Raw genomic sequence first — 288,358 nt, forward strand, 5'->3', positions numbered from 1 at the left:
TTGTAATTAGTTTTTTATTTTCTGTAATTTAGATTTCGTTTGTTTTTTGTATTTAGCTAATTGTATTTGATTTATTCAATTGTAATTTATTTAATTGTAGTGTAGTGTTAGGTGTTAGTGTAACTTAGCTTAGGTTTTATTTTACAGGTAAATTTGTATTTATTTTAGCTAGGTAGTTATGAAATAGTTAATAACTATTTAGTAACTATTCTACCTAGTTAAAATAAATACAAACTTGCCTGTGAAATAAAAATAAACCCTAAGCTAGATACAATGTAACTATTAGCTTAGGGTTTATTTTATAGGTAAGTATTTAGTTTTAAATAGGAATTATTTAGTTATTAATAGTAGGTTTTCTTTAGATTTATTTTAATTATATTTAATGTAGGGGTGTTAGGGTTAGGGTTAGACTTAGGTTTAGGGATTAATAACTTTAGTATAGTGGCAGCGACATTGGGGGCAGCATATTAGGGGTTAATAAATGTAGGTAGTGTAGCTTCTTTTAATATTAAGACCGCAAAAAACAGGGATCAACTTGAGGTATATATGCAGATTTAAGGTGTAAACTGATATCAACACCTCTTCTTATAAGCAAAATTTATAGGCATCACTAGAGCACTATCTCTGATGCACTGAGTAGATTTTAGGGCCACAGACAGGATAATAATAAGTCTGTGTTCATACCACAATTTAGACAAGTAATGCCACAGCCAAGATAATAATAAGTCTATGTTCATACCACAATTTAGACAAGCAATGCCACAGTACAGCGCAGAAAAAACAAAAAAACACTACTTGCAATCCTATGCAGCAGTTTGAGGGCCGGATCACAGTTGTCGACTAGAGGCTTTAGGTGGTGAATCCTCAATAGCCTGGAAATATCAGGCACTCCCTTGGAAGGTGTGCTGAGTGATTTCAGGCCGCAGCCTGCTCCAGAGCTAGCTTGCACTGTGAGGTCAGTGCGTGGTGCTCGGATCCCTCCAGGTGCCAACAACTCAGTCCTCGAGCAGTGGGACAGGTCAAAAGGCCTCTGGGCATGATATCCTCTGTGTCTTTTCTTAAATTGTGGCAATATTGATTTATTTAATGGCTTGGTCCGTTTAGCCGTATAGGCGCCGCTTTAGGCAACAATCTGGCTGCAACCAGCGGTGTGCTGTATTCCTAACAACTTGATGCTCTGCTTAGAGATTAGGGTGGTTTGTTTGCGGTGTGTCTGCAGGCCAAAAATGGCTGAGTAGACTTGCCTGCTCCGGGCAAAGGCCATACAAAGTGCCACAACTATAAGGCAACCCCCCCCCCCCAGTGAACTACGGGGTTAAGTGGCTAGGAGCTGAGGGAACGATATTCCTGGCGTTTCAGTCACAACGCCAACTTGGAGCCTGGTGTAACGTAGCTCCTCCCCCTACGGAAGTCCCTTTCTTTTTTCATCCATCTAGTATTAGATAGCTGAGTGGGTAGGCTATTTTAGGAAGGTTTCCATTTTCCCTATCGCACACCTTTTTTCTGTACTCTCCAGGTCTCCGTCTAACCATTAGACCAGTGTTTCTCAACCTTTTGGTAACAAGTACCCTTGAAGGCATACATTTATTTTCTATGTACCCCAACTGTAGCACAAATATTGATCTTTTACATGAGCAAAAATGGAAATCAAGTGTTTCCGAAAATTAAAATTTTACAATTTTACAACAGAGAATAATTCACACAAAACACAGATATATAGTCCATTGATATTAATAATTATATGCAATTAATGGGCTTCTTACATTAATAAAGAGGAAAATTAATTATTTTCTGCATGATTAGGAAAGTAATATTTATGGTACCATCTTTCTATTTTTTTTTAAATGTAATTTTTATTGAGGAGTACATAAAACAAGGTATACAAGGTACATTTCAGACAACATTGAAGCATTAATCCATTGTAATTTACAATCTTCGATTTTGACTTAGCATGTACATGTCTTTAACTTACTTTTCCTCCTCTCTTTTTTTAAATCAACATAATAGAAACATTGCAAGAATGGGTAACACCTCTCGGTCTTCAATTACCAAATGATCATTTCACTCTGCTGTAAGATCAGTATATAGTACCTGTGGGGGAGAAAAAAAAAAAAAAAAAAAAAAAAAAAGGGTTCTCCACCGCCCTCCACCCTCTCACTGATATAGAAATCCCCATTCCCCTCTCAATGCTGCAGTCAGCATAAGTTCAGTTTGAGCAAAAGGCGCAAGTATCTGCTTCTGCAGTTCAATACTCAATGCGCCAATGTATTCCTGCCATTTATTTAGAAAATGTCTGAGTCGTCTGTTTGTGTCCATTTTAGTGTCCGACTGTTCCACCAATAATTGGTGGTGTAAACATCGTTTGAATACTATAAATGATGGAGCCTCCTTCAGGGTCCATACTTTCAAAATGACTTTCCTAGCTACTAGGATAATTGTAGTGAATAGAGGCCTAAGCCTGGGGCTTAATTCTTCCCAGTCAAGAAGGCAAATTTGTCTGATTCCAATTTCAATCCTGACTGTTAAGGTATTGTTGATCCAGAAGACCACCCTCCCCCAGAACTGTTTCACCCGGGGGCACTTATAGAAATAATGAAGGAAGTCGGGGTCTCCCAGTCTGCACTTACTGCATTCATTCGCTATGTCGGTACGCCACCTGGTTAGTCTGCGGGGCGTTAGATAGTCCCTGTGCAACATTCTGACCTGAGATTCTCTAAACGTCATGGACAATGTCGCCCTTCGCACAGTTTCTAAGCTGCGCTGAATCATCGTTATTAAGTCTTCTTCGTCTACATCCCTACTCCATATGCTCACTAGGTTCTCTAAATTTTTGGTTTCGGTCTTCCCAATTAATGTTTTATATAGGCCTGAAATTGTAAATCTGCCCAACTTAAAGGAGACCACTGAGGGATTGAGAGCGTGGGGTTCCCAGAAGTGCGGGTCTGTAGTAATTAACTGATTGACATAGTGCCTCATCTGTAGATAGGCATAGAAATGAGGTCTTGGTATTTGGAACTGATTCTGCAGATCAGTAAACGATTTAATGCTCTTTGTAGCCAGATCCAAAGAGTCTCCCACTAAACGCAGGCCTACAGCCTCCCATATCGTAAAGGGAGAGGTGTCTATTCCCGGAGGGAAATCAGCATTCCGCCTCAGCGGGATCATCCTAGAAGACATGCAGGCTCGGTCCAGATGGCGCAATGTTAGCTGCCAGGCCTTTAATGTGTCCCTGTACAGAAAGTTACTTCTTATCTCCAGTGGGACCCTGTTGAGCCGAGCATACGATAGGTAGGCTAAATTACAGTCTCCTATGGCAGAAGCTTCTAGTGTAGTGTCATAGAAATGACAAGTATTCAATTGCCAATCTAATACTAGACGATCCAAGGCCGCCCAGTTGTATAGCCTAAGGTTAGGTAATCCCAATCCTCCTTGGGATGTGGATGCGTATAATTTTGCGAGGGCTATTCTTGGTTTACCCCCTTTCCAAAGAAAACTTGTGACCGCTCTGGTATATAGAGCTAGATCTTTCTTTGTTAAAAGGAAGGGTAGCATCAGGATGGGGTATAGAATCCGTGGTAAAATTACCATCTTGATTAGGCCCACTCGCCCTGATAGGGAGACAGGCAGGCTCCTCCAGCCCTCCAGTGTTTGTTGAATGTCCCTGCAAACTCGGGAAAAATTGCTTTGGTATAAGGTATCAACATCCGTAGTTAAACGGATCCCCAAGTAGGTCATAGTGGGGGTGGCGTCTCTAAATGGGTAAACAGCAGCCTGAACTGGGTGCCTTCGTAACCATAAAATCTCTGACTTGCTTTCATTTATTCGGTACCCCGAAAAAGACCCAAAGGCCTCTATTGTTGCTAGGATTTTTGGAATATGCTTTGCCGGATGCTCCACAAACAGAAGCATATCGTCTGCATATATAGCTAAGTGCAGACTCACTTCGCCTATGGCGATGCCAGGATAGACAGTTCGTAGTTTGATAGCCAGAGGCTCCAAAGCAAGGTTAAAGAGGAGGGGAGAGAGGGGGCATCCCTGACGGGTACCTCTCTGTAGGACAATACGAGGAGAGAATAGGCCATTCGCCATAACATGGATCCAGGGGGACTCATAGACATTGCAGATAAATCGCAGAAAGGAGCCAGAGAAGCCAAAGCGTCCCAGTGTGTCAAACAGGTGGCTCCACACCACTCTATCAAAGGCCTTCTCTGCGTCAAGAGACAGCAGGAAGGCCTCCGATTCATCCCGTGCTTTCCCAGTTGTTGACCCATCCTTGAAATGTGCTATCGCATGTAGTACACGTCTGACATTAGTCACGGAGGATCTATTGCACATGAACCCTGTCTGATCGGGGTGAATGATCTCCGTAAGAATATGTTTTAGCCGATCCGTCAAGATTTTCATTAGAATCTTGTAGTCGGAGTCAAGAAGCGAAATGGGGCGATAAGATTCAGGTAGTTCCGGGTTTTTCCCCGGTTTTGGTATCAGGGAAACATGCGCCATGGTGAATAATTTTGAAGGGGGGATCAGTTCTGTATAGTACGAGTTATACAATTTGGTCAGAGTGGGAGTGATTTGAGTCTTCAATGTTTTGTAAAATTCTATGGGTAGCCCGTCTGGGCCCGCTGCCTTACCATTAGATAAGGAGGAGATCGTTTTCAATATCTCCTCAGGAGAGATGGCGGCATTTAGAGCCTCAAGGTGTTCTTGACTGATCTGCGGCAAGTCCAAATCCTCCCAAAAGGAAGAGATAAACTCTTCGGAGGGAACCTCCTGTGTAGCATATACGTCAGTAAAGTACTTAGCCAAGGCATCTACAATGGCCTGGGGAGACTTATGAGTTTTATTGCCGTGCTTAAGGGCTGCTATAGGCTTGCGCGCCTCTCGCTGGGTTGTCAGGGAGGCTAATAGCTTGCCCGATCTGTCACCTCCTCTGTAATATTTGGCATTAGTTTTGAGGAGTTGTGTCACTGCTTGGTGATGTAGAAATGCATCTAGTTCCCCTTTACAAGCAAAATATTTTTCTTTCGTTGAAGGGTTAGGGTCACTACAGTAGGTCTGATAAGACCTCGTCAAGTTCTCTTGCAATCCTTGCAACTTGGCCTGTAGTTTCCTACGTAGTGTAGCAACATAGGAGATAATATTTCCCGTTAACACCGCTTTGGCTGTACTCCAAAACAGCTCGGGCGTATCCATATGGGTCTGATTATCAGTATAAAAGTCATTCCAAGCGTGGGTTAAATATTTAATAAAGGCATCTGAGGTGCAGAGATAACTCGGGAATCTAAGCGTGTTTCTGTTCCTGGCAACAGAGCCCACAGAGAATTCCAATTCGACTGGGGCATGATCTGAGATCACCACGCTGTGTATTTTGGTTCTGGTGACCTTCGGGATTATGCTGGGGGAGATCATAAAGAGATCAATGCGTGAGAGTGTCGGAGTCGCTCTGGATATGAAGGTAAAATCCTTGCTTTCAGAGTTCCTCAACCTCCAGATGTCTACCAATTGTAAGGCGTCAGTAAGTCTGGAGAACACTTTCTTTTCAAAGGTTCCCCTGCTTGTTGGCTCCTTCCCTGCCTTAGGGCGGTCTGGGTCTTGCATTCTATCGCATAAAGGGTTTGGGGCCAAATTAAAGTCCCCCCCCAGCACAACATCCATGCCCAAAAATGGGGTCAGGTCCTGAACCAGTTTGGTCCAGAATGCAGCAGACTTACAATTTGGTGCGTAAATATTGCAAAGTACCAGTATTCGTTGGTGAATTTTGACCTGCACTATTAAGTATCGCCCCTCCGGATCTTTGTGTGTAGTCAGAGTTTCAGTCTGCCCTCTCTTCCCCACTAGGATCGCCACACCCCTGCTAGCTCTAGTGTGTGATACATATTCCACCGAGCCCACCCAGTCTCTTTTCAATTTCTCATGCTCCTCCTCGGAGAGGTGGGTCTCCTGCAGGAACGCTATATCCGTCCCTAAACGTCTCAGGTGCGCCAAAATCATGCTCCTTTTAGTGGGGGAGTTAATCCCCCCCACATTCCAGGACATAAGTCTTACTGTCATTTAACAATCAGGGAACAGTCCCTGGTCTCCAACCCCCCCCCATGTGGTCAGAGGGATAGAGGGCGGGGGAAAAAAAAAAAAAAAAATTAATCTCCCCACAGTCCAGAGGTAGCTCTCTACTCCAAGCATGCTAGCTATCCATAACCCAGCCTTGGGATCTAATAAGCTGTAAATCTCTTTAGAATGGGAATTCTGTATCACATCTATACTGTCAAGAACATTTAATCTAATGACTTCCGGATACGCCACATCCGGCTGTTGACTTAGTGTTCCATTCTTTAAGGTACAACCAAATAGTATGTCTATTTTAAAGCTGGGTAGTGAATTACAAAAAATGCTATAGGCATAAGTGGATACAAAACATTTGAATAAGCATAACTGACCTAATATTGGATGCTGTTGTTCCCCTGGTTGAGGCATCAGTGGAGAAACTCTCTTGAGATTATTATAATGTAGCCCCAGGCCAAGGGACTTTGATTCAGCCACTTCTAAGTGCAGAGCAAACGGTCCTCCCTCAGAGTGACTAATAGTTGAAAAGGTGACCGTGTTACTTGTAACCAACATAACATAAAAAAATACAACACAACATAAAAATTTCTCTTCATAGCTAAATATACAGGTATAATACATAGTTGTGGTAATCTGGCTCAAAGTTAACCCGTTTCAGGGCGCTTGCAGTGTTCGTATACCATACTCCCCCCCATGTCCCTAACATTCCACAATATCGTGTGCCATAAAGCCGAAGCTTTGTACCTGGGTAAGATAGAGAACACAACTCTCTGAAATGGGGTTTCTGTTTCACAGCTACATTGTCATAGGAAATTAAACTATTAAGCTCTAGATACGCCACAGCTGGGCCATGAGCTAAAGTGCCATTCCCTAGGGTGTCCTGAATTTGCTTAGTTATTATAGAAAGAGTGGATAGTAGGTTCCTGTCAGTTCTGCAGATGTAAATAGGTAGGCAGTAGCCATATGGGTGTAACTGACGCAGAAGCAGTTCCTGTTGTTCTATAGATAGAGAAAAAAAGAGAAAAGGCCAAATCTTGGGTACACTATAAAGGGGTATTAAGCTCGGGGACAGTAGGCTCATCCTGTTAAGGTGCGCCGCTAGTAATCTTACTTTTAGATAACAATTAAATGAAGGGGTCATCATTCGGGGTGCAACCAGTATTATACACAAAAAAATAACACAATAACCAAACTTATCTATAGAATTACACATAACAGTATAATATACAGAACTAATGATCTGGGTCAGGGCTAACCCCCCTTAGGGTGTAAGCTGCGACATTGTTCCAGGTTCCTACTCCTGGGTTTCATCCCGGATCTGAGCGGGGTGATCGAGGTGACCCCGCCCCCTCCACCCCTCTGTTAACTCTCAAATACTCCGTGGCTTCTCTCGGGGAGTCAAAAAATTTGGGACCTGTAGAGGTTAAAAGCTTTAGTCTAGCTGGGTATAAGAGGTATACCTTTCTACCCTTTTTGTTTAACTCTGAGCAGAGTGGGGAAAATTCTTTACGTTTTCTCATGAGCTCAGCAGAGTAATCCTGAAAAATGAGAAGCCTAGAGCCTTCAAATAAAACAGGAGAGGCCTTTCTGTATGCTCGCAGCAACTCTACTTTAAGCTGAAAATGTAGAAGTTTAACCATGACCTGCCTAGGCTGTGTGTTTCCTCTCTCCTGCTGCCTTTCTGGGCCTACCCTATGTGCCCTTTCCACACTACCCTTAAATATTGCTGGGGTCAGTTTGAGCAGCCTGGGCAAAGTGTCTTCAATAAAGCAAATTAGATCCTTGGGCTTAACATTTTCAGGTACGCCTACAATGCGTAGGTTGTTGCGGCGCGACCTATTTTCTAGGTCCTCTAGTCTCTGATGTAAATTTATGTTTTGCTTCAACAAGGCATCTAGCTGGGTGTCATGAGTTACTGAAGTGTCTTCTAGCCCTGACACTCTATCCTCCATCTCTGTAAATCTGACTGAGAATTGCTTCATCTCCCCAGTCAGATGATCTAGACCTTTTTGCAAACTCTCTATCTTTGGAAGGAAGATGGAGGAGAGCTGCTGAACCACCACGTGTGTGTCTATGGAGCTTGTATTGGGCTCCAATACACTAGAAGGTGCTTCCTGCAGCTGGTCAGCAGCTCCCCTACCCTTGCCCACATTTTTGTTTTTGCCCGACATTCTGCCACCAGACAGAAACCTATCCATGTACTGGTGCAAAATAGCACACTTTGTTTAGTAGCAAGTAGGGCAATGAACAGGAGAAAGAGAAAAACAGCAAACAAACACAGGGATAGTGAATGACAAAAGTGCAAGGAATAAACACAGCATTCACAACATTCATAAATATTTAGTTCAACTCCCCACCCTTCTGGGAACTTTTGTACACAGTCTCAGTTTGTTTAGTTCAGTGGGGTGGCAAGCAAATATAACTTAGGCCCGGGTTGTGGCCTTATCCCCAAGAGGTGATCCAAAAGTCAAAGTCTCACTGTGTACTGTTTCTGTACTTTGCCCCACACTTAATGTTCAGGAACCCCATATAACACAAATTTGATAGAGGTGCTCAGTTCCTTGCTGCACTATAATAATGATGAGAGCAGACTGTGATTCCCTAATCCCAGTGTCAGATGGGAATATGATTCGCAACTGTGTGATAGGGGCTCAAGTGGAGGAGCGTGTGTGCTACTTTACCCTGCCTTCTCAGTTGCTGATGTCTGGAAGCGATCGTCTCGTGCAGGAGCCTGTTGGGTCCGACAGACACCACTCGTGTGCCTCAACAAGACCGTAGCCTGTGGGGAAGGAGAACACTCCACTGCCTGCTGCCTGTCAGTCAAGATGGCGACCGGACTTTTCGCGCCACTTATATGCGCTAGGTGCTATCGGCAAAGATGACTCCGGTCACCACCTCCAGCCTCTCAGTCTCACCACTCTCCACGGAGCTCCTCCGGTAAGTGTAGCAGGCGGCTACAGAGCAGCCCACTCAATTCAGATATCTGAAGGGGTAGTTTCCACCAGAACCACTGATCGATGATCAAAGGTCAGTCAAGCCTCGGATGTACAGTCCAGTGCTTACCCTGGGTGTTGAAGGTCTAGTCGTTCGTGCCCAATTTGCCTCCAGGGGTCTGTGCGGCTATCAGTTCAGCTGCCTCCGCTGTGATTAGAAGCACCGGCTTACTATTTACAGATGCACTTCTCTGTGCTGATGTGCTTGCGGTGGGGGTAGATGAAATATACCAGCATCTAAAACGCCAGGCACCAGATGTACCAAGGCCAGTATGCACTTGGGCTTGTAGGGAGCAAAAATCTCACTTATATAAGTATATTTTGATGGAAATGTCACTTTTAAAAGATTTTCAGCTCCGGAGCTCTGTCTCCAGTCTGCTCACTCTTCAGCCCGCCCACCGGAAGTCCCCATCTTTCTATTTTAACCCCTTAGTGACCAGAACACTTTTCCATTTATTGACCGTTTGGGACCAAGGCTATTTTTACATTTTTGCTGTGTTTGTGTTTAGCTGTAATTTTCCTCTTACTCATTTACTGTACCCACACATATTATATACCATTTTTCTCGCCATTAAATGGACTTTCTATAGATACCATTATTTGCATCATATCTTATAATTTACTATAAAAAAATTATAAAATGAAAAAAATCTTTTTTTCAAACTTTGACCCCAAAATCTGTTGCACATCTACAACCACCAAAAAACACCCATGCTAAATATTTTCTAAATTTTGTCCTGAGTATAGAAATACCCAATTTTTACATGTTCTTTGCTTTTTTTTGCAAGTTATAGGGCCATAAATACAAGTAGCACTTTGCTATTTCCAAACCACTTTTTTTCAAAATTAGCGCTAGTTACATTGGGACACTGATATCTTTCAGAAATCCCTGAATATCCCTTGACATGTATATATTTTCTTTTAGAAGACATCCCAAAGTATTGATCTAGGCCCATTTTGGTATATTTCATGCCACCCTTTCACCGCCAAATGCGATCAAATAAAAAAAATTGTTCACTTTTTCACAAATTTTTTCACAAACTTTAGGTTTCTCACTAAAATTATTTACAAACAGCTTGTGCGATTATGGCACAAATGGTTGTAAATGCTTTTCTGGTATCCCCTTTGTTCAGAAATAGCAGACATATATGGCTTTGGCGTTGCTTTTTGGTAATTAGAAGGTCGCTAAATGCCATTGCGCACCACACATGTATTATGCGCAGCAGTGAAGTGGTTAATTAGGGAGCATGTAGGGAGCTTGTAGGGTTAATTTTAGCTTTAGTGTAGTGTAGTAGACAACCCCAAGTATTGATCTAGGCCCATTTTGGTATGTTTCGTGCCACCATTTCACCGCCAAATGCGATCAAATTAAAAAAAACGTTAAATTTTTTCACAATTTTAGGTTTCTCACTGAAATTATTTACAAACAGCTTGTGCAATTATGGCACAAATTGTTGTAAATACTTCTCTGGGATCCCCTTTGTTCAGAAATAGCAGACATATATGGCTTTGGCGTTGCTTTTTGGTAATTAGAAGGCCGCTAAATGCCGCTGCTCATCACACGTATATTATGTCTAGCAGTGAAGGGGTTAATTAGGTAGCTTGTATGGAACTTGCAGGGTTAATTTTAGCTTTAGTGTAGAGATCAGCCTCCCACCTGACCCATCCCACTCCCCTGAACCCTCCCAAACAGCTCTCTTCCCTCCCCCACCCCACAATTGTCCCGCCATCTTAAGTACTGGCAGAAAGTCTGCCAGTACTAAAATAAAAGTTTTTTTTGGGGGGGTTTGTGTTTTTTTGTTTTTGTTTTTAAATTATTCTGCTGTGTAGGACCCCCTTAGCCCCCAACCTCCCTGATCCCCCCCAAACAGCTCTTTAACCCCCCCCCTGCCTTATTGTGCGCCATATTGGGTACTGGCAGCTGTCTGCCAGTACCCAGTTTGAAATAATACATAGTTTTATTTTATTTTATTAAAATTAAAGTATTGCTTTATTTCTGTAGTGTAGCTGCCCCCCTCAACATCCAACCCCCCACCCTCTCCCAGATCCCTTAATTTTAAAATCCCACCCTCCCCAATCCTCTCTCCCACCCTCACATCTACAGCATATTTATGCTGTTTGTAGTTATTTCACATGCACGCGCGCACACACACGCATGCGATCCCTCCCCCCTCCTCTACAGATGATCACCCGCCTCCCTGGATGAGCTCCCACCCACCAACGATAACAGCCATCGACGGCCGATGCCGACAGGGCCACAGAGTGGCTCTCTCTGCATCGGATGGCTAAAAACAGTTATTGCAGGATGCCTCAATATCGAGGCATCACTGCAATAACATGAAAGCAGCTGGAAGTGATCAGGATCGCTTCCACTGCTTTCAAAGACCAACGACGTACGGGGTACGTCCTTGGTCGTTGTAATGATATGTACGAACTAGTACCCTTGATTTTATGCAGGACCACTCAGTCTCACACCTTACCTCGGGTTCACTAAGATCTAACTCGTGGAACCCTGTTATGCTCATAGATCTGAGGGTCACTACTGTAGGATACAGTGTGAAGATGGTATACAAAGGAACAAGGAATGAGCTAAACCTATGTATGGTATGATATAGGATAACTCCAATTCCAAAAAGAGTCAATAGTTAATCACTTTTGCAGGTAAAGTTTCAGTCCAGCATCACAGGCAAAAAGAATATTTACATAGCTTGCACACACACACACACACACACACACACTATTGAAGTACTTGTACAGGTTAGGCTCACAGTATATATTGCAGCGTTATTTAAGCATATGCAGATATGAGAAGTTGAGGTGCTGTATTCAGTTTAAGCATATATAATACCACAGAAGTTAATTCCTGAATGATCAGGGCCTTGCAGCATTATGTTTAGATTTGCAAATGGTTAAAGTCACTAAGCATACAAATGTAGGAAGCAACAAGCAGTTGATATGGAAGCAAAGTTAGTACATGTGTATGCTGAGGAGTAAGTAGATATGGCAGTTAGACTTAAGTACTTGAGGCTCAGAAGTAACAAGTGACATGCAAATAGAGATATCCTTAGAAGTAAGTTGATTATACAGACCGGTAACTCCTGAGGGTAGTTTCATACAAACCGGCTTCCCAGTGCGTTACAGCAGCATAGATCAGAGCGGTAGTTCAGAGGAGGAGACGCAGTCAGCGTGTACCGGGATTCAGTGTGTGTGTGGCAGCAGAGGTTGCACGCAGAGAGAAGTCGGGCGTGACGTCACACGCCAGGAAAGCAGCATGAGAGAGTACAGGATACAACCAGCAGCGTGAGGAATAGCGATACACTGAATGAGCCAGAATCAGTATCGCAGGCGAGGAGCTGCAAATCCACACTTCTTGTGACACATAGGAATAGAAGCAAATGAAGTAAATCCCAACTTAGACAGGAGGGAATAGCTGGGTGTGAACAGGTCAGTCACTCCAGGAGACTGAACAAATTACCAAGCAACGTTCAACATTAGGTGGAGCCTTAAATAGCAATATGGTAATTAGTAGTTAAAGGTACAGAGAGGTGTATAATGTATAAACCCTGACAGAACTCTCCCCTCAAGGAGCCGCTCAGCGGATCAAGGACCAGGACGTTCAGGATGTCTCCGGTGGTACAAGGAAAGAAGTTGGGGAGCGGAAATGTTAGTGGATGGTTCCCAAGAATCCTCCTCAGGAGTATACCCCTTCCATCTCACCAAGTACTGGAGTTGGTTTCGAAGGTATCTGGAGTCTACGATAGACTCAATTTCATATTCTACATCATCATTTACTTGAGGAACAACTGAAGAATCCTGGGGGGTATCCCTGACCAAAGAGTAGGGCTTTAATAAGGATACATGAAATGTTGAATGTATCCTTAGGGTAGGTGGTAATTGGAGAGTTACAGCGTTGGGGTTGATAATTTTAATGATCTCATAAGGTCCTAGAAACAGAGCACCTAATTTCTTACTAGGGATCTTCAAACGTAGGTGTTTTGTACTGAGCCACACTTTGTCCCCAACAGCATAATCTGGAGGTTTAGAACGGCGTAGGTCATAGTGATGTTTCTGGGCGGCTTGTGCATCTTGTAGAACAGATTTTAAAGAAGCAAAACCTCTAGCAATTGAGTTGACTGTGTCATTTACCATAGGCAGTGAAGAATCAGAAGTACAAGTAGGATGGTATGATGGATGAAATCCATAATTGACGTAGAATGGTGTGGTTTTCATAGAGGAGTGGAGTGAGTTGTTATGAACAAATTCGGCAGTGGCCAGAAGTGAGTGCCAATTATCCTGTTCCAAGGTGCAATAACAACGGAGGTACTGCTCAAGTTACTGATTGGTTCTCTCTGTCTGCCCATTCGTCTGGGGATGATAGGCTGAACTAAGTCTTTTGCAGATATTGAGGGCACGACAGAGTTGGGTCCAAAACCTAGATGTGAATTGTGACCCCCTATCCGTGGTGACGGATTTGGGCAACCCATGAAGTTTCACTATGTAATTTAGGAATAAAGTGGCAGTTTCTGAAGCGGTTGGAAGACCCCTGTGAGGAATGAAATGAGCCATTTTTGAAAACAAATCAACCACTACTAATATGGTGTTGTAATTTGAGGAAGTTGGTAAATCCACTATATAATCCATGGCGATATCTATCCAAGGTCTTTCAGGGATTGGAAGCGAAAGTAAGTATCCGTAAGGGCGCTTCTGTTGGTGTTTCTTGGTAGTGCAGGTGGGACAGCTTTGAATGTACAGTGTGACTGTGTCCACCATTTTGGGCCACCAGTAATCTCTCTTCAATAAATGCAGAGTCTTATGGACCCCAGGATGCCCTGCTAAGAGTGAATCATGTGCAAATCCAACGATCTCTTCTCTGAGAACTTCAGGTATGTACAACAGATTCTCATGGTAATATAATCCGTCCGGACGTTTAGTTAAACCCAATTGTTGTAGGGATGAGTCCTGTGCTAAATGTTGTTTTAAAGAGGTTTTAAAGCCTGTAGTCAGACAGATTATTCTATCTGAGGGTATAATAGATTCTGGTATTTCTACATGCGGAGGTTTTGGATCCTTACGAGAAAGGGAGTCTGCTTTGAGATTTTTTGAGCCAGGTCGATAGGTTATGATATAATCAAATCGTGAGAAGAAGAGACTCCACCTGACCTGACGTGAAGTCAAGGTTTTATTGGATCTCAAGAATTCTAAATTCCGATGATCGGTGTATATCAGAATGGGGTGTTGTGTACCTTCCAGAAGATGCCTCCAGAACTCTAGAGCAGATTTGATAGCAAGGAGTTCTTTGTCACCAATACCATAATTCATTTCTGCAGAGTTCATAACTCTAGAGTAGTAAGATATCGGGTGAAGGGGTTCCTTAGGTGACTTTCTCTGAGAAAGGATTGCCCCAAGAGCATACTCGGAAGCATCAACTTCCAGGGTATATTGACAACTGGGATCTGGGAACTGTAGAATAGGAGCTGTAATGAATTTATGTTTAAGAGTAATGAAGGAATCCTCTGATGACTGATTCCAAACGTATTTTATATGTTTACGTGTTAAGTAAGTCAAGGGTTGAACAATATGTGAAAAACCTTTAATGAATTTCCGATAAAAATTTGCAAACCCTAAAAATCTCTGGATTTCTTTCTTATTGCGGGGAACAGGCCAATTTGTTACCGCGTCCACCTTATTAGACTCCATGGATATACCTGATGGTGATATGTTGTATCCTAAAAAGGAAATTGTATCTGTATTGAATATACACTTCTCAAGCTTAGCGAAAAGTCGGTGGTCTCTTAAACGTAACAAAACCTGCTTCACATGACACACATGTTTGTCGTATGAGTCTGAGAATATAAGAATGTCGTCCAGATAGATGACTATACAAACATCTAAAAGATCATGGAAGACATCATTTATGAAACACTGAAATGTCGCCGGAGCGTTGCATAACCCAAAAGGCATTACAGTGTATTCATAAAGGCCGTAACGTGTACGGAAAGCTGTTAACCACTCATCCCCTGATGTCATCCTGATCAAATTGTAGGCACCCCTGAGATCCAGTTTCGTATAGATAACAGCACCACGCAACCGTTCAATTAGTTCAGGGATGAGAGGCAGGGGGTATCTGTTCTTTTTTGTACATTTGTTGAGTTGCCTATAGTCAATGATTGGACGGAGACTACCGTCCTTATTCTTTACAAAGAACATAGATGCCGCAACAGAAGATGTGGAGGGTCTAATAAAGCCTTTTTTCAAGTTGTCATCTAAATAGTTTTTCAAATGAGCTAACTCTGGCTCCGAAAGAGGGTATATATGACCAATGGGTATGGTGCTGTCTGGTATTAGATCAATAGGACAGTCATAAGACCTGTGTGGTGGCAGTGTGTCAGCCTCAACCTTATCAAAAACGTCGCTGAATTCTTTATAACAATCAGGTAGACTAGGGACAGATAGATGACATAAGGAGTGTCTAGTGAAACATGACTGTTTACAAAATTCAGAATCAAAACTTACAGAGCCTTCACACCAAGAGACAGTGGGGTTATGTCTTATCAACCAACTTAACCCAAGTATCATAGGGTAAACTGAAGTAGGAAGTACATCGAAGGATAACTGTTCCATATGACCAGAATTTGTAATCACAGTAATGGGAATGGTGTGATGTGTAATAGGACCTGAGCGAAATAGAGAGCCATCAACCAGACGTATAGCCAATGATCTTTTTTATTAATGGAATCTTATTTTCAACAACAAAAGAAATATCTACAAAATTCCCAGATGCGCCAGAGTCAACTACAGCCTGTACGTCTATCTTCCGATGATGCCACTGTAGGGAAAGAGGAAGCGACAGATGAGAGGTGAAATCATGTACCATGTTAATTATATGATTACTAGGGGGTCTCTTACCCTTCTTTTGGCGAAGAAGTAACGGACAATCCTTAACAGTATGGTCTTTAGCAGCACAGTATAGACAGAGGTTCAATAATTTGCGCCTAGCTTTTTCTTCGGGTTTTAGAGGCCCACGAATCACTGCTACATCCATTGGTTCATCAGAGGACCTTGTTGGTAAAGTTGAGGGAATAGCATGACAAGTGGGTATTCTCCTGTAACTTGCATCAGCAGAGGATCTTTCAAATTTTCTTTCCCTTAATCTTTGGTCTATACCTATAGTAAGTGTCATAAGGGCTTCCAAATCATCAGGAATGATACCACGTGCAAGCCCATCTTTTACTGTTTCGCTGAGACCTATCCGGTATTGATTCCTTAGAGCTGGAGTATTCCACTGAGTATCCGGTGCCCAGCGTTTGAAATCCGTGATATACTCTTCCACGAATCGTTTCCCTTATCTTAGGGACCTAATAGCTGTTTCTGCTGTGTTCTGTTTATTGTGATCCTCATAAAGCAGAGACATAGCAGCAAAGAATGCATCGAGAGAATTTAAAATGGGATCGTCATTCTCATAAAAGGCGTTAGCTCAAGACCTGGCCTCACCACGTAAGAATGAAATAACAGTTAATACCCTGACCTTATCTGTTGGGTATGATTTAGGTTTCAAAGTAAACATTAGTGTACAGGAGTTTTTGAAATCCCTAAACTTAGCTCTCTCCCCAGAGAATTTCTCAGGAGGACTAATCACAGGTTCAGGTGAGGTTTCAGCTGTGGGAGGTTTATTAGCAAGATGGTCATTAATGAATTTTCTAATGTTCTGATTCTCCAATTGTATCTCCCTTAGACCCTGTAACAAATGGTCCATACTTTGAGCTAGGGAGCCAACCCTATTGGAGAGTTCTGTTATATCCATTAACCAAGATACTAGTTGTTTTTTTTCAGGCTTGGTAATATGTAATGATATGTACGAACTAGTACCCTTGATTTTATGCAGGACCACTCAGTCTCACACCTTACCTCAGGTTCACTAAGATCTAACTCGTGGAACCCTGTTATGCTCATAGATCTGAGGGTCACTACTGTAGGATACAGTGTGAAGATGGTATACAAAGGAACAAGGAATGAGCTAAACCTATGTATGGTATGATATAGGATAACTCCAATTCCAAAAAGAGTCAATAGTTAATCACTTTTGCAGGTAAAGTTTCAGTCCAGCATCACAGGCAAAAAGAATATTTACATAGCTTGCACACACACACACACACACACTATTGAAGTAGTTGTACAGGTTAGGCTCACAGTATATACTGCAGCGTTATTTAAGCATATGCAGATATGAGAAGTTGAGGTGCTGTATTCAGTTTAAGCATATATAATACCACAGAAGTTAATTCCTGAATGATCAGGGCCTTGCAGCGTTATGTTTAGATTTGCAAATGGTTAAAGTCACTAAGCATACAAATGTAGGAAGCAACAAGCAGTTGATATGGAAGCAAAGTTAGTACATGTGTATGCTGAGGAGTAAGTAGATATGGCAGTTAGACTTAAGTACTTGAGGCTCAGAAGTAACAAGTGACATGCAAATAGAGATATCCTTAGAAGTAAGTTGATTATACAGACCGGTAACTCCTGAGGGTAGTTTCATACAAACCGGCTTCCCAGTGCGTTACAGCAGCATAGATCAGAGCAGTAGTTCAGAGGAGGAGACGCAGTCAGCGTGTACCGGGATTCAGTGTGTGTGTGGCAGCAGAGGTTGCACGCAGAGAGAAGTCGGGCGTGACGTCACACGCCAGGAAAGCAGCATGAGAGAGTACAGGATACAACCAGCAGCGTGAGGAATAGCGATACACTGAATGAGCCAGAATCAGTATCGCAGGTGAGGAGCTGCAAATCCACACTTCTTGTGACACATAGGAATAGAAGCAAATGAAGTAAATCCCAACTTAGACAGGAGGGAATAGCTGGGTGTGAACAGGTCAGTCACTCCAGGAGACTGAACAAATTACCAAGCAACGTTCAACATTAGGTGGAGCCTTAAATAGCAATATGGTAATTAGTTGTTAAAGGTACAGAGAGGTGTATAATGTATAAACCCTGACAGTCGTTAACTGCATTTTTTTGCAGGACGTACCCCATACGTCGTTGGTCGTTAAGGGGTTAATAACCATTTTATACACAGTTTATCTGTCTCGTTTTACTGCTGCACACTACAGTATGATGCACTTTACCTATTTCACAGTGGTACATTGATCTGCCACTTGTCTCCACACTTGGGTCACAGTGACAGTAATATACTTTTCTGTTCATATCAGTGAAGCTCAACACCAGCCGTCATATGCCAGAATCTAAGATTTTAGCAATTTGAGGTGAACCAGTGATTGAGCAGGGGTTAAACCTAGGCAGAGAAATACTCACACTCTGCCCTGTTAGGAATGTTTCAGGGTAGAAATGAGAAACAGAGCTTTCTTTGATATGTCATGTTTACAATAGCAACATTGGGGGAAAAAAATGAAGGCCAATCCCTGGAGTATCCCTTGCCACTGACCCAAGTACCCCTAGGGGTACACGTACCACAGGTTGAGAAACTAGGCATTAGACAACCAGGTGTTGGGCAAACCTAAAAATTGGACTCAGAGAAGATGACCTGAAATCGTCCAGATTTATTTTTGTGAAGGATGCATGAATAAAGTCATGTACAAGGTTATCCTGGAAAATGTATTGCTTCCTTCTGCTCTGACAATGTTCCCGAACACTGAGGATTGATTTTCAAGCAGGACAATGCTCCATACCACAAAGCCAGGTCAAGGTGGGGATGGAAGACCACCAGATTGTGACCCTGTCATGGCCAGCCCAATCTCCAGACCTGAAACCCTTTAAAAACTCCAGAAGGAAGATTGATGGTCAAAAGCCATTAAACAAAGCCAAGCTGCTTGAATTTTTGTGCCAGAAGTGGCATAAAGTCACCCAACAGCAAAGTGAAACACTGGTGGAGAGCATACCAAGACACATAAAAATGTGATTGAAATGAGGGTTATTCCACCAAATATTGATTTCTGAACTCTTGCTAAGATAAAACATTAGTATTGTGTTGTTTAAAAATGAATATGAAGGGAGGAACTTCCGGGCGGTGGCCATGATAGGTCGGTAAACTATCTGCTCCTGCAAGCCTCTTAACAAATCTACACATAATCTCCATTCTACAGCTCCATCAAGCTTTATCTATAACTATGGTCTGTGTAGAAAAAGAAACTCTACTGAACAGTATTATTATTCCAAGGCTTGGTGCTAGACTTAGTTTACTGGATACGTCTTTGGGTTGCAGCCTACTTCCTACCCCCCCGGCAGGACACATGCATGTCCCTGTCGTTACAGTGCAGTGATAACCGCAATACACTGCAAAATCACCAACACCTCAATGCAAACCTAGCATGCTCACTATAACCACATTGGTAATCTGACAGCACCTAAGTATAACATGGATCCAGTTGTTCTCTTAAAAGAGCTCAGTGATCTTCTGGACCATCATCAAGCAGCTTTTACAGAGGCGATCAAAGCATCATGAAGCCCAGTTGCAGACGATAGTCCGACTGTAAACCTACAAAGGTTGTCTTCACCTGGGTCTGATGACGATAATGGCGGCCTTGTTCTCCAGCGGCCATCAAACACTGATCCGAGTAAACCTATGATCTGGAGACTATGGGCTATAAGCCACCTGCTGAGGCATACCTCTTACATCGCAGTTTGACTTCTGCCAAGACCCTACAAACCTAACACGGAGGATCGCTGACCAGCTCACTTGCCCTCATGGGGAACTACATGCACCGAGAGTGGGGGATAAAAGTACCTTGGACTCAAGTAAAATCCAGCCACCTGTAAGATTCACCAGTCTGGCTAGAGTGGAGCCTGCCAGCACTCAAGGAAAAGTGCAATCTAAGGAGAAATCCCTAACTGAACAGGCCACCGCTATGGAAGTCCAGAATGCAGGTCCACGATCAGCGAGATTAACTACCGAAACAGCCTTGTCCGTGTACCTACTGAGGTGGCCTGAGTTATTAGGAGCCATAATTGCCCAGACAGATAAGCAGATGACCTTTACAGCCTCCAGAGGAAAAGCGCAATCTAAGGAGAAATCCCTAACAGAATAGATCGCCACTATGGAAGTCCAGAATGCTAGCCCTCGATCAGCGAGATTAACTACTGAGACAGCCTTGTCTGTGTACCTGCTTAGGTGCCCTGAGTTATTGGGAGCCATAATTGCCTGGACAGCAGATACAGACAAACAGATGAACTTTACAGTCTCCAGATTAGACCCCGGTGTCCATAGCTCTCATGTTCCAAAGACAGGCATGGGTTAATTCCAGTAACACAATAGTTTACCTTTTTCAGGTTTTTATATTTGTTATAAAAGTTATCTTGATCTATGATGCTCAACCTGTTTATGTTTACCATTCAAACAGTTAAATATCCGATATTTCTGACAATGCTATAACTACTATTTGCAAACAGCTTTGTTAGTAATAAGGGGTCATGCATAGATGCTCTCATACAACCCACTCTATACCTAAGATCGATTGAGGTAAGGCACACTCATATGTTTCAGCCATTCCCAATAGATATTTTATGTAATAGTTTAAGCAATAATAAGGTTCTATATCTAGTGTTTCTATAGCGCCATATAAATATGGAATAATACTGCAGTTTCTGAGATTATCGCACAGAAATTCCAGCCATAGATCACTATAATGCTATAAATCTTACAACTCATGCAACCCCACAAAAGCTCAGAATTTTGCACTCCCTCCAGTGTCTAGCCCCATCTGACCAAAGGTTATTAGTTTTCTCCCCTTGTGCATATTCACTATGTGTCATTGAGATTCTAGTGCTTGGACTACATATTTAGATACTACCATAGCTTAACTAGGGTCCAAGGGTTACCACCACATTTTTCTAGCCTCTGTTTTGATTTATCTAAGCTTAGTTATGTCCAATGGTGACCTTATATTTACACAAGGATTTTCAATTAGAACAATGAGGCACCAACCGCTTATGTACACAGCTACTACTAATGTATGCACCTATTCATATATCAGATTGCCCTTAGCCTAATTTTAAAAAAAATGATTTGTATAATGTAAGTATGTAAATAGAATATGTTGTCATAATATGCTTTACAAAGGGTAGCGGATAATAATAATTTGTTACTTAGCTATACTCAGAAAAGCAGGTTAGCCATACACGCTTTTCCCCAAATGATGTTAGATGAAAATTAAGTAAAAGGAGGTTCACCATTTGAGACCCAAGAATAATCTCCCTATGTTTCAATCTACCTGCTATAACTTTTAATCTTCCACACTAAAGGAAGGTTCAAGAGTGGCCTTACAAGTCATGTAGTAGGCAAATAGACCTATTGGCAAATACTGTGTAAACAAAATTTTATTTGACATACCGCCATGTAATGTATACCTTTAACGGCTTACTTTGACTGTATCTATTAAAACTCTTCTTCTTTATGTTGTTTATAATTTGTTGACATTTAACAATTGTATGCCTTGAAATGAACCTCAATAAAAAATCATTAAAAAAATAAATAAATGAATATGAACTTATTTGCAATATTCAAGGTCTGAAAACACTGAATCTTCTTTGTTATTCTGACCAGTTGTCATTTTCCGCAAACAAATGCTCTAAATGACAATATTTGTATTTGGAATTTGGGACAAATGTCAGTAGTTTATAGAATATACCCTTTTTTTATTTTCCTCAAACGCATATCTATAAATAGTAAAATTAGAGAAACTGATACTTTTGCAGAACTCTCTCTCTCTCTGTATATATATATATATATATATATATATATATATATATATATATATATATATATATATATATATATATATAATACCGTCCAAATTACAGTGTTAGCCCTCCTAGAGACATCCGCCTGGGTGCAAATATGCAATCAATATTCTTCCAAATAAATGCACTCACAGGTCTTTTAGCAGTGAACAAGAACCTTGTTTTAATGGAACGTTTTCGGGGAGATTTTCCCCTTCATCAGCATAACAAAAGTGTCTCAAATACATACCTTATATACACACATGTGAAGTTCTAAAATACAATTACCTGTGTTAACTCAGTGAGAGCACAAACATGTCCTGCTGGAACGTACGCCATGCGTTCCAAACAGTGTGAACCAGAAGTGATGCACTCTAAATCACATCCGGTATGCTAATACAACCAAATATGTGAATATATTATTTCTAATAATAAAATATAACATTTGCTCTTACGGCTAATATTTAACCTTATTTGCGTGACAAACTGAAATAAATATTAAATCTTTAAATAGCCTGCTGGCTAATTTCGCCAAACATTATAATACAGTGTATCAAGTGTGCACAGTGCAACAAAAATAACATTGAATATCCTGCTTATGTTTGAATCCACTCACACTGCCACTTTATATCTGCTTATTAAGTCAGCCTTATTGATCAAGACACCTCTCCATACCTCAATCCCAATGCCGCCTGTGTTTAAAGCAATAGTCATGGTAACCAACGCCTTTCAGAGCTGACGTATCAGCACAGACCAAAACACAGCTGGGCTGTCAGTGGCGACCAACTGTTAGGTAAACACACGTCAACTGCCTTACATCACACACGCTAGGCATCGTATAAAGAGTAAGACCGACACTTGGCTCTAAGTCATCTTTCTGATAAAAATGTCTTAAAACAAACTTGTGTCATATGCCCAAGTTACATTGCATGTTCCTTTACAATAAGTACTGCCTCAGGTTCCCTACGCAATAAAACAGACGAGAGGTTTCTCTGCGGGGTGTCTTTTGTGTGTACTCTTGGATTTTCCCCGATCATTCTGTTATCAACCAAGAGTAGGACAGCGGCAACCGCTGAATAAAGCAGACCACAGGGACACACCCCACAACATAAAATACTACTACATTATAACAAACAAAGAAAGAAAGAGAGAAAAAAAGAAAAAAAAAAGAAAAAAGGGAAGGTAATCGTTGCTCTCTACCCCTCCTCCCCAATCACCAGATGCCAAGAAGAACTATTTCTGAGTTTTTAAATGGAAAAATCAGATAATCAATTTCCCTTTCATGGAACGTTTTTATGAAATCTGCCCATTTATTAAAAAAATTCCTTATATCAGCTTCATTGTCAATATTTGTATCTTTTTTTTCTAGTACACATTTTTTTTTAGCTAATTCTTAACTTCAGTGATCGTCGGCAGTGTTCTCATTTTCCATTTTTTACAAATTAAATATATAGAGGCTAGAATAGAGAGATTTACTAGTTTTTCATTGCTCTGATATCTACTTTCTTTGTTTAGACATAATATGGTTTGATATAGTGATAGGGTAAGTATAAGGAATCAGCTAAAGTGTGGATTTGTAACACAACTGCAGTACCTAAGTAATAATTGGAATGTCTCACTTAACTGATAGAAATCCTCTATGAGTGAAAAGGAAGTTTCACAGTCAAAGTGATTATGCTCAGATTGTATAATAAATGACAAACCACACAGAAGGTTCTGTAGGTGAGTTATGGCAAAGTAATCACAGGAATCCCAAATGAAATATTAGCAGAGTCAAAGTCTCTATACACAAGATAACTCAGTTCAAAGCAGCACTGCAACTGATAGCAGCAGGACAGGCTAGTTCATTCACAGGCACAGTTCATATAAGTAACGTACCATCAAATATGTTTTAGGCAAGTCAACAGCAGTGCTATACAAATGTTACAGTTTGTGGAGCAGAGTAGCGGTACCTGTATATTTCTGAGGGCTTGGCTTTAGCGTGTAACTCCGGAGCTCCTGTATGTGAAGTGGAGCTGGTGCCGGGGAGACCGGAAGTGACGTCACGCTGCAGCGGAGAAGCGTAGTGCTGACAGGCAGCTTAGGAGACTTGCGGTGAGAGGAGCTGCAACAAAAAGGTAACTTCACAATGTTCAATGAAGAGGATGTTTGTACATTACCCCACTGAATAAGAGTTACTTGACTTGGAAGGTTTTGTCCAAACAGCGGTTGTAAGATCACAGACTTGCAGTGTAGCAGATAGATTCTCTGATAGAATAAAGCTTCCTTGGAAACTGAGGCAAAACTTCAGAGAAGGCTTGTTATCCTAGTTAAACGAACAAACTACAATACTAAGCACAGGCTGAATAGTGAACAGGTGTCTTAAAGGATAATCAGCCAATCAGAAGGAAGTGGGCGTAAGTGACAGGTGGAGTAGGAAGCAGGAAACCTGACAGTACCCCCTCAACAAGGAAGCTGTCCCACAGCGGCAGGACCTGGACGATCAGGATGGCGTTGATGAAACAAAGACAAAAGTCGGGGGGAGTTGAGATTGGAAAGAGGCTCCCATGAATCCTCATCACTGGAGTAGTTCTTCCACCTAACGAGATACTGCAAGACACCGTTTGAGTATCTAGAGTCAATGATCGAATCAACCTCATATTCATCGTCCGCTAGGGAAGCAGCAACAGGTGGTAGTAGAACTTGATCGTTCCTTGTGCGGACATAGGGCTTCAAAAGAGAAACGTGAAACGTTGGGTGGATCTTGAGAGTATGAGGGAGTTGCAGTCTGACAGCATTGTCGTTAATGACCTTCTGAATTGGGAAAGGCCCAATAAAAAGACTGGCCATCTTTTTAGAAGGAATCTGTAGTCTCAAATTCTTAGTGGAGAGCCATACGAGATCTCCCATGGAGTATTGAGGCGGTTTCCTTCTTCTAAGATCATAGTAATGTTTCTGACTTTTTTGAGCTTCCAGGATGTTTTGTTGGATTATGTCGAAGTTGTGTTGGAGAGAATCATGTAACTCATCAAGTAAAGGGGAGTCCAGAGAGCCAAGAGAAGAAAGGGTGAAATCTGGGTGGTAGGCGTAGTTTGCAAAAAACGGTGTCATTTTGGTGGATGAATGGATTGAGTTATTGTAAGCAAATTCGGCCATGGAGAGGTACTTGACCCAGTCAGTCTGATGATAGGAGCAATAACATCTCAAGTAGTGTTCGAGCCACTGATTCAACCTTTCCGCTTGCCCATTGGTTTGGGGGTGAAAAGCAGTAGTGTAGCGATGATCAATCTGGGTTAACTCACAGAGTTTAGACCAAAACTTAGAGGTAAATTGCGTACCTCTATCCGTTGTCAGTATAGGTGGTATGCCATGTAGTTTAATGATGTGATCGATGAAGAGAGTAGCCGTTTCTGAGGAGGTAGGAAGTTTGTGGAACGGAACAAAATGGGCCATCTTTGTGAAAAGATCGATCACGACAAGAATAGTAGTTTGAGTATTAGATGGTGGTAGATCAACTATGAAGTCTATAGAGACGTGATGCCAAGGTTTGGTAGGCACTGGTAAAGGCATGAGCAAGCCAAAAGGTGGTTTTCGCTCAGGTTTGCAGCTGGCACAGGTTCTACAAGTGGTTATATAATCGTATACAGTGGCTTTCATCTCCGGCCACCAGAAGGTTCTGCCTATGAGATCCAGAGTCCGACGAACCCCAGGGTGACCAGCTAAAGGAGAGTCATGGTAAGTCTTTATCAAGGAGGATCTCATCTCAGGAGGTAGAAAAATCTTCTTGCCATGGTAGAAAATTCCGGAAGATTTTAGGAGGTTAGGTAAAGGTGGAGTTGCTTGTTCCTTGCAGTAATTTTTTAAATCAGTGAGTATGGTAGCAGTGAGACCAATAAAACAGTCTGGGGAAACAATTTCCTTTCTTAAAGGGAAGTCATTCGGTTTATCAGGTAAACGGGATAATGCATCGGCTTTAGCGTTCTTGTGTGCTGGTCTGTAAATAATGTTAAAGTTGAAATGGTCAAAATAGACGCTCCATCGAACCTGTCTAGCTGAGAGTGTTTTGTTGGATTGTAGGTATTGGAGGTTTTTGTGATCAGTGTATATGTTAATGGGTATGTTGGTGCCTTCTAGGAGATGTCTCCAATGTTCTAGAGAGTGTCGAATGGCCAGCAACTCCTTGTCCCCAATAGCATAATTCCTTTCCGCAGGAGACATAACTTTAGAGAAAAAGATATAGGATGTAATGGTTCTGATAGGGACTTTTGTTGTGAAAGCACAGCACCGATAGCAAAATCAGAGGAGTCCACTTCTAGTGTATATTGATAGAGAGGATTAGGAAATTGTAATATTGGTGCTGTAGTGAATCTGGATTTAAGGTACTGAAAGGCTGTATCGGCATCAGGACCCCAGGAGAATGAAGTAGAGGAACCGGTAAGGGCTGTTAAAGGTCTCACGATCTTAGTGAAGTCTTTTATAAACTTCCTATAATAATTGGAAAATCCTAGGAAGCGTTGTAAATCTTTTCTAGATTTAGGTTTTGGCCAGAGGAGAACTGCATCCACTTTTTCTTTTTGCATTTTTATACCAGAGGAAGAAATTTCATAGCCGAGAAAAGAAACCTGATTTGTATGGAACTTACATTTTTCAAGTTTTGCGTAAAGTTTGTGTGCTCTGAGTCTGGAAAGGACTAGACGCACATGTCTGACATGTTCTTGTGGAGTTTTTGAGTAAATGAGTATGTCATCGAGGTAAATTACTAAACATACGTCTAACAAATCACGGAACACATCATTGATAAAATATTGAAAGGTGGCAGGGGCATTACAGAGACCGAACGGCATTACAAGATACTCGAAAAGACCGTATCTGGTCCTGAATGCCGTCAGCCACTCATACCCCTGTTTAATCCTGATGAGATTATACGCCCCTCTTAAATCAAGCTTGGTGAAAATTCTAGCCTCCGAGAGTCTTTCAATCATCTCTGGAATTAGAGGCAGTGGATAACGGTTTTTAATAGTGCACTTATTGAGTTCACGGTAGTCAATAATTGGTCTAAGAGTAGAGTCTTTGTTGCGTACAAAGAAAAACCCTGCCCCTGCGGGGGATGAGGAAGGCCTAATAAAGCCTTTTTTAAGGTTTTCTTCTAAGTAAAGTTTAAGGAACTCGAGTTCAGGATTGCTTAATGGATAAAGGTGTCCATAAGGAATCCGAGCACCTGGTTGTAGGTCGATAGGGTAATCATATGCCCTATGTGGAGGGAGGTTTTCTGCCTCAGTCTTACTGAAAACATCACTAAAATCATGGTACTGTGCTGGTAAACTGTCAGTCTGACAGGTTGAATGTAGTAAAAATGAAGCAGGGAAACATGTGTCTTTGCAATAAACAGAATCAAACTTTATTTGAAATGGAAACCAAAGAATACTTGGGTTATGGAGTTGTAACCATTTCAATCCCAAAACCACAGAAAAATGGGGAGAGGGTAGAACATCAAAGGACAATTTTTCTATATGACCAGAAATGTTAATTAATAAGGGTACAGTCTCATGTGTTATGGGACCAGAAAACATAAGAGAGCCATCAATAACTTTGATGGGTATAGGAGTCTTCTTGAGGATCAGAGGGATTTTGTTCTTTTCACAGAAAACATGATCCATATAATTCGCAGAAGCCCCAGAATCTATAATGGCATCATCAATCGTCTGCAGGCTTTGCTCCAGCTGTAGGGAGAGAGATAGAGTGCAATAAGGAGTTTTTATTAGTTGTTGTAAGGAAGACATTAAGTAATTAGACTTACTTTTCTTGTTTTTGGAGAGAAGTGAGCATTCCTGGACAGAATGGGAGGAGCTAGCACAGTACATACAGAGGTTTTTAAGCCTTCTGCGTTGTTTTTCTTCAAGTGAGAGCGGACCCCTCAGGAAACCAATCTCCATAGGCTCAACTTGAACCTTAGAACTTGGAGTGGTGGAGAGGTTTGAGGGTACATAAGAGGTCTTTGCCTTGGAATCTATGGCATACTTTTCTGCCTTTCGTTCGTGTAAGCGACAATCAATCTGTATAGCCGTTTTCATGAAGAGATCAAGTGTTTTTGGCAATTCGATTTGGGCAAATTCGTCTTTTAATTGTTCAGACAGTCACAACCGGAATTGGTTTCTGAGCGCAACCGGATTCCAGAGAGAATCAGTGGCGAACTGTTTAAAGTCCGTGATGTACTCTTCAACTGGTCTCTTACCCTGTTTGAGATTTCTCAGGCATGTCTCAGCAGTAAGCTGTATATCTGTGTCCTGGAACATTTCATCCATTGCAGAAATGAAATCTTCTAGTGAGCTTAATATAGGATCCTGGGTCTCTAGAAATTTATCAGCCCAGGTTCTTGGGTCCCCCCTGAGGAAGGAGATAGTCGTCATGACCTTCACTCTCTCAGTGGGGTATGTTTTAGGCCTCATAGTGAAGAGAAGGTAGCAGGCATTTTTAAACTGCCTATAATTTTTACGGTTACCAGAGAATAAATCAGGGAAAGAAATCTGTGGTTCAATAATCCCTTCAGTCTGATTAGCTTTTAAGGCTATAGATTCTTTTATAACGTTTCTTAAAGATGCATTTTCGATTTGCAGGTCATGCAATCCCTGGGCCAATTGATCAACTTTTTGAGTTAAGTTGTACACAATCTGGCGTAGGTCTCACTGCTGGTTCCATATTTTAAGGGCTTAGTATTATATAAGGAATCAGCTAAAGTGTGGATTTGGAACACAACTGCAGTACCTAAGTAATAATTGGAATGTCTCACTTAACTGATAGAAATCCTCTATGAGTGAAAAGGAAGTTTCACAGTCAAAGTGATTATGCTCAGATTGTATAATAAATGACAAACCACACAGAAGGTTCTGTACGTGAGTTATGGCAAAGTAATCACAGGAATCCCAAATGAAATATTAGCAGAGTCAAAGTCTCTATACACAAGATAACTCAGTTCAAAGCAGCACTGCAACTGATAGCAGCAGGACAGGCTAGTTCATTCACAGGCACAGTTCATATAAGTAACGTACCATCAAATATGTTTTAGGCAAGTCAACAGCAGTGCTATACAAATGTTACAGTTTGTGGAGCAGAGTAGCGGTACCTGTATATTTCTGAGGGCCTGGCTTTAGCGTGTAACTCCGGAGCTCCTGTATGTGAAGTGGAGCTGGTGCCGGGGAGACCGGAAGTGACGTCACGCTGCAGCAGAGAAGCGTAGTGCTGACAGGCAGCTTAGGAGACTTGCGGTGAGAGGAGCTGCAACAAAAAGGTAACTTCACAATGTTCAATGAAGAGGATGTTTGTACATTACCCCACTGAATAAGAGATACTTGACTTGGAAGGTTTTGTCCAAACAGCGGTTGTAAGATCACAGACTTGCAGTGTAGCAGATAGATTCTCTGATAGAATAAAGCTTCCTTGGAAACTGAGGCAAAACTTGAGAGAAGGCTTGTTATCCTAGTTAAACGAACAAACTACAATACTAAGCACAGGCTGAATAATGAACAGGTGTCTTAAAGGATAATCAGCCAATCAGAAGGAAGTGGGCGTAAGTGACAGGTGGAGTAGGAAGCAGGAAACCTGACAGTAAGTGACTCAGTTTTCAAGGCAGTTTTATGCCAATATTATAGCTTGTTCCAAAACCTTCTAATTTTTGGGCAATACCAGAACATATGTGTCAGGTCTGCCGCAGGATAAGAACATTTAGGGCATTTAATAAATTGTTGATTATGCACTCTTAGGCCCTTCTCCAGGGTAAAATATGTCCTGTGAAGGAGCCTAAGATGCGCCTCTCGCCACGTAGCCGATAGAGTAGTTGATGCCACTTTATTAATTGATAGCTGAAGGGTTTTGGTTCGATGCTGCTCTGGGGTATTAGAGAAGACCATGCCGTTGCCATCTTGTCCAAAATGGGGGTACCTCTACTAGCAGATAATATGTAATAGCATGGAGCAATGGATATGTGACCATTTTTAGTTAAGGTTAACCAGTTTTCAAGTTTACCTAGCGCCCAGCACCAGCCTGCCTCTTTAGTTAGTTCAGCAATAAAGTGTCTTATTTGTAAGTATGCGAAGAAATCTTTATTGAGAAGATTGAATTCATTCTTCACTTCTTCGAAGGTCTTAATACATTTTCTATCACTATCTATCAGAGAAGATATTTTGTCAAGGCCATTATTATGCCAACGATTAAAAAACGCTGAATTTATACCTGCTTGGAATCAGAGGAAGGTAATTTGAGACAGTGCTGGTTATTGTCAGGATTTTGGTTATTTTCCACCATGCCTTAATGGGATTATATATAGTTTTAAGACTCTTGATCTTTGCTGGGAGTTTCTTTGGTAAGCAGTGGATCATAGCTAGTGGAAGATATGGTTCGCAAATGTTAAGTTCCAGCTCGTTGTTCAAGACATAGTTCTTGACAAACATCCAGTCCATTATTATACGTGCTAAAAAGCTCAGATTATAAAATCTGATATTTGGCACTGCTATCCCTCCATATTCCCTTGATACAGTAAGTTTGGCAAGAGATATCTTAGGTCTTTTCCCTTGCCATATGAACTGTCTGAGTGAGGTGTTAATAGAGCGAATATCTTTCTCTAATAAAATTAGCGGGACGTTCTGCAAAATATAGAGAAGCTTAGGAAGAAGAATCATTTTAAATAATTCTGAACGGCCGGAGATGGATAATGGCAAATACTGCCAATGTTTTAACTTTTCCTTAATGCTGGTTAGTATAGGAGATATATTAAGTTTATATAGATCTCTTAGATCAGATGGTATATGTATCCCGAGATACTTGAAAGATTCAGAAACCACACTAAAAGGAGTATTTAGTATAGAACTATTATTTCTCCTCAGCCAGAGAATCTCGGACTTTGATTTATTCACTTTATACCCTGCAAAAGAGCCGAAATGATCGGTTATTTGAAGAAGTTTCTGTATATTAAGCTTTGTATTGGACAAGTAAATTAAAAGATCATCTGCATACAGTCCAACTTTTATCTCGTAGTTCCGAATTTTTATACCATTGAGAGATTCCCTTATCATGATTGCCAGGGGCTCGATAGCTATGTCGAAAAGAAGCGGAGAGAGAGGGCAGCCCTGGCGTGTCCCCCTGTCTATTACAATCGGAGAAGAGAGAGTGTCATTTATTATCAATCTTGTATGGGAATGTTTATGTAAATTTTCTAGAAAATTGGAAAAATTTCCTTTGATCCCGAATTTTGATAGAGATGTTATTATATGGTTGAAAATTACCGAGTCAAACGCCTTTTTTTTCGTTTATTAAGAAAGCCAGCCTGATCCGTATGAATAATTTTTGTTAGGATAGCCTGTAATCTGTTTGTTAAGATAGTAGTCATAATTTTATAGTCAGAGTTTAGTAGAGCAATTGGTCTATATGACTCTTTTTGCAATGGATCCTTCCCACCTTTTAAGATTAAAGTCGTGAGTGAGGAAGGAAAGGAAGGTAAGACGGGGATAGCATTAATGTAGATCTTGTCAAAGAGATTACTCAAATAAGGTGTTATCTCAGCTGATAAAATTTTATAAAATTCGTTTGGAAGTCCATCCGGACCTGCTGCTTTATTGAGGGAGAGATTAGAGATTGCTTTCTCTATCTCTTCTTTTAAAATAGGGGAATTAAGACTGGTTATCTCTTCAACCGAAACTGACGGGTAAGTGATTCTATTCCAGAACTCTGATGCTTTCGCAGCATCATAACCTCTGCACGTGTATATATCTCGGAAGTATTCTGTGAATATATCTGATATTTCTTCCAACTTTGTTATCTGTTTCCCATTGTGGAATAGTCTTTCTATTGTTGGGTTTTTTCCTTCATATTTAACAAGTTTGGCTAACATTTTGCCAGATTTGTTGCCAAATCTGTATAATTTGGCTTGGAACCTGAGTTCTCTATGGGTTTCTTGGGTCATTAAGAAAGTGTCTCTAATACCTTTAGCATGGATATATTTCGCCCAGTTTAAAGGAGTTTTTTCAAGTAGGAAGTGATTGTATGAATTGATCAAAGAATTGTTCATTTCTCTCTCTCTTAACTTTGCCTTTTTGGACAAGACGGCAGTGTAAGCAATAATTTCTCCTCTGATCACTGCTTTTGCAGTCTCCCAGAATATATCTGGATGCTGTATATAAGCGTTATTAAAATTAACGTATTCCATGAACTTGTCTCTAATCCAATTTTTAAATTTTAAATCTGTGGTTAAGTGATAGGGAAAAAAGAAACGTGGCATTTTAGGCTTAAATTGGTCAAGATAGAGTTCAAGGGAAATAGGTCCGTGATCAGATAGAAGGATTGGCATTATTTCTGCTTTTACTTTTGTTATGGCTAGGCGTTCATCAATCAAGAATAGGTCGATCCTGGAGAGAGTTTTATGAGCTTTTGAGAGGCAGGTGTACTCTTGGGTGTCAGGGTTCTGAGCTCTCCAGATATCACGTAATGCTAGATTATGTTTAATTTTGTTGAATGTTTTAAAGTCTAAGTTATCTTTTTTCTGTTTTGGCTGTTTAACATTATCTCTGAGCCTGTCTAGAGGGCATTGTGGTGCCATGTTAAAGTCACCTCCTAAAATCAAGTGACCTTCGCTAACTAGTAAGAATTTTGACTGAATTGAGTTCCAAAACTCTGGGTCAGAAGTATTTGGCCCATATATGTTACAGAGTGTATAAATTGTCTGTGCGACCTTCAGTTTTACCAAAATATATCTCCCACCCGAATCAGCGTCAGAGTGCAGAATCACCACCTTAGCCCTTTTCCCAATCAATATAGCCACACCTCTCTTTTTCCCAACACTTGGTGCTGCAAGGACTTCTTTAACCCACTGTGCCTTTAATTTTGAAGATTCCTCTAAATTTAAGTGGGTTTCTTGTAAGAAACGATATCGGCTTGGGCCTTCCGCAACTGGGCGAGTATCGCCTTCCGTTTGATTGGGGTCGAAATACCTCCCACGTTCCATGAAACTATTTTTAATTTATTTATCCCTTGTGTCATTTACATGGGGCGGGGAAGAGAGCAAAACAAGACAAAACAAAATAGAAGAAAAGAAAAGAAAAAAAAAAAAAAGAAGGAAAGATTATACATACACTACACATATCCACCCTATCCCGAGGGGGTACCCTTATCACGGGACCTAATTTCTCGTTGAACAATAAAGTAATTTCTTAATGATGTTGGGGGTTTAGGGTCTTAAAAAAAATTTCAGCCAATTGGGCGTTCTCAAATAGATGTGTTATATCGTTAACTACAACTCTAAGTTTAGAGGGGTAGATTATGGTGGCCTGATGACCGTTCTGTATGAACTTGGTACATATCGGGGCTAGTTCTCTTCTTTTAGAGGCTGTATATGCCGAGAAATCCTGAAAAATTTGAATCTTGGCATTTTCTATGAGGATTGGCTGATTTTTCCGAAAATATTGCAATATCATATTCTTATCCTGAAAGTTAAGTAGTCTTGCGATAACCGGTCTAGGGCGATTACCACTTTTGTTATCAAGGCGGGGAGTACCCAGTCTATGGGCTCTCTCCACCAGAATCGGATGATAGGTTGGAGGGATTTTAAGAACTTTTATGAGTGTATCCGTTATAAAACCGCATAAGTCATCATATTGTTTATCTTCTGGGAGACCTATTATTCGGATGTTATTTCTTCTGGAGCAGGTTTCCAGATCCTCTAGTCTGTCATAGATTTTTTGGATATTATTACTGGAAGTTTCTAATTTAGAGCTATGCCCTAGTGTTAAATCTTCTAGATCTGATACTTGCTGTTCTACTTCCTGCAGCCTGTTGGAAAATTGTCTGACCTCTTGGGTTAATGAGGAAATATCTTGCCTAATCTCTGCCCTAAGGGCATCGAATTTAAGTGTAAGAGCTTCTGTAATACTTATAACCAGATTTTGTAGATTAGACGGTTCCGATAGAGCTACTGTATGGGCTGGGATTGGTTGTGACTCAGTGATAGAATCCTGAGTATTTTTAGATTTCCTGTCCCTGCGTCTAGCTGCCATATTTGGAGAGGGTGTCTTAGATGTAGTAGAGAGAAATTTAGCCATAAGCCACGTGTCTGGTTGTGATTGTGAGATGGAGGGCGCTTATAAAAAACGCAAGGGGAAGGTGGGTGAAGAAAGGAAAGAAAAAAAAAGAAAAAAACAAAAAAAATCAAGGGGAATTAGGTAGGAGTGATATTCCCCGGTGAGACTAATCGGGGGGGGGGGGGGGGGGAATGTGAAGGAGTGCTGGCGTGAGGGAGAGTAAAGGAAAAGTTGTGTTACAAGGAATAGTAGTTGTGATCAGTGATATAGGAAAGTGAGGTGCTCTAGGGTGGCTGATGTGAGGTTCTAAAAAATATAAATTTATTCTAATTACCAATATAAGTGTTCAATTGCTAACACAGGTAAAGTTAGGGTGTTTGTAGATATAGCAGAGATTCAGTTATATGGAAATGGTAACAATTTAAATAGTAAGATTCTGGGAAATGCTCAGCCCTTTGATATTATAAAGACAATAGGCAGTTGTTTATTACATTAATTGTGAGAGTAAAGAGTTTATATAAAAACTCTCTTCCTTGTGGAGTTAAGGTTTTCTAATTTGTTAGACGGTAGCAGTGTGGGTTACAGTCTTCAAAATACTTTATTTCAAAGGGTCAGCAGTAAATTATTTTAGCGTATGGTTTAGTTAAATTATTTATGGTTGGTCAGACTTTCTGTGCATGTAGATTTTTCAACCTGCGTTACAGAGGGCTCAGATGGGAAGGTGAAATCTAATTTATTCCCTTTCACTTCCTTCTTTCTTCCCTAAATTTCAGTTTTCTTCTGCAGATTATTAACTGCAGCTGGTAACTTAGGGGTTAAATTTATACAAATTAATCCTTGTTAGTTTAGCTTTTATATGAGAGAGAGATACAAAAGAAATTTAGCTAATCTTTCTACGTTGCTAGCGTCAGAAGCAGACCGTATTCCTTTCCTATTTCCTTCTTCCCCCTAAGAGGGAATAAGCAATTTGAGAAGGATATAAGATTAGAATTAAAAAAGCTCCTAGGAGTAGTCACTGCTCTTAAGAGATAGACAGTTCAGGCAGTTGTCCCTTCTTGCAATCAGGGACAGGAGGATGAGTAGACAAAGATGATCTAGCCGTAAATTTTCAGTTTTACTGACCAGTAAGTTGTAAAGAAGACATTATCGGAATATTAGTTATACAGGGTCAGGTAGGAAAGTAGTGTAATACTGTCTTAAGACAGTTTGCTATCCCTAGCCAGGTATTACTACCTTAAAGGGCCATAATACCCAAATGTTTAAACACTTGAAAGTGATGCAGCATAGCTGTAAGAAGCTCATTAGAAAATATCACCTGAACATCTCTATGTAAAAAAGAAAGATATTTTACCTCAAAAGTTCCTCAGTAGCCACCTCCCATTGTAAAGGATTTCTAAGCAACATTTTAGTGTGTTTGTCCTGGGACATCTGAAGGGACTAGCATCGTGCACTCTCATATTATTTCACCAATCAGGTAAAGGAAGCTTACTATGAAATCTCATGAGAGTTAAGTCAAATCTCATGAGATCACAGTAAGAGTTCATGACCTCAGCACTGCTGATGCTGATTGGCTGCTGTTCATTTCTTCATTTTTTTTAATTTTTTTACCTGCAGCTGGGAGCAGCTGAGTATAACTTTTTACACAGAACTTACTCTGCTGAGCTGAGGAGACTGTGAGGTAAAATATCTTCCTTTTTTACATTGAGATGCTCAGGTGATATTTTCCTGTCAGCTTTTTACAGTTATACTGCATCAGTTTCAAGTGATTTAGCATATGAGTATTATGTCCCTTTAATCATGTGGCTTTCTATGCGTCTGTGTCTCTGTGTGGTGGTAATACGGTGATATTAATATATTACTCATACCTCTTTTTATATGCCTGTGCAATGTTACTGCGTTAATGAAACATATTTGTGTATAGTTGTAGTCGCTTTTTTCACAGTTTTAAATATATCTATAGCCCTGTATGGTAACAATATAACAGTGCAATTGTACTCGTGCAATACTTGTAGCACCTGTCTAAGTTTCCACAGCTTCTAGCGCGTATAGAATATAAGTGACTTATTACAGATGCCAGACAGGACACATTATTTCTTATTTTCTACATAAGGGTAAAGCTTAAATTAAGATGTAGTTTGGAAAATTATGCTTTACATATTGGGAAGGGAAATTTCCAGTAGTTATGAGTATATGGAAGATAGTAAAATAAGACAGCAATTCCTTATTGTTTTAACAGCATATATAGATAAGGACAATAACTTAGTTTAGTAGCTGTGAGATGGAGGGAAAGAGAACCCTCTTCAGTATTTGGCTGTTTAATAGCCTTATACTCTCTATATTAGTTCCCTTAGAGGCTCTGTATTTATATTCATCTTAAACACTATTACATCTAACAGGGAGTCACACAATACTTTGTAGATATAGGCAAAAGCAGTTGCAGTTTTCATGAGAGCAATTCACCCTATTCCCCTCTCTCCCAGAGTAGATATAATCTAGAACATTTTGAAAAGTATACTAAAGTCCCAAATAAAGATGAAAAAGTACTTAATAATTCACAGATTAGATCAGCACATTTTCAAATTCTGTATATGTTTTTTCTTTACTTATAGCCCAAAGTCATAGCATGAGTCACACTATAAGTCCATCTCAGAGGTAATGTCCTTCATAAAAGGATTTATGAAGAGAGGAAGACCAGTATGGTTATAACAAAAGTATTGGTGGGAGTTTGGTTGTAACGACAGAGTAAAGTTTATTATGTAAGGCATAGGTAGTAGCTGATGGTGTGTTTTTTCCCCCCTTTTTTCCCTTTTTTTCCCCCTTAATTCTCAAAAAGCTGAAGAGATACAGGCACAAGTCAATTAGGTGTTGTATACTTTACCAACTCCTGACCAGAAGTATGTGATGCCCAAAAAATCCTCTCTTATGAGACCAGGTTCCCCCTACACGCAGCACCGGTGGGAGGGGGAGCACTGGACAAACAAACAGAGCTGGAAGGATCGTGGAGAGGGTTATCCGACGAGGCGGGCCCAATGTAAGTGCCGGGGGACCACAGCAGCACGGATCAGGACAAGCAGTACAGCGAGCAGGAGTAATCCAGACCCCTCACGCAGCACCGGTGGGAGGGGACGTCCGGACCAATGGGAAACAGCGCTCAAGACCTCGCTGCGCCTCCTCTCTGCCTTGTCGTTAGGGACGCTGTGGTTCACACTTCCCGGGTGTCGACACCCAGCCCGGGGCTATCCAGCAGGCCAGGGATCTCCGCCTCTGGGCCGGGCAGGGGCCAGAGAGCAAGCCAAGCCGCAATCCAAAATCCGGTCAGGATGGTAAGTCAGCCTCTGCTTCTTCAAAAGGTCAAGAGGGGTTGGAACCAAGATAGTCCCAATCAGCTAAAGTTGTTGATGTTAGATAGATCGCTTTTCTTTATCCAGAGGATAGGTAACGGTCTGAGCTCAGAGCAGGGTGGGATCGCTCACACGTATCACCGTTAGAAAGGTATAAAAGGTGGTAGAAGCACTGAGTATGTGTAGTAGGCAGAAACCGCTCCTTCTATATCTCTTTCTTAGTTACCGCAGCATAGTAAAAGTTTTTGTTTAGGTAACTATGCAGGAGTTTGCGAGAAGTTTTAAATCCTTGCGAATGCTGCTACTAGCAGCTTAGTGCATTGGAGAGACACTAATGTGGGTTCCAGTAGCGGTAGTTTTAGCTATGCAAGCCGCCCAGGGTCTGAGGGTTTAGGCGCAGAGTTCCCGCCATCCAACTTGCAGGACAGGTAGATCAGAGCAGGTGTCTCACATGACCATATACCTGAGCTCCTCTTCCGGAACCTCCTAGAGCATGCAGTTTTAAGCAACTTTCTAATGTACTCCTATTATAATTTTTTCTTCATTCTCTTGCTATCTTTATTTGAAAAAGCAGGAATGTAAGCATTGTAGTCGGCCCATTTTTGGTTCAGAGCCTGGGTAGCGCCTGCTAATTGGTGGCTAAATGTAGTCACCAATAAGCAAGCGCTACCCAGATGCTGAGCAAAAAATGGGCCGGTGTACTAAAAATTTTGTGGACGCATAAGAATGTACTGTAGGTCCTACATTCTTATGCGTGCAGAAAAATACTAGAACACCGGCCCATTTTTTGTTCAAATTAAAATCAAGGAAGGGCTGAATGGTTGCCTTTGGGTCTGAGGATGGACACCCATGGTCTGATCAATCTATGTAGACATTAGACAATCGTTACATTTCGTGGGGCCACATGACGCTGTACATGCATTTTTTTTTAATGGAATCCGCCCTGTACTGTAACTGTTGATAATTTGGGCTTCACATATTTTTTGAAATTGTATGTTTTTTTCCCCTTTGTGCGGCAGCGCGTGCATGCGCACTGAAGGCAACTCATCTGTACAAATCCTGGACCCTCTGATGCAGTTTATTCAGCTGATCGTGAGGAGTCGGCCGTGTGTGCATGCACGGTGAGTGAAGGCAAATGCCTATAGAAAACCTTGACCCTTTGATTCAACTGGAACAGGTGATTGTGCGAGGTCGGGCCACACGCACATGCGCAGCGCGTGCCACACCTCCAACAGAAAATTTTAGAACAACGGCTCCTATGTAGCTACACTTGGACACTTAACACCTTGTAATTACAAGATATTTCTCTTTTGTTGAACTACATGTAGCACACTTCCACGCTGGGTAAAGCTAAATGTAGCCACCAATAAGCAAGCGCTACTCAGGTTATGATCAAAAAATGGGCCGGCTTCGATGTTTACATTCTTGCTTTTTCAAATAAAGATAGAAAGAGAAAGAAAAACATTTATAATAGTAGTACATGCTAAAAATTGAATGCTCTATCTGAATCATGAAATAAAAAATTGGGTTTTGTGTCCTTTTAAGGAAAAATGAGAGAAAAAATTTGTATATTACAGTAATTTCTTTATGTGACTGCACAGAGAAATCCCATGATAACCGTAACGTAACACTTGGTTTGTAACATATTTGTTTCTATTTTAATTTATGATACTATTCATTTTACACTGAAACAATAAAACAGCTAAAATGGAAACATTTTATATCTAACCATTAAAGCACTGTATACTGGCTTTCTTTATTGGACTATATATCTTAATGTTCTGTTTAATATCTTCGGAGGAAGTGATATCCCGTTTTTTATATTATGAGTGTAAACAGAAGTTTGCCCATGAATAACATGGCCGCACACCAGACACTGCTAAGCATAAGTTAGTAAAGTAGCGGAAGTGGGACGCAAAGAGTGACGTAAAGAATATCCGGGTCAGGGGTCGTCCATGCTTGCATGTGAGTTTAACGTGGATGTGTAAATCTGCTGTAAAACCAGCAGTTTAAAAACAGAAACACCGATCGGCCCTGGAATCTGAACATTTGAGCCTAACCGATTGCAGGTAAATCGTCATATGCTATGTGTGCTAAGCTAGATTGTACCGTTTTCATTGAGTTACTAGTCCTTTGAATGAGCACATCAAGTAGATATTGTATATAGTTAAAAGAAATGATATTTTTAGTGTGCACAAATTTGAAGTATAAAATGTATTAAACGGAACTGTTTATTTAGGTGTATATAAAACAAAATACGTACAGCAATTTTCTAAAATTCAGTACGCATATTAATAATTAGAAGGTACTTTCTTTATTTTAAAGAAACATAATACTGTACTAAATATAATTTCATCATTTAGACAGAGCATACACTTAACAACATTTACATTTACTTGCCTATTTTTTTTTTTTTTTGGTATCCCTTTTTTTTGTTTGTATAAGTAGCAGCAGCAGCAAGCACTATTGAGAACTAGCTGAACACAGCTGATGAGCCAATGACAAGAGGCATATATATGTACAGCCACCAATCAGCAGTCGGCTCTCAGCAGTGCATTGCTGCTACTCAATCTAACTCAATATTTGCTTTCTAACAAAGGATACCACGAGAATGAAGAACATAAGATAATATAAATAAATTGTAAAGTGTTTCTTTTATTGAATGCTCAGTATGAAATATGGAGGTTTCATTTAGTTTATTTTCCCTAATGTTTCCTGTACTTATCTGGTACCTATTGCCTATGTCAGTGCTTTTTATTGCTGGGAGTCTATATACTAGTATGTAGTTTTTTTTATTTTATGGTAAATGTGCATTTCCCTCCTGACAAGTTCTATGTGTGCAAACATTTGCATAGATTAGTAAATCCTGATGACTGTGTGCTATTGTTGTAATCTCTGTTACACTGAATTAGAGAATTCTGTATTTATGATTATTTTTATGATTTATATATTATTGTATGCAGTGCTATACAAGGGTAATTGATGACAGTTATGTAAATATTCCAATACAAGGAGAGGTAAAGCTATGTAAATGAGGGTCTACATTTTGCAGACTTTAGGTGTTTAATGATGAGCACTAGTTTATATTATTTTACACAATCTTTAACATAATCTTTTTAAGTTTTTTTATCTTTAATTCTTTCACAAATAAACATTCATTTTTTTTCAACATGCATACTTGATGGAATTTAAAGGGACATTTTGTCATTTTGAAGTAGTGACTATTGCCTGTTGAAACTGAAACCTGTAATGATCGCTTGTATGTGTGCTAATCCTAACCACATCATTATCACTAGGTATTATGCTGTCGATGTCCTGTTTGACATAAACATGGTGCTTTTCTGACTGCCTTCTAACCCAGTTCTGCATTACAAATATAATTTAAATTATTTTTAAGTTTACTATATTCACTAAATACAATTAATTATCAGTGTATTTTACTGATAACCGGCTAAAACTTTAGCCAATATTAAAGTGAGGGTAGATGCTAGCGTTTTTGAAACGCTAGGCTGTATCTATGCAATGAATAAAATTGACCTTAATTTATGATGCTTAAGTGATTATACTAGAAACCATACCATTTATTTTGTTGTTTCTTATACTAAAATAACCCCATCTGCTCGCCCATGACAAAACTAGATTTGTTTTCATTAGGTGACGTTTCCACCTCTTACCAATGGCTGTGTTAGCCATATAGCATCATGAATTAAGGTCCATTTTATTTATTACATTGATACAGCCTAGCGTTAAAAACATTCTAACATTTACCATAACTTCAAGCTAAAGTTGGCTAATATTAAAATTGTTCATTGTACAAATTAACATTAAATACATTTTATGTTAAATTATACAATTAATTTGTGCTTTGGATAGCACAAGATGTTATAATATTATAAAGTATTATAATGCCCCCGGCTTGCAAAATATCCTGCGGAGAACGCTGATTATCAATAATAAAATATTGTTACAAATAGGTAAAGATGTCTTATAAAACATGCATGATATATGGGTTTTGTGCCATGGAAGGAATTATGTAACCGTCCTTACAAATTTGTTTCTCATTAGTAGCCATTAGAAATACAGAGGACCCAACAATTTTTATGAGCCTGCCAAGGGTACTTGTGTACTAATATATGTAGTATAATCCACAATGTTAGGGCACATGGAATGTTGTTGAGCCCTCGATTATGTATATTAAATAGCCAAAAAGATAGATGCATGAAATAAAATTGAATGTCTGACTTGAGCACTTCGCCATGCGTTGTGCTTTTTTTTTTTTTAAAGTGAGATTTAATATTTGTTTGAAAACCAATGTATTGTGTCTTCACTTCTGCAACACCCTTATTGTTTGTGAGCTGTAAATCTAACTTGTATAATCAGAAAGTCAAGTGATCACTGATAATTTAAAAAAGTATTAGAATGGACCCAAACCTATATTGAGCAACCAAACGGATTACATTTTTTAAAATTTTTTATTTCACAGTGTTGCTTGAGCAACGCTCTCAGGCTATTTTATTTTGCTTTATGTCACACAATTTGATAATTATTTTCCTGCTACTTTTTTTGCCTGTGTAACAGAAGTACCAGCCCCCAAACATGACGACGTTAGCCCACCAGCTCAAGCGCCTTGCGCTGCCTCAGAATGATCCCAGCCTGTTTAGCCGGAAAAAGGCGGCCTCTCTGCTTTTTGACCCAAAAGAGGCTTCCAACATGGATAAAGACACCTTCTTTGCTATCGGTAAGTTCATTTGGATTAAAGGGACATACAAGTGAAAATAGAAAATGTTTTATTATCGCACCATTACTTGCCTATAACTACATATGAACCCCCACAAGTGATTAAACACATAGTGAATGTAAGGTTCAGAGCAGCAGTGCACTACTAGGAGCCTGCGGAATGCCTATGATGAACCAATGACCAGAAGCATACATATGTACTCGCGAATCACCAGCTAGCACTGCTGCTTTGTAACTGAATTTAAAGGGACATAATACTCATATGCTAAATCACTTTAAACTGATGCAGTATAACTGTAAAAAGCTGACAGGAAAATATCACATGAGCATCTCTATGTAAAAAAGGAAGATATTTTACCTCACAATTTCCTCTGCTCACCAGAGTAAGTCCTGTGTAAAAAGTTATACTTCAGCTGCTGTCCAGCTGCAGGTAAAAAAAAGTTATGAACAGCAGCCAATCGGCAGTGCTGAGGTAATGAACTCTTTTTCTTTACTTTGATCTATCAAAATTTCATAGTAAATTTCCTTAAACTGAATAGGGAAATAACATGAGTGTGCATGAGGCATGCTCCCTTGCAGTTCCCGGGACAGGCAAACTGATTTGCTGCTTAAAGTCCTTTACAATAGGGTGTGAATACTTTTGCGAGGTTAAATATCTTTCTTTTTTACATAGAGATGTTAAGGTGATATTTTCTAGTCAGCTATTTACAGCTTTGCTACATCACTTTCAAGTGTTTCAACATTTGGGTTTCATGTCCCTTTAACAATGTATTTGAAGGGATATAGAAGTGCAAAAAGAAAATGCTTTATTGTGTAAAATGATTTTATTATTGCACTATTGCTTGCTTATAACTATGTGTTAACCCCTGCAGATGGGTTAGACATGCTGTTTAGATCAACTTCAGAGCAGTAATATACTACTGGAAGCTAGCTGTACACATCTAGTGAGCCAATGACAAGAGGCACATGTGCGTAGCTACGAATCCCCAGCTAACTCCCAGTAGTGCACTGCTGATCAAGTGTACCTAGGTATGTTTTTCAACAAAGGATACCTGCTGCTTAGTCTGAACAATTAAAGTTTCATTTTGACTTTCATGTCTTTTTAACTTTAGAGAGCATTATATGATTAAACATTAAAGCATTTTCTTTTTGCACTTTAAAGTCTCTTCAATCTATTCCTTTTTGAACGTTTATCTCTTTAATTTTAGCAGAAATAATATTTTAACCTGGAAAATGTTTTCCAACTGCTTATTCTAAAATATTAGACCTTCTTTTGGGTTTAAATACATTCCTATAGTTAGATTTTTTTACTTTAATGTACTATAAATGAACACTATGGGTTAATGCAAAGCATTATATTGACACGTTTAATGGCCCAGTGATCTAAGAGATCTTGTCAGTTCTGTGAGGTTCCTCCATAGAATTTTAGAAAGCAAATTTTAGCAAGTGATGTCTGTCTCACTATGCAGCGTTCTAGAAAGGAGAGACTATTAATATGGTGTTAAAAAAAATCCCAAAGATTTTACATGGTTTCTCCACATGCCGGCGAGTTTTTGATCATTGACTGTTGTGCGTATGCTTTCATGTCAATAATTAAAAGGACTTAGTAAGTAGAAAAAAAACAAACAATTTATGAAAGAGTACTAATTAACCCCTCAATGACCAAGTGCCTGGCACGTCCTTAGGGGTTTCAAGCGGTGGAAGCAATCGTGATCGCTTTCAGGGTATTGGCAGCGATGCCTCGATATTTTATTTTAGTACTGGCAGACTTTCTGCCAGTTTTTAAGATGGCGGTGACTAGGGATGCACCGAAATGAAAATTCTGGACCGAAACCGATACCGAAAATTCAGGATGATCCTGGCCGAAAACCGAAACGAAACCGAAATTGTTTTTTTCTTTTTTAGCTACAGTGTGTGTGTGTAGCTGAGAGAGCTTGTAGACGGGAAAGCTCCAATAAATGGACATGGTCACTTGTACAGTAGGGCGTGATCTGCAGTGAAACTGGAGCTCTATAAGGGAGAGCGTGGTTATAGCCAGACAACAATACAAGGTGGACATGTGTTTTGTTTTTGGGTGTAGTTATCCGTGCGATGAGCGTGGCTGCACCTGATCGTCATCGTATCTCTGCCTAGTTCCTGGTTCGGGTCTCACACTGACCCGTCAGATTATATGTCCGGAGCCCCAAATGGAGTATGCCTGTCACCTATCACCAGGACCACTGGACTTAGCTACAACCTTACGTGCAAGGTGGTTATAAAAAGTTACTGTGCTTTTTTGTTTACACTGTCTGGTGGGTGCTAATTTGTACCAACTGTGTGCGAGCTTGGGGCTTATGCTTATAAAGTGTGCAGGCATATTTGCCTCAGGCGAATAGAATGTCTACGCACAAGAGGCTGATGTATGAGCACTGTATATAAGGCTTTAAAGATATTCACTGTGTGTGCTTAGGGCTGTGTCTGATAATATCAAGTGTTTATAAACATGTTACTTATCCTCCTTTGATATTTGTATTCACTATTCAGAAGTTTGGTTTCCTTCTCTGCTGGTTTCAAATATCATCATGTAATGGTACTTATGTGTGTGCTCTGTGTACCATGCCATTGCTGTGCTGCTCACCTTATGCTAAGGATAGACATGTAACTCAATAGAACAGGGGAGGGCTGTACATTTTTAGCCATTTTGGTCCTCTTTGGGCCGAAATTGGAATTGCACATTTTCGGCGGCCCAAATTTTGGTGCATCGCTAGTATTATTCTTTATTTAGTTCTGTGTAACAGAATCAGATTTAACCGTTTTTGTTTCGTTACCAATTATCAAAATAAAGTATAGTCCTAGAAAACTATTATTATTATATGCAAAACAGTAAGTCAAGTAATGAACTCAAACAGCAGCTCTAGGCTGGCATCAAATTTAAAATATGCTACACAATAATTTTGCCGAAAATAAAAGGCAAAAAAAACGAAAACCGAAATAACAAAAAATGCTATTTTCGGCCGAAACTTTCTGCGGCCGAAATTTCGGTGCATCCCTAGCGGTGACAATTGTGAGGTGGGGGAGGGAAGAGAGCTGTTTGAGGGGGGTCAGTGAGATATTAGAGGGTGGGATGTGTCAGGTGGGAGTCTGATCTCTACACTAAAGCTAAAATTAACCCGTCAATCTACCTAATTAACCCCTTAACTGCTGGGCATAATACAAGTGCTGTGCGCAGCAGCATTTAGCAGCCTTCTAATTACCAAAAAGCAGTGCCAAAGCCATATATGTCTGCCATTTCTGAACAGAGGGGATCCCAGAAAACATTTACAACCATTTGTTCCATAATTGCACAAGCTGTTTGTAAATAATTTCAGTGACAAACCTAAAGTGAGTAAAAAAGTTTGTGAAAAAGTTAACAATTTATTTTATTTGATCGCACTTGGCAGTGAAATGGTGGCATGAAATATACCAAAATGGGCCTAGATCAATACTTTGGGTTGTCTACTAAAAAAAAAATATACATGTGAAGGGTTATTCAGGGACTCCTGACAGATATCAGTGTTACAATGTAACTATCGCTAATTTTGAAGAAAGAAATAGCAAAGTGCTACTTGTATTTATGGCCCTATAATTTGCAAAAAAAGCAAAGAACATGTAAACATTGGGCATTTCTAAACTCAGGACAAAATTTAAAAACTTAATTTAGCATGGGTGTGTTTTGGTGGTTGTAGATGTGTAACAGATTTTGGGGGTCAAAGTTAGAAAAAGTGTTTTTTGTTGTTTTTTTTTCCAATTTTTTTCATCATGTTTTATAAAAAAAAATATTTTTTGGTAATTTATATTATATGATGAAAAAAATAGTATCTTTAGAAAGTCTATTTAATGGCGAGAAAACGGTATATAATATGTGTGGGTACAGTAAATTAGTAAGAGGAAAATTACAGCTAAACACAAACACAGCAGAAATGTAAAAATAGCCTTGGCCCTTAACGGAGAAAATTGAAAAATATTCTGGTCACTAAGGGGTTAAACATGTTAGAAATTTTTCACCTACAATGGTTAAAGGGACACTGTACCCAAAATTTTTCTTTCGTGATTCAGATTGAGCATGAAATTTTAAGCAACTTTCTAATTTACTCCTATTATAAAATGTTCTTCATTCTCTTGGTATCTTTACATGAAATGCAAGAATGTAAGTTTAGATGCCGGCCCATTTTTGGTTAACAACCTGGGTTGTCCTTGCTGATTGGTGGATAAATTCATCCACCAATAAAAAAGTGCTGTCCAGAGTACTGAAACCAAAAGAAAGCTTAGATGCCTTCTTTTTCAAATAATGATAGCAAGAGAACGAAGAAAAATTGATAATAGGGGTAAATTAGAAAGTTGCTTAAAATTGAATGCTCTTTCTGAATTACAAAAGAAAAAATTTGGCTTCAGTGTCCCTTTAAGTAAACATTTCTTAATGTATAGTAAAACATTCAATAAATAGATGTTGCATACTTCAGTATTCATTCTTAATGGCTAATAGCGATAAGCCCCACAGATGTGTTTAGAGACAGAATTCCACACAAAACATTTCACTTGTCAGAGGAATATAAGTAAAAAAAAAAAAAAGGAGTACAATATAAAAAGCCCATTTTGAGGAGGAACAAATATACAATACTGTGTGTGTATGTATTTTCTGGGATAGACTACAGGTCAGGTTAGAAAATGTAGGTTTATTCAGCACAGGTAGTACATTTTATATTTTATAGATTAAAGGAAAAACAAGTGCACATTGGTTTTTTTTTTAGCACACATCACAGAGTTACTAGGTAATTTTATGAAATCCCAATGTCCTCAGTATTTTTACAACTTTTATGGACACGAGTTTATAAACAGTATAGATGCCCCTTTATTTTTTCTTTTAAGTACATTTTGCAAATAGAAGTAGACAGTTTTTAATAAAAAACCCTCAGTTCTTTACACTAGCAACAACAGTGGGTATTTTTGGTACAGCATTATTCAGCCAACAATTATGTGACAGTCTGTATACTAGTATGAAGTGAACTGAATATACTTATATATTTTTTTATTTTTAAACCTGCAGGTTGCACCGGCCTTGAGGAGCTGATGGGGATTGATTCTTCCTTTGAGCCCTTCCAAGACACTCTGTTCAGTCACACCTCTAAGAGCTTGGAGCGCAGTGTCCAGACAAAGGCTGTGAACGAGCAGCTGGATGAAAGTATTTCATTATTTCTCACCCATCTCTCCCCTTATTTCATGCTCAAGCCTGCACAGAAGTGCCTGGAATGGCTGATACATAGGTAGGTGTTCTTTTGCGGGTTGGGATGATTTAAATATATATATAAAAGTAACTAACTTTTTTATTTATATACATTGTATATATTAGCAGTTTTAATAACTGCATAAGGAAAATATTTGCATTCAAAATACATTATAAAAGCAATTTGTTATCAAAATGTACATGGTTTAGCAAATTCAGAGTAGTCCATGGATAAACCCCTTAGCAATTCTTTGGTGAGTATTTTTCATTTTAAGCAATTTACTTTTATCACCAAATTTGTTTCATTCAATTAGTATTCTGTATTGAAGTTTAAACCTAGGGTAGGCTCAGGAGCGCAAGATCATGCTCATGTCTTTTAGCATTCTATGGCAGCAGTGCATACAGCAATGTATAGCGTTGTTGCAAATGTTGTGATTTCCCTTTAAATATCTAAGTGCACTTTTTCACATGAGCCAATTTAAAAAAATAAATAAAAAAATAGAATTGTGCTTGATGTTTGTTAGTCTTGCTACTTTTAAGTGCTATTGTATTTGATAATCTCATAGCGTTTATAATGTGATACGGTCTTATCTTCTTTAAAGGTTCCACATCCATCTGTACAATCAGGACAGCTTGATTGGCTGTGTTCTTCCGTATCACGAGACTAGAATTTTTGTTCGTGTAATTCAGCTCCTGAGTATATCTGATCCAACTCACAAGTGGAACTGGCTGCATCCTATTCAGGTAAAGAAGACAAAATTGTTCCTCCTGGAATTGAACTTCAGTGACCATCTCTTTAAAAAGTGCAATAAGTTACAACTATGAATGCTAATATCAAGCCACTGTTTCATGCTTTTTTTTAAATTTGTTTCATGCTTTGCATAGTGTAGTACAGCTTCAGTTTTAGAAACTTAAAGGGACATGAAACCCTATATTTTAATTTTATGATTCAGATAGAGCATACAATTTTCAACCAATTTACTTCTTTTTTCTAATTTGCTTTGTTCTCTTCGTATCATTTGTTGAAAAGCACACCTAGGTAGGCTCAAGAGCTGGGAGTTAGCTGGTTATTGGTGGCTGCACATGTATTACTTTTATAATTGGCTTACTGATGCGTTCAGCTTGCTCCCAGCAGAGCATTGTATGCTCTATCTGAATCATAAAAGAAAAAAATTGTTTCATGTCCCTTTTTTTTTTTTAAGGTTTTTTAAAAAAAAAATTTTTTTGTAGTGTTCTAAATTGATTCTCACCTTGGATAAAACAAGCCTGTGCGGCCACATAAATCAGCTGTTAAGCAAATGTACACAAGTTTCTTGCTTTCACATTTTGCATGATGTGCTATGATTGGGATGCGATCAATGATCGCAGAGACCTATAGGGAGTGTATTTGTTTTATAAGTGACTTTAATGTCCCTGAATAACAATGATTTTGTTTATCTATTGTATTAACAGATTTAAAGGAACAGAGTACTGTAATTTGTATTCCCTTTAATGTGTTCCCAGTGATTCATTTTACCTGCAGATGTGTATAAAACTGTTAAGAAATAGTATACTATGCTACTTAGCTTTATTTGGGCATTTGAAATAGCTGCTCTTGACTTGCATGTTCATTTTCAATAACACTCTCTTGACCTATGTATACAAAGAGAGGTACTATAAGGAGGCTTTTGTGTTTATAGACCAATAAGGAGATTTGCGCTACCTGCAAGTTCAGCCTAATTAAATGGGTTATTGTTTTAATTAGCAGGTATTTCAAATAAAAAAAAAAAAAAAAAAAAACCTAAAGGCGCTATTTCCCATACATTTTATACTCTGCAGCTGGTGTATCAAGTAAGTGGGAACTCTTTTAAGTGGAAACTATTTTTACAATATATTTCCCCTTTACTTTAAATGATATATTTTGGCACATGAACGAGAAGAAGCTTGATTCATTAGCTTGAAATTTCCACTGGACGAGTAAGAAATTGCAGAGGATGAATACAAATTTTGAATTTTTCCTATCTTTAGCATTGAGAGGACTAGTAACTGTGTTCATCTGGGCTAGTAGCTTTTAACCACTGACTAGTAAACTATAGTAATATTTGTAAACATTTATAATATAATCCATGTATTCCATTTTACTCATTTTGCTTTTTTTTTTTTTTTTTTTTTTTTAAATCTTTATACAGAAACCAGGTGTTCCTCTTCCAAGAAGTACACTTATCACACATTGCTACAAAGATATGGGTTTCTTGGAATTTATTTGCCGCTTGGTGACCAAATCTGTGAAGGTTTGTATAAATCCTACATCTGCATTGTACACTCTCCCTAGCTGGATAAGTAACATTGCTGGTATGCCCAATATTTGGCCATAGTATCAATCTATCGTAATCTCATTATTTGTATACATTTCACCTTCTTTTCTTGTAATTTACCTCTGACAATTGTGCTTTATCGACTGTCCCCAGAAAGACTATAATATCCTGTGGAATTCATAACTCCAGTCCTGCAACATTGTACACAGTGATATCTTAATTACTGCATGAGCTTATTTGTATCTGTCTTTAATTGCCCACAACAAGGGAGATAAAATAAATATACTCAAGAGACTTTTCAAGGGGTGTGTGAATGGATTGTAACACATCTTATTTTAATTTGTCAATAACCGTTTTAAATACTTTTAAAACCATTCTTTTATGAAGATCATTTTGCAAAGCAAGGATTTAACTGATTTAGCTGACTATTAGCTCCGTCCTATAGATCTGTAATTGTACTAGTATAGAAATGCTTGAAATCTATGGAAATTGAGGAAAGGCTGTGTGTAACATATATATATACACACACACACACACACACACACACACACACACACACACACACACACACACACACACACATATACATATATATATATATATATATATATATATATATATTGTGTTTTGTTTTTTATAACAAATTCCTTTGCTTTCTTTTTCCCTAGGTATTTTCTGACTATCCAGGGAGCGCAGCACAACTAAGAGTCCTGCTATCGTTTTACGTTTCCAGCATAGTTGCTGCTTTGAATGCCGTAGAGAATATTTCAGATACTCTTGTTTCCAAGCTCCTCCCATATATACAGAAGGTAAGGATCTGCTTACACAAAAAAGTTGTGACCTTTGTGTAACACTTACTATAGTTTGGCTACTTTTGGATAATTATCAACATTTCTTTGTTGTAGTCATGTTGTAATAAGGAAGTTTTATGCATTTTGACTTTGAAACTGCCTATCAAACCTGAAATGTTTTGCTAGTATAATAGTTCATTATGCCCACAGTTTTCTGCTGAATTATTTTTAAATAATATTAGAACAACCTTTCCATTCCGTTAGTCTTTTTAAGTACCACTTCTGGTGCATGTCCGGTCTATGAATCAATCTCCCTATTTAATTGAAATAATTTTATTGGTTTTCATTATCAACATTTCAAATCATTAAAAGATATACAAAAAAGGCAAACATAAAAAAAATTTGACAAGAGGGAACCACAAAGTATATGAACATGTCGATGAGACAAATATTAATAAATCTCTGTATCTCTATCAACCATGTAACCTCTTTCTAAAATAGGCATATTAAATCGCCCACTTCCTGTTCACCTATAACATATCCAGGATGAGAATTTCCCTTCCTCGTTAATACTACAACTCCGGAGATTGAACGATGTTACGTAGTAGAGATTGAAGTTTTCTCCATGACTCTCTTAACCTACATACAGATTTAAGTTCCCTCCTTCATCTTATATATATAAACTATTAAACATCAGTAATTATGAACCATAACCCTCCCTCCCCCACCAGGTGTTTCCATAAGTGTTATCTAACAACAGGTGTATTTAACGGCTTCTTATTCTGCAAGTTACTATTTAGGATATCTGTGCCTAGGTTCATAAATATCGAGTGTTTAATGGACCCCGCCCCTCCTCAGCTATCCTGTCTAAAACACCTACTCAACTTCCTCTCCCGCAAATCCTATTCATCTATCCTCTCTCAATATCCAGTGGAACCACACCTTTTGAAATTACTCAGTAGATCCTTGTGACCATGCTGCTAGTTCTGACATTGTGTATGTATCTTTAATTTTGTCCATGACCTCTGTCCATGTAGGCACCCCCTCCTTCCAATGTCTGGCTATACATATTCTTAGGCATGTACAAAGGGTTTTAATAAATGTATGAACAGCAGAGCCAAAAGGTCTCACCCTATCATTCAATAGTGCACGGGAGATCGTCCAAGTGATGTGTTCATTTAGTGTGTTGCTAAGGAGCTCCGAGAGTGCTGTCCATAATGGTCTTACCTTTGAGCAATCCCACCACATATGTCTGTACGTCCCCCTCTCCTTACATCCCCTGTAACAGGTCCCCAGCATTTGTGAGGTGAAGTGAGCTGTCCTCTCAGGTGTAAGATACCACCGAAAAGAGACATTAATGCAATTCTCCCTCATATCTGCACTTAGTATTCCTTTACTAGACTCTAAGAGAATTTCTTCCCATTTCTTCTTCTCAAGTGTCTCCCCTATGTCTCTTTCCCATCTCTCCATCAGAAGATATTTGGAAGTATATTTTGCTCCTTGGATCAATAAATATAGCTGAGAGATCACATGTTTCCCTCTAATTGGTGTCCTGCCGATCCTTTCTAGGTTAGTAAGAGGTTGTTCTGGCCTATTTGCTATGTATTTTGTGATTACTGACATTATTTGCAAATAAAGGAACCATTGTAGTTTATATGGCTGGATTTTGTCATTTTTTCTGATTAAAGGTAAGTATTTTATTTTTGTCTAAGAAATCAGCTACTCTATATAATCCTTTGTTCTCCCATTTTCCAACTGTCTGTCTAAGTTCTGGAGGTAGCAAGAATTTCAAAGGTGATAGTAAAGAGTGGGATGGGCATAACTTAATTTTCTGGGAAAACCTCAACCTCCCTATTTAAAGGGACATGAAACGCAAAATGTCTTTCATTATTCAGATAGAGCATGCATTTTTAAGTAGCTTTCCAATTTATTTCTATTATCAATTTTGCTTCATTCTCTTGTTATCATTTGTTAAATGAATTGCAGTGCACTGCTGGGAGGTAGCACAGCACATTGATAAGCTAAAAACAAGAGGCAAATATGTGCAGCTTTTCAACAAAAGCATATACAGAGAACTAAACAAATTAAATAATATAAGTAAATTGGAAAAATAAAACTTAAAATGGTATGTGCTATCTGAATTATGAAGGGAAATTGTGGGTTTCATATACCTTTTAAGTATTGCTTCCATAAATTACACCTGAGCCTGTTAACCTCCAACTTTGCTTTAAAGGGACAGTCTACACCTTCGTCATCTTAAAGTATTACCTCTAATTAAGCTGCAAATAGCCACCTGCATCTTTTCTTTATCATGCAGCAAGAATGGTAAATAAAAAGTTATTTTAAAATGAATATTTCTGGCCAGTTTGTCATGGCTGTGAAGCTCAGCCCACTGATGACATCATGATCTGGGCTGCATCTTGACACACTGCTGAATAGCATTGACAGTCTGTTGAATCTTACTAGAGAACCTTTTGTGATTGGATGCCATATACAGCCCAGATCATGATCTCATCAGTGGGCTGAGCTTGGCAGCCATTTCAAAGTGTCCAGAAACAATATTCATTTTAAAATAATTTTTTTACCATTCCTGCTGCATGATATAGAAAAGGTGCAGGAGGCTATTTGCAGCTTAATTTAAGGTAAGACTTTAAGATGACCAAGGTATAGACTGTCCCTTTTTAAATGCTGTTCTTTAAATTATTGGAAAATATTTTGAGCTTGTAATATAAAGTGTTTTTATTATTTGTAATAAAATAACTTTGCAATATGTTATTTATCTTGTCCCTCTTTTCCTGTAATTTAATAGTGACAAGTGTAGAATTCAGGTTTAACACAGCTTTATTCCTCCGTCATTGGTTGTGTAGTCTAGTAACCCATTTATTACTGCCCCTAATTGGTCTCAGTAGAGAAGCAAACCTAATTTACAACAGGGTGGCACCAATTGCTTTATGGACACTAAAACTTTACTTTTTTTTAATAAATATTTAAACCATTGATATCATTTAAAAATTTCAGCTACACTTTAGTCTCTGGCTTTTTTTTGTTTTGATTACCTCCTTCTACCTTGGAATTTTATTTTTGACGTTTACTTTTCCTTTTAAGATAGGGCTTCATTATCCCACGTGTATTTAAAACTTCTCCTAGTGCTGAGATTTGAGTCCTGAATATACTGGCTCCCTGCCCCAACCTGCTGACGACAGATAATTTTTTTGGAGAGTCACTTTAGGTAGTTCTTCGTCCCCACAGTGTCTGCCTGGGGACCTGGTGCTCTTCTGTACTACTGCAATCTTTATGATTCCCACAGTGACAGAGCATAGGGTACCTGAATCTGCCCTTGGTTTTTGTTTTTCTTCCTGTGAGTAGGGTCAGTTTCCTTTATTGCTGGGTCCCACACGGTCAGCACATTGTGACCCGGAGAGAAAACTTCTAATCCTATCCCTCCACGCCTCTGCCTACTGTTTCTGGAGCAAAACAAAAACTGCATTGCAACCTTTTTTGGCAGCCACAGGCTTAATTGCTGTCCATGTTCTAACTACCGGGGCAGTAGGATATTCTGTTCTGTGCTTCACTGCTTCATCTTTTTATATAATTTATGGCTCCCCCCAGGTGGTACTTTAGACTTTTTATAAGCGAGTCTCAAGGCTGTCCAGATTGCTTTTTTTTTTTAAATTTACAATAATTTTTATTTTTACAATAGTCGTAATATTACATTTCAAATTCGTTGTTTTTTAAATCTAGTTTAAAGTCAACTATTTGATTTTCACCAGTTTATAAAAAATATTTCTATTTTTTCTTAACAAGAGTTTTAATTAATTATGTATATTACAGTATATTGTAAATATTCTGGAATCTTAGCTTGCTAACATGCAAGCTTGCTTGTAAGAAATGTAAAGAGACAGGAGTTCCTATGTACTTAAATAAACAAAGTCAAATTTAGACTTTCATGATTCAGATAGAGGATGTCATTTTATAAAAGCTTCCAATTTACTTGTTTTATCAAATGTGCTATGTTCTCTTGTTATCCTTTTCTTGAAATGTAAACCTAGGTAGACTCAGGAGCAACATTGCACTACTTGAAATTAACTGGTGATTTGTGGCTTGGCAGCACATATATGCCTCTTGTCATTAGCTCACCATATGTGTTCAGCTAGTTCCCAGTAGTGCATTGCTGGTCATGAGCCTATTCTTCAACAAAGGATACCAATACATGTTTTGTCTGAATCTTGTAACTTTAATTTTGACTTTACTGTCCATTTTAAGATAAATGAGCACATTGATTTTTAGAGCTTTATTTTAATTTGTAGGTAGTCTGTCCTAATATAGATTATCCAGCAGAGACCATTAATTAAATGCAAAGCATCAGTTGTATTACTTAGGGCTAGATTTATCAAAGCCATTCTCCTTTAATTCTGTCCAAAATAGCTCATATGAACTGATCATCATATTCATCAAAGCACTCTGCGCCTATAATTGCGCAAATCTGAAAGAAACTTCTTCACACTCAGCGTGCATTCGCCTAGGCACACAGGCGCGCTCCCGAGTGCTACAATTTACATTAGTAATAGGTGTAATTTAACAGCCCGACCTACAAATACGCCCAGTTTCTTATTTATCATTGCTTTGAGCCGATAGGGAACTGCAATTTTGCCTTCAATTGCGCGTTGTATATTTCGCCATGCTGACTGAGGCGAACACCATTATAATACGTGCTTTTACATCTTGTGATGCAGTACTTTCTTCTTTTAACTAATTTTTCAAAGGCTCAGCGCCAAGAAGAGACTGTTATTGCCAGAAATTTGCGCATCCACTGGCGCATATCGGTACCAACAGTTTTATATTTATATATATATATATATATATATATATATATATATATATATATATATATATATATATATATATATATTTATCAATATTTTAATATATTTATTTTTGTAATCTAAAATTATCAACATATGTCAAAAACAGCACAGAAACATTATATAATATAAATATAAGCTAAATATTAACTTAAAAAATACTTTTTTAATAATCAAAACATGGCGGCGTAAATATTTATAGGGATGTACTGTGATAAATAGGGAGTAAATGCCATTTCCGACAGGCAAAATTTATCATTATTAAGCCCCAGTTCGCCTGCGCAAAGTTACGTCTATTTTTTTTTATAAATAATTCAGGCGCACGTGTGCGCTTCTCCGGAGGCGAGCTGAGGCGCAGTTACAGGCGAAGCACATACAGAGTTCGCCTAGCCTTTGATAAATCTAGCCCTTAGAGGCTTTGCCTGTTAGATATCATTATAGACCTGGGGAACTGTACTGTCTTTATTGACCCCCAAATACCTTATTACAAGTACTGCATACTGCATATATCCCTGGCAAGAAATAATTTAACACTCTGTCCATTAGGGCATTTTTAAAGGGACACTCAACTCAAAATAAACCTTTATGATTCAGATAGAACATGCAGTTTTAAGACACTTTTTAATTTTCTTCCATTATCAAATTTTGCACGTTTTTTTTTATGTTAACACTTTCTGGGGAACAAGATCCTACTGAGCATGTGCACAAGCTCACAGGGTATATGTATACTAGTCTGTGATTGGCTGATGTCTGTCACATGATACATGGGGCTGGAAATTGGGAGAAAACCTAAATTTGTCAGAAAAAAAAATAATCTGCTTTTTTATGCACTTGTTAATGATGTAATTCTACTGCATTTAGTGGTCCTTTAAATTAAAGACCTTTTCCCCATACAAATGAATAAACTGTGGGAAGTGAGGTATTTCTACTTTTATGAAAGTCCGGTGTGATGTGCATCTGCTTTTTTCTTTTCTAGGGTTTAAAGTCATCCCTGGTGGATTACAAAGCTGCCACTTACATGATAATCTGCCAGCTGACAGTGAAGAGCGTGATGGCTGACACTTTGGTGAAATCCTTGGCATCTCAAATCAGCCGAACCTTGCTGATAACTCCATCTCTTGTACGGGAGGGTGTAGGTTGTCTGATTATACATTTACAGAGCCAGCAATACAAAGACATTGGGAGCAAGTAAGTGTGTTACATAGGACATTATATTTATAAATTGCCCACCACATGTGGTCTTGTGACTGTAAGTATCAAAAAGTGCCCATAACACTGCTTTTCTGCTTCATTTAACAATAAGTGGAACTGCCCAAACAATTCTCTGTCTCAGAAGCCGTATCTCACTGGGCGTGTGCCCACTTCATATGTTTCCACTTTTAGGATTTGCAATTTCATCTTTCACTATCAGTTTATGTTATCTTTGAGTTTGCTCTCTTGCTCAAATTGAATTATCTCCTGCCTCTCTCCTGTTTTTTTTATTTATTTTTTTTCTCTTTTTTTCCTGGCTTTGGTTTGGCTTCAAGACTTGCCAATCCAGGCACTATACAGTACTGGAACTGAATAGTGAAGACTTTTGTGGGAGGAAAGGCTTTAAACCTGTGAATTAAATTTAAAGGGACAGTCAACACCCGATACTTCATAACTCCATACCATAGATCAGTAATAGAAGATGCAGCTGCATCGCATGTTGATGAGCTCTAAGGGTATGGAGTGATCACCCAAAATACATATGCTTTTTCCATGTAGATATGGCCGTCAAACTCCCCCTACTGTTACGTAATAACTTTCTTTTTTGATTGAATCCTCCAATCATAATCCGATCCTCGGTTGGGGTTAACACGTGTTCATGGAGAATCGCGCATGAGCAATGGATAGCACTTACGATTTCGGCTTGAATTTGCGAGCGGGTAGAAGATAATGCGCATGCGCATTATCAAAACAGCAACGTCACCCTTTCAACAGGAACGAGCAGGGAAAAGATTAGAGAAGGGGACGAAGGAGAAGGGGGAGGAGTTTGTCGGCCATATCTACCTGAAATAAACATTTGTATTTTGGGTGATCACTCCATACCCTTAGAGCTCATCAACATGCGATGCAGTGCAGCTGCATCTTCTATTACTGATCTAAGGCAGTGTTTTTCAACCAGTGTGCCGTGGCACACTAGTGTGCCGTGAGAGATCCTCAGGTGTGCCGCGGCAGACTGACAACAGTGCAGGGGTGTTTGTGAATGAATGTCAATATGTCATGTATAGTTTGTAGGAGGCATGGCATGACAGCACAGTACAGTGTATGTGTGTGTGTGTGTATATATATATATATATATATATATATATATATATATATATATATATATATATATATATATATATATATATATATATACTGTATATATATCCTGTATTAGGCTACAATGTGTGATTTTGTAAAATTTTGGGATGGTGGTGTGCCACAGGATTTTTTAATGTAAAAAAGTGTGCCACGGCAAAAAAAAGGTTGCAAATCACTGATCTAAGGTATGGAGTTATGAAGTATCGGGTGTTGACTGTCCCTTTAATGGGACATGAAACCCATTATGTTGCGATTCAGACAGCGCATACAATTTTTTTCTTTTTTTCTTTAAAGTTTACAATTTACTTGTTCCTAGTTTCCTTGGTATTCTTTGTTAAAGTGATTGTAAATCCTAGCGTTTGTGAAACGCTAGGATTTACAATTGGAACAAATAAAAAGGGGACGTTCAATCATGAAGTATAAAATACTTCATGCTGAAAACTCCTTTATTTGTTGTAAGCGTTCGCCGCACTGAGCTGCTCAGGCAGCCCACAGCAGAACTTTATTTGCTGTGAGGTGACGTTTCCACTTCTTGGCAAATAGCCGTGGGCTCCAACTGGCGCCTAGCCGGATAGCTCGCACGGCTATTGGCTAAGAGGTGGAAACGTCCCCTTTCAGCAAAATAGTGATCTGCCGTGGGCTGCCTGAGGAGCTCAGTGCGGTGAACGCTTTCAGCATGAAGTATTTTATACTTCATGACTGAAAGTCCCCTTTATTTGTTTCAATTGTAAATCATAGCGTTTCACAAATGCTAGGATTTAAAATCACTTTAATTAGATACCTACGTATCCACTACATGGCAGGAGAAAGTGCTGCCATCTGGTGCTCTTGCAAATGTATAAGATCCTTACAAAACTGCTGCTGTATAGTGCTGAAGACATGTGCACGCTCCTGAGCTTGGCTTTCTGCTTTTCAATAAAGGATACCAAGAGCATGATGGCACTTTGCTAATACAAGAAAATTGGAAAGTTGTTTAAAATTGTGTGCTCTGAGTCTGGCTGAATCATGAAAGAAAAATGTTGAGTTTCATGTCCCTTTAAGAGGGATAGACCTCTCCCAGGGTACTTCTGCTGGTAAAGTCTATTAGGATTGAAGAGATGTAAGGGGGTGGTGGTTAGAGAAGCTTTTTTATTACATTTAAATAAATTATTATTTTTAATATTTGGACATTTTTATGTTCACTATACGGCATCTATTAGTGAGATAAAAACAAACTAACAAGTTGTGTTAAATATTACATTTACAAAGCCAATAGATATTAAGCTTTAATAGCTAGAGTCAAACTTTATCATTTTATGATAGTTAATACAGGAATTGTTTAATTTCCATATATTTTGCCCAATTACTTACAATTTAGTGCATTATAATTGTGTATACATTGCTAATTGCGTACTTTCATAAAGCTACAGTAGTTTTTATTATACAAGGGTATGTGTTCAGTATACTTTATACCAGGACTTTTGCCTTATCTCTCTTCAGATAATGTTCTCTATTTTTAGTCAGTGATGAGAAGTCTTTTAGCTGATGGTAAATGTCACAGTCCATGTGACATCAGACTAAACCATTGAGATCAATGGCTCATTGTCTATGAAGACTTTTATCTTTTACTAAGCTGGTTCTTTTAGTTTAGATGAATGCTAAAATGAAGCAGATTTTCTGCCAAAAACTTTCAAGGTTTATTTAATTTTTGTGAGAAAATTTGATTAATGCTACTAAAGATGATCTATTAATGGTACTGTTCCTTAAAATTGATATTAAAGTTTAACAATACAATTCTTGTTACAGCATTGTGTTAGTAATGAGCATTCATAACAGTTTGACAAATAGGTTCAAAATCTAGGCCAGTCCCAATATTTGGGAGCCACAAATGTATTGGTGGTCCCAATCTATGTGTCTCTCCTTAAAGGGACACTGAATCCAATTTTTTTCAAACGTGATTTAGGTAGAACATGCAAATTTTAAGCAAGTTTCCAATTTACTCCTATTATCAATTTTTCTTTGATCTCTTGCTATCTTTATTTGAAAAAGAAGGCATCTAAGCTTTTTTTTTTTATTGGTTCAGTACTCTGGACAGCACTTTTTTATTGGTGGATGAATTTATCTCCCAATCGGCAAGAACAACCCAGGTTGTTCGCCAAAAATGGGCCGGCATCTAATCTTACATTCTTGCATTTCAAATAAAGATACCAAGAGAATGAAGAAAATTTGATAATAGGAGTTAATTAGAAAGTTTCCTTCAAATTTCATGCTCTATCTGAATCACGAAAGAAAAAAATTGGGTTCAGTCTCCCTTTAAGATCCATAAAGAGGTTAAACGCATTGTTAAACTTGCACTGAAAAGTTGCAGAGCATTGTCACTCTTGACCAGGACATGGCTGATGAACCGATTTGGAGTGTCATATTCACTTTGCAGCCAATCATAACTCGCTGACATGGAAAGAACCAAGCAAAATATTTTAGTTTTTTTGCCATTTATATTGCAACACGTGTGTCTCCTTCATATCCAGAACATACATAGCTAAATAAACAGCCATCAGAGTAATATTTTCCTTTCTAAAATTATTTTAGGGACCTTGCAATACAGATGAGACTTCTTAGATAATCTCAAAGGGAGATATTTAGATCATTAAGTCCCAAGTGTACACCCTGCTAGAGTTCACTTATGGCCTGATGATCACAGACTTGCTGGCATGGACAGAAATCACACACAGTCTTTGGTTATTTTTTTGAGCATTATATTGTATTAAAGGTGTCTCCTTCACATACAGAAGATTGCATAGCAAAGCATACGTCTCTAAAGATAAAAAAATCCTTGAGAGACCCCACAATACTGATGAGAGGTCTTAGATCATCTCACCAGCCCAGAGTCAGAACTTTATTTTCCACTTTCTGCAATAACATTTTTTTAGTCAGAATTTTTCTGCAGGCCATTTTTAAATGTAATACAATTTTAAATGTGGCAGTTATACTAAAGCACCAGCTCAACTACTAAATACTGTTTAGCTGGAGAATAAAGCATTTTTTTAAAGTTTTAAATATTATATTTCAGTGCTACCCCGTATTTGACTGTTCTCTTCAAACAGTGCTTTGCTGTGGCTGCACTGTGTTAAGGAAAATGTACACAATGCAACCAAAGCAATGCGCTATTTACGAAGAACAGCCTGTTGTGGAGGAGTGCTGCAAAGTAAAATTTCTAACTGTTCCCTCTTGTCCATTCTTTCTGGTGACATGCTGCATTTTCTGAGATGACATCTCAGGTCACAGCATGTTCTGCCTTGGGGGTCACCAGAGCAGAGTGCTTTAGGACATTGGGCCCCTAGCCTTGTTACAGGTTACTGATTGCATACTTTTATTTCTAATGTTTCCATGTTTAATGTCTGTTTAACATTTTCTCTTTTTAGCTCATTCAATCATCTGTGCAAGGTGCCAGACTTAGTCCCAATACTTCAGGGGATCTCAGGCTTGTATGATACCTCCTCACTCCTCACATACCTCTTACCGAACCTTGTACGTGTCATCATTCAATCATCTGCAGGTAGGCTGTGGGCATCCTTACTACCTGGCTTGTTTTATTGTTTTCCCCCTTAGATGTAGGTATAATGGAAATGTTATAGAGGATAAACTAATGCAGTCCCAGAGTAATATTAAAAATATAAGCAGTACAATGATGTGGGGATCAAGTTGCATAATATAAAAATATGTTCACTATCTCTTCTTACTGTGTTTGCTCTCATTACTTCTAGAAGATAGATTGGAAGATTCAAGCTATGAAGTGTGTAAAACTAACCTGGAAGGGATACTCGGCAACATTCCACTTGAAAAGGATTTAGACAAACTACTTGCTCGGTAAAGCGCTTCCTGTCAGTTTGTGTGCCTCCGCTACCTGGCAGCTTATACTAATTACATAAGGCTTGTTGCTGAAGGTTTTCACAGTTTAAACATATTTTTTTTAAAGACGAAAGTCTTGAAGTGCATTGCTTCCCTAACCCTTTCCCTAGAGCTCTAACAGATCAGATCTCCCAGTAATGCTTCTATACCTATCTAGGTATTTTCATCAAAGTATACCAAATAAATTAGATAACTGAATTAAATTGTAAAGTTTGTAAAAAAACGGCATGCACTGAATCATTTTAAAGGGACGTTATCCATATACAAAAACCACTTGAAAGTGATGCAGCATAACTGTAAAAAGCTGGCTTGAAAATATTACATTAAAATGTCTTCATTTTACCAGTGCAGTTATCCTTAAGCTTACTCCATTTTTTGTTTTTTACGGTCATCTGTGTGGTGAAAAAAAGCAGCAGCTAAGTAGCATCAGCAATGCTGAGTTACACTTTGTTTTACTGTGATATTGTGGCATTTTGCGATAATCTCACAAGATTTTATTTTTTTCAAACTGAGGATGAAAATAAAATACAAGTCCCAGGACTAGCATCTTGATTAGATGCTTAAGGCCCCTTTACAATAGGATGTGGCTATGGAGGACACTGAGATAAGATATCTTCCTTTCTTATATAGAGATGTTCATGTGATAGTTTCTTGCTAGCTTTTTTTTATAAAAAAATGCTGCATCACTTTCAATTGATTCATCATTTAGGTAACATACCCCTTTAACTGGCCTTCACAGAATAGGTAAGACCATAGGCGTTTAAATCTATGGACATTCACATTCTAGCACAGTGCCATGCATTACGTTATGGAGAATTAAACTTTATACTTATTTCTTCAATATTTAATCAACTTATAAAGTTATAAAATTAATCTGTCATATAGTTAATTATTTAGGCTAGATGTATAAGTATATACACATTTTTAATGCATTCAGAATGTGGTTGAAATATACATTCTGTTCATTCTTCATAGTTGCTTATATGATATTTAAAGTGAATGTACATAGTTATTTGCGTTCCTTTAGATAATGTATTTGCTTCTGATTTTCTACTTTCCTCCATATTCTGTCTATTGTGTGTTCACTTTTGTAAGCTTTTAATTGTATTCTGTTTATCTGTGTAGCACGTTTCTGAAGGAATTTCTCTCCTATGGAGAGACACATGAGGCTTATGAACACAGAATGTCTGAGCTGGGAAAGAATCTCCTTCCGCTAATCAGGCTTTTAGAAAACAAGTAAGTATGACAAATCATTATTACAGTTAAAAAAAAAAGACACCCACTCTGTTCTTTCCAGGACCTATTTAACGACTTCCATGCACATGATCTGGTTGTCATGCAAGTCTCTGCTTGTGTGCAAGGCAACCTGACCTATTCTTGTCATGAATTGGTCACCGTTCTGATGCTGCTGTTGGTGATTTCCCCCACACAGCAGACCATAATTGGTGATGGTACAGGTGGTGGCACTCCCAAGGCTTCATGGGAGTGCTGGTGATGTTACCATGAACGTGTGGTGACATCACAGACGAGACCGAACCAGTCAGTAAAGTGCACTGGATGGCGGAGAGGTTGTTCAAACCCCTCTTTTTAAATGTAGAAACACAACACATAGGGTTTTGCTGAGGAATGTGACTTTATAGGCTCAATAAAAAAGAATCTGCTGTATAAAGTTTGTTTAATAGTATACAAGTAATTTTCTTAAATCTATTAATATTATCTGTATAGTCAGGTGATCACTGTATTAACAGTGGTCGCCTTGCAAGAATAAACAATTCTTTTATTTCTTTACTGGCTCAGACACCACCTCTATTTTATATAAACCCAAAAGTCTGTATAAGCCCCTATGTCACATTTGGCCACCCACATTAGCAGCACCAAACTTTTTTAATATTATTTACTAAAATCTTAACAAAAATTATAATTTTTTGCCGCAGCTATCTCACATGCCATGAAGTATAAAAATAATAATGGTATATTCCGAATCTGCTGGGCCTGCTAAAAAATACAATATTTAATTTGTGTGGGTTAGTCACTGAAATATGTCTTCTAATAGTGTTAAAATGTACACAGCAAAAAAAGGCTAAAGTTGGCTTAGTACAGGGGTGTGAAAAAGGCTTAGTGGAGGTGTTAATGGGACACACCAGCGGATTTTATTATTAAACTGCAATTCGCTAATAATTACATTATTCCAACATTTTTGCTCAAGCTATCATTGAATGATTTTTTTAAATTTTGCAATTCATTTGTGCTTTGGATAGGTTAAGTAATAGTTATAAATAACTGAAAATGTTATAGCAAAGTATTCCACTTCTGCCACCCTGCTACTTCATAATGCCAGAGATAGATCAATCGATCTGCATTTGTCCAATGATTGTACAACACACAGAGATCTTGATTTGCACCGATATTTGTGTGTTGCACTTTCACAAAAAGAAATCTGGTTCCGAAAAGAGCCGAATGCTCTTGGCAGCGGCCATAATTGGCTCGATGCTAAATGAACGTGACGAATGCTCATGTCTACTTTGCATTTACTTTCAGCATTTATTCTAGTCTCCTTGTGGTCTTTAGAATTCCTGTAAGAATTAGAAGAGCAGACTCCAGACCTCGCATTCTCCCACACGGCCTTTGTTGCACACTGTAGTGACTCATTTATAACTTCCCATTACTTTATCGATTCTAAAACTTTCCTCTTATTTCTTCAATATTTTAAAAAACATAATATAATTGGAAAAAATACATCTACATATTAGTCTATGAATAATCTTAGCTTTGAATACATCATTGAATGTAGCATTTATTTAATGTGCCTTTTAAGTGTGCTCATTTTTTATTTACAATGTCACTGCTAATTTAAAGCTGCTATTCTTTAATTAACTGAATTCAAAACTCACTATTTTTTCTGTCTTAATTGCTTTTCTGCAGATACCCAGAAGCGTTAGACAAAGTGCTGGAAGAACATTTGAAAGATGTTGCAGATGAGGAGAAGCAGGAATTGTTTCATCAATTTATTTCTCTCTCCACTAGTGGAGGAAAATATGAGGTAGTTCACTTTTCCAACTTCTAAATCTATATCGAGTACATATGAGGCATATTTGTTTAGTACATAGAAACACTCAAAAAGAGAAAACACATTTAAAGGGACATGACACCCAACATTTTTCTTTTGTGATTCAATTTGAAACAACTTTCCAATTTACTTCTATAGTCATTTTTGCTTCATTCACTTGGTATTCTTTGTTGACGGAGCAGAGATAACCTACCGGGAGCAAGATGAACACATTGGGTGACTCAATGATAAGAGGCATATTTGTGCAACCACCAATCAGCCACTATCTCCCATTAGTGCATTGCTGCTACTCAGTTTACCTAGGATTTTGACAAAGGATACTAAGAGAATGAAGAAAATTAGATTTCTCCAACATAGGTGTGTCCGGTCCACGGCGTCATCCTTACTTGTGGGATATTCTCTTCCCCAACAGGAAATGGCAAAGAGCCCAGCAAAGCTGGTCACATGATCCCTCCTAGGCTCCGCCTACCCCAGTCATTCTCTTTGCCGTTGTACAGGCAACATCTCCACGGAGATGGCTTAGAGTTTTTTAGTGTTTAACTGTAGTTTTTTATTATTCAATCAAGAGTTTGTTATTTTGAAATAGTGCTGGTATGTACTATTTACTCAGAAACAGAAAAGAGATGAAGATTTCTGTTTGTATGAGGAAAATGATTTTAGCAACCGTAACTAAAATCCATGGCTGTTCCACACAGGACTGTTGAGAGCAATTAACTTCAGTTGGGGGAACAGTGTGCAGTCTCTTGCTGCTTGAGGTATGACACATTCTAACAAGACGATGTAATGCTGGAAGCTGTCATTTTCCCTATGGGATCCGGTAAGCCATGTTTATTACGATCGTAAATAAGGGCTTCACAAGGGCTTATTAAGACTGTAGACTTTTTCTGGGCTAAATCGATTCATTATTAACACATATTTAGCCTTGAGGAATCATTTTATCTGGGTATTTTGATATAATAATATCGGCAGGCACTGTATTAGACACCTTATTCCTTAGGGGCTTTCCCAAAGCATAAGCAGAGCCTCATTTTCGCGCCGGTGTGGCGCACTTGTTTTTGAGAGGCATGGCATGCAGTCGCATGTGAGAGGAGCTCTGATACTTAGAAAAGACTTTCTGAAGGCGTCATTTGGTATCGTATTCCCCTTTGGGCTTGGTTGGGTCTCAGCAAAGCAGATACCAGGGACTGTAAAGGGGTTAAAGTTTAAAACGGCTCCGGTTCCGTTATTTTAAGGGTTAAAGCTTCCAAATTTGGTGTGCAATACTTTTAAGGCTTTAAGACACTGTGGTGAAAATTTGATAAATTTTGAACAATTCCTTCATGTGTTTTTGCAATTGCAGTAATAAAGTGTGTTCAGTTTAAAATTTAAAGTGACAGTAACGGTTTTATTTTAAAACGTTTTTGTACTTGTTATCAAGTTTATGCCTGTTTAACATGTCTGAACTACCAGATAGACTGTGTTCTGAATGTGGGGAAGCCAGAATTCCTATTCATTTAAATAAATGTGATTTATGTGATAATGACAATGATGCCCAAGATGATTCCTCAAGTGAGGGGAGTAAGCATGGTACTGCATCATTCCCTCCTTCGTCTACACGAGTCTTGCCCACTCAGGAGGCCCCTAGTACATCTAGCGCGCCAATACTCCTTACTATGCAACAATTAACGGCTGTAATGGATAATTCTGTCAAAAACATTTTAGCCAAAATAAACACTTGTCAGCGTAAGCGCGGCTGCTCTGTTTTAGATACTGAAGAGCATGACGACGCTGATATTAATATCTCTGAAGGGCCCCTAACCCAGTCTGATGGGGCCAGGGAGGTTTTGTCTGAGGGAGAAATTACTGATTCAGGGAACATTTCTCAACAGGCTGAACCTGATGTGATTGCATTTAAATTTAAGTTGGAACATCTCCGCATTCTGCTTAAGGAGGTATTATCCACTCTGGATGATTGTGACAAGTTGGTCATCCCAGAGAAACTATGTAAAATGGACAAGTTCCTAGAGGTGCCGGGGCTCCCAGAAGCTTTTCCTATACCCAAGCGGGTGGCGGACATTGTTAATAAAGAATGGGAGAGGCCAGGTATTCCTTTCGTCCCTCCCCCCATATTTAAAAAATTGTTTCCTATGGTCGACCCCAGAAAGGACTTATGGCAGACAGTCCCCAAGGTCGAGGGAGCGGTTTCCACTTTAAACAAACGCACCACTATACCCATAGAGGATAGTTGTGCTTTCAAAGATCCTATGGATAAAAAATTAGAAGGTTTGCTTAAAAAGATGTTTGTGCAGCAGGGTTACCTTCTACAACCAATTGTTAGCGGCTAAGAATTCTGGGTTTGCTATTGTGGCGCGCAGAGCGCTTTGGTTGAAATCTTGGTCGGCTGATGCGTCTTCCAAGAACAAGCTACTTAACATTCCTTTCAAGGGGAAAACGCTGTTTGGCCCTGACTTGAAAGAGATTATCTCTGATATCACTGGGGGTAAGGGCCACGCCCTTCCTCAGGATCGGCCTTTCAAGGCAAAAAATAAACCTAATTTTCGTCCCTTTCGTAGAAACGGACCAGCCCAAGGTGCTACGTCCTCTAAGCAAGAGGGTAATACTTCTCAAGCCAAGCCAGCTTGGAGACCAATGCAAGGCTGGAACAAAGGAAAGCAGGCCAAGAAACCTGCCACTGCTACCAAGACTGCATGAAATGTTGGCCCCCGATCCGGGACCGGATCTGGTGGGGGGCAGACTCTCTCTCTTCGCTCAGGCTTGGGCAAGAGATGTTCTGGATCCTTGGGCGCTAGAAATAGTCTCCCAAGGTTATCTTCTGGAATTCAAGGGACTTCCCCCAAGGGGGAGGTTCCACAGGTCTCAGTTGTCTTCAGACCACATAAAAAGACAGGCATTCTTACATTGTGTAGAAGACCTGTTAAAAATGGGAGTGATTCATCCTGTTCCATTAAGAGAACAAGGGATGGGGTTCTACTCCAATCTGTTCATAGTTCCCAAAAAAGAGGGAACGTTCAGACCAATCTTAGATCTCAAGATCTTAAACAAGTTTCTCTAGGTTCCATCGTTCAAGATGGAAACCATTCGAACTATTCTTCCTTCCATCCAGGAAGGTCAATTCATGACCACGGTGGATTTAAAGGATGCGTATCTACATATTCCTATCCACAAGGAACATCATCGGTTCCTAAGGTTCGCATTCCTGGACAAACATTACCAGTTCGTGGCGCTTCCTTTCGGATTAGCCACTGCTCCAAGGATTTTCACAAAGGTACTAGGGTCCCTTCTAGCTGTGCTAAGACCAAGGGGCATTGCTGTAGTACCTTACTTGGACGACATTCTGATTCAGGCGTCGTCCCTTCCTCAAGCAAAGGCTCACACGGACATCGTCCTGGCCTTTCTCAGATCTCACGGATGGAAAGTGAACGTGGAAAAGAGTTCTCTATCCCCGTCAACAAGGGTTCCCTTCTTGGGAACAATTATAGACTCCTTAGAAATGAGGATTTTTCTAACAGAGGCCAGAAAAACAAAACTTCTAGACTCTTGTCGGATACTTCATTCCGTTCCTCTTCCTTCCATAGCTCAGTGCATGGAAGTGATCGGGTTGATGGTAGCGGCAATGGACATAGTTCCTTTTGCGCGCATTCATCTAAGACCATTACAACTGTGCATGCTCAGTCAGTGGAATGGGGACTATACAGACTTGTCTCCGAAGATACAAGTAAATCAGAGGACCAGAGACTCACTCCGTTGGTGGCTGTCCCTGGACAACCTGTCACAAGGGATGACATTCCGCAGACCAGAGTGGGTCATTGTCACGACCGACGCCAGTCTGATGGGCTGGGGCGCGGTCTGGGGATCCCTGAAAGCTCAGGGTCTTTGGTCTCGGGAAGAATCTCTTCTACCGATAAATATTCTGGAACTGAGAGCGATATTCAATGCTCTCAAGGCTTGGCCTCAGCTAGCGAGGGCCAAGTTCATACGGTTTCAATCAGACAACATGACAACTGTTGCGTACATCAACCATCAGGGGGGAACAAGGAGTTCCCTAGCGATGGAAGAAGTGACCAAAATCATTCTATGGGCGGAGTCTCACTCCTGCCACCTGTCTGCTATCCACATCCCAGGAGTGGAAAATTGGGAAGCGGATTTTCTGAGTCGTCAGACATTGCATCCGGGGGAGTGGGAACTCCATCCGGAAATCTTTGCCCAAGTCACTCAGCTGTGGGGCATTCCAGACATGGATCTGATGGCCTCTCGTCAGAACTTCAAAGTTCCTTGCTACGGGTCCAGATCCAGGGATCCCAAGGCGGCTCTAGTGGATGCACTAGTAGCACCTTGGACCTTCAAACTAGCTTATGTGTTCCCGCCCTTTCCTCTCATCCCCAGGCTGGTAGCCAGGATCAATCAGGAGAGGGCGTCGGTGATCTTGATAGCTCCTGCGTGGCCACGCAGGACTTGGTATGCAGATCTGGTGAATATGTCATCGGCTCCACCTTGGAAGCTACCTTTGAGACGAGACCTTCTTGTTCAGGGTCCGTTCGAACATCCGAATCTGGTTTCACTCCAGCTGACTGCTTGGAGATTGAACGCTTGATTTTATCGAAGCGAGGGTTCTCAGATTCTGTTATCGATACTCTTATTCAGGCCAGAAAGCCTGTAACTAGAAAGATTTACCACAAAATTTGGAAAAAATATATCTGTTGGTGTGAATCTAAAGGATTCCCTTGGGACAAGGTTAAGATTCCTAGGATCCTATCCTTCCTTCAAGAAGGATTGGAAAAAGGATTATCTGCAAGTTCCCTGAAGGGACAGATTTCTGCCTTGTCGGTGTTACTTCACAAAAAACTGGCTGCTGTGCCAGATGTTCAAGCTTTTGTTCAGGCTCTGGTTAGAATTAAGCCTGTTTACAAACCTTTGACTCCTCCTTGGAGTCTCAATTTAGTTCTTTCAGTTCTTCAGGGGGTTCCGTTTGAACCCTTGCATTCCGTTGATATTAAATTATTATCTTGGAAAGTTTTGTTTTTAGTTGCAATTTCTTCTGCCAGAAGAGTTTCAGAATTATCTGCTCTGCAGTGTTCTCCTCCTTATCTGGTGTTCCATGCAGATAAGGTGGTTTTACGTACTAAACCTGGTTTTCTTCCAAAAGTTGTTTCTAACAAAAACATTAACCAGGAGATTATCGTACCTTCTCTGTGTCCGAAACCAGTTTCAAAGAAGGAACGTTTGTTGCACAATTTGGATGTTGTTCGCGCTCTAAAATTCTATTTAGATGCTACAAAGGATTTTAGACAAACATCTTCCTTGTTTGTTGTTTATTCCGGTAAAAGGAGAGGTCAAAAAGCAACTTCTACCTCTCTCTCTTTTTGGATTAAAAGCATCATCAGATTGGCTTACGAGACTGCCGGACGGCAGCCTCCCGAAAGAATCACAGCTCATTCCACTAGGGCTGTGGCTTCCACATGGGCCTTCAAGAACGAGGCTTCTGTTGATCAGATATGTAGGGCAGCGACTTGGTCTTCACTGCACACTTTTACCAAATTTTACAAGTTTGATACTTTTGCTTCTTCTGAGGCTATTTTTGGGAGAAAGGTTTTGCAAGCCGTGGTGCCTTCCATTTAGGTGACCTGATTTGCTCCCTCCCTTCATCCGTGTCCTAAAGCTTTGGTATTGGTTCCCACAAGTAAGGATGACGCCGTGGACCGGACACACCTATGTTGGAGAAAACAGAATTTATGTTTACCTGATAAATTACTTTCTCCAACGGTGTGTCCGGTCCACGGCCCGCCCTGGTTTTTTAATCAGGTCTGATAATTTATTTTCTTTAACTACAGTCACCACGGTACCATATGGTTTCTCCTATGCAAATATTCCTCCTTAACGTCGGTCGAATGACTGGGGTAGGCGGAGCCTAGGAGGGATCATGTGACCAGCTTTGCTGGGCTCTTTGCCATTTCCTGTTGGGGAAGAGAATATCCCACAAGTAAGGATGACGCCGTGGACCGGACACACCGTTGGAGAAAGTAATTTATCAGGTAAACATAAATTCTGTTATTTAAATAGTTATAAATTGCATTCGCTATATAAATCATAAGTTTTAACTTTCACTTTACTGTCCATTTAAAATGCTGAGAACAACTACTTCTCACTATGCTATTATTCCGCCTGTAACTACAGCCCTCCTTAAAGGGATATGAAACCCAAATTTTTTTCTTTCATGATTCAGATAGAGCATGCAATTTTAAGCAACTTTCTACTTTACTCCTATTATCATTTTTACTTCATTTTATTGGTATCTTTATTTGAAAAATCAGGAATGTAAGCTTACGAGCCGGCTCATTTTTGGTTCAGGACCATGGATAGCGCTTGCTGATTGGTGGCTACATTTATTACATTTGATAATAGAACCAAATTGTATTTTTTAAAATGAAAATTTGACTTTTGGCTCTTCAAACACGGTTGTAAAATCCTATTTAGAAACCAGTCAGGAAATGTGCTGGTTAAGTGTTCTGGAAAATTAGTTGGTTTCTTTGGATTACGAGAAATGTGACTCTGTGGAAATATCGCAGCAGCCAAAATACACTGATGGAGCCACAACATTAAAGCCACCTGCCTAATATTGTGTAGGTTCCCCTTGTGCTGCCAAACACCTCTGATACCTCTGATGCGTCGAGGCATGGACTCTGCAAGACCTCTGAATGTGCCCTGTGATATCTGCGACCAAGACATTAGCAGTAGATCCTTAAAGTCCTGCAAGTTGCAAGACGGGGCCTCCAAAGATCGGATTGAGATCTCGGGAATTTGTAAGCCAAGGCAACAGCTTGAACTCTGTCATGTTCCTCAAACATCCTTGGGCGCCATTGACCCTGATGCCGGTTCACTGGTTGTCCTTCCCTTGCACTACTTTTGGTAGGTGCTAACCACTGCATACCGGGAACACCCCACAAGACTTGCCATTTTGGAGATGCTCTGACTCAGCCATCACTATTTGGCCCTTGTCAAAGTCACTCAGATCTTTTCGCTTGCCCATTCTTACTGTTTCCAACACATGAAATTCAAAAACTGACTGTTCACTTGCTTCCTTATATATCCCACCATTTGACAGGTGCCATTGTGATGATAGTCAATGTTATTCACTTCACCTGTCAGTGGTTTTAATGTTGTGGCTGATCAGTGTATAGCATCCTATGTGTACCTGTGGCTACAGCAGTATTCTCGATACAAGGATGTTGCAAGTGACATTGCTGCTGAGGTAGGGGAACAAACTACTATAGAAGTGCATCAAAGAAAATGCTCTAATATGTTTGAGTATTTGATTATTTTCCTGTTGCTTGCATATAACTATGTTTAACTGCTGCAAATTAATTAAACACATAGTTAAAGCCAACACAAGAGTGGCAATGCACACCTGGTGTGCCAATGATGTGGCATATGTGCATAGCCACCAGTCACCGACTAACTCCAAGTAGTGCATTTCTGCTCCTGAGCCTATCAAACGGCTAGATTACGAGTTTTGCGTTATGAAGGGTGCGGTACTAACTTGCAAGTTATTGTTACCGCTCACTTCCCTACAGTGCTGGTATTACAGGTTTATAAAAACCCGGTGTTAGCAGGCAAAATGTGAGCGTAGAGCAAAATTGTGCTCCATACCGCACTCCAATACCAGCGCTGCTGAAAACCGGGGTGAGCTGGTTTTACGTGCCACTATAATAAACATATTAACCCCTAAACTGCCACACTCCCGCCTCGCAAACACTAGTTAAATATTATCCCCTAATCTGCCACACCTAACATCGCCACCACCTTACCTACATTTATTAACCCCTAATCTGCTGCCCCCAATGTCGCCGCCACTATACTAAATTTATTAACCCCTAAACCTAAGTCTAACCCTTACACCCCCTAACTTAAATATAATTAAAATAAATCTAAATAAAACTTAATATCATTACCTAAATAATTCATATTTAAAGCTTAATACTTACCTATAAAATAAACCCTAAGCTAGCTACAATATAACTAATAATTACATTGTAGCTAGCTTAGGGTTTATTTTTATTTTACAGGCAAGTTTGTATTTATTTTAACTAGGTAGAATAGTTAGTAAATAGTTATCAACTATTTACTAACTACCTAGCTAAAATAAATACAAATTTACCTGTAAAATAAAACCTAACCTGTCTTACACTAACACCTAACCTTACACTACAATTAAATCAATTACCTAAATTAAATACAATTACCCAAATTACAAAAAAACCACTAAATTACACAAAATTAAAAAAATAAATGGTCAGATATTTAAACTAATTACACCTAATCTAATAGCCCTATCAAAATAACCCCCCCCCCAACAAAAAAAAGGGACATTTAGCTCTTTTTCAGCCCAAACCCTAATCTAAAAATAAAACCCACCCAATAAACCCTTAAAAAAAAAAAAAAACAACACTAACCCCCGAAGATCCACTTACAGTTTACGGACATCCATCCTCAACGAAGCCAGGAGAAGTCTTCATCCAAGCCGGCAGAAGTCTTCATCCAGACGGCATCTTCTAGCTTCAACCATCCGGCGCGGAGCGGCTCCATTTTCAAGACATCCGGCGCCGGAGCATCCTCTTCTTTCCACAGTGACTGAAGAATGAAGGTTCCTTTAAAGGGACACGCAGGTCAAATTAAACTTTCATGATTCAAATACAGCATGTCTTTTTTTTTTTTTTTTTTTTTTTTTTTTTTATAATTTCATCTTTATTATTGTATTTCAACAGATTTATAAGATTTCATACAATTTCAGAGGAAAAAACATGGAAAGAGGGCAATACAAATGATTAGAAACCAAACAATAATACTCATTCCGTATAATGTTATGCCCATAATAATGATAAACAAAAGAAAGAAGAAAAAAAAACAAAAAAAAAACCCTTTTATGTTTTTTAAGGTCTTTCAACCTCTATTAATCTTATCATATGATTTCAATCTAATATTCCTCCATCTTCATCTTTTACTGTTGAGAAACATTTTTCCATTTTCTTTCTTCCCCCCCCCCCTGACGAGACAAGGACACAGCTCAACACAACAAGGACAGAACTCAACAAAACAAAACACAACAAAACTAAACAATACAAACGAAGGAAAAAAAAAAAAAAGGGGAGGGGGGAAAGCAATTCGTAAGAAAAGGTAAGTTATTACCATAGGCCAAGCAAAACTAATTCAGTATTTCTAAATGGGTAAATTAAACTGTCAATTTCTTTCAAAGGAAAAGATTTAATAAAAACAGACCACTTTCTGAAAAATGAAATGACGTCCTTTTCATCTTCCAGATCAGTGTCTATCTGTTCAAGAATGCACTGTTTTTTAAGGCAGTTTTTAACCTCTTGGATACTGGGGGTTGCCCTAGTTTTCCATTTTTTAAGAATTAAGTATCTTGCTGCTAAAATAGCTAAGTTAACTATTTTAGTATTTACTTGTCGATCCTCCGGTTCTTTCCAAAGGAAAACAATATGTACTGGCAAAAGAGTCAAAGGGGAAATTCCTAATGTCTTGAGCCAATATTGTACCTTCAGCCAAAACTGTTGAATATTTGGACAATTCCAAAACATGTGTACAAGGTTGGCCGATGGTAGAGAACATCTAGGGCATGAGTTGAACTCAGAGTTCCTGCACCGCACAGCTTTTTCAGGGGTAAAAAAGGTCATAAGTAATAATTTTATATGCGATTCTCTCCAAGAGGAAGAGAGAGTAATTCTCGAGACCTCAGATAGTGAAGACTGGATTAATCTAATGTCCCCCAAATTTTGCGATAAAGCCACCGCCCAGTTATCAGATATTTTTCCAAATTTGAACTGCCTTTTAAAGAGCTTAGGTCTAGGTAAATGGGGGAGATTGACATTAAGCCATTTTTGGCTAACATTAGCCATTTCTCTATATTCCCAAATGACCAAGTCCAACCAAACTTATTAACTAAATTTAGGGCAAAGTGCCTTACTTGTAGATAGGCGAAGAACTCTTTATGGGACAGTTTGAACTCCTCTCTGAGAACCAAAAGTTTTTATACACTTCCTTTCAAAATCTAACAATTGAAAAATTTTCCCCAGGCCTAGAGCCTCCCATCTCTGGAAAGGGGACAAATAAAGACCCGCTTGAAATTGAGAATTGCCTACTATTGGCATATATTTAGACACTCCTTGTTCAAGATTAAGGAGTTTACACACTCTCCACCAAGCTTGTAAAGGGTTAAACATCGTTTTCATTTTTTTCACCTCTTTCGGTAGAGAGTTCCTAGTGCAGTGAATTACAGCTAAAGGGGTATATGGATATAATATATTTTTTTCCAGTTCATTATTAGTAACATAGTCTCTCTCTGACATCCAATCCAAGATCAGACGGGTCAAGAAGGCATAGTTATAAAGTTTAATATCTGGCAAGGCTAGCCCCGCATACTCTCTAGGAAGAGACAATTTAATTAGCGAAATTCTGGGCTTTTTATTTTGCCAAATAAATTTTCTCAATGCAGTGTTGAATATTAAGACATCTTTACCTTTAAGGATCAAAGGGGTATTTTGTAAGATATATAGTATCTTCGGAAGGCAGACCATTTTGTATAGGGCAATACGACCGGACAGGGAAAGAGGAAGGTTTTGCCAATTTTTCAGATTTTCTTTAATTTTATTCAATACCAGGGGTTATACCACATATCTGGATTGGAGGAAATCATAATACCTAGATATCTAACGGAACCAGTCACTATTTTAAATGGAATGTTACCCATAGAGTCCTTGGATTGTTTAATCTAGAGTAATTCAGATTTCGACGTATTCACTCTGTAGCCAGAGAAAGCCCCAAATTGTTCAATGATTGATATTAATTTGGGGACATTAGTGGATGTTTTAGACGTATATATTAAAATATCATCAGCATATAATGCTAATTTCATCTCTTTCTCACCAATCTTAATGCCATCAAGATGTTGTCTAACATATATGGCAAAAGGCTCAATTGAAATATTGAAGAGGAGGGGAGAGAGAGGACACCCCTGGCGAGTACCTCTCTTAAGAAAGATATTTGAGGAGATTAAGCCATTAACTAATATCCTAGTAGAAGCTGTTTTATATAGATTATCAATAAAATTAAAAAAAATTACCTTGTAAACCAAATTGTTGAAGAGAGTGTAGCAAATGATCAAAATGAACAGAGTCAAATGCTTTCTCAGCATCAATCGCAATGATTGCAGCGTCAGGGGTCTCCCCCTCCCCCTCCATCTCCCTCTTTTTATTAAAATAGTCTATGGTTAAAAAGAGTTCCCTAATCTTTGCTGACGAATTTCGTTTAGACATAAACCCTGCCTGATCTTTATGTATAATATTAGGGAGAAGTAGTTGGAGCCTAGCTGCTATAATAGAGGACATTATTTTATAATCCGCATTTAGTAATGCTATAGGTCTATATGATTCCTTTCTATCGGGCTCCTTCCCTTGTTTGAGAATTAGAGTTGTAAATGATGCAGAAAAACTGGGTGGAGGAATATTGCCTTTTTATGTAAATGTCATTATATAATGAAAGTAGATATGGTGATATTGATGTGGAGAGTATTTTATAAAATTCATTAGGCAGACCATCAGGACCCGAGGCTTTATTTAAAGAAAGACCTAGAATTGCTCTTGATTTCTCAAGCTCAGTTATGGGAAGATTAAGAGTTTCAACTAAATCTGCCGGTACCATGTTATGTACAATTTTATCCCAAAAAGATTCCCGTGACTGTACATTTGAGGCTTTCAAAGAATATATGTCCTGGTAATATTCTGCAAAAGACAGAATTAGATCTTCTGAAGTTGTTATTGTCCTATCCTCTCCCTGTAGTGAATCAATCACTGACGAGCTCTTATCTCTTTTACTAACTTTGCAAGGAGTTTTCCTGTTTTACTTCCATGTCTATATAGTTTAGCTTGGAATTTCAGATCTTTCTGTGAAGTCTTAAGTAATAGAAAGGAATCTCTCTCCTTTAACGCTTGAGTATATCGTGCCCAGTTTCCAGGTGTTTTTTCTAGTAGATAAGAGTTATAAGAGTTAGAAATAAATTTCATAATTTCCCTTTCCCTGAGCTTGAGTTTTTTTGTCCTACTTATAGTATAGGCTAAGATTTCTCCTCTCAATACTGCCTTAGCGGCTTCCCAAAAAATCATGGGACGATTAATATATTCTTTATTAAAGGAAGAGTATTCCTGAAACTTGGTATTTAGCCAATTTTTACATTTAAGATCAGAGGCGAGATAATTGGGGAAAAAAAATCTGGAGTATCTTGGGGTAGGGTTACTAGGATAAAACTCTTAAATTTTAGCATCCAATTCCACTTTACATAACCTTTCATCTATAAGAAACAAGTCAATTCTTGACAGTGACTTGTGCGCCTTGGAGAGGCAAGTAAAATCCCTGGACTCTGGGTTATGTAACCTCCATATATCTCTAACTCGGAGACTCTGAATGAGCTTGAGAAACATTTTGGCTTCTAAGCTGTCCCTTTTGGTTCTGAGAGAGGAGTTCTTGTGCCTTAACCTATCTAAGAGGTATTGCGGTGCCATGTTGAAGTCCCCTCCCAATATCAAAAAGCCTTCTGTATAGGACAGTAGATTAGCTTGAAGTTTTTCCCAAAAAGGAAAACTAAAGAAATTTGGAGCGTATATATTACAAAGTGTGTATAATATTTTATCTATTTTGATTTTCACCATTAAGAACCTCCCCTCTGGATCTGAATTGGTATGAAGGACTTGGTATTTTATCTTTTTACGTAGTAAAATTGCTACCCCTCCCTTTCTTTGAGTGCTAGGCGACGCAAGAACTTCATTCACCCAAGAACATTTAAGTTTAAGAACCTCTTGCATTTTTAGGTGGGTTTCCTGCAAAAAAGCGATGTCCGTATGAATTTTTGTCAACTGTGCTATTATTGTTTTACGTTTGATGGGTGATGTAATACACCCAATATTCCAAGAGGCCAATTTAAAACCATTTATCATATCTATCATCATAAAACAAGAAAAAAAAGATGGGATAGCACATATGTGCTAAAAAGATAGAGAGAGAAAAAAAAAAAAAAAAAAAGGGGGAAGAAAAAACAAAAAAAAGGAAAAAAACAAACACAAGACAAGACACCCCAAAACAAAAACAATTGGGGAAAATAAAAACTGTGGTCTAGGCCTTGTGTGAATATCATGAGCCTCATAACCATCTATACTACTGTTGTCATACTATAAGTAGATGCCAGTTCATCCCTACTAGGTTAAAGCCTTAGCCTGTTCTGGGGGAAACTGTTGTGATATAAATGTTTCTGCTTCTCTAGCTGACTCAAAAAAATGCGTACTGTTGTTAACTGTTATTTTCAACTTTGCTGGGTAAATAATAGTAGTACGATGACCTTGATTTATTAGCTTAGTACATAACGGGCCAGGTCCCTTCTTTTGGCAGAAGTTTCTGCAAAAAAATCCTGGAAGAGCATAATTTTAGCTCCACCCAAAAATATAGGCTGATTTTTTTTAAAGTACTGCAATAATAAAAGTTTATCCTGATAATTGAGGGCTTTAGCTATGACTGGTCTGGGTCTGGAGTTTCCATTCTCTGCCATTTGCCTTCCTAGTCTGTGCGCTCTCTCTATAACTATCCGTGGATGTGATTGGGGAATTTGCAATAAATGTGGCAGTGTTATTGTTAAAAATTTGTCAAGATCCTCATATTGTTTTTCTTCAGGGATACCAATAACTCTAAAGTTGTTTCATCTAGCACGATTCTCAATATCTTCCAGTTTCAGCTGAACTTTTGTGAGATTAGAATTTATAGTGTCTAACTTGCTGTTATGGGCTATCGCAATGTCTTCTAAATCAGAAATTCTTTGTTCAGCCTCTGCTAATCTATTTGAAAACTGACGAACTTCAGTTGCTAGTGCATGTATGTCATGTTTTATTTCAACTTTAAGAGTGTCGAATTTGGGTGCAAGGGCTTCAGAGATATTTATAACTAAGGTTTGCAAGTCTATAGAATCATTTGTCTGTGACACATTTGTGCTAGTGGGACAAGTGTCTATTGTGGTTTCTGGTGTGGTTTTATTATTTCTTTTTTCTCTTTGCCTCCCAGCCATATTGGAGGGGGGAGTTTTAGTATGTGTAGTGCAAAATTTATCCATACAATAATAATTGTGAAAAAAAGGAAGAAAGGAAAAAAAAAAAAAAAAAAGGGGGAAAAAAGAAAAACCTCAGTGACAGGAGTGACTGTGAGAGAAGTGATTAATTAAATATTTTGTGAAGTGAGTTCTATATTGTCAATAGCAACTTTTTATTCAGTTTCAGATTTGCAAAGATATTCTCTTTTTTTTTTCCCCTTAGTTTCTATCCGCCCTAAGATACTCTACTTGTCTTGGGTGTTTTAAATATTGTAGAAGAAAATTTAGAGTATCTTCTAATCTATGTAATGTTATACTGTTAAACAGTGCTATCTTAAACAATGCTACAGTCCATTCACCAATAGTAGTCATACACAAGTAAGAAATAACCTCTTTCAAACACAGTATTATGTTTTATATATATATATATATATATATATAGACCTATATATATAAGACCCACATTACACATATATACACAGACTTATATATATATATATATATATATATATATATACACATATATATAGACCCATATACACATATATATCTTGTTAGACAGAGGAAGCAGTCTAAGCTAAAAATAGAAAGAGTATATAATCGGAGCCAAAAATAGATTTCGCAACTCTATTACATGTTAATTATATTCATTTTACACATTTATCTTGTTATTTTGTTGTTTTTATCAAGAAAAACTCATTTTCTCTCTATTCCAAGACCAATTTAAAACTCTTATTGCAGATTATCTTTTTATCATAGGAGTAAAGAAGAGAGAGGCATAAGAGGAAAAAAAAAGCAAACAGTGGCATAAAAAAAAAAAAAGAAGCAATTAAAGAGCAACAATAATTGTGTACACAATTGTGTCGATTTTCAACAGCTAGTAAAATTAGCTAGGTTACACTGTTCAGTTGTCAGGTCAAATATATTAATATGTGGTTTTAGTTTCACAGAATAAATGGTCAAAGTTCCCACAAGCCAGAGCTAACAGACATCACTTTTATAGTATGGAGAAAGTGAGATAGCTCCGGAGTATAGAAAGAAAGTACCTGACCCTGGTCCTAAAGGGTATAGTAATGTCTCCAGCGATTCAAGTTCTGTGAGGGCTCTTCAGCCGAACTTCTTGATTCAGAACCTCTCCACGCAACTTCGGTGGGGAGAGGAAAAAGTTGAAAGTGAAACGAACACTGTGGTTAGTTTTCCAGCCCTCCTCCTCGAAAACGGGCAAACAAACACCGGTTAAGGCCGCTTCTCAAGTAGTTCCCCTACAGCGCAAGTCAGCACCGCACTTTCAGATAACGATATCCCGCTCAGAAGCTCCACAGGAGCGGACAGAGGATCCCACCAGCGAGCTTCCCTTCCGGTCCCCGCCAGCCAAACTGTGTATCCCCCAGCGGTCGACTGTATCATACAGAGAGCCGTCTCAGAAGATTCAAAAGGAATATCACTCCGCCGTACAGGGTGCCCAGCCGCAAAGAGAAGCAGAGAGGGGGCGAATTGAGGATCAGAAATACCTCTCCAAGCACGGTCCCCAACAGGTCGGTTTGACCAGGTGTCACGGACCCTTGTCCCAGGAATCAGTGGTCAGGTCGGCATGCTCCGGGTGAACCACAGAGGCTCCGTCGTAGCAGCCCTTGTGTCTGGGGACACCACGTCCGCTGCTCAGGTAAGTTTCTCAGTATTTAGCGAGTATCTTAGTGTTCCAATCCTGATTAGGAGACAGAAGGGGTGTAGTACTGTTTCTGAACTTTATCGTCCTGTTGCTCTACCAGGAGAGCTTTTAACCTTTCAGGTAACACTGCACCCCTTTTTTCTTCTTTGTTTCCCAGGATCAAAGTAGTAATAGAGTCTGTAACACACAATTACATCTTTTGATACTTTGTCACAGTTTCAGACCATGTACCCAAACTGCAGACTTAAGTGCGATATCTTAGCACTTTTGAAGAGCCGGTAGCCAAGTGCCGCCCCAGGCCTGGGGTGTTCAGCACGCTTTCCCGCTGCCAATAGCTCATTAGGAGATACAGAGCAGGTGTCTACCTGACCTTACACCTGAGCTCCTCCCACCGGTATCCTCTACAGCATGTCATTTTAAACAACTTTCCAATTTACGTTCATTAAAAAAAATATGCACAATCTTTTATATTTACACTTTTTGAGTCACCAGGTCCTACTGAGCATGTGCAAGAATTCACAGCATATACGTATATGCATTTGTGATTGGCTGATGGCTGTCACATGGTACAGGGGGAGTGGAAATATACATAACTTTGAAATGTGTTAGAAAAAAATCTACTACTCATGTAAAGTTCAGACTAAGTGCTATGGCATTGTCTTGTTATCATGCATTTGTTAATTATGCAAATCTACTGTGTTTACTGATCCTTTAAGTGATGTCATCCAAGGTGGCGTCCCTTGAATTCCGATTGGCTGATAGAATTCTATTAGCCAATCGGAATTAAAGGTGAAAAAATCCTATTGGCTGATGCAATCAGCCAATAGGATTGAGCTTCAATCCTATTGGCTGATCCAATAGGATTGAGCTCGTATTCTATTGGCTGATTGGAACAGCCAATAGAATGCAAGCTCAATCCTATTGGCTGATTGCATCAGTCAATAGGATTTTTTCACCTTTAATTCCGATTGGCTAATAGAATTCTATCAGCCAATCGGAATTCAAGGGACGCCATCTTGGATGACATCACTTAAAGGAACCTTCATTGTTCAGTCGCCGTGGAAAGAAGAGGATGCTCCGCGCCGGATGTCTTGAAGATGGATGGAGCCGTTCCGAGCTGGATGAATGACGATAGAAGATGCTGTCTGGAGGACCACTTCTGCCGGCTTGGATGAAGACTTCTCCCGGCTTCGTTGAGGATTGATGTCCGGTCTTCAAAACTGTAAGTGGATCTTCGAGGGTTAGTGTTAGTTTTTTTTTTTTTTTTTTTTTTTTTTTTAAGGGTTTATTGGGTGGGTTTTATTTTTAGATTAGGGTTTGGGCTGAAAAAGAGCTAAATTCCCTTTTAAGGGCAATGCCCATCCAAATGCCCTTTTCAGGGCAATGGGGAGCTTAGATTTTTTTTTAGTTAAGATTTTATTTGGGGGGTAGGTTGTGTGGGTGGTGGGTTTTACTGTTGGGGGTTGTTTGTAATTTTTTTTTTTTTTAAAAGAGCTGATTTCTTTGGGGCAATGCCCCGCGAAAGGCCCTTTTAAGGGCTATTGGTAGTTTAGGCTAGGTTTTTTTTTTTTTTTTTTGATAGGGCTATTAGATTAGGTGTAATTAGTTTAAATATCTGATAATTTTTTTTTTATTTTGTGTAATTTTAGTGTTTTTTTGTTTGTTTTTTGTTTGTAATTTAGGTAATTGATTTAATTGTAGTGTAAGGTTAGGTGTTAGTGTAAGACAGGTTAGGTTTTATTTTACAGGTAAATTTGTATTTATTTTAGCTAGATAGTTAGTAAATAGTTGATAACTATTTAGTAACTATTCTACCTAGTTAAAATAAATACAAACTTGCCTGTAAAATAAAAATAAACCCTATGCTAGCTACAATGTAACTTTTAGTTATATTGTAGCTAGCTTAGGGTTTATTTTATAGGTAAGTATTTAGTTTTAAATAGGAATAATTTAGGTAATGATAGTAGGTTTTATTTAGATTTATTTTAATTATATTTAAGCTAGAGGGGGTTACGGTTAGACTTAGGTTTAGGGGTTAATAAATTTAGTATAGTGGTGGCAACGTTGGGGGTTAATAAATGTAGGTAGGTGGCGGCGATGTTAGGGGCGGCAGATTAGGGGTTAATAATATTTAACTAGTGTTTGCGAGGCGGGACTGCGGCGGTTTAGGGGTTAATATGTTTAATATAGTGGCGGTGATGTCCTGAGCGGCAGATTAGGGGTTAATAATTTTATTTTAGTGTTTGCGATGCGGGAGGGCCTCAGTTTAGGGTTTAATAGGTAGTTTATGGGTGTTAGTGTACTTTTTAGCACTTTAGTTATGAGTTTTATGCTACAGCTTTGTAGCGTAAAACTCATAACTACTGACTTTAGATTGCGTTACGAATCTTGCGGTATAGGCTGTACCGCCCACTTTTTGGCCTCCCAGAAAAAGCTTGTAATATCGGCGCTATGGAAGTCCCATTGAAAAAAGACTTTACGCAACTTGCGTAAGTTAATTTGCTCTACGGCAAAAAAGTGTGCGGTACAGTTTTTTTGTCAAGACTCGTAATAGCAGCGGTAGTGAAAAAGCAGCGTTTTAACCCATAACGCTGCTTTTTCACGCATAATTCAAAACTCGTAATCTAGCCGAAAGTATGCTTTTAAACAAAGGATACATAGAGAACAAAGCAAATTAGAAGTAAGTGGAAATGTGTCTTAAAATTGCATGCTCTGTCTAAACCATGAAATCATAATTTTGTTTCATGTCCTTTAACCCTTTGGATATCAGAGATTGCTGGATCACATTTCCTTGTAATATTTTGCAGTCCAGTACCTAACCTTAATTTAATAGATTGTGAAAGCTATACAGCCCGGCATACTATTTCAATAACCTTTAGCAACACAGGATGCCTTGATCTAAGAGCCTATTTAGAGCTTAATGTCTGAGTTTAAAGATTAATAAGATATATATAATTTTCTTATTTTTATTTAAAAGCTGCACGTGCATGTCTTATGTCATTTTTGCAGTTATTGGCAGACTGTGACACCTCCCTCCTGCTCAGCTTAAATCACCCACAGCCCGCCGTGAGACATCTAGCCCTGCAACACCTTAAGGAAATTATCAACACATCCAAGGTAAGATTCCCTGAAATACTATTTACTGTATGTACTAAATTGCATCAGGAAACATTGAAATATATCTTTTGAATTGTGCAGAATTGTAAAAAAGTATAAAAAAAGTGATATTTTGTTTCTAATAATTTAGATTAGTAGTGAGCTTTTTTGAACAAATTATGAAAAAGATAGATTAAAGTAACATGATATTCAAAATGAAATCTTTTATAAAACGTTCAATTAACCCCTTAGTGACCAGACCACTTTTCAATTTGTTGACCATCTGGGACCAAGGCTATTTTTGCATTTCTGCGATGTTTGTGTTTAACTGTAATTTTCCTCTTACTCATTTACTGTACCCACACATATTATATACTGTTTTTCTCGCCATTAAATGGACTTTCTAAAGATATGATTATTTTCATCATATCTTATAATTTACTATAAAAAAAAAAAAAAAAAAATATGAGGAAAAAATGAAAAAAAATGCACTTTTTCTAACTTTGAGCCCCAAAATCTCTTACACATCTACAACCACCATAAAATACCAATGCTAAACAGTTTCTAAATTTTGTCCTGAGTTTATAAATACCCAATGTTTACATGTTCTTTGCTTTTTTTGCAAGTTATAGGGCAATAAGTACAAGTAGCACTTTGCTATTTCAAAACCATGTTTTTTCAAAATTGGCGATAGTTACATTGTAACACCAATATCTGTCATGAATCCCTGAATAACCCTTCAAATGTATATATTTTTTAAAAGAAGACAACCTAAGGTATTAAACTTGGGGTATTTTGACTTTTTTCATGCAACCATTTTACCACCAATCTATGCCAAAGTTTGGGGGGGAAAAAAAAATAATTAGATTTTTTGACAAAATAGCAATTTAAGAATACATTTACTGATAATATTAAGGGTTACTGCCAAATAACACCCTCATATGTCTTCAGCAGCATCTCCTGGGTACAGTGATACCACCCATGTATAGGTGTGTCGGGTTCTCGGGGGGCTAAAAGCTCTTATTTTTAGGGAGCGCATTCCAGTTTTTCAACTTGGAATTTTCACATCGGTCATCATGCACCCATGTCCTATTTGGGACATTTCTGAAGCTGGTCAATGGAATTTACCCCCATCAAACCATATATTTTTGAAAAGTAGACACCCTAGGGTATTTCAAATGCTTGTATTTTAACACTTTCCATGCACTAATTCAACCACCAGTCTTTGTCAAACTTTTGGGTAGTCATTATTTTGTGTTATTTTTCACACACATTGTACTTTAGGCATGGATTCTCAGTTCCTGTTATGTGTTACTACCAAAAAAACCCTCAATATGTGTTCAACAACATCTCCTGAGTACAGTGATACCACCCATGTATAGGTGTGTCGGGTTCTCTGGGGGCTAAAAGGCCTTAATTTTAGGAAGCGCATTCGAGTTTTTCAACTTGGAATTTTCACATCGGTCATCATGCACCCATGTCCTATTTGGGACATTTCTGAAGCTGGTCAATGGAATTTACCCCCATCAAACCATATATTTTTGAAAAGTAGACACCCTAGGGTATTTCAAATGCTTGTATTTTAACACTTTCCATGCACTAATTCAACCACCAGTCTTTGTCAAACTTTTGGGTAGTCATTATTTTGTGTTATTTTTCACACACATTGTACTTTAGGCATGGATTCTCAGTTCCTGTTATGTGTTACTACCAAAAAACCCCTCAATATGTGTTCAACAACATCTCCTGAGTACAGTGATACCACCCATGTATAGGTGTGTCAGGTTCTCTGGGGGCTAAAAGGCCTTAATTTTAGGAAGCCCATTCCAGTTTTTCAACTTGGAATTTTCACATCGGTCATCATGCACCCATGTCCTATTTGGGACATTTCTGAAGCTGGTCAATGGAATTTACCCCCATCAAACCATATATTTTTGAAAAGTAGACACCCTAGGGTATTTCAAATGCTTGTATTTTAACACTTTCCATGCACTAATTCAACCACCAGTCTTTGTCAAACTTTTGGGTAGTCATTATTTTGTGTTATTTTTCACACACATTGTACTTTAGGCATGGATTCTCAGTTCCTGTTATGTGTTACTACCAAAAAAACCCTCAATATGTGTTCAACAACATCTCCTGAGTACAGTGATACCACCCATGTATAGGTGTGTTGGGTTCTCTGGGGGCTAGAAGGCCTTATTTTTAGGAAGCGCATTCCATTTTTTACACTTCCCATTTTCACATCCCATGCACCCATGTTCTATTTAAGACATTTCTGAAGCCGGCCAATGTAATTTTCCCCCATAAAACCATATATTTTTGAAAAGTAGACATCCTAGGGTATTTCAAATGCAGGTGTTTTAACACTTTCCATACACTAATTCAACCACTAGTCTTTGTCAAACTATTGGGCATTCATTTCTTTGTGTTATTTTTCACATACATTGTACTTTAGACATGGATTCACAGCTCCTGTTATGTGTTACTACCAAAGAAGACACCAATATGTGGTCACCAACATCTCCTGAGTTCAGTGATACCACCTATGCATAGGTTTGGTGGCTTGTTTGGGCGGTGCAATGCCAAATGTCTGACATGTGTTTGTGATTTTTTTTCACATTTAACATATTTTCTTTGCCTATTGTCTTTTTTGGGGGTCTTTTAACATACCCCAATTTATTTTTTTTCCATAAATGTGATTATATTTAAAAAGTTGACCCCCCAAGGTATTATACATGGAGTGGTTTGATGACTTTGATGCAACCGTTTTAGCCCAAAAAATTGGAGAAAGTATATGGTGGTAATTTTTCAATTTTCATTGTTACAGACACATTGCTTTTTTTACTATGATTTAGGAGAGACTGTTGTAAGTTATTGCAAAAGAATACTTCAGGTTGTTTTCTGCAAGGCACCCTGAGTACACCTATGCCCCCCATGCATAGGTTTGCCAGGATTTTGGGAAGGTTATGTTACATGATTTTAGTTATTAAAAATGAGAGTATTTCTTCTGATAGGCCTATCTTTAGTTTGGGGACTATCACATACCCCACTTTTATTTATTGCATTCAAAGTGTATATTTTTTAAATGTTGACACCCCAAGGTATTGTATATGGTGTGCTTTGATGCCTTTGAAGCAACCGTTTTAGCCCAAAAAATTGGAGAAAGTATATGGTGGTAATTTTTCAATTTTCATTTTTACAGACACATTGCTTTTTGACTATGATTTAGGAGAGATTGTTGTAAGTTATTGCAAAAGAATACTTCAGGTTGTTTTCTGCAAGGCACCCTGAGTACACCTATGCCCCCCATGCATAGGTTTGCCAGGATTTTGGGAAGGTTATGTTACAATTTTATGACTTGTGATTTTAGTTATTAAAAATGAGAGTATTTCTTCTGATAGGCCTATCTTTAGTTTGGGGCCTATCGCATACCCCACTTTTATTTATTGCATTCAAAGTGTATATTTTTTAAATGTTGACACCCCAAGGTATTGTATATGGTGTGCTTTGATGCCTTTGAAGCAACCGTTTTAGCCCAAAAAATTGGAGAAAGTGTATGGTGGTAATTTTTCAATTTTCATTTTTACAGACACATTGCTTTTTGACTATAATTTAGGAGAGACTGTTGTAAGTTATTACAAAAACATACTTCAGGTTGTTTTCTGCACGGCACCCTGAGAACACCTATGTCCCCCATGCATAGGTTTGACAGGGGTTTTGGTTAAAAAAAAACAGGCCCAATTTTAGAAAAAAATAGAGTAGTGAAATGTAAAAATCTGGCACAGTAAAAGTAAAAAAAACAAAAAAACATCTAACTGTAAACATAACCAAAAAAATATATATATATATATATGTAACAGCAAATGTATTTATTTTTTTTAAAATTGACCATTGTATGGTACCGCTTGAAGCAGTCCCCAATGCAGAGTGCAGGCTGTCCAGGGCAATCAGGACAGTAATATATGGTGTCCCTTCTCTTCCCCCTCTTGGTACAGACTCTGCATTTTTTTTGTGGTTTCTGCTTTGTGGCAGTAGGGGGGATTTTAAAAATAAAATGGGTAGCCCCAACTCTGCTCTCTCCCATCACCGCCCGGGGAGCAGGTGCATCATGGTACAAAATCCCCGTAATAATCTGGAGCTGAAACTGTAAAAAAGTATTTTTAACTCTGGGGTTTGCTTTTTTGAACAACAAAAAAGCGTTGTGGGTTGCAATCTGCATTAGGTAAATTGCAACCTTTTTGTACCAGGCCCTTGTCTTCCGCATAATTAGGTAGGGCTGCAGCAGCTGATCAGCCAGATCAACCCCACCCATATGCCGGTTATAAGACTTGATGCACACTGGCTTCCTTATGATCTCAGCTCTGCCACGTACAGAAACCGCCACCGTCCTCTCTGTGTGGATGGTGGTAAGAAGGTATACATCCTTCTTGTCTCTGTACTTCAGTGCCAACAGCTCCTCTTGGCGCAGAGCTGAGGTCTCCCCCCTTCGTAGCCGGGTGCGTACAAGCTGTCCTGGGAAACCTGCGCGGTTCTTTTTAATTGTACCGCAAGCTACTGTATCAAAGCAATACAGTAGCTTGAACAAAAGGACACTTGTATAAAAATTGTCTAAGTACAAGTGATACCCTTTGTTCATTAGGGGTAATATCAGGTCCCAGACAATCTTGCCAGTGGTTCCCATATGTTCTGGGCAACCTGGAGGGTCAAGGTGGCTATCCTTTCCCTCATACACCCGGAAGGCCTGAGTATACCCAGTCTCGCTGTCACAGAGCTTATACACCTTTACCCCATATCTGGAGCGTTTGGAAGGAATATACTGCTTGAATCCCAGCCTTCCCTTATACTTCATTAGGGATTCATCAACGCATATATTCCTTCCAGGTGTATAAGCCTCTGCAAACCTGGCAGAAAAGTGGGTTATCAGGGGGCGGATTTTATACAGCCTGTCAAATTGGGGATGCTCCCTAGGGGGGCACAGGCTGTTGTCGCTGAAGTGCATGAAATGCAGAATCATTTCATACCTCTTCCTCGACATAGTCTGGGAGAAAATGGGGGTAGAGCAGATGGGGCTAGTACTCCAGTAGGAGCGAATGGAGGGTTTCTTTATGATGCCCATCAGCATAGTCAATGCCCAGAATTTTTTGAATTCTGGCACATTGATGGGGGCCCATTGCTGCTTTGCCAAATATGTTCCAGGCTTTGCAGCACGGAACTGATGGGCATATAAATTAGTTTGGGCGACAATGTTCCCCAATATATCATCGCCCAGAAACACTTCCAGAAACTGCTGGGGGCTAAAACCTGCCACATCTATATGCCAGCATTTGCTGTGAAGGGTGGGATATCTGGCCTCTGGAGATGAGGCGTTACCCACTCTTCAGCAGCAATGGCAGCAACACGCCTCCTTCTGGCAGGGGGGCTGGCAGGGGGGCTAGCAGCCACAGATACATCACTATCAGTTGAGACTGCATCTAGTGATGTATCTGAGCACATGGCAGGGTCAAAATTGGGGTCTGAGTCAGAAATAGAGGCATCTGACTCTGACGCAAGGATGGCATACGCCTCCTCAGCACTATATCTTTTCTGTGACATTTTTGTATCTGTCACAGAAAACAATTACTAAAAAAAATTAAATTAACTAAATTAATTAACTAAATTAACTAGCAAAAAAGTACAGCTATGCTACTGCCAGTGATTTATAGCGATCACTGGCAAGCTAGAGGTTAATGGCTCTGAAAATTAAATTAAATTAACTAAATGTTTCTGAAAAGAGCCTTTGGGTTTTTAAAAAATTACAACAACAAAATTAACCCCTAAAAAAAATGCACAGACAGCAAAAAAGTACAGCTATGCAACTGCCAGTGATTTATAGCGATCACTGGCAAGCTAGGGGTTAATGGCTCTGAAAATTAAATTAAATTAACTAAATTAATTAACTAAATTAACTAGCAAAAAAGTACAGCTATGCTACTGCCAGTGATTTATAGCGATCACTGGCAAGCTAGGGGTTAATGGCTCTGAAAATTAAATTAAATTAACTAAATGTTTCTGAAAAGAGCCTTTGGGTTTTTAAAAAATTACAACAAAATTAACCCCTAAAAAAATGCACAGACAGCAAAAAAGTACAGCTATGCAACTGCCAGTGATTTATAGCGATCACTGGCAAGCTAGGGGTTAATGGCTCTGAAAATTAAAATAAATTAACTAAATGTTTCTGAAAAGAGCCTTTGGGTTTTTAAAAAATTACAACAACAAAATTAACCCCTAAAAAAATGCACAGACAGCAAAAAAGTACAGCTATGCAACTGCCAGTGATTTATAGCGATCACTGGCAAGCTAGGGGTTAATGGCTCTGAAAATTAAATTAACTAAATGTTTCTGAAAAGAGCCTTTGGGTTTTTAAAAAATTACAACAACAAAATTAACCCCTAAAAAAATGCACAGACAGCAAAATGCAGCAAAAAAAAAGTGCACCTATGCTACTGCCAGTGATATATAGTGATCACTGGCAAGCTAGGGGTTAATGGCTCTGAAAATTAAATTAAATTAACTAAATGTTTCTGAAAAGAGCCTTTGGGTTTTTAAAAAATTACAACAAAATTAACCCCTAAAAAAATGCACAGACAGCAAAATGCAGCAAAAAAAAAGTGCACCTATGTTACTGCCAGTGATATATAGTGATCACTGGCAAGCTATTGGTTAATGGCTCTGAAAAGAGCCTTTGGTTCTATATTTTTTAACAAATAAAATAAATAAATCTCTCTCTCTGCTAAATACAGGTCTCTCTCTCTCTCCAACAAAATGGCAAGTGAGGAGAGGGAGGGAGATCCACACTGATCATAGTCAATATTTACAAATATTGACATGATCAGACAAATGGGGTATTTTATTATTATTTTTTTTTTTAGGGTGGGAGGCTCAGATTGGGTGACCCTAGCTTGCCCCTATGATGATGCAGGCTAGGGACACCCCCAGAGGCCCCATGATGCACTGGGCATCGCCATCTTGGATGCCTAGTGAAGGGGGGGGGCTATTTGGGCTTTTTTTTTATTTATCCGTTTTTTTTTCTTAACTATTACTTTTATTTAATAACCAACTAAGTGCCTCGACCCACCGAGGCACTTAGCAAACAAGCAGAGCATCGGAAGCGTGTCCGATCGCTTCCGATGCTCTGAAACACTGCCGGGCTCCACGTGGAGCGAAACCGGAAGTGATCACTCGTGGGGGAGTGATCAATCCGGTCCCGGCACTCGGGAACAGTATTGTAGGATGCCTAGACATCAAGGCATGCCTGCAATACTGTTAGAGCAGCTGGAAGCGATTTCGATCGCTTCCAGTGCTCTGTTAAACCGACGACGTATGCCATACGTCCTCGGTCGTTAAGTGCTTTTTTTTTGAGGACGTATGGCATACGTCGTCGGTCGTTAAGGGGTTAAAGGGACATTCCGGGTAAAATTTTAAATGCACATAGATGAATTATGTCTTTGAATAGAAACATATTTGCAATATAAATGTATTTGCAAAAATGCTTCTAGTAAAAGTCATCACTGTTTTATTGTTAACATATTTCTGTGCATGTGAAGTATAGCTACATATTCTCTGTGCACCAGTGGGTCTTGTATCATGTCAGCAATTAACAAATTGAGTCCAGATGGCACAAGCGCATTAGGCTATCTGAGCAAGTGACGTGTTGAAAATGCTGGTGAAGAATTTTTGCTAATGTGTTTTTGACAAAAAAAATTCTATTTAAAACTGATATACGTTCATGTGGATTACAATTTTGGCTTTTATTGCCCTTTAAGTATAGCTGGGAAAAAAAGGGATTTTAGCTATAATTTACTTTTAAATATTTTTTTCTTCTCCCCCCCCCCACCCCGAAAAGATAGTGAGCATGTAACATACTTAAAGGGACAGTATACACTCATTTTCATATAACTGCATGTAATAGACACTACTATAAAGAATAAGATGCACAGATACTGATATAAAAATCCAGTATAAAACTGTTTAAAAACTTACTTAGAAGTTCTTAGTTTAGCTCTGTTGAAAAGGCAGCTGGAAAGCCCACTGCAAGTGGGAAATAAGACACTCCCCCCCCCTCCCCCTTCTTTTGCATATGAAAAGACCCTTTACACAAACAGGAGCAAGCTGGAGAAGGTAGCTGACAGTATTCACATAAAACTTTGGGGCTTGGTTAGGAGTCTGAAAATCAGAGCAATGATATTTAAAAATAAGCAAAACTATACATTTAAAAAAAAAACAACTTTATGAGCTATATAAATAGATCATCTACTAAAAATTTATGCAAAGAAAAAATGAGTATAATGTCCCTTTAAATATGGTGCTGTCGGTGTGACATTGCTAGGGCTCTTTTACAGATGGTTTCTAATTGACCACAGCAAATAATCATGTGTGAAGAATTTCAAGTGGTGTATCTCTAAACTGCTCTTTTATAGCAAACACTACATGCAGTATTTTATAATACAGTGCTTATATACTGTTCATATACATTATAAAGATTTAATTCCCCTTTAATCCATTGTTGATTTATTGATGATATAAGGAAATTATTTTAGACACTTCAACAAAGTAACAAGTCAATATTTAGTGATATATTGTTTGTTTGGTTTCATGCAGGCTGGTTTTGATGAAGCGTTTATACAGGAAGCCATTTTAGGCCGTCTAGTGGATGACAATCTTGAAGTGGTCCTTTCTGCTCTGAGTGCATTCAAGGTGAGCTTTGTATAATTTTCAGTAAGAGAATAACAGTGACTCCATGCCCTTTTATATTCGGAAGTACATCTGACATTGTTTTGCACTTTTATGTGGATTATAAAAAAAAAATGCATAATTTGAATGTGAAACTCAGCCAACTTTTGTGACTAAAAAAATTACTGGGAGATTAATTTAGCAAGTTAAAAGAACATGAAACCCACATTTATTCTTTCATGGTTCAGATAGAACATATAATATATTTCTCCAACATAGGTGTGTCCGGTCCACGGCGTCATCCTTACTTGTGGGATATTCTCTTCCCCAACAGGAAATGGCAAAGAGCCCAGCAAAGCTGGTCACATGATCCCTCCTAGGCTCCGCCTTCCCCAGTCATTCTCTTTGCCGTTGTACAGGCAACATCTCCATGGAGATGGCTTAGAGTTTTTTGGTGTTTAACTGTAGTTTTTATTATTCAATCAAGAGTTTGTTATTTTAAAATAGTGCTGGTATGTACTATTTACTCTGAAACAGAAAAGAGATGAAGATTTCTGTTTGTAAGAGGAAAATGATTTTAGCAACCGTTACTAAAATCGATGGCTGTTTCCACACAGGACTGTTGAGAGGAATTAACTTCAGTTGGGGGAAACAGTGAGCAGACTTTTGCTGCTTGAGGTATGACACATTTCTAACAAGACGATGTAATGCTGGAAGCTGTCATTTTCCCTATGGGATCCGGTAAGCCATTTTTATTACATAAAGAAAAAAAGGGCTTCACAAGGGCTTTTAAGACTGTAGACATTTTCTGGGCTAAAACGATTTATATATAAGCATATTTTATACCCCATAGCCTTGAGGAATTATTTTAATCTTGGGAACTATGTAAAATAACCGGCAGGCACTGTATTGGACACCTTATTCTCTAGGGGCTTTCCCTAATCATAGGCAGAGTCTCATTTTCGCGCCTCTATTGCGCACTTGTTTTTGGGAAGCATGACATGCAGATGCATGTGTGAGGAGCTCTGATACATAGAAAAGACTTTCTGAAGGCGTCATTTGGTATCGTATTCCCCTTTGGGCTTGGTTGGGTCTCAGCAAAGCAGATACCAGGGACTGTAAAGGGGTTAAATATAAAAACGGCTCCGGTTCCGTTATTTGAACAATTCCTTCATACTTTTTCACATTTGCAGTAATAAAGTGTGTTCAGTTTAAAATTTAAAGTGACAGTAACGGTTTTATTTTAAAACGTTTTTTGTACTTTGTTATCAAGTTTATGCCTGTTTAACATGTCTGAACTACCAGATAGACTGTGTTCTGTATGTGGGGAAGCCAAGGTTCCTTCTCATTTAAATAGATGTGATTTATGTGACACAAAATTTAGAGAAAATGATGCCCAAGATGATTCCTCAAGTGAGGGGAGTAAGCATGGTACTGCATCATCCCCTCCTTCGTCTACACCAGTCTTGCCCACACAGGAGGCCCCTAGTACATCTAGTGCGCCAATACTCCTTACTATGCAACAATTAACGGCTGTAATGGATAATTCTATCAAAAACATTTTAGCCAAAATGCCCACTTATCAGCGAAAGCGCGACTGCTCTGTTTTAGAAAATACTGAAGAGCATGAGGACGCTGATGATATTGGTTCTGAAGTGCCCCTACACCAGTCTGAGGGGGCCAGGGAGGTTTTGTCTGAGGGAGAAATTTCAGATTCAGGGAAAATTTCTCAACAAGCTGAACCTGATGTGATTACATTTAAATTTAAATTGGAACATCTCCGCGCTCTGCTTAAGTAGGTGTTATCTACTCTGGATGATTGTGAGAATTTGGTCATTCCAGAGAAATTATGTAAAATGGACAAGTTCCTAGAGGTCCCGGGGCCCCCCGAAGCTTTTCCTATACCCAAGCGGGTGGCGGACATTGTAAATAAAGAATGGGAAAGGCCCGGTATACCTTTCGTCTTTCCCTCCATATTTAAAAAATTGTTTCCTATAGTCGACCCCAGAAAGGACTTATGGCAGACAGTCCCCAAGGTCGAGGGGGCGGTTTCTACTCTAAACAAACGCACCACTATACCCATAGAAGATAGTTGTGCTTTCAAAGATCCTATGGATAAAAAATTAGAAGGTTTGCTTAAAAAGATGTTTGTTCAGCAAGGTTTCCTTCTACAACCAATTTCATGCATTGTTCCTGTCACTACAGCAGCGTGTTTCTGGTTCGATGAACTAGAAAAGGCGCTCAATAATAATTCTTCTTCTTATGAGGAGATTATGGACAGAATTCATGCTCTCAAATTGGCTAATTCTTTCACCCTAGACGCCACTTTGCAATTGGCTAGGTTAGCGGCGAAAAATTCTGGTTTTGCTATTGTGGCGCGCAGAGCGCTTTGGCTAAAATCTTGGTCAGCGGATGCGTCTTCCAAGAACAAATTGCTTAACATTCCTTTCAAGGGGAAAACGCTGTTTGGCCCTGACTTGAAAGAGATTATCTCTGATATCACTGGGGGCAAGGGCCACGCCCTTCCTCAGGATAGGTCTTTCAAAGCCAAAAATAAACCTAATTTTCGTCCCTTTCGCAGAAACGGACCAGCCCCAAGTGCTACGTCCTCTAAGCAAGAGGGTAATACTTCTCAAGCCAAGCCAGCCTGGAGGCCAATGCAAGGCTGGAACAAAGGAAAGCAGGCCAAGAAACCTGCCACTGCTACCAAGACAGCATGAGATGTTGGCCCCCGATCCGGGACCGGATCTGGTGGGGGGCAGACTCTCTCTCTTCGCTCAGGCTTGGGCAAGAGATGTTCTGGATCCTTGGGCACTAGAAATAGTCTCCCAAGGTTATCTTCTGGAATTCAAGGGGCTTCCCCCAAGGGGGAGGTTCCACAGGTCTCAATTGTCTTCAGACCACATAAAAAAACAGGCATTCTTACATTGTGTAGAAGACCTGTTAAAAATGGGAGTGATTCATCCTGTTCCATTAGGAGAACAAGGGATGGGGTTCTACTCCAATCTGTTCGTAGTTCCCAAAAAAGAGGGAACATTCAGACCAATCTTAGATCTCAAGATCCTAAACAAGTTTCTCAAGGTTCCATCGTTCAAAATGGAAACCATTCGAACAATTCTTCCTTCCATCCAGGAAGGTCAATTCATGACCACGGTGGATTTAAAGGATGCGTATCTACATATTCCTATCCACAAGGAACATCATCGGTTCCTAAGGTTCGCATTCCTGGACAAGCATTACCAGTTTGTGGCACTTCCATTCGGATTAGCCACTGCTCCAAGAATTTTCACAAAGGTACTAGGGTCCCTTCTAGCGGCGCTAAGACCAAGGGGCATTGCAGTAGTACCTTACTTGGACGACATTCTGATTCAAGCGTCGTCCCTTCCACAAGCAAAGGCTCACACGGACATTGTCCTGGCCTTTCTCAGATCTCACGGGTGAAAAGTGAACGTAGAAAAAAGTTCGCTATCTCCGTCAACAAGGGTTCCCTTCTTGGGAACAATAATAGACTCCTTAGAAATGAGGATTTTTCTGACAGAGGCCAGAAAATCAAAACTTCTAAACTCTTGTCAAATACTTCATTCTGTTCCTCTTCCTTCCATAGCGCAGTGCATGGAAGTAATAGGTTTGATGGTAGCGGCAATGGACATAGTTCCTTTTGCGCGAATTCATCTAAGACCATTACAACTGTGCATGCTCAGTCAGTGGAATGGGGACTATACAGACTTGTCTCCGACGATACAAGTAGATCAGAGGACCAGAGATTCACTCCGTTGGTGGCTGTCCCTGGACAACCTGTCACAGGGGATGAGCTTCCGCAGACCAGAGTGGGTCATTGTCACGACCGACGCCAGTCTGGTGGGCTGGGGCGCGGTCTGGGGACCCCTGAAAGCTCAGGGTCTTTGGTCTCGGGAAGAATCTCTTCTCCCGATAAATATTCTGGAACTGAGAGCGATATTCAATGCTCTCAAGGCTTGGCCTCAGCTTGCAAAGGCCAAGTTCATACGGTTTCAATCAGACAACATGACGACTGTTGCGTACATCAACCATCAGGGGGGAACAAGGAGTTCCCTGGCGATGGAAGAAGTGACCAAAATCATTCAATGGGCGGAGACTCACTCCTGCCACTTGTCTGCAATCCACATCCCAGGAGTGGAAAATTGGGAAGCGGATTTTCTGAGTCGTCAGACATTTCATCCGGGGGAGTGGGAACTCCATCCGGAAATCTTTGCCCAAATTACTCAATTGTGGGGCATTCCAGACATGGATCTGATGGCCTCTCGTCAGAACTTCAAGGTTCCTTGCTACGGGTCCAGATCCAGGGATCCCAAGGCGACTCTAGTAGATGCACTAGTAGCACCTTGGACCTTCAAACTAGCTTATGTATTCCCGCCGTTTCCTCTCATCCCCAGGCTGGTAGCCAGGATCAATCAGGAGAGGGCATCGGTGATCTTGATAGCTCCTGCGTGGCCACGCAGAACTTGGTATGCAGACCTGGTGAATATGTCATCGGCTCCACCATGGAAGCTACCTTTGAGACGAGACCTTCTTGTTCAAGGTCCGTTCGAACATCCGAATCTGGTCTCACTCCAACTGACTGCTTGGAGATTGAACGCTTGATCTTATCAAAGCGAGGGTTCTCAGATTCTGTCATTGATACTCTTGTTCAGGCCAGAAAGCCTGTAACTAGAAAAATCTACCACAAAATATGGAAAAAATATATCTGTTGGTGTGAATCTAAAGGATTCCCTTGGGACAAGGTAAAAATTCCTAAGATTCTATCCTTTCTTCAAGAAGGTTTGGAGAAAGGATTATCTGCAAGTTCTTTGAAGGGACAGATTTCTGCCTTGTCTGTGTTACTTCACAGAAAGCTGGCAGCTGTGCCAGATGTTCAAGCCTTTGTTCAGGCTCTGGTTAGAATCAAGCCTGTTTACAAACCTTTGACTCCTCCTTGGAGTCTCAATTTAGTTCTTTCAGTTCTTCAGGGGGTTCCGTTTGAACCCTTACATTCCGTTGATATTAAGTTATTATCTTGGAAAGTTTTGTTTTTGGTTGCAATTTCTTCTGCTAGAAGAGTTTCAGAATTATCTGCTCTGCAGTGTTCTCCTCCTTATCTGGTGTTCCATGCAGATAAGGTGGTTTTACGTACTAAACCTGGTTTTCTTCCGAAAGTTGTTTCTAACAAAAACATTAACCAGGAGATAGTCGTGCCTTCTTTGTGTCCGAATCCAATTTCAAAGAAGGAACGCTTGTTGCACAATTTGGATGTAGTTCGTGCTCTAAAATTCTATTTAGATGCTACAAAGGATTTTAGACAAACATCTTCTTTGTTTGTTGTTTATTCTGGTAAAAGGAGAGGTCAAAAAGCAACTTCTACCTCTCTCTCTTTTTGGATTAAAAGCATCATCAGATTGGCTTACGAGACTGCCGGACGGCAGCCTCCTGAAAGAATCACAGCTCATTCCACTAGGGCTGTGGCTTCCACATGGGCCTTCAAGAACGAGGCTTCTGTTGATCAGATATGTAAGGCAGCGACTTGGTCTTCACTGCACACTTTTACTAAATTTTACAAATTTGATACTTTTGCTTCTTCTGAGGCTATTTTTGGGAGAAATGTTTTGCAAGCCGTGGTGCCTTCCATCTAGGTGACCTGATTTGCTCCCTCCCTTCATCCGTGTCCTAAAGCTTTGGTATTGGTTCCCACAAGTAAGGATGACGCCGTGGACCGGACACACCTATGTTGGAGAAAACAGAAATTATGTTTACCTGATAAATTACTTTCTCCAACGGTGTGTCCGGTCCACGGCCCGCCCTGGTTTTTTAATCAGGTCTGATAATTTATTTTCTTTAACTACAGTCACCACGGTATCATATGATTTCTCCTATGCAAATTTTCCTCCTTTACGTCGGTCGAATGACTGGGGAAGGCGGAGCCTAGGAGGGATCATGTGACCAGCTTTGCTGGGCTCTTTGCCATTTCCTGTTGGGGAAGAGAATATCCCACAAGTAAGGATGACGCCGTGGACCGGACACACCGTTGGAGAAAGTAATTTATCAGGTAAACATAAATTCTGTTTTTTAAACAACTTTCCAATTTACATTTATTAAATTTGCTTTTTTCTCATGAATAAAAAAAAAAGTGGCAATGCAGCACTGGGAGCTAGCTGAAGACATCAGTAAGCCAATGATAAGAGGTATATATATCTTCCTAGGTATACTTTTCAACAAAGGATACCAAGTGAACAAAGCAAATTAGATAATAGAAATACATTTGAAAGCTGTTTAAAATTGTAAGCTCGCTCTGAATCATGAAAGAAAATGTTTGACTTTCACGTCCCTTTAAACCAATACATAAATTGTTTTGCTTCCTGTAGTATTTAACCCCCCCCCCCAAAAAAAAAAAAAAGTTACAAGACGTTGGACATATTTAATGTTTACTGCATAAATATTCACTCCGGTCTTTTTGACACAGCCCATATGTAACTTCCTTATTCAGGATTTATAAGGATAGAGTGACAAATAGCATAGTTACTTGCTCAGTAATTTGCATCCTGTATGCATTCCTTCTACTCTTGTTAGTGATGCTGGATAACAAAACAAGAAGCATTGCTCATTTATGTTCATTTGTATTCTTTAAAAATAGATCACATCTTTCAAAATAAAAATATGCCTGTAATTTTGTCTGGAATCATTACTGTACATTGCATTATAGATAACTCAATTTATGTTTGTGAACAGCAGAAAGAGCTGGTCTTTGTTATACAGACTGTATTTTATAACCTAATTAATAAAGCAGTGGGGAAACATATTTAGTTTCTTTATTAAATGACTTCCAGTCGATTTTTAATCTTCCCAGAACTCTTAACAGTTACGTGTCACGTTCTCCTATCTGATGTCTTTAGTTTGTTTTTTAAGAGGATTGCTTAACACTGTGATAGGCGTAACAATTTTTTTAACGAAATTACATTTACATTATTTACATTACTAAGTATCTTTTTTTTTTAACACCAGATATACAAGTCGCATTTCAGCACGGACGTTGTGGTCACAAACCTCCTAGCTTTGTTTGATCGAGTGGACTTCTCGCAGGGTGCTCAATGGTATGCTATTTTGCCTGAAAGGCATAACTGTAAAGAAAAAAAAAAAAAAAGATTTTAAAACTCAAAAATAAAAATGTGTAATAAAGCATAATAATAATAATAAAAAAAAGAATTTGTGGAGCACTTTAATAAAAAGAACTGTTTTTATTCGGAGCCCAGAATAGCTGGCGTGTAGAACCCCTCATCTTTTGTATCAACCTCTACCTCTAACTACTAGGGATGGACGAATGTTTGGAACATTCGAAAAATGTAAAGGAATTTTAACACATTAGTTTGCTTCGAATGTTTGTACAACATTCTAACATTTGTTTAATGTAATAGTATTTCTAATGCTTTCTTTAAATGTAATATTTGATTCAAATTATGCAATATTCAAATTCGAAAAATTTGAATAGATATACTTGTAATAATATTTCAAATGCTTTCTTTAAATGTAATATTTGAAATAGAAACATTTGAATTGATCTATTTATATCTATTATGTATCAATTTACTAAATCACATGAACTATTGAACTTCTGAATAGTATTTGTTAAATCGAATGTTAGATTCAAAATTTCAAATGTGGATATTCAATCTAATTCAATCTAATTCAATCTAATTATGAACATTCAAAAACCGGAAATAACATTTGATTACCGAATTTTAATGGATTTTCATTCTTATTAACATTTTTTTAAAGAGGTCTGTATTTTCAGGCAACCCTGCAAGAATGCGCAGGGCGGACATGATACTTAAATACTTAGAGGATATGTTGAGAGCAGCTATACACTAACATGGTACATTTTTGTCCAACTCTTTCACTAACATTGGGCAAAATTACAAGTTTTGCGGTACGGCTATATCGCTAAAAAATTGGTCCATGCGCGCGGAATGGCAGGTCTCCCGTGTTACAAGTCGCGGCTATACCACTAGCGTTTTAGCTACTCTCCATTCCGGACTCATAAAATTACTTTAGAGTGTGGAATTTTCAGGTCTCCCATATTACAAGTTGTTCGGTCAGGCTATTACGCTAGCATAATACCTTATACCGTAACGATCCATTCCTCAATCAAAAATCAGTAGTTATGGATTTTGCAAAACAAAAATGTTTCACAAACCTAAAAAAAATGTTACACAGTACACCAACACCCATAAATTACCTATTAACCCCTAAACCGCTACCCATCTGCATCACACATACTTTATCAACGGTATTAACCCCCACACCGCCAACACTAAATTAAACTATTAACCCTTAATTCTAACACCCTCTAACTTTAAATGAATGTTACAATATAACTATCTTAAAATAAATTAAAAACTTACCTGTGACATAAAAAAGGATTAAACTATAAAAAAAATTAACATAGTTATATTTTAACTATTTAAAAAAAAAAAAAAGAAAATAAACGAAAAATAAAAAAACTAAGTTACCAATCCTAACACTACGAAAAATAAAAAAGTAACATTACAAAAAAAACACTAAATTTACGAAAAATTAAAAAAAAATCTAACATTACAAAAAATAATAAACAAAATTATACAAAATAATAAAAATGAAACCTATTCTAACAGCCCTATAAAAACAAAAAGCCACCCCAAATTAAAAACACCCCTAATCTTACAATAAACTACCAATAGCCCTTAAAAGGGCCTTTTGTAGGGCATTGTCCTGAAGCAATTGGCTCTTTTACCTAAAAAAATTACAAAGTCCCCCCTAACAGTAAACCCCCACCACCCAACAACCCCCCCCCCCAAAAAAAAAAAAAAAACTAACTCTAAAAAAAGCTAAGCTACCCTTTGCCTCTAATGGGGCATTTGTATGGGCATTGCCCTTAAAAGGGCAATCAGCTCTTTAGTGCCCATTAAAATAAAGAATCCCTTCATACCTAAGAAATAACTTGCAATGTCAGCGCTATGGAAAGGGCGATCCCGCTAAATCTTTAGCGTTATTTAAGCACCGGGTTTAGCGCACAACTTGTAATCTTGATGACAGCCTAAAATACCAATAAAAATTAAAATTTAGTGAAATATTCCTAAATAAACTGCTCTACACAAAATACAAGGTTTAAACTTAAAGGAACACGAAACCCCAAATTTTTCTTTCATGATTCAGATAGAGAATACAATTTTAAACAACTTTGCTGTAATTTACTTCTATTATCTTAAAATTAACTTGGAAAGTTGTTTAAAATGACATGCCCTATCTTAATCATGCAAGTTTTATTTTCTTCTTAAATGGAGAGTGTCCACAGCTGCATTCATTACTTTTGGGAAATAAGAACCTGGCCACCAGAAGGAGGCAAAGACACCCCAGCCAAAGGCTTAAATACTCCTCCCACTCCCCTCATCCCCCAGTCATTCTTTGCCTTTCATCCCAGGAGGTTGGCAGAGAAGTGTCAGAATTTATTTTGTCTCTTATGGAGGGTAGTACTCTTCGACATGGGATAGGAGTTTTTAAGTAGTCATATCAGTCTCTCAGTGATGGCTTGGATAAAAGTTAGAGTCCGGAGATGCAGGGAGAGTCTTTCTGCAAAACCATCCCGACTCATGTTAACAGCTCCTCAAGCAATCGGCGTTGTTGAACTTCGCTCCGCTGCCTGCTTTCTTCTCTCAAGTCCATGGCGGAGGCGATGCTACTATCCGTCACACTTGAAGGGCCGTGTTCCTGTTCCACGGCGTTGATTCCGATAAGATTGTTTCATTTTACTTTCTACGTGAATGTACTGTAATTCAGATGTTTTCCCGAGAGGCTACCACCTTGCGGGTCTAACTTAACATAAGGGTCTCAGTGAGTCTCCTTTAGTATCTTGGAATCAAGGCTTAATATCTCCTGAGGGGGGTTATTGAACAGTGGGTTTTTTAATCATGTTTATGTGATTCAACCTGCTTGTGTGTGGTGTTAATTGGGCTCATGGTTTGGAACATTAAGCCCTCTGGAAGTGATGCGACCTTATGTTTAGGAGCGCTTTTTTGGACTGTATTGTTCACCTTGTGGCTGGGCGTGATCATTTTCCATCTTCCATTTCTGCATTCCTGACCGTGTGGTGAAGGAGAAATTCTAGTCCGCAGGGGTCTGGTTCATAGGAGGTGGTGATGAGTGCCCCAGCCATTGTGGGTGTCAGGTGCCGTTTAATTTTAATTCTTTAGTCCATAGTTGCATATCCTTTATCCAGTTATGGAGGATTCTGATGCTGAGACTGTTCAAATTTCAGATTCCGTTATGGAGGATTCTGATACTAAGAATTTTTTAATTTCAGATTCTGTGTCCAGTGACGAATCCGGATTGGCCTCGTTGACACATTTCAACCAGTTATGTTCTGTATACCATATGACAGCGCCTTGTTCCTCGGGCTTGTGGAATCAAGGGACAGCTGAGCCATCTGCCTCTGGGGGTCCCTTCCTCTGAGAGGCGAGTTCCCTACCGCTCCATACTTCTACACATGGGGGTAACCCAGTTTATGATTATTCCTCCATGCAGGGTGGCGTGTTCCCCCTGGAGGTTGCAGTACATTTTTGCTTTCACATATTTTTGGCGATTATTCGTCTGCAGAGTCCAGACGTATATTTGCGATTGTGCTCGTGCCCTATTGTCCCGGGTCTCCCGCCTTGGGGAGGGCCTCTACAGTTCCCTGCGGGTGTAACTGTTCCTGAGTGTTGTGCCTTTCGTTACAGAATTGCACGCCTTCGTGTATTACTCAGACATGTTTTTTAATTATTAAATGACCCTATCCTTATCGGATACAGGAATTTTCAGTCTGCTAATTCTAATGGTGCACCTCATTAGACATGTGGGGATAACGTCATCTCCTGATTGTTATTTTATTGAGATCTTTCCCAGTTTATGGAAGATCAGGGCTCAGTTTGGCTGGTCCTGCGGGTAGGCCTGTGTCTGCTTGGGCGTTAACCTCCGGGTTGCCTTATATTTTCTTTTTATCCGATAGGATGTTTTTTATTTTTGTTTGTTTCCTTTGGGAACCTTATGGGATTGATACTCTTTTTGTTACTTTTTCGGAAGTTGTTTTGGACATGCTAGTCCTATGTTAAAAATGTCTGTTTTCCTTTCTTCTCCTCCGAGGGAGGATTTGTGCAGCTTGCCGGTGAGTGCCCTGGGTGCAGGCTGGACCTGTTGGGTTCACTCTGTCTTGTGGCTGTTCAGACACATGGCGCTGTTCTGCTTGGCGGGCCCAGTCGAGGCGCAGAGTGCTCAGGTTATTTGTTTTACATGTTTCAACTAAGCATTCAAGAGGACCTGTGGGTCCGTGAGGTCGGGAAGGATTGTTTCAGCCCTTTTAGCCTTCAATCATGGATGATTTCAGCCCTCTTACCGCTGTTTGAATAGTTTGGCCTTATTTTTTGAGGCTGTGGATTTGTCCTTTTTGAACTTGGTCCATCAACAGCTAGTAGTGTGTATAGCTGACTAGCATGCACAAGGTTTGCAGTTTGAAACCAGCTGCAGCTCTTTGCACCTTGAATGTGTGCTCGCAAGCTGTTTAAGGTAACCAGCTGCAGCTATTGCACATTGACCGTGTACTGTCTAGCTGAGTTGTAAGACCTTCTTGGTCTTCTTCCGTTGTCTCCGGGAGATGGTTGATCCCTGCGGGGACACTGGGCTTAGCTCGGGGCTCCCCGGAGCTGGGAAAGCTTTGTGCCTTTTCTACCTTGCTTTGTTGTCCTGAGGCTGTTTGAGAAGTCTAGGGTCGTAATAGGACTTCTATCGCCTTGCTCCTTGGAGAGTAGGGCTTTTGCAAGGGGTGGTTCCTTCCTTCGGTCGGGACTTATGAGTTTTTCTCGTTATCCGGATTCATCTGGATATTGCATTCATATCCCTTGTGTCTGTTTTTTTTGTCAGACGGGGTGTTCAGTTCTCGGGTATTGTTTGATTGAACAATTGGGTGCCTTTACCTGTTTTCTCCCTGAGGCTTCACTTTGCGTTTTCCCTTGTGGACCCAGTTATGGGTTGTTACTGGAATCTTAGGCCTAAGGGCTGGTTTGGGGTTCCCCAGTACTGAGAACTTGAGCTATGTCCTTTACTCAATCTACCTGACTTAATCATGGTTGGCCAGGTTTTTCTGAGTGCCTGTTACTCATTAGGCTTGATGCGCCTTAGGGTTGGATTCCCTAGGTCAGCTTGCTAGTGTAACCCTTGGTTTACACTGGGTTTACAGTGCCTCTGCTGCATCCATTACACGGGGGGTCTGTGTTATTAAGCTACCTTTTTAGGGGGGTCCTTTCCAAGGACATCTTTGTTGGGGATTGATCTCTCCTTTAGCCGATGGCTTCGTGCCTTGAGGACAGATGTTGCCCTTCTGGCTCCATCTCTTTTCTTAAGGGGTTATTCTCCTTATGGAGATGTAGTCCCTTTCTTGGGGCTTCTCCTGGATTCAGGAGGTTGGAACTGTGGGTTACTTTAGCGGAGAGGGGTGTCTCTCTGGGTTGTTATGTTCCATCTGGACTCTTGCTGGCTCCAAGTTGAGACTTTGTTGGGCCTTTTTGCTAGATCCCTTGGGTCTATGGCCTCGTCTATTTTAGGAGTTGGGTTGTACCCGTGATCTGTGGGGATGGCTGTGGCCATTTTTCCGCTCGTTCTTGAGCTGGTTTTCAGGGTTCTTCTGTTCCCCTGTTTTGGATCTGCTGATGCTGAGTTGGTCCGGCTGGGTGTGGGTTCTGAGAGACGTTGTTCATTTCAGGATCTAGGTGGGCATATTTGCTAGTTCCCTAGGTTTACAGGCAGAGGGGCCAGGATTACACCTCCTTCGGGCTCTGGGTGTAACCTCTCCTTCTCGGGGGGCCTCAATTGAGGTTCTGTTTTCCCCTTTTGGAGACCTGTGTGTAGGTCTGGCGGCTTAGGTCGCCTAGAGCAAGCCCTCTGTCTGGGGGTTGCTTTTTGCAGTCTGTTCTCTTGTTGACTGCTTCTACTTACAAGCAAGTATCCTTTGTGTCGTCCTGATGTTGACTCTGTGTTCTGACTCAGGGTTTTTCGTCTGGGTCTTTTACACATTTTTTTGTGATTGGATACTTTTGTATTCTATGTTCAGTTGCTTTGAGGACTCTGTCTTCAGTTGTCTTTCACTGCTTGAATAATGTTGGAGAGAAGACTTTCTCTGTCTCTCTGCCTGGTCTTATCTCAGGTTCTGTTTAGCCTCCTTTTCTCTATTGGGCCCATTTGGGTCTTTGTGAGCTGGGCTCACCTTTAGAGGTTTCCTTTTTTATGGATTGTGGGGACCTTTTTAGGTTTCCTTCGGTTCTCATTTGCCTTGTCCCTTTGGGAGTTTAGGCTGGTGTCCCCTTCATTAGTGTGGAGGGAGTGGTAAGGGACCAACTGTTGGGCGACGGTGTCTCCTGGAGGACTGTTGGCTCAGTTGAGTCCGATTTGCGGTCTCTAGCTTGGCTTCTGGACTACCTGCGGGTCAGTGTCCTTGGGGCTTTTCCTTTCAAAGTTTGTTGGGTAGGGGTTCAGGCCTGGTGCCCTCAGAATGGGCCGCCTATTGTACCCTCCCTTCTTGGCATTCAGTGTCCTCTATAGCTTGGGTATTGTTTTCCCAAAAGTAATGAATGCTTACCTGATAATTTTCTTTTCTTCTGATGGAAAGTGTCCACAGCTCCCCACCTGTAATTTTTTTGTGGGGCGTCCTTATTTATTCTTCTGGCACCTTTCACCTGATATTTCTTCTAGTGTTTCTTGTTCCTCGGCTGAATGACTGGGGGATGAGGGGAGTGCAAGGAGTATTTAAGCCTTTGGCTGGCGTGTCTTTGCCTCCTGCTGGAGGCCAGGTTCTTATTTCCCAAAAGTAAGAAAATTATCAGGTAAGCATAATTTATGTTTTTGACTTTCCTATCCTTTTAAAATGAGATGAGTACGTTAAAAAGATAATAGTTGGTGTTTTCATGACTGTATTTCAGCACATTTTCCTATTGTTATTACAATTTAAAGGAACATAAGGGTGAAAAAAAAGAAGACAATGCTGTAATGTATTATATGAATTTACTGTTGCTTGCAGAGAGCTATCGGGTAGATTACGAGTCTTGCGTTATGAGCTGTGCCAACGTGCAGTTTTTTTTTCTCACCGCTCACTTACCTGCAGCGCTGGTATTACGGGTTTTTACAAACCCGTGTTAACAGGCAAGAAGTGAGCGTAGAGCAAAATTGTGCTACATACCGCACTCCAATACCAGCGCTGCTTAAGTCAGCGGTGAGCTGGTTGTACCTGCTCGTGCACGATTTCCCCATAGACCTCAATGGGGAGAGCCGGCTGAGAAAAAGTCTAACACCTGCCAAAAAGCAGCGTAAAGCTCCTTAACGCAGCCCCATTGATTCGTATGGGGAAACACATTTTATGTTTACACCTAACACCCTAACATAAACCCTGAGTCTAAACACCCCTAATCTTACACTTATTAACCCCTAATCTGCTGCCCTCGACATCGCCGACACCTGCATTATACTTATTAACCCCTAATCTCCCGCTCCGGACATCGCCGCCACTAAACATTATACTTATCAACCCCTAATCTGCTGTACCGCTCACTTTTTGGCCTCCCAGGAAAAACTTGTAATACCAGCGCTAATGAAGTCCCATAGAAAAAAGGCTTTACGAAATTTACGTAAGTAGGTTTGCGGTAAGGCAAAAAAAGTGTGCGGTACACCTATACCTGCAAGACTCGTAATAGCAGCGGGCGTAAAAAAGCAGCGTTAGGACCTGTTAACGCTGCTTTTTTACCTTACCGCAAAACTCGTAATCTAGCCGTATGTGTTTAAACCTCCTGCAAAGTCAGTTTTAGAGCAACAATACGCTATTGGGACCTCTGGCCTCTCCGCTGTCTCCCAGTAGTGTATTGCTGCTTCTGAGCATACCTAAGTATGCTCTTAAAGAATACAAACAGGGCTAAGTAAATTTGATACTATATATAACTTTTCGTATTCATAATCCTCATAAAAATATAATTTACTGCTCTCTCTTTAAAGGTACAAGGCTCTTGAAGAAGCTGCAGACCTCATTCAAGGAACCTCAGTAAAAGAGCATCCTGACCTCTGTATTAAAGTCTTCATGACGCTGATTCCATACATGGTTTTTACCAACAATAACCCTGACTCAGCGGAACATAAAATGGCTTTGTTCCTAGCAAAGTGTGGTGTCTGCAACCTGCACCCTCTACTAAAGGGATGGCCAGAAGGTAATTGCAGCTACTCCTCCATGTTTTGTCAAGTATTGCGCATACTTAGGAAAGTTAAAAATGTAAATCATTCACTAGTGAAAGTGTAAATGTTCACACCAGTACATAGTGTATACGTTTTAGGCTACTTGAGATTATCAGAGGGTTTTAAATGTGTGATACTTAATACATAAAAAGATACGTTAACCCCTTAGTGACCACAGCACTTTTCAATTTTCTGACCGTTTGGGACCAGAGCTATTTTTACATTTCTGCGGTGTTTGTGTTTAGCTGTAATTTTTCCTCTTACTCATTTACTGTACCCACACATATTATATACCGTTTTTTTCTCGCCATTAAATGGACTTTCTAAAGATTCCATTATTTTCATCATATCTTATAATTTACTATAATTTTTTTTATAAAATATGATGAAAAAATGGAAAAAAACACACTTTTTCTAACTTTGACCTCCAAAATCTGTTACACAAATCTGTTACACAAACACAACCATGCTAAATAGTTTCTAAATTTTGTCCTGAGTTTAGAAATAACCAATGTTTACATGTTCTTTGCAAGTTATAGGGCAATAAGTACAAGTAGCACTTTGCTATTTCCAAACCATTTTTTTCTTCAGTGTTAACGATAGTTACATTGGAACACTGTTGTCTGTCATGAATCCTGAATATCCCTTGACATGTATATATATTTTTTTTAGTAGACAACCCAAAATACTGATCTAGGCCCATTTTGGTATATTTCATGCCACCATTTCACCAACAAATGCGATCAAATAAAAAAAATAGTTCACTTTTTCACAAACTTTAGGTTTCTCATTGAAATTATTTACAAACAGCTTGTGCAATTATGGCACAAATGGTTGTAAATGCTTCTCTGGGATCCCCTTTGTTCAGAAAAGCAGACATATATGGCTTTGGCGTTGCTTTTTGGTAATTAGAAGGCCGCTTAATGCCGCTGTGCACCACACTTGTATTATGCCCAGCAGTAAATGGGTTAATTAGGTAGCTTGTAGGGTTAATTTTAGCTTTAGTGTAGAGATCAGCCTCCCACCTGACACATCCCACCCCCTGATCCCGCCCAAACAACTCTCTTCCCTATCTCGCCCCACAATTGTCCCCGCCATCTTAAGTTCTGGCAGAAAGTCAATTTTTTTTAAAAAATATATATATATTCTGCTGTGTAGGATCCCCCCTTAGCCTCCAACCTCCCTGATCCCCCCTCTACCTTATTGTCTGCCATCTTGGGTACTGGCAGCTGTCTGCCAGTACCCAGTTTGCCATACAATTTGGTATTTTTTATTTTATTTTTAAATATAAAAGCTATTTTTCTGTAGTGTAGCTGCCCCCCCCCTCAATAACTTACCTCCCAGATCCCTTAGATGCAATTTTCCCCCCTCATTCGCTTAACACTTAGGGTCATAGTGTAGCGTGCTCGTGTGCGCTCCCGGCGCCCGCGCACAGGATCCCGCCTCCCTCTGACGAACATCCACCATCGATGCCCGCCCGCCTCCCTACAATGGCTCCCACCCACCAACGATCAGCACCATCGATGGCCGATGCAGACAAAGCCACAGAGTGGCCCTCTGCATCGGATGCCTAAAATTTTTTATTGCAGCATGCAATAACTTGAAAGCGGCTAGAAACGATCAGGATCGCTTCCACTGCTTGAAACCCCTGACGACGTACAGGGTACGTCCTTGGTCGTTAATGACCGTTTTTTGTAGGACGTACCCTGTACTTGGTCGGTCGTTTAGGGGGTTAAAGGGACACTAAAGTCTAAGTTAAACTTTCATGGTTCATGTAGAGCATGTATTTTTAAACATCTTTCCAATTTACTTATATTACCAAATTTTCTTCATTTAGCCACCAATCAGCAAGCGCTACCCAGGTACTGAACCAAAAATGGTCCGGCTCCTAAGCTTTACATTCCTTCTTTTCAAATAAAGATAGCAAGAGAACAAAGAAAAATTGCTAGTACAAGTAAATTAGAAAGTTGCTTAAACTCTCATGCTTTATCTGAACCGTTAAAGAAAAAATATGAGTTTAGTATCCCTTTAATAGAAGCTCAGGGGAATTGAGAGCTAAATTACAGGAAAAATAAGTAATGCGGTGTAGAAAAAAACTTTGCAATATAAATATTTTATTTCACAGACTGTTTCATATCCCTTTTAGATATAATTTAAAAATGTTAGGAGGCAATGTGTGTTTTATTTATTTTTAATAGGAGTTGTGTATATTGTTTGATTATATTTAAACAGATATACTAGCCAAAGTTGGAATGTACGTGGATGCATTTCAGTTTTGGATAGAAGCATTCTTGCTGTATACATGTAATAGCAATATGCTTATAGTAAAAGCTATAGTTATTTCAAGAATGTACTTAAGTATGCTCCATGCACCAGCATTTTAAACACAGCACTTACTCAGAAAGCCTATGGTGCTTTTATTATCTGATAATGACTCCGTTTTCATCATTGCTGACATGATACAACCCCCCACTGGCTCTCTAAACAGCTGCAGTATTTAAAATGCTGGTGCACTGAGAATATGTTGCTATGCTTCACAAAGAAAAACACAAACACTAAAACTGTGATAACTTTTAAGAAGGACAATTTTGCGGAGATTATATTATGTTATGTTTCTATTCAAAGATGTGCATTTCAATTTGACCAGAGTGTCCTTTTAAAGGAATATTAAACGTAAGATAACATTACAGTTGCATTGAGAACATTGTTTGTATTTATCAAGCTTGGCGCACATTGTAAGTGTGTGGATTCTGGTGCTGTTAAAGACATCTCTTCATGCATTATACTTATGACACTAATCACAAGCTTATTATTGATACATCTTGATTTCTTGATATTACAGCTCTAGAAGAGGTATTAAAAAAATCCAAAAAATCAGTGCTCGGCCCAGCTAACAGCAGAATGATAGAGCTGTTGTCCAGTAACATGGCTACTGCTGATTCATCCTTGGTATTAAAAATGGTATGTTATTGCATTTTGTTATATTAGTTTATTGGCAGAGTTGCCAGATATAATTTTTTTTTTTCTTCTCCCCCTTCATGATTCGGATAGAACATATACTTTGAAACAACTTTCCAATTTACTTCTATTATTACATTTTCTTTGTTTTCTTGTTATCCTTTCTTGAAAAGCAGCACGGTAAGTTAAGGCATGTGCACGTGTCTGCAGCAGTTTTGCAACAATGCTATACATTAGCACGAGCACTAGATGGCAGCACTATTTCCTGTCATATTGCTCCAGACGTTCACACTACCTATCTAGATATCTCTTCAACAAGCAATAAAATGAGAAAACAAATTTGAAGTAAATTGGAAACTTTTTCAATTTGTATTCTCTATCTGAATCTTGAAAGTTAAAATTTGGATTTCATGTCCCTTTAATGCATGACAAATTTAAATATTGGCTTACATTGTTCAATCTCGTAACTTTGAGCTTTTTGCACCATGTGAAGGTGGAAGATCTGGTTCACGTGGCTGAAAGGGAGTCGGATAGTTTGAGGCAGAAGGTGACTTGTCACATTGTCAGCCATGCCTTAGTGCAGGGATGCTGTCAGTCCCAGGACTCCGACCTACAGGCTGCAGTCAGAGTATTTCAGCTGCTCGAGAAGAGACTGAGAAGAATGGAATCTTCAGCAGAGGTAGGAGCACAAGATTTCAGTTTTTAAAATAGTGATTGAAATGACAGAAATAAAAGTAATACCAATAACTCGTTCAGTAAATCAGGAACTAACTCTTTTAAAGTCCATTACAATAAATGGTACATTTATTATAAAATTATTTAATTTATGTGTAATGTGGAAAAAACTTTTATTAATTATTTTGCCTCTGTTCCTGTAATTTATCCCTCAAAATATTGTGCGTTTTCCACTTTTACCTGTGAGGCTGAAGTGCATCTCAAAAGATTCTGAAACATTCTACATAGTGATTGCCTGATCCATTCAAGATCACATATATATCTGCCCCTAATGGGCCACAGCACAAAAAGATGAGAAAAATGTATTAACCCCTTAGTGACCACAACACTTCAATTTTCTTACCGTTTGGGACCAGGGCTATTTTTACATTTCTGCAGTGTTTGTGTTTAGCTGTAATTTTCCTCTTACTCATTTACTGTACCCACACATTCTATACCATCTTTCTAAAGATACCATTATTTTCATCATATCTTATATATTTACTATAATTTCTTCTTAAAGACACGAAGAGTCCACTGATCATCTTCATTACTTATGGGATATTTACCTCCTGGTCAGCAGGAGGAGGCAAAGAGCACCACAGCAGAGCTGTTAAATAGCTCCTCCCTTCCCTCCCACTCCAGTCATTCTCTTTGCCTACGTTAGTGATAGGAAGAGGTAAAGTGAGGTGTTAGTATAGATTCTTCAATCAAGAGTTTATTATTTTTAAAGTAGTGCCAGAGAGTGCTGCTTTGTTCTAGGGTGTAGCCGTAGTCCATATCAGTCTCTACAGTAGAGCTTTTGGTGGCTTTAGAGCAATGGGAACTGGTGGGACATAATTCTCACGGCGCCTCCCATATTTTGATGCTGCCCTGTCTCTGGAAAACTTGAGAGATTTTAACTCAGGACTTTCTCTTCATTCTCAGGTCCATGGGAGGGATAGGACCTCTTAAACCTGGAATCTGCCTTGCTGCCAGGCAGAAAATGAGGTAAGTGCTGACTTTTTTTCTGGGGGAATTGTTAAGTCTCCGAAATAAAGAGGGCACTTCATTTATTTTATACATAAGCCTCATTATTTTTTTCATAAGTTTCCCCTTAAACATAGGGGACATTTGGGCAGCTTTGCAGCAGGCACTGGGGCTGCAGGAGGCTCAAACATAGAGGAAACTCTTTATTTACTTCTGCATGGGACAAGATAAAGGAGACACTTTATTTCTTTGTACATGGGAACACTCCTTATTGTTATCGTTTAGTCTCCCCTTAGACATAGGGGACATTTGGGCGAGGAGTCAGTGTAGCAGCAGGCCCTGGGATTTATCGGGCAGCGTTTCAACAGTCACTGGAGTTTTTATTATTATTGATATTATACTTCTCCTGGCGGGTTGGTAACTGTAAGGTGCCGATTGAGAGATTTTTTCTTCGCCACGCCCATGATGGGCGGAGAGTATTTTCGCGCTGTTTTCGCTCCGCTTCAGAAAATGCGGTGGTACAGTGGTGTTACATATTTTATTTAGAGATGGTGCTTTACTCACTTCAGTGAGTTCTAGACTTTGCTCCCGGCGCCTTTTCTGAGAAAACAAGGGTGACCGGGAGATTACGTGACACCCACAAGGGGCGGAGTTGGTAACAAAACGGCGCCAATGTTTTCTCTCCTCCCTCCTGTTAGTTATAAGTATAAGCTAGGAGTGGAGAATGGCGCCGTATATATTTATCTCTTCCTTTCTGTTACTTCCGGTTATCGGAAGATTTGAAGGAATTTCTGTATAAAAGATGGAGCATTAGTCAGCACTATTAGGTGCTTTGACGCCTCAGTACTGTCCTAGGAAAATAAAGATGTTATTTTTCAACTTTAAAGAGCCAGTGTCACTTGCTATAGGTTGAGCTTTATTAGCAACTGAGTTTATGAACACCAATGTTGACATACCAATCTTGTTTCTGCACACAGAAATAAGAAATTACTTTTAAATTTTAAAGAGACAGTCACATGCAGTGCCCTGCGGTTCCTTGCAATTCCTATCTGGAATTGCTGCACAAGACATTGCTTCTTTCATGTCATGGCAATGTTTATGAACAGCAAGGTTGACATACTAATTTATTTGCTTCTGCACACAGAAATAAGAAATTCATTTTAAGTTTTAAAGAGACAGTCACCTGCAGTGCTCTGCGGTTACTTGCAATTTCCATCTGGAATTACTGCACAAGACATTGGTTTTTTAATGTCATGGCGATGTCTATAAACAGCTATATTGGCATGCTAATTTAGCTTGCTTCGTCACTCTGAAATAAACTTTTAAAGTTTAAAGAGACAGTAACGTGTTTTATGTGCCAATTTTTTATAAAAAATGTCACTTTTTTCTGAAATTACTCCTTGAAGGGCGTTTGCTGTTTAAGAGTCTGTGGAAGCTCACATGCAGTGCCCTGCGCTTCCTCTCACTCCACCTGGAGTTGCTCTGCATTTCATGCATTATGTTTTTACCACAAGGTAGACAACATTTCTAGAAGGATTATAATCAATCCTTTAGGCTGATTGATTCAGTAGTGACTATTACGAATGGTGTAATCTTTTCTAGTGCGTCCAGTAAGTTATAAGGAATGGAAGTAACCGCATTCCTATATTTAATATGATGTTTCCCATAGTCAACTCGGGATGGAGTAGTTTCCAGCTTAGCTAAGAGAACTACTATACCCTTAGAGGAGAGTTGGGTTGTTCAAAGGTCCTATGGACAGAAAATTAGAGAGGGGATGTACACCAGGGTTCCCAAGACAACCAGCTGTGTACATTTCTACCGTCACTAGTGCGACGGCATATTGGTTTGATGCGTTGTTTGATACTACTAAGTCAGAAACTCCCCTGGATAAACTCCAGGATAGGATATAAGCTTTCAAATTGGCTAATTTCTTTGTTTCAAATTATCAAACTGGGAGCATAGATTTAAGGTTTCTCTGTTCCAGATCACAGAGCCTTTTGGTTAAAACCTTTTTCTACGGATGTATGCTCTGTCTAAGCTTTTAGCAATTCTTTACAAGGGGAAGACCTTGTTGGAATCTGGCTTGAGGAAAATAATCTCCTTTGAAATTTAGAGAGAAAAAAAAAAGATCCAAATAGCTTGCTGTTGAATCAAAGACGGCATGATGGGCATGCCCCTGATCCGGGATCGGATCTTGTAGGGGGCAGACTTTCGGTCTTTGCTCAGGTTTGGGTTTGAGATGCTCAGAATTCCTGGGCAATACAGAAGCTAGCATTAGTAACATAATGGTTAGCTTAACTATCTTGCAAGCAGAAGGTTTGGGGTTTGAATCAAGCTACTGCTACTTGCTTCTTAATAGTGTTCCAGGGATTCAAATTAGAGTTCAAGAATTTTCCTCCCAGAGGCAGGTTTCTGCTTTCAAGATTATCTGCAGATCAGATAAAGGAGAGGCGTTCTTATGCTGTGTAAGAGACACCTCAGACCTGGGTATGATTGTTCCATTTCCAATACAGGTACTGGGTCTGGTTTTTTTTTTTATACCAATCGGTTTGTGGTTCCCAGAAAAGAGGGAACCTTCAGACCACTTTTTAGATCTCAAGAGTCTAAACAGTGTTTCTTTGGTACCGTCCTTCAAGATGGCAACTATTCATTCCATTCTTCCCTTGATCAGGAGGGTCAATTTAAAGGACGTGTACCTTCATGTGCCATTCTCATACGCTTCCAGTTCGTGGCTTTGCCTTTCATTCTTGCCACAGCTCTCAGAGTTTTCACGAGGGCTCTGGGAGAGCGGTTGGCGGTGCTTCGGTTCCGGGACACTGCAGTGGCGTCCTATCTGGACGACATTCTAGTCCAGGCGCCATCCTTACAGCTAACAAGATTTCACACGGTCTTGGTGTTATCCTTCCCGTGGTCTTACGGGTGGAAAGTAAATTTGGAAAAGGGTTCCTTAGTCCAAGGGTAACTTTCTTGGAAACCATAAGAATCCATATCAATGGCGATTTTTCTGACGGAATGTCAGGAAATCAGAGATGCAGTTAATCATGCTCAGGCAATGGATCGGAGATTAAACTGATTTGTCTCCTCGAGTACTACTAGGAGCAGGAGACAAGGAATTCTCTTCAGTGGTAGTTGTCTCTGGATCATCTTTCCCAGGGAACCTGCTTTTGCAGATTATCTTGGGTGTTTGTGACAAGACACCATCCTTCTAGGGTGGGGAGCAGTATGGGGCTCCCTAAGGGCTCACGGGGTTTGAACTCAGCCAGATCTTTTCTTCCTATAAACATTCTGGAGCTTATAGCGATCTACCATGTTTTTCTGGTCTGGCGTCAGTTAGCCTCGGTCCAGTTTATCAGGTTCGATCAAATATCATCAGTGGCTTACCTCAATCATCAGGGAGGAACGAGGAGTTCCTTAGCGATGGCAGAGGTATCCTATATACTGCAGTGGACAGAGGTCCATTCTTTCTGCCTGTTGGCGAGCTACTTCCCAGGGGTGGAATTTCCTGCGCAGGCAGTCCTTTCATCCAGGGGAGTGGGAACTCCATCCGGAAGTGTTTTCCAGCTTTTTCCTCTGTTTATTTATTTATTTTCTTCGGGCCATTGCTCGAATCCAGCTGGAGAGGGCTTCGGTGATCCTCATAGCACCGACCTCGCCTTGTAGGATTTGGTATCCAGATCTGGTGGACATGTCATCTCTGCCATTTTGGAGACTTCTGTTGATGAGGGACCTTCTAATCAAGGGCCCCTCCTTCACGCAAGTCTGGTTTATCTAAAACTGACTGCTTGGTGATTGAACACTTTTTATCCAAGCAGGGTTTTTCTGACTCGGTCATTGGGACCATGATTCAGGCTCGTAAGCCTGTTTTTAGTCAAATTTTTCATAAGATATGGCGTAAATATCTCTATTGGTGTGAATCCATGGACTTCTCATGGAGTAGATAGAATTCATAGTATTTTGTCTTTTTTCCAAGGTTTATCGTTCAGTTCCGTAACGGGTAACAACTCTGTCTTTCTCTATTTTGTTACACAAACGTCTGGTAGATGTTCCAGGTGTACAATCATTTTGTCAGGCCTTGGTCAGGATCAGGCCTGTGTTCATAACAGTTACTCCCCCAGGGCGTTTGAACTTAGTTTTCCGAGTTCTTCAAGGGGCTCCGTTTGAGCCTATTCTTTCCTTTAGATATTGAATTGTTATCATGGAAGGTTTTCTCTTGTTGATTTTTCTTCTGCTCGGAGAGTGTCGGAGCTCTTGGCATCTCAGTATGATTCTCCTTATCTTATTTCCATTCAGATAAGGTAGTTTTACGTACTAACTTAGGATTTCTCTCCAAGGTTGTTTCTGATCGAAACATTAATCAGGAGATTGTTGTACCTTCCTTGTGGCTTAATCCCTCTTCTAAGAAAGAGAGGCTCTTAAATTATTTGGATGTAGTTCGTGCTTTACGGTTTCTGTTACTGCCGACTAAAACTTTCTCCAGTCTTCTGCTCTGTTTGTGGTATTTTCAGGCGAACATAGGGGACAGGAAGCTACGGCTGTGTCTTTTTGGCTGAAGAGTATTATACGGTTGGCATACGAGACTGCGGGTCAGCAGCCTCCTGAAAGGATTACGACTCATTCCACTAGGGCTGTCGCTTCCTCATGGGCATTCAAAAATGAAGCTTCTGTGGATCAGATTTGCAAGGCTGGAACTTGGTCTTCTCTTCACTCTTTTTTACAAATTTGATACTTTTGCCAGTTTTTGGGAGTGGTGCCTTCCATTTAGGTATCCTGTCTTGTCCCTCCCGTATTATCCGTGTACTCTAGCTTGGGTATTGGATCCCATAAGTAATGAAGATGATCTGTGGACTCATCGTGTCTTTAAGAAGAAAAGAAAATTTATGCTTACCTGATAAATTAATTTCTTCTTAGACATGATGAGTCCACGGATCATCTTCATTACTTATGGGATATTCACCTCCTGGTCAGCAGGAGGAGGCAAAGAGCACCACAGCAGAGCTGTTAAATAGCTCCTCCCTTCCACGGCCCGCCCTGTCCTTTTAAGACAGGATGTTATTTATTGTAAACTTCAGTCACCTCTGCACCTTGGCTTTTCCTTTCTCTTCCTAAGTTTGGTCGAATGAAAGGGAGGAGCTATTTAACAGCTCTGCTGTGGTGCTCTTTGCCTCCTCCTGCTGACCAGGAAGTGAATATCCCATAAGTAATGAAGATGATCCGTGGACTCATCGTGTCTAAGAAGAAATAAATTTATCAGGTAAGCATACATTTTCTTTTTATAAAATATGATGAAAAAAATGGAAAAAAAGACTTTTCTAACTTTGACCCCCCAAAATCTGTTACACATCTACAACCACTAAAAAACACCCATGCTAAATAGTTTCTAAATTTTGTCCTGAGTTTAGAAATACCCAATGTTTACATGTTCTTTGCTTTTTTTGTAGCACTTTGCTATTTCCAAACAATTTTTTTTTCAAAATTAGCAATAGTTACATTGGAACACTGATATCTGTCAGGAATCCCTGAATAACCCTTCACATGTATATAATTTTTTTTTAGTAGACAACCCAAGTATTGATCTAGGCCCATTTTGGTATATTTCATGCCACCATTTCACTGCCAAATGCGATCAAATAAAAAAAAAAATCATTCACTTTTTCACAAACTTTAGGTGTCTCATTGAAATTATTTACAAACCGCTTGTGCTATGGCACAAATGGTTGTAAATGCTTCTCTGGGATCGCTTTTGTTTAGAAATAGCAGACATATATGGCTTTGGCATTACTTTTTGGTAATTAGAAGGCCGCTAAATGCCGCTATGCACCACACTTGTATTATGCCCTGCAGTTAGGGGGTTAATTAGGTACCTTGTAGGGTTAATTTTAGCTTTAGTGTAGAGATCAGCCTCCCACCTGACACACCCAACCCCCTGATCCCTCCCTGAGCCCCCTCAAACAGCTCTCCTCCCTCCCCCACCTCACAATTGTCATTGCAATATTAAGTACTGTCAGAAAGTCTGCCAGTACTAAAATAAGTTTTTTAATAGTTATTCTGCAGTGTTGGATCCCCCCCTTAGCCCCCAACCTCCCTGATGCCCCCCAAACAGCTCTCTAACCCTCCCCCTCTTCCTATTTGCCACCATCTTGGGTACTGGCAGCTGTCTGCCAGCGCCCAGTTTGCTAAAATAAATTGAGGTTTTAATTATATATATATATATTTTTTTATACAAAAAACAAATTTTCTATAGTGTAGCTGCCCCCCCAATACCCTACCCCCTCCCAGATCCCTTTCTAAACATTTATTCCCCCTCTATCCCATAAACATTTTTCTGTAGTGTAGCGGTCCCAGTCCCACCCGCTTCCGGCACAATCATCCAGCCTGACAGAAAGAGGAAGTGGATCAGTGATCTGGCCAATGCAGAGAGGGCCACAGAGTTGCTCTCTCTGCATCGGTGGCTAAAAAAGGGTATTGCAGGATCGCTTCCAGTGCTTGACACCCCAGAGGACGTGCCAGGCACGTCCTTGGTCATTAACTGACACCTTTTGGAGGATGTGCCTGGCAAGTCCTTGGTAGTTAAGTGGTTAAAGGGATAGTCCAGTCAAAATTAAACTTTCATGATTCAGATAAAGCATGCAACTTTCTAATTTACTGCTATTAATTTTTCTTCGTTTTCTTGTTATCTTTATTTGAATGTAAGCATAGGAGCTGACCTATTTTTGGTTCAGCACCTAGGTAACGCTTGCTGATTGGGGGGTTACATTTAGACACCAATCAGAAAGCGCTACCCAGGGGCTGAACCAAAAATTGGCCGGCTCCTATGCTTACATTGTTTTTTAAATTAAAGATACCAAGAGAACAAAGAAAAATTGAGACTAAGAGTAAATTTGAAAGTTGTATAAAAATGCCTGCTCTCTCTGAATCATGGAAGTTTAATTGTGACTAGACTATTTCTTTAAGTTGCTTTTCAACGGATGTGTTCCTGGGCGGCCAAAGAATGCAAATTTTTATAAAATGACAATGTAAAATATTTGTCTTATATTATGCATATACATAGTATATGTTATTAATGACTAATTTTAGACGGGAATTTGTTTTCAGACAAATTATATGAATAGCTTTCCTTTTATTTTTGTGAGTTTTCATTCACAAATAACTAATGGATGAAAAAATGTATTTCTGTTTCTTCAATTAGTTGATCTTTTTAAAAGTTTGATTATTTGTGCTGCTGCATTCTAAGAGATTTTTCATGACCTCACACAATGCCTAATAGTGCCATGATTGTTCCAACTTATTTTGATGAGGGAAGAAGTGTTGTTTCCTCAATAACCTGATGTGATGGTAAATCCTAGCGTTTGGGAAATGCTAGGATTTACGATTGGAACAAATAAAGGGGACTTTCAGTCATAAAGTATAAAATACTTCATGCTGAAAGCTCCTTTTATTTGTTTGAAGCGTTTGCCGCACTAAGCAGCTAAGGCAGCCCGCGGCAGAATGCTCTTTTTTTGTGAGGTGACTTTTCCACCTCTTAGCCGATAGCCGTGTGGGAAATCTGGCTTGGCGACTGATTTCCTGCACGGCTATTTGCTAAGAGGTGGAAACGTCACCTCTCAGCCAAATGCGTCCTGCCGTGGGCTGCCTTGTCAGTTTAGAGCGGAGAACTCTGCAAACAAAGTATTTAATACTTCATGACTGAAAGTCCCCTTTATTTGTTCCAATGGTAAATCCTAGCATTTCAGAATCTCTATGATTTACCATCACTTTAAGAACAGCCAAAAATTGAGAAGTGGTATGTGAAAACGTTATTGCCTCTACTGAATACATTTGGTATTTATTCTGTTTAGATCAAAAAAATTGCAAAGGTAGATTTTTTTTTTTTTAAACTCTCCTTTAGAGGGACATAAACCCCAGCATTTTTCTTTTATGATTCAGATAGAACATACATTTTTAAACAACTTAATGTATGTATTGGGTACTTGTAAAGCGCGGCTAATCACCCATAAGGGTCTCAAGGCGCGGCTCATTTTATCGACCTCGGAAGGATGAAAGGCTGAGTGGACCTCGCCCCGGATCGAACCTGCAACCCTTGAGTTGCTACAGAGCTCAGCCACAGTGCCTTAGCATGCTGAGCTATCTGTCTGGCTGTACTTCTATTAACACATTTTCTTCAGTTTCTTGTTATCCTTTGTTTTAAAATCAGAAAGGTAAGTTCAGGAGTGTGCATGTGTCTGCAGCAATATATGGCAACAGTTTGGCATAAACGTTATATATTAGCAAGAGCATTAGATGGCAGCACTATTTCCTGTCATGTGGTGCTGCAGACATGTGCACGCTACCTATCTGGATATCACTTTAACAAATAATATAATAATGATGGAAATTTGATAATAGCAGTAAATTGGAAACTTTTTTAAAATGATATTCTCTATCTGAATCAAGAAAAAAAAAATTGCGTTTCATGTCCCTTTAAAGTCTTTCAACTTATGGTTATGCTTTCTTCCAACATAGGAAATCTCAAAGAATTTTCACCTGGACGCAATAAGTGGCGATAAGCAGCAGATGCAGCTCTTAACAGATTATATTGAGAAGCTGAATTCTGGACAAACTGCAGAGGTTGAAGAAGCTGTTTTGGCAACAGTTCTTCTCAGAAATTTTATAAGTGTGCTCATTTCTCCGGAATCCTTCCCTAGAGGTGAGCCGGCATATGGTAATGAAGCTTTGACCACCCCAGCATTACCATTTCAATACCTAGCTATATTAGGCTGTGTATTTAGAGAACATTAGCAGGTCTGCATTACCTACAGGCTCAGCCCATTTTTAAAGTCATGTCCTTGTGAAAAACAGGTAATGGCTTTTATGAGCGGCAACAGCTATTTCAAATACAAAAACAAACAAACATGATGGAACAATTGCCCATACATTTAATACTCTGCAGAAGGTTTAGCAAGTCATTTGGAACACACTGCGCGAAATAAGTGTTATAGTACAGTGTCCCTTTAATGTATTGTAAGACTGAAAAATCTTGTAATTACATAATGTCTGTCTCTTTAAAACATTTTCTGGCTTCTAAAAAATAAAATTATATGATGGTCTCCTTATTCTGATTAAGTCTAAAACAAAATTCTCAACCCCTGTATTAAGATACATACAATGTTCTCTCAAAACAAGCTTTTTCTATAACTCCACTTCATTAACGTTTGTGTAATTCAGGTGACATGTGGTGGAATCCTGAGAGTATGGACAACAAATGCCGAAACTATCTGCAGCTTCTCATTAAGCTGTTTGATGTCATAGTTTGGGGAGCCAGCGAAGGAGCACATTCTACCAACTTCAGATCTCTTATGGGTTTCTTATTTAAGGTATGTTACATTTTATTTAGTTTCAGCAATAATGTGGCAACTTCTTTATTTTTATTTGTTTGTTTACCATCAAATGATTGACCTGGTAATGTATTGTTTGTTTTGCAAGGAGCACCTTAATGCCCCAGTGGATCTGTTCAACTTCCTCTCTGTCCTGTGGACCTACAGTTGTTCTCTTTCTAACCCTCTTGGCTGTACTGTGAGCGCGATGCTACAGACCCGGGCACTTTACATCGGTCACATTTTACTTGGTTCCCAGACTGCTGCCAAGAAGAAGCAGTGGGTTTCAGCTGAGTCACCAGGTATTTCATAGTTACAGCAGGATTTTGTCTCCACTCATAATCAGCCATGCTTAGAGAAATGTTTACATATAATTTGTACAATTTGTTCACATTGAAATCCTCGTTTTCAGACATGATTTGTTGGTAATTAAAAATAATCCAGTTAGATTTCTCATTCATGTGATACTGCTTTTGGAATTTGTCTTTTTATGCTACTTTCTTTCTAGGACTCTCGTTTGCAGATTGGTGTCTAAATGTAGCCACCAGTCAGCAAGCGCTACCCAGGTGCTGAACCTAAAATGCACCTAAGCTTACATTCTTGTTTTTTCAAATAAAGATCAAAAGAAAAAATATAAAGTAATTCACTCTGTGTAAGTTATACAACAAGGAAACTTAAAGTTTAAAAAATAATAAATGTGATCAAACGGTGCACAGAATATAGTTTGCTATTAGGGGAATTGAACTCTAGATGTTAACCCCTTAGTGACCACAGTACTTTTTAATTTTCTTAACGTTTGGGACCAGGGCGATTTACATTTCTGTGGTGTTTGTGTTTAGCTGTAATTTTCTTCTTACTCATTTACTGTCCCCACACATTATATACCATTTTTTTTTCTTGCCATTAAATGGACTTTCTAAAGATACCATTATTTTCAGCATATCTTATAAGTTACTATACATTTTTTTTTATAAAATATGATGGGAAAAAACACACTTTTTCTAACTTTGACCCCCAAAATCTGTTGCACATTTACAACCACCAAAAAACACCCCATCTAAATAATTTTTAAATTTTGTCCTGAGTTTAAAAATACCCAATCTTTACATGTTCTTTGCTTTTTTTTTTTTTGCAAGTTATAGGGTAATAAGTACAAGTAGCACTTTTGCTATTTTCAAACCATTTTCCCCCCAAAATTAGCGATAGTTACATTGTAACTGATATATGTCAGGAATCCCTGAATAACCCTTCACATGTATATATTTTTTTTTTTATCTAGGCCCATTTTGTTATATTTCATGCCACCATTTCACCGCCAAATGCGATCAAATAAAAAAAATAGTTCACTTTTTCACCAACTTTTTCACAAACTTTAGGTTTCTCACTGACATTATTTACAAACAGCTTGTGCAATTATGGAACACATGGTTGTAAATGCTTCTCTGTGATCCCCTTTGTTCCCGAAATAGCAGACATTTAAAGCTTTGGCATTATTTTTTGGTAATTAGAAGGCCACTAAATGCCGCTGCGCACCACACTTGTATTATGCCCAGCAGTTAAGGGGCTAATTAGGTAGCTTGTAGGGTTATGTTTAGCTTTAGTGTAGCAATCAGCATCCCACCTGACACATCACACCCTCTAATCCCTCCCTGATCCCCCTCAAACATCTCTCTTCCCTCCCCACCTCACAATTGTCATCGCCATCTTAATTACTGGCAGAAAGTCTGCCAGTATAAAAATAAAGGTGTGTTTTTTTTTGTTTTGTTTTTTTTTTAATAGTTTTTTTTTTTTTTATATATATACTGTATATATTTTATATGAAGTGTAGGATCCCACATTGGGATCCCCTTTGTTCAGAAATAGCAGACATTTATAGCTTTGGCATTACTTTTTGGTGATTAGAAGGCCGCTAAATGCCTGTTTTTTATACTTTATCGCTTGTGTCTGTACCCTGCATAGATTTGTGTGTTGTGGTGCGGCAGGGTGAAGCGCGATGTTGCACGCTTCTTCTTATGCAGTTTTTCGTTGTCCCGCTTCCTTCTTCTCAGGTAAGAGAAGCGCCATTTTGGATCATAGTTTTGATGACTCTGCCTCGTTTTCACGACCGAGAGCGGAGCTGTGCTTCTAGAATGATCGGTCCTGAGTCAAGCGCCTTTCATAGTTCCCCTAATCAGGCTCTCGTCTGTTATTTTTACAAATGGAGGTAATATAGAGTTTCAGTTTTTGCTGGAATTCTTGAGTGTGTAATTTCTCTTGCAAGGTGTATCCAGTCCACGGATTCATCCTTACTTGTGGGATATTCTCCTTCCCTACAGGAAGTGGCAAAGAGAGCACACAGCAGAGCTGTCCATATAGCTCCCCCCCCTAGCTCCACCCCCCAGTCATTCTCTTTGCCGCGTTAACGCACTAGGTTCTCTCTCAGGGAGGGTAAAGTGAATGTGGTGTTAGAATTGTAGTTTTATATCTTCAATCAAGAGTTTGTTATTTTTAAATGGTACCGGTTTGTACTATTTACTCTCTAGCAGAAAAGTGATGAAGATTTCTGCTGAGAGGAAAATGATTTTAGCATGTTGTAACTAAAATCCACTGCTGTTCCCACACAGGACTGAGGAGCACCAGAAAACTTCAGTTGGGGGAACAGATTGCAGGCTTGACTGCAATGAGGTATGTTCAGTCATTTATTTCTAGACAAGACTGAGATAATGCTAGAAGACTGACAAGATCCCCATGTGGGGAGGGTAAGCTATGTTCTGAGACTTAGTATAGAATTGAATGCTTACATGACAGGGCTAAATAGGCTGGTTGACACTAAGGCAGGGTAGTCGATTTATTTATTAAAAAATACTCATTGGAGACACCTTTTTAGGCACTTTGGAGTGTTTTACTGGGGTTATTATCCACATGGCATAAATTTAGTCACTTAGAAGTGATTTTTGTAGGCCTCACAACTCCGGAGTGGAGTGGGAGAGGCCTAATTTCGCGCCTCAGATGCGCACTTAGAATTGAGAGACTGTTTCATGCTGCTTCACATGGAGGGTCCAGCTGCTGATTGAGGGCCTAGAAGAAGCTTTATTTCCCCAAAACTGATCCCTAAGGGCAGGTAGGGCCACAGCTGTAAGCTGTGGCAAGGTGCTGTAGTTTGTTAACCGGTTGTTGGCTTTAGTCTGCTCCGGTTTGGGCATTAAGGGGTTAATCGTTCTGAAACTTGCTGTGCAATCATATTAAAGCCTTAGGTACATACTGTGAAAATTTCAAAAGGATTGGTGAATTTTTCATTGTTTTGTAACATTGTGTGCTCTTGTTGGCTTTAGGCTGCTCCGGTTTGGGCATTAAGGGGTTAATCATTCTGAAACTTGCTGTGCAATCTTATTTAAGCCTTAGGTACATACTGTGAAAATTTCAAAAGGATTGGTGCATTTTTCACTGTTTTGTAAAATTGTGTGCTCTTTTTATTTCTTAAAGGCACATTAACGTTTTTTTCAAATTGTGTTTTTTATTTGATTAAAGTGTTTTCCAAGCTTGCTTGTGTATGCTACTAGTCTGTTAAACATGTCTGACACTAAGGAAAATCCTTGTTCAATGTGTTTAGAAGCCATGGTGGAACCCCCTCTCAGAATGTGTCCCAATTGCACTAATGTGTCTATACACTTTAAAGATCATATTGTTGCACTTAAAAATGTGGCCCAAGATGATTCTCAGACTGAAGGTAATGAGGATAGTCCGTCTACCTCTCCCCATGTGTCACAACCAGTTACGCCCGCGCAAGCGACGCTTAGTGCCTCTAGTGCGTCTGCCCCTATTACATTGCAACAACTAGCGACAGTTATGGATAATTCCCTTGCGGCCTTCTATCCAAACTGCCAGTTTTTCCTACAAAGCGTGATAGCTCTGTTTTAAGAACAGATTATGAGCAGTCTGAAGCTTTGGTAGCCTTATCTGATGTACCCTCACAACGCTCTGAAATGGAGGTGAGGGATTTGATGTCTGAGGGAGAAATTTCCGATTCAGGAAAGGTTTCTCATCGGGCAGAGTCAGATTCATTAGCATTTAAATTTAAACTGGAACACCTCCGCGTTTTGCTCAGGGAGGTATTAGCTACTCTGGATGATTGTGACCCTATGGTGGTCCCAGAGAAGTTGTCTAAAATGGACAAGTGCCTAGAGGTTCCTGTATACACTGATGCATTTCCGATCCCTAATAGGGTTGCGGATATTGTTACTAGGGAGTGGGATAGACCAGGTGTCCCTTTTGTCCCCCCCACCTATTGTTAAGAAAATGTTCCCCATAACTGACCCTAGGCGGGACTCGTGGCAGATGGTCCCTAAGGTAGAGGGGGCTGTTTCGACACTTGCTAAGCGCACAACCATACCAATTGAAGACAGTTGTGCTTTTAAAGATCCTATGGATAAAAAGTTAGAAGGGTTACTTAAGAAAATCTTTGTTAAACAAGGCTTTCTTCTCCAACCTATTGCCTGCATTGTTCCTGTAACTACTGCAGTGGCTTTCTGGTTTGAGGCGCTGGAGGAGTCGCTCCAGACGGAGACCTCATATGACGAAATTATGGATAGAATTAAGGCTCTAGAGCTGGCTAATTCATTTATCACAGATGCCGCTTTGCAATCAGCTAAGTTGGCGGTAAAAAATTCAGGCTTCGCCATTATGGCACGCAGAGCGCTTTGGCTCAAGTCATGGTCGGCCGATGTGTTGTCAAAATCCAAATTGTTAAATATCCCTTTCAAGGGAAAGACCCTTTTCGGGCCAGAATTGAAAGAGATTATTTCAGAAATCACCGGGGGAAAGGGCCATGCTCTCCCCCAGGGCAAGCCTTTTAAGGCTATAAACAAAGCTAATTTTCGTTCCTTTCGTAATTTCAGGAGCGGTCCCGCTTCAGCCTCTACAGCTGCAAAACATGAGGGTAACTCTTCACAGCCCAAGGCAACCTGGAAGCCTTATCAGGGCTGGAACAAGGGTAAACAGGCCAAAAAGCCTGCAGCTGCTACCAAGACAGCATGACGGGGTAGCCCCCGATCCGGAACCGGATCTAGTAGGGGGCAGACTTTCTCTCTTCGCTCAGGCCTGGGCAAGAGATGTTCTCGATCCCTGGGCTTTAGAGATTGTTACCCAGGGATATCTTCTAGAATCAAGGACTCCCCTCCAAGGGGAAGGTTCCATATTTCTCGTCTGTCTACAGACACGACAAAGAAAGAGGCGTTTTTACGCTGTGTAGAAGACCTACATACAATGGGAGTGATCCACCCAGTTCCAATTGCGGAACAAGGGCTGGGGTTTTACTCAAACCTGTTTGTGGTTCCCAAAAAAGAAGGAACTTTCAGACCAATCCTGGATCTCAAATTCCTAAACAAATTCCTCAGTCTCATCATTCAAGATGGAGACCATTCGGACAATCTTACCTATGATCCAGGAAGGTCAATATATGACTACCGTGGATCTAAAGGATGCGTACCTGCATATCCCAATCCACAAAGATCATCATCGGTTCCTCCGGTTCGCTTTTCTAGACAAGCATTACCAGTTCGTGGCTCTTCCATTCGGCTTAGTCACTGCTCCCAGAATTTTCACAAAGGTGCTAGGGTCCCTTCTGGCGGTTCTAAGACCGCGGGGCATAGCAGTGGCGCCTTATTTGGACGACATCTTAATTCAGGCGCCGTCTTTTCACAGAGCCAAGGCTCACACGGAGATTGTGTTGGCCTTTCTAAGGTCTCACGGGGGGAAGGTGAACATCAAAAAGAGTTCCCTGTCCCCACTCACAAGGGTTCCCTTCCTAGGAACACCAATAGATTCGGTAGAAATGAAAATATTTCTGACGGAGGTCAGAAAGTTGAAACTTTTAACTACTTGCCGAGTTCTTCATTCCATTCCTCGGCCATCTGTAGCGCAAACTGAGGGCGATATTCAACGCGCTTCAGGCATGGCCTCACCTAGCTGCGGCCAAATTCATAAGATTTCAGACGGACAACATTACGACTGTAGCTTACATCAAGGGAACAAAGAGTTCTCTAGCGATGAGGGAAGTAACCAAAATAATCAGGTGGGCGGAGGCCCTCTCCTGCCATCTATCAGCAATTCACATCCCAGGTGTAGACAACTGGGAGGCGGATTTTCTAAGTCGTCAGACTTTTCACCCGGGGGAGTGGGAACTCCACCCGGAGGTATTTGCCCAGCTGACACGGCTATGGGGCATTTCAGAGTTGGACCTGATGGCGTCCCGTCAGAACTCCAAGCTTCCTCTCTACGGATCCAGGTCCCGGGACCCCAAGGCGGCATTGATAGATGCTCTAGTAGCGCCTTGGTCCTTCAATTTGGCTTATGTTTTCCCACCGTTTCCTCTTCTCCCTCTTCTGATCGCCAGAATCAAGCAGGAGAAGGCGTCGGTGATTTTGATAGTGCCTGCGTGGCCACGCAGGACTTGGTATGCAGACCTAGTGGACATGTCATCTGTCCCACCATGGACACTGCCAATGAGGCAGGACCTTCTAATACAGGGTCCGTTCAAGCATCCAAATCTAGTTTCTCTACGTCTGACTGCTTGGAGATTGAACGCTTAATTCTTTCAAAGCGTGGTTTTTCTGAGTCAGTTATAGATACTCTGATCCAGGCTAGAAAGCCTGTCACCAGGAAGGTCTACCATGAGATATGGTGGAAATATCTTTGTTGGTGTGAATCCAAGGGTTACTCATGGAGTAAGATTAGGATTCCCAGGATATTGTCTTTTCTCCAAGACGGTTTGGAGAAAGGATTGTCGGCTAGTTCTTTAAAGGGACAGATATCTGCTCTGTCTATCCTTTTGCACAAGCGTCTGGCAGAGGTACCGGACGTTCAAGCGTTTGCACAGGCTTTAGTCAGAATCAAGCCTGTCTATAAACCTGTGGCTCCGCCATGGAGTCTAAATCTAGTTCTTTCAGTTCTTCAAGGGGTTCTGTTTGAACCTTTACATTCCATAGATATTAAGTTGTTATCTTGGAAAGTTTTGTTTTTGGTAGCTATCTCTTCTGCTCGAGGAGTCTCAGAATTATCTGCCTTACAGTGTGATTCACCTTATCTGGTGTTCCACGCAGATAAGGTAGTTTTGCGTACCAAACCTGGTTTTCTTCCTAAAGTTGTTTCTAACAAGAATATTAACCAGGAAATAGTTGTTCCTTCTCTGTGTCCTAACCCATTTTCGAAGAATGAACGTCTTTTGCATAATCTTGATGTAGTTCGTGCTTTAAAGTTCTATTTACAAGCAACTAAGGATTTCAGACAAACATCTTCTTTGTTTGTTATCTATTCTGGTAAGAGGAGAGGTCAGAAAGCGACTGCTACCTCTTTCCTTTTGGCTGAAAAGCATCATCCGTTTGGCCTATGAGACTGCTGGCCAGCAGCCTCCTGAAAGAATTACTGCTCATTCTACCAGAGCAGTGGCTTCCACATGGGCTTTCAAAAATGAGGCTTCTGTTGAACAGATTTGTAAGGCAGCGACTTGGTCTTCACTGTATACTTTTGCCAAATTTTATAAATTCGATACTTTTGCTTCTTCGGAGGCTATTTTTGGGAGAGAGGTTTTGCAAGCAGTGGTGCCTTCCGTTTAAGGTACCTGTCTTGTTCCCTCCCTTCATCCGTGTCCTAAAGCTTTGGTATTGGTATCCCACAAGTAAGGATGAATCCGTGGACTGGATACACCTTGCAAGAGAAAACAGAATTTATGCTTACCTGATAAATTACTTTCTCTTGCGGTGTATCCAGTCCACGGCCCGCCCTGGCAATTAAGTCAGGTAAAAATGTTTTTGTTTAAACTACATTCACCACTGCACCCTATGGTTTCTCCTTTGGCTTCTTAACCTTTGGTTGAATGACTGGGGGGTGGAGCTATATGGACAGCTCTGCTGTGTGCTCTCTTTGCCACTTCCTGTAGGGAAGGAGAATATCCCACAAGTAAGGATGAATCAGTGGACTGGATACACCGCAAGAGAAAGTCATTTATCAGGTAAGCATAAATTCTGTTTTTATTATGCTTTTTATTACAAAATAAACAATGGCACAATAAACTCAGGGGAAAAGAATTTGTCTTGAAAAAAGGGAGTTTTTCTTTAAGGAAAAACTTTTTCTCCCGGTACAGTGCACAATTGCGATTTATGCTTGTTACATAAGTTCCACATACTCTTGTTTTTATGTTAAATTATTATGTTTCTTATAAAATAAGGAATCCTTATCATAATTCCTATAAGATTGTTTGCTAAAAGATGGAAAGTGGTCTGTTCCTAAGTATATTTTAAGTCCAGCAAATCTATATAAATTTAAAGTGACAGGGTCATTTTATATTTTTTGTTTTAATTATTTTAAATAATTGTATATTTTATTTTAGCCTCATGTCTCCATGGATGTTGCTGTCTAGGCTATTGCCACAGCTTCTCCTCAATCGTCCCAAGTCCTTTTGTTATGGCGTCACATGCAGTGCCCTGCAGTTCCTCTGTTTCCTGGAGGAGTGTGTTTGCATACAGAATTACAGCTCTGATATTCTCTGCGATATCTGCGGCTGGTCTGTTTCTCCCTGTTTTCAGGAAAAATGCAAGAGAAAAATGTAAAGGTACACTGAACCCAAATATTTTCTTTTGTGATTCAGATAGAGCATGCATTTTTAAGCAACTTTTTAATTTACTCCTATTATCAAATTTTCTTCATTCTCTTGTTATCTTTATTTGAAATGCAAGAACGTAAGTTTAGATGCTGGCCCATTTTTGGTGAACAGCCTTAGTTGTTCTTGCTGATTGGTGGGTAAATTCACCCACTAATAAACAAGCTCTGTCCAGTGTCCTGAACCAAAAAAATAGCTTAGATGCCTTTTTCAAATAAAGATAGCAAGAGAATGAAGAAAAATTGATAATAGGAGTAAATTAGAAAGTTGCATAAAATTGCATGCTCTATCTGAATCACGAAATAATTTTTTTGGGTTCAGAGTCCCTTTAATGTTTCTGATAATAGGGTTTCTGCTCCACATGCTGCTACACAGGTTCACCTTTTTGAGTAAAAAAAGAATACACTAGTAGCACTCTGTGGTCACAGTGAATAAATATGTAGTTGAAATAATTCGTCACTGATTAACCATTAAAGATTCACCAGAAAAATGGGAGTAGCAAAAAATAGTTTTAAAATATAACCTTTTTTTGGGGTATATTAAAATAGGAGAATAAACTAAAAACACACTTAGGTACCACACGAAGTGTATTGTTTAAGGTAACTAGTGGGGTAATGTCAAAGTAAGTCAAAGTCACATTTAGTATATGTGTTACAAGTATCTAACACATATACTGAATGTGACTTTGACTTACTTTGACATTACCCCACTAGTTACTTAAACAATACACTTCGTGTGGTACCCAAGTGTGTTTTTAGTTTATTCTCCTATTTTAATATACCCCAATAAAGGTTATATTTTAAAACTATATTTTGCTACTCCCATTTTTCTGGTGAATCTTTAATGGTTAATCAGTGACAAATTATTTCAACTACATATTTATTCACTGTGTCCACAGAGTGCTACTAGTGTATTCTTTTTCTCCTACATTGGTGTATCCGGTCCACGGCTTCGTCCTTGTGGGATATTCTCAATCCCTACAGGAAGTGGCAAAGAGAGCACACAGCAGAGCTGTCCATATAGCTCCCCTCAGGCTCCGCCCCCCCGTCATTCTCTTTGCCGCTCTAACAAGTAGCATCTCCACGGGGGTGGTAAAGAGTATGTGGTGTTATATTTACTCAAACCTGTTTGTAGTTCCCAAAAAGGAAGGAACTTTCAGGCCAATCCTGGATTTAAAAATCCTAAACAAATTCCTCAGAGTTCCATCATTCAAAATGGAAACCATTCGGACAATTTTACCAATGATCCAGGAGGGTCAATATATGACTACCCTGGACTTAAAGGATGCGTACCTGCATATTCCTATCCACAAAGATCACCATCAGTTCCTGAGGTTCGTTTTTTTGGACAAGCATTACCAATTCGTGGCCCTTCCCTTCGGATTGGCCACTGCTCCCAGAATTTTCACAAAGGTGCTAGGGTCCCTTCTAGCGGTGCTAAGACCAAGGGGCATTGCAGTAGCACCTTACCAAGACGACATCTTAATACAAGCGTCGTCCTTTCACAAAGCAAAGGCTCATACGGACATTGTTCTAGCCTTTCTAAGGTTTCTGGAAGGTGAACATAGAAAAGAGTTCTCTGTCCCCGTTCACAAGGGTTCCCTTCCTGGGAACAATAATAGACTCGGTAGAAATGAAGATCTTTCTGACGGAGGTCAGGAAGTTAAAGCTTTTGAACACTTGTCGAGTTCTTCATGCCATTCCTCAACCCTCCGTAGCTCAGTGCATGGAGGTAATAGGACTCATGGTTGCAACAATGGACGTGGTTCCCTTTGCTCGAATTCATTTAAGACCACTGCAACTGTGCATGCTCAAACAGTGGAATGGGGATTATGCAGATTTGTCTCCCCAGATACAAATGGACCAGAAAACCAGAGACTCACTCCTCTGGTGGTTGTCTCAGGATCACCTGTCTCAGGGAATGAGTTTCCGCAGACCGGAGTGGATCATTGTCACGACCGACGCCAGCCTCTTGGGCTGGGGTGCGGTCTGGGAGTCCCTGAAAGCTCAGGGTCTATGGTCTCGGGAAGAATCTCTTCTCCCGATAAACATTTTGGAATTGAGAGCGATATTCTATGCGCTCCAAGCATGGCCTCAACTAGCGGAGGCCAAATTCATCAGATTTCAGTCGGACAACATGACGACTGTAGCGTACATCAATCATCAGGGAGGAACAAAGAGTTCCCTGGCGATGAGGGAGGTATCCAGGATCATCAAATGGGCAGAGGATCACTCCTGCCATCTATCAGCAATTCACATCCCAGGAGTGGACAACTGGGAAGCGGATTATCTGAGTCGTCAGACCTTCCATCCGGGGGAGTGGGAACTTCACCCGGAGGTTTTTGCCCAGTTAACTCAACTATGGGGCCTTCCAGATCTGGATCTGATGGCGTCACGTCAGAACTCCAAAGTTCCACGTTACGGGTCCAGGTCCAGGGATCCCAAGGCGACATTAGTAGATGCCTTAGTGGCGCCTTGGTCGTTCAATCTAGCTTATGTCTTTCCACCGTTTCCTCTTCTCCCCCGGCTAGTAGCCAGGATCAAACAGGAGAAGGCTTCGGTAATTCTGATAGCTCCTGCGTGGCCACGCAGGACTTGGTATGCAGACCTGGTGAATATGTTGTTGCTTCCACCATGGAAGCTACCTTTGAGGCAGGACCTTCTAATCCAAGGTCCATTCACACATCCAAACCTAGTTTCTCTGCAACTGACTGCTTGGAGATTGAACGCTTGATTCTAGCTAAGCGTGGGTTTTCAGAATCAGTTATAGATACTCTGATCCAGGCTAGGAAGCCTGTCACCAGAAAAATTTACCATAAGATATGGCGGAAATATCTTTGCTGGTGTGAATCCAAGGGTTACTCATGGAGTAAGATTAGGATTCCAAGGTTACTATCTTTTCTCCAAGAAGGATTGGAGAAAGGTCTGTCAGCTAGTTTCTTAAAAGGACAGATATCTGCTCTGTCCATTTTGTTACACAAGCGTCTGGCAGCCGTGCCAGATGTTCAGGCTTTTGTACAGGCTTTAGTCAGAATCAAGCCCGTCTACAGACCTGTGGCTCCTCCATGGAGTCTAAATTTAGTTCTTTCAGTTCTTCAAGGGGTTCCGTTTGAACCTCTACATTCCATAGATATGAAGTTACTGTCTTGGAAAGTTTTGTTTTTGGTAGCTATTTCTTCTGCTAGAAGAGTTTCTGAATTGTCTGCTTTGCAGTGTAATTCACCCTATCTGGTGTTTCATACAGATAAGGTCGTTTTACGTAACAAACCTGGTTTTCTTCCAAAAGTGGTTTCCAATAAGAATATTAACCAGGAAATAGTTGTTCCTTCTCTGTGTCCTAATCCAGTTTCTAACAAGGAACGTCTGTTACACAATCTTGATGTAGTTCGTGCTTTGAAGTTTTATCTAAAAGCAACTAAAGACTTCAGACAAACATCGTCCTTGTTTGTCGTCTATTCTGGCAAGAGGAGAGGTCAAAAAGCGACTGCGACCTCTGTCTTTCTGGCTAAAAAGCCTCCTGAACGAATTACAGCTCACTCTACTAGAGCTGTGGCTTCCACATGGGCTTTCAAGAATGAGGCTTCTGTTGAACAGATCTGTAAGGCAGCGACTTGGTCTTCACTGCACACATTTGCCAAATTTTACAAATTCGATACTTTTGCTTCTTCGGAGGCTATTTTTGGGAGAAAGGTTTTGCAAGCAGTGGTGCCTTCCGTTTAGGTTACCTGACTTGTTCCCTCCCTTCATCCGTGTCCTAAAGCTTTGGTATTGGTTCCCACAAGTAAGGATGAAGCCGTGGACCGGATACACCAATGTAGGAGAAAACAGAATTTATGTTTACCTGATAAATTCCTTTCTCCTACGGTGTATCCGGTCCACGGCCCACCCTGGCATTTTGGTCAGGTTTAAATTTATTTTTGAAAACTACAGTCACCACTGCACCCTATGGTTCTCCTTTTTCTCCTAACCGTCGGTTGAATGACTGGGGGGGGCGGAGCCTGAGGGGAGCTATATGGACAGCTCTGCTGCGTGCTCTCTTTGCCACTTCCTGTAGGGATTGAGAATATCCCACAAGTAAGGATGAAGCCGTGGACCGGATACACCGTAGGAGAAAGGAATTTATCAGGTAAACATAAATTCTGTTTTTTCTTTGAATTTTTTCAAATAAATTAATACACAGCACCTATTCCTTGTCGAATTTAGAGGCTATATTTTGGATACAGGGTCCAGCTAACTATAGGAGTGCCATTGGTAATTTTTCTATTGTAAAACGTTCACCTTCTCCTAAGTTGAGGGGGATTGCCGGTAGTTTCTGAGGGCGGAATCTCAGATTTGGACAGTTTAATTCCTTCATCTGATACTGAAGTAGTCTCCTTCAGATGTATGCGTTAACACCTCTTGTAATGTTATAGGAGGTTTTAGCTACTTGGGCGATACCGACCCACCTGTCGTTGTCAACCTTTGAAGTTTTGTAAACTATATCAGTTATATTTCCTTCCCTGAGGAAGTGTTCTTGACGTGCTATGGGAATTTTCTCAGTAATAGGAGAAGTTGGGGATATCCTTTCCCTGTCTTCCGTCCTTTAAAGGAATCTCCTGTCGCTGTCTCCTTTATAATGCACAATGTCTTTAGTAGGACTTCCTACTTTAGCTATGAGAACTTTGATCCATGTTGAGTTAGCTAGCTCGTTTTTGGATCTATGGTCAAGAAGCTTGCCTGGTCTCCTAGACTGGCTGTACCAGCCCGCTATTTTTTTAGCTGAAATCTTGGTGGGCGGGGAAGCCTACCTGTGACCTAGGGGTACAGCTTAGACTTTATAGTTCGGCAGTTGCAGAGTTAATATTATATGTTTCCTCTAATCTATGCTTCTGGCGTTTCCTTTTAGGATATTCGACCATAATTTTCCTCTGTCCTTGGAGGGAAAGATGAGAGACTTTCCCTGAATAGGTTCAGGACCTCCTCTCGGGGAGTGCTAATTACAGTTCCAGTATGGGAACGGGTTCTAGATTTTTTATCTAGTATCTTTTCTCCTTGGTCATGAGGGCCTGTTCAGAACAAACTTAGAATTTATGGTTTCTTTGAACGGAATCCTCTCAAGTTATTTTACCTTGGTTGTTTCCATAATAGGAAGATCTCTCGGATCTATCTCAGAGAATTCATTTTGTTTCATTTGGCTATAGTCTCCTGTAGTGTTTTTTCCGGATTTTCTGTCTCGGGTGTGTGCTTCTGGAGACATCCCTGGGTAAGGTGAACATGGGCATCAACCTGCTGTCTGATAAGCAGCCTGGGTTTAGTTAAGAGACTGCTCTTCCCTTTAACATCAGGGAGTGGAGAGTGAGATTTCAAGCCTCTGATGTCTGGGCCTCAGTAGTTGTTGGTGTAGTTCCAGTCGGACAATATCATATCAATGGTTTATTTCAACCATTAGGAACGAACTCAGTGTTCTTTTACCATGCTGGAGGTGTGGATTGTTTGGTGGGCGGAGGCTCACACTGGCTCACTGTCGTCCTCTTGCCAGGGGAGGACATTCAGGAATTTGAGTTATGATCAGACAGATGTTTCATCTCGGGTAGTGTTTTCCCATTCAGGGGTGTTCTCTAGGAAGACCCTTTGATTGGGGATGCTCTGAAATTGGCTCGTTTTGATTGCCAAGGTTCCTAGTTCGGTTCATGGCCAAATGATCTGTTGATCGCCCTGTTAGATGCCCTGGTGTTTTCTTTTATTCTCCTTTCATGGATTATTGCTCGTTCTCTACAGGAGAGAGCGGCGGGTTCTTATTAGCCCCTACGCAGCATTGTAGGATTTGGTTTGAAGACCTACTGAAAATGCAGTCTCTCCTCTTTGGAGTCTGCCTCTGAGGAAGGACTTTCTGATCCAGAATCCTTCCTTCATCTTAATTTCGTTGCTGAAGTTGTCCGCTTGGAAATTAGACATTTAGTTTTGTCTAAAAGCTGTTTTTTCTTCGTTGGTCATTTAAATCTTGACTCAGAAGAGATTGCCATAGGTTATGGCGTAAATATCTATTTGTTGAAAATTCAAGAGTTCCTTTTGAGGTAGAGTCTTGATCCTAGAAATTGTATCCTTCCCCAAGATGGTCTGGAGAAGGGTTTGTTAGTCAATTTTCCTGAAGGGTTTGATTTTCTTCAAACCAGCTGTGGTAAACTAATGGTCAGCTTAGCTGTCTAGCAACAGGATAGCCACAGTTTGAAGTCAGCTACTTGCTCCTTGTCTTGTTTTTGCAAGCCTATCTTTAATTTTGCTAAGCGTCTGGCGGACGTGCCAGGTGTGCAATCTCTTGTCCGGCCCTGGTTAGTATCAGGTCTGTGTTAAGTCTGTTGTTCCACCTTGGAGTCTTAAAGGGCCATTATACACTCATTTTTTCTTTGCATAAATGTTTTGTAGATGATCTATTTATAAAGCCCATACATTTTTTTTTTTAAAAATGTATAATTTTGCTTATTTTTAAATAACATTGCTCTGATTTTCAGACTCCTAACCAAGCCCCAAAGTTTAATTTGAATACCGTCAGCTACCTTCTCCAGCTTGCTCCTGTTTGTGTAAAGGGTCTTTTCATATGCAAAAGAAGGGGGATGGGCGGAGTGTCTTATTTCCTACTTGCAGTGGGCTTTCCAACTGCCTTTTCAACCGAGCTAAACTGAAAGCTTCTAAGTACGTTTTTTAAACCATTTTATACTGGATTTTTATATCCGTATCTGTGCATCTTATTCTTTAAAGTAGTGTCTATTACATGCAGTTATATGAAAATGAGTGTATACTGTCCCTTTAACTTTGTTAAGCCTATGCTTTCCATTCATATTAAGTGATTTTCTGGGAATTCCTTCTGCTCGGAGAGTCTCTGAACTCTCGGTTCTGCTGTGATTCTCCTTATCTTATATTCGGCAGATAAGGGAGTTCCCTGTACCAAGTTTGGGTTTCTTCCTAAGGTTGTTTTAGAAATGTAGATTATCAGGAATTTGTAGTTCCTTCTCTCTGTCCTAATCCTTCTTCTCATAAGGAATGTTTATTTCACAACTGGGAAGTTGTGCATGCTCTTAATTTCTTTTTGCAAGCTTCGAAGGCCTTTCGTCAGTCTTCCGCTTTGTTTTGTTTGTTTTTCTGGACAAGAACTGGCTGTGGCTCAACACACAAGTAAACAGAGTAGTTGGCACATAGCCATAGGTTCAGATCCCTGATCAGCCCGGTCGAGCAGAATGCTTCTCAGACCTTTAAGTTAAATGTGAGGGTCAGTAGGCTTCTGCCACTTCTCTTTTTCTCTGGTTGAGAGGTATTATTCGTTTGGCCTATGAGATTGCTGGATAGCAACCTCCTGAGAGAATCGCAGCTCATTCCACGAAAGCTGTTTCTTCTTCATTTCAAACATGAAGCTTCTGTGAAACAGAATTGCACGGCTGCAACTTGGTCATTTTTGCATACTTTTTCCAAATTTTAAAAATTCTTTTGCCTCGGCTGAGGCATCTTTTGGGAGAAAGGTTGTTCAAGCTGTGGTGCCTTCTGTTTAGGTTGCCTGTCTTGTCCCTCCCTTATCATCTGTGTCCTCTAGCTTGGTTATTGATTCCCAACAGTAATTGATGATGATCCGTGGACTCACAGTGTCATTAGAAAGAAAACTAAATTTATGCCTACCTGATGAATTTATTTATTTCTTGACACAGTGAGTCCATGGCCCGCCCTGTTTTTCAGACCGTTTTTTGTTATATAAACCTCAGGCACCTCTGCACCTTGTTTTATTTCCTTTCTCTCCTTTTCCTTCGGTCGAATGACTGGGGGTTGTGGTAAGGGAAGTGATACTTAACAGCTTTGCTGTGGTGCCACGAGTGATATTCCCAACAATAATTGATGATGATCCGTGGACTCCGTGTCAAGAAATAAATAAATTTATCAGGTAAGCATAAATTTCGTTTTTCTGTAGTGTAGCTTCCTCCCCCGCCCCCCCCCTCAATACCCTACCCCTTCCCGGATCCCTTTTCAAACAGTTTTTCCCCTTTCCCTCCTTTGGCTTAATATTGATGTCCGTGTGCGTGCGCTCCCGAGCCCGCCTCCTCGCACACTCATGGACACTTGGTAACAGGGTCCGGAACTCGCACCAGTGATGGGCAGCCACCCGCCTCTCTGCTATGGCTCCTACCCTCAAATGATCGGCACCATCACTGGCTAATGCACCATCACTGGCTGATGCACCATCACTGGCGGATGCTTGAAAAAGGTTATTGCAGGATGCCTCAATATCGAGGCATCAATGCAATAACCTGAAAACGGCTGGAAGCGATCACAATCGCTCTCAGCGTTTGAAAACCCTGAAGACGTACAGGGTACGTCTTTGGTCATTAAGTGACAGTTTTTGTAGGACGTACCCTGTACGTCCTTGGTCCTTTAGGGGTTAAATTCTTAGGCAGACAACTTGACCACTACTCTATCAGTTCCCACGGATGTTTGTAAATGTATTTAAAAGTGAGAAATTCTATGAAAGTGATACAACAAAGCAAATAAAATATGTGATCAAACAAGTACAGTGCATAGATAGAAATGCAAAAAATATACTTAAAATATTATTGACCACAAATTAAAATAGATGTAGAAAGTCCACTTTATTTTCTTGAATTCTTCTGTTATAGTAATGTCTTAGGGTGGTTTTCTCAAAAAGATAAAAACAGACAAAGTGCAAAACAGTTTACATATAAAATGATATGCCAATTCTGAATGAACAGTACTCACATGGGGAGAGCTTCTATAGCTCTAAGTTATAGATTTTCTTTAAAATCCCACTGGCATAGACCAGAACATGTATTCCAAGGATTTATTACAATATCCATTTTTTTTAGATGTATAAAAACAGATAAAATACAAACAAATTTTACAGAGCCAGGCACAGATTTCAATCAAGGGAATGCACACCGGCAGCGTGTATTAGACCTGTAAACCAGTTTATCTTTAGTCACTACAACGCTCTATGTTTAACTGGGCAATTTCTCATTCATCTGTTAATGCCGCTCTGTGAATAATTCTCTTCTCCAATGTACGTTTCTTCACTCTCAGGCGACTTTTTCATGCAGTTTTAAAAATTTTTTTCCAGTTTATTTCCATTATCAAATTCTGCAGTCTTTTTATATATTCATTTTCTGATGCACCCGCTCCTACTGAGCACGTGCAAGAGTTCACAGTGTATGCTGTACGTATTGTTAGGAGATAGATGCAAATTTTGAAATTTGTCAGATAAAAATCTACTGCTCATTTGAAATTTGGAGTAAGTGCTATTGCATTGTCTTTTTGTTATGCATTTATTGTTTAGGCAATTCTACTGTATTTAATCGTCCTTTAAATTGAATTTTATTGCTCCACGCCCTGAACAGTCAACATGTTTTCCCTCTCTTGTCATCTTGCAGTGGTAGTATGCTTGCTGATAAACTTGACAAGTCCAGTTAGAGAAGTGCGCAGGGCAGCAATTTCCTGCTTACAAGCCCTCAGCATAGTGAAGGATTCCCCATACTTCTTGCTCATACAGAATCTGGTGCTCAGAATGGAAGAGATAGTAGCAGACGCTACTTTTGTGGTCCAGGTAATCTTGCATGCAGCTTACATGAGTCCTGTTTCAGTCCTTGGTTTCTCATTACTGTTAGTAGTTTAGAAGGAAACACGGATAACAAAGCATTACATATACAATGGAACTTAAGGGCAAATGTCTTCCTACCCAGTTAATACATCACTATTAACTTATTTCTCCAACATTGGTGTGTCCGGTCCACGGCGTCATCCTTACTTGTGGGATATTCTCTTCCCCAACAGGAAATGGCAAAGAGTCCCAGCAAAGCTGGTCACATGATCCCTCCTAGGCTCCGCCCACCCCAGTCATTCTCTTTGCCGTTGCACAGGCAACATCTCCACGGAGATGGTTAAGAGTTTTTTGGTGTTTAAATGTAGTTTTATTCTTCTATCAAGTGTTTGTTATTTTAAAATAGTGCTGGTATGTACTATTTACTCTGAAACAGAAAAGGATGAAGATTTCTGTTTGTAAGAGGAAGATGATTTTAGCAGACAGTAACTGAAATCAATTGCTGTTTCCACACAGGACTGTTGAGATGAAGTAACTTCAGTTGGGGGAAACAGTTAGCAGTCTTTTCTGCTTAAGGTATGACTAGCCATATTTCTAACAAGACCATGTAATGCTGGAAGGCTGTCATTTCCCCTCATGGGGACCAGTAAGCCATTTTCTTAGTTAAACATAAAAGAATAAAGGGCTTCAAAAAGGGCTTAAAAACTGGTAGACATTTTTCTGGGCTAAAACAATTGCTTTACTAGGCATATTATGCAGATTCTAACTAATTATTGGTATTATAATCTTGGGGAACGTTTAAAAAAACGGCAGGCACTGTGTTGGACACCTTTTTCAGATGGGGGCCTTTCTAGTTATAGACAGAGCCTCATTCTGGGACTGTATAGGGGTTAAATGTAAAAACGGCTCCGGTTCCGTTAATTTAAGGGTTAAAGCTCTGAAATTTGCAATACTTTTAATGCTTTAAGACACTGTGGTGAAATTTTGGTGAATTTTGAACAATTCCTTCATACTTTTTCACATATTCAGTAATAAAGTGTTTTCAGTTTGAAATTTAAAGTGACAGTAACGGTTTTATTTTAAAACGTTTTTTGTGCTTTGTTGACAAGTTTAAGCCTGTTTAACATGTCTGTACCATCAGATAAGCTATGTTCTATATGTATGAAAGCCAATGTGTCTCCCCATTTAAATTTATGTGATAATTGTGCCATAGTGTCCAAACAAAGTAAGGACAGTAATGCAACAGATAATGATATTGCCCAAGATGATTCCTCAAATGAGGGGAGTAAACATGATACTACATCATCCCCTACTGTGTCTACACCAGTTATGCCCACACAGGAGGCCCCTAGTACATCTAGTGCGCCAATACTTATTACCATGCAACAATTAACGGCTGTAATGGATAACTCCATAGCAAATCTTTTATCCAAAATGCCTACTTATCAGAGAAAGCGCGATTGCTCTGTTTTAAACACTGAAGAGCAAGAGGACGCTGATGATAACTGTTCTGACATACCCTCACACCAATCTCAAGGGGCCATGAGGGAGGTTTTGTCTGATGGAGAAATTACAGATTCAGGAAAAATTTCTCATCAAGCTGAACCTGATGTTGTGACATTTAAATTTAAATTAGAACATCTCCGCGCACTGCTTAAGGAGGTGTTATCTACTCTGGATGATTGTGACAATTTGGTCATTCCAGAGAAATTATGTAAGATGGACAAGTTCCTAGAGGTTCCGGTGCCCCCCGACGCTTTTCCTATACCCAAGCGGGTGGCGGACATAGTAAATAAAGAGTGGGAAAGGCCCGGCATACCTTTTGTTCCCCCCCATATATTTAAGAAATTATTTCCTATAGTCGACCCCAGAAAGGACTTATGGCAGACAGTCCCCAAGGTCGAGGGGGCGGTTTCTACTCTAAACAAACGCACTACTATTCCTATCGAAGATAGTTGTGCTTTCAAAGATCCTATGGATAAGAAATTAGAGGGTTTGCTTAAAAAGATTTTTGTACAGCAAGGTTACCTTCTACAACCAATTTCATGCATTGTTCCTGTCACTACGGCAGCGTGTTTCTGGTTCGAGGAACTAGAAAAATCGCTCAGTAAAGAATCTTCGTATGAGGAGGTTATGGACAGAGTTCAAGCACTTAAATTGGCTAACTCTTTTGTTTTAGATGCCGCTTTGCAATTAGCTAGATTAGCGGGGAAAAATTCAGGGTTTGCTGTCGTGGCGCGCAGAGTGCTTTGGCTAAAGTCTTGGTCAGCGGATGTGTCTTCCAAGACAAAATTGCTTAACATTCCTTTCAAAGGTAAAACATTATTTGGACCTGATTTGAAAGAGATTATTTCAGACATCACTGGGGGAAAGGGCCACGCCCTCCCACAGGATAGGTCTTTTAAGGCTAATAATAAGCCTAATTTTCGTCCCTTTCGCAGAAACGGACCAGTCTCTAATTCTGTATCCTCTAAGCAAGAGGGTAATACTTCACAACCCAAACCAGCCTGGAAACCAATGCAAGGCTGGAACAAGGGTAAGCAGGCCAAGAAGCCTACCACTGCTACCAAAACAGCATGAAGGGATAGCCCCCGATCTGGGACCGGATCTAGTGGGGGGCAGACTTTCTCTCTTTGCTCAGGCTTGGGCAAGAGATGTTCAGGATCCTTGGGCGCTAGAAATAGTTTCTCAAGGTTATCTCCTGGAATTCAAGGAACTACCCCCAAGGGGAAGGTTCCACAGGTCTCAATTATCTTCAAACCAAATAAAGAGACAGGCATTCTTACATTGTGTAGAAGACCTGTTAAAGATGGGAGTGATACATCCAGTTCCAATAAGAGAACAAGGAATGGGATTTTATTCCAATCTGTTCATAGTTCCCAAAAAAGAGGGAACATTCAGACCAATTTTGGATCTAAAGATCCTAAACAAATTTCTCAGGGTACCATCGTTCAAAATGGAAACTATTCGAACGATCCTACCTACTATCCAGGAAAATCAATTTATGACTACCGTGGATTTAAAGGATGCGTACCTACATATTCCTTTTCTGGACAAGCATTACCAGTTTGTGGCACTTCCATTTGGATTAGCCACTGCTCCAAGGATTTTCACAAAGGTACTAGGGTCCCTTCTAGCGGTTCTAAGACCAAGGGGCATTGCAGTAGTACCTTACTTGGACGACATCCTGATTCAAGCGTCGTCCCTGTCAAAAGCAAAGGCTCATACGGACATCGTCCTAGCCTTTCTCAGATCTCACGGATGGAAGGTGAACAAAGAAAAAAGTTCTCTGTCCCCGTCAACAATTGGGAACAATAATAGATTCCTTAGAAATGAGGATTTTTCTGACAGAGGTCAGAAAATCAAAACTTCTAAGCTCTTGTCAAGTACTTCATTCTGTTCCTCGTCCTTCCATAGCGCAGTGCATGGAAGTAATAGGATTGATGGTTGCAACAATGGACATAGTTCCTTTTGCACGAATTCATCTAAGACCATTACAACTGTGCATGCTCAGACAGTCGAATGGGGATTATACAGACTTGTCTCCGACGATTCAAGTAGATCAAAAGACCAGAGATTCACTCCGTTGGTGGCTGACCCTGGACAATCTGTCACAGGGAATGAGCTTCCGCAGACCACAGTGGGTCATTGTCACGACCGACGCCAGCCTAGTGGGCTGGGGCGCGGTCTGGGAATCCCTGAAAGCTCAGGGTCTATGGTCTCGGGAAGAGTCTCTTCTCCTGATAAACATTCTGGAACTGAGAGCGATATTCAATGCTCTCAGAGCTTGGCCTCAACTAGCAAAGGTCAAATTCATAAGGTTTCAGTCAGACAACATGACGACCGTTGCATATATCAATCATCAGGGGGGAACAAGGACTTCCCTGGCGATGAAAGAAGTGACCAAGATAATTCAATGGGCGGAGGATCACTCCTGCCACTTGTCTGCGATCCACATCCCAGGAGTAGAAAATTGGGAAGCGGATTTTCTGAGTCGTCAGACATTCCATCCGGGGGAGTGGGAACTCCATCCGGAAATCTTTGCCCAAATAACTCAATTATGGGGCATTCCAGACATCGATCTGATGGCGTCTCGTCAGAACTTCAAGGTTCCTTGCTACGGGTCCAGATCCAGGGATCCCAAGGCGACCCTAGTAGATGCACTAGTAGCACCTTGGACCTTCAACCTAGCTTATGTATTCCCACCGTTTCCTCTCATCCCCAGGCTGGTAGCCAGGATCAATCAGGAGAGGGCCTCGGTGATCTTGATAGCTCCTGCGTGGCCACGCAGGACTTGGTATGCAGACCTGGTGAATATGTAATCGGCTCCACCATGGAAGCTACCTTTGAGACAGGACCTTCTTGTTCAGGGTCCATTCGAACATCCGAATCTGGTTTCCCTCCAACTGACGGCTTGGAGATTGAACGCTTGATTTTATCAAAGCGTGGGTTTTCAGATTCTGTAATAGATACTCTGATTCAGGCTAGAAAGCCTGTAACTAGAAAAATTTACCATAAAATATGGAAAAAATATATCTGTTGGTGTGAATCTAAAGGATTCCCATGGAACAAGATAAAAATTCCTAAGATTCTATCCTTTCTACAAGAAGGTTTGGAGAAAGGATTATCTGCAAGTTCTCTGAAGGGACAGATCTCTGCTTTATCTGTTTTACTTCACAAAAGACTGGCAGCTGTGCCAGATGTTCAAGCATTTGTTCAGGCTCTGGTTAGGATCAAGTCTGTTTACAGACCTTTGACTCCTCCCTGGAGTCTAAATCTAGTTCTTTCAGTTCTTCAAGGGGTTCCGTTTGAACCCTTACATTCCGTAGATATTAAGTTATTATCTTGGAAAGTTTTGTTTTTGGTTGCAATTTCTTCTGCTAGAAGAGTTTCAGAGTTATCTGCTCTGCAGTGTTCTCCGCCCTATCTGGTGTTCCATGCAGATAAGGTGGTTTTGCGTACTAAGCCTGGTTTTCTTCCGAAAGTTGTTTCCAACAAAAATATTAACCAGGAGATAGTTGTACCTTCTTTGTGTCCGAATCCAGTTTCAAAGAAGGAACGTTTGTTACACAATTTGGACGTAGTCCGTGCTCTAAAATTCTATTTAAAGGCTACTAAAGATATCAGACAAACATCTTCCTTGTTTGTTGTTTATTCTGGTAAAAGGAGAGGTCAAAAAGCGACTTCTACCTCTTTCCTTTTGGCTTAAAAGCATTATCCGATTGGCTTATGAGACTGCCGGACGGCAGCCTCCTGAAAGAATCACAGCTCACTCCACTAGGGCTGTGGCTTCCACATGGGCCTTCAAGAACGAGGCTTCTGTTGACCAGATATGTAAGGCAGCGACTTGGTCTTCACTGCACACTTTTGCCAAATTTTACAAATTTGATACTTTTGCTTCTTCGGAGGCTATTTTGGGGAGAAAGGTTTTGCAAGCCGTGGTGCCTTCCATTTAGGTGACCTGATTTGCTCCCTCCCTTCATCCGTGTCCTAAAGCTTTGGTATTGGTTCCCACAAGTAAGGATGACGCCGTGGACCGGACACACCAATGTTGGAGAAAACAGAATTTATGCTTACCTGATAAATTACTTTCTCCAACGGTGTGTCCGGTCCACGGCCCGCCCTGGTTTTTTAATCAGGTCTGATGAATTATTTTCTCTAACTACAGTCACCACGGTATCATATGGTTTCTCCTATATATATTTCCTCCTGTCCGTCGGTCGAATGACTGGGGTGGGCGGAGCCTAGGAGGGATCATGTGACCAGCTTTGCTGGGACTCTTTGCCATTTCCTGTTGGGGAAGAGAATATCCCACAAGTAAGGATGACGCCGTGGACCGGACACACCGTTGGAGAAAGTAATTTATCAGGTAAGCATAAATTCTGTTTTTTGTGTCTGTAAAAACTTTTTTAACTTATGGGGAGGTGAAAAGTGAGTTTAAAATCCTCCACTAAGCACAAAATATAAAGAAAATAACTCATTGTGTAGTTCATTTAACAAATCTAAACAAGTCAGGAGGCTTGCTTTTCCCTGAAAACCTCTGGATACACTGTTTCCAATGCAGTAAAGGATTCTGGGTAAGATATGCAAATGAGGTTCACAATGAATCACTTTTATACTTCAGTCTGCTTTTACGCAGACTCCCTTTACAACATAGCATTGCTGTATGCACAGCTTTTAAGCTTAGCTATGGTTAGTTCAGTGATTCAGACCATTCCAGGACAGCTGCTTAGTGCTTTTTGCCATTTATCAGCTGGGAGTAAGTGAATCACTGCTGTGTGAAGTTGATTTCTGGGCGAAATACAACAACTTTTTAAATTATTAAAAAGTCTAATAGTGTGTGGTTCACTCACTGAAATATGAAAATCTCAAAATTGACCTAGCCCCAGGGGTGTTAAAAAGGTTTAGTAGTGAAGGGTTAGACGATCCTGAGCATTCCAATTTTTTTTTGGGGGTTGTGTGGTTATTCATACCCCGGCATTACTCAGTTTACACTCCCCCCCCCCCCCCATTGTTTGGTCATTGAGCCATGCATCCATTCAGAAGCTGTGACTTCCCACCGCCCTGAATAAAAGTAAGGCACCGTCCTGCACCTCTACTTGTGGGCCATGCTTCCAGCATATCAGAACATTCTATTTTTTGTCAAAAGAGCAGGCAGTCCAGATTCTGATTGGCTGTACCACCCAACGCAGTAAAGAAAATGCTTTGGTGCCTTGATGGCCAGTATTTTGTAAACTGGGTGTTGGCAGGGTACAGATAAACAGTACGTATTGGGAAGGATTAAGAAGTGAATTTAAAGGCAGTATCTGCAATGCTTGATAAAACTCTTTTAAAAAAAACAAAAAAATCCCACTGTGTAATGTTTTACAATTTTAAAGGGACTTTAAACCCAAAAATTTTTCTTTCATGATTCAATTAAATATTCAGAGAATATAATTTTAAACAACATTCCAATTTACTTCTAATTTTTAGATATCCTTTGTTGAAGAAATAGCAATGCACATTGGTGAGCCAATCACACGAGGCATCCATGTACAGCCACCAATCAGCAGCTCCTGAGCCTATCTAGATATGCTTTTCAGTGAAGGATATCAAGAGAATAAAGCAAATTGGATAATAGAAGTAAATTAGAAATTTGTTTAAAATTGCATGCTCTTTCTAAATCGAGAAATAAAAAAAAAATGGGTTTTATGTCTTTAAAATGCAGCAAAGAATTTTTTTTTATAGTTCTATTGATTGTAAATTTACTTAGTGGGGTGGCTTGTAAACGTTAGGTTTTATTTTTTTATCTTTTACTTTGTGAATAGAAATTCATTGTTGTATATTGTTCTCTTTAGGCATTGGGGAACATATTTGAAGAGTTGAAAACACCAGGACCATACAAGTCTTTACCAAAGTCATTGTCTGCTTTGGGTCATCTGCTTACACTCTTACAGGAACCAAGCTGCCCATCTTACATTGGCAAAGTCTTGATGAAAACACTTCAAGAAGTAAACGGAGAGGTATGTTAAACGATCCTTTTATATAATCGCACATTGTCAGCAAATGAATGCAAATTACCCTTATAGTTTAGAAAATTCTACAGGTTAGAGGATTTGTGAAAGCTGAAAGGCCTTTGGTTAAACATGAAAAATAAGCGGAAACAACATCTTCCGTCGTGCAACTCAACTAAAAGATCTTAGATATTATATCTTCCTTAAAGGGACATTAAACAGTAAATAAATCATTGATTGAATGTTGTATGCCGAGCAAAGATTAGCCTGAGAATAATGTGTACATGTATTTTTTAAATATTAAAAAAATAAGGGGTAACATTTCTAATGTCCATAAAGAGGTGAGCGCTGCCATATTGTAACTTAGGTTACCTTTTCTGCTGAGGCCAATTAGGAATGGTTATAAATAACTTACTAGACTGTGCAACCAATAACTGTTTGGAATATAGCTGTGTCTGAACTTCCATGTTTTAACATGAATTAAATTACAGGAAAGGAGAACAAAATAAGTAATGAAAGTATATTGCAAAGTTGTTTTACTACATGCAATTAAAACATTTACATTTAATATCTTGATGTGTTTTAATGTCCCTTTAAGGGAGCACATAAACAGTGGGAATGTTTACAGAATGGCATTTTAGAGCCTTCTGAACATTAAATTATTCATGAAGTCCAAAAGCCAAACCAGTCTTGTTCTCCAGAGAATGAATAAGGGATTGTACTAAGCCCAAAACGTTGCTTATAGATTTGTTAGACCCTGTATATGCAAATGAAATAAAGGTCCTTTTAATTTTATCTGCTGGCGGTTTGGACAATTTTTGTTGTAACAGGCTTGGTAAGCGTTCCCCGTGCTGGAAGTTTGGTGCTATTTCCTACCCTTATCTTGTTCTCCAGAAGAAGCAGCACATGTTGTAAAGTGGAAAAAAAATGCTGTGACGTTTAGAATATCCAATTAATTAAAAAACAAAGACAAAGTTGTTATAAATGCTAAGGCTTATGCAAAGAGAAGAAGCCAAATACAGTGAACATTGTGAGAAAACCTTTAGATGTATAAATGTATGGAGAAAAGTTTTTAAATGTATGGAAGTTGATAAGGAAATGTTAGACGGCCTAAATTTTCCATTTTGTCTTTACAGCAAATTGCAGAGAGAGGGGAAATCAATTAAGGCTGTGGGGGAGAGGGGTATAAAGGCTAATATGATGGGCAGCTCCTTTTATTTATTTTTTGTTTTGTTGGTCCAGATAATCATCTAAGGTTTTTATGGGAACTTTTATCTATTATAATTGCAACATTAGCTGTTAGATCAGTCACAGTTTGGTACAGAACCAATTGTCTAGAAAAATCTCCTTATTGTGTAGCATGGTGAACCTGAGCAAAAATCATGATTATTTGTTCTTCCGCTAAATACCTTTCTTTACTTTAAATGAGAGAACATGAAGACCCAACCTTCCTAGCTTTTGTGATCTTGTCCTTCCAGCTTCCTGGTCTTTTCTCTGACCTCTTAATTGGTTGTCCTCTCTTTCAGACTGTTCTTTCACAGCTGTTACCAGTTTTGGATGGATTGCTGGAGAAGGTTACATCTGCAGCTGACCACATGCTGAAAGACGAGGCTTTTCTGCTTCATCATCTACTAAGAAAATACAATGAATATTCGGCTGGCCTCTTAGTAAAGAACTCTGAAAGCCTGGATATCTTCATACGAGCTTTGAACACCACTCAAATCACTCATCCGGGTATGCCCACCATCCAGATAACTGCCCTCGGACAAGTAAGTTCTACCACATTGTCCATTGCATATCTGGAAAGAAATGGAAACTTTTTAAATTCAATCCACCATTTAAAGCGATGATTCAGATAGGGCATGCAATTTAAAAAAACTTTCTAATTTACTTTTATCTTCAAATTTGCCTTTGTTCTCTTGGTATTCTTTGTTGAAAGCTAAACCTAGGTTGGCTCATATTCTTGAAGGCCGTCTGCATTTTGACAGTTTTCCACAGCTAGACAGTGCTATTTTATTTGTTCCATATAGATAACATTGTGCTTGAGTTATTTATGAGTCAGCACTGATTGGCTACTATGCAAGTCTGTCAAAAGAACTGAAATAAGGAGACAGTCTACAGAGGTTTAGATACAAGGTAATTACAGATGTAAAAAGTATATTAATATAACAGTGTTAGATATGCAAAACTGGGGAATCGGTTATAAAGGGATTATCTATCTTTTTAAACAATAAAAATGATGGAGTAGACTGTCCCTTTTAAAATAAATAACCCTGCAAAATTAATCCTAGTGGAATAGAGTAGACCATCACCATGACTCTATGGGGATGATAGATGAATTTAGAAGGGAAAGTATCATCAGGCAAGAAGCACATAAAAGTTCTTTGTATTAATATTTGCTGCAGAAATACCATTTACAAGGAGCTCTTTGCTTTCTCTACCTCGCCAAGTAGGAAGTAGAATTGATAGCATATGTGAAATTTTTCTATGTGAAAAGCAGCTATTTCAAATTACAAAATAGAGGTGAAGGAGTGATCTGTAAACGGTACCAGCAGGTAAAATTGATTATTAGGGACACATTAAAGGGAGGTACACTGACATTAAACAACAGTAGAATTGAGTAATCAACAAATGCATAATAAATAGACAACACAATAACACTTGCTTTGAATTTCAAATGAGCAGGATATTTTTTTTTTCTGACAAATTTTAAAGTCTGCAGAATTTCTTCATGGAATGGAATTGGAATTTTATTTTAAAATTGCATGCACTGCGTGAATCCTGAAAGTTTAATTTTAATCATGTCCCCTTAAATATTAAAGACTCACAAAACGTATAGACTTTAACATAAATAAAATTTCTTGTATATTTTAAGACACCACTCGGTTGTTCAAAGTGCGTGAAGGTTGCATGAAGTAAAAAAATCTATAATATATATTTCTTTCATGTAAGTGGCAAGAGTCCATGAGCTAGTGACGTATGGGATATACATTCCTTCCAGGAGGGGGCAAAGTTTCCCAAACCTCAAAATGCCTATAAATACACCTCCCACCTCACTTATACCTTAGTTTTACAAACGTTGCCTCCTATGGAGATGGTGAATTTAGTTGTGCTTGATTTCTTCTGTGATGGGCGCTTCTATGCATTCGGAAGCCCAATTCCTCTCAGAGTACAGTGTTTGTCAGAGGAATGTGAAGGGAGTATTGCCTGTTGATTTAGTGGTTTCACCGGCTCTCTGTAATCGGTCACAGGGATTCATCCCCTGTCTCCCTTTTTGGTTTGGCTGTCTGCTATATGTGGATGCGTGTCTTCCGGTAAGTATGTATAATTTTTTAAGACACTCTCAGCTATGTTTGGCGCTTTATGTTATAAAGTTTTAAATATATGTATTTGCTTATATTTGCCATGAGTCAGGTCTATGTTTATTTCCCTTTCTTTCATGTAATTAACAAGAGTCCATGAGCTAGTGACGTATGGGATATACATTCCTACCAGGAGGGGCAAAGTTTCCCAAACCTTAAAATGCCTATAAATACACCCCTCACCACACCCACAAATCAGTTTTACAAACTTTGCCTCCAAGGGAGGTGGTGAAGTAAGTTTGTGCTAGATTCTACGTTGATATGCGCTCCGCAGCAAGTTGGAGCCCGGTTTTCCTCTCAGCGTGCAGTGAATGTCAGAGGGATGTGAAGAGAGTATTGCCTATTGAATGCAGTGATCTCCTTCTACGGGGTCTATTTCATAAGGTTCTCTGTTATCGGTCGTAGAGATTCATCTCTTACCTCCCTTTTCAGATCGACGATATACTCTTATATTTACCATTTCCTCTACTGATTCTCGTTTCAGTACTGGTTTGGCTTTCTACAAACATGTAGATGAGTGTCCTGGGGTAAGTAAGTCTTATTTTCTGTGACACTCTAAGCTATGGTTGGGCACTTTATTTATAAAGTTCTAAATATATGTATTCAAACATTTATTTGCCTTGACTCAGAATGTTCAACTTTCCTTATTTCCAGACAGTCAGTTTCATATTTGGGATTATGCATTGAATTATCATATTTTTTCTTACCTCAAAAATTTGACTTTTTTCCCTGTGGGCTGTTAGGCTCGCGGGGGCTGAAAATGCTTCATTTTATTGCGTCATTCTTGGCGCGGACTTTTTTGGCGCAAAAATTCTTTTCCGTTTCCGGCGTCATACGTGTCGCCGGAAGTTGCGTCATTTTTTGACGTTATTTTGCGCCAAAAATGTCGGCGTTCCGGATGTGGCGTCATTTTTGGCGCCAAAAGCATTTAGGCGCCAAATAATGTGGGCGTCTTATTTGGCGCTAAAAAATATGGGCGTCGCTTTTGTCTCCACATTATTTCAGTCTCATTTTTCATTTGCTTCTGGTTGCTAGAAGCTTGATGTTTGGCATTTTTTCCCATTCCTGAAACTGTCTTATAAGGAATTTGATCTATTTTGCTTTATATGTTGTTTTTTCTCTTACATATTGCAAGATGTCTCACGTTGCATCTGAGCCAGAAGATACTACAGGAAAACCACTGCCTGCTGGATCTACCAAAGCTAAGTGTATCTGCTGTAAACTTTTGGTAGCTATTCCTCCAGCTGTTGTTTGTAATAATTGTCATGACAAACTTGTTAAAGCAGATAATATTTCCTTTAGTGATGTACCATTGCCTGTTGCAGTTCCCTCAACATCTAAGGTGCAGAATGTTCCTGATAACATAAGAGATTTTGTTTCTGAATCCATAAAGAAGGCTTTGTCTGTTATTTCTCCTTCTAGTAAACGTAAAAAGTCTTTTAAATCTTCTCTCTCTACAGATGAATTTTTAAATGAACACCATCATTCTGATTCTTTGGACTCTTCTGGTTCAGAGGATTCTATCTCAGAGATTGATGCTGATAAATCTTCATATTTATTTAAGATGGAATTTATTCGCTCTTTACTTAAAGAAGTACTAATTGCTTTAGAAATAGAGGATTCTAGTCCTCTTGATACTAATTCTATACGTTTGGATAAGGTTTTTAAAGCTCCTGCGGTTATTCCAGAAGTCTTTCCTGTTCCTAATGCTATTTCTGCAGTAATTTCCAAGGAATGGGATAAATTGGGTAATTCATTTACTCCTTCTAAACGTTTTAAGCAATTATATCCTGTTCCGCCTGACAGGTTAGAATTTTGGGACAAAATCCCTAAAGTTGATGGGGCTATTTCTACCCTTGCTAAACGTACTACCATTCCTACGTCAGATGGTACCTCGTTTAAGGATCCTTTAGATAGAAAAATTGAATCTTTTCTAAGAAAAGCTTATCTATGTTCAGGTAATCTTCTTAGACCTGCTATATCATTGGCTGATGTTGCTGCAGCTTCAACTTTTTGGTTGGAAACTCTAGCGCAACAAGTATCAAATCGTGATTCTCATGATATTATTATTCTTCTCCAGCATGCTAATAATTTCATCTGTGATGCCATTTTTGATATTATTAGAGTTGATGTTAGGTTTATGTCTCTGGCTATCTTAGCCAGAAGAGCTTTATGGCTTAAGACCTGGAATGCTGATATGGCTTCTAAATCAACTCTACTTTCCATTTCTTTCCAGGGAAACAAATTATTTGGTTCTCAGTTGGATTCTATTATTTCAACTGTTACTGGTGGGAAAGGAACTTTTTTACCACAGGATAAAAAGTCTAAAGGTAAAAACAGGGCTAACAATCGTTTTCGTTCCTTTCGTTTCAACAAAGAACAAAAGCCTGATCCTTCGTCCTCAGGAGCAGTTTCAGTTTGGAAACCATCTCCAGTCTGGAATAAATCCAAGCCTGCTAGAAAGGCAAAGCCTGCTTCTAAATTCACATGAAGGTACGGCCCTCATTCCAGTTCAGCTGGTAGGGGGCAGGTTACGTTTTTTCAAAGAAATTTGGATCAATTCTGTTCACAATCTTTGGATTCAGAACATTGTTTCAGAAGGGTACAGAATTGGTTTCAAGATGAGACCTCCTGCAAAGAGATTTTTTCTTTCCCATGTCCCAGTAAATCCAGTGAAAGCTCAAGCATTTCTGAATTGTGTTTCAGATCTAGAGTTGGCTGGAGTAATTATGCCAGTTCCAGTTCCGGAAACGGGGATGGGGTTTTATTCAAATCTCTTCATTGTACCAAAGAAGGAGAATTCCTTCAGACCAGTTCTGGATCTAAAATTATTGAATCGTTATGTAAGGATACCAACATTCAAGATGGTAACTGTAAGGACTATATTGCCTTTTGTTCAGCAAGGGAATTATATGTCCACAATAGATTTACAGGATGCATATCTGCATATTCCGATTCATCCAGATCATTATCAGTTCCTGAGATTCTCTTTTCTAGACAAGCATTACCAATTTGTGGCTCTACCGTTTGGCCTTGCTACAGCTCCAAGAATTTTCACAAAGATTCTCGGTGCCCTTCTGTCTGTAATCAGAGAACAGGGTATTGTGGTATTTCCTTATTTGGACGATATCTTGGTACTTGCTCAGTCTTTACATTTAGCAGAGTCTCATACGATTCGACTTGTGTTGTTTCTTCAAGATCATGGTTGGAGGATCAATTTACCAAAAAGTTCTTTGATTCCTCAAACAAGGGTAACCTTTCTGGGTTTCCAGATAGATTCAGTGTCCATGACTTTGTCTTTAACAGACAAGAGACGTCTAAAATTGATTACAGCCTGTCGAAACCTTCAGTCTCAATCATTCCCTTCGGTAGCCTTATGCATGGAAATTCTAGGTCTTATGACTGCTGCATCGGACGCGATCCCCTTTGCTCGTTTTCACATGCGACCTCTTCAGCTCTGTATGCTGAACCAATGGTGCAGGGATTACACGAAGATATATCAATTAATATCTTTAAAACCGATTGTTCGGCACTCTCTAACGTGGTGGACAGATCACCTTCGTTTAATTCAGGGGGCTTCTTTTGTTCTTCCAACCTGGACTGTAATTTCAACAGATGCAAGTCTCACAGGTTGGGGAGCTGTGTGGGGATCTCTGACGGCACAGGGAGTTTGGGAATCTCAGGAGGTGAGATTACCGATCAATATCTTGGAACTCCGTGCAGTTTTCAGAGCTCTTCAGTTTTGGCCTCTTCTGAAGAGAGAATCGTTCATTTGTTTTCAGACAGACAATGTCACAACTGTGGCATACATCAATCATCAAGGAGGGACTCACAGTCCTCTGGCTATGAAAGAAGTATCTCGAATTTTGGTTTGGGCGGAATCCAGCTCCTGTCTAATCTCTGCGGTTCATATCCCAGGTGTAGACAATTGGGAAGCGGATTATCTCAGTCGCCAAACGTTGCATCCGGGCGAATGGTCTCTTCACCCAGAGGTATTTCTTCAGATTGTTCAAATGTGGGGGCTCCCAGAGATAGATCTGATGGCCTCTCATCTAAACAAGAAACTTCCCAGGTATCTGTCCAGATCCCGGGATCCTCAGGCGGAGGCAGTGGATGCATTATCACTTCCTTGGAAGTATCATCCTGCCTATATCTTTCCGCCTCTAGTTCTTCTTCCAAGAGTAATCTCCAAGATTCTGAGGGAATGCTCGTTTGTTCTGCTAATAGCTCCAGCATGGCCTCACAGGTTTTGGTATGCGGATCTTGTCCGGATGGCATCTTGCCAACCATGGACTCTTCCGTTAAGACCAGACCTTCTGTCACAAGGTCCTTTTTTCCATCCGGATCTGAAATCCTTAAATTTAAAGGTATGGAGATTGAACGCTTGATTCTTGGTCATAGAGGTTTCTCTGACTCCGTGATTAATACTATGTTACAGGCTCGTAAATCTGTATCTCGAGAGATATATTATAGAGTCTGGAAGACTTATATTTCTTGGTGTCTTTCTCATCATTTTTCTTGGCATTCTTTTAGAATACCGAGAATTTTACAGTTTCTTCAGGATGGTTTAGATAAGGGTTTGTCCGCAAGTTCTTTGAAAGGACAAATCTCCGCTCTTTCTGTTCTTTTTCACAGAAAGATTGCTATTCTTCCTGATATTCATTGTTTTGTACAAGCTTTGGTTCGTATAAAACCTGTCATTAAGTCAATTTCTCCTCCTTGGAGTTTGAATTTGGTTCTGGGAGCTCTTCAAGCTCCTCCGTTTGAACCTATGCATTCATTGGACATTAAATTACTTTCTTGGAAAGTTTTGTTCCTTTTGGCCATCTCTTCTGCTAGAAGAGTTTCTGAATTATCTGCTCTTTCTTGTGAGTCTCCTTTTCTGATTTTTCATCAGGATAAGGCGGTGTTGCGAACTTCTTTTGAATTTTTACCTAAAGTTGTGAATTCCAACAACATTAGTAGAGAAATTGTGGTTCCTTCATTATGTCCTAATCCTAAGAATTCTAAGGAGAAATCGTTGCATTCTTTGGATGTTGTTAGAGCTTTGAAATATTATGTTGAAGCTACGAAATCTTTCCGTAAGACTTCTAGTCTATTTGTTATCTTTTCCGGTTCTAGGAAAGGCCAGAAAGCTTCTGCCATTTCTTTGGCATCTTGGTTGAAATCTTTAATTCATCTTGCCTATGTTGAGTCGGGTAAAATTCCGCCTCAGAGAATTACAGCTCATTCTACTAGGTCAGTATCTACTTCCTGGGCGTTTAGGAATGAAGCTTCGGTTGACCAGATCTGCAAAGCAGCAACTTGGTCCTCTTTGCATACTTTTACTAAATTCTACCATTTTGATGTATTTTCTTCTTCTGAAGCAGTTTTTGGTAGAAAAGTTCTTCAGGCAGCGGTTTCAGTTTGAATCTTCTGCTTATGTTTTTTGTTAAACTTTATTTTGGGTGTGGATTATTTTCAGCAGGAATTGGCTGTCTTTATTTTATCCCTCCCTCTCTAGTGACTCTTGTGTGGAAAGATCCACATCTTGGGTAGTCATTATCCCATACGTCACTAGCTCATGGACTCTTGTTAATTACATGAAAGAAAACATAATTTATGTAAGAACTTACCTGATAAATTCATTTCTTTCATATTAACAAGAGTCCATGAGGCCCACCCTTTTTTGTGGTGGTTATGATTTTTTTGTATAAAGCACAATTATTCCAATTCCTTATTTTATATGCTTCGCACTTTTTTTCTTATCACCCCACTTCTTGGCTATTCGTTAAACTGATTTGTGGGTGTGGTGAGGGGTGTATTTATAGGCATTTTAAGGTTTGGGAAACTTTGCCCCTCCTGGTAGGAATGTATATCCCATACGTCACTAGCTCATGGACTCTTGTTAATATGAAAGAAATGAATTTATCAGGTAAGTTCTTACATAAATTATGTTTTTGCAGTCTTAACAGTTTCAGTATGGAATTTATGTTTTAGGGAGATTATTTAAGTACATTTTTTTTCTTTCCTTCTTTCTTTTTTTCTGTCTCTGGTTCTTCTTCCAAAGGGTGATCTCCAAGATCATAATGGAACAATCTTATGTGTTTCTGATAGCACAAGCATGGCCTTTCTGGTTTTGGTATGCAGACTTTGTCCGAATGTCCTTGGTCAGAGCTTTTGATTTTGAAAGCTTATTTAGAGGAGGAGCAGTATTCGCCTCAGCGTATTACAGCTCATTTTACTATATCAGTCGCTATATCTTGGGTTTTCAAGAATGAAGCTTCAGTTGATCAAATTTGCATAGCAGCAGCTTGATCTTCTTCGTATATTTTTACAAAGGTTTTACCTTTTTGATGTGTTTGCTTCTTCTGAAGCAGTCTTTGGTAGAAAGGTTCTTCAGGCAGCTGTCTCGGTTTGATTCTAGTGCCTATGATTTGAGTTTTTTATAGTTTTTATGAAAAACTTAATTAATATTTGGATTTAATTTCTCAGCAGAAATAGCTGTTTTTATTTTATCCCTCCCTCTCTAGTGACTCTGTGGACTTCCACATCTTGGGTATTATATCCCATACATCACTAGCTCATGGACTCTTGCCACTTACATGAAAGAAAACATAATTTATGTAAGAACTTACCTGATAAATTAATTTCTTGCATACTGGCAAGAGTCCATGAGACCCACCCTATTTTTTGGATGTTTATGATTTTTTTTTTTTGTAAAAGCACATTATTTTTTCCAGTTCCTCTTTTTGTATGCATTTTTAATTCTTTTTACACCTCACTACTTTGCTATACATTAAACTAAGGTATGAGTGAGGTAGTAGGAGTATTTATAGGCATTTTGAGGTTTGGGAAACTTTGCCCCCTCTTGGTAGGAATGTCTATCCCATACGTCACTAGCTCATGGACTCTTGCCACTATGAAAGAAATGAATTTATCAGGTAAGTTCTTAGATAAATTATGTTAAAAATATATATATATATAAAATATAATTTCTTCTTGTTTATCTAGATAACAAAAATGCCCCTTTGCACATACAAGTGCAAAATCCTAGAATTATTACAAAATCAATTTTTTTAATTCATATTTTTAAACAAATAACATTATTAAAAAGCTATAATTTTCCCCCCACAATTTAGTCACAAACTTCTCATGAATATGCATGAATATTTGGGGTTTATTTTTGGTTTCTAAAATGCTAATGCTTGTCTATTTATTCAAAATAACTGTCACCTTTACAGTACAGTACTATCTTTATGATGATACAGTGTATACAAAAGTAATAAAAATGATATAAAACTAACTTTTAGGTTATACGTATAAGCTGTATTATATGTAAATATTGCTTAAACGACTTAAGATATTCTTGTTTACACTTGGTCCCATTTTACAGATACAAATATACAAATATTCCAAAATCCAAACTATTTTGAAATCCAAACCTTTTCCGGGCCCAAGCAGTTTGGATAAAGGGTTTCCTACCTGTATATGCCTCTTGTTATTCACCTACCAGATGTGTTCATCTAATTCCCAGTAGTGCACTGCTGCTCCTTTAACAAAGGATACCAAGAGAAAGATGTAAATTTGAGAATAGAAGTAAATTAGAAAGCGGTTTAACGTGGGTTCCTTTTAAAGCAGAGCTGGTCAAACTATGTCTTGCAGGCCACATTCAGCCCTCAGAGGCTTTTAATGTGGCACTCGGAAACACTAACAGACTAAAGTAATGCAGAAAGAAACCGTTCCACAACTCTCATTTAAAGGGACATTAAATTCATAATTAGACATTCATGATTTAGACAAAACATACAATTTTAAACAAATTTTCAATTTACCTCTTATTTAATTTGCTTCCTTCTCTTATTATCATTTGCTGAAAGGTTTATCTAGGAAAGCTCAAGAGCAGCAAAGAACCTAGGTTCTATCTGCTGATTGGAGGCTGCATATATATATACCGATTTTTATTGGCTCACCCATGTGTTCAGTTAGAAACCAGTAGTGCATTGCTGCTCTTTCAACAAATGATACCAAGAATTAAACACATTTGATAATAAAAGTAAACTGGAAAGTTATTTAAAATAGTATGTTCTTTCTAAATCATCAAAGAAAAGTTTTGGATTTCATGCCCCTTTAAATAATTAAGCATGTGCATATTTGTACTAAATTTGTATAATTGGAGATAGTATATACAATTATTTTAAAAGGACATGGCAGCAGTTTTGCAAGAATGCTTTTAAAAAGGCTATGCATTGCTGCCATCTAGTGTATAACATTGTTAAAAGCGTTCTTAAAAAAACCTGCTGCTATATAGTGCTCCAGACACGTGACATGTTCTCTTTATCAGGAATACAGTTAATTGATAATAGAAGTAAATTAGAAAGTTGTTTTTAACTTTATAAGTGAATCCCTTGATAATTTTCAATTAATAAGAAGGGTTGGTCCAGTCATGCCTTTTACCTTGTTCTGTTTTATTTGCTTCCAACTTAGATAACTAAGGCATTCTACACCGCACTGGATGATGGGAATGTTAAGCAGAAAGTTCTGGGCGTACTTTTTGACTTGCTTTTAAATTGCAAAAATCCTGTATGTGCACAAGCAGTCAGCAGCGCTTTTAAGTCGGTAAGTCAACCAGGTCTTTAAATACACTTGACATTATTGTGTTTCAAGGTTTTGCTCTAGGAGAATGTACAACTTAAATGATTTAAATTTGTTAAATACAGTGATGGCAAATGTTTTGGGTCTGGGTGCCCCAAATTCCGTGTCTCTTTTTTTTTTTTTTTTTTTGTGCCAGTAGGTTGGGTATCTTGGTCAATACTTTCCATGTCCTGGTTCCAATCTCACTGCTGCATTCTTGTTGCATTGTACCTTTTTAGAAGAGTACCATGTGTATACACAGTTATTCTTTCTATGCAACAGCATGCTGGGAATTGTAGATTCCCATGCATGACCTAGGAGAGAAAAGGTGACAGTCCACTACTGCCGTATTAACTTACAGTATAGTGGTAGTACACAAGTGACAATCCTGTCTCGCACACAAATATAACATATACAACTTTCACAAAATAGTATACATTGTTGTATGTACTTGGGGAGTATTCAGATTACTGGCCAATTAGCTAAGCTACCAATGAATTTCATGACTGAGCATTTATATTTTGATTTCTTGCACATAACAGATGCTTTCATAGATATTTCAGCATAATAATGCAAAATATTATAGCGCTAAACAGATAGCAATGATTCAATTACCTGTAGCAGATTTTTAAATACGTCTTACTGTGGTCTACATCTGAAATCCCATTATAGCAAAAGCCATTTCGGGTTTCAGTGCAACAGAGAGACTGAGCTTGAATGTATTTTAAAAGTTCCAGTTAAGGCATCAATTGAGTTGGAGATATCTATCTATCATCTATCACAGTATTATCTAGGTTTTAAGTTGGTTAGTTACATACAAATCCTTTCACAAAAAGGACTGACATATGTGCCAGAATTCATGTACTAATATCAGCAGCTGACATTTATTTGATCAATTTTTTTATGTGTGCAGATATCCATCAGCTCTGAACATATTAGTGCTGAACTCGAGCCCCCAGGAAGAGAGAAAAGTGTTTCAACTGTTCGACAAACAAGGAGACAGAAGATGATGAAACAACAAAGGTAGTACAAACCGTCCTTTAAAAAAAAAAAAAAATGTATTTAAAGTGAATGTAAAGTTTGAGGAATGAGTGCCCGGTTTTTAATAATCCTATTAAAAACAGGGGCACTTTCATTCATCAAACTTTAAATTACACTGCTTTTGTTAAAATACTTACCTTTTCTTTCTGCAAGCCGCTCCAGCGCTTCTCCAGCCCGTCGCAAGCCTCTTCGTATGCCAGGAATGACGATTCCGGCATCCTCCAATAACGGCTTCCCCCCGGGGGAATCATTGCCTAAAGCAACGCCGTGATTGGGGGAAGGCTGGAATCGTCATTTCTGACGTCGTGATTGGGGCGGAGGAAGCGCTGGAGTGGCTTGCAGAAAGAAAAGTTAAGTATTTTAAAAAAGCAGTGAAATTTTAATTTTGATGAATGAAAGTGCCCATGTTTTTAATAGTATCATTAAAAACCAGGCACTGATTCATCAAAATTTACATTCACTTTAACTAAATAATATCTTTTAAAATTTTAAATGTTTTACTTTCTTGTTTAAAATGAATAAATAAATCTTTCATTGCCTTTTTTTTTCTCTCCTTCCATTAATATATTTTAACTTTAGCTTTAGAGAAAATACCTCTTGTTTTAATTTTCCTTAAAGGGATAGTATACACTAATTTTCATATAACTGCATGTAATAGACACTACTACAAAGGATAATATGTACAGATACTGATATAAAAATCCAGTATAAAACCGTTTAAAAACTTACTTAGAAGCTTCAAGTTTAGCTCTGTTTATAAGGTTACTGGAACACCCACTGCAAGTGGGAAATATCAGACACTCCCCCCTGCCCCTTCTTTTGCATATGAAAAGACCCTTTACACAAACAGAAGCAAGCTGGAGTAGGTTTCTGTCGGTATTCTCCTAAAACTTTAGGTCTTGGTTAGGAGTCTGAAAATCAGAGCAATGTTATTTAACCCTTTCCTGCACACGATCGCAAGATTTCAATTATTGGATCGTGTCTGGGGGGCATCCCTACAACCCTAGGAACGCCCTCCAGACCGCGATCAAATCCAGGAAGCACAGAAAGCATCAGGACAGCCGTTGGCTATGACGTTCTATTCCGTCATAACGGCTCTAAAGCCCAGTGTAATTATGATGGAATAGAATGGCATAACGGCATTAAAAGGTTAAAAATAAGCAAAACTATCCATTTTTTAAAACAAACAAACCTTTATGGGCTATATAAATAGATAATCTACAAAACATTTATGCAAAGAAAAAACAAGTGCATAATGTCCCTTTAACCCCTTGAGTGCTAATGACGGCTCTGAGCCGTCACAGAGTTTCCCACTCTGGTGCTAATGACGGCTCAGAGCCGTCACTAGCACTCTCCCAACTTGAGGGAGATCTGGGGGCTCCCACCCGCTCCCGGCGATCGGTGCTGCATAATGCCAGGCATCGCCGGGGCTTCCCGTTTTGCGTGGTGACGTCACGCGCAATAACGTGATGACGTCACCGCGCAACTTTATTTAACATTAACAATGTTAAATATAGTAGCAGGGGGCATGCTGCTTAGAAGCCTGTATCTCAGGCATCTAAGCAGCTACAGACCCCTAAGACCCACCGTTGGAAAGGTAATCACCTAACCTTTCCAACAGTGTAAGTCTTGGGGATCTGAAATAAGTACAAAAATATATATTTGTAAAAATATAAAATAAAAAAACCTTTAAAAAAACCTTTTAAAAAACCTTAGCACTCAGGTGGGAAAGTGCTTAGCACTCAAAGGGTTAAGTGTTGGGCCTTCCAATTTTGTGTCTCAATGGTGACTGCCCATCCTGTCATTTGCGACTTAACCAGTACTTGCCAAACACGCACAATTGCCAAAGCTTATCCACAGTATCTTTAGTTGTATCCCTACATGAGTGACAGGTTCTGCCCAGTGCTTGAGAAACATGGAACTGTAAATGGGATAAAATGCTAAAAAATTATGGGGGGGGGGGGGGGGGAATTGTGTTACAGCTTAATAAATAAAAATATAGGCGTGGCATAATTGTGTGGAAATTATATAGTTCCCCCAAGATATAACTTAAAAATAAACAAATGTTTTTTTTACAACTGCTAATGGATTAGGAATATTTATTTGGATTACTAGAGTCGCCTTTTCACAGTAAATTATATCAATTACTTTGTCAAACTAATTTGACATATGGCTGCGGGTAGCGGCATTTGTCTATTTTCAGTGCCAGATATATTCTGTGTTAAAGTGCAACATACAAAGATCTGTTCAAATACCCTAATATAACACTAATCTATCCAGGCCGAAAATAGTTGTAGTTTCTTTTGTATAATTACTAGAGAAACATAGTGTAGGGTTTATAATTATATTCATGGCGGCGTTCCATCTATTTTTTTCATCTGATGCTTATTCCTTTAATTGCTATTCAATTAAAAGTTCAGGGTTATTAAGATTAAATGAATTGGGAGTAATTGTGCTATTTCTGTTGTACGTTTCTTATCTGGGCTCAGTATGGGATTCTGTATTACAAATTATGCTGAAGGTACTTAACTAAGGTCAGTGATTAACACTGATTGAGTACTCGCAAAGAGTGGACCTATAAATGTTCACAATATTTCTTCACAGTGGAAACCAATAAACTTCAAAGGGTTAATTACCTTACTGTTAAGAACTATCCATTTGTAATTTAAAATCTGGTTGTCACTGAACACAACTCCTGTATTCTGTAAATAAACTTATTTCTTTAGCTATCTTCATCATTTTTGCTGCACCAGTTTTGGACACACATGATTGTTTTTTATGCTCTGCATTGTAGGCGTTTCCTCAAATGGCCCTTTTATAACATTTCTTTGTCCTGTGTTTTTTATTTTATTTTTTAACTCTTTGTCCCCAAGGAAAACTCAAGATCCCGAAAGCACTACAGAAGAAGGAAGTGTTAACTGGCCAAGGACAACCCTGATTTTAGAACTTTTACAACACAAGAAGAAGCTGAAAGAACCACAAGTCTTAGTGCCGTCACTATTTTATCTGCTCTCAAGGTATCTGCATATGTTGTACTCTACTCTCAAGCTATAGTTTCTTCTCACGTGGTTTGTGTACCGCCTTGTGATTACAAGACTGTTTTGTAGTCTAGCAATAAATCTACATACTGGCAAAGTAGGAAAACTTTCTGAACGCATTAACACTTTTTTTCTGTGCAAATGTTTTTCAATGACCAATTCACCTCCAAACACACACACCATTTGCCTTGATTATAGAATCCAATCTTCCTATTGGAGTATACAAGGCTTTACACAATCAAGCAAGCAAAACTTGTACTGTTTTTATCACTTTTGTTGAGGCCAACTAGGGCTAGATATGTGGCAGGGTTAGGCCTGTAAAAGCTGCAGTGTGCAATTCTGATTCTTAGAACTAGAAACACAGGGTTATCTTAAAAAAAGCTTAACCCTGGTTAATGTGCTTCGGCTTAATTGAACCGTAATCCGACCATAATCTTCTCTGGTTGGGTAAATACTTAAAGAGATAATAAAGTCCAAATTAATCTTTCATGATTCGGGTAGGGCACATCATTTTAAAAAACTTTCTAATTTACTTTTATCATCAAATTTGCTTTGTTCTCTTGTTATTCTTAGCTAAGAGGCTAAACCTAGCTAGGCGCATATGCTAATTTCTAAGCCCCTGAAGGCCGCCTCTTATCAGAATGCATTTGACAGTTTTCCACAGCTAGTGGGCGTTAGCTCATGTGTTTCATATAAATAACGTGCTCCCGCACGTGAAGTTATTTAAGAGTCAGCACTAATTGCCTGAAATGCAAGTCTGTCAAAAGATCTGAGATAAGGAGACAGTCAGCAGAAGCTTAGACTCAAAGCAATTACAGAGGTAAAAATGCAATTTACAAGCACTTACTTTGAATTTGAAATGAGGAGTAGAATATTTGCTGACAATTTTTAAAGTTAATCTGTTTTTCCCTCCCCCTGTATCATGTAACAGCCATCAACCAATCACAAAATGAACAGTCGTATAAACTGTGCACTTCTGCACACGCTTATTAGTAGCTGGAGCCAACTGTACATATGAGAAGACTGTGCACATTATGATAATGGAAGTATACTGTAAAATTGTTTTAAAAATTACTAGGAAATAAGCCTGCCCAGAGGGCAGTCTAAAAGTAAATAAATAAAATAAAAAATACAACCCCCAAAGCTAAAATTACAAAAATATAAAAATGTAAAATTACAGAAAAATATTAAACAAAATAAAAAATTTAAACCTAAACTAATAACCCTATAAAAATACTACTAAAAATGACTAAATCCCCCTAGCAGTAATACCCCCCACCCACCAGATCCCCCCCCCCAAAAAAAAAAATAACACTAAAAAAAAACTACCCATTGTCCCTAAAGGGGCATTTGTATGGGCATTGCCCTTAAAAGGGCATTCAGCTCTTTTTTACAGCCCATTAAATCTCTCTAAAATAACCCCCCCCCCCCCCCCCAAATATAAAAAAAATCCTAACACTAAGCCCCAAATAGGTACTCACCGTCTCTGAAGTCCCGCGGAGAAGGTCTTCTTCTAGGCGACTCCATCATCTTTATTATTTGTTATACATTTTATTAGGAATGTCACCACAGAACCTGCAAACAAATATTTTTTTCCATTTACATTTTTGGCCTTTTTTTAGAACAGCTGCTGATTATTGCCGAGTTCTCCTTGTTTCTACTAATGGCTCAATTGTTCTATCCATATGGCTCTTCTGCCTTTCTACAGTGCCCTATAACTATGAAAGAATTCTGGAAAGAATAAACTAAGTACTTTTGATGTCCTACCCCCTTAAAGTAGATGTGATACTCTCTTACTGCCAGAAATCATTTACCCCATGTGCTGTCACTTTGAAGAGATTTATTGGTTGGTAAACATACCTGTTGTTGTTATTATGGTGAAAAATAATTTTCTTTTGACTCTTTAGGTGCCTTGAACCTTTGACTACAGAGCAAAGTAACTTGGAGTACACAAAGCAACTCATCCTTAGTTGTCTGCTTAACATCTGTCAGAAGATTTCACTGGATGAAGACAAGAATCCCAAAGGTCTATATAAGTAACATTAGAATTTCACATCTGTTGCCATCATTTTTGAGGGTGCTGTTGATTTAACCACATCTGAAATATCCTACTCTAGACTTCCAAGTTTGTAAATGGGAATGTAAACCTTTATTTTGTTTAATATTATTTTTAAATTCATTTAATAGTCCTTTTTCATAGGGTTCAATGTCTATTTAAGAATTATTTTATATAAAACAAGAAATCATATGTTCGCTCTAAGATAGCAGTGCATTACTGGTCCAGAACACAGCAGCCAATCAGGAGCAGGATATGTGCATAGCTGGCAATCATTGGTATGTTTATCTTAGAATCATAAGCATTAGCTACAACCTTAATTTTAATCCAGTTAAATGCACATTTATAGACATACAATATTGCAATACAAAAATTCTTTAATGCTTTGCACCCCAAGATAAACTTGATTGTCTGTCCTTTTACTTCACAAGAATAGTTTTAAAATCTACAAGTCTTTTATTTTGGTGTACTAATCCCATGTGACCTATATCATTTATTGGGAATAGTATGGTGTGTATTTAGTTTTATAATCGTCGGCCATGAACGTTAACAGAAGATGGAAATGCAATATACAAATATTTGACCATTAATTAATTCCTACATTTTTTGGGGTATACTTGGTTTATTACTCGATGAATAAACATCTGAATTTATTCCTACAGCCTCGCTATATCTAATTGACACATGCAGTTTCATTAGCTGCTGAATGCGGAATAAGGCTGCCACGTGCAGCATTTCGCTCTTTTCGGAGAAGGATTTATTCTTATGAAAGTGCAACGCTAGGACTTGAATTAGTGTGTTACACTTTGACAAGAAGAAATATGGCTCCGGATAGAGCCAAATGCCCCAGGCGGCCGCCTTCTGCATTTGGCAGCTAACGAAACTGCTGAATGCACATCCCTAATAAATGCCATTAAATATTGAATTCATGCTGTAGGTTAGGAATTTAAGGTTCCTGATTAGGAGTCTTTTGTTACTTTACTTTCAGATGTCCTTGATGAAGAGAAGTTCAATGTAGAGCTGATTGTTCAGTGCGTGAGAACGTCAGAGATGCCACAAACCCATCACCATGCCCTGCTTCTCCTGGGAGCGGCTGCTGGAATCTTCCCAGTAAGAAAATAGGGAGTTATTTTTCCCCCTGGCTAAATAAAAATAAAATAAAAAGAACTTGTATTAAAGAGACATGTTACCCATAGACTAAATCACTTGAAAGTGATCTAGCATAATTGTAAAAAGCTAACAAGAAAAGATCACCTGAACATCTCTATGTAAATAAAGGAAGATATTTTATCTCAAAATGTCTTCAGCTCACCAGAGTAAGTGTTCTGTGATCCAGAGCTCCTTTTTACTGTTATCTACAGGGTTTGTGCTTTGCTGTAATCTCATGGGATTTCACTGAAATCTCACGAGCGATACAGAATTTTGAGTCGCTATACAAATTAATGATAATAATAGTAAACACCTTCCATTGCAAGTCCCGGAACTAGCATCCTGATTGGATGTTTAACGGCACTTTACAATGATGTAGCTACTGAGGACATTTTGAGGTAAACTTTCTTCCTTTTTTACATACAGATATTAATGTGACCATTTTCTAGTCGGCTTTTTACAGATATGCTTCATCGCTTTCAAGGGATTCAAGTATTGTACCCCCTTTGATTAACATCACATCTTTATCTTATAGGACTGATGCTTATTACAAATGATCTTTCTCGTGTATGCTACAAACTTTTTATTAATGTCAGTAGAGATTTGTTATTTAGCCCCTTCTTCTCTAACATTAACTACTTACCATTTTCTTTGTTATTAAAATTCACTAGTACAAAATGGTTAAAATATTGCAGGGGGAATACTCTGCTTTTAACAAATTTAGCTGTTCAGTTGCAGAATTAAAGGGACAGTATAAACCAATTTTCATTTAACTGCATGTAATAGACACAACTATAAAGAATAATATGCACAGATACTGATCTAAAAATCCAGTATAAAACATTTTAAAACCTTACCTAGAAGCTCCCAGTTTATGACTGTTGATGAGGTATTCTGGGACACCCACTGAAAGGGTCTGGGTAAACAAAATGAGCAGACACTCTCCACCTCCCCCTTATCTACATATGAAAAGACAGATAACATAAACAGGAGTCTGTAAACACATGTATATGTCTGACACTGTGGGGCTTGGTTAGGAGTCTGAAAATCAGCACAATGTTCTTTAAAACAATAGGCAAAACTATACATTGTTACAAAGACACTACCAGATGGGCTATCTAAATGGATCATCTATGAAACATTTATGCAAAGAAAAATCTAGTGTACAATGTCCTATTAGATAAATGAACGTCATATTCCCACAACTTCACTGTATAAAATTGATATAGGGCATTAAATATGAATGCTTGCTATAGATGAACATTTGAAGCTGTAATATTTTCAGGCAAGTAGCTGATAGTTATTTACATTCAAAGATACTGCAGGAAAACACTTTCAAATGGAATAGGCTCTGTCTCCCAGCTCCTTTATTCACATAAACTACTTATTTTTTTATTTGTTGCTAAAATTAACTAATATAAATAGTTAAAATAATAAATGTTCCTCTTTTTTGAGACATAATAGTCCAAATTAAAATGTTCATGAATGTATTTCAGTTTTTAATTGAATAGGGTTGCTAAATGTTTCTAAAACCGCATCTGCTCAGAAAGCTATTGGTAGTTTGTATTGTGTCAGTGATAACTCTCTTTGTGTCATACAAACCACCAAAGCCTTACTGAGCATACAGATGCACAGGGTACCATGGCATATGTACATATGCTCCATAAACAGTAAATTAATAGCTTTTACTAGAAACATTTGTGCACATTTCAATTTGGACTATGTCCTTTTAAAATATCCATTATCACATAAGATATAAAAATGAATTTTACATCTATTTAAAGGTTTCCATTTCTAAATGATCCCCTGCAGTCACATGTCCCAGAGGTGCTGGGTCTTCTTGTTAGTGATACTCCCCTTACGGAATTGTACGCTGTGTCGCTATGCAATGGCAGACAATACAGTGTATTTGCCGTACGGGGAGTTTGACACAGAGCTTTAGAGCTGCAGGCGGTATCACTCAGGGAGGTGAACTGCCACTAATAATTAACAATAATTGTCCCTGATGTTTTTTTGTTGTTTGTTAGTATATTTTGTTGCTAAATAAAGCTTTAAATTTTTTTTCTCTAAGGAAAAAGTACTACACAACATCATGCCTATTTTTACCTTCATGGGAGCCAATGTCATGCGACTGGATGATACTTACAGTTTTCAGGTCATCAGTAAGACTGTACAGACTGTGATCCCTGCACTTATTCAGGTACTTCCACAAACTCCAAAATTAATTTTTTTAAATTTTTAAAACTGTAAACATAGCATTTGCCATATATTTTTATGTTTAAATAACTAATATTTATTAAAAAAATATTCCCCTAGGAATTAAAGCTTTACTAATGTTCCAAGAGCTGAGCATGACAGACGACATTCAGGACTTAAAGGGACAGTAAACTTAAAATTAATCTTTCATGATTGAGATAGACCATGTAATTGTGAAAAACTTTCTAATTTACCTCTAGTTCTAATTTTGCTTCATTCTCTTGGTATTCTTTGTTGAAAAAGCATACTGAGCTCGGCTTCGGAGCAACAATGCACTAGCTGGAGCTAATTGCCTTTTCTCATTGGCTCGCTTGGTGTTAAGCTAGCTCGCAGTAATGCATTGCTTTTCCTTTTATTAAAGATACCAGGAGAAGGAAGCAAATTTGATAACAGAATTGGAAAGTTAGATGCTCTATCTGAATCATGAAAGTCAAATTTTGAGTTTCTCCAACATTGGTGTGTCCGGTCCACGGCGTCATCCTTACTTGTGGGATATTCTCTTCCCCAACAGGAAATGGCAAAGAGTCCCAGCAAAGCTGGTCACATGATCCCTCCTAGGCTCCGCCCACCCCAGTCATTCTCTTTGCCGTTGCACAGGCAACATCTCCACGGAGATGGTTAAGAGTTTTTTTGGTGTTTAAATGTAGTTTTTATTCTTCTATCAAGTGTTTGTTATTTTAAAATAGTGCTAGTATGTACTATTTACTCTGAAACAGAAAAGGATGAAGATTTCTGTTTGTAAGAGGAAGATGATTTTAGCAGACAGTAACTAAAATCGATTGCTGTTTCCACATAGGACTGTTGAGATGAAGTAACTTCAGTTGGGGGAAACAGTTAGCAGACTCTTCTGCTTAAGGTATGACTAGCCATATTTCTAACAAGACTGTGTAATGCTGGAAGGCTGTCATTTCCCCTCAGGGGGACCGGTAAGCCATTTTCTTAGTCAAAAACAAACAGAATAAAGGGCTTATTATGGGCTAAAAAACTGGTAGACATTTTTATGGGCTAAATTGATTGCTTTATTTGTGCATATTATTCAAATTTAGGCTAACAATTGACATTTATAATCTTGTGGAACGTTTATAAAACGGCAGGCACTGTATTGGACACCTTTTTCAGTCAGGGGGCCTTTCTAGTCATAGACTGTGCCTCATTTTCGCGCCATTAATGCGCAGTTGTTTTTTGAGAGCAGGGCATGCAGATGCATGTGTGAGGATCTAAGAATCTCTGAAAAAGCTTTTAGAAGGCGTCATTTGGTATCGTATTCCCCTCAGGGCTTGGTTGGGTCTTAGCAAAGACTGTATCTGGGACTGTATAGGGGTTAAATTGAAAAACGGCTCCGGTTCCGTTAATTTTAAGGGTTAAAGCTCTGAAATTTGGTGTGCAATACTTTTAAGGCTTTAAGACATTGTGGTGAAAATTTGGTGATTTTTGAACAATTCCTTCATACTTTTTCACATATTCAGTAATAAAGTGTTTTCTGTTTGAAATTTAAAGTGACAGTAACGGTTTTATTTTAAAACGTTTTTTGTGCATTGTTGACAAGTTTAAGCCTGTTTAACATGTCTGTACCTTCAGATAAGCTATGTTCTATATGTATGAAAGCAAATGTGTCTCCCCATTTAAATTTATGTGATAATTGTGCCATAGCGTCCAAACAAAGTAAGGACAGTACTGCCACAAATAATTATATTGCCCAAGATGATTCCTCATATGAGGGGAGTAAACATGATACTACATCATCTCCTACTGTGTCTACACCAGTTTTGCCCATGCAGGAGGCCCCTAGTACATCTAGTGCGCCAATACTTATTACCATGCAACAATTAACGGCTGTAATGGATAACTCCAAAGCAAATCTTTTATCCAAAATGCCTACTTATCAGAGAAAGCGCGATTGCTCTGTTTTAAACACTGAAGAGCAAGAGGACGCTGATGATAATTGTTCTGTCATACCCTCACACCAATCTGAAGGGGCCATGAGGGAGGTTTTGTCTGAGGGAGAAATTTCAGATTCAGGAAAAATTTCTCATCAAGCTGAACCTGATGTTGTGACATTTAATTTTAAATTAGAACATCTCCGCGCACTGCTTAAGGAGGTGTTATCTACTCTGGATGATTGTGACAATTTGGTCATTCCAGAGAAATTATGCAAGATGGACAGGTTCCTAGAGGTTCCGGTGCCCCCCGACGCTTTTCCTATACCCAAGCGGGTGGCGGACATAGTAAATAAAGAGTGGGAAAAGCCCGGCATACCTTTTGTTCCTCCCCCTATATTTAAGAAATTATTTCCTATGGTCGACCCCAGAAAGGACTTATGGCAGACAGTCCCCAAGGTCGAGGGGGCAGTTTCTACTCTAAACAAACACACTACTATTCCTATCGAAGATAGTTGTGCTTTCAAAGATCCTATGGATAAAAAATTGGAAGGTTTGCTTAAAAAGATTTTTGTACAGCAAGGCTACCTTCTACAACCAATTTCATGCATTGTTCCTGTCACTACGGCAGCGTGGTTCTGGTTCGAGGAACTAGAAAAGTCGCTCAGTAGAGAAACTCCATATGAGGAGGTTATGGACAGAGTTCACGCACTTAAATTGGCTAACTCTTTTATTTTAGATGCCGCTTTGCAATTAGCAAAATTAGCGGCGAAAAATTCAGGGTTTGCTATTGTGGCGCTCAGAGCGCTTTGGCTAAAGTCTTGGTCAGCGGATGTGTCATCCAAGACAAAATTACTTAACATTCCTTTCAAAGGTAAAACTTTATTTGGACCTGATTTGAAAGAGATTATTTCAGACATCACTGGGGGAAAGGGCCACGCCCTTCCACAGGATAGGTCTTTTAAGGCTAAAAATAAGCCTAATTTTCGTCCCTTTCGCAGAAATGGACCAGCCTCTAATTCTGCATCCTCTAAGCAAGAGGGTAATGCCTCACAACCCAAACCAGCCTGGAAACCAATGCAAGGCTGGAACAAGGGTAAGCAGGCCAAGAAGCCTGCCACTGCTAACAAGACAGCATGAAGGAGTAGCCCCCGATCCGGGACCGGATCTGGTGGGGGGCAGACTCTCTCTCTTTGCTCAGGCTTGGGCAAGAGATGTTCAGGATCCTTGGGCGCTAGAAATAGTTTCTCAAGGTTATCTCCTGGAATTCAAGGAACTACCCCCAAGGGGAAGGTTCCACAAGTCTCACTTATCCTCAAACCAAATAAAGAGACAGGCATTCTTACATTGTGTAGAAGACCTGTTAAAGATGGGAGTGATACACCCAGTTCCAATAAAGGAACAAGGAATGGGATTTTATTCCAATCTGTTCGTAGTTCCCAAAAAAGAGGGAACGTTCAGACCAATTTTGGATTTGAAGATCCTAAACAAATTTCTCAGGGTACCATCGTTCAAAATGGAAACTATTCGAACGATTCTACCCACCATCCAGGAAAGTCAATTTATGACTACTGTGGATCTAAAGGATGCGTACCTACATATCCCTATCCACAAGGAACATCATCAGTTCCTAAGGTTTGCTTTTCTGGACAAACATTACCAGTTTGTGGCTCTTCCATTCGGATTAGCCACTGCTCCAAGGATTTTCACAAAGGTGCTAGGGTCCCTTCTAGCGGTTCTAAGACCAAGGGGCATTGCAGTAGTACCTTACTTGGACGACATTCTAATACAAGCGTCGTCCCTGTCAAAGGTAAAGGCTCATACGGACATCGTTCTAGCCTTTCTCACATCTCACGGATGGAAGGTGAACAAAGAAAAGAGTTCTCTGTCCCCGTCAACAAGAGTTCCCTTCTTGGGAACAATAATAGATTCCTTAGAAATGAGGATTTTTCTGACAGAGGTCAGAAAATCAAAACTTCTAAGCTCTTGTCAAGTGCTTCATTCTGTTCCTCGTCCTTCCATAGCGCAGTGCATGGAAGTAATAGGATTGATGGTTGCAACAATGGACATAGTTCCTTTTGCACGAATTCATCTAAGACCATTACAACTGTGCATGCTCAAACAGTGGAATGGGGATTATACAGACTTGTCTCCAATGATTCAAGTAGATCAAAAGACCAGAAATTCACTCCGTTGGTGGCTGACCCTGGACCATCTGTCCCAGGGAATGAGCTTCCGCAGGCCAGAGTGGGTCATTGTCACGACTGACGCCAGTCTAGTGGGCTGGGGTGCGGTCTGGGAATCCCTGAAAGCTCAGGGTCTATGGTCTAGGGAAGAGTCTCTTCTCCCGATAAACATTCTGAAACTGAGAGCGATATTCAATGCTCTCAGAGCTTGGCCTCAACTAGCAAAGGCCAAATTCATAAGGTTCCAATCAGACAACATGACGACTGTTGCGTATATCAATCATCAAGGAGGAACAAAGAGTTCCCTGGCGATGAAAGAAGTGACCAAAATAATTCAATGGGCGGAGGATCACTCCTGCCACTTGTCTGCGATCCACATCCCAGGAGTGGAAAATTGGGAAGCGGATTTTATGAGTCGTCAGACATTTCATCCGGGGGAGTGGGAACTCCATCCGGAAATCTTTGCCCAAATAACTCAATTATGGGGCATTCCAGACATGGATCTGATGGCGTCTCGTCAGAACTTCAAGGTTCCTTGCTACGGGTCCAGATCCAGGGATCCCAAGGCGACTCTAGTAGATGCACTAGTAGCTCCTTGGAATTTCAACCTAGCTTACGTATTCCCAGCGTTTCCTCTCATTCCCAGGCTGGTAGCCAGGATCAATCAGGAGAGGGCCTCGGTGATCTTGATAGCTCCTGCGTGGCCACGCAGGACTTGATATGCAGACCTGGTGAATATGTCATCGGCTCCACCATGGAAGCTACCTTTGAGACAGGACCTTCTTGTTCAAGGTCCATTCGAACACCCAAATCTGGTCTCCCTCCAACTGACGGCTTGGAGATTGAACGCTTGATTCTATCAAAGCGTGGGTTTTCAGATTCGGTGATACTCTGGTTCAGGCCAGAAAACCTGTAACTAGAAAAATTTACCATAAAATATGGAAAAAATATATCTGTTGGTGTGAATCCAAAGGATTCCCATGGAATAAGATAAAAATTCCTAAGATTCTCTCCTTTCTTCAAGAAGGTTTGGAGAAAGGATTATCTGCAAGTTCTCTAAAGGGACAGATCTCTTCTTTATCTGTCTTATTACACAAAAGACTGGCAGCTGTGCCAGATGTTCAAGCATTTGTTCAGGCTCTGGTTAGGATCAAGCCTGTTTACAGACCTTTGACTCCTCCCTGGAGTCTAAATCTAGTTCTTTCAGTTCTTCAAGGGGTTCCGTTTGAACCCTTACATTCCATAGATATTAAGTTTTATATTATTGTTTTTGGTTGCAATTTCTTCTGCTAGAAGAGTTTCAGAGTTATCTGCTCTGCAGTGTTCTCCTCCTTATCTGGTGTTCCATGCAGATAAGGTGGTTTTGCGTACTAAGCCTGGTTTTCTTCCTAAAGTTGTTTCTAACAAAAATATTAACCAGGAGATAGTTGTACCTTCTTTGTGTCCGAATCCAGTTTCAAAGAAGGAACGTTTGTTACACAATTTGGACGTTGTCCGTGCTCTAAAGTTCTATTTAGAGGCTACTAAAGATTTCAGACAAACATCTTCCTTGTTTGTTGTTTATTCTGGTAAAAGGAGAGGTCAAAAAGCGACTTCTACCTCTTTCCTTTTGGCTTAAAAGCATTATCCGTTTGGCTTATGAGACTGCCGGACGGCAGCCTCCTGAAAGAATCACAGCTCACTCCACTAGGGCTGTGGCTTCCACATGGGCCTTCAAGAACGAGGCTTCTGTTGACCAGATATGTAAGGCAGCGACTTGGTCTTCACTGCACACTTTTGCCAAATTTTACAAATTTGATACTTTTGCTTCTTCGGAGGCTATTTTTGGGAGAAAGGTTTTGCAAGCTGTGGTGCCTTCCGTTTAGGTGACCTGATTTGCTCCCTCCCTTCATCCGTGTCCTATAGCTTTGGTATTGGTTCCCACAAGTAAGGATGACGCCGTGGACCGGACACACCAATGTTGGAGAAAACAGAATTTATGCTTACCAGATAAATTACTTTCTCCAACGGTGTGTCCGGTCCACGGCCCGCCCTGGTTTTTTAATCAGGTCTGATGAATTATTTTCTCTAACTACAGTCACCACGGTATCATATGGTTTCTCCTATATATATTTCCTCCTGTCCGTCGGTCGAATGACTGGGGTGGGCGGAGCCTAGGAGGGATCATGTGACCAGCTTTGCTGGGACTCTTTGCCATTTCCTGTTGGGGAAGAGAATATCCCACAAGTAAGGATGACGCCGTGGACCGGACACACCGTTGGAGAAAGTAATTTATCAGGTAAGCATAAATTCTGTTTTTGCGTCTCTTTTAAAAATTCTCATTCATTCTCTAACGTTCACGTCTGTATTGATGAAAATAAAATGAGCTATTCTTTACACTCTTTATTTGGTATTTTGTGTGACACTATAGCCAGGGAGTGCATTCTCTTCTTAGGAATTTGATTTGGTTAGATAAGTTGACCCCATTAAATTAGTTTCTGAAATTATTTTTTTTATTTAAAATCTGTTTGTTTTTTTCCAATTGTATTAAATTGATTTGTTTTGTTGGCTGAAAGGTAAAAATAACATAAAAAGTATAGTTTAATATTAGACATGTGCAACACCTAAAGATCAGTGCAAATACACATCTTTGGATTGGATTCCTGTTTATAAACAGCATTATATTTCTGTCATAGTGCAAGATGCAGGGAATGTCTGATAGTTTGTTACTATGTTTTTAGGCTGGTGATGCGAACACTGGAGAGACCAGAGATGACATTGAACAGGTGGTCAGTCACATCATCCATGTGTTTGTGGACGCGTTACCCCATGTTCCAGAGCACCGTCGTCTGCCCATTTTGTCACAGCTCCTGGACACTGTAGAGGCCCAACGATTCCTTTGGGTGCTGTTGGTACTGCTCTTCCAACAACATGTGACTAAAACCGTCACTGTTGCAGCCAATGGTGAAAAGGTTAGAACATCAATGGATTTATATCATTTGTGCTTCCGATCATTGCATATTCAGATGCAAGTTTGTGTAAATATGTTGTTTATTATTCACTTGTGGGATAAACCTAATGTTTAAGCTTTTAAAGGGACATTTAACCAATTAATTCCCTATCAAATGTTTAAATTATTTGTTAAAAAAAAATCTTTCTATTTGTTTTTTCTGATTTCTCTATAATATAAATTAACAATAGCATCAAAATGAAACTGTCATGATTCACATAAAGCTTGTAGTTTTAAACAACTTTTTAAATTACTTCAATTATCAAGCTTTCTTTTTTCTTTTTTGCTTAAGAGTAAGGCTCTTAAAACCTCAGCAGTGTGCATGTGTCTTTAGCACTTTATGGCAGCAGTTTGCAACAATGCTTCTTTCAATGTTATACATTGTTGCAAACACTGGTTTCATACATATAGTGCTAAAGGCACGTGCACACTTTTGAGCTCCTATGAGCACACCTAAGCTTACACTTCAACAAATACCAAGAGTAGAAAGCAAATTTGATAATAGAAGTTAAAGGGAAAGTTGTTCAAAATCATACTCTTATAAACTGAGGAAGTTTAATTTTGACTTTACTTTCCCTTTAACCTATAATTGTGGTATTTCCACTGCCCCCAGAGAGACTACAGTGCTTACCACAAACTTAGGTCTTTAACCCTGCAATTGCAGACAGTGATTGACTGATCAGTGCAGTAGGTTGATTTATATGTGTCACTAATAGGCCACAGCAGAGGAAATAAGATAAGTAATGTTCAATTAGCTTTTCAGAGGTCTGTGTCCCTCTGGAGCATTATAGTAGTTATACAAAAGTGGGACTTTGTTGGACATAATATATTGTTACTAATTCACTTATAATATGTACCTATTATCTCTGGACGGTGTTCTAAGAGAATATGCAAAATCATGGTGATCTCAATGCCATGTGAAGATTGTTTGTTTAAAGGGCCATGATACCCAAATGTTGAAACACTTGAAAGTGATGCAGCATAGCTGTAAAAAGCTGACTAGAAAATATAACCTGAACATCTCTATGTAAAAAAGAAAGATATTTTACCTCAAAAGTTCCTCAGTAGCCACATCCCATTGTAAAGGATTTCTAAGCAATAAATCAGTATGTCTGTCCTGGGACAGCTAAGGGAGTGAGCTTACGTGCACACTCATCTTATTTCCCTATTCAGTTTAAGGAAGTTTACTATGAAATCTCATGAGGTCACAGTAAAAGAGTTCATGACCTCAGCACTGCTGATGCTGATTGGCTGCTGTTCATTTCTTCATTTATTTATTTTTTACCTGCAGCTGAGCAGCAGTTGAGTATAACTTTTTACACAGAACTTACTCTGCTGAGGAGGAGATTGTGAGGTAAAATATCTTCCTTTTTTACATAGAGATGCTCAGGTGATATTTTCCTGTCAGCTTTTTACAGTTATACTGCATCAGTTTCAAGTGATCTAGCATATGAGTATTATGTCCCTTTAAGGGACATATGAACCCCAAGATTTGTCTTTCATGATTCAGATACAGCATGCGATTTTAAACAACTTCCTAAATTACTTCTATGATCAATTAAAGCACAGGAGCGTGCATGTGTCTGGAGCACTTTATGGCAGCAGTTTTGCTAGAATGTTCTCAATTTGTAAGAACACTCAATGGCAGCATTATTTCCGGTCATGTAGTGCTCCAGACACCTACCTAGTTATCTCTTTAACAAAGAAAGAAGCAAATTTGATAATAGAGGTAAATTGGAAATATTCTGACTCAGATAGTTGTAATAATGATCTATCCCTTGCTGAGACCTCTATGCCTGGCCTGTATAAGAAGATACAATCACTGCAGACAGTCCTTGTCAGATAGCTGAACTCACCAATACCTTGTCCATCCACAAAGTTGCTTTATTCCGAATATCAGGTTACAGCAGATAATAAAATACAGCAGATGAATGGTTACAGTATTTAAGCGGTCAAAAGTTGATACTGATCGTAGCTTGCAATGTAGTTTAACATGAGTGCTTGTTACACGAGGCCTGTTAGCTGCAGCCATGACGCAGGAAAAACATCATCACACTACAAGGGCGGAGCAATACACAAAAAGGAAATGCATAATAGGTCAGAGGGAAAGTACTATAGAAAACAGGAGCGTTACCAAAAAGGGTCACTAGATGGCAGTACAGAATAAACATAGAGAAGCTTTGAGAAAAATGGCATAAAAATATATAATTTCTTAACTATATCAACAGCTATGTCATATTCTATGCCTCATTGAGGCAGCACAGGAAAGTTTTTAAAAACGTATGCTCTGTCTGAATCGCCATATCCCTTTAACATTATACGGTCACAGATCCCCATTATTATAATGGCTATAAAGTTCCTTTAAGGGCTTATCAATTTTTCTCTTACTGACTTCCTATTAAAGATTCCATGTTGTTATATCAAAATGTCAGAGCAGAACATTACATTATTTTAGTAATTTGGAAAATAAAACTGGCCTGTGACATTTAAAGCCAGTGCCAAACATTCCATGTATTTGCTTCCTGATTATCAGACATAACTTGGCTCATTCTCACTTGAGTACCACATGTTTTCTTTCTTTATGTTTATTGCTTGTTGTCTATTACTCAGCCATGGTAATGGCTTTAAAAATCAATTTGACCTTAAATATGTTTCTCACTATTGAGACCATATATTTTTTTTATTCTCACATTATCTTTCTAATGCTGCTTTTAGAGATGTTAATGGAAAATCAGTCAAATGTTGCTTTTTGTTAAGTAATTTTTTTTAAATTTTGTAATTCAGTGCTGTAAAAACATCAAAGGCATAGTTCAAAGTATAAAGATAATTTGAGGGCATTGCGAATTCTAAGAGTATGGTTAGAGTGCTGTTGTGTATAAATTGCATTATACTTTTATGCTTTATACATCATTAAATTGTGTTCCTTACATCTGCTGTCCATTGTCTCTATATTTCATGAAAAAGTTTCCAAATATAATTTTTTTTTTGCAGGATGCAGTCTTGGAGACGGACACTGAATTTTGGGTTTCTGTCTGTTGTGAATTTAATGCGTGTGATCAGCTTCAGAGTCTGATAAAGTTGCTGCAGTTTCTCACAAAACTTCCAGAAAATAAAGATGAAGGTAATAAAAGTATTCTCAAACAAGTTCTTTAAATATTTTCTTAAGGATATGAAACTGTGCTCCTTTAGTAGAAAAAAAAAGAAGTAAACCTGAAAAGAAACAGTGTTAAAAATTAGCAAACAACTTACTTGTTTTCTTGCTAAATGAGCACTTAGAAATTCTTAGTGTTGCCACTACCTACAGCTAGATAACAGACCATATATTCCAGAACTTCTATTAGTTTCTATTATTACATGGTTTTCTGTAGCAAAAGTCCCTCTACTGAGCATGTGCAATAAAACTGTTTGCAGCTAGATTAGATGTCGCCTAGCAGCATATCAAAGTAAGAACTGCGTTTGCCTTCCTGTAGAGATCCCAGCCCCATTGTGGGCCTGTGACAGGGTTACTCCTGCACACATTAAGTAAAAAAAAAAAAAAGAAAGAAAGAAAAGGTAAAATCCTTTAAAATGATGAATAATACATATTGCTATGATTTCTCTTACATATAACCCACTGCTTAGTGCTTTTTTTTTATTGCAGCAATGAAACAGACTTTTATATATAATATTGAATAAACCAAGTATATAAATAACACACTCACCTTTTCAGTAGTAAGGTGATCCGCTGGGACGTTTAATTATCCAGACTGGCATGAAAATGTTTGTTTCCAAATCAAACGTCATAATTCACAAACAGGGAGTATCTGCAATGTTAAGCCACAATTGTTTCACCACAGAGCAAGTAGTAAATGCCTGAGAGGGAAAATTGTTAAAACGTTAGATTTATTACTACATAGTTAAAAAGCCAAAAAACACGTGGATTTAACATACTATGTAATCAGACGCGTTTCACACTTTACATTGTGCTTTCTCAAATATAGTAAGTGACTAGTTCTAACCCCCTAATTTGAGCTAACCCATTAGTCAGTCATAAAATGTCCCTCCCTCCTTGCATGGTTGATGTTAAATTGTGCTTTAGCTCAAAGTAGGGATATGATCTTAGCCGCAGAATCTCAAAACTGGAAATGACGTATTGGCTTGCCAAGCAAATGGCTATATACAGTTCTTAGATTTGTCATCTGTTGGTATAATCATCTATAATTTCTCACCAGTACATTTGTCAAATTGTTACTCTTACGGTATTCATTACATATTTGTAGGTTTAACATAATAATTAAACATTAGATGCTGATTGGTGGCTACACATGTTTCTTGTTATTGGCTCACCAGATGTTTTCATCTATATTTTAATATTGCAGTGCTGCTCTTTGTCTTTTTTTTTTCTTTTAAATCCCTTTTAAGCAAATAAGCATAGTTTGAAAAAAAAAGAAGGAAAGAATGATAAAGTTTGATATGCCCCTTTTTAAGATAGAGTAAAGAAAAAATACTTCAACATTCCATTTTAAACAAAGTAAAGTATTTATTGTTGAATATTACCATTATTTTTGTGTGTAGATATTGTTCCAAAACAATGGGCTGTAGTGTCTATAAAGTGATGGGAAAGCATTAGCTGTGCTCAGTAGCGCTCCAGAATGTAGAATGGGATGATTTGGTGCAATACTGATAGGAGACTAGCATTTGTTTATCAGTATCCTGTTGCAGATCATGCAAGACAACAAGAAGAAAAAAGGGCTCGCCAATGGTGTGATAACCTCAACCAAGTATAGCGATACAATAAGGCATAGACGAGTGTGCGGGTTCAAAGAGGTGGAGGTAGCCCAAATCAAACCTTACACATGCCGTGCGTGATATCAACCATCCCAGAGGATATATAAACTCGGAGTGACAAAAATTGTAAACGATAGAATAGCTTTAATTTAAAATCAACATAAAACAATGCTTAAAAAAAGTCTCAACACATTTTAAATGTGGTCATTTTTTATTTGGATCTTTGTACTTCTGTCTTATTGTACAAGATATTTATTTTAGTATCAGCCATATATTATAGTTCGGTTTGACGATCTTCGCATCTTTAGCACGTATCTAGACACACATTCATTTGATTGACCTATTGATTGGTTTGTGGTCTGAGCATGCGCAGTGAAGTGATGAGAACGCCGAACAAGGGCTATTTGAATCCCAGTCAGTGACACATCAAACAGCTCACCTGATGAAACGGTAAACCTGAAAAATGCGTTGAGATGTTTAAGAATTGTTTTATATTAATTTTAAATTAAAGCTATTCTATCGTTTACATTTTTTGATATCACGCACGACATGTGTAAGGTTTGATTTGGGATACCTCCACCTCTTTGAACCCGCACACTCGTCTATGCTTGTTTGAGAATCGCATCGGACACTGAGCCGGAGTACCATAAGTCTGCTGGCCGACTTCCAACTGTCCAGACTGCTCCCCTTGCACTATTGAAGTGCTTGGAAATCTGTGAGTACTTTCTAGCCTCCTCGTATCGTTATCCTTGGTTGAAGTTATCACACCATTGGGGCGCCCTCTTTTCTTCTTGTTGCCTTGCAGTTTGTGACTCCTGTTCGCACAGGAGTTCGTTTGAAGAGGAAGCAACCTATCACACTTTCTGATCATCACTTGGTTATTTAAGTGGACTTTTTATTTTACCATGTCTTATCAGATCGCATCTTTGGGTCTGTCCTATAGCAATTGTTTTATTTATTGTTCTAGTCTCACTATTGTTTCTTGTATGTACTGTTACAGATCATAACTGCTTGACCATTTTTTTCGTATTTGGAACCATGTTGAAGTGTTGTCATAATTAGCTTTTTCATGAATTACACTTTCTAGATGATTACGATCAAAAGTCCAGGACATCTAAGCCAAAATCTCAAGAGGCTGCATTTCAGTTCTTCAGTGTAGAGACTCACTCTGCCAAGCAACTTCGCCACTTTAAGTTCCTGTCTGTCTCTTTTATGGCACAGCTCCTGGCCTCGCACAGATTTGTGGGGAAGGTAATATAACCAATATAATGTGTGTGTGCGTGACAGCACATGAAATCAAAATCTGTACATTTTTCTCTCTTGATTTAATTTTGACTTTAGTGTTCCTTTAAAGTGATGGTAAATTCTAGCGTTTCAAAAACGCTTGGATTTACCATCATTAAAAAAAAAAAAGGTGACCTTTATTCATCAGTTTAAAAATAATCCTCTGATGAACAGGTACCTTTATTTTGCAGTGACTTCATCGCTAGCATAAATGCCTCCGTCCACCCACGGCACAGCTCCGTTTTTTCAATGAGGGGACGTTTCCACCTCTTAGCCAATAGCAGTGCTTGCCCTTCGGCATCATACTGTAGGCTAATATACTTTCATTAGCAAAAATGCTTCTGGTACATGTTTTTACTGCAAACACTACGTGTGACTAGAGGCTCAGGGTTCAAACACCAAGCCTATTTAGAGAGCTTGTGGTGGTATGTATTGCATCAGTGAAGACTTGATTTGTGGCATAAAAGCCACTGCTGACTTTCTTACAAGGGTTGGTGTTTTGAATGCTGGTACACGGCCCTCACAGCATATGTGCATGTGCCACTGGAAAATATATATTTCTTTTTTTACAAGAAGCATTTTGCAAACAAAAGTGTATATAGAAAATAATTATGTTTAAAATTTAAATGCATTCATGTACTTTGCAATTTTAACCTTTCTAGCCACTTTCCAATTTGTTTCCATTATCAAATTGTGCACAGCCTTTTTAAATCCACACTTTATAAGGCACCAGCTGCTACTACAGTGTATAGGTATAGGAGTCTGTGTTTGACTGATGCTCTCACGTGATACAGGGGGTGATAAATTAAAGGAAATGTTGAAATTTGTTAGAAAAATAATCTACTGCCCATTTAAAATAAAGTAAATACGAAGAACTAAAAAGTAGGCACACCGTTGGCTTGATTGTTTTTGGATGCTCAGTAAGTTTGCAACAATTAAAGGGTAATGAAATCCCAAGTTTGCTTCCTTCTTTTGGTATCTTTTGTTGAAAAGTAAATCTGGGTAGGCTCAGAAGCAGCATTGCCTACTGGGAGCTAGCTGATTGGTGGCGGCACATATATGCCTTTTGTTGTTGGTTTACCTAATGTGTTCAACTACCTCCCAGTAGTGTGGTGTTGCTCCTTAAACAAAGGATACCAAGAGAATAAAGATGTGATAACAGAAGTAAATTGGAACTTTTTTTAAATTGAATGCTCTGTCTAGATTATGAAAGAAAAATCTTTGGTTTAATTTCTCTTTAAGGAATAATTTGTGTTCTAGGCCTCATTTGGCTAAAAGGGATATGATGTGAGGTTAAAGGAACAAGAAAGTATGTGATTTTAAGACACTTTTAAATTCACTTATATTATTAAATGGGCTTCATTCTCTTGGTATCCTACACTAGTGGGAGCTAGCTGCTGATTGGTGCCTGCACACATTTGTCTTGTGATTGACTGACTTGATCTGTTACTCTAGCTGCCATTAGTGCAATACTGTTCCTTCAGCAAAGGATAACAAGAGAATGAAGCAAATTTCATAATAGAAGTAAATTGGAAAGTTGTTTTAAATTTTGTGTTCTATCAAGATCATACAAGAAAATTTTGGGGTTTCCTGTCTCTTTAATTTGAAATTTAGTGTGTAGTTATAGATTCTGTTAGTTCTCTACACATTCAGGTTTTCTACGTTTTCAGTTCTGTTCAGCAAAACTTCATCCTCTGTGGTATCTAATTTTTGATGCTTTAGGTTCATAATTTTGAATCTTTGCATAAAGCATATTTTAAAGTATTTAAACCTTTAAGACTATCATTCTGGTCTATAACTTGTCACATTTCTGAACTGGTTGCTTTTCTTTGGGTTTATTCTCATCCTTTTTTTTTTTTTAATCAATTTAAAGAGGGTTTTCAGAACCCACTTCCCCATGATATCTGCCAAATGTGGTTTATCCTTGGAATATTTTGGCTTTCTTCTTTTGTTTGAAGCAACGAAAATAAATGAGTCTTACTATATTATACTTATATGAGCTCTCAAATATGTTTGGAAGCTGTTAAAGGGACACTCAAGTCAAAATAAAAGTTTATTATTCAGAAAAAAACATGCACTTTCGAATTTACTTCCATTATCAAAATTTGCACAGTCTTTTTATATTCACACTTTCTGGGGAACAAGATCCTACTGAGCATGTGCACAAACTCACAGGGTATACGTATACTAGTCTGTGATTGGCTGATGTCTGTCACATGATACAGGGGGCCGGAAAATGGGAGAAAAAAATAATTTGTAGTAACTACAGTTTGTTTGAAATTCAGAGTAAATGGTGTTGTCTCATCTTTTTATTATGTAATTGTTAATTATCTAATGCTACTGCATTGAGTGGTCCTTTTAAGTAATTTTGGATTTTTTTATTTTTTACAGTAAACAGTTATGGTTCTAGAAACCTTTTTAAAGCTTATTTTTCCATTTGAATTTTCTCTAGTGATCCTAAAGGCTTAGTAAATTGGAAAGTTGTTTACAATTGCATGCTCTATCTGAATCATTAAAGGGACAGTCAACCCAAAATTGTTTCTAAGTGATACATATAAAGTGGCAAACGATTATTTATTTACAAATGTAGCCCAATTTTCTACCATATATTGTTTGAAAGTAAAAAGACTTTTGCTCCACTGCTGTTTTAAAATGCCTGCCTGCCCCCTCCCCTATTTCATCATCAGCATTTTCATCTGCCTGTGATTGTAGTAACTTTTCTATCCTCCACGTTACCTTGTTTGGCGCATGCACCGATTTTAGTCAAGGGGAACTTTTGAATTTGGAACTCCCAAGTATTTAAAGGTTCCCCTTGACTGAAATCGGCGCATTGCGCATGCGCCAACCACAGGAACATGGAGGATAGAAAAGTTACTACAATCACAGGCAGATGACAATGCTGATGATTTAATAGGGGAGGGGGCAGGCAGGCATTTTAAAACGGCAGTGGAGCAAATCGTAAGTCTTTTTACTTTCAAACGATATATGGTAGAAAATTGGGCGACATTTGTAAACAAGTCGTTTGCCACTTTATATGTATCACTTAGAACCAATTTTGCATTGACTGTCCCTTATAACTTTAATTTTGATTTGATTGTACCTTTAATCATGTTTGAGTATAGCCCACTTTTTCTCAATTCCTCTTAAAAATTGCTTTACTACATGTGAAGTGACTCAAGCAGGAATATGATATGATATGGTTCAACTTCAGTTATGAAGAAATAATTCTGTGAAACCTCCTCTTATACCATTCGAGATGTGCTTTTTTTAAAAAAATCCCACTGTGAAAAATTGTTTTTACAGTAGTCCTTAGGTCCATATGTACTTAAATATTTGCACAATATATATATTTGCCAAAAGAAATGTAGTGTAATACAAACAATACAGTCTCTGTATTGTCTATATACAGTGTTTAATAGATTTAATAAGATATTAGTATTTGCATTACAGTATGTTAAATCATTTTATGCGTTTGTTTTTGTTCCAGGTTGTCGAATATGAATCGGCTGAAAATTTAAAAGACTGTGAACAAAGGTAAAACAATATTCTTCTTTTGCTTTTCTGTAGTAAGAGAGTGGTTTTAATTGACATTCTGTTGGTACAAGCAATTTACCTTGAATAATTTTGCATAATTTATTTCCTTTTTTATTTTATGAAAGGATTAAGAATCATTTCTAAAACAAACAAACTTCTTACAAAGCATCTTAGTCAGGTATAAATTCAGTATATTTATGTGAGTTTGCATATTTACTGGCTAATCAAAAGAACTTGGTTAAGCATTTCAAATTTTGTTTTTTTCATCATACTATTTAATTTAGTTTTAAATGTGATACAAAACATGCATAAAACAAGTCTAGAATACCAATAATTAGTCATAGAGAAAGTAAAAGAATAGCATAAAAATATTACCTTATACTCTATGCTGACGTGAGTGGTCGCAGAATAAAGATTTATTGTTCTGTCCATCCACACGCGCTCATACACCTACATCAAATCATGGGATTCATACACTGTTCATCACAATTAAAGGGACATTCAACTACTGGACATAATGGAATAATCATAATTCCACTGTTTTCCTCCTATGTCCCTATAGCTCTCTTTAGAGCTGTTCTCATCTTATTTTAACCCTTTACAGGTGCAGGTTGGTGAAACTCTGCAATTTTAAATTGCCGCCATCTTGGGACTCACATATTTTTGTTGCACTTTGGGTTACCACACACACAATACAGAGAGAGACACATTACAGAGAGAAATGTTTACCTTTTTGCAATTTGTATACCTGTACACAGTTTTAAGTTGCATAAAATATATTTAAAAAGCCATATCCTATAATATAAAAGGCCAAGTGTGTTTGCCCGAAGCTGTCATGCGCAGTAGAGACAGCGCAAATACAAACACACCTGGCCTTCAACACACTGACCACCTGTCATCATGGCCGATCGTGCGTGATGGGCGTGGCGTGGTCGGGCGGGGCCGGGCTGACGGGAGAGAGAAAGTTTTAAAGAGGGGGGATATAGAGAGAGCACAAGAGGGGGAGGGATAGAGAGAGAGGGAGAGAGACAGCAAAAGAAAGGGGGGAGAGAGAGCAAAATAGGGGAGATAGAGAGAGCAAACGAAGGGGGATAGAGCAAAAGAGGGGGATAGAGAGACGGCAAAAGAGAGGTGGGAGAGAGACCGCAAAAGAGAGGGGGGAGAGAGAGAGACAACAAAAGAGAGGGGGGAGAGAGATAGAAAAAGAGAGGGGGGATAAAGAGAGCAAAAGAGAGGGAGAGAGACAGCAAAAGAGAGGGGGAGAGAGAGCAAAGGAGAGCGCAAAAGAGAGGGAGGAAAAGAGGGGGGAGAGAGAGAGAGCAAAATAGAGAGAGGGTGGAGAGAGAGAGAGCGCAAAAGAGAGGGGCGATAGAGCAAAAGAGAGGGGCGATAGAGAGAGAGCAAGGGGTGGAACCACTGTACTGCAAAAAATGGCCCGTGTACACGGGGTTTAGGACTAGTTCCTGATAAAGAGCAATGTAGCCATTTGCTAAAATTGTAAAACTCCCGCTGTTTATCATGTCCACTAAGCAGAAAGGCACAATACAGCTGTCAAACAGCCGCTAACGTCAATGATCTGTAAACATGCACTGCTTCTGTCAGAGTGCAAGGTGGCAGCTCCCAGTATAGTATGAAGATGTGGCTCTTGACCAGTAGGGGTTTGAAATAAGAGAAAACTGCTGGCACATAAGAAAAAAACAAAAACAAAGTGAATAGTAAAGATGCTTTTGTAGTTGTGCCAAGGTGTTTAATGCCCCTTTAAAAACAGTGCTTTGTTAAAAAAGGAAGGTATTCACCCTTGTGATCTATTTTGATATAATGAATAGCGAATAATTTTACATTAACAAAATCTTTATATATTTGTTTTAACTAAATTGATTACATTCGGACGCTTGCATCCTTTACTAGTAATAGGTCAATTATGTGACTTTCTGTCAACAAACATTAATTGAAATCTGTACTGTTAGTTTTGTTTTAAATTTATAGTTTGTTTGCATCCTAGAAAAAAAAAAATTACCTGAAAGCTGGTGCTATTGTATCAGAGTGTCATACAAAGCTGATTGTGTTTTTTGAAATTAAGGAATGGTGCTTGCCATATTAAGTATATGTTCAAAGTTTTTCCCCACACAAACAAAATCTAAAAATTCTCGTCTTCTTTCACAATAAACCAGGCACTTATGGTAATTTGCATAAATTAAGAGAGAAGAGCTCAACCTGGGAACGAACAATAGCATAATAGCTTGTTCTATGGCTTGTTCCACCCAAGAAGCAGCTTCTTTTTGCTCAACATGTGCCTTTCACAGAGAAGACCTTTCCTGTCGCATATCAGTCTGATCCTGACTTAACAATATAGTCCAGTCCCAAAATACCAGGCAATCCCTCTCTGAACAATGGAAACGGCAAAATCCCAGACATACGTTTCAGCCTAGTGTGGGCCTCGTCAATGAGATGCAGCCATATCCCTCTAGGCACACTAAGCAACGGGTCCACGTCTGGATTCCCGCATCACACTTAGGGATCTAAGAATCATAATTTGCATAAATAAAAAGAGAGAAGGGCTCAACCTGGGAACGAACAATAGCATAATAGCTTGTTCTATGGCTAGTTACCACCCAAGAAGCAGCCTCTTTTTGCTCAACATGTGCCTTTCACAGAGAAGAACTTTCCTGTAGTATATCAGTCTGATCCTGACAGTACTTATGGTAGTTACCTGAAGCAATATTGACTATATTCTGTTGTGGTTGCGTATCTTTCTTATGTAACGTCGCTAATGGATGCAATAATATGTAATAATGCCATTGTAGTCTTAAATTATGTTTCCCTTCTTTATAATAATGTATTTCTTATGTGGAATTCTGTGCAGATTATTGGAAGAGGTTCTCTGCTATGTCCATTTGGTGGCAGGGTGTGTGGAAAGCAACGCAGACAAACCCACAGTGAAATTCTGGCGAGCTTTGCTCAATAAATCTTACGAGATGCTGGACAAGGTTGGTCCTACATATTTTCTTCTTTTTTTTTAAGAGTTTATTAGCTAAGTTTTACTACACCAGCTGAGCAGGGATTTAACTTATGAAGTTCTAAGACTGTAGCGGTCATTTCAAATGTGAAGAAATCTGTCACATAACATTGATTTTTAGTACATTGACATATTCAGATACAATATATTACAATCTAGCACTATGTTTAATAATTAGTATTATGCATTAAATTACACTTTGACCTTAATTGATTTATGTTAGTCAGAAGCTCCAAAATAGGCTAAAGAAACATATTCTGAATGTCCACTGTAATTGATAAAATCTGATACTAATTAAATTGATTTGAATTTGTTTAAAAGGAAAAATATCAACTCAATGTATATGTATAAAAATCAATACATAAAAGATATACGTACTGTACATCCATTAAAAAAATAGATATATCTCCATAAAATAGCCCAAATATAAAAATAATATATGTAAGCTTTAAAAAGATAAATTGTATCTCCAAAAGGAACTTCCAGAACACAGATTACATTTGATCCTTCTAAGTATCAAGTAGGAGTCCAATAAATAGTGTTATTTCCCTCATTAGTGTATTGTGATAAAGACTTGACTGTATACAGAATGTCAGCCACCTCAGTTTTAGTATCTGACCAATCCCAGTAAGCTAAGCATGTGGCCCCACTTCCTGTGTGCTGGAGCACCAAGATGTAGCACGTTGAGGCATCATTAGATGCAAGGAGGCTAACAGAACTGTCACTAGGTGTGGTTGAATCAAATTCTTTTTGTTGCACATACAGAAATCCTTTGAATCCAAACGTTTGCAGTAGTTGATTGGTTATAGCTTTAGCTCATTCATGCAGGTGTGAGTGGGCCGCAGGCAAGGTTAACCAGTAGTTGGATGTATACTTGCTTGCAACCTTGATGTTTGGACTATTTGATGGAAATGTTTCTGTTTGTTTTTTTATGAATGTATGTATATGTATGTATATGTGTGTGTATATATGTGTATGTATTAATTTCTTTAATACAGCTGGTAAGAGGCAATGATCTATTACTCTAGAAAATTACTCTTCTCTTCCACTAGGAGGCGGCAATGATTTCCAAACCCCAAGAGCTCTATAAAACAACTTGCACCCCAGACATACCTTAGTCTTTTCTTTGCCTCTGCTGGAGTTGTTTCAATAATGAAGATGTGCTTTTGATTCTTCGGAGAGATGGGTTTTCAGTCTATATTGAGGCCCGGTTTCCCCTCAGAGTGCAGTGCTTGTCAGGGGGATGTATATGGGTTATGGTTTGTGATTCTTTTTTCACTTCATGGAAAAAAAATCATAAACCCTCCATAATTGGTCGCTGGTACTTGTCTTTTGTCTCCCTTTATGGATCTACCATATACTCCTGTTCCATAACCTCTCCCGATATGTTTCAGTACTTGTCTGCCTGTCTGCTCCTTGCCAATATATATGACCCTGGCACAGATCCTTTCACGATTCCCTTGCTGTTTTATGTGTGTCAGCTTTTTTGGCATGCTTAGTTTATATTTTGCGCCCCAGCCTTTAGGTTTACACGCGTCATGTTAGTTTTTCTTGCACATTCTATTTTTAGCTGACGAGCATTATCTGTCCTAGTTCGTTATGTTAATGTCTCCTGCTTTGATTTGCGGTTCATCTGAGTGTATTTAAAAAGATGCTTTGGAAAGGGTAAGTGGTTCCACTCCTCAAGAGCTTTTTAAGGGGGTTTTAGTGTTTATTGCATTGCTTTGCCGTATGCTATAATAGAGCAGTCTAATTTTTGTCCCTAAATCTACCCAAGAAACTGAGTCTCCTGAACACCTTTCTACCATTATTAGGTGTGCTTTATTGTAAGAGAGCTGAAGAGCCTTCTACTGATCATTTATGTGACTCATGTTTAGATTTGTTAATGCAATCAGATTAATATGGTAGGTGTCACCTACTGTGAAAAACATAAGGCTGCAGTTTTCAGCCTTCAAACAAGAGTAAAAGGTCAGTTCAGATTTTACCTTCTGCAATCACTATGTTCCTTGAGACCAGGGGTACTGTTTTGTCTTCAGATGGTGAAGTTTCCTCTGGGTATGAGGACTCATCTGATGTTGAACCTAATATTTCCTCTTTGCTGTTTAAAGTTGAACATATTTGTTCTCTTTTAAAGGAGGCCTTAATCACTTTAAGGGTTAAAGATCCTAAAGTTTCTGATAAGCCTTATAATCATTCAGTTTTGTTTTCCCTATTCCTGATGCTGTCTCTGACATAAATTCTAGGTAATGGTCTAAGCCAGGTAATTATTTTACTACTCCTGCAAGATTTAAAAAGTTATATCGTTTACCTGCTGATAATACAGATTTGTGGGAAACGGTTCCCAAGGGGAATGGGGCCATTTCCACTCTTTCTAAACGCTTTGGAAGACGGTACTTCCTTTAAAGATCCTTTTGACAGAAAGTTAGTCTTTTCATAGAAGGGCCTTTTTACATGCAGGCTATATTCTCAGGTCAGCTATTTCTATTGCTGATGTAGCTGCTGCTTCTACTTACTGGTTGTCTAGTCTTTCAGAGCAGTATCCTGAGGATTCTGCTAGGTCTAATCTTCTGAGTTTACTCAAGAGTGCCAATTCTTTTATTTGTGAGGCTGTATTTCATATTATGAATATTAATGTCAAAAATATGTATTTGACAGTCCTTGCAAGGAGAGCCTTATGGCTTAAATCCTGGTCTGCTGATATGGTGTCTAAATCTAGACTAATATATCTTTCCTTTCAGGGAAAGAAATTATTTGGTTCTGATTTAGATTTAGATAATGGGAGTAAATTAGAAACTTGCTTAAAATTGCATGCTCTGTCTGAATCACAAAATAAAAATGTGGGTTCAGTGTCCCTTTAAACCAATTTCTCCTCCATGGAATCTTGGTGTTAAAGGTTTTTCAAGAGTTATGGATTGTGGACTCTCACCACCTGTATGAAAGAAAACAATTTATACTTACCTGATGATGATACATTAATTTTTGTTATGGTGGTGAAAGTCCACGAGACTCCACATTTTATGTTTTTTTGGATTTATCAGGTAAGCATAAATTTTTTTTTTTTTTTATATGTATACATTGGTATGATATATTTGTGGGTACTCAGAATATGGTTCATTAGCTTATGTTGGTGCTTCTGGTTACTATGGCTTATTGTTTTTTTCTTTAATTCATATTAGAAGATTTCTGCCAGTTAAGCTTGAATTGCATTTTAGATTGTATGTTAAAGGGACAGTAAACACCTTGAGATTTGTATATAAAATGTTATGTATAATGAAACATTTTGCAATATATTTTTATTATTTATTTTGCCCCTTTTTATGTAATTTAGCTCTGAAAATTGAGCACTTTATAATTCTCAGAACATAAGAATCACTCTACTGACTTTTCAACTCTAACTCTGCTACATCTTTCACTAATTGGCTTTAACAACAACTGCAAAACTGAGTACTTTACACTAACTTTATGACTGCAGCTAGCCTTGTTGTCTGCAGACTAAAGCCCGGATTGGCTCCTACAAATTAGACAAATTGTGGGTGGAGTTTGGCTATTGATAAATATTTGCAATAAAAAGGATCATAATTTGTTTTAAAAACATTAAGATTTGGCTATGTTGTTATATAGCAACACAGCAGAAACATCTTGTAATTACAAGGTGTTTACTGTCCCTTTAAATGCTCGATATTATATTTCTTATTGATGTAGGACCCTTCTTAGACCATAACTCAAGGCCTAGAGGTTTTGTACCATTAGAATTTCAAAAGGCTGTTCATACTTATGTCAAATTAATCTGATTTAGGAAAAATATCCATATAGATACATTAATATTCAAATATTGACTTTCCTAGTGTGTTTGATAATGAACACCCTCATGTTACATTTACTATTTTGAATGATTGATTGAACATTAAATAGAAAGTAATATTTGAACTAGAATAATTTAAATTACCAAGAAGATTTTAAAGGGACAGTAAACACAAGACATTTTTGTTATGTTGCTATAGAATAACATATCAGCCGAGTCTAAATGTTTTTAAACAAATTAACAACCTTTTTTTGCTGCCATTAGTTTTCAATAGCCAAGCTCCATCTACCATTTACCTTAATTGGAGAAGCTAATCGAGGTCAGATTTAGAAGTTGCTCAATTTTCTATGCTAAATTAATTTATATTTCAAAGTTGTTTCATTACCCTTAACTAAATATTTTATATAAAAATTCAAGGTGTCCGTTGTCCCATCTTAAAAAGCACTTATTGTTTTTGTGATTTTCCCCCCCAACACTACTGTCCCTTTAATTATTAAGTATTTTTCTTCTGTTATGTGTGATCAGTCCACGGGTCATCATTACTTCTGGGATATTATCTGCTCCCCTACAGGAAGTGCAAGAGGATTCACCCAGCAGAGTTGCTATATAGCTCCTCCCCTCTACGTCACCTCCAGTCATTCTCTTGCACCCAAAGACTAGATAGGAGGTGTGAGAGGACTATGGTGATTATACTTAGTTTTTAGAACTTCAATCAAAAGTTTGTTATTTTACAATAGCACCGGAGCGTGTTATTACCTCTCTGGCAGAGTTTGAAGAAGAATCTACCAGAGTTTTTCTTATGATTTTAACCGGAGTAGTTAAGATCATATTGCTGTTTCTCGGCCATCTGAGGGAGGTAAAAAACTTCAGATCAGGGGACAGCGGGCAGTTGAATCTGCATTGAGGTATGTAGCAGTTTTATTTTCTGAATGGAATTGATGAAAAGATCCTGCCATACCGTTATAATGAACATGTATGTATACTCTACACTTTAGTATTCTGGGGATGGTATTTCACCGGAATTACTCTGTAAAAGTACATTAAACCTTTTAATAGGTATTTTTCATGTTAAACGTTTTTGCTGGAATGTAGAATCGTTTGCATTAATGAGGTACTGAGTGAATAAATATTTGGGCATTATTTTTCCACTTGGCAGTTTGCTTGTTTTAATTATGACAGTTTCGTTTATCTCTCACTGCTGTGTGTGAGAGGGAGGGGCCGTTTTTGGCGCTCTTTGCTACGCATCAAAAATTTCCAGTCAGTTACTCTTGTATTTTCTGCATGATCCGGTTCATCTCTAACAGAACTCAGAGGTCTTCAAACTTCTTTGAAGGGTGGTAGATTCTCTCAGCAGAGCTGTGAGACTTATATAGTGACTGTGATTTAAAACGTTGCTCTGTAATTTTTATGTTTAAAATTTAATTAGTGTTATTTTACTAATGGGAACAAACCTTTGCTAAAAAGTTGTGTTGTTTTTAAAGTGTGATGCCATAACTGTTTTTCAGTTCATTATTTCAACTGTCATTTAATCGTTTAGTGCTTCTTGAGGCACAGTACGTTTTTGTTAAATAAGATTGTAACCGAGTTGCATGTTTATTGCTAGTGTGTTAAACATGTCTGATTCAGAGGAAGATACCTGTGTCATTTGTTCCAATGCCAAGGTGGAGCCCAATAGAAATTTATGTACTAACTGTATTGATGCTACTTTAAATAAAAGCCAATCTGTACAAATTGAACAAATTTCACCAAACAGCGAGGGGAGAGTTATGCCGACTAACTCGCCTCACGTGTCAGTACCTGCATCTCCCGCCCGGGAGGTGCGTGATATTATGGCGCCTAGTACATCTGGGCAGCCATTACAGATAACATTACAAGATATGGCTACTGTTATGACTGAAGTTTTGGCTAAATTACCAGAACTAAGAGGCAAGCGTGATCACTCTGGGGTGAGAACAGAGTGCGCTGTTAATTCTAGGGCCATGTCTGATACTGCGTCACAGCTTGCAGAGCATGAGGACGGAGAGCTTCATTCTGTAGGTGACGGTTCTGATCCAAGCAGATTGGATTCAGATATTTCAAATTTTAAATTTAAATTGGAAAACCTCCGTGTATTACTAGGGGAGGTCTTAGCGGCTCTTAACGATTGTAACACTGTTGCAATACCAGAGAAAATGTGTAGGTTGGATAAATACTTTGCGGTACCGGCGAGTACTGACGTTTTTCCTATACCTAAGAGATTAACTGAAATTGTTACTAAGGAGTGGGATAGACCCGGTGTGCCGTTCTCACCCCCTCCAATATTTAGAAAGATGTTTCCAATAGACGCCACCACACGGGACTTATGGCAAACGGTCCCTAAGGTGGAGGGAGCAGTTTCTACTTTAGCTAAGCGCACCACTATCCCGGTGGAGGATAGCTGTGCTTTTTCAGATCCTATGGATAAAAAATTAGAGGGTTACCTTAAGAAAATGTTTGTTCAACAAGGTTTTATATTGCAACCCCTTGCATGCATCGCGCCGATTACGGCTGCGGCAGCATTTTGGATTGAGTCTCTGGAAGAGAACCTTAGTTCAGCTACGCTGGACGACATTACGGACAGGCTTAGAGTCCTTAAACTAGCTAATTCATTCATTTCGGAGGCCGTAGTACATTTAACCAAACTTACGGCTAAGAATTCAGGATTCGCCATTCAGGCACGTAGGGCGCTGTGGCTAAAATCCTGGTCGGCTGATGTAACTTCTAAGTCCAAATTACTTAATATACCTTTCAAGGGGCAAACTTTATTTGGGCCCGGTTTGAAAGAAATTATTGCTGACATTACAGGGGGTAAGGGCCACGCTCTACCTCAAGACAAAGCCAAAGCTAAGGCTAGACAGTCTATTTTTCGTCCCTTTCGGAATTTCAAAGCAGGAACAGCATCAACTTCCACTGCACCAAAACAGGAAGGAGCTGTTGCTCGTTACAGACAAGGCTGGAAACCTAACCAGTCCTGGAATAAGGGCAAGCAGGCCAGGAAACCTGCTGCTGCCCCTAAGACAGCATGAACCGAGGGCCCCCGATCCGGGACCGGATCTAGTGGGGGGCAGACTCTCTCTCTTCGCCCAGGCTTGGGCAAGAGATGTCCAGGATCCCTGGGCGCTAGAGATCATATCTCAGGGATACCTTCTAGACTTCAAATTCTCTCCCCCAAGAGGGAGATTTCATCTGTCAAGGTTGTCAACAAACCAAATAAAGAAAGACGCGTTTCTACGCTGTGTACAAGATCTATTATTAATGGGAGTGATCCATCCGGTTCCGCGGTCGGAACAAGGACAAGGGTTTTACTCAAACCTGTTTGTGGTTCCCAAAAAAGAGGGAACTTTCAGGCCAATCTTGGATTTAAAGATCCTAAACAAATTCCTAAGAGTTCCATCGTTCAAAATGGAAACTTTTCGGACAATCTTACCCATGATCCAAAAGGGTCAGTACATGACCACAGTGGATTTAAAGGATGCTTACCTTCACATACCGATTCACAAAGATCATTACCGGTATCTAAGGTTTGCCTTCTTAAACAGGCATTACCAGTTTGTAGCCCTTCCATTCGGATTGGCTACGGCTCCAAGAATCTTCACAAAGGTTCTGGGTGCCCTTCTGGCGGTACTAAGACCGCGAGGAATTTCGGTAGCTCCGTACCTAGACGACATTCTGATACAAGCTTCAAGCTTTCAAACTGCCAAGTCTCATACTGCCAAGTCTCATACAGAGTTAGTTCTGGCATTTCTCAGGTCGCATGGATGGAAAGTGAACGAAAAGAAGAGTTCTCTCTTTCCTCTCACAAGAGTTCAATTCTTGGGGACTCTTATAGATTCTGTAGAAATGAAGATTTATCTGACAGAAGACAGATTAACAAAGCTTCTAAATGCATGCCGTGTCCTTCATTCCATTCAACTCCCGTCAGTAGCTCAATGCATGGAGGTGATCGGCTTAATGGTAGCAGCAATGGACATAGTACCCTTTGCACGCCTACATCTCAGACCGCTGCAATTGTGCATGCTGAGTCAGTGGAATGGGGATTACTCAGATTTGTTCCCCACTCTGAATCTGGATCAAGAGACCAGAAACTCTCTTCTATGGTGGCTTTCTCGGCCACATCTGTCCAGGGGGATGCCATTCAGCAGGCCGGACTGGACAATTGTAACAACAGACGCCAGCCTACTAGGTTGGGGCGCTGTCTGGAATTCTCTGAAGGCTCAGGGACATTGGAGTCAGGAGGAAAGTCTCCTGCCGATAAACATTCTGGAATTGAGAGCAGTTCTCAATGCCCTTCTAGCTTGGCCCCAGTTAAAAACTCGGGGGTTCATCAGGTTTCAGTCGGACAACATCACGACTGTAGCTTACATCAACCATCAGGGAGGGACAAGAAGCTCCCTAGCAATGATGGAAGTATCAAAGATATTTCGCTGGGCAGAGTCTCACTCTTGCCACCTGTCAGCAATCCACATCCCGGGAGTGGAGAACTGGGAGGCGGATTTCTTGAGTCGCCAGACGTTTCATCCGGGGGAGTGGGAACTTCATCCGGAGGTCTTTGTCCAAATACTTCGACGTTGGGGCAAACCAGATATAGATCTCATGGCGTCTCGCCAGAACGCCAAACTTCCTCGCTACGGATCCAGATCCAGGGATCCGGGAGCGGTTCTGATAGATGCTTTGACAGCACCTTGGAACTTCAGGATGGCTTATGTGTTTCCACCCTTCCCGCTGCTTCCTCGATTGATTGCCAAAATCAAACAGGAGAGAGCATCAGTGATTCTAATAGCACCTGCATGGCCACGCAGGACTTGGTATGCAGATCTAGTGGACATGTCATCCTGTCCGCCTTGGTCTCTACCTCTAAGACAGGACCTTCTGATACAGGGTCCATTCAAACATCAAAATCTAACTTCTCTGAAGCTGACTGCTTGGAAATTGAACGCTTGATTTTATCACAACGTGGTTTTTCTGAGTCGGTTATTGATACCCTGATACAGGCTAGGAAGCCTGTTACCAGAAAGATTTACCATAAAATATGGCGTAAATACCTATACTGGTGTGAATCCAAAGATTACTCCTGGAGTAAGGTTAGGATTCCTAGGATATTGTCCTTTCTACAAGAAGGTTTAGAAAAGGGTTTATCGGCTAGCTCATTAAAGGGACAGATCTCAGCTCTGTCCATCTTGTTACACAAGCGTCTGTCAGAAAATCCAGACGTCCAGGCATTTTGTCAGGCTTTAGCTAGGATCAAGCCTGTGTTTAAAACTGTTGCTCCGCCATGGAGTTTAAACTTAGTTCTTAACGTTTTACAGGGTGTTCCGTTCGAACCCCTTCATTCCATTGATATAAAATTGTTATCTTGGAAAGTTCTATTTTTAATGGCTATTTCCTCGGCTCGAAGAGTCTCTGAATTATCAGCCTTACATTGTGATTCTCCTTATCTGATCTTTCACTCAGACAAGGTAGTTCTGCGTACTAAACCTGGGTTCTTACCTAAGGTAGTCACTAACAGGAATATCAATCAAGAGATTGTTGTTCCATCCTTGTGTCCAAATCCTTCTTCAAAGAAGGAACGTCTTCTACACAATCTGGATGTAGTTCGTGCCCTCAAGTTCTACTTGCAGGCAACTAAGGATTTTCGACAAACGTCTTCCCTGTTTGTCGTGTACTCTGGTCAGAGGAGAGGTCATAAGGCTTCGGCTACCTCTCTCTCCTTCTGGCTTCGTAGCATAATTCGTTTAGCCTATGAGACTGCTGGACAGCAGCCTCCTGAAAGAATTACAGCTCATTCTACTAGAGCTGTGGCTTCCACTTGGGCCTTTAAGAATGAGGCCTCTGTTGAACAGATTTGCAAGGCTGCAACTTGGTCTTCGCTTCATACTTTTTCCAAATTTTACAAATTTGATACTTTTGCTTCTTCGGAGGCTATTTTTGGGAGAAAGGTTCTTCAGGCAGTGGTTCCTTCTGTATAATGAGCCTGCCTATCCCTCCCGTCATCCGTGTACTTTTGCTTTGGTATTGGTATCCCAGAAGTAATGATGACCCGTGGACTGATCACACATAACAGAAGAAAACATAATTTATGCTTACCTGATAAATTCCTTTCTTCTGTTGTGTGATCAGTCCACGGCCCGCCCTGTTTTTTAAGGCAGGTAAATATTTTTTAAATTATAATCCAGTCACCACTACACCCTTGGCTTCTCCTTTCTCGTTGGTCTTTGGTCGAATGACTGGAGGTGACGTAGAGGGGAGGAGCTATATAGCAACTCTGCTGGGTGAATCCTCTTGCACTTCCTGTAGGGGAGCAGATAATATCCCAGAAGTAATGATGACCCGTGGACTGATCACACAACAGAAGAAAGGAATTTATCAGGTAAGCATAAATTATGTTTTTTTTTTTTTTTTTTATATACAAAAAATGAATGTTCTCTTTGTACAAGGATTCTAGAGAGGGGTTGACACATGCAGGACTTAATACACTTTATTGTTCATTTTGAAATCCAGATTAGAAATTGAATTCTCATTCATTGCATTTACTTTGGCTATCACAGTTAATGAATTCCTTTCCTTCCCACATTTTTACAGGTCAACGCTTTGCTGCCTACAGAAACATTTATCCCAGTAATTCGAGGACTTATGTCCAATCAGCTGCCGTCTGTACGACGCAAAGCCATGGATCTTTTGAACAACAAACTACAGCAGCGCACGCGGTGGGAGGGGGAGCAGGTGAGAGACCGGACTTACTATACTATAAAGATTGTAATCATTCTGTGCTGCAGTTCTGCAGTTTCATCAAATATGCATTTCCCTGGCCGACATTCAACAAATGAACTAGGTTTTATGTTTAGTTAATGTTCTCTTATATAGCCACAGTTCATCAGGTTAACAACTCCAAATAGGCCATGCAACAAACTTATTTCGGCACAATATTCTTTAAATGTCAATATTTAATATTCTAGTGCAATACTGCAGCTTCATTGCAGTGTGCTTGTCTATTATTCTTAACACTAATCCTGTCTGATGGGGCATTTCATATGAGTTTACTGTATCATTTACTAAATCTAGTTCTTCAGTCGCACAGATGCGTGGGAATCACTTTTGTTAGAATGTTTTATATCAATAAAATTATAGTAGTCTTTTTTTTTTTTTTTTCCCTGTGTGATGCCCTTGAATCTATGACACTGACAGCAACATTCGTCCTATTCTTTGTAGCCAATACATTTGCTAACTGTGCTTTTACTTTCAGAGGCTCTTAACCGGGGGTCCTTGGACCCTCAAGGGATTATACGGATAGAGTTGGCTGGGGGGGGGGGGTTACAGAATTTGAGTGGAAAAAAATAAAATGACAACCTAGTATTAGCAATACCTAAAAGGGGTCGATCAAATGATTTCTCAACCGAAATCCACAGATGAAGTCCCAGTGACTGGTGAGCTGTCTCCTATAGAAAGTAATTAAGCTCTCTGGAATGCAGAATATTGCAGGGAACAGATAACAACAACCATAAATACAACAAAAATACAAACAAATAGCAGCATTTTCATAATACTTTATCTACAATTCGCTTTTAGTTTTTTAAACATAATTTTCTAGCTGAGATAATCGCGTCCGCTTCCTTTTGTTCAGCCCACTCACCAAGGCCGCAAGTCTCATTTTGCAATAGAAAAAATACATTTTATCATTTTTGGTACAGTTATAACTTTGTATTTTGAAATTGGATTGAAAATGAAATTGTTTTTCCTGCTTACTTTAAAACAGAATTTTACTGCATACTGTTAATACGTTTACATTCTATAAAAAATACTTTTATTTATCAGCTGCTGATGGTTGATTAAAGGGAAATGATATAAAATAAAAATTCTACTGCCCATACTTAAAGAGCAGCATCTAAACAGGTTAGCATTTTTTCCCCCCGAAAAAAATAAATAAAAATCCTTATGAAAGCTATTTATATGGACATGAAACCCAAAATTCTTCTTTCATGGTTTAGATAAAGCATTACATTTTAAAAAACCTTTCAGTTTAATGCTGTTCTTTGCTTCTTTCTCTCTGTATACTTTATTGAAGAAAGCTGCAGTGCACTGCTGGGAGCTAGCTGAACACATTGGTTGCCAATAAGTTATATATCTGCAGCTACCAATCAGCAGCTAGCTTCCAGCTTCTCAGCCTACCTATAATAAACGTTGGTTGGAAAGTTATTTAAAATGGTATGTTCTATCTGACTCATGAAATACATTTTTGTGGTTTCATGACCCTTTAAGCTTCCTTCTTATGCTCATTGGCTGATAGAGACTTCCTGGAAATGCTCATTGTTTGATAGGTGCTTCCTGCTGATATTCACTGAGCATTCATAGGATGTTAAAACAGCTTTTACTTATTGTCAAAATTTATTTAAAGGGACAGTAAACATACAAAATAATGTGATATAATTCTGCACAAAGTGCAGAATTATATAACATTATCTTTTTATCCCAAAGTTGGACTCTGCTCAAGGTTCTACTGAGGGGGTCTAGTTTTTCAAATGCGCTTCGCGATAAAAAAAACTCAGGAAATGCTTTAGATTTATAAAGGTGCCGTTAAGATAATGTTATATAATTCTGCACTATGTGCAGAATTATATAACATTATTTCCATCTAAAGGGGAGGAGAGTCCACGGCTTCATTCATTACTTGTGGGAAATAAGAACCTGGCCACCAGTAGAAGGCAAAGACACCCCAGCCAAAGGCTTAAACACCTCCCCCACTTCCCTTATCCCCCAGTCATTCTTTGCCTTTCGTCACAGGAGGTTGGCAGAGAAGTGTCGGAAGATCCAGAGTAGTCTCTTATGGAGGGTAGTACTCTTCGGAATGGGACTGGAGTTTTAAGTAGTCCTGTCAGCCTCTCAGTGAGAGCTTGGGTAAATGTTAGAGTCCGGAGATGCAGGGAGAGTCTTTCTGCGAAACCATCCCGACTCATTTTAACAGCTTCATAAGCAATCAGCGTTGACGGGTTTCGCTGCCTGCTTCCTACACTCAAGTCTATGGCAGGAGTGATGCTACTACAATGTCAAACTTGAGAGGCCGTGTTTTTGTTCCACGGCGTAGATTCTGGTAAGATTGTTTCATTTTTATACACATAATGAGAACGCAGAAGACTGGGTCACAGTGTGATGCCTCTTATCTTTATAGAATCAAGGTTTATCATCCCTAGTAAGGGGATTATTGAACAGGGGGGGTTTATACATAATATTGTTTATTGTGTCATTGCTGCAATATGTGTGAGATGAGGCTCTGGCAATGGGGGAACTTTAGTTTCCTTCTGGGAGTATTTGCGCGGCTGTTTTGGCGTGCTTTCTCCCTAGTGCAGGGGCATTCCTTCTGACCGGGTGTGGCCTAATCTACTTCTTTGCTCTTCTGGTGGTGCAGGAGACGCAACGGTTTCTGTGGTCCGGGTCCTAGGAGGTGGTGAGTGCCCCGGCCATTGGAGGTTATAAAGGTGGCATTGTTTATTTTAGAACAAGTCCGTAATAAAGCCGCCATCTAGTGAGGACACTGATGCGTTAGAGGGTTCTCCTACTTTAACTAAGTCTAGTACCTGTGTTTATTGTGAGGAGGTTCCGGTAGATCCGCCTGCTAAACTATGTTCCCCTTGCCTTGATAAGGTCTCGACTTCTCGAAAGAAGAGAATGTCTAGTACTACTGAGCCATCTACCTCCTGAGGGCTCCCCGTTCCATGAGGTGTGTCCCCTACATTCAACTCCGAGTACACATGCAGCACCCCAGGGCATGTCTATTTTTCCTTTGGGGCAAATCAGTTGGCCCTCAGACTTTGCAGATCAACTGCAAAATGCGGTCTCTAAGGTGATTAGTGCCTTACCACGTTCTGCTAAGCGCAAGCGTAGGGTACAATATGGCGATCCGGCCCAGGAGTCATATTCTCCTATGGAAATCTTGGAAAGGTTATCCGCTGACGAGGACGACTCCGTCTCTTCGGAGCATGTTCCTTCTGGGTCGGAATCCATGTCATCTAAAGCTCCGTCTGCAGAGGAGCCTGACTTTAGGTTTAGGATGGAAAATTTGCGCTTTTTGTTGAGGCAGGTGCTTGCTACTCTCGAGGTTCTGGAACCGAAACTACCGGAGGAACCCTCGATTCCTAAGCTTGATAAAGTGTATGAGGACAGGGTGGTACCTCAGACCTTCTTGGTTCCTGTTAAGATGGCTAACATTATTAAGAATGAATGGGAGGGATTAGGTTCTTCCTTTTCCCCTTCTCCCTTTTTAAGAAACTGTTCCCCGTCCTGGACTCTCAGCTTGAGCTATGGGGGACTGTCCCTAAGGTGGATGGTGCTATCTCTATGCTTACGAAGTGGACGACGATTTCTCTTGAGGATAGTTCGTTGTTCAAAGAGCCCATGGATAAGAAGTTAGAAAACATGTTAAGGAAAATGTTTTAACACACAAGGTTTGTTTTTCAGCTGGCAGTGGCGGAAGCCGGAGCTGCGACTTGTTGGTGCAAATCTCTGTCTTATATGGTCGAGAGGGAGACTCCCCTCGACGAAATACAAGAGAGAATTAAGGCCTTGAGGGTAGCTAATTCTTTTATTTGTGATGCCAATATGCAAATTATTAGCCTGAATGCTAAGGTTTCAGGGTTTTCTGTACTAGGCTGCAGGGCTCTGTGGCTAAAAGTCGTGGTCTGCGGACATGACCTCTAAGTCCAGACTGTTATACCTTCCCTTTCAGGGAAATATCCTGTTCTGTCCAGGATTGGATCATATGTATCCACGGTTACGGGAGGCAAGGGTGCTTTCCTACTGCAGGATAAGAAGGTTAAGCCTAAGGGATCTACGTTTTGTCCCTTTTGTGCGGACAAGGACCAGCACCAGCAGCCCGCTGCGAAAGCGGATCAGTTCAAGGGTGCTTGGAAGCCAGCTCAGTCTTGGAACAAGTCCAAGCAGAACAAGAAGACCACCAAAACAAAGTCGGCATAAAGGGGTGGCCACCGACCGGTCTCTGGACCAAGTAGGGGGCAGATTGTCTCTCTTCTCAGAGGCCTGGTTGCAGGATGTTCAGGACCCTTGGGTTTTGGAGGTTGTCGCCCAAGGATACAGGATAGGGTTCAAAACTCATCTGCCCAGGGGTAGATTCCTCCTGTCATATCTGTCTTCCAGACCAGAAAAGAGAGAACCTTTCTAGAATGTGTGAGGGATCTCTCTTCTCTCTGAGTTATTGTACCAGTACCCCCAGCAGAAAGGGGTCTAGGGTACTATTCAAACCTTTTTGTGGCCTCAAAGGAGGACGGCATGTTCCGCCCTATTTCTAGACCTAAAATGTTTAAACAGTTTTCTGGCTGTTCCATCGTTCAAAATGGAAACGGTCAGGTCTATTCTGCCCCTAGTTTTAAGAGGGTCAGTATATGATGACAATAGACTTGAAGGATGCCTACCTTCATGTGCCAATCCACAGGGATCATTTCAGGTTCCTGAGATTTGTATTTCTGGACCAACATTTCCAGTTTGTGGCCCTTTCCTTTGGTCTGGCAAAAGGCCCCGAGTGTCTTCACAAAGGTTCTGGGGACACTGCTGGCAGTAGCATTCAGTCTTGCAGAAGATCATTCGAGGGCCCTTCTGCTTTTGCTCCAATCTTACGGTTGGAAGATAAACTCGGGAAAGAGCTCCCTGATTCCCAGCAACAGCGTGGAGTTTCTTGGAACGATAATAGATTCTATATCTATGAAGATATTTCTCACAGATCAGCGACGCAGGAAGATTGCATCCGCTTGTCTTGCCCTTCTGTACTACTCCAGTCCCTCTGTGGCTCAGAGTATGGAGGTGATCAGGCTCATGGTATCCAGCATCAATGTCATTTCATTCGCCAGGTTCCATCTCAGACCTCTTCAGTTGTGCATGTTGAGACAGTGGAACGGCGATCATACAGACCTATCCCAACAGATTTCTCTGGACGATCGGACGAGGGAATCCCTCTCTTGGTGGAATTGCCCGGAACAACTGTCCCAAGGGACATCCGTCCTGGGAGATTGTGACCACGGACGCAAGTCTGGCAGGATGGGGAGCTGTTTGGGGTGCCAGGATGGCACAGGGAAAATGGTCTCGAGAGGAGTGTCTCCTCCCGATCAATATTCTGGAACTTCGAGCGATCTACAATGCTCTGAAGGCGTGGCCTCTTCTGGGTTCGTTCAGCTTCATCAGATTCCAGACAGACAACATTACCTCGGTGGCTTACATCAACCATCAGGGGGGACGAGAAGCTCCCTAGCGATGAGGCAGGTTTCTCGGATATTGGAATGGGCAGAGTCCCACAGCTGCTCGCTCTCAGCAATCCACATTCCGGGTGTGGACAACTGGGAAGCGGATTTTCTCAGCCGGCACTCCTTCCATCCGGGAGAATGGTCTCTCCACCCCGAGGTGTTTGCGGAGATATGTCATGAATGGGGGACTTCGGAGATAGATCTCATGGTGTCCAGACTCAATTGCAAGCTACCCAGATACGGTTTGCGGTCCAGGGATCCCCAGGCAGAGCTGATGGATGCCTTGGCAACACTTTGGGGGTTCAACCTAGTTTACATTTTTCCACCGTTGCCACTTCTACCTCGTGTAGTGGCCCGCATCAAACAGGAGCAAGCTTCAGTTATTCTGATTGCTCCGTCATGGCCACGGAGGACGTGGTTTGCTGATCTGGTGGGGATGTCATCGTCTCCTCCATGGAGGTTACCCTGTCGCAGGGATCTGTTGGTAAAGGGTTTTTTTCAACATCAAAATCTAGATTCTCTGAGGCTGACTGCGTGGAGATTGAATGCCTAGTCTTGGCCAAGAGAGGGTTTTCTGATAGAGTGGTTGATACTCTTGTTCAGGCCAGGAAGCCGGTCACTCGTCGCATCTATCATAAGGTGGGGAGGACTTGTCCTGGTGTGAAAAGCATGGATATTCTTGGCACAAGGTTAAGAGATCCAGGATTCTGTTCTTTCTCCAGGATGGACTGGAGAAGGGGCTTGCTGTTAGTTCCTTGAAGGGACAGATTTCGGCATTATCTGTTCTGTTACACAAGAGGCTCACTGAGATTCCTGATATTCAGTCTTTTGTTCAGGCTTTGTCTAGAATCAGGCCTGTTTTTAGACCATCTGCTCCTCATTGGAGCTTTAACTTGGTTCTGAAGGTGTTGCAGAGGGTTCCGTTGGTTGAGGAGCATGATTTGCTTGGCCTACGAGACAGCGGAATATTAGCCTCCTCAGAGGATCACGGCTCATTCAACTAGAGCTGTGGATTCTTCGTGGGCCTTCAAGAATGAGGCCTCTATGGAGCAGATTTGTAAGGCGGCCACCTGGTCCTCCTTACATACCTTTACTTACATTAAAAATTTGACGTTTTTGCTTCGGCGGAAGCGGTTTTTTGGAGAATGGTTTTACAGACTGTTGGGCCCTGAGATTAGGGTCTGCCTCTTGCCTTCAGTGTCCTCTAGAGCTAGGGTATTTGTTCCCACAAGTAATGAATGAAGCTGTGGACTCTCCTCCCCTTTAGATGGAAAATATAAATTATGCTTACCTGATAATTTAATTTCCATCGTGGGGAGGAGAGTCCACGGCTCCTGCCTATTGCTCCGGTGGGCGGACCTAAATTTAGTTTGTTCTTCTGGCACAATTTATACCCTGATATTTCTCCTACTGTTCCTTGTTCCCTCGGCAGAATGACTACGGGATGAGGGAAGTGGGGGAGGTATTTAAGCCTTTGTCTGGGGTGTCATTGCCTCCTCCTGGTGGCCAGGTTCTTATTTCCCACAAGTAATGAATGAAGCCGTGGACTCTCCTCCAAACGATGGAAATGAAATTATCAGGTAAGTATAGTTTATATTTTTGTATGTTTACTATTCCTCTAAAGGGACATAATACTCATATGCTAAATCATTTGAAAATGATGCAGCATAACTGTAAAAAGCGGACGGGAAAATAACCCCTTAAACATTTCTATGTAGAAAAGTAGAATATTTTACCTCACAACTTCCTCAGCTCACAAGAGTTAGTGCTGTGTAAAAAGTTATCTTTCAATCACTGCCCAGCTGCAGGTAAGAAAAAAAAAAGAAGGAAGAAATGAACAGTAGCCAATCAGCATCAGCAGTGCTGAGGTCATGAATTCTTTTACTGTGATCTCATGAGATTTCACTTAACTCTCATGAGATTTCATAGTAAACTTCCTTAAACTGAATATGGAAATAACATGAGTGTGCACGAGGCTCACTCCCTTGCCTGTTCCGGGACAGACATACTGATTTGCTGCTTAAAGCCCTTTACAATGGGGTATAAATACTTTGAGGTAAAATATTTTTCTTTTTTACATAGAGATGTTCAGGTGATATTTTCTAGTCAGCTTTTTGCAGCTATGCTGCATTACTTTAAAGTGTTTCAACATTTGGGTATTATGGCCCTTTAAGTTTTGATCATATATTTATGAGTAATAGAACATTTTTAAGTACAGTAGCATTTTGTTTGCTAAAATGCTATTTGGAGGCATGATGTAAATGGGTTTTTTTTATTCTTATTATTTAATAATAATTCCAGCTCTATAGAATTTTGTGGCGCTATACAAATGATTATAATACCTTGCATTTCTTCTGTAGTATATGTAACAAATACTTCACTTCTTAGGTCAATATTGTGCGGATTCAGTAGATCTGTTTGTGTGTGCTTATTTATTTGTAGGTGGAGCTGCTTTTAGGTCTGATTAAAGATCTCCTTTCTGTTGTGCATCGAAAAGCCAACGTGGCAGAGGAAGAGCAAGCCATAAACAGACAGACTGCTCTGTACAGTTTGAAGCTGCTGTGCAAATGCTTTGGTGCACAGAAACAGCAAGTGTTTGTGCCTGTGTTAAGTGCTGCAGTTGACCTCATCTCTGCAGAGGGGCCAGAAGAGAAGAACGTTGTTGGCAGTGCTCTGTTGTGCATCGCTGAAGTCACCAGTATCATAAAGGCCTTGGCTATACCACAACTACCCAGGTAGGCTGGAAAATGGAGAATGCCGTCCTACAGCTGGCAAATCATAGAAATCATATAGATAGCAGCTATAGGCTAATACACATATGTATGATTTTATCATGGTACAAAAGAAACATTACCCTTGAGTGCTAATGACGGCTCAAAACCGTCATTAGCACTCAACTACCTTTTTTACAATCTGGAGGCCCCCATCCGCTCCTTCCCCGGCAATCGGGCTTGCATGGTGACAGGCATCGCCGGGGCTTCCCGTTACATGCGGTGACGTCATGCGCAATGACGTGATGACGTCACTGCGCAACTGTATTTAAAATTGTCAATACAATGTATAGGGAAAGGGGGCATGCTGCTTAGAAACCTGTATCTCAGGGATCTAAGCAGCTACAGACCCCCCAAGTCCCTACCATTGGAAAGGTAATCGCCTAGCCTTTCCAATGGTATAAGTCTTGGGGATCTAGGGGGGAAAATAAAGTTAAAAAAAAAAACGTTTTTTGAAAATAGTAGAAAACAGAAAAATTCTGCTTAGCACTCAAACGGTTAAAGGGACATAATATCAATATGCTAAATCACTTGAAGGTGGTGCAGCATAACTGTAAAAAGCCTAGAAGAAAATATCACATTAACCTCTATGTAAAAAGGGGAATATATTTTACCTCAAACGTTCTTCAGCTCACAAGAATAAGTGCTCTGTGAATAGTTATCCTTCAGCTACTGTATGCTGTATGTTGAAAAAAATTAAAATAAACAGCCATTCAGCATCATCAGTGCTGATGTTACACTCTTTACTGTGATCTCATGAGATTTTACTAAAATTTCTCAAGGTTTCATAGTGAACTTCCTTACAGTGAGGAAGGAAATAACATGACTGTGCCTGCTCATGCTGGATGCACATTACCTTGTATGTCCCGTGATTAGCATCCTGATTGGCTGCTTAAAATTTCTTTACAATGAAAATTTTTAAGGTAAAATATCTTCCGTCCTTACATAGAGATGTTCAGGTGATATTTTCTAGTCGGCTTTTTACAGCATCGCTTTCAAGTGCTTCAACATTAGGGTATCATGTCCCTTTTATACACCTTAAGGGTTGTATTATAAATGTTTAATTATGCTTAGTAAAATATAAACAGTGCTATATATTTAAATTATTTTTTCTATACCTTTTCCTGTAATTTTAACTCTGAAAATTGAAGGCTTTCTAATTCCGGTAAAAAGTGGAATCAGATTCCAGACCTAACCTTGCTATATTCCACGCAGTCATTGGTTGCTCACTCCTAGTGATACATTTATAACTATTCCTAATTTGCCTCAGCAGAAATAGAAACCCAAGTTACAACATAGCTGCCTTCTTTTCAATATTCATTGATTAAAAACTAATATAAGCAAAAGAAAATACATATTATTTACAGTCAAGTCATTGCTCTGAATACACCATTCTATTTAGCATTAGTGTTTGGTGAAGTGAAAGAAGTGAATGTTTGCAGGACATATTATTATTCACGGGCTGGTGAGGACGATGTCACAAGCATAAAGCAAACATTTTATAATTAAACCAGAACAGAAAACATTTAATATAGCACTTTAAAGGGATCGGAAATTAAAAATTAAAAAAAAAAAAAAGTTTTTAGTGATTCAGACAGAGCATACAATTTAAATAAAGTTTCTAGTTTTTGTTATCAAATATTCTTCAATGAAGCACTACAAGGCAGGAAATAGCGCTACTATCTAGTGGTCTTGCGAATGGATAACATTCTTGCAAAACTGCTGCCATATAGTTCTCCAGACACGTTCATGCTCCTTATCCGACATCCCTGCTTTTTAACAAAAAATACCAAGAGAACATTTGATTATAGAAGTAAATTGGCAAATTGTTTAAAATCGTATGATCTGTCTGAATCATGAAAGAAACATTTTGGGTTTCATGTCCCTTTTTGACCTTGCATGTCATTTTTAAGCCATTTTTAAAATACATTTTTTTTTAAATTTACTTTGTCTTGGTATTCTTTGTAAAAAAACAAATAAACAAACAATGTGATTGGTGTCTGCACACATTTGTCTCTCTTTCTTGATGTGTATAGTTAGCTCCCAGTAGTGCCTTGCTGCGTTGAAGCTGACCAAGTCCTTTGCAGGGGTTAAACACACAGTTAAATACAAGTAAAAGAGCAATAATAAAATGCATTTTCATTTTTGTACTTTTAAATCCCTAATATATAAACAAAAGCATTGATATCATTATCCCTCCTTTATCATTGTGTTGCAGGGCACTATTTATAGCCCAATAAGAAAGATACCACAATTAGAGGCCCATGTTCTGTTGATTTTTTTTTCACAGTTTCACAAATCTAAAGGGCCTAGAACACTACTTATGGATTTTCCTCTGCATCTCTCTTTAAACAGACATCCTCTTCTGGCTCCTCAATAAATATATGACTGGTTCCTGAATGGGAAATACTTTTGATATCACCTGTTTTTATGGATGTGTTATGCTCTTTCAGCAAGTACTGTGCCATTTTATGAGCCTTTTCCTGTAGTTGTTTAGATGAGTTCTCTGCTCAGTTCATCCAGTGCTTTAGCTGACACATCAGATGCTGTATATGAGCTGATTATGTATTTTTTGTGTGCAGATTGATGCCAGCTCTCATCTCCGCTCTGAAACACAAGAAGGAGCTTCTCACCAGTGAGATTCATCTGCTGAGCACAGTGACCGCTCTACAAAAAGTGGTGGAGACTCTTCCGCATTTCCTTAGTCCCTATCTGCATGACTCTTTGCTGCAGGTTAGTTAACAAATTACATTATACAACCAGTTAAAAAAACTAAATGTATGCTTACTTGATATATATTTTTATTTTTTTACAATTTTTGTGCTTTCTGGGAGCATACTACAGTAAGACTTATGGACACACCTTGTTCTCTCTGTACATGAGCTGTGCACACCATTACCCAGTGGCATTCATTGAAGACACTTTCTATAACACAAAATTAGAATCAAACCTTTATTTTTAAGAATAGAATGTATATTGCATATAGAGCATTTCTTAGTTTAAAATAAATTACTGCTGTCCATTTAAACAAAATAATGATTGTCATTTTTATGCTGAGTTTTGTAAACTATTTAATACTGTTTAAGACTTCTCTTTTTTTTATGTCTGTAAGAAATAAGTCTCACTCCATCACTATATTATCATGTGATTATGCAGAATTAGACCTTGTTCCCTCTGTAAATTAATTGCAGTAATGAGCTAAAAAGGATTCAGCGGTGTAATTACTACCATTTAATGTGAGTGTTGCTGAGAATTCTGAAATAGAACCAAAAACTATCTGGATAGAAAGGACCTAAGATTTAATTGTAAAGCCATAGGGTTAACTGATTTTTGCTGTGTTTCTTGTTTTTTTTTTTTTTTTTTTTATCATTTAAAGGTTGCTCGGCTTGAAAAGATTGCAGCTAAAGTTGGTCCTACGTCTCAGCTGTCTGTAAGAGTAACAATGCTAAAAACCACATTAGCAACTAACATAGCAGCCAGAGTGCTTTTGCCAGCAGTCACCAAGGGCTACTGTCAGCTTGTGCATACTCAGCAGGTGAGCGCTCAGTACCACTTTCTGTTCTCCTGAAGCTGTTATCCCAGCACGATCCAATAACACTCATTGTAATGTCAATCAATAGAAAACCTGCACTGCCGAAATCCTGCTATTGTTGTCTGAAATATGTATTATTTTATCTCCGACTATATGCCCTATGCTTACTATCATTTCCCTTTATTAGGTCTAACTTTTATAACTATTTTATAATTAAAGGAACAGTAAAGTCAAAATTAACCTTCTATGGGTTAGAAAGAGCATGAAATTTGCTTCTGTTATAAAATGTGCTTCTTGGTATCCTTAGTTGAAGTGTAAACATGCAAGGAGCTCAGGAGTGTGCATGTGCACCTACCTAGTTATACACTTCAACAAAGGATAACAAGAAAACAACACATTTTTATAAGAAAGTAAATTCGAAAGTTTTTAATATACTTTTACTTCCTGCCTGAATAATTTTGAATTTACTGTCTATTTAAAAGGACATTATAGCTGTTTGGTTTCTTTCCTCTGAAAGAGAGCATTTCAAAATGTATTATTTTTTATAAATTCATGTTCATGATAATCCTATTGTTTTCTTGTCAGAGGCATTACCATCTCAACCAATAGAACCACTGACATTGTCCTTATTAGCCAGTGTTATGCACTGATAGTATGCTGATACTGCTGTTTAAAGGGACATTATACACTCAATTTTTCTTTGCATAAATATTTTGTAGATGATCCATTTACAGTTTGTTTTTTTTAAATGTATAGTTTTGCTTATTTCCATCTAAAGGGGAGGAGAGTCCACGGCTTCATTCATTACTGTTGGGAATTAAGAACTTGGTCACCAGGATGAGGCAAAGACACCCCAGCCAAAGGCTTAAATACCTCCACCACTTCCCTGATCCCCCAGTCATTCTTTGCCTTTTGTCACTGGAGGACGGCAGAGAAGTGCCGAAGATAGGAGTAGTCTCTTATGGAGGGTAGTACTCTTTGCATTGGGACTGGAGTTTTAAGTAGTCCTAAATTGTATGTTGGGACCCAGGATAAGAAAATAAAGGTCTTTTAATTATCATGGTGGCTGGAGTTTTTTGAAATTTGTGATTGTGCTGAGGACTTGGCAAGTCTGTTGCTCCGTGCCCCACAAGAGAAGATTAAGGTGTGCTGTTTTCCACTTTTTTTGAATTTGTTTTAAGTAGTCCTGTCAGCCTGGGCGAAAGTTAGAGTCCGGAGATGCAGGGAGAGTCTTTCTGTAAAACCATCCCAACTCATATTAACAGCTCCACAAGCAATCAGCGTTGACGAGTTTTGCTGCCTGCTTTTTACACTCAAGTCCATGTCAGAAGCGAGGCTACTAACCTGTCACACTTGAAGGGCCGTGTTCCTGTTCCACGGCGTAGATTCTGGTAAGATAGTTTCATTTTTTATTACATAATAACACGGAAGACAGGGTCACAATGTGGCGTCTTTTATCTTTAAAGAATCAAGGGTTAATATTCCTGGAAAGGGGATTAATGAACAGGGTGGGTTTATACATGATATTGTTTGTGTCATTGCTGTGTTATGTGCGAGATGAGACTCTGGCAATGTGTGGAACTTTCAGATGACTTACTGGAGTATTGTGCGGCCCTTTTTTGGCACGTTTTTTCCTTAGGCAGGGACGGTCCTGCCAGGCATTCCATGTGACCAAGCTATCTCTCTTCCTCTGTTGATCAGCGGCGCAGGAGATAAAACTGTGGAGGACTCTGATGCGTTAAAGGGTTCTCCCTCTTTAGCAAGGTCTCATTCCTGTGTTTATTGAGGAGGTTTTGGTAGAAAAGCCTGCTCAACTATGTTCCACATGCCTTAATAAAGTTACGACATCTAAAAGTAAATGGATGTCTAGTACTACTGAGCTGTCCACCTCTGAGGGTTCCCCGTCCTGTGAGGTGTGTTCCCTGCATTCATCTCCAATTGCACATGCAGCGCCCCAGGGTCCAACCATTACTCCTGCAGGAGAGATTCGTTGGCCGTCAGATTTTGCGGATGAACTGCAAACGGCGGTATCGAAAGTGTTCCATGCCTTACCATGTTCTGCTAAGTCCAAGTGTAGGGCATATCATGGCAGCCCGGCCCAGGGGTTGTCTACGCCTATGAAAATATCAGAGGCGTTATACGATGACGAGGCCCACTCCGACTCTTCGGAGGAGGCCCCTTCTGCGTTGGAGTCCATGTCATCTAAACCCCCGGCTGCGGAGGAGCCTGACTTTAGGTTTAGGATAAAGAATTTGTGCTTTTTGCTGAAGCATGTGCTTGCTGCTCTGGAGGTTCCAGAACCGAAGCTTCCGAGGAACCTGCGATTCCTAAGCTTGATAAGGTGTATTAGGACAGAGTGGTGCCTCAGGCCTTCCCGGTTACTGTTAAGATGGCTAATATTATTAAGAATGAATGGGAGCGATTAGGTTCTTCCTTTTCCCCTTCTTTCTTTAAGAAACTTTTACCCATTCCGGACTCTCAGCTTGAGCTGTGGGGTACTGTCCCTAGGGTGGATGGTACTATCTCCATGCTCGCGGACAACTATTCCCCTCGAGGATAGTTCTTCGCTTAAAGAGCCCATGGATAAAATAATAAGGAAGATGTTTCAACACATAAGGTTTGTTTTTCATCCGGCAGCAGCTGTAGCCGCGGTTGTCGGAGCTGTGACAATTTGGTGTGAATCCCTGTGTGAAATGGTCGAGGGGGAGACTTCCATCGACGAGTTACAGGATAAGATTAAGGCGCTTAAGGTCGCCAATTCTTTCATCTGTGATGCCAATATGCAAATTATTTGCCTAAACGCTAAGGTGTCAGGTTTTTCCATTTTAGCTTGCAGGGCTCTGTGGCTAATGTCTTGGTCTGCGGACATGACCTCTAAATCAAGGCTGTTGTCCCTGCCTTTTCAAGGAAAGATTCTGTTCGGTCCAGGATTGGATTCGATCAGATCCACGGTTACGGGAGGCAAGGGAGCTTTCCTACCGCAGGATAAGAAGGCTAAGCCTAAATGATCTACTTTTCGTCCCTTTCGTGCGGACAAGGCCCAGCGCCAGCAGCCCGCCACGAAAGCGGACCACTCCAAGGGAACTTGGAAGTCGGCTCATTCTTGGAACAAGTCTAAGCAGAGCACGAAGCCAGCCGAGACCAAATCGGCATGAAGAGGCTGCCCCCGACCGGTCTCCAGACCAAGTAGGGGGCAGATTATCTCTCTTCTCAGAAGCCTGGTTACAGGACGTTCAGGACCCTTGGGTTCTGGAGGTTGTCTCCCAGGGTTACAGAATAGGGTTCAGATCCTATCCGCCCACGGGGCAGATTCCTCCTGTCAAACCTGTCTTCAAGTCCAGAAAAGAGAGAAGCCTTTCTAGAGTTTGTGAGGGATCTCTTCTCTCTCGGCGTTATCATACCAGTACCCCAAGTAGAAAGGGGTCTAGGGTACTATTCAAATCTTTTTTTGGTTCCAAAGAAGGAGGGCACATTCCGCCTGATTCTGGACCTAAAGTGTTTATACAAGTTTCTGAGTGTTCCATCGTTCAAAATGGAAACAATCAGATCTGTTCTGCCCCTAGTTCAAGAGGGACAGTTCATAATAACTATAGACTTGAAGGACGCCTACCTTCATGTGCCAATTCACAGGGACAACTTCAAGTTCCTAAGATTTGCCTTTCGGGACCAACACTTCCAGTTTGTGGCCCTCCCCTTTGGTCTGGCGACGGCCCCCGAGAGTCTTCACAAAGGTTCGGGGGACGCCTTCTTGCAGTGGCCAGAGCCAGAGGCATTATTGCTGTTGCGCCCTATCTGGACGACTTCCTAGTCCAGGCGATGTCGCTCAGTCTCGCAGAGGATCATTCCAGGGCTCTTCTTCTTTTGCTCCAATCTCACAGTTGGAAGATCAACTCAGGAAAGAGTTCCTGGGCACGACAGCAACAGGGTAGAGTTCCTGGGCACAATAATAGACTCTATGTCCATGAAAATATTTCTCACAGACCATCGACGCAGGAAAATTGCGTCCTCTTGTCTTGCCCTTCAGTCCTCCTCAAGCCCCTCGGTGGCTCAGTGTATGGAGGTGATCGGACTCATGGTTTCCAGCATAGACGTCCTTCCATTCATCAGGTTAAATCTCAGACCTCTTCAATTGTGAATGTTGAGACAGTGGAACGGCAATCATTCAGATCTATCACAGCAGATATCCATGGATGCTCGGACTCGGATCTCCCTCTCTTGGTGGATCCATCTGGAGCAACTGTCCATGGGGACATCCTTCTTGAGACCGTCCTGGGAGATTGTGACCATGGATATGAGTCTGGCAGGATGGGGAGCTGTTTGGGGTGCCAGGATGGCACAAGGAAAATGGACCTGGGAGGGTTCTCTCCTTCCGTTAAATATTCTGGAACTCCGAGCAATCTACAATGCTCTGAAGGCATGGTCTCCTCTGGGGTCGTTCAGCTTCATCAGATTCCAGACCAACAACATTACCTCGGTGGCTTTCATCAACCATCAGGGGGGTACGAGGAGCTCCCTAGCCATGAGGGAGGTGTCTCGGATCTTGGAGTGGGCGGAGTCCCACAGCTGATCGCTCTCAGCAATTCACATTCCAGGTGTGGACAATTGGGAAGCATATTTTCTCAGCAGGCAATGCTTCCATCCGGGGGGAATGTTCTCTCTACCCCATGTAAAGTGTTTGCAGAGATTTGTCTCAGGTGGGGATTGCCGGAGATGGATCTCATAGCGTCCAGACTCCATTGCAAGCTACCCGATACGGGTCGAGGTCCAGGGATCCCCAGGCAGAGCTGATAGATGCCTTGGAGGTGCCTTGGGGGTTTAGCCTAGCTTACATTTTTCCACCGTTACCACTTCTACCTCGTGTAGTGGCATGGATCAAACAGGAGCGAGCTTCAGCCATTCTGATTGCTCCATCATGGCCGCGGAGGACATGGTTTTCGGATCTGGTGGGTATGTCATCCTTTCCGCCGTGGAGGTTACCCTGTCGCAGGGATCTGCTGGAACAGGGTCCTTTTCAACATTAAAATCTTGATTCTCTGAGGCTGACTGCGAGGAGATTAAACACCTAGTCTTGGCTAAGAGAGGCTTTTCTGAAAGTGTGATTGATATGCTAATTCAGGAAAGGAAGCCAGTCACTGGTCGCATCTACCATAAGGTGTGGAGGACTTACTTGTCCTGGTGTGAGAAGCATGGATATCCTTGGCATAAGGTGAAGGTATCCAGGATTCTGGAGAAGGGTCTTGCCGCCAGTTACCTAAAGGGACAGATTTCGGCATTATCAGTCTGTTGCATTGGAGACTCGCTGAGCTCTCTGAAATACAATCTTTTGTTCAGGCTATGTTTAGAATCAGGCCTGTCTTTACACAGTCTGCTCCTCCATGGAGCTTAAACTTGGTCCTTAAGGTATTGCCGAAGGTTCCGTTTGAGCCTATGCACTCCATAACTTGGATGTGGTTCTTGCCTTAAAGTTCTATCTTCAGGCTACAAAGGATTTCAGACAGTCTACATCTCTTTTTGTGGTGTATTCAGGGAAGCACAAGGGGCAGAAAACCTCTTCTACTTCTTTGTCCTTTTGGTTGAGGAGCTTGATTCGCTTTGCCTATGAGACAGCGGGACACAAGCCTCCTCAGAGGATCACGGCTTATTCAACTAGAGCTGTGGCTTCGTCTTGGGCCTTCAAGAATGAGGCCTCTATGGAGAAAATTTGTAAGACGGCTACCTGGTCCTCCTTGCATACTTTTACAAAGTTTTACAAATTTGACGTTTTTGCTTCTGCGGAAGCTGTTTTTGGGAGAAAGGTTTTGCAGGCTGTGGTGCCCCCAGATTAGGGTCTGCATTTTACCCTCCCTGTTTCATTCAGTGTCCTCTAGAGCTTGGGTATATGTTCCCAAAAGTAATGAATGAAGCCGTGGACTCTCTTCCCCTTTAGATGGAAAACATAAATTATGCTTACCTGATAATTTCATTTCCATCGAGGGCAGGAGACTCCACGGCTCCCGTCTGTATCTCCGATGGGCGGACCTAAATTTAATTAATCTTCTGGCACCATTTATACCCTGATGTTTCTCCTACTGTTCCTTGTTCCCTCGGCAGAATGACTGGGGGATGAGGGAAGTGGGGGAGGTATTTAAGCCTTTGGCTGGGGTATCTTTGCCTCCTCCTGGTGGCCAGGTTCTGAATTCCCAACACTAAAGAATGAAGCCGTTGACTCTCCTCCCCTCGATGGAAATGAAATTATCAGGTAAGCATAATTTATGTTTTTTAAATAACATTGCTCTGGTTTTTAGACTCCTAACCAAGCCCCAAAGTTTTAGGAGAATACCGACATATACCTACTCTAGCTTGCTCCTGTTTGTGTAAAGAGTCTTTTCATATGTAAAGGAAGGGGGGGAGGGAGTGTCTTATTTGCCACTTGCAGTGGGCTTTCCAGCTACCTTTTTAACAGAGCTAAACTGGTTGCTTCTCAGTAGGTTTTTAAACGGTTTTATACTGGATTTTTATGTACGTAGCTGTGCATATTATTCTTTATAGTAGTGTCTATTACATGCAGTTATATGAAAATTGGTGTATACTGTCCCTTTAAGTTACATTGTAAAATTAACCCTTTGAGTGCTAATGACGGCTCTGAGCTGTCACAGAGTTTCCCATTTTGGTGCTAATGACGGCTCAGAGCCGTCACTAGCACTCTCCCACTTTGAGGGAGATTTTGGGGCTCCCACCCACTCCTACCCCGGCGATCATGTCTGTAGTGTGACGGGCATCGCCAGGGCTTCCCGTTTTGCGTGGTGACGTCACCCGCAATAACGTGATGACGTCACCCGCAATAACGTGATGACGTCACAGTGCAACTTTATTTATACTTAACAATGTTAAGTATAGGAGCAAGGGGGCATGTTGCTTAGAAGCCTGTATCTCAGTCATCTAAGCAGCTACAGACCCCTAAGATCCACCATTGGAACGGTAATCGCCTTACCTTTCCAACAGTTTAAGTCTTGGGGGGGTCTGAAAAAAAAAAAGTTAAAAAAAAAAACATTATTAGAACAAGAAAAGAAAACTGGCACTACACTATAAGATTGGTGAGACTGGAATATGAAATAAATTCCGGTGCTACCCCTTATATAATAACTATAGGAATTACAAGGAATAGGCAGCTAAGGGGTTACTGTAGCACTCACTCTCACTCAAAAAAGTTAATAATACAATCATACATACTTTATTATTTATATTATTAAAAAAACTGGGATAAATATCCCTAGGAACCATGAACAACCCACAACCATTACTTAAACTAAAGTTTAAAATACATTTTAAAACATAAAAAAATCTTAGCACCCAGGTGGGAAAGTGCTTAGCACTCAAAGGGTTAATACAGCTTTTATTTTAACATTTTCAATTTAAAAAAATAAAATAATGTAAACTTTTATGTTATCTTATATGTAAAAGAAAAAGCAAGCAAAGTTCTGGCATTTCCTTTTTACACACGTGTGTAGCAGATCAAGTATAGATATTAGAATTCAATTTATTTTTGAATGCATTTGCACCTCTTTACTTCATGTGGTTGTTTTGGTATTTGATTGTTTTTAATTCTGTGCAGAGCTGTTTGGGATCTCTTATGGATATCCTGAAGGAGCACATTGCTATAATGGATAAGCAACAACTATCTACGCACCAGTCTGAACTGACCTCCTTCTTTCTGAAGGCCCTGGACTATAGAACAGAGCATTCTGAGGTAAAGCAGGAAAAAAACAATGGATTTGATGAAAAAAGCAATACAACTGAATGACCATAATTACACACATGGTCATATAATGAGACATAAAAGTTCAAAGAGAAAATATTTTATTGTTATAGACGAGCAACAGTGCAATATTAAAATACTATGGGCTAGATTACAAGTGGAGCACAAAATATCACTTTCACAAGGGCGATATTTGTGCTCCACTTAGTAATACCAGCGCCTGCAAATATGCACTGGTATTACAAGTTGCGACCTTGCATGAGAGCTTTGCATTTACTAGAGTGCGCTTCCATAGCGCACTCTAGTAAATGACACCTTTCTCATGCACCAGCATTCAGGTTCAAACCTGTTCCTGTTAATCCCATAGTCTCCCTGACTTTGTTTTATTAAAGGTCTTATAAATTACAAATGTAATTCCCAAGTAAAAATGTTTTTTATACACAGTGAAACAAACTTTCATTATTTAGCCTTACTCTCCTGTAATTGAATATTAAAAAATATTTTTTCCAGTCTCCCGTAGAAGCTGGTGTGCATTCTCTAGAATTTAGAATTCTGATCCTTATACACACACTGCACAGTGATTGCTTGATATGTGCAGGAGCTTATTTATACCTCTCTCTAATTGGTCATAGCAAAGGGTCTCTGTCCTGATGTTCCCCATAGAAAATAGTGGACAAATCCACTAGTCTGATAAAACTAAACTTTTTATTTTCTTGTCAAATGATTTGTCCAAAGTTTTATTTTTATTTTATCTGTGCACACGTCTAATAGGAATATATAATAAAGCATAAACACATTCACATTTCATAAAACAATGCTGCATTATTCATAACCGATTCTCACATAAAAACCTGCAGTTTCATACATTTCACACAGCTTTTATTGTTTGTCACTTTAAATTCATGTAGTGTGGAGTTTTGTTTCTTTACCATGAAGTTGCTCAGAATACAGGAAACTAGAGTTGGAAATTAGAAACCTGTAGAGGTTGCTTTAATAAAACTCAGATTTAATGAATGATTTACTCTCTGATTTGCCTCTGATCGCTTCTACTTTATAGGACGACCTGGAACAAGTTGGTGAAATAGAGGGTCACATCATTAATTGTCTTCTTATCATGGTCATGAAGCTTTCAGAAGTCACATTTAGACCCCTCTTCTTCAAGGTAAGATCGATGAAACCTAACAAAAAACAAAAAAACTTTGTGGGCACCAATAACACAATTCATTTTCCTCCATTATAAACAGCTGTTTGACTGGTCCAAGACAGAGGCTTCCTCAAAAGACAGACTCCTTACATTCTGCCGTTTGTCTGACTGTATTGCGGACAAGCTTAAGGGTCTTTTCACTCTCTTTGCTGGTCATTTAGTGAAGCCTTTTGCAGAGATATTAAATCAGACAAATACAATAAAATCTGGTAAGTCTTTATTGAAGGGGCATGGCATTCAGAAATGATCTCTGTTCTGTCTCCAAGAGAATGTTTAAAAATGCATTAGTATTTTTTAAAATTTTTTAATTTAACTGTACATACCTGTACGATATAAACAAACTTTTTCTTTTGCCATTGAGCAGTAGAGCAGTGGTATACCATGACATGCTTCTTGTTAAAGGGACATTCAACCCAAATGTTTTCTTTCATTATTCAGATGGAGAATACCATTTTAAGCAACATTCCAATTTACTTTGATCTAATTTGTTTCATTGTTTAGATATCCTTTGTTAAAGAAATAGCAATGCACATGGGTGAGCCAATCATACGAGGCATCTATGTGTAGTCATCAATCAGCAGCTTTTGATCCTATCTAGATATGCTTTTCAGCAAAGGATATCAAGAGAATGAAGCAAATTTAGCGACTAGAAGTAAATTAGAAAGTTGTTTAAATTGCATGTTCTTTCTAAATCATGAAAGAAAAAAAAAATGGATTTAATGTCCCTTTTAGTTTCACTTTAAATTTCAGTAGCTTTTATTTAACATTTTCAATAAAAAAAAAAAAAAAAAAAAGGTTTAACTGCTGATCTTTCATGTAAATGATGTTAAAAAAACAGTAATGTGTCTCATTTGTGGTTAGGGATGTTCATTATACATTTTATAAGCACTGAGGTTATTCTCGCACTGCCTCTAGTCATGGGTGCAGCCATGTTGAAATGTAGCTTCCACTGCATTCCATTGCTGTCTTGTTTGCACATGTGCAGAAACTCTATTCACATGCCTGCAGTGAAACCTAGGTTCCATAATGACAGCACCCATAATTAGAGATAGGTCCATGAAATGTGTTTAGTGTCCCTTTAATTTTAAAGTGGAGTGTCATTTCAACAAAGTAAATCTAAAAGTATGTTTATAAAATCAATGGAATACGATTAGCGAAAAATACAGTGGGTAGAAAATTAGGATTATCCTTGGATTATAGATCATTAAAACTTAATTATGACTTGTATTTTTGTAAAATAGTACGACAATGCATTAGTGACCATGAAAACCCCCCTAAAGTTAGCTAGTTCACTGATTCAAAACCGATACCAAAAAGAAAAGAAAAAAAAACCTGTTGGGCAGAAGTACTTGTAAATATATCTCATTTAGAGAGTGCGCACAGTGTCTCAATCGCAAACACAAAGAAAATTAGTTTATGTATTCAAGACAAATCCATGAAATAAAATTGAGCGCTCTGCCAAGGGTATAGAAGTCGAAGTATAACCAAACAAAATGCCTGAAATCAATGGGAAAAAAAACAACAAAAAAATATATCCATTAGAAGTACTATTTATCATTACAAATTTGGATAGTAAGCGTTTGTTATTAAACTTTTGAGAGGCATCACCCCTTAGGTTTTTAATGTAAGTATAACTTGGATTTTTTTTATTTAGCTAAAATGTTTTAACTATTCATGCGCTGTCTTTTTATGTCATAAACTAGTTTCCCTTAATTTTCCTTCCCAGATGAAGCCTTTTTTGACTCTGAAAACAATACAGAGAAAAGCTGCTTGTTGCTGGAAAATGTCCTGCACTGTCTGCATAAAATCTTCCTTTATGATACCCAGCATTTTGTCAGCAAGGAGAGAGCGGAATTATTAATGATGCCATTGGTGGATCAGGTATGCTAATCTTGTTTTAAAACTCTGTACATGGGATTTTATGATGACCATTAATATATACCTTCTTAATAATTATGCTATTAAATGTCCTCACCTCCCCTAGATTTCAGTTTTTCTTTAATAGAAAGAAACTTAACTTTGTCTAAAGTTCATTTATTGAATGAAATTGTATTATGTTTTTGTTGGTATTACTGCTATAATATTTTATCTAGAATCATTGATTAAGTCATGAGCTAGGATAAACGGAAAGGCAAAAAGTGACTGTTTTTATATTGTGTGAGGCTGCTTAAGGAACCTTTCCAAATAATAAAGCTAAATAAGAAAATTCTCTTCATTCATTTATCTTAGATTTTCTGTATTCACCTAAATTTTGGAGCATTTTATTTTTTAGCTTGAAAACATGCTTGGTGGAGATGAGAAATTTCAGGCAAGGGTTAGCGGTAGCCTTGTCCCTTGCATTTCCCAGTTCTCCGTGGCTATGGCTGATGACTCCCTGTGGAAACCGCTTAACTACCAGATACTCCTGAAGATGCGCCATTCTTCTCCCAAGGTAAACACACTGTTGTCCTGTATTAATAACAGAACTGTTGGAGATATTGGTAAAAAAAATTCTCTCTCTAGTACTTTAAATATTGCAGAACTCTAGTCGGTTGATAGTAGTATTATACATAAGTAAATGCATGTTAAACTTTTTTGCCCCACTACTGTCATTTGTGATCAGGTTCGGTTTGCAGCTCTGCTGGCTTTGGTTGATCTGGTAGAGAAGCTGAGAGAAAACTACATGGTTCTGTTACCCGAGTCCATTCCTTTCTTGGCTGAACTCATGGAAGGTGAGACAATCTCAGATGGGAAAAAAACACAATTTAAACTTATCTTGTATTTTATAAAGTGAACGTTAATCACCTCAGCTTAAAATGGCAGTGCATTTTCATAATTTATTTTGTCCAGTTTTCCTCTAATTTACGTTGATCACGTTGGATTTTTTTTCTACTGTCCTCATTGAGGCTGATGGGATGGAATTGTGCCCTCTGACCCTCCTTCATGCTGCACACTGATTGGTGCTCATATATAACTGTCCCAAATTTGCCACAGTAAAAGAGATTAGATGATCAATACTCAATGGGTGTGCCCCTGAACTGAAAAATAATAAAAAGGTTGCTAACAAACCCATTTTAAACTCTTTAAAATGTTTCTTTTTGTATGCCAATCTTTTGAAATACATTGTTTATATTCTATACTGTTATGCATTTGCATAAATGAATTAATGCTCTTTTAATGATCAATGTGCGTTCCAAGTCAAGTAGGATTAGCTGATGAATGAGGAGTTCAGTTGGATGACCACCTCAGATTGAAGATACCGTGGACCCATTTTAATAGCAATGCTCTTTTTGATTTGTACCTTGTTTATTATGGTTCCTTGCAATGCCAGAAAACTTAATCCACTGCCCTATCTTGTTAAGCATTTCATCTGATTTATTTTCTTGGGTAGCTACTGTACAAGAGTGTTTAGATGTATAGGACTGCAATGTGTAAACATATCTGATTTCTTGCAGATGAATGCGAAGAGGTAGAGCAGCAATGTCAGAAGACAATTAAACAGCTGGAAATAATTCTGGGAGAATCTCTTCAGAGCTACTTCTAATCGATGAGCGGGAATCCAGTCATCACACAACCCTTGAGTGCATTGAAGCAGTGCCCTGACTTGATGGACTTGAAGCTATTGCTATCACAACAAGTGGCATCAGCACAAGAGATGATTGCTTTATCTGTTTGCACCTTCCCGTTAATTGTGAACAGATCATATTTTATATCTGAACAGTTTTATATGTATATTGCTATTTGTTAGCTGAAAAATCATGCTGTGTAAATAACCGTTCTAAGAAATTCAGTATTAAAACAAAAAGTACTGATACTATTTCCACTTTGAACTTTATTGCAGAAGAGATTAGCACTGACACTGGGCTGTTAACATGCATATGCAAATGGTGATACACAAATGCACACACATGCATCATACACGGGTATATTTCTCTCATTAAATCATAAAATGTTGAGAATCCACGAGACATCACATGTGGGATTAAAGTCCAGTCCTACAGAATGAGGCGGAACACCCCTCACAACAGAGCTTTAATCCCTCCCACTTTACTATGATTCCTTAGTCAAAGATATGGCCAAGAGAAAGTAGGAAAGGAAAAGCAGGGTAAAAGGAGTTCAAACTGGTACTGCTATCTGCATTCTTGCAATAAACTAACATACTTGGGTGAATTTGGAAATTTGTGAAATCCATTATCATTGTTTGTTTCTGTTGTTTTTATTTTAAAATACTTTTTATTGAACATTTTTGTAAGAAACATACAAAGAAAGAAGTACTTTTATCATGACATTCTCATCCCTACTGGTATCTATGTATTTGGGGCCAATCAACTGTCTTTGTGCCCACCTGTATACCTTACCACTAAACAGAGTGCAAATCTCTAGCTTGGGCTAACATTCCTTAGTAATTTTTCCCTTTGATCTTAACCCATCTTATATAACCAAAAAGATGGGTCAAGTAATTGTGGGATGAGTAGTATTCGTTGCAAACATAGTAAAGTCAATTAGTAAAGTACTAGTTGTAAACAAACCAAACAATTCACACAATTTCTCTCTCCATTCATATATAAAATAGTGTCTCTTTCTAAGAATAGTATAGTACCTGAGGATTGGAGACACTTCTTCCCATGGCGCACTCCCGTCAACCCCATATCAGCTCATGTGAGTTTCAGACCTTAGACCTCTGTTCCTGTCTACCTATCCAGTATAGCCATACTTTTTGTACTGTTTCCTTATTGTTTAGAATTCCTGCTGCTTCCTCGTACATGGTGTAGGTAAATTGTATTTTATTATATATTTCTGTCCATGTTGGTGCGCCTACTTTCCAGTATCTTGCGATACATATTCTTGTGATTGTGCATAGAATTCTAATGAAGGTGTTCAGGTGTCTGTGATAAGTCTCTATGGGCTCATGTAGTAGTGCTTGTTGTATGGTGAGGGTCACCTCCTCATCTATCAACTGGCCTATAAACGAAGATAATTTATTCCATATTTCTTGCACAGATATGCAATCCCACCACATGTGTCTGTATGTGCCTTTTTATCCACATCCTCTGTAACACAAGTTACTCCCCTGGGGCTTGAAGTGTGCCGACCTAACTGGGGTCAAATACCACCTGAAGGCTGTCTTTAGTGTGTTCTCTTTTAAGTCAACGCTTAGTAACCCCTTATCTCCCGATTGAAAAATTAACTCCCACTCCTGTTTATGTTTTACTATATCCAGCTCCTTCTCCCATGCTAGCATTACTTGTGTTTTTGGTTCAGAAGGGGGGGATTGGATAGATACATATAGCTTAGATATTGAGCGTTTGAGTCTATGTGGGCAGACACTAGAGATTTCTAACGGGGTGGATACCTTACTAGGTGCATTTTTGAGGAATTCTCGGAGAGAAGATTGCAGTTGTAAATAAATGAACCATTGTAGCTTGAGGGGGGCGATCCTCTCTTGTAGGTGAGAGAAAGGTATCAGTGTGTTCTTCTCTATAATGTCCGCTACCCTGTAGAGACCTTTGTTTCTTCTGTTATGTGTGATCAGTCCACGGGTCATCATTACTTCTGGGATATTATCTGCTCCCCTACAGGAAGTGCAAGAGGATTCACCCAGCAGAGTTGCTATATAGCTCCTCCCCTCTACGTCACCCCCAGTCATTCTCTTGCACCCAAAGACTAGATAGGAGGTGTGAGAGGACTATGGTGATTATACTTAGTTTTTAGAACTTCAATCAAAAGTTTGTTATTTTACAATAGCACCGGAGCGTGTTATTACCCCTCTGGCAGAGTTTGAAGAAGAATCTACCAGAGTTTTTCTTATGATTTTAACCGGAGTAGTTAAGATCATATTGCTGTTTCTCGGCCATCTGAGGGAGGTAAAAACGTCAGATCAGGGGACAGCGGGCAGTTGAATCTGCATTGAGGTATGTAGCAGTTTTTATTTTCTGAATGGAATTGATGAAAAAATCCTGCCATACCGTTATAATGAACATGTATGTATACTCTACACTTTAGTATTCTGGGGATGGTATTTCACCGGAATTACTCTGTAAAAGTACATTAAACCTTTTATTAGGTATTTTTCATGTTAAACGTTTTTGCTGGAATGTAGAATCGTTTGCATTATTGAGGTACTGAGTGAATAAGTATTTGGGCATTATTTTTCCACTTGGCAGTTTGCTTGTGTTAATTATGACAGTTTCGTTTCTCTCTCACTGCTGTGTGTGAGAGGGAGGGGCCGTTTTTGGCGCTCTTTGCTACGCATCAAAAATTTCCAGTCAGTTTTTCTGCATGATCCGGTTCATCTCTAACAGAACTCAGGGGTCTTCAAACTTCTTTGAAGGGAAGTAGATTCTCTCAGCAGAGCTGTGAGACTTATATAGTGACTGTGATTTAAAACGTTGCTTCTCTTCGCCCAGGCTTGGGCAAGAGATGTCCAGGATCCCTGGGCGCTAGAGATCATATCTCAGGGATACCTTCTGGACTTCAAATTCTCTCCCCCAAGAGGGAGATTTCATCTGTCAAGGTTGTCAACAAACCAAATAAAGAAGGACGCGTTTCTACGCTGTGTACAAGATCTATTATTAATGGGAGTGATCCATCCGGTTCCGTGGTCGGAACAAGGACAAGGGTTTTACTCAAACCTGTTTGTGGTTCCCAAAAAAGAGGGAACTTTCAGGCCAATCTTGGATTTAAAGATCCTAAACAAATTCCTAAGAGTTCCATCGTTCAAAATGGAAACTATTCGGACAATCCTACCCATGATCCAAGAGGGTCAGTACATGACCACAGTGGATTTAAAGGATGCTTACCTTCACATACCGATTCACAAGGATCATTACCGGTATCTAAGGTTTGCCTTCTTAAACAGGCATTACCAGTTTGTAGCCCTTCCATTCGGATTGGCTACGGCTCCAAGAATCTTTACAAAGGTTCTGGGTGCCCTTCTGGCGGTACTAAGACCGCGAGGAATTTCGGTAGCTCCGTACCTAGACGACATTCTGATACAAGCTTCAAGCTTTCAAACTGCCAAGTCTCATACAGAGTTAGTTCTGGCATTTCTAAGGTCGCATGGATGGAAAGTGAACGAAAAGAAGAGTTCTCTCTTTCCTCTCACAAGAGTTCCATTCTTGGGGACTCTTATAGATTCTGTAGAAATGAAGATTTATCTGACAGAAGACAGATTAACAAAGCTTCTAAATGCATGCCGTGTCCTTCATTCCATTCAACTCCCGTCAGTAGCTCAATGCATGGAGGTGATCGGCTTAATGGTAGCAGCAATGGACATAGTTCCCTTTGCACGCCTACATCTCAGACCGCTGCAATTGTGCATGCTGAGTCAGTGGAATGGGGATTACTCAGATTTGTCCCCCACTCTGACTCTGGATCAAGAGACCAGAAACTCTCTTCTATGGTGGCTTTCTCGGCCACATCTGTCCAGGGGGATGCCGTTCAGCAGGCCGGACTGGACAATTGTAACAACAGACGCCAGCCTTCTAGGTTGGGGCGCTGTCTGGAATTCTCTGAAGGCTCAGGGACAATGGAGTCAGGAGGAAAGTCTCCTGCCAATAAACATTCTGGAATTGAGAGCAGTTCTCAATGCCCTTCTAGCTTGGCCCCAGTTAAAGACTCGGGGGTTCATCAGGTTTCAGTCGGACAACATCACGACTGTAGCTTACATCAACCATCAAGGAGGGACAAGAAGCTCCCTAGCAATGATAGAAGTATCAAAGATAATTCGCTGGGCAGAGTCTCACTCTTGCCACCTGTCAGCAATCCACATCCCGGGAGTGGAGAACTGGGAGGCGGATTTCTTGAGTCGCCAGACTCTTCATCCGGGGGAGTGGGAACTTCATCCGGAGGTCTTTGCCCAAATACTTCAACGTTGGGGCAAACCAGAGATAGATCTCATGGCGTCTCGCCAGAACGCCAAACTTCCTCGCTACGGATCCAGATCCAGGGATCCGGGAGCGGTTCTGATAGATGCTTTGACAGCACCTTGGAACTTCAGGATGGCTTATGTGTTTCCACCCTTCCCACTGCTTCCTCGATTGATTGCCAAAATCAAACAGGAGAGAGCATCAGTGATTCTAATAGCGCCTGCATGGCCGCGCAGGACTTGGTATGCAGATCTAGTGGACATGTCATCCTGTCCGCCTTGGTCTCTACCTCTAAGACAGGACCTTCTGATTCAGGGTCCATTCAAACATCAAAGTCTAACTTCTCTGAAGCTGACTGCTTGGAAATTGAACGCTTGATTTTATCAAAACGTGGTTTTTCTGAGTCGGTTATTGATACCCTGATACAGGCTAGGAAGCCTGTTACCAGAAAGATTTACCATAAAATATGGCGTAAATACCTATACTGGTGTGAATCCAAAGATTACTCCTGGAGTAAGGTTAGGATTCCTAGGATATTGTCTTTTCTACAAGAAGGTTTAGAAAAGGGTTTATCGGCTAGTTCATTAAAGGGACAGATCTCAGCTCTGTCCATCTTGTTACACAGGCGTCTGTCAGAAAATTCAGACATCCAGGCCTTTTGTCAGGCTTTAGCTAGGATCAAGCCTGTGTTTAAAGCTGTTGCTCCGCCATGGAGTTTAAACTTAGTTCTTAACGTTTTACAGGGTGTTCCGTTTGAACCCCTTCATTCCATTGATATAAAATTGTTATCTTGGAAAGTTCTCTTTTTAATGGCTATTTCCTCGGCTCGAAGAGTCTCTGAGTTATCAGCCCTACATTGTGATTCTCCTTATCTGATCTTTCACTCAGACAAGGTAGTTCTGCGTACTAAACCTGGGTTCTTACCTAAGGTAGTCACTAACAGGAATATCAATCAAGAGATTGTTGTTCCATCCTTGTGTCCAAATCCTTCTTCAAAGAAGGAACGTCTTCTACACAATCTGGATGTAGTTCGTGCCCTCAAGTTCTATTTGCAGGCAACTAAAGATTTTCGCCAAACTTCTTCCCTGTTTGTCGTTTATTCTGGACAGAGGAGAGGTCAAAAAGCTTCTGCTACCTCTCTCTCTTTTTGGCTTCGTAGCATAATACGTTTAGCCTATGAGACTGCTGGACAGCAGCCTCCTGAAAGAATTACAGCTCATTCCACTAGAGCTGTGGCTTCCACTTGGGCCTTTAAGAATGAGGCCTCTGTTGAACAGATTTGCAAGGCTGCAACTTGGTCTTCGCTTCATACTTTTTCCAAATTTTACAAATTTGACACTTTTGCTTCTTCGGAGGCTATTTTTGGGAGAAAGGTTCTTCAGGCAGTGGTTCCTTCTGTATAATGAGCCTGCCTATCCCTCCCGTCATCCGTGTACTTTTGCTTTGGTATTGGTATCCCAGAAGTAATGATGACCCGTGGACTGATCACACATAACAGAAGAAAACATAATTTATGCTTACCTGATAAATTCCTTTCTTCTGTTGTGTGATCAGTCCACGGCCCGCCCTGTTTTTTAAGGCAGGTACATATTTTTTAAATTATAATTCAGTCACCACTACACCCTTGGTTTCTCCTTTCTCGTTGGTCTTTGGTCGAATGACTGGAGGTGACGTAGAGGGGAGGAGCTATATAGCAACTCTGCTGGGTGAATCCTCTTGCACTTCCTGTAGGGGAGCAGATAATATCCCAGAAGTAATGATGACCCGTGGACTGATCACACAACAGAAGAAAGGAATTTATCAGGTAAGCATAAATTATGTTTTTCCCATTTTTCTAGATGTTTATGTGTATCTCCCTGCAATAGGTATCTAATTGGCATTAGCAATGATTTTTTAGGGAAGATGTCCTCTCTTTTCCTAATTGTTGACCAGACCTTAATGGTAAGGTTTCTTGTATGTAAGTCTGAATGGTAGCTATCAACCTTATTCTGTTGTGTGGCCCACAGAATGGAGTCTGGGTATGGTCTCCCCTCTAGTTCCGCTTCTAGTTTAATCCAAACAGCTTCTCCCTCTCTTTTCAGTATCATTGCATCTTGTGCTAATCTCGCTGCTTTATAGTAGTCCATTAGGTTAGGTCTAAAGTCAGAAAGAAATATGCACCAATGAGGCGTAGTATCTGCTGCAGTAAAAAGTGTTTATTGTACAGTCCATTAGGTTAGGTCCCCCGACCCCTCCCAGTGATCTATGCCTATGTATTAGGTGTCTAGAAATTCTTGCCATTTTAGTACCTCTTATGAAGGCTGAGAGATCTGTCTGTAGTCTTTCGATGTCTGCTTTGACAATCTTTATTGGTAGCGCTCTAAATAGGTAGAGCACTCGGGGTAATATGGTCATTTTGACGGCAGCCAGTCTTCCCATCCAAGAGAAGTTATATTTACGCCATTTTGCTATATCTTGTCTGATTTTTTGAAACAGAGGTAGGTAGTTGTGTTTATATAGGTGTTGTGTTTGTTGTGAAGATAAATCCCTAAATACTTAAGTGTGTGCTTAACCCATCGAAAATCAAAGTTTAGCTCCAGTAGCTTCTTAGTCTGGTGAGGAATAGCAATAGGGAGGACCTCACACTTGTCCGAATTAATTTTGTAACCTGAGATAGTCGAAAAGGATGTTAAAACTGCATATAGGTTGGGTAAGGAGATGAGGGGTTTTGTAATGGTCAATAGGATGTCGTCTGCGAATAGGGTCAGTTTGTATTCTGATTGTGCTATCTTAACTCCTATGTCTGGGTGTGCTCTAATACTTGCTGCCAGAGGTTCAATACAGAGCGCGAAAAGCAGGGGTGACAGGGGGCACCCCTGTCTCGTGCCGTTAAGTATGGGGAATATAGCAGATCTGTATCCTCCCGCAGTCACCTGGGCTTGGGGCTGCGAGTAGATAGCCTGGATAGCTGTCATGAATGTGCCCTCAAAGCCTATTCTCAGTAAAACCTTGGTCATATACTGCCAGTCAATCCTGTCGAACGCCTTCTCCGCATCCAGCGATAATAGCAGAGAAGGCGTCCTCTGTCTTTCTAGATGGTAAATAATATTAGTAATTCTGCGTAGGTTATCTGGGGCTTCCCTATCTTTCACGAATCCCACCTGGTCTGGGTGGACCAAATTGGGGAGAATCTCCTTAAGGCGATTCGCTAATATCTTAGTAAATAGTTTCAGATCCTGGTTTATCAACGAGATTGGGCGGTAGTTCTTACATCTTTTGTGATCTCTTTCGGGCTTGGGGATCACCACTATTTTGGCTAGGAGCAGCTCACTTGGGATAGAATTCCCTTCTAAAATATAGTTACAGACTTTGGTTAGGTGTGGTATTAGAGTGCCGCGGAACAATTTATAATATTCCCCCGTGAAACCATCGGGGCCTGCCGCTTTACCAGGCTTAAGGTCTTTTACTGCTTTCACCACTTCTAAGGCAGTTATTGGGGCATTTAGGGTATCCTTTTGCTCTTTAGTAAGAACTTTTAATGGGCAGTTTGCTAAGAATGCGTCAGTATGTTTATCTGTCTCCGTGTTATGTAAGACTTTTTTCCCATCATACAATTTGCTATAGAAGGTGGCGAATGTGTCAACTATTTCTTGTGGGTTCAAAGACCATGTTCCCTGTTCCGTTTCTATCGTAGGAATGAATGTGGCTTTGCCTCTTTCCCTGATCTTGTGTGCCATAAATTTATCTGGTTTGTTGGCATAGATGAAATAATGTGCCTTCAATTTTTGGATTGCTCTTGCAGCTTGGGAATTTAAAATCTTTGCTAACATGGTTTTCTTGGTTTGGAGGGTCTGCAATGTTGTCTTCTGTTAGTTTATGTTGTCTCTCCAAAGTTTCTATCTCCTTTTGTAATTGTTCTAATAGATGCCTATTTTGGTGATTTATTCAGGCTTTCTCTTGTATCAGTAGTCCCCTGACCACTGCCTTGTGTGCTGCCCATGTGTTTATAGGGTTATTTGTGGTGTCTATATTTAATCCCCAGTACTCCACCAGCGACTGCAGAATCTCGTCATATCTCTGCGGGTGTTTCATAAGAGTCGGATCAAAAGTCCACGATCTTTTTCTATTGCTATCTATCATCCCACTTAACTATAATAATAGAATAGAGTGGTCTGACCAAACACATGAGTGAATAGTTGAGCTCTGCAGCAACGGGTGGAGCGCCTGACTAACATAGATGTAATCCAATCTTGTATAGGTTTTATGAGCCGTGGAGAAAAAAAGTGGTGTCATTTGTTGCTCCGTATAGCGTGTGCCAAGAGTCCATCAGGGAGTGTGGTGTGAGAGAATCCTGTATCGATTTAACTAATCTATTGTGTCTGTGTTGTTTGTTGGATAAGGGAATGTGTTTAGTTCCCACTAGTGGGGCCATAGAGATATTAAAATCCCCCGCTAGTATAATTTTAGTTTGGGACCATTGGGTTAAGAGATTGGAAATGTGTCTGAAGAAATCATGTTGGTTTTCGTTGGGAGCGTAAATGTTACATAATGTAACCTCAGTATCTAGCATCTTTCCTCTGACTATTAGGTATCGGCCCTCCGGGTCTGCCGAGATGCTTTCGAGGATAAAGTCAATAGAGGAATGTATAAGGATTGAAACTCCTCTTTTTTTAGCGGCTGCAGTAGCGTGAAAGTGGGTGCAGAAATGTTTTGACCAGTATTTCGGGATATTGGTTTTGAGGAAGTGTGTTTCCTGAAGAAACAAGATATTGGCCTTTAGACGTGTATATTGGGACATGGCAACCTTTCTTTTGGTATCAGTGTTAAGCCCTCTGACATTATGTGAAATTATATGTATATTAGAAGACATTATGAATTCCCTTGTCCCCTATCTGCGCCCTGAAAGTGTCATGCGTGTCTATGATTACCTTCAGATGTAAAGTCTTACTTGCAGTGATGTTTTATTTCGGAGCTGGGGGTCCACAGGAGTGTGCCATGGAGGTGTCACTAGGAGGAGAAAAAACAACAAGGGTGAGGAGCAATAACTAAAACTTTATCCCTAACTTTGGGATTGAACATTTGATATAAATAGCTGGTTAACTATTGTGAGTTCCCTGTTTATTCCTCAATTAGAGGGAAGGGCTGGGAGGGCCCATCTAGACATATCAGTTTTATCTTATTAATTAAAGAAAAGAGAGGGAAGGTATTACAAAACAATAGAACTTGAGCAACAACATTAACATAACACAAGTGTCTCTTGGGTCCTACAACTTTGCATAGCTTTTCTTGTAACTTTTTAAAATGTCAAACAAGAATGATACAAAGCCTGTATTTTTGTCCGCTACTTCTGTCACTTAGGCAGCTTGTTGCAGGAGATGCCCAGAAAGAGTTTTGATGTCCCTCTTTTAAGTGTTATGCTTCAAAATTCTTTGTCTCATAAGGTTGAAAGCTGAGATCATTGTCAAAGTTCTTTATCTCTAAGTTCCTTTGTCTTCCGTTTCTTGTATTTTGATGTGTGCCATTTAGATTGTTCCTCTGTCCGCATAGATGGTAGTTTGGATATTAGGGTTGATTCTCTCTCAGGTAGTGAAGGGGTATCCAGGCCTAGCACCTCACATACTTCGGGGATATCTTCTGGTTCCTTGATAGTTATGACTTTAGTGTCTTTTGTTATGAGTAATGCGAAGGGGAAGCCCCATCTGTATGGGATCTGCTTTTGTCTCAGCAAGGAGGTAAGTGGACGTAGTGCGCTTCGCCTCTGCAAGGTCCGAAGGCTTAGATCTTGATAGAATTGGATCACATTGCCTTGGAATTTGAAAGTGGGTTGTTTTCTAGCAGCCTGGAGAATCTTTTCTTTATCTGGAAAGAAGGTCATTTTGATCACGACATCTCTGGGAGGAAGGCCCCCCTTCGGTTTAGCTTTCAATGCTCTATGAGCTCTTTCGACATGGAAGGTGTAGTCAGAGGGAGAATTCGTGATCTGAGTGAAAAGCTGTGTAAGGTAGGCCAAAAGTTCCCCTCCTGTTATTTCCTCTGGGACTCCCTTCAGTCTGAGATTGTTTCTTCTGCTCCTGTTTTCCAGGTCATCTAGTTTATCCTGGAATTCTAGAAGTTGTTGTTGTTGTGATGAGACCGCTTGGGATATTTCATCTACATTCTCAACCATAGCATCTTTCTGGTCTTCGAGCGTGTCTATCCTGTTCCCCATATCTGTGAGGTCTGATTTAATCTCTGAGAGACTGCTAGTGACCGAAGAGTGGATGGAGTCGATTTTCTCCCAGAGTTTCTCAAAATTGTCGGTGATGTCTTTTTTTGAAACTAGGGTCTGTAGGTCTGCCTTAGTTAGTGGGGTGTTATCCTCTGGTGGTTGTGTGGAATCAAGATCCGAATCCTCCTCTTCCTCCATGTCTTTATTGGGTTTAGCTGGTTGTGATGATTTAAAGAAGGACGATACTGTAGAGGGTTTAGAGGCCTGTTTATCGCCTTTTGTCACCCTTCTCGAAGACATTGTGTAATTGAGAGGCGTGTACAATTCTGTTGTAATGGGTGGTATATTCCCACCTATGGGAAGTCGTGTTTAGTATCTTGATTGGCTGGACCTTTACTTGTGGCAATGTTGCAGTGTTATGGAGGACAAATGGATATTAACATCTCATAGGATCAAAGGACTACACTTCCTCCATGCTTTACTGTTCTAGATGGACCCTCTCTTGTGAGGTAATCATATGGGTTACATGTCAATGGTTAAAGCACAAACAACTGAGTAAAGTACAATCATGTAGCGCCCTTTATTTATAAGAATAGTATGAAAGATATGTAGAGGCTTCTGAGCTGGTGTGGCTTTTCCTCCTGTTCCCTTTCTCCAGGGGGCCTTGCTTTCAGAGAAAGTCCTTCTCCCCGGGGTGGTTGTCCTCACAGGACGATCACGGGAAAAGGTATAGGGGGTATGACCTGCCACCTGTTTAGGATGGCAGGAAAGGGAGGGGGAGAAGGCACTGAGAGAATCTGTGGTCCAGGTAATGTTAGGCTGTATTGTAACCAGTATAGTGGTTGTGTGAGATTCTGTGGGGCTGCTTGAAGCTGTGATGCTGCCTGTGTTGCTGTATTTGGTCCTTCTGGGTTCCAAAGTGCAGCTGTGTATAGGAGGAATCTAGTGTATTATTTGTAAAGGATTTACTAAGCTTGACTGTAGCACCCGAATCCTAACCCTGCTGACAGAACTGAATAACAGCAGAGAAAGTAATTCGTGGTCAGAGTAATCTCATGTGTATAGGCTGGTGTCCTGTTACAAATTACAGGGGACAAATGTTTGTGATTACCAGGTAGTTTATAAGTCCTTTTTGTCAACCCTGTTACTTGGGTCTCCTTGCTGCTTTGAGGTGACTCCCTCTAAGAAAAAAGGGCAGAGTGACTGAGTGTAGGGCCCTGTCCCCAGATCCAAATGTAAGAGGGGTGAGACCAAAAGGGCTCTGTGTTTAGGTCTACAGGGCTGCTCAGGGATGAAATGAGAACAAAAAGTCTTGTTATGGCTCCCAGTGAGAGATGGATTATAATAAGGCCTGAAATCGTTCCTCAAATAGCATTTAGTGCATGCTTAAATGTGACCCCAAAGATTATGATGTGATAGGCTAAGGAGTGGGGGTACAACAGGCCTCTAATAGGGATTATGTGCAGTCTGCGTGGGGAGCATTTAAGATATAAAAATGGTTAGGTCTCACCCGTCTCCTCGTGGTTGCCTGCAGCACTGATCTGGGCCTGTAGTTCTTTTAGTGTCAAGCCTGTCTTGCCAAGGGGATCCAACTTTGCACCAGATCTCCACCCCAGAGCTCACAGGGAGACAGACAGATTCCTAGTGTCTGAGGGATTTGGGCACAGCTTCTTCGTTGTGAGGTGAGTTTGGCTCTGACACAGTTGCAATTTTCAGAGCCTCCGGTCCGGTCTGTGTCGCCCAAGATGGCGGTGTTTCGCGCCAAATGGAGCTGGCGTGTGTGTCCGGACCTCCGACTTTTCTCCGTTACCTCTGACCGGGATATCGACCAGCACCCTCCTCCTCTCACCCTCTCAGTGTGCCTGGTCTAGCGGGAGCTGGTGTCTCAAGCTCCGGTCTGCACCGGATTGCGGCTGGAGCGTTCGGGTAAGGAGAGTTGTCGATTCCCGGTCTGGGTAGGCAGATCTCAACCACGTAGCCTCTTTCAGCTCAAAGGTCCGTTTGTAGGCCACTTAGCTCCGGAGCGGAGCCCCAGCCCTCCAGAGCCAGATGTAGAGCAGCGGCTAGATACACGCCGTCAGGTGCGATGAAGATCAGGATTTGTCCGTTTGCTTTAAAAGCACTGTTTCTGTTACCCAGGCTAGCAAGGGGTGCCCAGATGGTTGATAGGGTGCCTCGTACAAAACAAAGTTTAGGCAGCTAAAATGAGTTTTAAAGTGCTTTTTGTTAGTAAAAGTGCCTGGAGCTCTTAACTAGTGCGTCCGACCAGATCAGCGGTTAACTCCGCCCCCCGTTTCTGTTGTTTTTAAATAGCCAAACTCCTTCCACTGCTTTTCTTATTTGGAGGAGCCATTTCAGACATGTAGCTGGCATAGACAAGTCAGTCGTTAAGTTGGCAGACTTTCCATTGTTTTTCAGTTCTTACCTAATCATCTCTGCTGAAACCAATTATAGAATGGGTATATGAGGGGAGCGTCAAAAAGGCTAAGGTAAATACGATAAAATATACACTTTTATAGCACTTAGAATATATAACTACAATAACTAGTACATTAAAATACATGGATCCATGTCTACAAGTCAACAAATAAAATCTACAAATAAAACCAATTATAGACATAGGTCTGTAAATAATGGGACACTGACACAATTTTCATAATTCTGGCTCTGTACGCTATCACGATGGATTTGAAATGAAACCACCGAGATGCAATTGAAGTGCAGACTTTTATCTTCAATTCAAGGGGTTGAACAAAAACATTGTATGAAACATTTAAGAATTGTAACCATTTTAATACACAGCCCCCTTATTTCAGGGGCTCAAATGTAATTGGACAAATTAACACAATCATAAAATGACTGCTTAAAGTCTGGAACGCATGGACATCACAAAAGCTAGGTTTCCTCCTTTGTGATGCTTGCCAGGCCTTTACTGCAGCTGTCTTCAGTTGTTGTTTGTTAGTGGGTCTTTATGCCTTAAGTTTTGTCTGCAGCAAGTGAAATGTATGCTCGATCAGGTTGAGTTCAGGGGATTGACTCGGCCATTGCAGAATATCCCACTTCTTTGCCTTAAAAAAATTTGATTTTTTTTTACAGTATGTTTTGGGTCATTGTCCATCTGTGAAGTGAGGCGCCGTCCAACCAGCTTTGCTGAATCTGAGCAGACACATCCCTATACACTTGAGAATTCATTCAGCTGCTTCTATCACATCATCAATAAACACTAGTGATGGTATGGGCATGCATGGCTTCCAAAGGCACTGGGCCTTTGGAAGCCATGCATGCCCATGCCATCACACTGCCTCCACTGTGTTTTACAGATTATGTGGTATGCTTCGGATCATGAGCCAATCCAAGCCTTATTTATTCTTTTTTCTTCCCATCATTCTGTTACAGGTTGATCTTAGTTTCATCTTTCCAAAGAATGCTGTTCCAGAACTGGGCTGGCTTTTTTAGATATTTTTTTTGGCAAAGTCTAATCTGGCCTTTCTATTCTTGAGGCTTATGAATAGTTTGTACCTTGAGGTGAACCCTCTGTATTTGCTATTGTGAAGTCTTCTCTTTATGGTAGACTTGGTTATGATATGCCTACCTCCTGTAGAGTATTCTTCACTTGGCTTGATGTTGTGAAGGGGTTTTTCTTCACCATGGAAAGGATCCACGATCATCCTCCACTGTTGTCTTCTGAGGACATACAGGTAGGGTTGCCACCTCAGCCATGTTTTCCTGGACACTTATGAATTACACATGCTGCAGGGTGTGTAGAGGACAACATGCATTGCACATCTAAACAGCACACGAATAGTGACCCTGGACAGCACTGTTCATTCATACGTGTCCAGGAAAACATGACAGAGGTGGCAACCCTATATCCAGGCTTTTTTTGTGTTGCAGAGCTTACCACTGCATTCTTTTTTTTTTTTTCTCAGAATGTACCAAAATGTTGAATTGGCCACTCCTAATAGTCCTGCTATCTCTCTGATGGATTTCTTTTCTTTTTTTTTTTGCAACCTAAGGATGGCCTGTTTTACTTGCATTGAGAGCACCTTTGAACTCATGTTGAGGGTTCACAGCAACAGCTTCCAAACGTGAATGCCACACCTGGAATAAACTCCAGACCTTTTACCTGCTTACTTGATGAAATAATGAAGTAATAGCCCACACCTGTTCATGAAACTGCTTTTGAGTAAATTGTCCAATTACTTTTTGTTGTTTTGAAAAAGAGGGGACTACATATTAAAGAGCTGTAATTCCTTAACTCTTCCTCCAATTTGCATTTTAATACCCTCAAATTAATGCTGAGACTGCACTTTAAGTCCATATTTATTATTTAACGGTTACTTGAATTTATTTTGGTAAACAGCCAAAATAACAAAACTTGTTTGATCCCTTCTCCACTAATATAAGTATTTTTCAAAGCTTTTTTTACAATCTCTCTAATACTCCAACTACCCACAAATAGCTCTCTTGGTGCTGCCCTTCAACCTACAGAACCATTAGATGTACTTGTCCTGCAAACGGTCATTATGTCCCATTTAGTCCATTGTGTCTACCCTACAGGGTATATGGTTACTCCTAGTATTCCTCCTGTACAGTTACAGTCTCTTTCCTTCTGCCTCGGTCAGAAACTACTAAGCCTCAAAACTTTATAGGACAACCATCAGGATCTCTGGGTGGGTAATTTCCTCTTCTCAACTAATAATTTTGAAGCACCATATTACTTTTGGGGTTTTCAAAGACTCTGATACATCCAAAAGAGAGGATTCCATAGAAACTTCAGGTTTGATCTTAGACTCCTTGTAATGAACAGGAAATTCCATAGGTCACTCTACAATTCCTTGGTCTTTTTTATAATTCTGGTCAAGGGACAAGTAATTGCAACTATTGGATATTTTACACCTGAGGAAGCATCAGACTAGGAGAGGGAATTTACCAATAAGCCACAGACTACTGTTGTAGCTATCAGAAAATCTAACTATCCCAAAGTTTACCAACAGACTTTTTCTGGCCTTGTTGAGGTAACTCCAGTTCAGATGCGTACACCCTCACTAAATGATGTGCTTCCTCCACCTCGCCTGGGAATAGTATATCCATTTTCTGCAGTTTCAAAATTGGTAGAAGCTAACATTCAAGCCCCTCTCTACTTTCCAGTTCAGTTTGCAGCCTGACCACTAGTGACACTGTTATTCCAGTTTATGAACAGCCAGCACATAGCTTTGCTGTTTGCTTGGAAAAATCTCCCTTCAGCTACTATTACGAGAGATATCACTTATCTGTTGCAAAACTGTAAAATCAGAGACAATCAATTTGGTCAGATACATCAAAACGGGAAAGCTTCAAGGCAAATGATTTGTGTTTTTGCAAGATCAAAGATCTCTACTTGAGGCATTAACAGTTGATGGTATCACACTCCAGGATAGGAAGATTTGCATCAGTGAGATTAAATCAGACGCATATCTTGAAGTTCCTCAAGATCAGAAAAATACTATCTCAACCTCTACTGTACCTGTATCTTCTGCTAGTCTGTCTCTCTGATGCATGTGGAGACTCTCTTCCTCCAGGCTGTGTAAAAGCCTCTGACTGAGCTATCATCTGCTTCTATGTATCTAGTCTCTGTTCTGCCATTGTTCAGTCTCTGCTGTGACCTGCCATCGCTCAGCATAAGCTGTATCCTGTGTCCCAGCAAAACAAATACTTGGCGTTGCAAGTATTCTGCCTATGATACCAGTTCTTGTATTTTTCATCAGTCATTATGCCTAAAAGAAAGTTAAACTAGCCCATTCAATAACCAAGACCCTGTAAACGAATAGGCCTCTGCAAATGAGCTTCACTCTATAATAACTGAAACACAACACCACTAGCTCTAGAAAGTACTAGACCTGCTCCACAATCTTTAAGGTCCGGAAAACCTTACAACAAACTTGGCAAGTATAGCCAAAGGAAGTGGGTGCCAGAAAAGGCAAGTCTGGGAAGAAGCCTGAATATAAATTAAAATATATCAATGTGTCATTATATAAATAAATGTAATAAAGCAGTATAGACACGGTTTCAAAATATATTTAATAAAGAGATATTCCTAAAAACAGTATATAAGTATATTGAATTATATTTAATAAAGAGATACTCCTAAGCAATCCCATAGTAGAATAACACTAAAACCAATAAAAATCCTATATCGGATCTTATATAAAACCTCTGCTGCAGACAGAGATTGTAGTTGCAAGTTCACAGGCAAATAGATAAAACAAAGTTTTGAGGCATAGTAGCTATAGTAATCTATGCCAATCCAGTGTCAGTAAGAAACAATGACAGTTTTCATTTCGTAATAGGTCCTTTTCCATCCCTCTCCTTGCCTTAGATGTAGTAGGCGCAAGAATGTTCTTTATTTGTTTTTTTTATAAACAAAGAATAAACAATTAGATAATTGGTCACCAATCATATTATCTTGTTTTAGATTGTACCAATGTTTATAAAATATTTTTCTTTCATGTAATTGGCAAGAGTCCATGAGCTAGTGACGTATGGGATATACAATCTTACCAGAAGGGGCAAAGTTTCCCAAACCTCAAAATGCCTATAAATACACCCCTCACCACACCCACAATTCAGTTTTTCAAACTTTGCCTCCCTATGGAGGTGGTGAAGTAAGTTTTTTGCATGATTTTCTTCTGTGATATGTGCTTCTCAGCATTTTGAAGCCCGATTCCTCTGAGTACAGTGAATGTCAGAGGGATGTGAAGGGAGTATCACCTATTGAATTCTATGGTTTTCTTTGCGGGAAATATTTTCATAGGTTCTCTGTTATCGGTCGTAGAGATTCATCTACCTCCCTTTTCAGATCGACGATATACTCTCATATTCCATTACCTCTACTGATAACTGTTTCAGTATTGGTTTGGCTATCTGCTATATGTGGATTGGGTGTCTTTTGGTAAGTATGTTTTCATTACTTTAGACACTCTCAGCTATGGTTTGACACTTTATGTATTAATGTAAAGTTCTAAATATATGTATTGTACTTATATTTGCCATGAGTCAGGTTTATGTATATTTCCTTTTGCAGACTTTGTTTCAAAATTGGGAAAACATATTTAGGAAGTAATTTTTTTCTTACCTGGGGTATAGTTTTTCTTTCATGTAATTAGCAAGAGTCCATGAGCTAGTGACGTATGGGATATACATTCCTACCAGGAGGGGCAAAGTTTCCCAAACCTTAAAATGCCTATAAATACACCCCTCACCACACCCACAAATCAGTTTTACAAACTTTGCCTCCTATGGAGGTGGTGAAGTAAGTTTGTGCTAGATTCTACGTTGATATGCGCTCCGCAGCAGGTTGGAGCCCGGTTTTCCTCTCAGCGTGCAGTGAATGTCAGAGGGATGTGAGGAGAGTATTGCCTATTTGAATGCAATGATCTCCTTCTACGGGGTCTATTTCATAGGTTCTCTGTTATCGGTCGTAGAGATTCATCTCTTACCTCCCTTTTCAGATCGACGATATACTCTTATATATATATATATATATATATATATATATATATATACCATTACCTCTGCTGATTTTCGTTTCAGTACTGGTTTGGCTTTCTACAAACATGTAGATGAGTGTCCTGGGGTAAGTAAGTCTTATTTTCTGTGACACTCTAAGCTATGGTTGGGCACTTTTTTATAAAGTTCTAAATATATGTATTCAAACATTTATTTGCCTTGACTCAGGATGTTCAACATTCCTTATTTTCAGACAGTCAGTTTCATATTTGGGATAATGCATTTGATTCAATCATTTTTTCTTACCTTAAAAAATTTGACTTTTTCCCTGTGGGCTGTTAGGCTCGAGGGGGCTGAAAATGCTTCATTTTATTGCGTCATTCTTGGTGCTGACTTTTTTGGCGCGTCATTTTTTGACGTTCTTTTGCGTCAAAAGTGTCGGCGTTCCGGATGTGGCGTCATTTTTGGCGCCAAAAAGCATTTAGGCGCCAAATAATGTGGGCGTCTTATTTGGCGCTAAAAAAATATGGGCGTCACTTTTGTCTCCACATTATTTAAGTCTCATTATTTATTGCTTCTGGTTGCTAGAAGCTTGTTCACTGGCATTTTTTTCCCATTCCTGAAACTGTCATTTAAGGAATTTGATCAATTTTGCTTTATATGTTGTTTTTTCTATTACATATCGCAAGATGTTCCACGTTGCAACTGAGTCAGAAGATACTTCAGGAAAATCGCTGCCCGGTGCTGGAGCTACCAAAGCTAAGTGTATCACTTTTGGTATCTGTTCCTTCAGCTGTTGTTTGTATTAAATGTTATGACAAACTTGTTAATGCAGATAAAATTTCCTTTAGTACTGTTACATTACCTGTTGCTGTTCCGTCAACATCTAATACTCAGAGTGTTCCTGAGTATGTCTGTTATTTCTCCTTCTAGTATACATAAAAGTCTTTTAAAACTTCTCTTTTTTCAGATGAATTTTTAAATGAACATCATCATTCTGATACTGATAATGGTTCTTCTGGTTCAGAGGTTTCTGTCTCAGAGGTTGATGCTGATAAATCTTTGTATTTGTTCAAGATGGAATTTATTTGTTCTTTATTTAAAGAAGTATTAATTGCATTAGAAATAGAGGATTCTGGTCCTCTTGATACTAAAACTAAACGTTTAAATAAGGTTTTTAAATCTCCTGTAGTTATTCCAGAAGTGTTTCCTGTCCCTGATGCTATTTCTGAAGTAATTTCCAGGGAATGGAATAATTTGGGTAATTCATTTACTCCTTTTAAAACGTTTTAAGCAATTTTATCCTGTGCCATCTGACAGATTAGAGTTTGGGACAAAATCCCTAAGGTTAAAGGGGCTGTCTCTACTCCTGCTATATTTTTAGCGGATGTTGCTGCATCTTCAACTTTTTGGTTAGAAGCTTTAGCGCAACAAGTAACAGATCATAATTCTCATAGCATTATTATTCTATAACATGCTAATTATTTTATTTGTGATGCCATCTTTGATATCATTAGAATTGATGTTAGGTATATGTCTCTAACTATTTTAGCTAGAAGAGCTTTATGGCTTAAAACTTGGAATGCTGATATGTCTTCTAAGTCAACTTTGCTATCCCTTTCTTTCCAGGGTAATAAATTATTCGGTTCTCAGTTGGATTCTTTTATCTCAACTGTTACTGGAAGGAAGGGAACTTTTTTACCACAGGATAAAAAATCTGAGGTAAATTTAGGTCTAATAATTGTTTTCGTTCCTTTCATCACAACAAGGAACAAAAGCCTGATCCTTCATCCTCAGGAGTGGTATCAGTTTGGAAACCTTCACTTTGGAATATATCCAAGCCTTATAGAAACCCAAAGCCAGCTCCTAAGTCCCCATGAAGGTGCGGCCCTCATTCCAGCTCAGCTGGTATGGGGCAGTTTACGTTCTTTTCAAAGAAATTTGGATCAATTCCGTTCACAATCTCTGGTTTCAGAACATTGTTTCAGAAGGGTACAGAATTGGCTTCAAGTTAAGGCCTCCTGCAAAGAGATTTTTTTCTTTCCCGTGTCCCAGTAAACCCAGCAAAGGCTCAAGCATTTCTGAAATGTGTTTCAGATCTAGAGTTGGCTGGAGTAATTATGCCAGTTCCAGTTCTGGAACAAGGGCTGGGGTTTTATTCTATCTCTTCATTGTACCAAAGAAGGTCAATTCCTTCAGACCAGTTCCGGATCTATCAATATTGAATCGTTATGTAAGGATACCAACATTCAAAATGGTAACTGTAAGGACTATCCTGCCTTTTGTTCAGCAAGGGCATTATATGTCTACAATAGATTTACAGGATGCATATCTGCATATTCCGATTCATCCAGATCACTTTTAGTTTCTGAGATTCTCTTTTTTAGACAAGCATTACCAGTTTTGTGGCTCTACCGTTTGGCTTAGCATCAGCTCCAAGAATTTTTACAAAGGTTCTCGGTGCCGTTCTGTCTGTATTCAGAGAACAGGGTATTGGTATTTCCTTATTTGGACGATATCTTGGTACTTGCTCAGTCTTCACATTTAACAGAATCTCATACGAATCGACTTGTGTTGTTTCTTCAAGATCATGGTTGGAGGATCAATTTACCAAATAGTTCATTGATTCCTCAGACAAGGGTAACCTTTTTAGGTTTCCAGGTAGATTCAGTGTCTATGACTCTGTCTTTGTCAGACAAGAGAAGTCTAACATTGATATCAGCTTGTCAAAACCTTTAGTCACAATCATTCCCTTTGGTAGCCTTATGCACAGAAATTTTAGGTCTTATGTCTGCTGCATCGGACGCGATCTCCTTTGCTCATTTTCACATGCGACCTCTTCAGCTCTGTATGCTGAACCAATGGTGCAGGGATTACACAAAGATATCTCAATTAATATCTTTAAAAGTGATTGTACGACACTCTCTGACGTGGTGGACAGATCACCATCGTTTAGTTCAGGGGGCTTCTTTTGTTCTTCCGACCTGGACTGTAATTTCAACAGATACAAGTCTTACAGGTTGGGGAGCTGTGTGGGGGTCTCTGACGGCACAAGGGGTTTGGGAATCTCAGGAGGTGAGATTACCGATCAATATTTTGGAACTCCGTGCAATTTTCAGAGCTCTTACGTCTTGGCCTCTTCTGAAGAGAGAGTCGTTCATTTGTTTTCAGACAGACAATGTCACAACTGTGGCATACATCAATCATCAAGGAGGGACTCACAGTCCTCTGGCTATGAAAGAAGTATCTCGAATTCTGGTTTGGGCGGAATCCAGCTCCTGTCTAATCTCTGCGGTTCATTTCCCAGGTATAGACAATTGGGAAGCGGATTATCTCAGTCGTCAAACGTTGTATCCGGGCGAATGGTCTCTTCACCCAGAGGTATTTCTTCACATTGTTCAAATGTGGGAACTTCCAGAAATAGATCTGATGGTTTCTCATCTAAACAAGAAACTTCCCAGGTATCGGTTCAGATCCCGGGATCCTCAGGCGGAGGCAGTGAATGCATTATCACTTCCTTGGAAGTATCATCCTGCCTATATCTCTCCGCCTCTAGTTCTTCTTCCAAGAGTAATCTCCAAGATTCTGAAGGAATGCTCGTTTGTTCTGCTGGTAGCTCCAGCCTGGACGGATTCTTTTTCGGATGGCCTCTTGCTAACCGTGGGCTCTTCCGTTAAGACCAGACCTTCTGTCGCAAGGTCCTTTTTTCCATCAGGATTTCAAATCTTTAAATTTAAGGGTATGGAGATTGAACGCTTGATTCTTGGTCAAAGAGGTTTCTCTGACTCTGTGATTAATACTATGTTACAGGCTCGTAAATCTGTATCTAGAGAGATATATTATAGAGTCTGGAAGACTTATATTTCTTAGTGTCTTTTCATCATTTTTCCTGGCATTCTTTTAGAATTCCGAGAATTTTTTACAGTTTCTTCAGGATGGTTTAGATAAAGGTTTGTCCGCAAATTCCTTGACAGGACAAATCTCTGCCCTTTCTGTTCTTTTTCACAGAAAGATTGCTAATCTTCCTGATATTCATTGTTTTGTACAAGACTTGGTTCGTATAAAACCTGTCATTCAGTCAATTTCTCTTCCTTGGAGTTTGAATTTGGTTCTGGGGGCTCTTCTAGCTCCTCCTTTTGAACCCATGCATTCATTTGGACATTAAACTTCTTTCTTGGAAAGTTTTGTTTCTTTTGGCCATCTCTTCTGCCAGAAGAGTCTCTGAATTATCTGCTCTTTCTTGTGAGTCTCCTTTTCTGATTTTTCATCAAGATAAGGCGGTGTTGCGAACTTCTTTTGAATTTTTTCCTAAGGTTGTGTATTCTAACAACATTAGTAGAGAAATTGTGGTTCCTTCATTATGTCCTAATCCTAAGAATTCTAAGGAGAAATCATTGCATTCTTTGGATGTTGTTAGAGCTTTGTAATATTATGTTGAAGCTACTAAGTCTTTCCGAAAGACTTCTAGTCTATTTTTCATCTTTTCTGGTTCTAGAAAAAGCCAGAAAGCTTCTGCCATTTCTTTGGCATCTTGGTTGAAATCTTTAATTCATCATGCCTATGTCAAGTCGGGTAAAACTCCGCCTCAAAGGATTACAGCTCATTCTACTAGGTCAGTTTCTACTTCCTGGGCGTTTAGGAATGAAGCTTCGGTTGGTCAGATTTGCAAAGCAGCAACTTGGTCCTCTTTGCATACTTTTACTAAATTCTACCATTTTGATGTGTTTTCTTCTTCTGAAGCAGTTTTTGGTAGAAAAGTACTTCAGGCAGCGTTTTCAGTTTGAATCTTCTGCTTATCTTTTCATTAAACTTTATTTTGGGTGTGGATTATTTTCAGCAGGAATTGGCTGTCTTTATTTTATCCCTCCCTCTCTAGTGACTCTTGCGTGGAAAGATCCACATCTTGGGAAGTCATTATCCCATACGTCACTAGCTCATGGACTCTTGCTAATTACATGAAAGAAAACATAATTTATGTAAGAACTTACCTGATAAATTCATTTCTTTCATATTAGCAAGAGTCCATGAGGCCCACCCTTTTTTGTGGTGGTTATGATTTTTTTGTATAAAGCACAATTATTCCAATTCCTTATTTTATATGCTTTCGCACTTTTTTCTTATCACCCCACTTCTTGGCTATTCGTTAAACTGATTTGTGGGTGTGGTGAGGGGTGTATTTATAGGCATTTTAAGGTTTGGGAAACTTTGCCCCTCCTGGTAGGAATGTATATCCCATACGTCACTAGCTCATGGACTCTTGCTAATATGAAAGAAATGAATTTATCAGGTAAGTTCTTACATAAATTATGTTTTTCTTCTAATTGACTGTTTTTCATTAATTTTCGCGGGCAAAATTAGGCTTGCGAGGCCGCAAAATGCTGATATTTATTGCGTCATTCTTGGCGCGAGAATTTTTTTGCCGCAAAGGTATGTGTGGTGACGCAAATTCATAATTTCCGGCGTTTTAGTTGACGCCAGGTCTCCTTGCACAAGGTTGCGTCTGCCATGATGCGAGTTGCGTCATTTCCAGATGTTAGTAGCGCCAAAAAAATTCATTTTGCGTTGCGCATCATACTTGGCGCAAAATAATTTAATTATTTAAACCCCACTTCCAATATGCCTCTTGCCTTTTTCTATACTCAGAGGGCTATGCTGTTTGCATTTTTTCCCATTCCTGAAACTGCCATATAAGGAAATTGATCATTTCTCCTGTTAAGTGTGGTCAGTCCACGGGTCATCATTACTTCTGGGATATTAACTCCTCCCCAACAGGAAGTGCAAGAGGATTCACCCAGCAGAGCTGCTATATAGCTCCTCCCCTCTACGTCACACCCAGTCATTCTCTTGCACCCAACGAATAGATAGGATGTGTGAGAGGACTGTGGTGATTATACTTAGTTTCATACCTTCAATCAAAAGTTTGTTATTTTATAATAGCACCGGAGTGTGTTATTCCTTCTCTGGTAGAATTTGAAGAAGAATCTACCTGAGTTTTTTCTATGATTTTAGCCGGCGTAGTTAAGATCATATTGCTGTTTCTCGGCCATCTGAGGAGAGGTAAACTTCAGATCAGGGGACAGCGGGCAGATTAATCTGCAAAGAGGTATGTAGCAGCTTATTATTTTCTGACAATGGAATTGATGAGAAAATTCTGCCATACCGATATAATGTAAACTCAGCCTTAAATGCAGTAGCAGCAACTGGTATCAGGCTGTCATGTATGTATATTTTACACTTCAGTATTCTGGGGAATGGCACTTCACTGGAATTATACTGTATGCATAAGACTTTAGCCTAATTTGCAGGGACTAGCAACAGGCTTTTTAATAACACTTAATTTATTTAATGTTAAACGTTTTTTGCTGGCATGTAAAATCGTTTAATTTTCTGAGGTACTGGGTGAAAAAATGTTTTGGGCACTGTTTTTTCCACTTGGCATTCGTTTTATTTAATTTAAGACAGTTTACTGATCTCCCTCACTGTTGTGTGTGAGGGGGAGGGGCCTTTTTTGGCGCTTTTGCTACGCATCAAAAAATTCAGTCAGAAGTTTATTGTCTTCCCTGCATGATCCGGTTCATCTCTACAGAACTCAGGGGTCTTCAAAACTTATTTTGAGGGAGGTAATCACTCACAGCAGAGCTGTGAGATTGTAGTTGACTGTGATAAAAAACGTTTATTTCTGTATTTTTTTTCTGCTATCAGGGTTTGTTATCCTTTGCTAATGGGAGCAATCCTTTGCTAAAATTGTGTTTTTACAAAGATTTGATGCTATAACTTCTCAGTTTATTAATTTTCAACTGTCATAACTTTTTCTGTGCTTCTTATAGGCACAGTACGTTTTCATATTATAGTAAATTACTTGAAAAGTATTTCCAAGTTGCTAGTTTATTTGCTAGTGTGTTAAACATGTCTGATTCAGAGGAAGATATCTGTGCTATATGTGCTAAAGCCAAAGTGGAGCCCAATAGAAATTTATGTACTAACTGCATTGATGCTACTTTAAATAAAAGTCAATCTGTACAAATTGAACATATTTCACCAAACAACGAGGGGAGAGTTATGCCGACTAACTCGCCTCACGTGTCAGTACCTGCATCTCCCGCTCGGGAGGTGCGTGATATTGTAGCGCCGAGTACATCTGGGCGGCCATTACAAATCACATTACAGGATATGGCTACTGTTATGACTGAAGTTTTGGCTAAATTACCAGAACTAAGAGGTAAGCGTGATCACTCTGGGGTGAGAACAGAGTGCGCTGATAATATTAGGGCCATGTCAGACACTGCGTCACAATTTGCAGAACATGAGGACGGAGAGCTTCATTCTGCGGGTGACGGTTCTGATTCAGACATTTCAAATTTTAAATTTAAGCTGGAAAACCTCCGTGTAGGTTGGATAAATATTTTGCCGTACCGTCGAGTACTAACGTTTTTCCTATACCTAAGAGACTTACTGAAATTGTTACTAAGGAGTGGGATAGACCCGGTGTGCCGTTCTCACCCCCTCCTATATTTAGAAAGATGTTTCCAATAGACACCACCACACGGGACTTATGGCAAACGGTCCCTAAGGTGGAGGGAGCAGTTTCTACTTTAGCTAAGCGTACCACTATCCCGGTGGAGGATAGCTGTGCCTTTTCAGATCCAATGGATAAAAAGTTAGAGGGTTACCTTAAGAAAATGTTTGTTCAACAAGGTTTTATATTGCAACCTCTTGCATGCATTGCGCCTGTCACGGCTGCAGCAGCATTTTGGTTTGAGTCTCTGGAAGAGACACTTGAATCAGCTCCATTAGATGAGATTACACACAAGCTTAAAGCCCTTAAGTTAGCTAACTCATTTATTTCGGATGCCGTAGTACATTTAACTAAACTTACGGCTAAGAATTCCGGATTCGCCATTCAGGCGCGCAGAGCACTGTGGCTAAAATCCTGGTCAGCTGACGTTACTTCTAAATCTAAATTGCTTAATATACCTTTCAAAGGGCAGACCTTATTCGGGCCCGGGTTGAAAGAAATTATCGCTGACATTACAGGAGGTAAAGGCCATGCCCTGCCTCAAGACAGAGCCAAACCTAAGGCTAGACAGTCTAATTTTCGTTCCTTTCGTAATTTCAAAGCAGGAGCAGCATCAACTTCCTCTGCACCAAAACAGGAAGGAGCTGTTGCTCGCTACAGACAAGGCTGGAGACCTAACCAGTCCTGGAACAAGGGCAAGCAGGCCAGGAAACCTGCTGCTGCCCCTAAGACAGCATGAATTGAGGGCCCCCGATCCGGGATCGGATCTAGTGGGGGGCAGACTTTCTCTCTTCGCCCAGGCTTGGGCAAAAGATTTCCAGGATCCCTGGGCGTTAGAGATCATATCTCAGGGATACCTTCTGGACTTCAAATCCTCTCCCCCAAAAGGGAGATTTCATCTGTCAAGGTTGTCAACAAACCAAATAAAGAAAGAGGCGTTTCTACGCTGTGTACAAGATCTTTTACTAATGGGAGTGATCCATCCGGTTCCGCGGTCGGAACAAGGACAAGGGTTTTACTCAAATCTGTTTGTGGTTCCCAAAAAAGAGGGAACTTTCAGGCCAATTCTGGATTTAAAAATCCTAAACAAATTCCTAAGAGTTCCATCGTTCAAGATGGAAACTATTCGGACAATCTTACCCATGATCCAAAAGGGTCAGTACATGACCACAGTGGATTTAAAGGATGCTTACCTTCACATACCGATTCACAAAGATCATTACCGGTATCTAAGGTTTGCCTTCCTAGACAAGCATTACCAGTTTGTAGCTCTTCCATTCGGATTGGCTACGGCTCCAAGAATCTTCACGAAGGTTCTGGGTGCTCTTCTGGCGGTACTAAGACCGCGAGGAATTTCGGTAGCCCCGTACCTAGACGACATTCTGATACAAGCTTCAAGCTTTCAAACTGCCAAGTCTCATACAGAGTTAGTACTGGCATTTCTAAGGTCGCATGGATGGAAGGTGAATGAAAAGAAGAGTTCTCTCTTTCCACTCACAAGAGTTCCCTTCTTGGGGACTCTTATAGATTCTGTAAGAATGAAGATTTATCTGACAGAATTCAAAATGCATGCCGTGTCCTTCATTCCATTCAACACCCGTCAGTAGCTCAATGCATGGAGGTGATCGGCTTAATGGTAGCGGCAATGGACATAGTACCCTTTGCACGCCTACATCTCAGACCGCTGCAATTGTGCATGCTAAGTCAGTGGAATGGGGATTACTCAGACTTGTCCCCTACTCTGAATCTGGATCAAGAGACCAGAAATTCTCTTCTATGGTGGCTTTCTCGGCCACATCTGTCCAGGGGGATGCCATTCAGCAGGCCAGACTGGACAATTGTAACAACAGATGCCAGCCTACTAGGTTGGGGCGCTGTCTGGAATTCTCTGAAGGCTCAGGGACAATGGAATCAGGAGGAGAGTCTCCTGCCAATAAACATTCTGGAATTGAGAGCAGTTCTCAATGCCCTTCTGGCTTGGCCCCAGTTAACAACTCGGGGGTTCATCAGGTTTCAGTCGGACAACATCACGACTGTAGCTTACATCAACCATCAGGGAGGGACAAGAAGCTCCCTAGCAATGATGGAAGTATCAAAGATAATTTGCTGGGCAGAGTCTCACTCTTGCCACCTGTCAGCAATCCACATCCCGGGAGTGGAGAACTGGGAGGCGGATTTCCTAAGTCGTTAGACTTTTCATCCGGGGGAGTGGGAACTTCATCCGGAGGTCTTTGCCCAAATACTTCGACGTTGGGGCAAACCAGAGATAGATCTCATGGCGTCTCGACAGAACACCAAGCTTCCTCGTTACGGGTCCAGATCCAGGGATCCGGGAGCAGTTCTGATAGATGCTTTGACAGCACCTTGGACCTTCGGGATGGCTTATGTGTTTCCACCCTTCCCGATGCTTCCTCGATTGATTGCCAGAATCAAACAGGAGAGAGCATCAGTGATTCTAATAGCGCCTGCATGGCCACGCAGGACTTGGTATGCAGATCGAGTGGACATGTCATCCTGTCCACCTTGGTCTCTACCTCTGAAACAGGACCTTCTGATCCAGGGTCCCTTCAAACATCAAAATCTAATTTCTCTGAAGCTGACTGTTTGGAAATTGAACGCTTGATCTTATCAAAACGTGGTTTTTCTGAGTCAGTTATTGATACCTTAATACAGGCTAGGAAGCCTGTTACCAGAAAGATTTACCATAAGATATGGCGCAAATACTTATATTGGTGCGAATCCAAGAGTTACTCATGGAGTAAGGTTAGGATTCCTAGGATATTGTCTTTTCTACAAGAAGGTTTAGAAAAGGGTTTATCCGCTAGTTCCTTAAAGGGACAGATTTCAGCTCTGTCCATTCTTTTACACAAACGTCTGTCAGAAGTTCCGGACGTTCAAGCTTTTTGTCAGGCTTTAGCTAGGATCAAGCCTGTGTTTAAAACTGTTGCTCCACCATGGAGTTTGAACTTAGTTCTTAATGTTTTACAGGGTGTTCCGTTTGAACCCCTTCATTCCATTGATATCAAGCTGTTATCTTGGAAAGTTCTGTTTTTAATGGCGATTTCCTTGGCTCGAAGAGTCTCTGAGTTATCTGCCTTACATTGTGATTCTCCTTATCTGATTTTTCATTCAGACAAGGTAGTTCTGCGTACTAAACCTGGGTTCCTACCTAAGGTGGTCACTAACAGGAATATCAATCAAGAGATTGTGGTTCCATCTTTGTGTCCTAATCCTTCTTCGAAGAAGGAACGTCTGCTACACAATCTAGATGTAGTCCGTGCCCTGAAATTTTATCTACAGGCAACTAAGGATTTTCGACAAACGTCTTCCCTGTTTGTCGTTTATTCTGGTCAGAGGAGAGGTCAAAAAGCTTCGGCTACCTCTCTCTCCTTTTGGCTTCGTAGCATAATACGGTTAGCCTATGAGACTGCTGGACAGCAGCCTCCTGAAAGAATTACAGCTCATTCTACTAGAGCTGTGGCTTCCACTTGGGCCTTTAAGAATGAGGCTTCTGTTGAACAGATTTGCAAGGCTGCAACTTGGTCTTCTCTTCATACTTTTTCCAAATTTTACAAATTTGACACTTTTGCTTCTTCGGAGGCTGTTTTTGGGAGAAAGGTTCTTCAGGCAGTGGTTCCTTCTGTATAAAGAGCCTGCCTGTCCCTCCCGTCATCCGTGTACTTTGGTATTGGTATCCCAGAAGTAATGATGACCCGTGGACTGACCACACTTAACAGGAGAAAACAAAATTTATGCTTACCTGATAAATTCCTTTCTCCTGTAGTGTGGTCAGTCCACGGCCCGCCCTGTTTTTTATGGCAGGTCTAAAAAATTTTTTTAAATTATACTCCAGTCACCACTGCACCCTTTGGCTTCTCCTTTCTCGTTGGTTCTTGGTCGAATGACTGGGTGTGACGTAGAGGGGAGGAGCTATATAGCAGCTCTGCTGGGTGAATCCTCTTGCACTTCCTGTTGGGGAGGAGTTAATATCCCAGAAGTAATGATGACCCGTGGACTGACCACACTACAGGAGAAAGGAATTTATCAGGTAAGCATAAATTTTGTTTTTGCTTTATATGTTGTTTTTCTCTTACATTTGCAAGATGTCTCAATCTGATCCTGTCTCAGAAACCACTGATGGATCCCTGCTGCCTGATAACAGTTCTACCAAAGATAAGTGTATCTGTTGTAAATTAGCGGAGATTATATCTCCAGCTGTAGTATGTAACAGTTGTCATGATAAGCTTTTACATGCAGAGAATGTATCCATCAGTACTAGTACAATGCCTGTTGTTCCTTCAACATCTAATGTACATGATATCCCTGTGAATATAAAAGATTTTATTGCTGTTGCGATTCAGAAGGCTTTGTCTGCTATTCCGCCTTCTAATAAACGTAAAAGGTCTTTTAAAACTTCTCATAAAGTTGATGAAATTTCAAATGACCGACAATATACTGAATTATCCTCCTCCTGATGAGGATCTATCTGACTCAGAAGATCGTACCTCAGATATTGACACTGACAAATCTACTTATCTCTTTAAGATGGAGTATATTCGTTCCTGTTAAAAGAGGTGTTGATTACTTTGGATATTAAGGATACTAGTCCTCTTGATACTAAAACTAGTAAACGTTTAAATTCTGTTTATAAACCTCCTGTGGTTACTCCAGAGGTTTTTACAGTTCCTGATGCTATTTCTGATATGCTTTCAAAGAAATTGAATAGGCCTGGTAATTATTTTATTCCTTCTTCTAGGTTTATAAAAAAAAAATAAAAAAAAATATAGGTTTAAAAAGTTGTATCCTTTGCCAGCAGTCAGATTGGAGTTTTGGGAAAAAATCCCCAAAGTTGATGGGGCTATTTCTACTCTTGTAGATGTAGCCTGATGAAACAGCGTATCGAACCGAGAAACGCATTGCTAAGCAACATTTAAAATTTGTTTTTAATAAAGTATCTTATTACTTATACCTTGCTCTTGGATTATTGCCCATATACCTCCTGGGAACCTGCCTTGTTGGGACTTACTGTTGGCGTTTTGATCTGGATAGCAGCACCGGAAGCTGTGATACTACCAGGAGACGAGTCCCGCTTACAGCCCATTTGCCACTGGGGAGTCAGCCGAACGGCTCTGAAGCTTCGGCTTATACAGGGAGTGCAGAATTATTAGGCAAATGAGTATTTTGACCACATCATCCTCTTTATGCATGTTGTCTTACTCCAAGCTGTATAGGCTCGAAAGCCTACTTACCAATTAAGCATATTAGGTGATGTGCATCTCTGTAATGAGAAGGGGTGTGGTCTAATGACATCAACACCCTATATCAGGTGTGCATAATTATTAGGCAACTTCCTTTCCTTTGGCAAAATGGGTCAAAAGAAGGACTTGACAGGCTCAGAAAAGTAAAAAATAGTGAGATATCTTGCAGAGGGATGCAGCACTCTTAAAATTGCAAAGCTTCTGAAGCGTGATCATCGAACAATCAAGCGTTTCATTCAAAATAGTCAACAGGTTCGCAAGAAGCGTGTGGAAAAACCAAGGCGCAAAATAACTGCCCATGAACTGAGAAAAGTCAAGCGTGCAGCTGCCAAGATGCCACTTGGAGATCCATATCTTGGGTATTGATATCCCATATGTCACTAGCTCATGGACTCTTGCCAATTACATGAAAGAAAACATAATTTATGTAAGAACTTACCTGATAAATTCATTTCTTTCATATTGGCAAGAGTCCATGAGGCCCACCCTTTTTATGGTGGGTATGATTTTTTGTATAAAGCACAATTATTTCCAAATTTCCTTTGTTGATGCTTTCTACTCCTTTCTTTATCACCCCACTGCTTGGCTATTCGTTAAACTGAATTGTGGGTGTGGTGAGGGGTATATTTATAGGCATTTTGAGGTTTGGGAAACTTTGCCCCTCCTGGTAGGATTGTATATCCCATATGTCACTAGCTCATGGACTCTTGCCATTTTAAAAGAAATGAATTTATCAGGTAAGTTCTTACATAAAATATGTTTCTTGCTTTTCAAATAAAGATACCAAGAGAATGAAGAAAATGTGATAATAGGAGTAAATTAGAAAATTGCTTAAAATTCCATGCTCTATCTGAATCATGAAAGACAACAAATGTGGGTTCAGTGTCCCTTTAAACATGGTGCACATAGATTTTTAACAAAAAATAAAAAGGAAGTTAGCTATATTATGTTGTGTATTTATTTCATTTTTATCTCTACAGGGAGTGCAGAATTATTAGGCAAATGAGTATTTTGACCACATCATCCTCTTTATGCATGTTGTCTTCCTCCAAACTGTATAGGCTCGAAAGCCTACTACCAATTAAGCATATTAGGTGATGTGCATCTCTGTAATGAGAAGGGGTGTGGTCTAATGACATCAACACCCTATATCAGGTGTGCATAATTATTAGGCAACTTCCTTTCCTTTGGCAAAATGGGTCAAAAGAAGGACTTGACAGGCTCAGAAAAGTAAAAAATAGTGAGATATCTTGCGGAGGGATGCAGCACTCTTAAAATTGCAAAGCTTCTGAAGCGTGAACATCGAACAATCAAGCGTTTCATTCAAAATAGTCAACAGGGTCGCAAGAAGCGTGTGGAAAAACCAAGGCGCAAAATAACTGCCTATGAACTGAGAAAAGTCAAGCGTGCAGCTGCCAAGATGCCACTTGCCACCAGTTTGGCCATATTTCAGAGCTGCAACATCACTGGAGTGCCCAAAAGCACAAGGTGTGCAATACTCAGAGACATGGCCAAGGTAAGAAAGGCTGAAAGACGACCACCACTGAACAAGACACACAAGCTGAAACGTCAAGACTGGGCCAAGAAATATCTCAAGACTGATTTTTCTAAGGTTTTATGGACTGATGAAATGAGAGTGAGTCTTGATGGGCCAGATGGATGTGCCCGTGGCTGGATTGGTAAAGGGCAGAGAGCTCCAGTCCGACTCAGACGCCAGCAAGGTGGAGGTGGAGTACTGGTTTGGGCTGGTATCAAAGATGAGCTTGTGGGGCCTTTTCGGGTTGAGGATGGAGTCAAGCTTCTGGAAGACACCTTCTTCAAGCAGTGGTACAGGAAGAAGTCTGCATCCTTCAAGAAAAACATGATTTTCATGCAGGACAATGCTCCATCACACGCGTCCAAGTACTCCACAGCGTGGCTGGCAAGAAAGGGTATAAAAGAAGAAAATCTAATGACATGGCCTCCTTGTTCACCTGATCTGAACCCCATTGAGAACCTGTGGTCCATCATCAAATGTGAGATTTACAAGGAGGGAAAACAGTACACCTCTCTGAACAGTGTCTGGGAGGCTGTGGTTGCTGCTGCATGCAATGTTGATGGTGAACAGATCAAAACACTGACAGAATCCATGGATGGCAGGCTTTTGAGTGTCCTTGCAAAGAAAGGTGGCTATATTGGTCACTGATTTGTTTTTGAATGTCAGAAATGTATATTTGTGAATGTTGAGATGTTATATTGGTTTCACTGGTAAAAAAAAATAATTGAAATGGGTATATATTTGTTTTTTGTTAAGTTGCCTAATAATTATGCACAGTAATAGTCACCTGCACACACAGATATCCCCCTAAAATAGCTATAACTAAAAACAAACTAAAAACTACTTCCAAAACTATTCAGCTTTGATATTAATGAGTTTTTTGGGTTCATTGAGAACATGGTTGTTGTTCAATAATAAAATTAATCCTCAAAAATACAACTTGCCTAATAATTCTGCACTCCCTGTATACTATTGCACTGGATGTGCAGTCACCTTTGTGAGTGCATGATCGTTAAAATTTATTCTACTGTGCTCGTTTAGAAGTTGCTGCACCAAGGGCGCCTCTCTTTTTTTGTGTCCCCTAGGACTCGCTGCCATTATTTCTACTCTTGCCAAATGTACTACTATCCCTATGCAAGGTAGTACTTCCTTTAAGGATCCTTTAGATATTTATTTATTTAGTTCAATTTATTTGGTTCTCAGTTGGATTCAATTATTTCAACCGTCACTGGGGGGAAGGGAGTTTTTTTTACCTCAGGATAAAAGATCTAAGGGCAAATCTAAAGCTTCTAATAGTTTAAGTTCTTTTCGACAGAATAGGGAACAGAAACCAAATCCATCCCCAAAGAATCTGGTTCCAATTGGAAACCTTCAAGTTGGAATAAATCCAAGCCTTTTAAGAAACCAAAGCCAGCCCCCAAGTCTGCATGATGGTGCAGCCCTCATTCCAGCTCAGCTGGTGGGGGGCAGATTAAAATTTGTCCAAAACATTTGGGCAGATTCTGTCCAAAATCATTGGATTCAGAGTATTGTCTCTCAAGGGTATCAAATAGTATTCAGAGTAAGACCTCCTGTGAGAAGTTTTTTTCTCTCACGCATTCCGGCAAACCCAGTAAAGGCTCAGGCTTTCCTGAAGTGTGTTTCAGACCTGATGTTATCAGGGGTAATCATGCCAGTTCCATTTCAGGAACAGAGTCTGGGGTTTTATTCAAATCTATTCATTGTCCCAAAGAAAGAAAATTCATTCAGACCAGTTTTGGATCTAAAGATTTTGAATCGATATGTAAGAGTACCAACTTTCAAAATGGTGACTATAAGGACTATTCTGCCTTTTGTTCAGCAAGGGCATTATATGTCCACGATAGACTTACAGGATGCATATCTTCATATTCCGATTCATCCAGATCACTATCGGTTTCTGAGATTCTCTTTTCTAGACAAGCATTACCAATGTGTCGCTCTTCCATTTGGCCTAGCGACAGCTCCAAGAATCTTTTCAAAAGTTCTCGGTGCCCTACTCTCTGTAATCAGAGAACAGGGTATTGCAGTGTTTCCTTATTTGGACTATATCTTGGTTCTAGCTCAGTCTTTACATTCTGCCGAATCTCACACAAATCAACTAGTGTTGTTTCTTCAAAGACATGGTTGGAGGATAATTTTTCCTTGATTCCTCAGACAAGGGTTACCTTTTTAGGTTTCCAGATAGATTCAGTGTCCATGACTCTGTCTCTAACAGACAAGAGACGAATAAAATTGGTTTCAGCTTGTCGGAACCTTCAGTCTCAATCATTTCCTTCAGTGGTTATGTGCATGGAAGTTTTAGGTCTCATGACTGCAGCATCGGACGTGATCCCCTTTGCTCGTTTTCATATGAGACCTCTCCAGCTTTGGATGCTGAAACAATGGTGCAGGGATTATACAAAGATATCACAGTTAATATCCTTAAATCCCAATGTTCGACTCTCTCTGACTTGGTGGTTAGATCACCATCGTATAGTTCAAGGGGCCTCTTTCTTTCATGTAATTGGCAAGAGTCTATGAGCTAGTGACGTATGGGATATCCATACCCCTCCTACCAGGAGGGGTAAAGTTTCCCAAACCTCAAAATGCCTATAAATACACCCCTCACCACACCCACAATTCAGTTTTACAAACTTTGCCTTCTATGGAGGTGGTGAAGTAAGTTTGTGCTACGATTTCTACGTTGATATGCGCTTCTCAGCATTTTGAAGCCTGATTCCTCTGAGAGTACAGTGAATGTCAGAGGGATGTGAAGGGAGTATCACCTATTGAATGCAATGGTTTTCTTCACGGGGATCTATTTCATAGGTTCTCTGTTATCGGTCGTATAAATTCATCTCCTACCTCCCTTTTCAGATCGACGATATACTCTCATATTCCATTACCTCTACGGATAACTGTTTCAGTACTGGTTTGGCTATCTGCTATATGTGGATTGGTGTCTTCTGGTAAGTATGTTTTTATTACTTAAGACACTCTCAGCTATGGTTTGGCACTTTATGTATTTATATAAAGTTCTAAATATATGTATTTTACTTATATAACCATGATTCAGGTTTCAGTATATTTCCTTTTGCAGACTGTCAGTTTCATATCTGGGAAATGCATTTTTTAGGAAAATGTATTTCTTACCTGGGGTATAGTCTTTTTTCAATTGACTGTCATTTTCAAATTTGCAGGCAGAATTAGGCTCGCGAGGGCGCAAAATGCTAAAGTTTATTGCGTCATTCTTAGCGCGAGATTTTTTTGGCGCGAAGTTACGTTTGTTGACACAAATTCATCATTTCCTGCATCTTAGTTGACGCCGGGTCCTTTCACAAAGTTGCGTCATCTATGACGCGAGTGTGTCGTTGCCGGACGTTTTTGGTGCCAAAAAATATTTTTTCTGTTTGTTGTGCTTCATACTTGGCGCCAAATATTTTCATTATTTAAGACCCCATTCTTTTTTGCCTCCTGCCTTTTTTCTATGTCAGAGGGCTATGCTGTTGCATTTTTTTCCCATTCCTGAAATTGCCATATAAGGAAATTGATAATTTTGCTTTATATGTTGTTTTTTTTCTCTTACATTTGCAAGATGTCTCAATCTGATCCTGTCTCAGAAATCACTGTTAGAACCCTGCGGCCTGATAACAGTTCTACCAAAGCTAAGTGCATTTGTTGCAAACTTGTGGAGGTTATACCTCCAGCTGTGGTTTGTAATAGTTGTCATGATAAACTTTTATATGCAGAGACTGTATCCATCAGTAGTAGTTCATTACCTGTTGCTGTTCTCTCAACATCTTATGCACAAGATATTCCTGTAAATTTAAAAGAATTTATTTCTGATTCTATTCAGAAGGCTTTGTCTGCCATTCCGCCTTCTTATAAATGTAAAAGGTCTTTTAAAACTTCTCATAAGGGTGATGAAATTTCAAATGACCAGCAACATACTGAATTATCCTTCTCTGATGATGATCTATCTGATTCAGAAGATCCTGCCTCAGATATTGACACTGAAAAATCCTCTTATTTATTTAAAATGGAGTATATTCGTTCTTTGTTAAAAGAAGTGTTGATTACATTAGATATGGAGGAAACTAGTCCTTTTGATATTAAAACTAGTAAACGTTTAAATTCAGTTTATAAACCTCCTGTGGTTATTCCAGAGGTTTTTCCAGTTCCTGATGCTATTTCTGATATGATTTCTAAGGAATGGTATAGGCCTGGTACTTCTTTTATTCCTTCTTCAAGGTTTAAAATATTGTATTATTTTCCAGCAGTTAGATTGGAGTTTTGGGAAAAGATCCCCAAAGTTGATGGGGCTCTACTCTTGCTAAACGTACTACTATTCCTACGGAAGATAGTACTTCTTTTAAAGATCTTTTAGATAGGAAACTTGAATCTTATCTAAGGAAAGCTTATTTATATTCAGGTCATCTTCCTTAGGCCTGCAATTTCTTTGGCTGATGTTGCAGCTGCTTCAACTTTTTGGTTGGAAACTTTAGGGCAACAAGTATCGGATCATGATTTGTCTAGCATTGTTAAGTTGATTCAACATGCTAATAATTTCATTTGTGATGCCATGCTTGATATTATCAAAATTGATGTTAAATCTACAGTATGTCTCTAGCTATTTTAGCTAGAAGAGCTTTGTGGCTCAAATCTTGGAATGCTGATATGACTTCTAAGTCCAGATTGCTATCTTTCTTTCCAAGGTAATAAATTATTTGGTTCTCAGTTGGATTCAATAATTTCAACTGTCACTGGGGGGGAAGGAAGTTTTTTGCCTCAGGATAAAAGACCTAAGGGTAAATCTAAAGCTTCTAATCGTTTTCGTTCCTTTCGACAAAATAAGGAACAGAAACCTAATCCTTTCCCCAAGGAATCTGCTTCCAATTGGAAGCCTTCTTCATATTGGAATAAATCCAAGCCATTTAAGAGATCAAAACCAGCCCCCAAGTCCGCATGAAGGTGCGGCCCTCATTCCAGCTCAGCTGGTAGGGGGCAGATTAAAATTTTTCAAAGATGTTTGGATCAATTCGGTCCAAAATCATTGGATTCAGAGTATTGTCTCTCAGGGGTACAGAATAGGATTCAGAGTAAGACCGCCTGTGAGAAGATTTTTTTCTCTCACGCATTCCGGCAAACCCAGTAAAGGCTCAGGCTTTCCTGAAGTGTGTTTCAGACCTGATGTTATCAGGGGTAATCATGCCAGTTCCATTTCAGGAACAGAGTCTGGGGTTTTATTCAAATCTATTCATTGTCCCAAAGAAAGAAAATTCATTCAGACCAGTTTTGGATCTAAAGATTTTGAATCGATATGTAAGAGTACCAACTTTCAAAATGGTGACTATAAGGACTATTCTGCCTTTTGTTCAGCAAGGGTATTATATGTCCATGATAGACTTACAGGATGCATATCTTCATATTCCGATTCATCCGGATCACTATCAGTTCCTGAGATTCTCTTTTCTAGACAAGCATTACCAATTTGTTGCTCTTCTTTTTGGCTTAGCGACAGCTCCAAGAATCTTTTTAAAGGTTCTAGGTGCCCTACTCTCTCTAATCAGAGAGCGGGGTATTGCGGTGTTTCCTTATTTGGACGATAGCTTGGTACTCGCTCAGTCTTTATGTTCTGCAGAATCTCACACAAATCAACGAGTGTTGTTTCTTCGAAGACATGGTTGGAGGATCATTTTACCAAAAAAGTTCTTCAGACAAAGTTAACCTTTTTAGGTTTCTAGATTCAGTGTCCATGACTTTGTCTCTAACAGACAAGAGACGTTTGAAATTGGTTGCAGCCTGTCGGAACCTTCAGTCTCAGTCATTCCCTTCAGTAGCTATGTGCATGGAGGTTTTAGGTCTCATGACTGCAGCATCCGACGCAATACCCTTTACTCGTTTTCATATGAGACCTCTCTAGCTTTGTATGCTGAACCAATGGTGCAGGGATTATACAAGGATATCACAATTAATATCCTTAAATCCCAATGTTCGACTTTCTCTGACTTGGTGGTTAGATCACCATCGTATAATTTTAGGGGGCCTCTTTCGTTCGTCCAACCTGGACTGTGATCACAACAGATGCAAGTCTTTCAGGTTCGGGAGCGGTTTGGGGATCTCTGACAGCACAAGGGGTTTGGAAATCTTAAGAGGCGAGATTGCCAATCAATATTTTGGAACTCCGTGCGATTCTCTGAGCTCTTCAGTTTTGACCTCTGTTGAAGTGAGAACCATTCATTTGTTTTAAGACAGACAATATCACAACTGTGGCATATGTCAATCATCAGGGTGGGGCTCACAGTCATCAAGCTATGAAAGAAGTATCTTGGATACTTGTTTGGGTGGAATCCAGCTTCTGTCTAATTTCTGCGGTGCATATCCCAGGTATAGACAATTGGGAAGCGGATTTCCTCAGTCGTCAGACTTTACATCCGAGAGAATGGTCTCTCCACCCAGATGTGTTTTCTCAAATTGTTCAGATGTGAGGACTTCCAGAAATAGATCTGATGGCATCTCATCTAAACAAAAAACTTCCCAGGTACCTGTCCAGGGATCCTCAGACGGAAGCAGTGGATGCATTGACACTTCCTTGGTGTTATCAACCTGCTTATATTTTCCCGCCTCTAGTTCTTCCAAGAGTGATCTCCAAAATCATCATGGAGCAATTGTTTGTGCTGCTGGTGGCTCCAGCATGGCCTCACAGGTTTTGGTATGCGGATCTTGTTCGGATGTCCAGTTGCCAACCTTGGCCACTTCCATTAAGGCTAGACCTTCTATCTCAAGGTCCATTTTTCCATCAGGAAATAGAGGTTTCTCTGACTCAGTGATTAATACTATGTTGCAGGCTAGTAAATCTGTTTCTAGAAATATTTATTATCGAGTTTGGAAGACTTACATTTCATGGTGTTCTTCTCATAAATTCTCTTGGCATTCTTTTAGAATTCCTAGAATTTTACAGTTTCTTCAGGATGGTTTGGATAAAGGTTTGTCTGCAAGTTCGTATCAAGCCTGTCATTAAATCAATCTCTCCTCCATGGAGTCTTAATTTGGTTTTGAAGGCTTTACAGGCTCCTCCTTTTGAGCCTATGCATTCTTTGGACATTAAACTACTTTCTTGGAAAGTAATGTTCCTTTTGGCAATCTCTTCTGCTAGAAGAGTTTCCGACTTATCTGCTCTTTCTTGTGAATCTCCTTTTTCTGATTTTCCATCAGGATAAGGCAGTTTTGCAGACTTCATTTAAATTTCTACCTAAGGTTGTGAATTCTAACAACATTAATAGAGAAATTGTTGTCCCTTCTTTGTGTCCTAATCCTAAGAATTATTTGGAGAGATCGTTACATTCTTTGGATGTTGTAAGAGCTTTGAAATATTATGTTAAAGATTTCAGGAAGACTTCTAGTCTATTTGTTGTCTTTTCTGGTTCTAGGAAAGGTCAGAAGGCTTCTGCCATTTCCTTGGCATCTTGGTTAAAGCTTTTGATTCCCCAGGCTTATTTGGAGTCGGGTCAGGCCCCGCCTCAGAGAATTACAGCTCATTCTACTAGATCAGTGTCCACTTCGTGGGCTTTTAAGAATGAAGCTTCAGTTGATCAGATTTGCAAAGCAGCAACTTGGTCTTCTTTGCATACATTTACTAAATTCTACCGTTTTGATGTATTTGCTTCCTCCAAAGCAGTTTTTGGTAGAAAAGTTTTTCAGGCAGCTGTTTCAGTTTGATTCCTCTGCTTATGTTTAAATTGTTTCTTCTCATTTATGAGAATAAACTTATATTTTGGGTTGTGGATTAATTTTTTCAGTGGAAAATGGCTGTTGTTATTTTTATCCCTCCCTCTCTAGTGTCTCTTCTGTGGAGTTCCACATCTTGGGTATTACTATCCCATACGTCACTAGCTCATGGACTCTTGCCAATTACATGAAAGAAAACATAATTTATGTAAGAACTTACCTGATAAATTAATTTCTTTCATATTGGCTATGATTTTTTGTATAAAGCACAATTATATTTCCAGTTCCTTTTATAATGCTAAGTTACCATTCGCCCGCCTGCCACCACCACCAACACTAGCACCACAGCCGCTTCACTTGATCTGTCAGAGGAGTTATTTACACATCAGTTGGAAGAAATGAGTGATGCGCAACCATTATTGCCAGAGGATGTAGATAACAGGGATATGTCTCAGTCAGGCAGCATTACACACATGGACGTACGGTATGATGATGATGATGTTGTACCCGCTGCTCGAGTTTGGTCTGTCACTGTGAAGCGGGCGTAACCCTTACACTACCTGATTGATACAACATCATACCTGATGTTTTAAAGCATGTTATTCCAAACAATTTAGGAATGTTAGGTGATTTATGCCCTTTATGGATTAAAACCAGACTCTGCATCAACTATGTAATTTTCCGTGGGAGTTTTGCCATGGATCCCCCTCCGGCATGCCACAGTCCAGGTGTTAGTACCCTTGAAACAACTTTCCCATCACTATTGTGGCCAGAAAGAGTCCCTGTGTGTTTTAAAATTCGCCTGCCCATTAAAGTCAATGGCGGTTCGCAAACTTTTGCGGGAGTTCGCTTTCGCAGTTCGCGAACCCAAATTATTAGGTTTGCGATATCACTAATAAAGAACTATTGTCAAAATTTGGTTCTATATAAACCCATTCTTATATAAGTAATATCATTAAAAGGGAGTTCACTAATTTGTCAAAACTAAAGAATTTCATTATTTTCTACTATACCCAATTTTTACATATTATTTACATTTTCCACAAGCACAAAATCACAAGAGAGCAAGAAGGCATCAGAGAGAATGCCTACAACATATAATGACCTAAGCTAGAATACCAGCGTTGATCATTTTCAAAAGATATTATTTGCAACAAAATTGCAAAGTGAATAGAGGGCAACATCCAGTGCCTTAAACTTAAGCAGCGTTTAAAAGATACTTAGATAAAACTAGCCATGTCTAGTTTTTCATTCATACCATTCGGGGACAGTGTCTTAAGGGTGTAAATCCACTTGCATTCTTTTTGGAGGAGGCATTTGTTATTATCTCCTCCCCTCCCATTCAAAATACCCTTGTCAATCCCTGTGAATTTTAGACAACTCGGATTACATTTGTGTTTTTCTTGATAATGTCTAGCAACACTGCTCATTTGAATTTGTCCTTTTATATCGTCCCTATGCTCTTTAATACGGTCCTTAAAGATCCTTTTCGTTTTGCCCACGTAAAACGCCGGGCATGAGTATTCTAGGAGGTAGACCACCCCTTCCGTGTTGCAGTTGAAAAAATGATTAATATGAAAAACCTTATCACAGTTATCCGAGAACACCTTCGTCCTTTTCATATATTCACAGATGACACACTTGCCACAGGGAAAGTTACCACTGGGTATATGTTTTTTTAACCAACCCCCTTGTTGTAACGTCAGTTTGAATTGGCTTCTGACCAGGTTGTCTTTTAAATTCATGGCCCTTTTTGCCATTAGACTGGGATAGCCTCCTACCTCCTCAGCGATGCTCTCATCGCTGAGCAAGATAGGCCAGTGTTTTTGTAGAATGGACCTAATAGATTGCCAATGGCAATTATAGGTAGTAGTAAGACGTATCACTGAGTCTGTCTTTTTAGGCTTCTTGAACAGAAGGTCATTCCTATTGATTTGTCTAGCAGAGGCAAGAGCCTTATGAACTTTTCGTTTGGAATAGCCACGTTTCAGAAATCTGTCCTGCATCATTGTTGCATGCATGTCAAATCTTTCTTTGGATGAACAATTCTGCCTTAAGCGAAGAAATTATCCTTTTGGGATTCCATCGATCAAATGTCGTGGGTGGTGACTACTTGCCAAAAGCAAGCTATTAGTAGCAGTTGCTTTACGGAAGTTCTCAGTAACCAAAGAATTATTAATGTTTCTTACTTTTATATCCAAAAAGTCAATTTCAGAACTGCTATAGTGCATAGTGAGTCGTACATTAGACTCATTGTTATTCAAAATATTAACAAAATTCAAAAGCTCAGCACTATCACCTTCCCATATGAGAAACACGTCATCCACATATCTCAACCAAAAATTAACGTGTTTCATAAACAAATCATTCTGGTATACTGTATCCATTTCCGATTTACCAAGGTGTAAACATGCATATGTGGGGGCACATGTGGCCCCCATGGCAGTCCCCCTCAACTGTTTATAGACTCTATTCTCGAACATAAACACATTATTGTTCAGAATAAATCTTAACAGATTAATAACAAGTTCTGTATGTTTCTGAAATTTAGTACCTCTGCTTGATAGAAATTCTTCACAGGCCTTTATTCCAATATCATGTGGGATGCTGGAATAAAGCCCTTCCACGTCCATCGTTCCCAAAATCGAACCTTGTGCCACAGGTATATCGTCTATTTTTTTCAAGAAATCAGCCGTGTCCAGCACAAATGATGGTAACGTTACCAAAAATGGACGCAGAGCATGATCAATGTAGTGACCAACATGTTCAACAAGACTCCCAATGCCAGAAATGATGGGGCGTCCTGGAGGATTTTTTTAGGTTTTTATGCACCTTCGGTATACAATAAAAAATGGGCATCACTGGCTTATCAACCATTAAATATCCAAATTTTGCATTTGTAATGGTCCCATCATTTCTGGCATCGTTGAGAATCATGAAAAGCTGGGATTGTAGGGTAGGAATGGGGTTATGTCCAAGTTTCATATATTGATCTTTATTGGATAATTGCCTCATCACCTCCCTACAATACATTGTTTCATCCCATAGAACAATATTGCCCCCCTTGTCGGCTGCCTTGAACACGACATTGGGGGCCGTTTTAAGCTCCTTTAGAGCTTTTCTTTCTTTGTTAAGTTGTCATTGACAATACCAGTAAGCTTCAGTCCTTTTATATCCTTCTCCACCAGTTTCACAAATAGATTAACTGGTGGAGAAAACGACAATTGGGGCATATAAGTGGATCTTTTTTTGAAATGGATGCAAATGCAAATAATATCTTTTGAAAATTATCAACGCTGGTATTCTAGCTTAGGTCATTATATGTTGTAGGCATTCTCTCTGATGCCTTCTTGCTCTCTTGTGATTTTGTGCTTGTGGAAAAGGTAAATAATATGTAAAAATTGGGTATAATAGAAAATAATGAAATTCTTTAGTTTTGACAAATTAGTGAACTCCCTTTTAATGATATTACTTGTATAAGAATGGGTTTATATAGAACCAAATGTTGACAATAGTTCTTTATATGTATACATATAACTCACTATTCTGTTTTATATGGCAAATAAGAAGTTAATAGGAGGAGGAGTTTTTTTGCCTTTATAATCTCCATGTACAGGGCATGAGGAAGCCCTGTCTTTTGAATTGACACTAAGGGTGTCGTAGGCATTGGATGAACTACTCACATGACTAACCCGGAAGTGATGATGCTGTTTGCTTTTGCCATGTGGATTTCGGCGTGTAAAGCACACTAAGTAGCAGCTGGTATATTGAAGGAGCACTGGAAGCGAATACTACAGCAGAGACCTGACGGTTCATGTGGATTACAATTATATGTCAGATAAGTGTAACAACACCTACATTTGCTAATATCTGGAAAATAACTTAACTTTGCAATAACCGCTATTTGCGGAGGGTCAGCCTGGTCTGACTTTGATTGCTCTGTATTGTATTGCTGACATGCATCTGTTTGAAAATATCTGCACGTAACTGCTGTTTTACTATTGCTATGATAGGATCATATGTATGCCATATATAAGGCACCTCATCATACTTAGATACCAAGATTGTTTCTGCCTGGTAATTATAACTTGTAATTTCTTGGGTACCGAGTGCAGTAGGGTGTAGTATGCTTTGAGGTCTCTCTAAATGATTCATATTGTCATATGCATAACGCTGAAATTTTTGTGCTCTTTGTATGGGATTGCCAATAACATTTTTTCACTGTGAGCTAGCTGATCACTGTGTGCTAGCTGTCCAGTGTCATAACGCTTAAACATTGTGCTTATTGCATGGGACTGCCTATAATACTTGCTACTGTGTGCTAGCTGACCACTATGTGCTAGCTGTCCATTATCAATATTCCATCACATTCAGATTTCATATGTTACCTGTCTGACACTATCCCTCACTAATATAGGATAGCATGTGCAGCTAGGGTATAGTGTGTTTGGAATATTTATAAACCATTAGCATATTTTGTGCTATTTGTACTACGTGTGCACACCTTCAGGGTTAAATAATTTGATGTCATGTTTTGGTATACATATATTATGCCTTGACTATTGGTGATATATGGATTAGAGATGTAACTCCATTATTAAGATATTAAATCTTTTGATTCATTTATAAAAGAGTGCTTGATTCCCTATCTCCTATATAGTTCATTGAATTGTATGTCCTATTTCTTGTCTTATAGTTTGCTGTAAAAAAAAAATAATAAAAAAAAAATAAAAAAAAAATAAATATATATATATATATATATATATATATATATATATATATATATACAGTTGCAAGAAAAAGTATGTGAACCCTTTGGAATGATATGGATTTCTGCACAAATTGGTCATAAAATGTGATCTGATCATCATCTAAGTCACAACAATAGACAATCACAGTCTGCTTAAACTAATAACACACAAATAATGAAATGTTGCCATGTTTTTATTGAACACACCATGTAAACATTCACAGTGCAGGTGGAAAAAGTATGTGAACCCCTAGACTAATGACATCTCCAAGAGCTAATTGGAGTGAGATGTCAGCCAACTGGAGTCCAATAAATGAGATGAGATTGGAGGTGTTGGTTACAGCTGCCCTGTCCTATAAAAAACACACACCAGTTCTGGGTTTGCTTTTCACAAGAAGCATTGCCTGATGTGAATGATGCCTCGCACAAAAGAGCTCTCAGCAGACCTATGATTAAGAATTGTTGACTTGCATAAAGCTGGAAAGGGTTATAAAAGTATCTCCAAAAGCCTTGCTGTTCATCAGTCCACGGTAAGACAAATTGTCTATAAATGGAGAAAGTTCAGCACTGCTGCTACTCTCCCTAGAAGTGGCCGTCCTGTAAAGATGACTGCAAGAGCACAGCGCAGACTGCTCAATGAGGTGAAGAAGAATCCTAGAGTGTCAGCTAAAGACTTACAAAAGTCACTGGCAAATGCTAACATCCCTGTTAGCGAATCTACAATACGTAAAACACTAAACAAGAATGGATTTCATGGGAGGATACCACAGAGGAAGCCACTGCTGTCCAAACAAAACATTGCTGCACGTTTACAGTTTGCACAAGAGCACCTGGATGTTCCACAGCAGTACTGGCAAAATATTCTGTGGACAGATGAAACCAAAGTTGAGTTGTTTGGAAGAAATACACAACACTATGTGTGGTGAAAAGAGGCACAGCACAGCAACATCAAAACCTCATCCTAACTGTGAAGGATGGTGGTGGGGGAATAATGGTTTGGGGCTGCTTTGCTGCGTCTGGGCCTGGACGGATTGCTATCATCGAAGGAAAAATGAATTCCCAATTTTATCAAGACATTTTGCAGGAGAACTTAAGGCCATCTGTCTACCAGCTGAAGCTCAACAGAAGATGGGTGTTGCAACAGGACAATGACCCAAAGCATAGAAGTAAATCAACAACAGAATGGCTTAAACAGAAGAAAATACGCCTTCTGAAGTGGCCCAGTCAGAGTCCTGACCTCAACCCGATTGAGATGCTGTGGCATGACCTCAAGAAAGCGATTCACACCAGACATCCCAAGAATATTGCTGAACTGAAACAGTTCTGTAAAGCAGAATGGTTAAGAATTATTCCTGACCGTTGTGCACGTCTGATCTGCAACTACAGGAAACGTTTGGTTGAAGTTATTGCTGCCAAAGGAGGTTCAACCAGTTATTAAATCCAAGGGTTCACATACTTTTTCCACCTGCACTGTGAATGTTTACATGGTGTGTTCAATAAAAACATGGCAACATTTCATTCTTTGTGTGTTATTAGTTTAAGCAGACTGTGATTGTCTATTTTTGTGACTTAGATGATGATCAGATCACATTTTATGACCAATTTGTGCAGAAATCCATATCATTCCAAAGGGTTCACATACTTTTTCTTGCAACTGTATATATACACAAATATTGTATAAGTGCATATGTATATGCAGATGCAAAATGAGACCTAGTTTTGAAATATGTTAGCGTTGTAAACGTGACTAAACCAATAATATGTATAAAAGACAAATGGATGATGATGGGTTTGTTTTAAATGTTTTACTATAAATACACGATTAAATAAAAATAAAACTTATAGAAGTGTCTAAATATAGACATTTATACGATAGAACAACAATGTTACCAATAAAACCAATGATTAAAAACAACACTCTTGTGCAATATTGTCAAAAATAACTGTCTAATGCAGTGCTTTCCAAACTGTGTGTCGTGACACATTAGTGTGTCGGCAGCAGTGTGTAGGTGTGTCCCTGCTTCAGCACAAATTTTTTTAATTTAATTTTTTTTCTTACATTTTTTTGGTTTCTGACTTTCCACCTGCCTGCTATGCATATCACATGGTTGACACGTGATTGATACCTAGTGGGTCACAGATTATCTTAACCTATTGGCGCAGCTCAGTGGGAACTGAAACTATTCCCATTGGCGGCTTTGGCGGCACATTGGCTCCTGACTGCACATGTAGTCTCTTCAATCAGCTCGTGACTGCATGTGTAGTCAATGAGTGGGATAGCAGTGTATTTGCAGTGCGGGCAGTAGTCAGTCGGACTCGCAGAGCTCTGAGGGTGGCACTTTAAACGCTGAGCTGAAGTCAGAAATCAAAGTGTTTTTTTTTGCAGCTAGCTCCCAGTAGTGCATTGCTACTCCTGCTCTTGATATATGGATAGGAAGTGGAAGCTTAAAAATGCTTAATGATGAAATGCGAGTGTCTTTATCTAATATTCCACCAAATATTCAGAAACTGTGTTCATCCCATCAACTTCATAAATCGTATTAAAATAGTAAGTAGCTATTGGTGGCATTAAATGTTTTTTTAATTCTTGCACAAACTTACTGTTACTTGTAAATACACTTTGTTATTATATCATTTATGTATGTGTCCGTATATCTTAAAACAAGTTAGTTTAACCTCCTGTTTGCTAGTACAACTGAATTACTGTGTCACAAAATTATGTAGGTTTAAAAAGTGTATCACCGGCATGAAAAGTTTGGAAAGCTCTGGTTTATGTTGTTGATTCGCCTTGACATATTATTTCTTTATGGTTTCTGTCGACATACTATTTGTATATGCCTTGATTTATACCTCAATAAAAATACATAAGAAAAAAAAAAGTATATTAATATAACCGTGTTGGTTATGGAAAACTGGGCAATGGGTAATAAAGTAATTATCTATCTTTTTAAACATTAAAAATTATGGAGTAGACTGTCCCTTTAAGTGTATCTATTGCAAGATGGTTGATATAATCCTCCCTGATCAGCTTTGCAAATCTCGTACAGATCATTTTATGCGTTCTGATCAGTCTAATGCCGCTCTTGCTTCTAAAGGTAAGTTCTTCCTCTGTTTGCACTACACAGGGGCGTTCTTTAGATTTTACTCCAGGGTTTAAAAATTGTGTACACTCTACTATATATGAGATGTTGGCAGCTATTCCCCCTTCAAGTAAACATAAAAAGGTGGTCTCTGATAATCCCTCTACTAGCATTTACACAAAACAGAGGGTATCGGTGCACATACACTTGCAAATAAACACCACATTTGTAAATCCTGCAAAAAACACCTATGCTTTTATATTAAAATGTGGATCTTAGTCACACTATATGGCCATATTCTGCTTAACCAGTCACCAATTTACAAGGTGTCCCAATGTTGACTGGTCTCTCTACTAGCTTTTCTGAGTCTGTCTGTTAGGCCGAATATTCCAGGTCCTGCTTCTTCTGATTTATCGTCTGCGGTTGAAGTTTTTTCAGATGATGAAGAATCTTAAACTTCCTCTTTTTTTGTTTAAACTTGAACTCATTGTTCTTTTGAAGAGAAGTGTTATGTACTTTAGGAGTTCCCAGATTATATTTTACAGAGAAGCGTGTCAGAAATTTAGCTCAGTGTCTTTAGAATTTGCCTAAAATTAGACCAATATGCCGCCTTAGCTGCACCGGGTGATTACCAAGGTATTAAAGGGACTCTGAACCCAAATGTTTTTTTTTAATTATTCAGATAGAGCATGCAATTTTCGGCAACTTTCTAATTTACTCCTATTATCAATTTTTCTTTGTTCTATTGCTATCTTTATTTGAAAAAGAAGGCATCTAAGCTAAGGAGCCAGACAATTTTTGGTTGAGATCCCTGGACAGCACTTGTTTATTTGTACGTGAATTTATCCACCAATCAGCAAGAACAACCCAGGTTGTTCACAAAAAAGGGTCGGCATGTAAACTTACATTCTTGCTTTTCAATTAAAGATACCAAAAGAATGAATACAATTTAAGAATAAGAGTAAATGAGAAAGTTGCTTTAAATTGCATGCTCTATCTGAATCAGGAAAGAAAAAAATTGGGTTCAGTGTCCCTTTAAATTAGCTTCTACAGACATGGAGCTACATTTCTGACCTGCTTCTCCTGTGAGATATGATCCAGGCTACAAGGGGATAGTTTTTTCAGAGAAGTATGTGAGAAGATTAGTCCGGTGAGGGGAGGGAGTAAGAAGCCGCACAGTGTTACGGGAGAAGGTGAGAGAGAAACATAGCTGGATGATTTTAGGCAGTTCTGTGTATATATTTTACTGTTCTGATTAAAAACAAAACAAACAAACAGCAGTTTCTTCGCAGAATACAGATAACTTAAGGCAGCTGCAGCTTCAATAAACGGATGTCAGAGAGTGACTTTCTGGCTGCAGGCATGCTAGTTCAGGAGTGAGAGGAAAACCGTAGCTCAGTGTTTAAAGTATATTACGTACTTATACATATGGGGGTCAATTTATCAAAGCGTCAATCTCAGTGTATTCGCCGGCGTCAATACGCTCGCCAGACATCGCTGACGCAGATCTGAATACGATACCCTTATTTATCAAAAAATCAGTCAAAAACAAGCACGTCAAGTTCGGTGCGAAGAGCATTGGACTGTTGTTAATTAACAGTCATCGATGTCGTGGTTATTCGGGTTTTTCGTAACTTTATTTATACCATTTCATTACTGTCCATGAACAAGCACATTTCTCTAAAGCTAATCTTTTATTTTTCGACTGTTAATGTCCAAGAACTATCTGCATTTATACCTCAACAAACAATATCTCATAGAAAGTTATTTTTATATTTATTTGTTATACAAAAAAAAATCTGTTATATGATACTTTCACATAAATTAATGTGTATTTGTATTTCTAGAAGTCATGATATGCTTTTATCTCATGTTATTTTTTTTTTATAAATGCTAGAAATTATATTAATGCTAGAATTTGTACATATATCTTTGCACATACTTGTATGTATGTGTGTATATATATATAAGTTCAAAGGTATATGCACTCTCACCACCGCCCTGCAACTGCCAGAGTATGCAGCAAAGAACAAAATGAAGCACTCACTGGACTTTGGAAAAGTGAAATATTTATTTAGTGACGTTTCGGGACCTCTAACGTCCCTTCTTCTGACGGTCAGAAGAAGGGACGTTAGAGGTCCTGAAACGTCACCAAATAAATATTTCACTTTTCCAAAGTTCAGTGAGTGCTTCACTTTGTTCTTTGCTATATATATATATATATATATATATATATATATATATATATATATATATATATATATATATATATGTATATATATATGTGTGTGTGTTATGTCAGAAATCCTTTGCAAACATATGTCCCTAAATTCATTTTATTGTTCTAAACAATGTTGTCTTTCATATATCTGTGTTTATTCATACCACTATATGTGTATAGTGTAAATGTATTATTATTCTGAGCAGGAATAATTGCAAATATAACGTAATCAGGGTATCATATGTATTTATTTGCAATTCATGGATATTTTAAAAGCTGGGCCAGTTTTCTCTCTGTACCTGTGTAACCCCTTCTGATTGCAATCTACTTTTATTTGAATTTTAAAATTCTTGTCTAAAATATTATACTGCGTGTCCTAATGTCAGCATCAATGTTAATCTTTAATTCTAATTTCACATATACATACTTTCAAAATATAATACACAATGTAAAAAATTGCACTTACAAGTTCTGATGAGTGATCAATGACACAAGTATCGAGCATTTTGATTCCTTAGTGATAGCTTAAAATGTAAATTTGAATCAGATTGGCTGATATTCCAATCAAAAGTGGTTGAAAAATTACTAGTGTGTGGGTTGTTTAGGAGTTTGCGTCATAATTGGGGCAAAAAGTGTTGCGTCAAATTTGGGGCAAAGTGGAGAGTGGGACTTGTATTACATCGTTTAAAGGGACTCTGAACCCCAAAATTTTCTTTCATGATTCAGATAGAGCATGCAATTTTAAGCAACTTTCTAATTTACACCTATTATCAATTTTTCTTTGTTCTCTTGCTATATTTATTTGAAAAAAGAAGGAATCTAAGCTTTTTTGGTTCAGTACCCTGGACAGCAATTGTTTATTGGTGGGTGAATTTATCCACCTATCAGCAAGAACAACCCAGGTTGTTCACCAAAAATGGGCCGTCATCTAAACTTACATTTCTATCATGTAATTGGCCATGAGCTAGTGACATATGGGATATACAATCCTACCAGGAGGGGCAAAGTTTCCCAAACCTCAAAATGCCTATAAATACACCCCTCACCACACCCACAATTCAGTTTTACAAACTTTGCCTCCTATGGAGGTGGTGAAGTAAGTTTGTGCTAAGATTTCTACGTTGATATGGGCTTCTCAGCATTGTTGAAGCCCGATTCCTCTCATAGTACAGCGAATGTCAGAGGGACGTGAAGGGAGTATCACTTATTGAATACGATGATTTCCCTAACGGGGGTCTATTTCATAGGTTCTCTGTTATCGGTCGTAGAGCTTCATCTCCTACCTCCCTTTCCAGATCGACGATATACTCTCAATTTACCATTAACTGTTTTAGTACTGGTTTGGCTATCTGCTATATGTGGATGGGTGTCTTTTGGTAAGCATGTTTTTATTACTTAAGACACCTCAGCTATGGTTGGGCATTTTATGCATTTATATAAAGTTCTAAATATATGTATTGTATACTTGCCATGAGTCAGGTTCATGAATTTCTTTCTGCAGACTGTCAGTTTCATATTTGGAAAATATAAACATTTTTTAAAGAAATTTATTTCTTACCTGGGGTTTAGTCTTTTTTTCAATTGACTACTTCTTGCAAATTGTGGCTGGTATTAGGCCCGCGGGTGCGTCAAATGCTAAACTTTATTGCGTCATTCTTGGCGCGAAAATATTTTTGGCACGAAAAAATACGTCTATGACGCAACTTCGTAATTTCTGGCGTCATACTTGACGCCAAGACCTTTCACACGGTTGCGTCATTAGTGACGCGAGTGTGTCATTTCCGGTTATTTTTGGCGCCAAAAAAGTTTGTTACGTTGTGCATCATACTTGGCGCCAAACTTTTTCATTATTTCAATACCCCATGAATGTTTGCCTCTTGCTTTTTACTCTATCAGAGGGCTAGGTTATTTGCATTTTTTCACATTCCTGAAACAATCATATAAGGAAATAGATAATTTTGCTTTATATGTTGTTTTTTCTCTTACATTGTGCAAGATGTCTCAATCTGATCCTGTCTCAGAAGTTTCTGCTGGAACATTGCTGCCTGACATCGGTTCTACCAAAGCTAAGTGCATTTGTTGTAAAAGTGTAGAAATTATTTCGCCGAATGTCATTTGTAATAGTTGTCATGATAAACTTTTACATGCAGATAGTGTATCCATCAGTAATAGTACATTGCCAGTTGCAGTTCCTTCAACTTCTAATGTGCATGATATACCTGTAAATTTTAAAGAATTTGTTTCTGATTCTATCCTGAAGGCTTTGTCTGCATTTCCACCTTCTAATAAACGTAAAAGGTCTTTTAAAACTTCTCATTTAGTTGATGAAATTTCAAATGACCAACAACATAATAATTTATCCTCTTCTGATGAGGATCTATCTGATACAGAAGATCCTTCCTCAGACATTGACACTGACAAACTACTTATTTATTTAAAATAGAGTATATGCGTTCTTTATTAAAAGAAGTGTTAATTACTTTGGATATTGAGGTAACCATTCCTATTGACGTTCAGTCTAATAAACGTTTAAATGCTGTTTTTAAACCTCCTGTGGTTTTTCCAGGGTTTTTTCCTATTCCTGAGGCTATTTCTGATATGATTTCTAGGGAATGGAATAAGCCAGGTACTTCTTTTATTCCTTCTTCAAGGTTTAAAAAATTGTATCCTTTACCAGCAAAATCTATAGAGTTTTGGGAAAAAAAACCAAAGTTGATGGGGCTATTTCTACTCTTGCTAAACGTACCAGATAGTACTTCCTTTAAGGATACTTTAGATAGGAAGCTTGAATCTTATCTAAGGAAGGCCTATTTATATTCAGGTCATCTTCTCAGACCTGCAATTTCTTTGGCTGATGTTGCAGCGGCATCAACTTTTTGGTTGGTTAGCGCAACAAGAATTTGATTCTGACATATCTAGCATTATTCGCTTACTGCAACATGCTGATAATTTTTGTGATGCCATTTTTTATATTATCAAAATTGATGTTAGATCCATGTCTTTAGCTATATTAGCTAGAAGAGCTTTGTGTCTTAAATCTTGGAATGCTGATATGACATCTAAATCTAGATTACTATCTCTTTCTTTCCAAGGTAATAATTTATTTGGTTCTCAGTTGGATTCTATTATTTCAACTGTCACTGGGGGAAAGGGAGTTTTTCTGCCTCAGGATAAAAAACCTAAGGGTAAATCTAAGGCTTCTAACCGTTTTCGTTCCTTTTGTCAGAATAAGGAACAAAAACTCAATCCTCCCCCCAAGGAATCTGCTTCAAATTGGAAGCCTTCCTCAAATTGGAATAAATCCAAGCCATTTAGGAAACCAAAGTAAGCCTCTAAGTCTTCATGAAGGTGCGGCCCTCATTCCAGCTCAGCTGGTAGGGGGCAGATTAAGGTTTTTCAAGGATATTTGGATAAAATCTGTCCAAAATCATTGGATTCAGAGCATTGTCTCTCAAGGGTATCGAATAGGATTCAGAGTAAGACCTCCTGTGAGATTTTTCTCTCACGTATCCCAGTAAATCCAGTAAAAGCTCAGGCTTTCCTGAAGTGTGTTTCAGACCTGGAGTCTTCAGGGGTAATCATGCCAGTTCTTCCTCAGGAACAAGGTTTGGGGTTTTATTCAAACCTATTCATTGTACCAAAGAAAGAAAATTTATTCAGACCAGTTCTGGATCTGAAAATTTTGAATCGTTATGTAAGAGTACCAACTTTCAAGATGGTGACTATAAGGACTATTCAGCCTTTTGTTCAGCAAGGACATTATATGTCCACAATAGACTTGCAGGATGCATACCTTCATATTCCAATTCATCCAGAACACTATCAGTTTCTGAGATTCTCTTTTCTAAACAAGCATTACAATTTTGTTGCTCTTCCATATGGCCTAGCAACAGCTCCAAGAATCTTTTCAAAGGTTCTGGGTGCCCTACTATCTGTAATCAGAGAACAGGGTATTGTGGTGTTTCCTTATTTGGATGATATCTTGGTACTAGCTCAGTCTTTACGTACTGCAGAATCTCACACAAATCAACTAGTGTTGTTTGTTTGAAAACATGGTTGGAGGATCAATTTACCAAAAAGTTTCTTGATTCCTCAGACAAGGGTCACCTTTTTAGGCTTCCAGATAGATTCAGTGTCCATGACTCTGTCTCTAACAGACAAGAGACATTTAAATTTGGTTGCAGCCTGCCGGCACCTTCAGTCTCAGTTATTCCCTTCAGTGGCTATGTGCATGGAAGTTTTAGGTCTCATGTCTGCAGTATCGGACGCGATCCCCTTTGCTCGTTTTCACATGAGACCTCTACAGCTTTGTATGCTGAATCAATGGTGCAGGGATTATACAAAGATATCACAATTAATATCCTTGAATCCCAATGTACAACACTCTCTGACATGGTGGATAGATCACCATCGTTTAATTCAAGGGGCTTCTTTTGTTCAGCCAACCTGGACTGTGATTTCAACAGATGTAAGTCTTTCAGGTTGGGGAGCTATTTGGGGATCTCTGACAGCACAAGGGGTTTGGAAATCTCAAGAACTCTGTGCAATTCTCAGAGCTCTTCAGTTTTGGCCTCTGCTAAAGAGAGAACCATTCATTTGTTTTCAGACAGACAATATCACAACAGTGGCTTATGTCAATCATCAGGGTGGGACTCACAGTCCCCAAGCTATGAAAGAAGTATCTCAGATACTTGTTTGGGCGGAATCCAGCTCCTGTCTAATCTCTGCGGTGCATATCCCAGGTGTAGACAATTGGGAGGCGGATTATCTCAGCCGCCAGACTTTACATCCAGGGGAGTGGTCTCTCCATCCAGATGTGTTTTCTCAGATTGTTCAGATGTGGGGTCTTCCAGAGATAGATCTCATGGCCTCTCATCTAAAGAAGAAACTTCCCAGATACCTGTGCAGGTCCAGGGATGTTCAGGCGGAAGCAGTGGATGCGCTGACACTTCCTTGGTGTTATCATCCTGCTTACATTTTCCCGCCTCTAGTTCTCCTTCCAAGAGTGATCTCCAAAATCATCATGGAACAGTCATTTGTGTTGCTGGTGGCTCCAGCATGGCCACACAGATTTTGGTATGCGGATCTGGTTCAGATGTCCAGTTGCCCGCCTTGGCCACTTCCGTTACGGCCAGACCTACTATCTCGAGTTCCGTTTTTCCCTCAGGATCTCAAATCATTAAATTTGAAGGTATGGAATTTGAACGCTTAGTACTAAGTCATAGAGGTTTCTCTGACTCAGTAATTAATACTATGTTACAAGCTCGTAAATCTGTCTCTAGAAAGATTTATTATAGAGTTTGGAAGACTTGCATTTCCTGGTGTTCTTCTCATAAATTCTCCTGGCATTCTTTTAGAATTCCTAAAATTTTAGTTTCTTCAGGATGGTTTGGATAAGGGTTTGTCTGCAAGTTCCTTGAAAGGACAAATCTCCGCTCTTTCTGTTTTATTTCACAGAAAGATTGATATCCTTCCTGATATACACTGTTTTGTTCAGGCTTTAGTTCATATTAAGCCTGTTATTAAATCAATTTCTCCTCCTTGGAGTCTTAATTTGGTTCTGAAGGCTTTACAGGCTCCTCCATTTGAACCTATGCATTCTTTGGGCATTAAACTACTTTCTTGGAAAGTGTTGTTTCTTTTGGCCATCTCTTCTGCTAGAAGAGTTTCTGAGTTGCCTGCTCTTTCTTGTGAGTCTCCTTTTCTGATTTTTCATCAGGATAAGGCAGTTTTGCGGACTTCTTTTCAATTTTTACCTAAGGTTGTGAATTCTATCAACATTAGTAGAGAAATTGTTGTCCCTTCCTTGTGTCCTAATCCTAAGAATTCTTTGGAAAGATCCTTACATTCTTTGGATGTGGTAAGAGCTTTGAAATATTGTGGAAGCTACTAAAGATTTCAGGAAGACTTCCAGTCTATTTGTTTTATTTTCTGGTCCTAGGAAAGGTCAGAAGGCTTCTGCTATTTCCTTGGCTTCTTGGTTGAAACTTTTGATTCATCAGCTTATTTGGAGTCGGGTCAGGGTCCGCCTCAGAGAATTACAGCTCATTCTACTAGATCAGTCTCCACTTCGTGGGCTTTTAAGAATGAAGCTTCAGTTGATAAGATTTGCAAAGCGGCAACTTGGTCCTCTTTGTATACATTTACTAAATTCTACCGTTTTGATGTATTTGCTTCTTCGGAAGCAGTATTTGGTAGAAAAGTTCTTCAGGCAGCTGTTTCAGTTTGATTCTTCTGCTTTTGATTTAAGTTTTTTCTTTCAAAAATGAAAATAAACTTATTTTTTTGGGTTGTGGATTAATTTTTTCAGCGGAATATGGCTGTTTTTATTTTTATTCCCTCCCTCTCTAGTGACTCTTGAGTGGAGATCCATATCTTGGGTATTGATATCCCATATGTCACTAGCTCATGGACTCTTGCCAATTACATGAAAGAAAACATAATTTATGTAAGAACTTACCTGATAAATTAATTTCTTTCATATTGGCAAGAGTCCATGAGGCCCACCCTTTTTATGGTGGGTATGATTTTTTGTATAAAGCACAATTATTTCCAAATTTCCTTTGTTGATGCTTTCTACTCCTTTCTTTATCACCCCACTGCTTGGCTATTCGTTAAACTGAATTGTGGGTGTGGTGAGGGGTATATTTATAGGCATTTTGAGGTTTGGGAAACTTTGCCCCTCCTGGTAGGATTGTATATCCCATATGTCACTAGCTCATGGACTCTTGCCATTTTAAAAGAAATGAATTTATCAGGTAAGTTCTTACATAAATTATGTTTCTTGCTTTTCAAATAAAGATACAAAGAGAATGAAGAAAATGTGATAATAGGAGTAAATTAGAAAATTGCTTAAAATTCCATGCTCTATCTGAATCATGAAAGACAACAAATGTGGGTTCAGTGTCCTTTTAAACATGGTGCACATAGATTTTTAACAAAAAATAAAAAGGAAGTTAGCTATATTATGTTGTGTATTTATTTCATTTTTATCTCTACAGGGAGTGCAGAATTATTAGGCAAATTAGTATTTTGACCACATCATCCTCTTTATGCATGTTGTCTTACTCCAAGCTGTATAGGCTCGAAAGCCTACTACCAATTAAGCATATTAGGTGATGTGCATCTCTGTAATGAGAAGGGGTGTGGTCTAATGACATCAACACCCTATATCAGGTGTGCATAATTATTAGGCAACTTCCTTTCCTTTGGCAAAATGGGTCAAAAGAAGGACTTGACAGGCTCAGAAAAGTCAAAAATAGTGAGATATCTTGCAGAGATGCAGCACTCTTAAAATTGCAAAGCTTCTGAAGCGTGATCATCGAACAATCAAGCGTTTCATTCAAAATAGTCAACAGGGTCGCAAGAAGCGTGTGGAAAAACCAAGGCGCAAAATAACTGCCCATGAACTGAGAAAAGTCAAGCGTGCAGCTGCCAAGATGCCACTTGACACCAGTTTGGCCATATTTCAGAGCTGCAACATCACTGGAGTGCCCAAAAGCACAAGGTGTGCAATACTTAGAGACATGGCCAAGGTAAGAAAGGCTGAAAGACGACCACCACTGAACAAGACACACAAGCTGAAACGTCAAGACTGGGCCAAGAAATATCTCAAGACTGATTTTTCTAAGGTTTTATGGACTGATGAAATGAGAGTGAGTCTTGATGGGCCAGATGGATGGGCCCGTGGCTGGATTGGTAAAGGGCAGAGAGCTCCAGTCCGACTCAGATGCCAGCAAGGTGGAGGTGGAGTACTGGTTTGGGCTGGTATCATCAAAGATGAGCTTGTGGGGCCTTTTCGGGTTGAGGATGGAGTCAAGCTCAACTCCCAGTCCTACTGCCAGTTTCTGGAAGACACCTTCTTCAAGCAGTGGTACAGGAAGAAGTCTGCATCCTTCAAGAAAAACATGATTTTCATGCAGGACAATGCTCCATCACACGCGTCCAAGTACTCCACAGCGTGGCTGGCAAGAAAGGGTATAAAAGAAGAAAATCTAATGACATGGCCTCCTTGTTCACCTGATCTGAACCCCATTAAGAACCTGTGGTCCATCATCAAATGTGAGATTTACAAGGAGGGAAAACAGTACACCTTTCTGAACAGTGTCTGGGAGGCTGTGGTTTCTGCTGCACGCAATGTTGATGGTGAACAGATCAAAACACTGACAGAATCCATGGATGGCAGGCTTTTGAGTGTCCTTGCAAAGAAAGGTGGCTATATTGGTCACTGATTTGTTTTTGTTTTGTTTTTGAATGTCAGAAATGTATATTTGTGAATGTTGAGATGTTATATTGGTTTCACTGGTACAAATAAATAATTGAAATGGGTATATATTTGTTTTTTGTTAAGTTGCCTAATAATTATGCACAGTAATAGTCACCTGCACACACAGATATCCCCCTAAAATAGCTATAACTAAAAACAAACTAAAAACTACTTCCAAAACTATTCAGCTTTGATATTAATGAGTTTTTTGGGTTCATTGAGAACATGGTTGTTGTTCAATAATAAAATTAATCCTCAAAAATACAACTTGCCTAACAATTCTGCACTCCCTGTATATCTATTAGTGCGACAAGTTTGGGGCAAAACTTTTCAACAAATTTGTAGAAATATTGTCCCCTTACTTTGTAATGAGAGACAAATTTGTAGCATAATCCATAAGTAGTAATGTCTAATTTGTATCCCTATATCTACTAGTGCACCAAATGTGGAGTAATAATATTGTTTGATTGAGAAAGTTTATGCAATTTTAATAGAGTTTCTAATTTACTTTTATCATGTAATATACTTCATTCTCTTGCAGCATCGGACATAAGCTTTCTGTGTTTTCAGACTCACATTGAGTTCTATGGCATCCGCAACCTCAAGGGTGGCGGATTGGAAGCTGCGTCGGAATACACAAGAGCGTACCTGTTAAATGTTTGCTAAATTGGGAAAGTGTCAGAGTCGAATGTGAATTCGAAACATCTGTAATGACGCAAGCATCGATCGGTCAGATTGAGATCGTGGGATCATATTTTACGTCACAAATTTCAATATTTGCCGATCTTGATGCTTTGATAACTACAGCAAATCAATCTCGCAACAAATACGATGCAGAATTCAAGCATATTATCAGTTGACGCTTTGATAAATTGACCCCATGGAGTGAAACCTTGCAAGGTTTCTTTCCCAATTTTAGGAGATTTAGCTGCAAAACAGGTAACGCATGTGAATTGCTAAAGCTTTATTTAAATAGCCCATATTTATTTTGGTGTACACTGTCTCTTTAACTTAATGTACTTCTATTCCTCTTGATTATGGTACCTCTTTTAAATATCCTATGGATAGGAAATTGGAATCATTTCATAGAAAGGCTTTTCAGCAAGCATATTTTCTTTTTAGGTCAGCAATTAGTATTGCTTCAGTAGCTGCAGCTTCAACCCTTTGTTGTGAGGGTTTATCTGAGCAGCTTTACGAGGATTCTGCTGGTGAAGAGTTTTCTAATCAATTAAAACTCTTAAAAACAGCTAATGATTTCAGGTGTGATGCAGTTGTTGATATTATTAAGATCTATGCTAAGAAAATGGCTCTAATGCATACCTACAGATAAGGCATTCTGTTGGGACTGCGGTCAGAGACAATTCAGAGTTTTGGTCGGGATTGCCATTTCATCTATCCCAGACACTATTTAAAATGTGAAGATTTTCCTTATCTCAAATTTATCGTATCCTTTTAAACAAACAGCAACATGAAATCCAGGGTTCAATCTCAGAGGGGTGGGAGAGACTGGGTGCAGGGGATATTACATGGAACATATTTTGGGATAGATTAGAAAGGTAAGGAAAACCACACTTTTGGCTTTATTAAGAGTCACAGATTAGGATTTTACATAGAATTTATTTGCCACCTTGGACAATGCTAAATGGGTAACCAGTGTAATAATACTTGCTCTAAATGCTCACTTGAAGATCCAAATATTTTACACTACTTTTGGAGTTGCCCCCTAATAGGCCAATTTTTTAAAAAATACAAAAGTTGGGGGTATCACTCATGCTCACCCCTAACCATAATCCCATTTCTCCAATGGGATTTACAAGATAGAACATGGGATTTACCTCTCACAAAATGGTTAAATATTTCCTTAAATACTTTTTAGGTTTCAATCAATACGACCCTAGAAGAGCTCAGAGGTATTGTTGCAATAGTATATATATATATATATATATATATATATATATATATATATATATATATATAACCTTTATTTAGAGATCTAAAATGTCAGAATATATATATATATATATATATATATTGTTGCTGTTTGTTAAATGTATATTGCATATTATATAAATATACATTTTAACAAACTGCAACAATATATTTTATATATATATTTATCCAAGCTGGTATAGCACTCACAGTAACTTGGTATATATATACTGTATATCCTGCGGGGGTGCTTTAAAAGGCAAATTCATGTATCCACATGTAAAAAGCACTCACCGGGTCTTGAAAGCAAACACCTGTTTAATAAAAGTGACGTTTCGGGGTTGCCCCCGTACTCGGACAATATTTACAGAGTAGTGAACAAACTTACCCCATTTATCAGAACCCAGCTCCCATCTACAATGCTGTCGGCGGCGTTCCGGAAGTCCAGCAACCGCGTAGTACGTGCCTACGTCATAGGTTGCCATGTGGCAGACTTGTGCTAAATTAAAAACAATATAACAAATATAACAAAAGCGTGCAGGCAGTAATAACACAATCCATGCAGTTCCTGACTCATTATAATTATAGAAGTACATTTAACCTTTCGTTATGCCTGCATGTATCGGGCAGAAAAGGTAAACCCATAGTTGCACTGATGGCATTAGTGAATATAGTAATTATGTATGTAAGATAATATAGTTAACTGAACTAATACTAAATACAAGAGGAAAAAATTCAACAGGAAAAACTCTTCATAACAGAAAAAACTAAAATTAAAGGAAAAAAACATAAGAAAAATTCATAAGAAAGAATACATAGAAAAAAATCATAGAATATCAGTTTGATCCTAACTTCACAGTACAGTCCAGCCCCGAAATATCAGGCAATCCCTCTCTGAACGAGAGAAACAGCAAAACCCCAGGCGTACGTTTCGGCCTATTGTGGGCCTCGTTAGTGAGGTGCAGCCATATCCCTCTAGGCATACTGAGCAATGAGTCCACGTCTGGATTCTTGCATCACACTTAGGGAGACTTCCCCAAGTGTCATAATTTGCATAAATAAAAAGAGAGAAGCACTCAACCTGGGAACAAACAATAGCATAGTAGCTTGTTCTATGGCTAGTTACCACCCAAGGAGCAGCCTCTTTTTGCTCAACATGTGCCTTTCACAGAGAAGAACTTTCCTGAAGCATATCAGTCTGATCCTGACTTCACAGTACAATCCAGCCCCAAAATACCAAGCAATCCCTCTCTGAATGCATCACACTTAGAAGCAGACTCTTTTTGCTCAACTAAGCATGATGCAGGAATGCAGACCTTGACCCATTGCTCAGTGTGCCTAGAGGGATATGGCTGCACCTCACTGATGAGGCCCAAACTAGGCCGAAACGTATGTCTGGGGTTTTGCTCTTTCTCTTGTTCAAAGAGGGATTGCCTGGTACTTCGGGGCTGGACTACACTGTTAAGTCAGGATCAGACTGATATGCTATAGGAAAGTTCTTCTCTGTGAAAGGCACATGTTTAGCAAAAAGAGGCTGCTTCTTGGGTGGTAACTAGCCATAGAACAAGCTATTATGCTATTGTTCATTCCCAGGTTGAGTGCTTCTCTTCTTTTATTTATAAGAATTAAGTCACTTTCAGCTTTTGTAAATCTTCAGTCAGTTCCTTCTCCTTCTATAGCTCTATGTATGGAAGTTTTAGGCCTCAGATGCTATTCCTTTTGCTCGGTTTCACATGAGACCTCTTCAGGTTTCTATGCTTTGTTAGTGGTGCAGGGACTACACTCGGCTCAAAATATTATTTTGGATGCCAATACAAGACAATTTTTTTCTTGATGGACCTGTCAATTGTTCTGGGGGTATAATCTCAACAGATGCAAGTATTTCGGGTTGGGGTGTGTTGTCTGGCGATTCTAGTGATCACAGGGAGTTTGGTTTCTTCGGGAGGCAAAGTTGTCTATAAATAATCTTAATCTCTGTGCAATTTTCAGGTCCCTTCAGGTTTGTCTTATCCTGGAAAGAGAGAATTATCTGTGTTTCTAGTCAGAAAATGTCACAGCAGTGGCTTACATCAATCATCGGAGGGGAACTCGCAGTTCATATTCCATGGATGAGCAATTGGAAATCATACTTTCTCAGTCATCACTCCCTTCACCCAGGGCAATGATCTCTTCATCTGGAAGTATTCAGTCAGATTGTAGACCTATGGGGGAATCCGGAAGTGGATCTGATGGCTTCTCGTTTGAACAAAAGACTCCTGAGATATTTTGTAAAGGTCGAGGGATTCTTAGGCAGAGTTTGTTGATGCTCTAGTTGCTACTTGGTTGTTTCATCCAGGTTTAAATTTTTCCACCTCTTGTTCTGTTACCAAGGTTAATAGCCAGGATCAAGCAGGAGGTTTCATCAGTAATCCTGATTTCTCCAGCTTGGCCTCGCAGGATTTGGTTTTGCGAATCTGGTACAGATGTCTAGTTGTCCTCTGTGGCATCTTCCTCTGCGTCACGACTTTCTGTATCAAGGCCCATTTTTTTATCAGGATCTAAAATCTCTAAACTTGATGGCTTGGAGATTGAACGCTTAGTTTTAAAACAGAGAAGCTTTTATTATTCTGTCATTAAAACTTTGGTTTAGGCCCATAAACCTGTGACAAGCAAAATTTATCACAAGGTCTGGAAGGCTTTTATTTCTTAGTTCTTTATTTATTAGTGGGCTTCTCAGTTTGCTAAGAATTCTGGGAGTTTTGGTATCTTTGCCTCCTCCTAGTGGCCAGGTGTATAATCCCCAGGAGTAATGGATTTTGGACTCTCACCATCATGAAAGAAATTAATTTATCAAGTAAGCTTAAATTTTATTTTTGTAAATGCAGTTTTTTTTTTTGTTTGCAATGCAGCGATTAATTACATATATTCAATGCCTATATAAACAGTCTGACTTTTAATGTACCTTTAATTTATCACATTGAAAGTAATGAATTAGTCTCGTTCAGACCCAAATCAATATGCCACCATCAGACTAGAGATTTATATCCAATAATGGGCTATCAGAATATTCTGCTTAAGATATATACAAATCGTATTCACATTTCACAAAAACACAAATCTGCTCTGTGCTTTCTGTTCACCTTCAAAACATCAAAGCTCAATCGTGTGACATAATAATGGTCATATATTTAACTACAATACATATTTTCTACTGTAAATGTAACATTCCTGCAGCTACAGACAGTCCTGCACCATTTTAAGGAGCTAAAACGATAAAACACAAGATTAAAAAGAATTAATCAGTATAATACATTTATTTTCATCTTATGACACAGACTTCACAATGCATAGAAAATACTATACTATATATTATTTGTATTGCAATTTACACCAAATACATTTAAAGGGACATGAAACCCACATTTTGTCTTTCATGATTTAGAAAGAGAATGCAGTTTTAAACATCTTTCTAATTTACTTCTATTATCTAATTTGTTTTATTCTCTTGATATTCTTTGCTGAAAAGCATATCTAGATATGCTTAGTAGCTACTGATTGGTTGCTGCACATAGAAGCCTCGTGTGATTGGCTCACCATGTGCATTGCTTTTTCTTCAACTAAGGATATCTAAAAAATGAAGCAAAATAAATAAGTAAATTGTAATGTTGTTTAAATTTGTATGTTCTATCTGAATCATGAAAGAAAGATTTTGGGTTTAGTGGCCCTTTAAATTAGTGGGTTTTTTTAATTTAATTTTTTAAATATTTTTATTGAAGTTCAGGTCAAGGCTTACAAACCAAATATGTAAGTAAGATCTATACATTGAAATTGTTTCCAGGTATATAATTGAGAGACATTATACAGCATATACAATCATGTTCAACTGACAATTTTAAGGATTATAAAAAAAAACACACAACTAGCCTATTGAGTTATAAACCTTCTATTTGGCAGATGAGGTCACTTTTGGACCTCTCAGTACTATCAAAATATGAAGCTACAGAGGGCTATTATGGATATTGTGAGACTACTCTTGAGTCTCATAGGGATACCTCTTTTTTCAATTTTATATATATATATATATATATATTACTAGCATAACAGACCATATTTGCTCTCTCTCAGTAATTATAACTCAGGGGTGTTCTAATATCTTACATGGATTGTCTCTAAATGTGTAATAGCTATATTGCTGAACAGGGATCTATCTGTGTAATATATGGGTTAATCTTATCTAGCCTCAATGTGGTTATATATGTGGTTGTATATGTGGTTGTATATACAATGTGGTTGTATATTATATATACCGTGCTGACAAGGATAACACAGGGCCACTTATGCACCTTAATTTAAGAACAGTAAGTATGATCAGTTGGGCCTTTCTGTAAAGTATAAAAGAGGTTAAATTATGTTCCTAAAAGTGAGCCTGCATTCAAAATCAATGGCATAAAACCATCATAGGATCTGCTCAGTTTGTAATAAACTGGGTAAGTATATATATCTTAGATTACCACTCTCTTTACATTATCACAGTGAAATATTTTGCATGCTAAAATATTGTTTTATTTGTAGAGAGATGATCTGAGGCTCAATGTTATGTAGGGAAACATAGTATTAACAGTATCAGGTCTCCTAGAGAGGAGCAGACCTGATTCCTTGATGACCACATAGAATAGAGGTGACTACAAATATACAGACAAGACACCTCTGAGATAACTAGATGTCTGTGCAAAATACAACGAAATAGTAAAACCGCCCCCCCATCTTGGCCACCGACAGGGAGACAGATGCCTCAAGAGCTACATATATGATAGATTATGTTACTAGTGGTGAGGGATGTATATATGTATTGTGGGTCATATCCTATGCTGAACCAGTTATCTTGTCTCCTTATCAGGGAGACCGATATCTGAGAAAAAATAAGATAAGGAATATTTCCCACATAAACATAAAGGACCTGCATATTCATAGCCATTTAGTTATAAACATTATATCTTAATGATTTCAGAGCTGTCAATAAAATTATGTCAGTAGTTAGGTGGTAAAAAAACAACAACCAGGTATTTTGCTCTGTATGAATCAATGCTATCAGTACATATCCACTATGAGCAGCAGTAAAAATCACACTGGATTATAGGGGGACCACATAGTGAAGCT

At 39.4% G+C, this 288,358-nt stretch overlaps 1 protein-coding gene and 2 long non-coding RNA genes across 3 annotated transcripts; 1 reads left to right on the forward strand and 2 right to left on the reverse strand.

Moving 5' to 3' along the window:
• The first annotated feature begins 39,097 nt into the window (after positions 1-39,097).
• On the forward strand, positions 39,098-223,572 carry HEATR1 (HEAT repeat containing 1). The gene is made up of 45 exons (XM_053711938.1): positions 39,098-39,230; positions 41,740-41,899; positions 46,961-47,177; positions 47,740-47,881; positions 49,306-49,407; positions 50,100-50,240; positions 56,061-56,272; positions 60,817-60,950; positions 61,159-61,261; positions 62,429-62,539; positions 64,226-64,343; positions 83,183-83,290; positions 91,910-92,005; positions 98,993-99,081; positions 107,030-107,238; positions 110,106-110,224; positions 110,715-110,900; positions 120,404-120,587; positions 121,106-121,254; positions 121,364-121,556; positions 139,287-139,459; positions 146,791-146,955; positions 148,473-148,715; positions 158,775-158,906; positions 159,835-159,944; positions 162,836-162,979; positions 164,908-165,026; positions 166,045-166,166; positions 168,277-168,405; positions 175,245-175,475; positions 178,505-178,634; positions 181,368-181,531; positions 185,052-185,098; positions 187,962-188,085; positions 198,514-198,654; positions 206,616-206,908; positions 209,527-209,677; positions 210,321-210,479; positions 218,068-218,202; positions 219,269-219,373; positions 219,456-219,624; positions 221,142-221,296; positions 221,688-221,846; positions 222,018-222,126; positions 222,850-223,572. Exons 2-45 carry the CDS (start codon positions 41,758-41,760, stop codon positions 222,936-222,938), a joined length of 6,453 nt encoding a protein of 2,150 aa, XP_053567913.1. The 5' UTR covers positions 39,098-39,230; positions 41,740-41,757; the 3' UTR covers positions 222,939-223,572.
• Positions 139,384-164,572, reverse strand: LOC128657562 (uncharacterized). The gene is made up of 3 exons (XR_008402113.1): positions 164,482-164,572; positions 148,394-148,745; positions 139,384-139,513 (listed from the first exon to the last, which is right to left on the reverse strand). It is a non-coding gene; the product is annotated as an uncharacterized LOC128657562 (long non-coding RNA).
• Positions 166,153-177,413, reverse strand: LOC128657563 (uncharacterized). The gene is made up of 3 exons (XR_008402114.1): positions 177,376-177,413; positions 167,063-167,164; positions 166,153-166,198 (listed from the first exon to the last, which is right to left on the reverse strand). It is a non-coding gene; the product is annotated as an uncharacterized LOC128657563 (long non-coding RNA).
• Positions 223,573-288,358: the final 64,786 nt, after the last annotated feature.

Source organism: Bombina bombina, chromosome 4, assembly GCF_027579735.1.
Source record: "Bombina bombina isolate aBomBom1 chromosome 4, aBomBom1.pri, whole genome shotgun sequence".
NCBI classification, from domain to species: Eukaryota; Metazoa; Chordata; class Amphibia; order Anura; family Bombinatoridae; genus Bombina; species Bombina bombina.

Bases quoted from the DNA above. Each gene is read 5' to 3' on its own strand.
- HEATR1 (XM_053711938.1), top strand. From the start codon at position 41,758: ATGACGACGTTAGCCCACCAGCTCAAGCGCCTTGCGCTGCCTCAGAAT. The intron at 158,907-159,834 runs GTAAGTCAACCA...TTATGTGTGCAG, and splicing joins TCAGCAGCGCTTTTAAGTCG to ATATCCATCAGCTCTGAACA. The intron at 206,909-209,526 runs GTAGGCTGGAAA...TTTTGTGTGCAG, and splicing joins GCTATACCACAACTACCCAG to ATTGATGCCAGCTCTCATCT.